Source organism: Mesoplodon bidens, assembly GCF_964165515.1.
Source record: "Mesoplodon bidens genome assembly, chromosome: 3".
Lineage (NCBI taxonomy): Eukaryota > Metazoa > Chordata > Mammalia > Artiodactyla > Ziphiidae > Mesoplodon > Mesoplodon bidens.
In genome coordinates, this window is record NC_138178.1 from 167,005,154 (window position 1) to 167,280,681 (window position 275,528).

Here is a 275,528-nt window from a genome sequence, read left to right on the forward strand (position 1 = left end):
ATTAAAAACTAAGTCAATAAAGGGAAACTGACATTTGTCACAAGCCTGCTACTCAATACGCAGCTAGCCACCTTCCATATAATCTTCACAAGCAGCTGTGAGGTATGCCTCCACCCATATTCCAGAAGAAGAAACTTGGGCTCAGAGAGGCTAAGAAACTTCCCCAAGGTCACACAGAGGGCAAGAGTGGGGCTGAAAGGGAACTGTGCTCTGTGGTTCCAAAGCAGCCAGAGTGCGTGTCCCCGCAGCACCCAGCCCGCTGCCCAGCAGCTCCTGAAGGCAGGGGGTCCACGGTGGGGAATGTTCTTAACCTGAGGTCCCAGGAGCCTCCTGCAGGGTGCACACCCCTCTGTGGACTCTCACATGGGATGGCAGTAGAAGCCCAGCCTGGAACTGTGGCCAAGAAGACCAGTGCTGGGTCGGATTTCCTCTCACCCTGACTGGCTTGTTGCCGCCCCATGATTCTAAAGGAACCACCCTGGGTTTTCTCACAAGGAAGACGCCTTGAAGACACCACACTTGATTTTCAGAGGAAGGATATAGCCCCAAAGGGAGAAGTGAAATAGAAATCACGGCCTCACTTCCACGTTGTGATAGAACATCTTTTTTGCCAAGCACACTATACAGAGAAGTGTAAGGTACAGTCCTTGCCCTCAAGGCAAAAGACAAAGAGGTTAGCTACCCTGAGCCATTACAGCACCTCTCAGTGGTGGGCACTTAAGCTTTCTGAGGCAGTAAGTCATTCTTCCCTCATCACTATCTTGAGAGCTATGTAGGGTCCTACCTCCAGACGTCTACCCATGCTGTCACCCCCCCCCAGGATGCCCTTCCCTTATTTCTACCTGTTGGAACCCTACTCCAGAAAACCGCCAAAGACCAGTGGCTTAAACAGGGTAGGATTTTATTTTTCTCTCATGTAGAAGACGAGGGTGCTCAGTCCAGGCTGTTGGGACACTCCATGGCGCTGGTGAGCCAGCCTCTTTCTCCATTGCGGCTCTTCGTCCCTCAGCATATAGCTTCTGCCTTGTAGCCCAAAGTAGCTGCCTAACTTCATCTGGACTACAACCTCAGGAGAGATCCTGAGTCAAATCCAAGCACTTAAGCTGCTCCTGAATTCCTGACTCATGGAAACTGTATAATTAAAAAAAAAAAAAAAGATTACTGTTCAAAGCTGTTAAAGCTGGGGGTAGTTTGTTAAGCATCAATGGCTAACGAACACACCGTCTTACTAAACAGGTTTAGTTCGTTTATTCAACTGTCCTGAGTCCCCAACCTGGACACACATGGAGGAATCACACGTAGTTAAAGACTACCTATCAGAACACGAGGATTTCCTGGAGGTGGGGCAGAAATCATGTCATTTGTGTCCCTGCCCTTGGAACGCTTTCCCCACCTTGGTACACAGTAGGGTCGCAGGACCTGGCACACAGTAGGAGCTCTGCTTCCCAGAGAAGAGCTTCTACCTCCTGGCTTGCCTTCTGGTAGATGAGCCAACTTAGAGATGATGAGCTGTTCATGTTCAATCATCTGGCCTCTTGTCAAAAATGTGGATTTGTTTCTCAGAGGACAGTTTCAAAGCCTTTTTCCATTCCCTCATTCCCCGTGCTGCCAAGAGGAAGAACATGCCAACCAAGCAAGCGAGAGCCTTTCCTGAGCCAGCCGCCTTCCCCCTGCCTGCAGCTGGTGTGCATCCTTCAAGGCCCTCCAAGGGTGGCCTCCTCCTTTAGGCCTCCCTGGTTACCCTTCACTGTGGGGGAGGGAGCAAAGAAAGACAATGATCTTCTTGAAAAATTATTCCCTCACGCTGCATCTTTGGGAACCATATGGTCGGAGCAGCTTGAATTATACATGTAGCTCATGGCCTTGTTTTCTGAAATAATAAAATCGGCTATAAATTCTACAGAGCCTATCGATTCTCACAGAATGCTTTCACAGCTTTCTGCCGAACTCTTGTATCTTAACCAACCTGGGGTTGCAACTGATGAATGACAGGAATGTTATAAATCACACCATTTTGTTTACACAAATGGGTACAACCAAAGCAAAGCAGTACAGATGTAGTCAGAATTTTACTCATTCGTTGATGACATGGATGACTTCTCTGCAGAACCAGACAAGAGTTTTTGAAAACTGGAAGAATATTTGCCCAATTTTTTGTGTTTTTCATAACATAATGACTAAAGATATGACAATTTTTTTAAAGATGTTTTTGATGTGGACCATTTTAAAAGTCTTTATTGAATTTGTTACAATATTGCTTCTGTTTTATGTTTTTGTTTTTTTGGCCAAGAGGCATGTGGGATCTTAGCTCCCTGACTGGGGATTGAACCCACACCCCCTGCAACGGAAGGTGAAGCCTTAACCACTAGACCGCCAGGGAAGTCCCATGACACACTTTTAGAAATAGCTTTTTTGAAGTATAATTGACATACAAGAATTGTACATGTTTAAAATGTATATTTGATGTCGATATATGTAAATATCCACGAAGCCATCACTGCAATCAAGATAATGAATATATCAGTCAACCCCAAACGTTTCCTCACATATGGCCTTGTTTCTCTGGTCATTTCTTCTTTTTTTTTTTTTTTTTTTTTTTCCCCAGGCCATGCACATGCAGCATATGGGATCTTAGTTCCCTGACCAGGGGTCAAACCCGTGCCCCCTGCACTGCATTTCTGGTCATAGCTATACAGATGTAGTTGATACTGTTGGTTGTCTACCCAACATCCATTCTCTTCTCCCTTCCTTTAATTTTGCTAAGGTTTCAACCCCTCCCCAACATGATCCAGGGAAAGGGCACCTCCAAGCCCAGGACCAAGTATGGATCTTAATTAACCTAAGCCAATCAGTGTGTGACGTTCCCCTGGTGACTAGGCCAGACATGTGACCTAAGTTGGCCAATCATACTGCAAGGACTTCTGTTGCATGCTTAGGAGAGAGGTTTTTCCCCTCTCTCGCAGGATGGCCCCGTAGAGTGTGATCTCAATTGCGATTGAAGCTGTCTTAGAACTGTTGGAGAACTAGCCTGAGGTTGAAGTCAACGCTGAGGAGGCCAGAGCAGAAAGAAGGACCAAACCTGCGTGATCGATGGCAATGTTGAATCCTTTTACTAGACAGCATCCAAGATGGCTCCCAATATTCCTTGCCCCATAGTCTTCATACCTTTGTTTAAGCCCCTCCTGTTGAGTGTAGGCAGGACCTGTGACTTGTTTCTAATAGAATACAGCAATGATGATGGGATGCCACTTCTATATTAGGTTGTATGGGCTGTGACTTCTGTCTTGCTGGCAGACTCTCTCTATTGCCTTCTCGGCTTGTACACTTTGATAAAACAAGTGGCTGTGCTGGCCATTTCCACATGGCCAGGCACTGAAGATGGCCTCCAGCCAACATCCAGCAAGGAACTGAGGCCCCTCAAGGAACTGAATCCTACCAACAACCGTGTGAGTTTGGAAGCAGCTCCTTCCCTAGATGAGCCTTCAGACGAGACACCAGCCCTGGCCAACAACTTGACTGCAGCCTTGTGAGAGACCCTGAAGCAGAGGCAACCATCCAAATTGTGCCAAGACTCCCGAGTCACAGAGATTGTGAGATAATAAATGTGTTGTGTGAAGCTGCTAAATTTGGGGTAATTTGTTACACAGCAGTAGATAACTGATGCACTTCCCTATCTCCAGGCTTTGAGTTACATGAGGCAGTCCATTTCCTTTGTACTCAATCCACTTAGAGTCAGGGTTTTCTGTCATTTAAACCCAAGAGCATCCTCCTATGGTGCGTCTCCTCCACTAGCTTGAAAGCTCCTCAAGGACAGGTCTTCCATGTCCTCCCAGAGACTCACTAGTGTCATAACTTTGTGTGAATTAAGGACATACTTGACTCTAATTTTAGCTCATCTTCTGACAGCATAAAGCAGGGAAAATCCAAACGATGACATAGGACTCAGAAACGGAGAAGTCTTTCTCCCTGGTTACAAGTCATTTTTATTTAGCCAAGAAGAGATTATTAAGTGCCTGCTGTTTGCAGAGCCCTCCACTGGATATTGGTGAAGGGAGAGAAAAAATTTAAAAGGAGGGTATATTCCTTGCTCCTAGGCAACCGGCACTCACACTGAGGATAACAGAGGCATGAGAACATTACAGTGTCTAGAAATATGTAACAAGTGCAGGTTAAGAGGGCACTTCAGTGGGGAGCAGACAGGCTTCAGAGACAAACCTCGGAGTCAGATAAACCAGTGCAGTGACTGGGCAGGAGAGAGGTTCCCTGAGACAGATACTGGAAACCTTCAGTTTCTGCCGTAGCGATGGGTGGGGCTGGCCAAGGGCAAGTGAGACACCAGACAAGAAGCTGTCCCAATAATCCAGGTTGGGGGCTGCTTTAAAAGCTTTTTGGGGTGTGTCCTCAGCTCACGAGCACCCTTTCTCTCTGAGATTGCCTACCCCTCACAGCCAAGATGGGGCAATCAGGTTACCTCTCCAGAGAATTGGGAATTGGGACCACAGGATGCTGGTAGGTCTCTATAAAGGGGTGACTGAGACTTGGAAACTTGGGGGTATTGGGATGGTCTGTCTGCAGAGAGGAGGGAAGAAAGACAGAGACCTGCAGAGAGAGGACAATGAGGTAGAATCCCAGAGACTGGGGCTAAAGATACTCTGCTCGGTTTTAGGGGAGAGATCCAGAGCATATCTGTCAGGGTCCCATCCCTTCCAGAACCTGGGGAATCCCTGTGCACCTGTGGGTTCCACCAGGCACACCTGTGCCTGTGTCAGATTCACCTTCCTGCCACATGGAGTCCCAGCGTGGCTGGAGGTACGGAGCAGATCCCAAGCCAGCATCCATAGGGTAACTGGGCTTTTAGAAATGCTTCTTTAGCCAGTGTGATGTTTCAGAAATCTGAAACAGTCCTATAGAAAAATCCAGATTCCCAGGGACTTCCCTGGTGGCACAGTGGTTAAGAATCCGCCTGCCAATGCAGGGGACACGGGTTTGATCCCTGGTCCAGGAAGATCCCACATGCCACGGAGCAACTGAGCCTGTGCGTCACAACTGCTGAAGCCCGCGCACTCTAGGGCCCGCGTGTCGCAACTACTGCCCGTGCGCCTAGAGTCTGCAACAACAGAAGCCACCGCAATGAGAAGCCCACGCGCCGCAACGAAGAGTAGCCCCCGCTCGCCGCAACTAGAGAAAGCCCAGCAACAAAGACCCGGCGCAGCCAAAAAAAAATAATTCCAGATTCCCACTTTTTTCGTTTTTTATTGTAAGGCCTTATAGGCACAGGCCCTCGTTCCTGCTGGGCGTCTGCTGGGGAGAACTGAGAAGAGGCTGCCACTTTCTCCAGAGCCTGGTTCTCAGGTCACCCCAGCCCCTACCCAGTGGGCGCAGATATTGTGTTCCTGGCTCCCACAAAGGATACTGATTAATTTTGCCATAATAAAGCTTTTCTCCACCTCTTTTAAAATATTTCCCCACAGTAACAGGGAATAGAGAGGTGGGAGCTTTTGAGGGGTCGAAAGAAGGTAGAAAAAGCCCCAGAAAGAGAGCTGTTCTCTGTATCTATTTTTGCAAAACAAGACATCCCAAACAGCAACCATTTTATTATATGTCACGATTTTCCCAGTCAGGAATTCAGGCAGGGCTTGTCCAGTGATTCTCCTATTCCATGTGACATTGACAGAGCTCACTGCACGATATTTAGTTAGCAGATGGGCTGGTCTGGAGGATCCACGACGGCTTCACTCACATGTCTGGTGCTTTGGCTGATTTGCCCAAGATTGCCAGCCAAAGCCCAGTAGGGTTTGAGCTCAGTTTGTCTTATTCCACAGCTTTGCCCTCTTGCCCCACTCCACCCCAGCCCGGTTCTTTTCTACACCCCAGGAGGCTGACCTGTAAGGCCTCCACATCCATAGGGACTGACCCACGGCCTCCCAAGTCCTCTGGCTTCCAGCTGGCTTTGGCTACTGGGGGACTACTGGGAGGGAGGAGATTCAGACCATTTCTTTTCTTGCGTCCCCGGACTGAGGGTGCTTGAGCCTCTCCCCTGGTGGTCTTTCTACAGGACAGGACTCTCTGTTTCTCGGTCTCGTCACCAGTCCCTCTCCTCATCTTTGGGCTGAGAAAGGTAACAGATCTGAGGGTTACAGCAGAGTCCCTCGTACTTCCCCACGTGCTCCTTTATTAAATCCCCCTCAATTAATTCTAGTCAGAAGTGCCATTTGTTTCCTGTGAGATCTGACAGCTACTTCTGTGCTTAGTCACAGCACAAATAATAGTTAATACTTACTGAGGACTTACTGCATGCCAGGCGCTGTTCTAAGCCCCTCGCGTTAGCTCATGCAACCCTCACAGAATCCCTACGAGGTGGGCCCTATGATTATCCCATCTCACAGATGAGGAACACGAGGCACAGAGGGCTGAAGTAGTTTGCCTAAGGTTACACAGCCACTAAGTGGTGGAGCTGGGATTTGAACCCCGGCAGCTTGACTCAAGCCCCTACTCTCAACAGCTACTCTATACAGTAGGAAAATTTCTGTTGAACGAATATGCTCTGTTTCCTCAAAGTCTGTAAGCCAACCCAGAGCAAGGTTTTGGCAGGTTTTGAAACACAAGACTGCGCTGTGAAACGTTTTTCTTCACGGACGGTCCCCAGAAACGCTAGCAAGGCTTGAAGTTGACCTCCTGGAGGTGACCTTCCCCTGCAAGTTCCCACACTCCTCCTCTAGAATGAGTCTATTTGCCCTCACTTGTGCAGAGGGAGGGGAAGCCTGAGGAGCATGTGCAGGTGACAGCCACACCCCATGAGGACCCCAGAGAGGCAAGCCAGCCTTTTAGCCTTGGGGGCAATAGGTGGAAGTGTTTACCTCTGCATTCCTACAGTCCTGCCACAGCTGGACATCCTCCAGACCCAGCAGGGAGTGGAAGGCAGAGGGAGGGGCTGCAATCAGGGACAGCCTGGAGTCTTTGCGTGATGACTAGCAGAAACCTGACTCAGATTGCATTCGAGCTCTTAAAAAAGGAAAAGAAAATAAAAAGGACTGTATTGGTTCTCATACCTGAGATGTCTAATGGTGCAGCTGGCTTTAAGCATCTCAGACTCTAGGCCTCAGAGGATGTCAAAAGGGCATAGTCTCTCTCTGCATTGCTTTCCTCCTCTCTGCATTGCTTTCCTCCATCTTGGCTGTCTTCTTCTTTTTTTTTTTTTTTTTTTTTTTGCGGTACACGGGCCTCTCACCGCTGTGGCCTCTCCCGTTGCGGAGCACAGGCTCCGGACGCACAGGCCCAGCGGCCATGGCCCACGGGCCTAGCCGCTCCGCGGCATCCCACATCCTCCCGGACCGGGGCCCGAACCCATGTCCCCTGCATCGGCAGGCGGACTCGCAACCACTGTGCCACCAGGGAAGCCCTTGGCTGTCCTCTTGAGCACAATTTTACCACATGGTGGCCCAGCTGGCTGTTGGGCTGCCCCAAGGTTACACTCTCTCAGCATCAGGCCAGCTTGGGGTGGGGGGAAGATTGTTGGCATTTCCTGACAGTGCCAACAAAAAGTCCCAGGGAGGGATCTTATTGGCCTGACTTTGGTTATGTGCTCATCCATGAGCCAATCACTGGGCCTGGTAAGTGCAAGGCTCTGATTGGCCAGATTAGAATCATGTGTTCCCTCTAAAATGGGGGTAGAATCTTGTTATCTCCACCTGAACCCAACAGAGGAGGGGTGACTCCTTAAATGGAAACCAGGTACTGGGGTGCTGTTAACCAAAAAAGGTGAGGGTAAAGGAAGGAGCTTGCAGGCCCAAACAGCAGTAGATTTTCACTTCCCAGTAGGAGTCCTGAGATCCATTCCAGGGAGAGAAGTGGTGGGGGTGAGGACTTGGGAGTGAAAAGGGGACCCAGGAAGGGATCTAAGGACAAGGGTGGCAGGGGCCACAACTGAAAGGGGCTTCTCAGATTTCAGTCTTGGCAACCTCTTCCTCTGTCAGTTACCAGCAACAGGGTCAGGGTGGGGGTCCCATCCGGTGTCCCCCTGAGGAATTTTATCTTCACAGGGCAGGTGAGCAGTGGGCCTTGTGGAGGCCTCTGAGGGGATGTGGTGAGAGCCTCGGCGCTGGTTCCGTGGAACCCAGGCTTTGAGGAGCTTGTCCTGAGTTTCTCAGGGGTGGTCCAGGGAGCTGAAGGAAACTTTATTCGTGGGGGCCATGGAAGAGTGAGGTTGCCCACAGTCCAGACCAGCCTAGAAGGACCTGAAAGACTACTCTAGGTGTGAGAGTTAGATGGACCTCGTCCCTGGGGCCCAGGGAGCCCTGGGGGTAGCCTACAGCCTTGTTTTAGGGACAGCCAAGGACTCATAATGGCACTCTGGAGTATTGCCCTATTTCTGCTATCACTTGTGCAGGTAAACAAGCAGGGGTATGGAGGGCAAAGAGGTCTCTGGATGTTTTTACCAGAGCCCTGGGTGTCAGTCCTGTCTGCACCTCAACTTGCTGTGTGGCCTGGGGCAAGTCACCTCCTCTCTTTAGGTCTCAGTTTCCTTATCTATATAAAAAAGGAGTTAGATAAGTGGGTCTCAACCGGGATGATTTTGGCCCCCAGGGACATGTGGCAGTGTCTGGAGACATTTTTTTTTTTTTTTTTTTTTTTTTTTTTTGCGGTATGCGGGCCTCTCACTGTTGTGGCCTCTCCCATTGCGGAGCACAGGCTCCAGACGCGCAGGCTCAGCGGCCATGGCTCACGGGCCCAGCCGCTCCGTGGCATATGGGATCTTCCCGGACCGGGGCACGAACCCGTGTCCCCTGCCTCGGCAGGCGGACTCTCAACCACTGCGCCACCAGGGAAGCCCTGGAGACATTTTTGGTTGTTACAAGAAGAAGGTGATGCTACTGGCAGAGTGGGCAGAGGCCATGAATGCCGCTAAACATCCTACAAGCTCCAACAGTAAAGCATTATCTGGCCCCAAATATCCATAGTGCCAAAGCTGAGAAACCCTGCATTAGACTGAGGTCACCCTGTAGGGTGCAGTGCTGACCACTACCGTGAAATGTTCTGAGGGCAGCCCGGGCTCAGGAGGCATTTGTTAGTGCCCAGGCATTTAGAGGAGAGGCCTCCTGGTCCCACCAGAGTTGCTGTAGTTGTATTTGTGTAAACTGATTGACTTTCTCCCTCTGCTCCCATCTAGGTGTGGTACCCAGGATAGGTGAATTAGACGCCTGGCTTGGTGGAGGAACAGACTGCTTTGTGAGATAGTGAGTTCGTCGTCAGTGGAGGCATCCAAGAGAAGGCAGCATGGCCACCTGTCGGAGATGTGGAGGAGGCGCCCTGCCTCTGGTCTGAGGCTGTCTAGTGGCGATTTCGAGGCTCCTTCAGGCAGGAGGTAAAGCGGGAGAGTGCCCTGCGTAAAGCTCTTGGCTTCCCCACCTGCCGGTCCGGAGCGGGAGCGCCTTCCTTCCCACGCGACTCTTCGCCAAGCTGGAAACTTTTCTCTACGTTTTTCTCCCGGGTCTCCGGGAGCCGCCGGAGCGGCGGAGGCAGCACCCCGCGGCTGGGCGCCCGCACCCGGCGCCCCGGCCCGACACCACCCGCCGCCAGGTCCGGCCCCGCGGGCGCGGCTGCCGGGGTTTCCGTGTGCCCCAGGGGGGCTCCGGGCTGCGAGCTGCGGCCGAAAGGCTTTTGACAAAAAAAACTCTTGACCACCAAGGCCAGCCTCTTCCTGAAAGCCCCGCTCGCTCCGATACAGGAAGTAGAGGGAGCGAGCGCCCCAGAGCGTGGCGGCCGCGGCGGCTGTGGCTTCCCGACTCCGCGCGGGGCTGGCGGCGGTGCCCGCGCGGGCCCTTCCCCAGGGCAGCGCCAGGGGCATGCGGGCGCCCGGGGCCCCGCGGCCGGCGCCGCCCGGTGCCTGAGCCCCTGCGTTCACCGTCCCGGAGCTGCTGGCGGCATGATCCGACGGGCCGGGGCGCCCGAGTGCGCGGACCCCGCGGGGTGAGTCCGGGGCCGGCGCCCCCTCCTCCCTCGGTGCCCCAGGGCTCCGCTCGGCCCGCGTCCCTCCCGCCCAACTGCCCCTCCCCGCCCCCGAGGGTGCTCGGAGCTCCGGAGTAGCCCCGGCTGTGGGACCTCGAGGTGTCGGACTGAGACCGAACCCCTGGCCACGGCCAAGGCCGGTCTCCCGGTTCTTCGCGGAAGGGGGCGGCCCTGGTGCCTCTGCCGTACCCCGAGACTTGGCTAAACTTTTAAGCCCAGATGTCGCTCGCCGGAAGACCAGCTGGCACGTTCGGCGGCTAGGTTGGTGGGTGCCAGAGGGGCGCCTCTACCAGTCAGAGCCGAAGCGAAGGGGCTGTGTGGACGCGGCCCCTCCCCGGGGCTCTGGTCCCGCCTGAACTTTAGATGCAGTCACTCGCGGTCCGGGCACCGCCATCCTCCCGCACCCGCCGATCCGCCTGTGCCCCGTGCGCGTCCTCGGGTGCTGGAGCTAGGTAGGGCAAGGGGCGGCGGACCCGGGTCCCCGTAAGTTTGGACGCCCGCGGCCTAACAGCTGACCAGCCCGCCTACACCGAGGACCCACCGGGATCCCTCCCCCACCCCTCTTGCGGGTCTAAGGACAGTGACCTTCGGACCGGCCTTTGCGAAACCCGGGGCTTGGGGAGGGTCCAGGGTGCACGAACTGCGTGTGGCCTCCGGGATCCCCCGCCTTCACACACACACCGGGAGAAGGCACAGCTTGGAATGCGTGAAGCCGAACCGGTTTGGGAACTAGCTTTCTAGAGGGGTCTCCGGCGTCTAGTTAGTTTCATGTCCCTCACCCCCCAGCTTACAACCTCGGACTTGTGGACATTGCTCAGGGCTGTGCTCCCAAAGTAGGTTCCCTCGTGCCACCCAGCCCAGCCAACGTCCCGGGAAGCTTCAGGGGGGTGAGGAGGCTCCAGTTCAAAGGCGGATTCCTGGGAAAGCTTCTTAGAACCTTTCTGGGGGCTAAGGTTGATGGGCGCCCCCGGGGAAGCCAGTCCTGGCTTTTTGGTTTAAAAGTCCCGGGCTACTGCTGTGATGGACAGCCAGCTGCTCACTGGCCTAGCTCCTGACCTCGGCTCCCAGGGCCTCAGTTCTTTGCTGTGTAAAACGGAGGGGTGAGCTGTTCTTGTGCAGTCCCGAATTGGGGGGCAGCTGGAGGTGACCGGCCCCCACGCTAGTGGGGGGAGTGTCTCAGAGGGGCCTGTGATGCAACTAGATCTGAATGTCTCCCTCGTCCCCGCTCCCCCATTTCCGTCCCAGCTGGGAAGCCCTGCCTGGATGTTTTCCCCTGGAAGTGGAAAGACAAATGCCATCCGCTGGAGGAGCTGGAAATTCTGTTGGGGAGGGGGGCCCCCCCAGGGGCAAGTATCTGCCACACCCAATACTGATGGGTGGAGCTAGCAGGAGTTTCCCAGGAAGGAAGGGGAGGTGAGGGGCCAGGGTCCCGATCCCTCTGACTTCCCATATTTCCCCCAGGATGACCTCTCCTTACCCACTTCCTCTTGCCTTTCTTTGTTCGTTACTAGGCCAGTTACTTAACCCCTCCATGCCTCAATACCTATCTAGAAAATGAAGATAAGTAATAGTAACTAGCCTTTAGAGTTGTTTTGAGGATTAAATGAAATAATGCATAAGAAGTTTTGCCCATGGGCCCATGGGCAAACGTTTAATAGTTATTATTATTACAACTATTATCGTTTGTTGAGTGTAACCCCTCTGTTTGCCGACTGTTTAACTGTCCTTGGCCAGGTAACACCTACTTCTTAAGATTGGTTATGAGGATTGAATGAGTTAATATTTAAGTAGCTGTCCGCAGGCAGCTAAGGGTTAACACACCAACACAAGCCTGCTTAGAACAGTGTCTGGCATATCATAAATATTAGATGAATATTGGTTTGTTGCTAAAAACGTCGCTTTAGTTAAGAGGACCTTTGGGGTTGGAAGAGTTAAATGAGATAGTATCTCATTTAACCTTGCACCCAGTACAGGAATCCCTTTGACAACATTCCTGAAAGGCACTTGCATACCTCCAGTGATGGAGAACTTGCCACCGCTGTGGTAGCCTTTCTGACAGGCAGATATCGAAGAAAGTCTGCCGCCTTCTAACTTCTGCCATTAGAAACCCTGTTCAGAGGAGCCCAATCCTTCTTGGCTCTCAAATACTAGAAGGCAGTTCTCAGGCGCACCCATGCATCCTCTGTTCCCTGGGCTGCACAGTACCCAAAGATGACGAGGACCAATAATCTATGACCCCTCACCCCCAGGCCACCCACAGAGCTTGCCGACCACTCAGGGCTGGGTCCTGAGTCCTCATCAGAGCCCATCTTTCCACCTGGCTCCCGAAGCCCCCTCCTCCTCGCTGGCAGAAAATGGATGTCCAGACAGCTAGGGGAACACCTCCCACCCCACACCCAGGGGCTAGGTGGGGGTCGCTTGGAAGTTAGCCTCCTGGAATAGGCGTATGAGGATCTTGGCAAGCAAGCTCTCTGTCTACTTGTTGAAAACGCTGTCTGGGGAGAAAGAAAATGCCGACAGGCTGCCCAGTACTCTGGACGAAGACACTTTTCTCCCTCCATTCATTCAAGTTCGTTCAACAAATAGTATCTGCATTAGGTGGACGTGGGGGCCCAGCATTAAACCAAGCCCCTGGCGGCTTGCAGGTGACTTTCCCAGAAGACAGAAAGGGGCTGTTCTGTAGCAGGTGGTCAGGGAAGGCCACTCCAAGAAGACGGTGTTTAGCCGAGGCCTGAAGGAAGTGGGGAGAGTGAGTCAAGCCCCTGGGGGATGTGGGGTGTGGTCTGTGTGTCGGACACAGAGAGGCTGGAGTGGAGTGGGGGAGAAGAGGCCAGAAGAAGGCTAGTCGGTGGGTAGAGGCTCTGGAGGGGGCTCTGAGTGAGCAGGGGCCACGGGTGGCGTTTGCACAGAGAGGTGACCTGGTTTGGATTTGGACTGTATTGAGGACAGGCTGTAGGGGGAAACAGGAACAGAAGGGGGGGGGCGCCCTGTGGTGGCTGTGAGAGAGGGCTGGGGCCCCGGGTGGAGCAGGCAGTGGAGACGTGAGAAGCTGGAGCCACAGGATGCGCGGGTGGATTGGAGGTGAGGTGGGAGACAGAGGCGTCGGGATGATGTGGGTGAAGCTGTGACTGCCAGGCGGCCAGACGCCAAACTGAACGGCAGGGTCCTGTGGATGTGTGTGCTCAGAGCCCACGCACTTTCATATGTTTGATCAGTTGAGGGTCTGTTTAAGATTTTATTTGAAAAAGGATTCCACTCTTGGAAAAAATGTGGCCATTACAGACAGACCTCATCCAATCCCCTGATACGATGACAAGGAAACGGAGACCCAGAAAGAGGAAGTGCCTTACCCAAGGTCAGGGGAGCTGGGCCTAGGACTCGGGTGTCCTGAGCCTTGGGCCTGCAAGGGGCTGCCTGCACAAGGCCCCAGGGCTTGTGAGAGCCCTGGCTTTCTGCCTCATGGCTGACATAATGCAGGGGGCCTGCCAGTCCCCTTGAGGAGCCCCTCAGCCACTCCCAGCTCTAAAATGGGGACTCTTCCTGGACAAGGCCCACCCAGAACAGGATCCAGTGATGAATTCAGGGTCCTAGCTACCACTCTGCTCACTGACCCGGGTTTCTTTGTCGTCAGGGGCTAATGCTCCCAGGTGATTCTGGCTGGTACTCAGCTGGGATACTGACCCCCTTCCAGACCCTAAAAGACACTCTGGCCCACAGGAAGCAAAAGGTACCTCACCAGCTTAAGCCTTCAGTTCAGGCCCTGAGAAGCCCCAGTGCACCCCTGGGAAGCAAGTAGGAGTGCAGGGGATTGGGGGCACGGGGGCTGCTTGGGATAGGGGAGTCTCAGCACATTTGCCCATGGCCCCCTTCCCATCTTCCCTACCACTTGACAGGCCTTATCCTGGGCCTCGGTCCCTATACTGTGGTCTTTTTTTTTTTTTTAATAAATTTATTTAGTTTTATTTTTGGCTGAGTTAGGTCTTTGTTGCTGCACGCAGGCTTTCTCTAGTTGTGCTGAACGGGGGCTACTCTTTGTTGTGGTGCACGGGCTTCTCATAGCAGTGGCTTCTCTTGTTGCAGAGCACAGGCTCTAGGTGCACGGGCTTCAGTAGTTGTGGCGTACGGGCTCAGTATTTGTGGCTCGCGGCCTCTAGAGCGCAGGCTCGGTAGTTGTGGCGCACCGGCTTAGTTGCTCCACGGCATGTGGGATCCTCCCAGACCAGGGCTCGAACTCGTGTCTCCTGCACTGGCAGGCAGATTCTTAACCACTGCGCCACCAGAGAAGCCCATCCTCTTGTCTTTTTTATTTTGACTAGTAGCCTCGTAGGTGCAAAGTGGTATCTCATGGTGGTTTTGTCATTTACTGCTTTAAAAAAAAAATTATACACGTAACAGCACATGTTCTTTGTAGAAAATTTGAGACTATAGCAAAATACTGTGATAGTCTTGTTTTATATGTCATTCTGAAATCGTGCACCTCAGATTGGGACTTGAAACCACGTGCTGGGATTCAAACCCAGCCAAAACCCAGACTGGGACTTGAACCCACATGGCCGGGACTAGAACCCCGCCAAAACCCCCAGTCTTCCAACTGAGATCACACACCTGGTCTCAGGACTTAATGAAGCTCAGGTTCTTGATGGCTCGTCGCAGAAAGGATTCAGTGAGACAAAGTAATAGGTAAGAAGTGAGAAACACACTCCACAGACAGAGTGTGGGCCATCTCAGAAGGTGAGAAAGGCCTATACTGTGGTCTTTACTGAAACAGCAAGTATTAAAATACAAGGACGCCTGCATTTTAATCTAGGAGATCAGGAACTCAAATCGGAAACCGGCCAGGAATGGGTGTGATATTTGAAGGGGGTACCCACCCTGGGCCCTGGCTGCCCTCTCAGGCCTCCCAGGAGCTCCCTTTTATAGATGGGAGTCTGACCTGGCCTGCGGTGCCTCCCAGCCATGGGCCAGAGCAGAGGGAAGGGGAGAACGGGTGCCAGACAACCACAAATTCTGTCCTTCCGGCCTCTCACAGATTCCATCTGTCATGGCGAGATTCTCTCCTGAGTGAGAGTCGTCCCCTAGGTTGTATCATCCAGGCAGTGACAAATGAGCAGCAATGAAGGGGGTAGGAGGGGCAGGTTCAGAGGAGGGAAGTGCCTGAGCAAAGGCTTGGAGGTGGGACAGTGTAGAGTGGGACTCGGGAGGGAGGGAGTCTACCCCCTGGTTATAGTGGGGATCCAGGGAACAAGAAAGGCAAGCTTTGGCCAGAGAGAGATTGATGGAAAGGGGCAAGGAGTATGAGGGGGACTGCCCACGGGGACCCATCCTCATCCCAGGTTACCCTAGGAGTTCGGGGCACCTATATGCCCAGAAAGAGCCCCAACACAGGGGAGGTGACCAGGAAAAAACCCAAACTTCCTGTTTGTCCCTTGCTATCTACCTTCCATTAGAGAGTCCCCTTTATTTATTTATTTTTATAAAGGCAGCCCTCTTTTTTTTCTTTTATTTATTTATTTATTTTTAATTTATTTTTGGTTGCATTGGGTCTTCATTGCTGTGCGCGGGCTTTCTCTAGTTGCGGCGAGCGGGGGCTACTCTTTGTTGCGGTGCACGGGCTTCTCATTGCGGTGGCTTCTCTTGTTGTTGAGCACGGGCTCTAGGCGTGTGGGCTTCAGTAGTTGTGGTGCATGGGCTCAGTAGTTGTGGCTTGCGGGCTCTAGAGTGCAGGCTCAGTATTGTGGCGCACGGGCTTTGTTGCTCCACGGCATGTGGGATCTTCCCAGACCAGGGATCGAACCCTTGTCCCCTGCATGGGCAGGCGGATTCTTAATCCCTGCGCCACCAGGGAAGTCCCGGGAGTCCCCTTTATTTTTTTTATTTTTATTATTTTATTATGTTTTATTAAAATTGTAAGAAACCATGTGTTAATTTCTCCCCTGCTTTCTTTCTTCTTTTTTTTTTTACATCTTTATTGGAGTATAATTGCTTTACAATGGTGTGTTAGTTTCTGCTTTATAACAAAGTGAATCAGTTATACATATACATATGTTCCCATATCTCTTCCCTCTTGCGTCTCCCTCCCTCCCACCCTCCCTATCCCACCCCTCCAGGCGGTCACAAAGCACCCAGCTGATCTCCCTGTGCTATGCGGCTGCTTCCCACTAGCTATCTGTTTTACGTTTGGTAGTGTATATATGTCCATGCCTCTCTCTCGCTTTGTCACAGCTTACCCTTCCCCCTCCCCATATCCTCAAGTCCATTCTCAAGTAGGTCTGTGTCTTTATTCCCGTCTTACCCCTAGGTTCTTCATGACATTTTTTTTTCTTAAATTCCATATATATGTGTTAGCATACGGTATTTGTCTTTCTCTTTGTGACTTACTTCACTCTGTATGACAGACTCTAGGTTTATCCACCTCATTACAAATAGCTCAATTTCGTTTCTTTTTATGGCTGAGTAATATTCCATTGTATATATGTGCCACATCTTCTTTATCCATTCATCCGATGATGGACACTTAGGTTGTTTCCATCTCCGGGCTATGGTAAATAGAGCTGCAATGAACATTTTGGTACATGACTCTTTTTGAATTATGGTTTTCTCAGGGTATATGCCCAGTAGTGGGATTGCTGGGTCATATGGTAGTTCGATTTGTAGTTTTTTAAGGAACCTTCATACTGTTTTCCATAGTGGCTGTACCAATTCACATTCCCACCAGCAGTGCAAGAGTGTTCCCTTTTTTCCACACCCTCTCCAGCATTTATTGTTTCTAGATTTTTTGATGATGGCCATTCTGATAGGTGTGAGATGATATCTCATTGTAGTTTTGATTCTCATTTCTCTAATGATTAATCATGTTGAGCATTCTTTCATGTGTTTGTTGGCAATCTGTATATCTTCTTTGGAGAAATGTCTATTTAGGTCTTTTGCCCATTTTTGGATTGGGTTGTTTGTTTTTTTGTTAGTGAGCTGCATGATCGGGAGTCCCCTTTAGAAGTGAGCTAGGGGCCAGGAATCATCTTATTCTTGGGACACCGCCACATCCTCCATGCAGCCTTCCATCCATGCCAGCTGGAGATTTTAGAGAAGCCAAGACCCCTTTAAAATATTATGTCTTCCTATTTAGATTATAAACCTCCAATTAAAAGGGATCAGGACCGTTCCGTATCTTTCTGTCCTGCCCACAGTTGTCACTCAATAGATGCTTGAAGAGGATGATATACTGAACAGGATTCTAAAAATCGCCTCGCAGCTTTCTCTTTTGTGTCCTGAAGCACCTGAGCTTCTGGAACTATATGCAAGGCGGCCCAGACCTCAGGGGTAGGAGGGCCCAGATCAGGGAGGTGAGGAATACATCTCCCCTTCTGCAGCAAGAGGTGAGGCCGAGGCCACCATACCCCTCCCCCAGTCTGGAACGAGGAGGGGGCTGGCCACCCAGGGAATTGAGTAGGGACCCCATTCCCTTCATTATCCTCCCTGTCTGTGTCCCTCAGTTCTGTGGGAGAGAGGCTGGGAGAAGGTGAAGGCAGCTCTGGGTCACGGATAGACATGCAGCCTCAACCAAGAGAACGGAGTCAGCTGGGTGTACAGGATCTGGGGGAACCCTGGCTGGTCAGTGGGTCCCAAATGAAGGTCTGTGGTCCACTGAGAAACTGGGAAAATAAGGTGTTGTGTTGTGTGTGTGTGTGTGTGTGTGTGTGTGTGTATCAGCCAAGGTTACCAAGCTATCTTTTCTTGGGCAGAACTGTTCCTTATTCTGAGGTTAAGTCTTTTTGCCGTATTAAGCTTCTTTTCTTTTATGAAATGATTGGGCACGTTGATGGTGGTTGTTAGATGTTAATGTCCTTTGGGCAAAATAAAAAGTTGCTAGAGGAAAGTCAGAAACACTGCTCAAGCTGCTTCAGTGGAATTTATCCATTTTGTGTCCCCTTCAGCCCCTCTCCCGTCCCTGCCACACCTGGCAATCAGGGAGTCGACCTAGTTATATTGTCCTTTGCTGATTTGGAAGATGCTTGGGGACGTGCATGCTGTAGAACATCAGTAGGGCTGGAGCGTATCCTAGGGTCCTGTGCCTTCTGCTGATTTGGGATTGTACTCTAGGGAGCACGTCCCTTACTCTCCCTTGGCCTCAGTTTTCCCATCTGAGAAATAAACTCAGTGATCTCTAAGGACCCTGCTCCTCCTGACACTCAGTGATTCCCTGAATTACTGGCCAACACATGTCTGGGAGCGATACTGGAGTGCCAGTCGGAAATGAGACAGCTCTTCGTTCCTCTGATACAACAGTCCAGAACATACTTTCATAAGAAACAAAGACCCAGAATGGAGACTTCTGGGTCATCACCCTGATCAAGTGCCTGGAAGAAAATGTCTTCATTGCTGTGGGGTGATTTTTGAAAAACTGGTGTTGCAAAAGGCGCGTGTCTTTTGGGAGCCCACTTTGGGGAAGGGCCCCTGGCTTCCTGGTAGCGTGCGCGGCCTGGTCAGCAGGTTGGGAAGGTTCCTTGGAGTGGCCTGTCTGAGTGTGACTTGGATCCGTGAGTGGCGCCTGCTCTGGTGCCGGCTGGCACGGGAGCCGTGGGGATGCAGAGGAGGTGGTGGAGGCCTGGTGTCGCCGGGTTCCTGGCTGGGAAGGCTGCTCCCATCGGGGTTTGAGAGGGGCGCGGTCTGAGGGAAGGCCCAGCAAGGGAGGGGTCGGGCAGGCCCCCCGGCTGAAGGAAGGGGCTCCCTGCCAGGCAGGCCGGGTCTCCCCACACACACCCAGTGCTGCCCTGGCAGGGCCATCCCGTCCCTGCGCGGCGGGGAGGTGGGCCGAGGACACAGTGTGCCCGCTCCCCTCCCCCCAGCCTGCTACACACACACACACACACACACACACTCTCTCTCTCTCTCTCTCTCTCTCTCTCTCTCTCTCTCTCTCTCTCTCTAACCAGCCCTTTCCCTCCTGCCAGTGTGGCCTTGAAGGAGAAGAAAGGAAGTGGGCAGGTCCAGAGGAGCCCTTCCCTCAGCCGGGGTGTCCACAGGGCAGTGGGGAGGGCCTTACTGACTCCATTCCCGTGTGGCTGTCAGCCTCAGGCCTCTGATAGAAGGATCTGGAAGCTGTCAACACGGCCGCCGCCACTGTCTCCCCCCACCTGTCAGCGAGGCCCCCGAGCAGCCTCAGGCCCATCTCCTCTCTAGGCCTGGGCTTGGAGGAGGCTATCCCCCGTGGCTGGAACAGCTCTGGTGGTCAGGGGCATCCAAAGTGGTGGCAGCGCCCCTTGCCCCATCTTGCCAGTAGCTCCTGGGGGTGCCCCTACTGCAATCTGTCCGTGTTTGAAAGACCCACCCAGCCTGCTATGAAATGTCAGTTCCCTTGTAGAAGAAACGGCCTACGGGGCGGTTGTGGTCAAGGCCTGTTGCTGCCATAGGTGCACAGCACCAGCGCACGCTCAGGCCACATCCTATGGGGCAACGGCGCCAGCCCGAGGACAGGGCCACTTGCGTCCTCCGTCCTGGGACCAGGCAGGGTCAGAGCTCCCCCAGAACCTGGCTCCACCTGCCAACCTGGAGCCGGGGGGTGGGGGCTGGGTGTAGGGCCCAGGATTCCAGGAGAGGGAGGTCAGGGTGGTGAGGGGCTGGCCTTGAGGGGCTCTCTTAGGGGACACTTTGCCCCATGAACGTGGGCCCCATTTCATCACCGACTCTGGCATCTCAACTTTGTATTCCCTAGTTAAGAGATGGGACTTCAAATGCTAGACACCACCTCAGCTCCTTGACTACCATTTAATGTGAGGTGTCAGGGCTGATGGAAGAGCCTGTTTTCCCAAGAAAGAAAGAAAGAAGAGAAAAGGGGATGCAGAGGGACAGCCCTCAAGAATGAGAGGAGACCCCAGTGGTAGCAGAGATGCATTCCCTCCTGCACAGGTTTTCCCAGGGCTGGGTTGCTCCCTGGGTTAATAAATGTGCATCTTCACCCACCTCCAGGGACCAGAGAAATAAAGGACTTTGCATCTGAAATTCACAATTTGACGATCTCTGGCTAAAGGGGAAAGCTCTCAAGAAGGAATGCACTGGGGATCTGTTTCCTCAACCACCATGGCCCCAGCCTCCTTAATCTCAGTCAGTGTCAGAGATGGATACTATAAATTTCTCTAGGGATATTGCAGTTCCAAGCAAGGACTTAACTCTACCCATGGCGCCTGATGACAGCATTTATTATGCTTGCTCTTTCTGTTCTTGACATTTTGACAGAGCATCCATCTAAAATATATTCAGGGATTCTTTTCCCAATGAATGTCTTCCACATCCATCCTCACCTATCCATCCATCCATCCAGTTCTCCAGCTCTCCATCCATTTATCCATCCGTCTGTTCCCCCATGCATACACCCATCCATTCATCTACCCATCCGTTTATCAAACATTTGTTGTACATCTAGGAGTTTCCAGTTTATCTACTAGGGAATATAAGAGAAATATGCACATAATAAAAGTACAGGGCACTGTATTAAAAATTGCCGGGGCTCTATTACACTAGGCTGGGGTGAGCAGGAAGAACTCCCTGGCAGAGGTGGCATCTGGATGGGGGCTTGAAGGATGATCAGGATTTTAACTGAAGTCGGGCTTATGCAGGGAAGGGTATCTTAGACAGGAGAAAAGCATGAAGCGGGAAAATGGGAAAGGACAAGCTATATGGGGGAGCCCTAAAGAGCTTGGTTTGGGGACAGGGAAGAAGGGTTCTTTGTGCAATGGGCCTAGAAAGGGAGTTGGGGCCCACTTGGCTGCAGGTGGAAGAGTTGGATTTTACCACCGTGATGAAGACCCCAGTCTGCTCTCCCTCTTAGAGCTGAGCAACCCTGGGCAAGTCACTGGCCTATACCTGCCAGGACACCTCCCTCTTCCTCCTCTGCCAAGTAAAGCAGTGATCCCTACCTCACAGGGTTGTTACATGAGAGGCTGTTCTTACTTATTTGGGCTGTGGGACCAGGTGGGGGCTGCCACCTCTCTGCATATGGGTGTGTGTGTGTGTGTGTGTGTGTGTGTGTGTGTGTGTGCTGTTGATTCTCAAAAAAATATTTTATTTTATGCCTGAAAAAGTTCACACACAGACACACAAATAGTGAAAAGCATCAAACACTTCATCTTTTTGAGGCTGCACCAGTCCAAGTGCATGTTTACTTAATTTCGATCTTTGGTGCACAGTTTTGAGCTGTGTGTACATGTTGATTAGTGTTCCTCTTTTTTCACTGAGTGTTATTTCCTGTACGTATTTCTACATGCCGTGCTGTGGACGTATGTTGCCTACCTATCATCTTTGATGGCCTTATCATATTATAATCATTTTAATGGTTGGAGTTGGCACAGACATATGTCAACGTTTTTCCAAGTCCCCTCTGTTTTAAATGAAGCCCCTGAAAACTTATGTGGGTCTAGGGTTTGGGGACCATTTCTTTGAGATCTATCACCATCTTGGGTATTTGAGTTCAGGGGTGAAGCAGAACCTGTTGATTGGCCCCCTGAATTTTAGTTGGGCATAAATTTTAGCTAAACACTTCCCAGTTTCCTTGCAGTTAGGTGTGGCTATGTGATTAAGTTTGGACGATAAAATATGTGAGGTGTAAAATTTGCTTGGTGATGTCCTTAAAGAGAAGGGTCATGCTTTCTGTTTTCTTTCCTCTTGGCTGGAATGTAATGGCTGGAGTTGAAGCAGCCATCTTGGACTCTGAGGTGAACTTGAGAATGGAAGCTATGCCGAGTAGAGCAACAATATAATATATAATATAATAAGGGTGTCAGACATGTTGACGCATCAGCCCAGCTTTGTACTACTTACCCAGACTTGTATATGAGAGAGGAATACATATCTACCATCTTTAACTCACTGTTATTTTAGATTTTCTATCACAAACTTAATCCTAACTGACACACACACACACAATTATCTTTTGTCACATAGCACCAGAGTATATGCCAGAAATACTAAAGCTGCTTTGCAGGGCTACCTGCAAATCTTTATTTCCTAGCGGAGGTGGGAAGGAGGAAAAGGAGGAGAGGGGAGAGGTGTTTTGCATCAACTGAGCCTCTTATTTCAAGGACTACATTGCAAACATTTTTTTTTTCTCATATTGAGTGTTTGTGAGTTTTAGATCTCACCAGAAGCTTCAGACTAGTTATTCTGGTTTCAGTTCTGACTCCCAAACTCTGTGCTTTGACAGGGCTAAATATTGCTGAGCAAGGCAGCCATGTCGCTTCCCTCAGCCTCAGTTTCTTCATCCGCGCTTTAGATGGAGAACTCTCCTAGGTTAACTCTCCTTGTGCTGACGTTCTGATATTGGTTCTCCCATTGCACCAGCATAAGAAAAGCCGGGACGTGTTCTGATTCAGTGCCTGTATCCTTGCTGGCTGCTGCTATTCATTCATTCATTCTTTCTTTCTTTCACTGCTTCTTTATTGACCACTTGCTGGGTGCCAGGCTGGGTTTGTGCTGACCACTGGCCACCAGGGGTCTTGAGTGGTCACCTTACCTCTCTGCTCAGTCTTGAGAAAGGTTTGTCCTGAGATGGCTAGGACTGGCCTTCCCTTTTCCAGGGACAGCACAGGCTCAGTTGGAGCCTGTAAGAGCCTGCTCCGAGCTGCCATCCCACAGCCCAGAATCACCCCTCCCTGCCCCCGGGCGTGAGGAGGGCCTTAGGGCTTTGCCTGAGAGGCCACATGTGAGACCTGGGATTGAGCAGGGTGGACTGTCTTGAAAGGCTGGGCGAGTGCCTTTGAAGTGGTTTGAAAGGCAGGCAGGGGGCTTCTTTCCACGTGCCAAAGCAGACCCCCATCCCTGGCTCTAGCATCGTCAGGCATCAGAGCTCAGTGTTGCTCTGGTGACCCCCTAACCCAGCCCCCACTTACAAATAAGGCTCAGAGAGGGGAAGTGGTCACCCCAAATTCTCCCAGCTGCACCCAGCCTTTTTTCCAAGGCTCTGTGCAGGTGCCTAGCTGCTCCTTTTCATGAGGCCCTAGAGATGGGTGATGGGGTGGGCACAGACACATCGGCCTTCACTGGTTGCCTCTCCCTCCAGCCTCTGGAAAGTGCTGAGCTCTTTCCTGCCTCAGGGACTAAGCATACACTCCCCACCTCCAACCTCCTGCAAAAGCCTTCCAGGCTGTCAAGCCTCTAGGGCTGTTGCATACAGTCATGCAGGTTGTTCACTGCCCACAGGCACCTGCTGAGAGAGAAACAAGGGGGCACGGAAATTTCATCCTCTTGCCAAGCCCTGTGTGAGTCAGGTGTGTGTGCGGGAGTGGAGGTGGGGCTGCCTGCATCCATGGGGAGCAAGGATCATCTTTTCCTAATTTGCACAGAGGTGCCGCATAGGCTACTGGGGACACCAGTGTGGCTTAAACAACAACTGGGCCAGCAGAAGACCCATCGGCACCATCAGAGCCTCGTGCCTCATGCCTGTCGCGGCATATTCTCTGTCTGTGGCCCCGCTAGCCTGTAAGCTCTCAAGGGCAGAGACAGTGACTCCTCCGGGCAGGTGTCATTGTCAGATCAGCACTGTGCTGGGCACAGAGCACTTGACTCAGAGAACGCCGTGCTGAGCGGGAGTTGTAAGGGCTGGAGAGGAGTGGCCCGCACAGGCTTGGCAAATGTTTGTCGAGGGCACATATGGCAGGTTACTGCCCAGGAGACTGGTGAGGAGGGACTGACCAGGATAGAGGGCCTCGGAGAGATGGGAAGGGGCCAGCCAGGAGCTTGCAGAGGGGGCGTGGGCTGTGCAAGCCTGAGTAGCAGAGTGAGGGGGGTGTCTGGGCAGGGCGTCGTGCTCAACTCTGGGCGGGAGGCCCTGAGAGCAGAAGCTGTGGCCGGAGAAACCAGAGACACACCTGGCCTCACCCGGGCTCCACTCTGCAGGACCAGGGTGGAGCGGGGCACGGTGTGGGTAGTTGCCAAAGCCTCCCAGCTCCTCCCCAGCCCTCAGACTCCCACCCAGCCGAGTCCTGGAGCCCCTCTCCGGCCTGTACGGTGCTGGTCTAGCAGGTACCCGACAACTCAGCCTTGTCCCAAGATCCCCAGTCTTGTGGGCCACAGGAGTGGCAGGCAGTGCTGTGCCTGCAGGGTGCAGGATGGTCCCCTGGAGTGCTGGGGTCCCCAGCTGGCTCAGGGGTGTCCTGCTCAGACTAGGGTGCGTCTGGGGGAGCTTTCCCAGGGAGGCGAGAGCCAAGCTGAGTGACGTCTAGGAATTTCCCAGGTAAACCTGGGCAGGGGGTGGGTGGGAGCGGGCACCCAGCGTGGCCCTCTTGCGGGTGCCGCGGACTCAGTGTGCCTGGAGTTTACTCTCCGCGTGGCCTGCGCAGGAGAGGGGACCAGGCAGCAGAGGCTCTTAGGCTGGATCCTGAAGGCCATGGAGATTGAGACAGGCTTGTTCCCCCCACCTTTTTTTTTTTTTTTTGGCGGTACGCGGGCCTCTCACTGTTGTGGCCCCTCCCGTTGCGGAGCACAGGCTCCGGACGCGCAGGCTAAGTGGCCACGGCTCACGGGCCCAGCCGCTCCGCAGCATGTGGGATCTTCCCGGACCGGGGCACGAACCCGCGTCCCCTGCATCGGCAGGCGGACTCTCAACCACTGCGCCACCAGGGAAGCCCTCCCCCACTTTTAAAGTTGGGCTGTGTATTGGCTTCCTAGGGCTGCTCTGACAAAGTAGCAGAAACTGGGTGGCTTAGAACAATGGAAATCTGTTTTCGCAATTCTGGAGCATTCTGAAATCAAGGTGACGGCAGGGCTGTGCTCCCTCTGAGACTCTGGGTAGCATCTTCCTCCCTCTTCTCGGCTTCTGGTGGCCCCGGCAGTCCTTAGGGTCCCTTGGCCTGCAGCTGCATCCCCGCAGTCTCTGCCTGGTCACAGGGCCATCTGCTTTCTGTGTGTCCGTGTCCTTGTGTCTCCTCTTCTTATAAGGATGTCAGTCCTATCGGATTAGGGCCCTCACCCTGCTCCAGTGTGACTTCATCTTAACTAATTCCATCTGCAACGACCCTATTTCCACATAAGGTCACATTCTGAGGTCCTGGGGATTAGGACTTCGCCCTATCTTTTGGGGGGGACACACTTCAACCCCATAACAAGGTAAAATTTATAGAGAGTAAACTTCACCCTTTTCTGTGTACTGTTCTATACGTTTTGGCAAACGTAGAGAGTCAGGTAACCTCCGTCACAATCAAGGTATAGAACCGTTCTGTCACCCTCCAGAATTCCCCTCTGCCCTTTTGTAGTCAGCCCCTCCTCCGCCCCAAACTCTGGCATCACTCCTCTCTTCTCCATCCTTGAGCTCTGCTGTTTCGAGGACGTCATGTGAATGCTGCCTTGCGAGTCTGGCTTCTTTCACTTGGCGGTAGGCGTTGCAGACCCATCCGTGTTGTGTATCTCAGTACTGAGTTCCTTTTTATTGTTGATAGTGTTTCATTGCATGGATGTATCACAGTTTGTTTATTCATTCACCCCCTGTGGCACATTGGAGTGGTTTCCAATTTGGGGCAATTGCAAATAAAGCTGCTGCAAACGTTTGCGTATGAGGTATAGGTTTTTGTTTTTTTTTTTTTTTTTTAGTTTCTGCTTTATAACAAAGTGAATCAGTTATACATATACATATGTTCCCATATCTCTTCCCTCTTGCGTCTCCCTCCCTCCCACCCTCCCTATCCCACCCCTCCAGGCGGTCACAAAGCACCGACCTGATCTCCCTGTGCTATGCGGCTGCTTCCCACTAGCTATCTACCCTACGTTTGGTAGTGTATATATGTCCATGCCTCTCTCTCGCTTTGTCACAGCTTACCCTTCCCCCTCCCCATATCCTCAAGTCCATTCTCAAGTAGGTCTGTGTCTTTATTTCTGTTTTACCCCTAGGTTCTTCATGACTTCTTTTCTTTTTCTTAAATTCCATATATATGTGTTAGCATACGGTATTTGTCTTTCTCTTTGTGACTTACTTCACTCTGTATGACAGACTCTAGGTTTATCCACCTCATTACAAATAGCTCAATTTCATTTCTTTTTATGGCTAAGTAATATTCCATTGTATATATGTGCCACATCTTCTTTATCCATTCATCCGATGATGGACACTTAGGTTGTTTCCATCTCCGGGCTATTGTGAATAGAGCTGGATTTTGCATAGGAATCACATGGCCGCTTGCATCGGCTGCTGTGTGAAGAAGGGCCTGGGGTTTGGGGGAGGAGCCCATGGGGAGACCGGAAAGATGCTTACTGTAGGGGTCGGGGCGAGCAGGGATGGAGGCCTGGACCAGGCTCTCGGCAGTGGGGGATAGGAGCCTACTGGTGTATATCTAGGATGGAACCTGGTGCTGGACTGCGTCTGCACCCCTGAGGCCAGGAGGCCACCTTTATTATCTCCCACCAGCCCGCCCTTCACCTCTGCAGGAGACAGTGGCAGTCGTGGCCCAGCACGGCTGTCTGGACATGAGGACGTTGAGCGGGGAAAGGTGCAGCCAGAGGTGCCAGAGGCTCCCCTGCAGCCGCCACTAATACCGTCCTCCCCTTTTTCTCCCAGATCTGTCCTCTACCTCGGACGGGAACTGACCACGGTGGCAGGCCAGCAGGCTCAGCAGCGACAGGATGGGTGTTGAGCTGGGGCCTGGCCTCCGCTCCAGGGCGAGAGGTGTGCTGGGTCCTAGTTCAGACGCCATGGCAGCTCCCAGGGTCTGCTGGGCCCTACACGGTGACCAGGATGCGTGTCCAGGTTGGCCACAGTTGGTGCCAGACTAACGAAGGGACATTTATGGTCAATCCTTGTTATTCACAGATTCTGTATTTGCAAATTGGCCTACTTGCTGAGATTTATTCGTGACCCCCAAATCATAGTGCTTTGCAAGTCATGTGCAGCCATGCACAGAGTGATGAAAAATCTTCTGACACTCATGTTCCCACCTGAGGCACCAAACAAGGCGAATCTGCCTTCTAGTTTCCGTTCTCATACTTCAAACAAGTGTCCTCGTCGTGGTCGGTTATGTTTTTCGAATTTTCATGCTTTTGGCTGATGCTTTCGCTGTTTAAAATGTCCCGCAGGTGTAGTGCTGCAGTGCTGCCTAGGGTTCCTAAGGGCAAGAAGGCTGTGACGGGCCCCGTGGAGAAAATACGGGTCTTAGAAAAGCTTTGCTCAGGCATGAATTGTAGCGCTGTTGGCTGGAAGTTCAAGGTTAATGAATCAACGATATGTATTAAATAAGGTGTCTTTAAACAGAAACACACATAAAATAAGATAGGTCTTGATCAGTTGATGAAAATGTTGTGACCAGCAGCTTGCAGGAACCTACCCGTGTGTTTCCCCCAGAAGCAATGGTTCTGTTTCCGCTAACTCAGAGTCCGTGGTGACTTTGTAAAACATACCAACTACAAATGCTGAGAATGGACCGTATGTACGTCGTATAGATACATCAGCCCCGAAGCTCTGCGCCAAACTCTCTGCACGTCACTATCAGCAGTTCATTCCTCTGGATTAAGAAGTGCCTGACTTGTGCGTGCTCTGTTTTTAAGATGCACACGTCCTTGAGATAGGCACCATCCCTTCTGTCCCTGGACTTTGGTCCTCTCTCCCTCCAGTGAAATTCAAGGCTTGGAAAGGACAGTTTCCAAGGACGGGAGCGGTCAGTGCCAGTATGTCACATTCTGTGATTCTCACAGACGCGTCTCTGTAGGGAGCAGCGTATCCATCAAGGCATAAAAATCGAGGGTCTTTGGCATTCACAGATTTGACACTAATATCACAGCGATTATGTCAGACCCCTTTGCTAAAAGCTGTTTCTCAGTTAATTGTCACAGCCCTGTGAGGCTGGGGTTGCAGTGCCCCATCTACAGGCGAGGAAATTGAGGCACAGCAAGTGACTCAGTGGAAGCCCTCAGCAATCCATGGCAGAGCCAGGACCCGAATCCAGGTTTGTCCGAGTCCAGAGCCTCTGACCTTCACCCCTGAACTCCCTGCATCCCTGTGCTGCATCCCAAGATTCCAAGACCCTGCTGACTCCCCTAGATCCAGGTGTGCCTGGATCCTGGGAGGGATGCTGCCCCCAGCCTTCTGAGCCCCACGGAGGGGGTGACCTCATAGCCCCCTCCCTGAGTTGGCTGTATATGATGGGCCAGGTGGAGAACCTTGGAGGTGCAGAAAGGGGCACCGACCCTACCCGCCAACCTCTCCCTTGTCATCCACTGACCAAATCACACCCTATAACCCCTGTCCTTGGAGTCGCTGGGAAACACTTTAACCCGGAGGGACAGCGTGTTCCTCCTCAGTGCACCTTCCTCTCTCCCCGCCCCAGTGCCTCTCGATGGTCCCCAAGGTAATGAGCCAGTGGCCTCGGCTTCCTCCACCTCCCACTCTTGAAACCTCACCACCAGTAACTTCCCTTATGCTAAGGCACAAGGGACCCTGCACACTGTAAAGTCTGACGGCGGGCGGCGGGGGGGGGGGTGGGGGTTGGCGGGCGGGTCCGGGTACCAAAACCCTAGAAAGGATGCAGCTCTGAGGGTGGGATTTCAGGTGGGAGGTGGGGCGTCCATTTAGTTTTGTGAGGTGGGCCCAGACCCAGGAGGCACACTGCCAAGAAGCATCAGGACCAGCGAGCCTGGGGCGTGCTCGTGACCCAGCCGAGGAAGTGTGGTCACGACAAGTGTGAGGTGGGCTTCAGGGTGACTCAGTGTGGCCATGGGGTGGAGGAATGTGCTGTCGCGGTTCCTGCAAGGTGCAGGTAGGGGCCTGGCGTCCACAGCCTGCGTCCTCGGGGTGCAGGCAGTGCCCGCAGGAGGGCGGCTGTCGGGCGTCAGCATTGCATTCGGCCCCGAGCCCTGGGCTGGCCCTGGACCTGACCCCACTTCCAGTTTAGAAATGGGGGTTCACTTTGTCAAAGCACATCCCTCTCCCTCGGTGGTCATGCTTCACCCTTCTGGCAACCTCTGAAAGAGCGGGGGATGGGTATCCTTTCACTTGTTTCACTACTGAGAGAACTGAGGCCCAGAGAGGGAGGGAGGCTTGTCCAAGGACACACAGCAAGTCTGTAGCAGAGGCTAGAATAGAGCCCCGCTCCCTTTCCAGGGCAAAGCATTTTCTGCACCACTCAGAGCTGTCCAGCACGAGTAGTGTCCCCAGCAACCATCGACGGAGCCATTGTGAAGCTCCAGATGCAGTCGACTGTTTTGTCCTCACAGCAGCCTTATGGGGCCTGTAGAGTTGTCAGTCTCATTTCACAGACCTTGAAAGGCTGGTCTCAGAGCGGAATTCAGTCAAGCCCCGGACACTAAGGGTGAGAGAAGGAGAAACGCCAGCAGAGGTCCAGCAGGGGTGGGGCCCTGGGTGAGGGCGTGCAGGGCCCTCGGCTCCCCTTCTGCGCTGAGTCCTGTCCGCCGTGGGGCTGCTGCTCCCTCCTCAGCCCCACTGTCAAGCCCGGGAGGGGCGGGCTGTGATCTCCTTCCCGTTTCCCCCAGATGCTGAGGAGCCGCTGAGTAAGCAGCAGGCCGGGCCAGAGACCAAGGTCACGGTGTGACCTGTGGGCTGCCACGTGGTGTGGGCGCTCCTGGAGGGAGGCTGGCGGGGGCAGACGGGGGGCCTCCCCAGCGCTGTCAAGGCCTCGTGTTTTCCAAGCCTGGCTCATCTGGGGAGGAGAAGGCAGCGGAAGGCGGGTGGGCAAGGACTCTGCCAGCTCTGTAGGGACAGGCCTGGGGAGGCCTGGGCTGGGATCCATGTGCAAAAGGGGCCTTGTCTGCAGCCAGCCGCGGGGGGCAGCTCCTGAGAGAAGGGGGCCTTAAATGCTGGAACAAATGACCGAGGTCACAGTCTCCTTTCCCGAAGAATTTTCCAAGTAAGGTAATTGCTAATGGTAATAACATTGACACGTATATCGTTGTCTTTTTTTATCTTCTTTCTTTTTCATTTCTTTCTAATTAAAAACAAATCCCACACACAGTACACGAATTCACACACACTGAAAAGATTTAAACAATAGAAAAGTCTAGACCTACACTGTCCAATACAATAGCCACTAGCCACATGTAGCTATTTTACAAATTAAATTAATTAAAATGAGGTAATAGTCGCACTGGCTGTATTGCAAATGCTCCATAGCCACAGGCAGCTGATGGTGACCATACTGGACGGTGCAGACATAGGACATTTCCATCACTGCACGAAGTTCTTTGGGGCAGCTCTGGCTAGATCACGAACGGGGAAAACCCTACCAACTGAAAAATAATTTCTGGAATCAGCTTGGTTCCTTTGGACCTGTTTTATGTATTTACTTATGTCTGGGTGTCCACCCTTCCCATACGCAATTCTGTCTGATCCGCCCAGCTACTTGGCCCTATGAGTATGAGGATGATACTTCTCTCTCTCTCTTTTTTTTTTGCAGAAGAGGAACTGAGGCTCAGAGAAGGTATATGGGCCAGAGGTAAGGGGAGGGTCAGAATGGGTTTGTTCCCTAGGGTCAGAGGCCCTTCCCTTGGTGTGTCCAGGTGACCGAGGTGCAGCCAGGCAGGGCCTACGGCAATCTTTTCACATCCCTGCACATTTCACTCAGTGGTATGTGAAGGAGAGGCCAGACAAGCACATTGATCTTCCAGGAAGACTCTCTCCAGGGCGTCTATTCTTCCGTTTTAATTGTGTCCCCTGAAATGTTCGCCTGTTATTTTCTGATTTTCATAGTAATACACACTCAGTGTAAAAGTTTGGAATGTGCAAAAAGAAGTGTCAGGAAGGAGACAGAAATCACTTAATCCCAGGATTAACAGCCGCTGGCTCGTGGACCAGCTTATACTCCTGCCGGTAGAGCAGGAGCGGTCCGCTTCCTCCACAGCCCCGTCGTGTAGGTCTGCCTCACGATAACCGTTCTCATGTAAGCTCTTGTAGTTTAAATTCCAGATTCCCTGATTCCTCAGGCTGTTGAGAAGCTTTTCAGACCTTTGTTGGCCATTTGGATAGCCTTTGTGTGAAGTGCCAGCTCAAGCCTCTTGCCCATTTTTCTGTTATATTCGTTTTTATTTGTCTTGTCTTTTCATTATTGATGTGTCAAAGTTCTGTGTATAATCTGCTTCTGAGCCCTTTGTGTTACAAATGTCTTCTCCCACTCAGGGCTTAAATTTCACTCTCTTGATGGTGTCCTGATGAACAGAAAGTCTTCATTTTAATGCAGTCAATTTTTAAAATCATTTATTTATTTATTTATTTGGCTGTGCTGGGTCTTAGTTGTGGCACGAGGGATCTTCATTGCTGCGCGTGGGATCTTTTAGTTGCGGCATGTAGGATCTAGTTCCCTGACCAGGGATCGAACCCGGGTCCCCTGCATTGGGACCGCGGAGTCCTAGCCGCTGGACCACCAGAGAAGTCCTTTACTGCAGTCAAATTTAACAATTTATTTAAGGTTGGGGTGTGTGTGTGTGTGTACTGTTTAAGAAGTCTCTCTCTTCCATCAGATTATGAAGGTATTCTTTATTTCCTTCTAGAAGCTTTTTTGTTTTGCTTTTTACATTTAAGCCAGAAGAGTCTTTGTGGAACTGATTTTTGTATGAGCTGTGAATAAGGGGTCACGTTTCTGTCTTTTTCCCATGTGGATACCCAGTTGTCTCAGCACAGTTTGTTGCAAAGACTGTCCTTTCCTCAACATTCTACTGTGACCATATGTACATCAAGTGACTGTGTGGGTGGGGTCTATTTCTGGACTCCTCTAGTCCACTGACCTACGTGTCTGTCTCTGCACCAGTACCACACCTTCTTAATCACTGTAGCTCCATCATAAGTGTTGATATCCAGCAGACCAATCCTACCCTTTTCTTCAAGTGTGTCTTGGATGTTCTTGGCCCTTTGCATCGCATGTGCCTTTTCACAGAGCACCTTTGGGGTTCTATTTGGGAGTGCACCGATTCTTTCAGTCAGTTTGTGTAGAATTCATACCATGAGAGTATTAAGTCTTCCACTCTGTGGACAAGATCTACCCTCCATCTCTTTCTTGTATTGTATTATAATGATTAATATTTAACCTTACATTGTGAGTAGGAGTCTGGAGGGATTTGGCAGAGTGGTTAAGTACATGGACTATAGACGTAGAGAAGGCCAGGGTTCAAATCCCAGCCCTGCCACATTCCACAGCCTCAGTGAGTTGCTTTAACTTCTCTGTGTCTCAGTGTCCCCCTCTGTAAAATGGGAACGATAACCAGAGTTACCTGGTAGGGTTGTTTGTTTGGTTTTGGTTTGGTTTTGGCCACTCTGTGTGGCATGCGGGATTTAGTTCCCCGACTAGGGATCGAACCCGTGCCCGCTGCATTGGGAGCACGGAGTCTTAACCAATGGACGGCCAAGGAAGTCCCTTTAAGGGTTGTTTGAAAAGGTTGACTTAGTTAATATACGTGAAGCAGAGCGATGCCTGGCACACAGAAATCTCTGGAAACATTACTAATTTAGTTTTGAGTGGGCCATACATTCGCAGGATTCAAAATAAAAACGTATTTTTTAAAAAAGACATACAGTGAAATAGTCTTCCCACCAACCTTATCCCCCATGTGGCCGTTCACATACCTGCCCCACTAATCATTAGTTTCTTCTGTTTTCCTTCAGAGCGACTTTATGCAAATACAAGAAGTTCTTCTTTTTTTTTTCCAACAAGGGAGCACAGTCTACACACTGTTATGTACTTTGCTTTTGTCACTTAACCACATATACTGGAAACCTTTCCATGTCAGTACACAGAGAGCTTCCTTGTTTTTTTGGTTTTTTCTTTTTTTACAGTTGCATAGTGTTTACAGAGGCATTGTATTCATTGATTTACCTGCCCCTTTATGATGGACATTAGATCGTTTCCAGTCTTTTCTCCATTACAGACAATACTCCAATGAATCCAATGAGTATCTCTGTCCAAGCATCATTTTGCACATGTGCAACTCTGTCTTTACAGATGTATTATTCCAGTGTTTGTATTAGGTTGAATATCTAAAATCACTTTCTCTGTAGGTCAAAAACGGTGGAATGTTGCCAATTTCATGTAGTACTAATATTTCCTTAACCACTCAGTCATTTAAAAGTTTTTATTGAGCACCTGTTCCATGCTGAGCCTGGACACACAGCGGTAGATGTGACCGACACCAGAACACAGAGTTTGGGGAGGGGAAGAGATGGGCATGTAGCAAGCAGTATCGTTTACCTTTTGATTGTTTCCAGTTTCTGATGACTGTAAGTCACGTTCCAGTGAATATCTTTGTCCATTGAGCTTTATCTGCATTTTAAAAATATCTCTTTGAGGGCTTCCCTGGTGGCGCAGTGGTTGAGAGTCCGCCTGCCGATGCAGGGGACACAGGTTCGTGCCCCGGTCCGGGAAGATCCCACATGCCACGGAGCGGTGGGCCCGTGAGCCATGGCCACTGAGCCTGCGCGTCCGGAGCCTGTGCTCCGCAACGGGAGAGGCCACAGCAGTGAGAGGCCCACGTACCGCAAAAAAAAAAAAAAAAAAAAAAAATCTCTTTGAGCAGATTCTAGAAGGGGCATGACCTACACTGTGCAGTTTTCACCAAAACAAGAAAGCAGAGTTCTCTAGTGCTCCTTGTACAGAACTCAGCTCAGTTCCGCATCTGAAACCCCCTTGACAAGAACTTTTCATTTTCAAAGTTACGAACTGTTTTACTTCTTTTTCGAATAGGTGATATAATCACATGGTTCAAATCCAAAAGGCACAAAAGGATGTATGGGGAAGTGCCTCCCCTCCCAGCCCTGTCTGCTCATCTCCCAGTCCCCTCCCTCTCCCCCCTGCCCCCCACCCCGCCCCCGGGGGCATCACTTGATTACCCTCCCCTGTCTCCTTGGAGATGCCTCAAGCGCATCTTAATGTGCACGTATCACAGAGATGCACGGGGCCTGCCCACTGCCCTTGGTGACCTGGGTTCTTGTGTCCCCACTGCCTCCAGCTTCAGTCTAAGCCAGGAAATCGGTTCCCCAGATTCTGTCTTCTCCAGGAACCATCTCCATGTTCAGTGAAATTTCCAAGGATTTTCAGGGTGGAGGGGGCGGGGGAGGGAACGTCAGTGCTCTTTCACTGTGTGTGACTATTATTGTAAGTATTATTATGATAAGTCTCGAATGGTGTCGGTCCATAGTAGATGCTCAGTAAGTACTTACTGGATGAATGAATGTATGATAATAACGTCATTGAATGTTTGCTATATGCCGGGCACTATCTTGAACTCTTACAACAATTCCATAATGTAGTGATGCTTATATTTCCTATTTTAAATATGAGGAAATTGAGGCAAGAGAGGTTTAGTTACTTGCCAAGGCCACTAAACTGGGATTCTAACCCAGGCTGTCTGGTTCCCGAGCCTATACTTAAACTGCTAGTCGACATACCACTCAAGGCCTAATTGCACACAGCACTGGGGACAGAATTGGTACCATCATCTAGATCTAGATCAGAACCGGGTCCTGATGGGAGTGGCCAGTCCTAACCTAGGCCTGGCACTGGGGGAGGGGAGCTCAGCAGGACAAGCAGGCTGGGGCACGTGAGGCTGGATTCAAGGGCCTGGCTGGGATCGGGAGAGGGACTGGGACCCGTGAGCCAAAGAAGCTTACAGAGGGAGGGTGGAGGAACTCAGCCCCAGTTCCAGGAAGGCTGTGGGCATCCAGGGCTGGAGGCCGGGCGGAGGGAAGCTGTGCGCCAGCAGTCAGAGCATCTGAGAAACGGGGTCTGGGAACAGCCACCAGAAGGGCCTCAGCACTGAAGCCAGGTGCCTCCCGCGGGCTCCACCCAGGCCCCAGTGGACAGGTGGACGGCAGGGCACCCGGCAGGCAGCCTGGGAGGCAGGGCTGCGAGCCGGGCACTGCCTGACACGCTGGTGGCGGAGTCCTGCAGCACACAGGTGTGGAAAGTTTGAAGGCCTTTGACCCACTCGACCCCTTGATGTGGGCTGTGACGTGCGAACTGAGACAGCCAGACCCGTTCTCAGCACTTCCGGGGCCCGGAAGACCTGCTTGAGCTGACTTCCCCTCTGCGAGGCTCTGGGCAGGGGCCTGCCGAGCCCAGTCCCGGCTTCCCTGGGGTGACCCACCGAGGGGTCGGGGGCTCAAGCTGCACCCGTGCTCCACCTCTCCTTGGAAGGCATTTTGGTCTCGGGGTGAGGAGACACGTAAGGAGCTTTCTCACAACAGGATTCCAAGCACAGTCCTTGGAGCCTCAGGCGTCTGTGGGAACCTCCTAGGGCCTCTTGCAGTTATTTGGCCGGTGGAACTGGGCTGGAAGCATTGGCCGAGCGTTTGCACATTATACATGTGAGAGATGCTGATTCTGAAACCGGCTGCCTCTCTTCCATCTCCACGTGACCTCTCTGGTCATCCTGGAGCTGCGTTGTCGGTTCTGTGTCCTCCAAAGGCTGGGCCAGGGGTGCACCCAGGCGGCAGCTGTAGCTCAACTTCCACACGTCCAGGAAAAAGCACTTGGTGGAGCGGAAGCCACAGAGAAGCTGGCCTGGCTGCCTGCCTTCTCTCAGGCTGTCTGCTGGGCCAGAGCCAGCCTGGCTCGGCAGAGTGCCTTCCGGTGGCACCGGGCCAGGGGTCAGTTGAGTCACAGAATCATGGAATGCATAGTGCTGGAAGGAGCCCCAGTCCTGGGTCTCGTCCGTGCTCAGACAATGCATAGCCCAGGACAGAGCCCACGGCAGACATCACTAGGAGATCCTAGCAGTCTTTCTCAGCTGAGCCTTTAACATAACAGTCCAGGCAGCTGCTGCCTATCAACTGGGGTTCACAGGGAAATCCAGCCTACTTACCATTCCAGATCTAGTCTAGTCTTCTCATTTTACTGAAGAGGCCGCTGAGCCTAGAGAGGGGAAGTGAGTTACCCAAGGTCACAGAGTGAACAGCACAACCAGACCGTGGCCTCTTGAGTCTGAGCTCAGTGTCATTTCCTTTATATCATACCCATTCTCCTGATGAATACAGGATTTGCACGTAACTACTCATCTCCTAAACTCTTGTTACCTCCCTTCCTTTCCACAATGTGACCACAACCTCAGAATCCAAAAAAGTTTCCCATAGTTCCCCAAGAATGTTATATATGTAGCTGCAGAAGAGCTGATGCTGTCTTAGGTCATGTTAATAGGAGTAAACTATCTAGATTGAGGGAGGTGATGGTCATGCTCCTTTCTGAGCTGCTCAAGGCACACCTGGGGAATCCTTTCCCTGCTCGAGACTCGACATTTCAGATGGAGAAAGACAGGATGAGAAAACAGTGGGTACTCAGAAGGATAAAAACGGTGCAGATGAGGGGGCTCAAAACCACTCCATTATTTATGATGAACTGATTCTCAACAAGGGTGTGAAGAAAATTCAATGGGGAAAAAAATAGTCTTTTCAACAGATGGCTCTGGGACAACAGGATATCCAAATGCAAAAGAAGGAGGTTGGACCCTACCTCACACCATGCACAAAAGTTAATTCAAAATGGCACAAAGACCTAAGCGTAAAAGGTCTCAGACGAAAACAGGGGTAAATCTTCATGATCTTGAATTAGGTGTTGATTTCTTAGGTATGACACCAAAAGTACAAGCAACAAAAGAGAAATAGATAAATTGGACTTCACCAAAATTAAAAACTTGTGTTTCAAACGACACCGTCACCTTTTCATCAAGAAAATTAAAAGACAATACACAGAATGGGAGAAAATATTTGCAAACCAAACACCTTATAAGGCACTTGAATCTACATAAAGAACTTAACAACTTAATAATAAAAAGATAAATAATCTAATTCTAAAACAGGCAAAGAATATCTGAATAAACATTTTTCTAGAGAATGTATACAAATGGCCAATAATTAAAAGATTCTCAACGTACTTATACATCAGAGAAATGCAAATCAAAATCACAATGAGATATTCACTTAACTTATTGTGGCGATCTTCTCATGATGTATGTAAGCCAAATCATTATGCTGTACACCTTAAACTTATACAGTGTTGTATGTCAATTATATCTCAGTAAAATTGGAAGAAAAAAAAGCACAATGAGATACAACTTTATACCTGCTAGGATGGCTATAATTATAAAGATAGATAATAACAGGTGTTGATGAGAATGTGGAGAAATTGGGACCATCCTGAACGGCCAGTGGGGTTGTAAGTTATTTAGCCATTTTGGAAAACAGCCTGGCAGTTCCTCACATGCTAAATATAGAGTTACCATATGACCCAGCAATTCTAATCTTAGGTATATACCCATGAGAATTGAAAACAATGTCTGTACAAAAACGCATACTTGAATATCAGCAGCATTATTCATAATGGCCAAAAAGTGGAAATAACCCAAATGTCCATCAACTGATGGATACGTACAATGTGGTATGTCCGTACAATGGAATATTATTTGGGAATAAAAAGAAATAAAGCACTGATGCATTCAGTGAGCTGTGACCACAGGGGTGAACCTTAAAAACATTATGCCAAGTGAAAGAAACCAAACACAGAAGACCGCATATTGTATGATTCCATATATGAAATATCAGAAGACAAACCTATTAAGACAGAAAATGGATAAGTGGTTGACACCAGCTGGGGCATTAGGAGGAAATGGGGAATGACAGCTAATGAGGACAGGATTCCTTGCTGGGGTGGTGAAAACGTCCTAAAATTGATTGTAATGATAGTTGCATAATTCTGTGATTATACTAAAAACCATTGCATCGTACACCTTAAAATATTATTAAAAAGCAAACCACTCCGTGTGCAAATTCATGGAGACAATGTGTGCAAACCACTGTGGGGCTCAGTGTCAGCCACAGGGGAAAAGCTGGTAAATGTTATCTCTGGGTACCACGTGGAAGAGGGGGGCTCTTCAACCTGGAGAAGAGACGGCACTAGGGGTGGGGGGAGAAGATGTGTTGGCCTTCTCCACATAGTTGAAGGGCTGTGTGGGGGTGGGGTGAGTTGTCCCTGTGGCCTTAAAAAGTGTAGAAAAAGAAACAAAAGGAGAAACTTCAGAGGAGCAGATTTCATCTCCATAGAAATTCAGGATTGCTTCTTGGAATGGGTTGCCCAGTGAGGTAGTGAGCACCCCATCATTAGAGGTCTTCAAACAGATACAACTACGTGTTGGGATGGTACAGAAAGGACTCCAGCGTTAGGGGAACATCTGAGGTAGAGGACAGTGTTAAAATTCCAGTGGGTGTGCCGCAGCTGATAGGTTCACAAAGGCCTATTGTTCAATATTTAGGAACTTTAAGCTAATTGTTAAGCCATTGATAGCTTATTATCAGCAATGGTGGGAGTACTTACAATGGCAATCAGCATTCACTACATATCAGGACTTTTTTTTTTTTGTCCTAGACCAGTGCTTACTAGTGCGTCACTGATCCAGACCAACTTCTCCAACAGGTCTTTTGGTATGCTTGTTACTCAACAGAACTTGGGTCCGCTCACCCACATACAGCAAAGCCAGTCTACTGACGCCAGGTTGTAGTGAAGGAAAGTACAGCGTTTACTGTAGGTGTCAAGCAAAGAGAATGGGCAGCTCATGCTCAAAAGAAAGACCCGAACTCCCCAATGGCTTTCAGGGAAGGGTTTTTTGTTTTTGTTTTTGTTTTAATTAATTAATTAATTTTTGTCTGCCTTGGGTGTTCGTTGCTGTGCGTGGGCTTTCTCTAGTTGCAGTGAGCGGGGGCTACTCTTCGTTGCGGTGCGTGGGCTTCTCATGGCGGTGGCTTCTCTTGTTGCGGAGCACAGGCTCTAGGCACGCGGGCTTCAGTAGTTGTGGCACGCAGGCTCAGTAGTTGTGGCTCGCGTGCTTTAGAGTGCAGGCTCAGTAGTTGTGGCGCACGGGCTTCGTTGCTGCGTGGCATGTGGGATCTTCCCGGACCAGGGCTCGAACCCGTGTCCCCTGCACTGGCAGGCGGATTCTTAACCACGGCACCACCAGGGAAGCCCAGGGAAGGGTTTTTAAAGGCAACATTTGGGATGAGGGTTGCAGCTCAGGGATCTTCTGATTCGTTGGTGGTGAGGCATCAGGGTGGTGCTTTGGGACTCTTAAGCATCAACCGGGTTCCAGCCAGTCTGGGGTCTACTGCTTATTGTGGTCAGCATGTAGTCACCGTCCCTCACCTGGCTGGCTTGTCTCAGTTTCTGCAGAACGATTGTTATGTATACCCCTTGAGGAGGAGCTAGGACTCTGTTTTATCACTGAACTCTTGTTGAAGCTGTCTTTACTTTTCTTGATTGACTGCTTTCCCTTTGTTTCTTCATTCTTTCACTTCCCTAATTAGTAACTGCTTGAATCTGCTCTTTGGAACTCAAGGAAGGCCTAGGAGACCAAAGCCTTTTTCTACAAACAAGAAACAGGGGACAACGAGGGGCTTTTGTATCCAGGAAGGCCCCAAAGTGCCCTACTCAGTTTTAATTTCCACTTTTCTTTGATACACCTCGATCCTGAGGGGAACAGGGGCGGGACAAGAAAGGGAATAAAGTTTTGGATTGAGAGGTTAATTATAAACTTGGCAGGGCAACTCAGTTCCAGGGGGGCTCACCCACCCCTAAAGTTCCCAGATCCTTCTTTACCAGTGGGAACCCCTTCCCTGCCCTGCCCCAGGGTCTGATGAGCCTTGACTTCCTCCATGAACTGTCTTGAGCTCTCCATCTCATCTAGGAGTTACCACTTAAGTGTCCGGGTTCTTCCTTATGCTGTACCATTTGACCCTCACACAACCTTTGACGTAAGTGGTGTAGATGAAAGAGTTCATCAGTAGTTGAGCTGGAAAGAAATGGAAAATTTTGTTTGAGCCAACCTGAGCATTATAACCCAGGAGACAGTCTTTCAGAAAGCTCTGAAAACTGTTCCACCCTTTAGAGGTCAAAACACAGGTATATACGTTTTTGAGACAAAGGGCCATACTCAAATGACATATAATTGACAGTTTACACAATCCAGATCTACATTACAAAGCACGCAGTGGGTCATGGGTCATCGTGGCCCCTTACAAGATTAAGAAGGAATGTTATCTCCTAAGGAGGTCTGGTTAATGCAGATGCACAGCACACACTAAAGAGGGGGGAGGAGGCCCAAACCGGCAAAGAAAACTTTTATGTTTAAATTTTCTCATCTTGCCATAAAATACGAATTTTATTTTCTCAGTGGCGTTGTCTCCCTGTTTAGAGTGGGGGATACTGAGCCCAGGGAGGGTGTTTGTTCATCATATCAGAGCCTCCAGAGGAGGCGGCTCCCAGCCCCAGATGCCTGCCGCCCATGCTGGACTGTTCCTGTTGGCATCTTCACCTGTAGTTGGAACTCCAAGCTGTTACTCCCTCTGGCATCAGGTGCTGCTCTTTGGCCCAAGTCTTGTGCTGCCACAGTGCAGAGCAACAGCCCCAGTGACCTTCTCTGGCTTCTGCTCTGGTGACCTTGTGGCAGCTGTCAGAGGGTTTTCCTAAAAGTCCCCTGGGGCCTGATTCTTTGAATGGACTCATCTTGATTACCTTTCAGCACAGGCCCTCAAGGCTCCAGAACTGGCTTAAAAATGCCAAGAAAAAGTAGCGGGAGTCAATCCCAGGGAAATGGCCCTGGCGGAACGAACAGGCTTAGGTGTTCAGAGACCCCCGCTCTATATCGCCTCGGCTTGTGACATGCTTTGGGACCTTAGGAAAAGGTGTGTGCATGTGGGGTTTTTGTTTTGCCTTTTAATTAAATATTTCAAAGGTAGCGAAATCTAGAGAAAAACATAGCAATGCCCTGATCATCCATAACTCAGCTTTGTTAAATCCTACCCTTTTGCCATCTTTGCTTCAGGTGTTTTAAAAGCAAACAGATCATTACAGAACTGGCTGAAGCCTCCTTCACACAGTTCCCTGACCCCATTTTCTTCCAGCCCCTCCGAGGTCACCATTATCCTGAATTTGGTGTGCATGTGTATCCACAAACAAGACACAGAACTGTTGTGCACGTTTTTACACTTTATAGAAATACTTTCATTCCTTCTGTAATTTGCTTTCTTCACTCAACATTGGGGATTTGGTTTGTTTGACTTTAAAAACTCGTTAACTTTTTTCTTTTGAAATAACTTCAGACTCCCAGAAAAGTTACAGGGTTTGTACAATGAATTCCTGTAGTACAGTCTTCATTCAGATTTACCAGTTGTCCACATTTTGTCAATCTGCTGGTTCTCTCTGTTTCCTTCATTTTTTTTTGAACCTTGTGACAGTAATTTGCAGACATTGTGCCTCTTTACACCCATATATTTCAGTGGGATTTCCCAAACATGGACATTCTCTTACCTGACCTCAGCACAAGAATCAAGATCGGGGAATTAATATTCATGCGGTTGACAGGATTTTGAGATTTAACCGTGTAGCGATTGGTTCCTACCTTTCAGCAGCTGTGCGATAGTCCAGGGCGGACTAATCACAACTTATTTATCGTTCTCTCATGGACGGACTTTGGTTGTTCCCATTTTCTCTCACTATAAATGCTTCCATTACCAATCATCTCCTTATACCATGTGCGTCCTGGGAGTGGGGCTGCTGGGGCCTGGGCTACGGCACCTCCGTCTCTTTTAGATTTTGGAAATCATTTTCAGAGCAGGTGCAACTGTCTTCATTCTCATGGAGTGCTGTACCCCGTTGGTGCTCTGGTGGCATTTAGGGGCTGAGCCATGGGCTCTCGCCTATCTTAGGCCACTTCTCATGTTGCTAGTGTTCGTAAGAGAAACAGGGCATGACCATGTGCGTGGTTACCCCAGGTAGAATAATGACCTATTGGAGGTGTTCTCATGTACCAGGCGATGCTTGATGCATGTTACATGTGGCAGGTATCACCAGCTCCATTGCACAGATGAGAAAACTGAGGCCCGTAGAGGTTTAATACCTTGTCCTAGGTCCCACGGCCAGATATGGCAGGGATTGGGACTGAGGCTGTGTGAGTCCTGGTTCCTCATCTTCAGGCTGTGCAGAGTGTGTGAAATGACCAGCACATCTCTGATTGTGAGTTTGTCGTGAGAGGGGTCCACTGAGAGGCTGCTGCGTCTTCCTGCAACATCCCCCCTCCCCCCACACCCCTACACGCCTGTCCCTGTCATCTGGTCCCTTCCCCTCTGTACAGAGGGAGTCATTTCATTTAAGAGCAGTCAGCGTGGAGGAGAAGGGAGAAGAGGGGGGTGGGGGACAGCAATGAGCAACTGTCCTCCCTCACCCTGGGAGTGTCAAGGCACGGCTGGTTCTCCGGGCCTTCAAGGTCAGAGACAGAGAAAACTCCCCTCTGGGGCTTCTGGACAGTCCAGCCCCAGCTCGAGAAGTCGGCGCCATTTCAAAAGGAGGAAGGCTTTGGGCTTCTGGAAGCTCACGATGGGCACAGGAGCCCCACCAGGCAATTCAGTTACAGCTCTTAGAGGTTTACTCTTTATCACTACAGAGATAATCATCAAGCACGGCGTGCCCTCTCATCTCATTTACGCCCAAGAGAAACCCTCTCCGCTGGTTTTACTTACTCCCCGTTTTACAGAAGAGGAAACGGGAGTCAGCGTGGTTCTATAGGCAGTTAAGCCCCTTAGCGAGTCAGTGCAGAGCTGGGCTCGGGAGGCCCCAGAGCCACCAGGTCTCCACCCTGCATGCATTTTTGTGACAAACAGATGTATTTTCACATATTTATTTAAAATGAGTTTTAATCCTGTAAGTAATGCATAATTAGCATACAAATTTGAAACAACTTCCCTACACTTCTCAGAAATAACTGTCCTTAATGATGTCTCACAGAGCCTTCAGGAAATTATTTTTGTGTATAGTTATATTTCTGTGTCTCAGTGTGCGTTTGTATATATTCCAAATGGGATAACAAACATTAATGAACGCTCTTTCTTTGCCAGGTACTACAAGGATACATATACATGGGAAATTTTTAAAATTTCTTCAAGGACTAGAATAGTGTAGAGGTTATAAACACAGACTCTGGATCCAGATTGTCTGGGTTTGAACGCCAGCTCTGCCACTTATAGGCTGTGTGACCTTGGATGAGCTATTTAGTCTCTCTGTGCCTCAGTATCCTCGTCTTTATTTTTTTATTTTATTTTATTTTTAATTTATTTATTTTATTTATTTATTTTTGGCTGCATTGGGTCTTCGTTAATGTGCGCGGGCTTTCTCTAGTTGCGGAGAGCGGGGGCTACTCTTCGTTGCAGTGCGTGGTCTTCTCATTGCGGTGGCTTCTCTCATTGCGGAGCACGGGCTCTAGGTGCACGGGCTTCAGTAGTTGTGGCTCGTGGGCTCTAGAGCGCAGGCTCACTAGTTGTGGCACACTGGCTTAGTTGCTCCGCGGCATGTGAGATCTTCCCAGACCAGGGCTCGAACCCGCGTCCCCTGCATTGGCAGGCGGATTCTAAACCACTACGCCACCAGGAAAGCCCTGTCCTCGTCTTTACATGGGACTATCAGGTATAGGGTAGGTATATTAGTTTCCTAGGGCTGCAGCAGCAAGTTATCACAAACTCCGCAGCTAATAACAATAGAATTTTATTTTCTCACAGTTCTGGAGGCCAGAAGTTCAAGATCAAGCTGTCAGCAGAGCTGGTTCCATCTGGAGGCTCAGAGAGAGAATATGTTCCATGCCTCCCTCCTAGCCTCTGGTGGTGACCATCAATCCTTGGTGTTCAAAACTCATAACTCGGGCTTCCCTGGTGGCGCAGTGGCTGGGAGTCCGCCTGCCGATGCAGGGGACAAGGGTTCGTGCCCCGGTCCGGGAGGATCCCACGTGCTGCGGAGCGGCTGGGCCCGTGAGCCATGGCCCCTGAGCCTGTGCGTCCGGAGCCTGTGCTCCGCGATGGGAGAGGCCACAACAGTGAGAGGCCCGTGTACCGCAAAAACAAACAAACAAACAAACAAACAAAAAACTCATAACTCCACTCTCTTCCTCTGCCTTCACATGGCTTTCTTTTATCTCTGTGTCTTTTTTTTTTTTTGGCCGCGCCATGTGGATTGTGACATCTTAGTTCCCTGACCAGGGATCGAACCCGTGCCCCCTGCAGTGGAAGCGTGGAGCCCTAACCACTGGACCTCCAGGGAAGTCCTCTGTCTCTCGTTGAATTTAGGGCCCACTCTAAATCCAGAATGATGTCATCTGTAACTTAACTACATCTACAAAGAGCCTTTTTCCGAATGAGGTCACATTCACAGGTGCCAGGTGTTAGGATTTGGGCCTATCTCTTTGGGGGACACAGTGCAGCCCACTCCAGTAGGTGTGAGGATGACGGTGTGCTGTGGCTACTGATGGATGAAGGGGCACGTTGCTGCCCTGATTGGCATTACCAGGGCCCCTCCTACCCTGGTGTCATTTGTATACTCAAGCATTTGTGTCATTTGTATACTCATGCACCTTGCACAAAGTGATCGGGCCGTCCCATAACATTGATTGCTGGGACCAGGTCTCTTTTTTTTGTTTTCTGTTTTTTTTTTTTTTTAGCGGTACACGGGCCTCTCACTGTTGTGGCCTCTCCCGTTGCGGAGCACAGGCTCTGGACGCGCAGGCTCAGCGGCCATGGCTCACGGGCCCAGCCGCTCCGCGGCATGTGGGATCCTCCCAGACCGGGGCACGAACCCGTGTCCCCTGCATCGGCAGGCAGACTCTCAACCACTGCACCACCAGGGAAGCCCTGGGACCAGGTCTCTTTATCTCAATACAGCCACTTGGCCTTGAAGCTGGGGTGAGGCCTGCCTGAGGTCAGGATCGTGGGTGGGATGGAGACGGCCTTTTCCTGGTCCTCCCCTTCCATCCCACACTCCCCCCAAGTTCCAGCCAAGTCTGCACAAGGGGGCCTCAGTTCTCCTTACAATGAGGCTTCATTGGAACTTTCTGAGCTGCTTCCCTGGGACCCACACAGGCAGCCCGAAGCTGGCGCCCTCATAAGCTGGGAAACGGCGGGGCCTTCTCCCATACAGGCAGCATCCAGCCAGGATGCTGCACCCTGAGCTGACCCCACACCACCTGGGTGGCCCCCTCGGGCGGCCTCTCCACCCCAGAGCAGAGCTCTCCTCTCCACCTCACCCAGGTTTCATAGGCCGGTGACCGGATGCAGCACCACGCCAGGGAGCGTGGACACACCACGCCAGATCACTCCTTCCCTAGCTGAGGCCAGGATGCTGAGCCCAGACCTTGTCCCTGTGGCCCAGGGCAAGGGTTTCCCTGGTGTCTGACCACACTGCGTCTGGGTGGGGCAGCCTGGGTGTCCACGGACAACCCGCCCCTTGAATCGGAAGGCTGTTAGGACTGCTGATTAGAGCTTATTGCTCTCCTTCCCATGAGCAAGCAGAAGGAAAACGAGTCATGGAATGATTTCTCTTTCCGGTGGAATTGCTCTAAAGTTTCTAGGCTCATTATTTTGCGCTAACAGTGCCATTAATTACCCGGGGCTCCTGGGGCTGCCTTTGCAGGGCCCTCAGCTGGATCTTGGCTGGTGAGAAGGCGGGCATGGGAGCTGGAGTGGCCGACCGTGCCAGCAGATGACGTATCCAATGTGGGCTCAGTGATGGTCCCTGGCAGTTAAAGCTGGTGTGGCCAAGCTGTTTAATAACAGTAATCATGGCAGGGAAGCAGCCTGCCCGGGTGCCGGCTCAGGGCGTTCACGTCTCTGCCATCCTGCTCGAGCCCGACAGTCCAGCCTGGAACCCCAGCATCAGCACCAGCATTTAATAGTCTCAAGTGGGCATCCAGAGAGCTCAAGTGACACGAGGCCCAAGGTCAGCAGGGACTCAGAGATTAGAAGGCGACTTCCTGGCCCCGTTTCCATTCTTTGGCCTCGTCAAAGCAGGTGTCCACGTCACCCTGTCCCTTCAGGGCTCTGCTGCTCCTGTGACCTGGTGCAAGGCCCAAGCCTCCCCTAGCCTCAGCTGCTCCTGCTCTAACGTCTAGACCTTGCTGCGGCCTTTGACACTGACAGGCTCCACTCCAAGCCTCAGGTCCTGCCAAGTCACCACTCAGGGGGCCCTGAGCAAGCCCTTGTGATTTCTGCCCTGACCCACCCAGAGGGAAAGGAGAACACTGAAAGGCTTGGACAGTTCCTGGAAAGCAATATCCTAAGAGCCTTTGGCCTCTTGAGTGGTTTAGTCTGAGAAGCAGACAGAAGCAGAAACTGAGACCCTAAGAGGGAACAGACTTACCCATGGACTTAACGAAGCTACCTAAGCCTAGTTAGTGGCAGAGAGGGAGCCAATTGCTCTCACTCCAGCTGCCGTTAGAGTCCTAACTGGCCTCTGGGGGAAGCCCTGGGCCAAGTGAGAAGGTTTTAGGATGATGATAAAGCCTTTTGGTGCCAGAGGATGTTTTGTGTTTCCACGGGAGGTTGGAAAAACCTAACAGGCCCCGAATGCTTATTTCTGGGTAATTCTGGCCTCCACTGTTTTCACTGCTTTCCCAGAGGAGATGCTGGACCACATTTCAGGGCTTGGGAAGAGGTCACATCAGTATGAGCTGGGCTGCCCTGGCCTTGAGCTCCAAATGGGACCTAATTCCACAGCCTGTGGACACCCATGGGGCTGCCTTGCTGCCCCTTCCAGACCCATGACGCCTGCAGCTGCCTGGGACACTCCTGTTGGCCTGGTGACGTGGCACACTCTTCTGTGTGGACCCAGAGGGGAAATCCATAGGAACCCACGGCCCACGCAGCATCCAGGGAGGGAGGGCTCCTCCGAAGGTTTAGAGTGGAGGCATCAGAGGAGGGAATTTTTAGCACACTGACATTGCCGGATCTCTCATCACCACACACCTTTCTAGTCTGGTCTCTGCAAAACCCAACACCGCTAGACCTGTTTCATCCCACACTTCCCAGCCTCCCCACCACCCAGAGAACCACCAGGACCCTCGCCCTCCCCTTGAGGAAATGCGCGTCCCCTCATCAGGACTCCTGGCTCCCGCTGCCCTCTGACCTCAGCAAATGATTCCACTTTTCTGTGCCTCTAACAGGGTTCATCTTGGCCTCCTCCCACCCCCCACCCCCACCCCCCGGCAGCTCCTTAACAGCCAGCTTTATCTCTGGTGCCCATGGGCAACATCAAGGGACGTGGAGCAAAGGAGAGGCACCAGCCACATCTTCCTGGCTTTATAACTAGCCCCTTCTGTCTGATTAAGGTTTTCACCCCTGCAGATATCCTGAGATTTCGTTCCTCATGTAGAAGGCAAACAGACCACACAGCCCACCCGACTCAGGATTTGAAGCACCAAGATGCTGTTCCTCCTTTTCTGGAATCCAAACTCACATGCCAGTGTGTAGGGGGTCGGGTGGAGGGAGCGTGTTGGGAACGGTCTGGAACCTCTTAGGCTGGACCTCTACTTTGTCTTGCCATTTCTCAGGCCTGTGATTCTCCTCCTTTCCCTGGGGACCCTGACGTTTTACATCCTCAGCTTGGGGGTCAGGGAGTGTCGACTGGGAGGGGCACAAGAAAGCCTTCTGGAAATGTCTGTATCAGCATATCTAATAGAAATACAATGCAAGCCACATATTTGGTTTTAAATTTTCTAGTAGCCCCACCGAAAGTAAAAAGAAATAGGTGACATTAATTTTAATAATGTTTTACTTATCTCAATATATCCGAAAATTATCCTTTCAATATACAATCAATGTAAAATATTATTAATGAACTATTTTGTGGTCTTTTTTTTTCATACCAAGTCTTTGAGATCCTGTGTGTATTTTATACTTACAGCACGTCTCAGTTCAGACAACTCACTTTTAAGAGCTGATGTGGCTAGTGGCTATGGTATTGGGTAGCACAGCTCTCTCTCTTGATCTGGGTGGTAGTTACACGGGTGTAGACATACGTAAAACTTTGTCTAACTGTATACTAAAGACTAGTGCATTTCACTGTGTATAAATTACACTTCAATTAAAAAGTGTTTTAAAAATCCTCTTCAGGGCTCTGCTCAAATGCCATTGTTTTCCTGAACCCACCCTGGGTTGGAATTAGCTACTTCCGTTGCACTGTGCTCCTGTTATATTTATTCCAATCTTGTGCTACAGCTGGTTTTTTCTGTGTATGTCTTACTCATTTTATTATAGGTGCCTTAAGGCGAAGATCACGGTTTGTTCATTTTTTTAATACCCCAAAGGGCCCCTGGCTACGTAGATGCTGAATAAATAAGCATGGTTGAAGTGAATCCCCGTTTGTTGTAAACCCCTCTCTGAGCTGGCGGCAGGACGGGCTGGTCATTTGATTCTATTCTCAGTCCTATTCCAGATGTTGGCAAAGGAAAGGGACAGGAAGAGGAGGAAGATGGCATGGGGCCTTGCCTACCAGTCACTCCGAAGAACTGCCTTCCTCTCCGGGGCATCAGCGTCCTGGAGAAGCTCGTCAAGACCTGCCCGGTGTGGCTGCATCTGGGTCTGGGCCGGGCAGAGGCGACCAGGATCCTGCACCGGGAGGCGGCCGGGGTGAGTCGGGGTCTCTCCACCTCATGGCCGGTAGGCGGGTCCGGCTGTCAGGAACTGCGCGGGCTCCCACGGAAGTAGCTGCCCTCTGGACAGCTGCCCATTTGCTCTCTTTTCTTAGGTTTTATCAGCTTTTCGACCAGAACTCAGGAGCAAGGGACTGGTGGGAGGTGTAGTTTCTGCTCTGGGGAGCAGGTGTCCCACTGGGGATGTACGGCTGGCGGGGGCTCTCTGGGCGTATGGGTGCCCGCGGCAGGACTGGCACTTTGAGAACTCAGCCAGGCATCCAGGGACTAGAGAGCATCCGAGCTGAGCCGGAGGGAACTGAGAAATCATTTTACACCCCCTTATTTTACATGTGAATATGAGGGGCTGTGTAATGGAATTGAAAGTGTTTTGTTTTGGAGTCAAGCTCTGTGAGTTGGGAAATGGCTTAAATTTTTTGAGCCTCACTTTTCTCACTTTGAAATGGGGCCATTAATAGTATTTTCCTCCTCGTGGTATAAGCATTAAAGAGGAAGATAGATGCCACGCACCACGCATTTTCTCTTACGTGCTACTTCCTTTAAAATTGTTTTTAATTTGTTTAATTTTAAAAGTGATACATATAAGTATTTACTGTAAAAAAAAATATCAAGCTGGACAGAAGTGATAAAGTAAGAAGTAAAGTGTCTGATAAAGGTCTCTGCCACCCACTCTTTTTCACCTAACCTATTTCCCAGAAGTCTTTTTTTGTTTGGGGCTTTTTAAAAATTGAGGTGAAATTCACATAACGCAAAAGTAGCCATTTTTTAAGTGCACAATTTAGTACATTCACAAGGTTGTGCAAGCACCACCTCTATCTAGTTCCAAAACATTTCATCACCCCAAGATAAAACCCCGTATCCATTAAGCAGTTACTCCCCATTCCTTCTTCCCCTGGCCCCTGGTAGCCACCGGTCTGCTTCCAGAAGTCATTTCTGCTGGGCGTGTGTGGCGTATCTGTTCATTCATCTTCCATGCAGACACCCACATTTGTAACAGCTAGCATTCACCAAGCACTTTACTGTGTTCTGGGCACTGTCACATGTATTAGCACAGTTTATCCTCACAGCAGCCCTCTGAGGTAGGTAATACTAATATACCCATTTCACAGAGGAAGTAACTGAGGTACAAAGCAGTTAAGTGACCTCCCCCAGGGGACACAGCGATCGAGTGCCTGAGCTGCCTTTTGAACCCAGGCAGTCGGGGAGCTCCCGTGCTGTATCATACACACAGGTTGTATTTGACCAAGATGGAATTGCATCTTATAGCCATTTTTTGCTGTTCTGACCTTCAGTGTGGTATGTATCGCTACACTGTTTCCGGGGGATAGTCCAAACTCCTAAACACAGGGGGCTCAGGTAGTTAGCAGACTAATTCATCTTGGACTAGATAAAATCCATCAAATCAGCAGTTGTACCTGAACTTTGGAATTACTGGAACTCATGGGGCCTCCAGCAAAGTCCCACAAAGTCCCACAGAGGCTCCTGCCATAGTGAGTGGGGACCGTAGAGGCCTAAAGACCCAGCTGAATCCCTCCGGGGCCAGGGGAGGCCTCCCCCGCACCGGGCATGGCCCCAGGGTCAGCCTGGGGGAGGGTTGGGGCGAGGGGTGGGGGGCGTGGCAGGGAGACGCATCCTCAAGGAAACAAGATCTGTTGTTTCATTCCTCCCCACCTAAAGGCTTTCAGTTTCGAACTGCCTGAGGCTTTAGAGCAGATTATGAAACTGCATAGAAAATAAAATCAGGGATTCATACCAGCAGGTGTTCCAGTCGGTATTCCCAGGCTGCAACCCCAGCTGGTTGCACTCCCCTATTAGGATCTGAGGGGATTAGCATCCCACCCTTCTTGGGAGGATGCAGCTGAGAAACAGGCCCAAGCGCAAGGTTGTGGTGCTGAGGAATGGCCATTTTCTGGACCTTACTTGGTCATCAGGAGAGGTGTGTCCAGGCATGCGTGTAGATGGGGGTGGACCCGACAGTGAGGACCGTCCCGGGAGATGGCAAGTGGGTCTCCAAGGTGAGCTGCACTGGGTGTAAGTCATGCCCGCTTTGTCCAAAGGTTCAATACTCTCTTCAAAAAGCTTACGACAAGCCCAACTCAAAACAACAATAGTGGTTCTGTGTGGAGATGGCTTATTAATGGCAGGCCCTGTACCAAGTGTTGTATGAACATCATCTCATTTAATCCTCACAATAATCCTGTGAGGTGGACTCTGCCATTATCCTCATTTTACTGATAATGAAACTGTGGTGAAGAAGAGTGCCCTTGGGCTTCCCAGAAGCAGACCCAGAGCTGAGGATCTGGGAGGTGACCCCAGGGGACACCAGTGGGGGAAATAAGACAAGGAAGGGAAGGCAGCTAATAAAAGGTATGTGTTGGGCTTCCCTGGTGGTGCAGTGGTTGAGAGTCTGCCTGCCAATGCAGGGGACGCAGGTTCGTGCCCCGGTCTGGGAAGGTCCCACATGCCGCGGAGCGGCTGGGCCCGTGAGGCATGGCCGCTGGGCCGGCGCGTCCGGAGCCTGTGCTCCGCAACGGGAGAGGCCACAACAGTGAGAGGCCCGCGTACCGCAAAAAAAAAAAAAAAAAAAAGGCATATGTTGATGCAGGTTACCCCTGGGGGCAGTGGAGCTGGCTTCTGCTGGGGCACTTTGGGAGCCAGGGTAGAACACACATCTCAAGGTCATTCTGCCCAGAGGGCTGAGGGAGCTGATATTATCCACTGACTGCTGATAGCCATTGGTTCCAGGCGATGGGGGATAAGGATTCATGTTCCAGCACCACCTCTCTGCTCTCAGTATGAGAAGATCTGACTCTGGCCAGAAACAGCCGGTGAGCAGAGTGATGCCAAGCTGGCTGTTGGAAGCAGGACTGGGGTCCACTAAAAAGAGTGGGCAGGGCCCCAGCAGTCTCTATCACTGGGAGTGAAGTCACCTGCCCAGGGTCACACAGCTAGTGAGTTACAGGGCTGAGATTTGATCCCAGTCTTGGTTAAGCCAAAGCACGCCCCTCAGAAGGGTGAAGGTTAGTAGCCAGAAAGAAAAAGAAGTAATTTTTTTTTTTTTTTTTTTTTTTTTTTCTTTTTGCGGTATGCGGGCCTCTCACCGCTGCGGCCTCTCCCGTTGCGGAGCACAGGCTCCGGACGCGCAGGCCCAGCGGCCATGGCCCACGGGCCCAGCCGCTCCGCGGCACATGGGATCCTCCCAGACCGGGGCACGAACCCGTATCCCCTGCATCGGCAGGCGGACTCCCAACCACTGCGCCACCAGGGAGGCCCAGAAGTAATGTTTTGAGGTCAATCAATACCAGATGGGTTTGGGTATAAGACACGTTTTTAAAGATGGATAAAATCTGATCTTACCACTGTCCTCTCAGAGGGTCTGGTACGGGCTTCATGCATGGATATGAATGGGAAGGCATGGGGAGGGGATGTCTCAGTACTGGGTAAAAGGCAGGACAGCGAGTGACCTAGAGGAGGCGGGGAGCCTGTCCAGGTGGGCTGATCTGGGCAGACTTCCTGGAGGAGACAGTTGCTGAGCTGGGCCATGCAGGATGGATGGGCAGGATTGGGATGGGGGTGGTGAGTGGGTGGATGGGTGATGGAACAGCCCAGGCTGAGCCCCAGAAGTGGGCATGAGCTGGGCTGGGGCACACGGAGAGGGAAGAGAGCATGACTGCAGGGATTGGAGCCAACTGGAGTCGCTGGAGGGCAGCACCAGGAAGCATTCATTGCCTTGCAATGCCAGCATCTGGCTCAGGCTTGGGTGCAGAGTATGTCTGGCTTTGGGTGTTCGTTAGAACAAGTGAATGAAGGATGGCAGGGAGGATGGGGCTGGTTCTGGGGAGCTGGCAAAGCCGGGCCAGTTGCTCAGGGCCTGCCTGCAGTGAGGGACAAAGGTCATGTGGCTGTGTTTACTTTCCAGGTGAGCACACAAGGCTTTAAGCCTTCATCCCACGTTCCGTGGCTGCAAGAGGCCCAGACACCTCTTCACCCCAAGTAGGTGGAGGTACCCAGGTCGCTATTTTATAACTCAGGGGCTGAGTATAGAAAACAGAAAGCCTCAGGCTGGGTCCTGAAGTGACACCCTTGGCCAGAGCCTTGAATCTAATCCCAGGAGTGAGACCACAGGCTACTGTTAAGACCGAAGGTGACGGGCTGAAAGAGGTTAGCCGGGCCCTTCCCGCTATTGCCCCCTTACTCTCCCTCTGAGACCACAGGGACTGGGTCAGCCCCGAGGACAACAAAATTGGAGGAGATGCACCTTCTGTTCAACTCTCCGCCCTCACACCCCACTCCTCCCTGTGAGCTTCTGTATTTTCAAGCAGAAAGCAAAGCCCTAAAGCTCATGCTCTGATAAAAGACTGGCCAGCTTTTACCCAAAGTTGTTCTTTGCATGATCTCATTGATCCTCACAGCGACTTCTATCTGGTTGGTCTTATTAGTGTCCCCATTTCCAGATAAGGATATGAAGGCACAGAGAAGTTAAGTCACGTGCCTGAAGTCACACAGCTAGTAAGAGCAGAGTCTGCATAGTATGATCTTCAGGAGATGCTGGGAAGGCCCTTTGCTGCATAATATCACTCTCATGGAACTGTCTGAAATTCCACCCGTGCAATGGCTTCATCGTTTTTAAGATATAGACACTGGGTAGCCCCCAGGCTGTGAGAGTTCAGAGGGTCCTCAGAGATAACCTGGACCCACCCCTCATGGCACCAGTGAGAGACAGTGCTTCATCATGTCTGGGGCCAGTGGTCAGGAGACTGGAGATCCAGCCCCTTTGTCCCACATATCTGTATCACCTTGACCTTGTCCCACCCCCTCTACTACTCCCCATCTCCTGCAGTCTGCTTCTCTGATAAGGTTCTGGGAACATATTGGCCCATTTTTGATTTGTGTGTATCCAGAGCAAGGCAATCAAAAGCCATCTTTATTCATTCTGCACCCAAAGGGTGGGGTGTTTTTTTCTTTTAGTTTTATTTTAGAAGTTTTTGATTTATAGAAAAGTTTCAAGGACAGTACAGAGAGTTCCCTTACGTACCTCTCACCCAATTCCTCCCACTGTTAACATCTAACATGAGTATGGTACATTTGTCACAATTAATGAACCAGTATTGATACATTAGTATTAACTAATGCCCATACTTTATTCAGATTTCCTTAGCTTTTACCTAATGTCTTTTTCTGTTCCAGGATCCCATCCAGGGCACCACATCACATATAGTCATAGGTCTCCTTAGGCTCCTCTTGGCTGCAAGTTTCTCAAACTTTCTTTGTTTTTGACGACCTTGATGGTTTTGAGGAATACTGGTCAGGTGTTTTGTAGAATGCCCCTCAGCTGGGATTTGTCAGATGGTTAGACTGGGGGTATGAGTTTTGGGGAGGAAGATCCCATGGGCAAAGCGCCATTCTCATCACATGACAAAGGTTCATACTGTCAACATGACATCACTGTTGATGTTGACCTTGAACAGCTGTCAGTTTCCGCTGTAAAGTTACTCCTTCTCCTTCCCCTTTCATACAGTTGGCTTTGGAAGGAAGTCACTCTGCACAGCCCACGCTCAGGGAGTGGCGATTTATGCTCCACCTACTTGAGGGCAGAGCATCTACATAAACTACTTGAAATTCTTACACCCAAGAGATTTGTCTCTTCTCCCCCATTTATTTATTTATTCGACCACTTGCTAATATCAATATAGACTCATAGGTACTTATTTTATGCTTTGAGTTATAATCCAACACTACCATAATTATTTTATTGCTCAAATTGTTCCAACTTTGGCCACCGGGAGCTCTTTCAGTTGGCTCCTGTGTCCCTTTGACATAACCCCATCCTTGTGCGTGTGTTTTGATTATTTGTTTGTTCAGAGCACTTCCTTACTTTCTTACACTAAAAGATGCTCCAGATTGTCTTGTATCTTTCTTGCCTCAGTCCTAGGATCGGCCATTTCTCCAAGGAACCCTTGTTCCTTTTATTGGAGAATCATGTTAGAAACCAAGATCTGGCGCTATGTGTGTTCATTGCTACTGAAGTGTCATTGCTTCTAGGCCAAGAGGTGGTCTTTTAGTGAAAGAAACCTCTTGTAAGATTGCTTTTTGTAGTGAGGGGTTAGCTCAAGAGTTGCAGTAGCCTGAGTTGCATATGGACCAGCCCATGTTCAAGGCATCTTCCCCTGCTGTGAGACCAAGGAATACCAGTTACGTCCAATATAGTTTGGCGAAAGCATCGGTGAAACCCCTTTCCTGCCCCTTCAGGGTGCCAGGGCCAGGGAAGAAGGCACAGTCAGCGGGTCTGCTGTGTGCCGAGCACCGTCTCTCATCTTTCCAACAGCCCTGCAGAACAGGGGGCAGGCTCTCTATTTTAAAAGTGAGGAAACCCACTTCTGACAGAGTAATATGGCCACCAAGTGATAGAGGGTGATTTGAACCCACCAACTGACTGCTTTCAAAGACTTTTTTTTAAAAAAAACCCACAGTGTCTCAGCCTCATCCCCAGAAATGCTGATTTCGTTGGTTTAGAGTGGGGCTCAGCCATCAGCATGGTTTTAAAGCTCCTTGGGTGATTCTGATGTGCAGCCAGGATTGAGAAACTCTGCCCCATGCCAGGCTACAGCCTCGTTATACATAATGGGAAAGGTGGGCCACGTGTGTCCAGAGGGGGCTTCGGCCACTGGCCCCCTGACCTCCACAGGCACTTGTGGTGCCTGGGAAGAACCAGCCACTTCTGTTCCAGCCCCAAGGAGCGTGATTGGAAAATTTCCCCAAGCAACTGGAAAATAGTCCTAAAATAACAAAAGTAGAAAAGCAGACAGCTCTGGATTGTCCAGGCCAAAAAAGGGATAGTAAAAACAAAACCATTTATAGTGTATTTAGCTTTGGGTTTTTAAGTATTTATTTGAAGAGGAGGAGGGGAATGCAGTGGCTGCATAATTCTCTCCCTAAGCATATTTCTGTCCCAGCTGTTACTGAAATCAGTTGGTCTTTCCAAAACCCCTCTGGCTGAAGGTGGATACGGAAAGGCTCCAACCCAGCCAGGGGCTCGAACCTCCTGGACTGCAGTAATTTACCTGTGAAACTAACCCTCATGTAAGCCTCTTGGGGTTTGGGAAAGACCCCAGGACACTGTTGCTGGGAGAGAATCTTCTAGAAGGAAGGAGTCCTGGATGCTTTAGTCCCCCTTCTTCACTAGACTGGAAAAGCCAGCTCAGAGAGGGGAAGTGACTTGCCGAAGGGCACAGCAAGCCAGGGTCAGCACTAAGAGGGACACTGTGTCCTGCCTCACAGCCCAGGGATCTGACCATGAACCCCCCGTTGTTTCAGGGGGTGGGGGTAGGGGAATCCTAGCTCTTCAAAGAACACTGGACCCTCAGAGTGGGCATGTTGCCCGTCAGTTTGTACAGTTGGGGAAAGAGGATTCTTCTGCTTTGGGCGAGTTCCTAATCCAGTCTACTGGGGGAGCTGACAAAAGGGGAAAAAAATAAAGAGGGAACAGAAGGAGTGGGTGACTCAGATGTCAGCTCAGCAAGGCACCAGACGACGCTTGTTCCCATAGAGGAGAGACGCTGAGTGAGGACCCTGGGGCACAGCGAGCTTTGTAGGTGGCCCGGCTAATCGGAGAAGGCTTTCGGGAGCAGTGGCTCAGGGAGGGTCCCGGTGTGAGCTGGGAGCAGTAGTGTGAGTTGCTCCATTCCTAATAACCCCAGGCAGACCACAAGCGAGGGTCCTGGAGGTGGACAGAGAAGGCCCCGGTGCCTGGACTTGCCACCTCACATTCCCTCACTGCTCACCTTCAGCTCATCCTTTCACTTGGGGCTGAGACCTGAAGTCTGGAGCTGCTAATGAGGGTGTCTTTCTGTGTCCAGGGTGCCTGGTGCCCCACCATGTTGCCTTTCTGAATCATAGAGCCATCCATGAACAGGAGGATGGAAACACTTCCTCTGTACAGCAGGGGGCTCTGAGGCAGGTAGAGACACCATATATTGGGTGCTTATTATATATTTATTTATTTTTAATTTTTTTTGCGGTACGCGGGCCTCTCACTGTTGTGGCCTCTCCCGTTGTGGAGCACAGGCTCCGGATGAGCAGGCTCAGCGGCCATGGGTCATGGGCCCAGCCGCTCCGCGGCATGTGGGATCCTCCTGGACCAGGGCACGAACCCGTGTCCCCTGCATCGGCAGGCGGACTCTCAACCACTGCGCCACCAGGGAAGCCCTGGGTGCTTATGATATAGCAGGCACTCTACTGAAGTCACATGGGCAGTTCTTTCATTAATCCTTTGAGGCACTGGGCCTATGGTAGCTTCAGCCATAAGGCTACTGTTGTTTACCTAATGAGAAATATGGAGGTTTGGGGTCTAGGGCTGGTTTAGCAGTTCAGTGATGTCTTCAAGACCCAGGTCCTTTCCACCTCTCTGTTCCTCCATCTTCAAGGTTGGCTTTTGTCCTCTGTTTGTCACCTCATGGTTATAGAAGAGCGGCTGCAGCTCCAGCCATCTCACCCATTTAAAGGCAGGAGGTCATGGGCAAAAGGCTTTCTTCTCTTAGGCTCAGCCTTTTTGTCAGGGAACAGATGTTTTTCCAGATACCTTATTGGCTACCCCTGACTGTGAGGGAGCCTGGGGAAGGGGGTGAGTGGCAGAGAGGAACAGAATAGCCATGATTGGCTTTGACCCAACAGGATTCATCTCCTGAGGCAGAATGCACTGCTCCCAGGCCAGAACTGTGGTCAGTTAGCAAGGAGAGGGAGGGGACTGGTTCTCAGGGCGCTAACTCATAGCGACCATCACAGGCAGGAACTATCATGATCCCATTTTGCAGAGGAAGAAGCAGCCCCAGAGCAGTCACACAGCTCAAGAGTAGCCAACGAAGGACTGAACTCTGAGAGTCTGGCTCCAGAGATCGTGGGCTAAAGTCTTACACAGAAGGGCCCCAAGGCCCGATGCTCTGGACCCTCCCCTTTCCCTCTCTCTTTGCCAGTCCTCTTCCTGCACTGTATTCTCATCTGTACAAGGGGTAAAATATTCTAAACGCCAGGGAGGGAGTTGCTGCAAGGTATCTAAAACCTCTAACCAGGTGCCTGGCATAAAACACATGCTCAGTTGGTGGGTTGGCTGGGTTGGAGGACATGTACTATAATGGTCACAACCCTGATCTGAAGGTCACTGGCCTTGCATTCTTGTCCTGGCTCTGCCACGAACAAATAATGTGACCTCAGGACGTCTTTTTGCATTTCTGGGTCTTGGTTTCTTTGGCTGTAGAGTGAGGAGCTGGACATACCCGTGGCTTTCAAACTTCCCCACCAAGCTTTGGGGACCCCTCAACAGCACCTCATAGGAGGAAGAGAGGAGGGGGGTACCCAAAGGATGGGGTCCCACCTCCACATAACCCACAGCTATAGCATTACCTACTGTGGCATAACGAACCACTCCAAAATCCAGTGGTTTAAAACAGTCACTGTTCAACTTTCTCAGGATTCTGTGGGTCAGCAGTTTGGGCTGGGTTCTGCTGAGTGGTTCTTCTGCTGGTCTCTCCTGGGGTCAGTCAAACAGCTGCAGTCATCTGGCCAGCTGGCCAGAGATGGCCTTGCTCCGCTGTCTGGCGGTTAGTGCCAGCTGTGGGCTGGGCCTCACAACTCCAGCGGGCTCACTCAGCCTTCTTCACATGACAGCTGTGGTCCAACAGGGTGAGCATGGAAGCAGACATGCCTCTTAAGGCCTAGGCTTAGACCTCCACAGAGTCACTTCTGCTACATTCTTTTTTTTTTTTTAATATTTATTTATTTACTTAGTTGTACTGGGTCTTTTAGTTGCGGCAGACGGGCTCCTTAGTTGCGGCTCAAGGGCTCCTTAGCTGCGGCTCGCCAGCTCCTTAGTTGCAGCATGTGGGCTCCTTAGTTGTGGCATGTGAACTCTTAGTTGCAGCATGCATGTGGGATGTAGTTCCCTGACCAGGGCTCAAACCCAGGCCCCTTGCATTGGGAGCACGTAGTCTTAACCACTGCGCCACCAGGGAAGTCCCCAATACATTCTTTTGGTTAAAGCACATCCTAAGGCCACCCTTCCAGATGCAGGGAAATAGACTCCACCTCTTGATAGGAGGAGCTGCAAAGAATTTGTGGCCATTTTAATCTACCGCATAGGTGAATGATCTTTTAAGTCCGTTTTCCTATCTCTTTGTTTGGAAAAAAGATACATAATAATAATCGTATTAATAGTTATCATTTATTTGTCAAACAAGATTATGCAGATAAAAATCTTAGCATCTGGTTTAGTGCTCAGTAAATGGTAGCAATCTATAATAATAATAAGTATCAAGTGCATGCTCTATGCCAGGCATTGATATATATGACCAACAATTCTCATAGCAACCCTGAAAGGTGGACATTATTATTCTCAGGCTTAGACGAGGAAGTCGAGACCCGAGGAGTAAAAGTAACTTGCCTGCAGACCCCCAGCTGGTAAAGAGCAGAGCTGAGATTCGAGTCCCCCTGCAGCTCTAAAAAGTGGGCTGCAGGGGGTAGAAAGAGAAGTGAGAGGGGCTTGGAGAATTGGCACATGGACCCCCCCACCAAGGGTGCTGGAGAAGGAGCTCTGGGAGGCACACCTAGCCCGTTAGCCCCCTGGGTGCTCACCTGCAACAACCATCACGGGCAACATCTCCTTAGAGGATCAGCAGTGGACACCTGGTGAGGGGAGGGGTGTGATGGGGACACAGGCAGTTCACTCAGATGCCCTTCTCCTGGCACTGGCTTTGGCTGAACTCTGCTGGGTTTAAGCATGGGAGCTGCACCTTAATCTAGAACGCTTTGTAGGAGTTACCGCTCTGCATACGTTCTTGCAGTGAGCCGCACAGCGACACTGTTTTTGAGGTGCTGTCTGTGGCTCCTTCCTAGAAGGGACCCTGTGACTAGCTGAGGTGCTAAACCTCCCCAAAGGGGAACGCAGAACAGGCCATCTTATTCCGAAGGACAGTGGCCAAGGCAGGGACCTGTCAGTGCCCCCTCCCCGACTGCCATCTCGGCGGGAAAGGTCAGAGGACTCCTCTAGCCTCCGTCCCTGCTCCTCCCCCACTAACTCAGCCCCCCAAACCCCCGACCCAGTACCTGATCTTAGCTTTTCAGATAAGAGCCCCAGGACTTGGCCACGGCAGGAGGAAGTGCTACAGGAGGCTTTGTGGCCATGCTGAAACAGTGGGTGTTGGATGCTCAGAATTGGGAACCTGAGCCCAGCCTGGGGGACTTTCCACCCCTGTCTGCACCCCTGGCCTGCAGTGAGTAGATAACACAGGCTTGATGGCAAGAGATAAGTGAGATGTTCTTGGCAACACCTGGGTCTGCATCTTGCTTCTGTGCTTCCTGTTTGCGTGGCCTTGGGTTTATTTAACCTCCCTGGGCCCTGGGTCTTCATCCATCAGAAGGAATGGTAATAGTGCCTGCTTCATGGGGCCGTGGGGAGAGCTGGGTGATGCCAAACGTAAGGTACTTGGCCCGGAGCGCAGACATCAGCCGCTGTTTTCAGCTTCTGGCTCCTTACCTTCCGCTGAAGCACACTCTCAAAGAAATCCCTTCTGAGTTTTTTTCACAAGAAACACATGTGGTAGACTGATCCCCAGTTCTAGATGGAGCCCGAGACTGGGAGACTGAGGAATATCAAGCAGCCATGGGGAAGGAGGGTGGAAGCACATGGAGAATTAATCCTTAGCAAGCATCGGTGGAGACACGTGTATCCCATTGGGTGCTTTCCTAGGCAACGTCTCATTTACCCTTCCAACACGGAGGCGTGGGGCTTTGATTTCATTTCTTGTTTCTGCTGGGTGGTCGTGGGTGTTATCCCCACTTACAGATCAGAACACTGAGGCTTGGGGAAGCCACGGAATTACCCAAGGCCACAGAGCTCACAGCTGACTGCTCTGGGCCCTCTGGGAGCCCAAGAAGAAATGCAGATTGTGACAGACTGTGACTCTCCCCGCAGCTGGATGAGTTCCTGTCTGAGGGCTCTTATCTCCTTTCTTTCTGTCTGTGGAACGGGAGGGTGGAGAACGGGGTCCATGTCTCAGCGGAGTGAAGAAGTCCAGAAATAGTTACGTACTGGGTGTGAAAGAGCCAATTAGACTGCAAGGCGGCATTGCTGGAGGTCCCAGTTGAGGCTGGCAACCGTGATTTGTCATTGCAGTCACCCTAGAGAGAGATCAGTGGGGGTCAAATAGTCCAGGAAGAAGTTGACAATCAGTGGAGTAGGCAGTCTATGTTGTACTGCGGCCCTGGCCCTCAACTCGTGTCTCACTCGATCACTCTGACAAAAACTCCATCCTTATGATAGGTATCCTATTGTCTTGTTTTATTCTCTTGTATTTTCTTTTGGAAAGATAAATGGTTGGTGGCATTTGCCTTAATGGGTCATGACCCACAGTTTGAAAAACACTGTTTTCCTTCCTGTGCCATTCCTGACACTCAGGGTGGCGAGGGGCCACTCTGCTATGTGCATGTGCTTCTGAACCAGTGACCTGGCTTGTGTCCCTCACACACGTGCCCTACAAAGACAGAAACCCCCAGTTCGGCTTCAGTTCAGGAGAGTGCCAGCCTCAGCTCCTTCCTGGTCAGGTGTCAAGGATCCAGCTTTGCTGTCTGCCTTCCCAGGGGCACCACCGGCTCCCCAGAGTTCCAGCAGGGGGGACCCCGGCGGCAGCCCAGAGTTCCCTTATTCCACACTCACTCCCACATATGTTCACTCACATGTGCGTTCACACACTTGCACACACTCACTACGCTCCGGGCAACAGTTCTCTGATACCAGTTGGATGTCCTACAATTCAGTTCAATTCTGACATGACTACCCGAAGCGAACACAGACCCCATAAGTTAAAGGGAAGGTCCCCCAAAGACTGCTTTCACTGCAGATGCCAGACATACGTGGGGTCCCTAGGCTCCCTACACTTCTGTCTGACTTGGTCACAAACATGACCCCTCTTTAGGTTTGATAATTTGATAATTTGCTAGGAAGACCCAGAAAACTCCCTGAAAGCACTATGCTTATGGTGATAGTTTGATTATAAAGGATACAACTCAAGAGCAGCTAAAGGTGAGACACACGGGAGTGAGGTCTGGGCTGGGGAGGGGGACACGGAGCTCCAACACCCTCTCCCGATGGAAACGCGGCACGCACCCTCCCCACGTGTCAGTGTGTTCACCAGCCAGGAGATTAAATCATTGCCCGGTGCTTGAACTCAGTCTGCAGTCCCTCTCCCCTTTCCAGAGGTCAGGGTGGGGCTTTGGGTTCCAACCCTCTCGAATTATGCGACTATCTTTCTGGGGCAGCCCCTCCTTTAAGGTCCCACTTGAGCCGACTGTTAGCATAAACTCAGGTATGGCCCAAAGGGGCTCTTTATGAATTACTGAAGACCCCCATCACTCAGGAAAATCCAAGGGTTTTTGAAGCTCTGTGCCAGGAGCCAGGGACAAAGACCAGCTGTAATTTTTTTTTTTTTTTTTTTTTTTTTTGCGGTACGCGGGCCTCTCACTGTTGTGGCCTCTCCCGTTTCAGAGCACAGGCTCTGGACGCACAGGCTCAGCGGCCATGGCTCATGGGCCCAGCCGCTCCGCGGCATGTGGGATCCTCCCGGACCGGGGCACGAACCTGTGTCCCCTGCATTGGCAGGCGGACTCTCAACCTCTGCGCCACCAGGGAAGCCCCCAACTGTATTTTTTATAGCACCCACAGGCTTATTCTCACACACACACACACTCATTCTCTCTCTCTCTCTCTCTCTCTCTCTCTCTCTCTCTCTCTCTCTCACACACACACACACACACACACACACACACACACTCCTTCACACATGCTGGGTCCCATGGACCTGATGGGTAGGCGGCAGCTCGGCCTTGGATCTCTGAAGAGGAGCTAAAGTGACCTCTTTTCTTGGAAAGACGCGTTCCTGGGGGCATTCCGGGTCCAGGTGGACGCATCAGCTCAGTGACGCTGCCGCTTACAGCGGGCGAGGCTGTGCCGGGAGTGCAGAGAAGCATCTAGAGGAGAGCTGGCCTCCCGCTGGGCCCCCTAGGAGGGCTGTCCTTCCAGGTGGGGCACCGGCACCCCTGCCCAGCTCGCATTTCTGCCCCAAAAGCCTCTCTCCCGCCTTCCTCTATCCGCTGGGTTCTCAGGCTCTCTCCACCCTGCCCCGCACGAGGAGAGGGGCTGGCATGCTCATTTCTGACCACGGTTCAATGACTGACGGGTGCATTGTGTCCCTGCTCCCAAGAGGCCATCTCACGGAGGGCAGAAGCTTAAGCCAAGAGACTGCCCTCTGGGGGCCGGGGGCCGGGCAGCCGAGGGCTCAGGATCTAGATCCGAAGGGCCTGAGCTCAGATACCAGCTTCAGCACTTACTAGCCCTGTCGTCCTGGGCATTACCTGCCTCTCTGTACCTCAATTTCCTCATCTGTAAGATGGGGATAATAACAGCAGCCCCTCTCATAGGAGAGTTAAGTAAGATCATGGAATCTAATGAACTGGGGTTAAGGCTTGGGTAGAGGAGGGAAGCGATATGTGTGAGCTGCTACTAGTCAATAATAACAATATTATTATAATGTTTTATTGACAATTACAATGACATGGTATTAACAATTATAATACTATAGCAATATCATAATAATAATAGTAATCAGTAACAACGGCGGGTAATTTGGAGCATCACCCAAGGGGTGGCAGGACAGTGTGCCTTGGCGGGGGTAGGGGAGAAGCGCCATCTCTGTGCTTCTCCAGAGCCTCTCACGCTTGGGGCCACGTCCTCTGGAGGCCCCAGTGGCCCTGCTCCCCAGTCTTCTCTCAGCATCTTTGGCCAGACTTCCAGTCTTCCAAACTCTAGACCGGGCTCTTGGAGCCTGAGTGGGAACGGCTTAGACCCCTCGTGGGGACGAGGGGGGAGGGGAGGGGGGACACCGTGACCAAGTCCTTTCTCAGGAAAGGAAGGAGTGACCCTTCCTGGGGGGAGGACCAACCCTCTTCCTCCTCCCCAGGGGGAGCTGTGCCCCAGGAGGTTGGGGAGATTCCAGAAGGTGTCTGTCATCGCCTGGAAGAAGGGACGAGCCTGGGTGGGGCCAGTGGAGACTAAAAAGAACATTTTAAAACCACAGAGTCTGTGAAAGGAATCAGGGGTCCCCTCCCCATGATGGCCGTTGGGAGGGCACTGCCCCAGGGCTGCTGTGGGTGTAACAGTGGAAAACTTCAGAGTCACGGTCCCCTTAACTGAGCAGAACCATTGTTCAGAACAGGAGAAGTAAAAGTGAGGCGTCTATAAACGCGCTGGCTCTGGTTTAGACTTCGGGTAGTGCTGGGTTACTAGAGCACAGATAGGTTCCTGGGGCTCAGAAGCATCGTTTTATTTTTGTTTTTAATTTATTTATTTTTGGCTGTGTTGGGTCTTCGTTGTTGCACGTGGGCTTTCTCTAGTTGCGGCGAGCGGGGGCTACTCTTTGTTGCGGTGGGTGGGCTTCTCCTTGCAGTGGCTTCTCTTGTTGTGGAGCACAGGCTCTAGGTACACGGGCTTCAGTAGTCGTGGCACGTGGGCTCAGTAGTTGTGGCTCTTGGGCTCTAGAGCACAGGCTCAGTAGTTGTGGCACACGGGCTTAGTTGCTCTGCGACATGTGGGATCTTCCTGGACCAGGGCTCGAACCTATGTCCCCTGCATTGGTAGGCAGATTCTTAACCACTGCACCACCAGGGAAGTCCCAGAAGCATCATTTTCGACTAGAGTAAACCCACAGGAGAAGGAAGGGCAGGTCCCTCCCTGGGCAGGATGTATAAAACAGAGAGGGGCTGCATAGCGTGGGGTCTGGAGCATGGACACCAGCATCCAGGGCTGAATCCCAGCTCTGCCCCTTTCAGCTGTGAGGCCTTGGCCAGGCAAAGCCTCCAGGGTATGTCCTAGGGGCCAAGCCCATATGGGTATTTCCTCAGTTGATCTTCACACCAACCCGAAGAGCCAGGTCCTGTTAAGGTCAGAGAGCACCTCAGTTTCTTCATCTGTGAAGTGGGGATAACAGCAAAACTCACGTCACAGGGTTATTGAGAGGATCAAGCAAGTGAATATATGCAAGGTATTCATAACAGTTCCTGTCACAGAAAAAGCTGCTGTGTATATTAGTTATTAGTTATTTTTGTTTCTATGGGGGAAAAATAGTGTGAATTGACTAATATCTATGATTGTTTCCAGCAGCCTCCCCCAGGGCATATGTGCTGGGGTGTGAGTTGAAATTCAACCCGTCCATTTGAGCTTTTCCAAGCGTGACCCTGGATCACTGCCTGTACCAGATTCAGCTGATTCCAGACCCACTCCTCTCCCACAACTAACCAGCATCTCAAGGGCCGGGACTCAGGAATCTGCACTGATTTAGTTGACCCCCCTCGATGGACAAATGAGAAGTTGAGACTCAAGGAGCCAGGGCACATGGGCCATGTGACACATGGCTCTTGGGGCAGAACCCCTAGTTCTATCTCGAGATACTAGACTCCCCCACCTTGCCTTTTTGTTTCTGGAACATTCCAGATGACTTCCATCTCACTCTTGTCCTTTGAAATAACCTCCCCCCCAAATCTGACTCATGGAGTGCCCCCTTCCTCCATTGCAGACATTCCTGGTCCGCCGGGACAGCAGCTTGAAGCAGCCGGTGCTCTGTGTCCACTTCCCTTCCCCAAACGAGAGCTCATCCGCGGTGCTGGAATACACCATTAAAGAAGAAAAATCGAGTGAGTACCATGTCCCCATTCTGCCTGGAGCCACACAGCAGCGGCAGATGCTACACCCTGTAACCACAGACACTCCTCCCAGGCCAGAGGGTCTAAAATTAGAAGAAGGAGGGGCCTCCCTGGTGGCGCAGTGGTTGAGAGTCCGCCTGCCGATGCAGGGGATACGGGTTCGTGCCCCGGTCTGGGAGGATCCCATATGCCGCGGAGCGGCTGGGCCCGTGAGCCATGGCCGCTGGGCCTGCGCATCCGGAGCCTGTGCTCCGCAACGGGAGAGGCCACAACAGTGAGAGGCCCGCGTACCGCAAAAAAAATAAATAAATAAATAAATAAATAAAATTAGAAGAAGGGGGAAAGCTTTCATCCGCTGAAGTTATTTGACCCGGTTTGTTTTGAACTCAGTTTATCACTCAAAGTCAATGTGTGTTTCCACTCACCCATGTCACAGCTTGATGGCTTTGCTTCCTCAAGGCCTCTATGAAGTTTCCTCTTGTTAGGTCATGGTGGAGAAAGGGAAGAAAAAGAGAGGACATGTCTGTGCTCCTGGGTCCTAGTGACAGTTCAGCACACACTCAAACCATGATCTTGGACAAGTCACTGAACCTCTCTGAGCCTCGGTTTTCTCATCTGTCAAATGGATATAATAGTCACTTCCTGTCTGTATCACAGGACCTTTGTGAGGGTCAAATGGGCAAGCACTTTGAAAGACAAAAATCCTGTGTGTGCCCAGGGCTGCTAGGAGCAGGCTTGAGCCTCCGTGGAAAAATGTTTGGGGACCCCCAAACAAGGGTGGGTTTGTACGCCATTGAAAGGGTTTGGACTTCCCCCTCCTCTCGTGGGCCAAGCCAGGTATTAAGATCCAAAAAGCTTGTTGATAGAATCTGTAGACTATTCCAAGCACCGGCTTAGATCCTCTTACACATTGATCCAGGGATGTCAGAAGCTTTTTACTCTTGGTTAGCAGCAGAGTGACAACATTTAAAGAAGGTAGAATATTTAAGTATTTTATAAATATTATAAGTATGTGATAGAAATATATACTTTAATCATATATTTACATAATTAAATGTTATATAAATATAATAAATGTTTTTAAAGTATTTATTAAATATTTTAGGGTGCTTGTTTCTCAAGAGACACTTGTGCCCGACACTGGGAAGATGCAAAGATGAAAAAGACAGAGCTCTGGCTTCAAGGCTCTCGCAGTGTAGTTGGAGGGTGGGGGACAAGGTGGGTAGGAGAGACACAGACCTCAACACTTGCTGTGCAGCGTGACAGATGTAACTGCACAGGAACCTCTGGCCGAGGGGCACAGAGAATGCAGACCACGGTGGGAAGGATCCCGGGAGGGTGTCAAAGAGGAGGGAATACAGGCTGGCTCCGGAAGGGTGAGGATTTAGTTCAATTAAATGCTGCTTTTCCAGCTCCAGAGGTGGAGGAGAAAGCAAAGCAGGGGCAGTTTCCTGTTCTTGCCATACACTGAATAGGTGAAACAGTTCACTCATTCTGTATTCAACAGTTGATTATTAAGTGTCTGCTCTGTGTCTCAGGAGCTGTCCTACCATTGGGGACACAGCAGGGAACAAAACACAGTCCCTGCCCCTGAGAGAGGAGACAGTAAACAAGTGGGGAGAGTCATGCTATGGAGAACACATAAGTGGGAAGATTAGCCAGCTGTTGCAATAACAACAAAAAATGTAATGGGTTAAACCCAGAAGGGGCTAGTTTCCCAATCATGTGCAAGATTCCTGGTCAGTGGGGAAGGCTCATTCAGGGACCCCATCTGGAGCATGCAGCCCCCAGTTTCTTGTGGTTGACTCCATGCCATATAGGCTGGAAGGCGAAAGAGGAGGCTTGTGGGCGGGTCTTACCTCAATGCCTGGAAGTAGGTGTGTCACTTGTGCTCACATTCCATTGGCTAGAACTTGCTCACATGGCCACACCCAACTGCAAGGGAGACTGGGAAATGTGGTCCAGACACCTGTCCAGGGAGGCGCAGAGGGGCTGAATCTTGGTGAACTGCTTGGAGTCTGCTCTCTGGGTAAGGGGTAAGGAGTGTGTGGGGTTGTTAATTTATACAGCAACCCTTAATGACTCCTGCCCTACAGCATCCAGCAGGGAAGACAATGTAGGGATCTCAGAGAGGAAGGAGAGTTTTACAGTTTCCCCAGACCAAATATATAGCACCCTCTGATGACTGCAGAAGGGGTGAGGTTGTTTGGGGCACCTGGGGCTGCACAGACCCTGGGTGTGCTTTTTTTTTTTTTTTTTTTTTTTGCAGTACGCGGGCCTCTCACTGTTGTGGCCTCTCCCGTTGCGGAGCACAGGCCCCGGACGTGCAGGCTCAGCGGGCATGGCTCATGGGTCCAGCCGCTCCGCAGCATGCGGGATCCTCCCGGACTGGGGCACGAACCCGTGTCCCCTGCATCGGCAGGCGGACTCTCAACCACCGCGCCACCAGGGAAGCCCCCTGGGTGTGCTTTTGATCTCCTGGGAGAAGAGACAGCCCTCAGCCTGTCTGCTTATGGTCTTGTGCAGTCCTGCTACTTATTGAGAGTAGCCAGGCTCTCGGGGACTTGGCTGTCCAGACACCAGGTATCTACAATCCTTTAGAAGTCCAGGAGCCAGTTGTGCTCTTGAATTTCAACACTAACATTAGAAAGTAGCTGAAAGTGGGGAGTAGCATTGTGCTGAGCCTGTTTCACGTCAGCATGTGCTCTAGAAGTGGAAAGAGGGAGCGTTGCTTCAAGGGCAGGCTGACCAGGGAGGCTTCTTGGAGGAAAAGGGAGTTGGGCTGGACTGACGGAACGTCTGGAAGTTCTGCTTTCCTCCCTTGTCCCTGTGCTGCTTCCTCCACCTCCCTGCCCCATCTCCAGGGTAATCTCTTCTGGATCTGCCCAACCCATCGACAACCTGGCTGCCCCGGGCTTTTGGAACTTGGTCAGGAAGCATGCATAGGCTCTATCTACCCCATGCAACCAGGATGTCATGTCTGCTTATGTGTCTCATTTCTGATAAGGAGCCCAAGGAATAAACCAAGGTGTTCGGGATGGAGGAAGCTTCCTTCCCTGGTTTCATGTCTTCCTCCCATGTGGTAGAATCCCATTTTCCATTTTTCATTTTTAAACCTTTAAAAATGTATGCTCAGCTCAGCTGAAAAGAGCAAACCAAACCCCCTTTGTGAAACATAACTGTTCCAAATCACGATTCGTGTCCATTCACTGTGACTACACGGATGCCATAAGTTTGCATGTGTTTCATTTCGCTTTTTTAATTTTACGCCACTGCTCCCCAAACCTCAGACCCCTGAGATCTGCCCCCAGAGAAACCAGACAACAGCAAGAAAGCAGCAGGTCGTGTGTTTCTTTGCCATGTAGCTTCGCTGCTTCAACCTTTGTCCTACCTTTCTGTTCAGTACCTGCCTCCTTAACGTGGTGTTTGAGCATGGACCATGGAAGCCACACAGCCTGTGTCGGATCCGAGCTCTGCCTTTTGCCACTTGTGTGACCTTGGGCACCTTGCTTAAGCTCTCCAGGCCTCTAAGATGGGGGTGATAATGGTGCCTGCTTCACAGGGTGCTGGAAGGAGGAGTTAGTCCGACTGAAGTGCTTAGGGTGGGTGGTACCCAGAGCACCACAGAGAGTTATAACTGTGTTGTTGTTATTGCTGTTATTATTGAGCCTCCTGCAGGATTAAAGCAAAAGGAGGGGGCTTCCCTGGTGGCGCAGTGGTTGAGAGTCCGCCTGCCGATGCAGGGGACACGGGTTCGTGCCCCGGTCCGGGAAGATCCCACATGCCGCGGAGCGGCTGGGCCCGTGAGCCATGGCCGCTGAGCCTGCGCGACCGGAGCCTGTGCTCCGCAACGGGAGAGACCACAGCAGTGAGAGGCCCACGTACCGCGAAAAAAAAAAAAGCAAAAGGAGGAGTGGAATAAGCCTGCACACAGGGTTCCAAGGCTCTGGGTAAATCATAGCCCAGCATGTGGGGCCTTCTAGTCCCTCATGGGAGGAAGGAGCCACCAACTTCCTGAGTCCTCGCGTGGCCATGGTCGCTGCAGTGGGGGGATGGCCTGAGGAGGAAGCGGGCAAGGGAAAGGCCCAGAGCCTGGAACCGGGACCTTTTGCTGGGGTTCCCCACACAGAGCTGAGGTGAAGGAAGGAGACAAGGGGATCCCCCAAAGTGGGTGGTCAGCCTCATCTGTGACCCCACTCCGTTTGCTCTGAAAGGGAAAGACCCACGTGGACCACCTCTGTGCTTCTGTGTGCTTGGGTCATCCTCTAGTTCCTTGTGAAGCGTTTCTTGGCAAAACCCTGAATCAGTCAACTCAGGCTAGTTATGCTGCAGTGACAAACAGCCCTGCACTGCAGTGGGTTGTACACACACAGTACTGCACACACAGTAATGTGAGTGTATTTCTCACTCACGTCACCTGTCAGCTGAAGCTCTTTACAAAAACATTTCACTCTGCAACCCGGGCTGAAAGAGCAGCCCCCAGCTGGGGGCAGAGGGAAGGGAGAGAGAGGGCAGAATTCCAGGATGGGAGCCGAAAGGGTTTACTCAGAGGTGGCAGGTGTCACTTCCCATCACATTTCATTGGCCAAACAGGTCTGATGGCCAGGTCAGACTCAATGGGATGGAAAGTGTGATCCTCCCGCCAGCATGTGAGTAGCAGGGAGGGGTAGCAACTATTTTGAACAACGGTTACCATCTACTGCATCCCCGATTCCCTTCTGTGCTGCACCAAGGTGACAAGAAGGCTTTGCGCTGTCTGGGTCACCACTTAGCTTCATCAGGGGCCCTCAGAGGCCAGATGTGTGTCTGGCGGGTGGGGGCAGAGAACAGGCAGAAGAGACATTGGCTCAGGGGATACAGGAGACGAAGGAGCAGGACACGGGGTAGATGGAGGCTAGTCCCGCCTCCAGGCTCAGTCCTGCCCCTTTATGGCTGAAATTAGCCACCTGGCTGGGGGACACTAGCTACTTTTTCGTTAATCTGCACCCTTGAAGATGGTGGCAATGACACATTCATGGGATGGCATTTTTCTGCTGGCCACCAAATAACAGAAAACCATTTGGCCCCACCTGTAGAAGAGGAGCTATGAGACAGCGGTGGATGATGTGGTCTGGCCCTTACAGGAAGTGACTGCCTGGTACTTGGCCTGAGCCACTTGGCTGAGTTTCAGGGGGCAGCCCCACTTCACTCCCTGCCTGTTCCCTATGCCGGACTGACCCCTGGCTTTAGAACGGCTGGCCTGTCGAACTCAGTTAGGATTTCTTCTTGCCCTGAGCAAATCTCCCACTCTTAGGGCTGAGGTTTTAGGCCAAGTAGTTGAATCGGATAGATACACTTGCACTTGGGAACGGAGCCCACCTCCTGGGCACACGCGGTGAATGTTGTGCTGATTGGTGCTGATGCTTATCACCGCTGGACTGGGGGGACCTTTTAAACCAAGGAGGGGAGAAATTCTAGATGAGTCCTCCTGGGCAGTAGAGATCTGTATGTATAGGAGGGCAGAGTGTCACCCAAATTGGCCTTTGAGGTCCACACGGGAGACTTGCTTTCTGTGCTCTTGGGTTTGACCCTTTCACCAACTGACCCATTATCCTAGAATGAGATTTAACCTGTATTTGGACCAAAATGTGTTAAGTCCATAAAAAGGTAAGGAATGATTATTATTAAAGTCAGGGTTGGCGTGGAGAAGGCAAGCTCTTGAGATTTTGTCAGGGAGCAAGTATTGCCTCATGAGTGAGTCTTGCGCTCTTGTCAATGCAAACCTTTTGGGAGCATGAGCTTTGGAAAGGCTGACAGTTCTAGGTTTTTCTTCTATCCCTGTCACCTTCCAACATCAGGCAAGTTACTTAACGTCTCTGTGCTTCGGTTTCCTCATTTGCAAAATGGGAACATCTGCAACACAGCTGTTGGAGGATTGACGAGTGAACTCAGGTAGGGGCATGGGACAGTGTTGCCTGGCACAGAGAAGCACTCAGCATCGTGCTATTGTGACTTAGAATAAGAAGTATATCCATGGTCTTCATTCCCTGGCACAGAGCTCCTAAAACCTTTGAAATTGCCTAAGTGACAAGAGCCATAACTGTGTCTTGAGATTCAAAAGAAGCCCTTTCAACCACACCTGAGTTCATGTCCATGTGGTGACTTTTGGAAAGTGTCTAAGGATGGGGGCTGGTTGCCAGGGAGACCAACCCTACGATTGGAGCGTTGGAACTTTCCGTTCCACCCCCAACCTCTGGGAAGGGGAGAGGGGCTAGAGGTTGAGTCAATCACTGATGACCAATGATTTGATCAGTCATGTCTGTGTAATGAAGCCTCTGTAAAAAACCCAAAAGGACTGGATTCAGAGAACTTCCTGTCAGTGAACACATGGAGACTGGGGAGACTGATGTGCTCAGAGAGCACGGAAGCTCTGCACCTCTTCCTGCGCACCTTGTCCTGTGCGTCCTTTCCATCTGGCTGTTCCTGAGTTATAACCTTTTATATAAACCACTGATCTTGTGAGTAAATGGGTTTCCTGAGTTCTGCAACTCACTGTAGCAAATTAATGGAACCCAAGTGGTTGGAACCTCCAGTCTGTAGCCGACTGGTCACAAGCACAGGTGACAACCTGAACTTGTGATTAGTGTCTGAACTGGGGGGCGGAGCCGGAGGTGGGGAGTCTTGTGGGACTGAGCCCTTAACCCGTGGGATCTGACACTGTCTCCAGGTACATGGGGTCAGAATTGAGTTAAATTGTAGGACACCCAGCTGGTGTTGGAGAATTGCTTGGTGGTGTGGAAAAAACAGACATTGGGATTGATGTCAGGATGGAAGTAACTCTAACATCCTAGTGTTGTCTCCTGGACAAAATGAAGACGTTTATGGGGAAAAGCTATCACAGTGTCTGAGTGTAGTAAGCACTCAATAAATACTAGCAGTTATAATTAGCTGTGGAGGTTGAGTAACAGGCAGCTCAGACCTCAAAACCATCACTTCCTTCAGCACCTTGCTTCTGCAGGACTCCTCTAAGAAGTTAATTCATTCTGCTTACCTCACATTGGTTATTACCCATGGAGGTTTTGGTTAAAAAAAAAAACAAAACTAACCGCAGTTTGTATCTTTCTGTTTTCAGTAATTCCCTTTTCAGCCTCCAAAATTGGGGCTGGCCCAGGAAAAAATTACATCACCAGCTAGTTTAACTCCAAGAACCTGATTGTAAAACTTTGGTGAATTTGTTTCTGTTTTTTTGAAAATAGATTTTGAATCATAGTGGTGCATATATTTTTTAGCCTTCCTTTTTCACTAAAACATTTATTATGAGCTTTCTCTGTGTTATTAAACATTTCAAAGACTTTAAATCCAATGAACTGCGTGCTGAATGACACTTACGAAGGCTCTGTAAGACATGGCCCCTGACATTGGCCCAATGGTGAGACAGACACACACGCATTTAACCAGAAATGCAAGTCAGACAGTCCTAAGTGCTAGAATGTAAGTGCGCACTTCGAGGGCACCAGGAATTTGTCTTGCTCTGAGACAGTGGAACACAGGGGGAGGTTTTGACAGAGGTGGGAGAAAGATCTAGGACACATGGCCTTGGAGCAAGAGAAGAGGGAAATGGGTTGAGGGGGGAGGGGATGTCTCATCCCAGCACCAGGCCCTAGTGAGTGTCCTCAGCCTGTGTGTACAGTGACTGCCACCTTCAGGGCCTTTGCAGCTTCAGAAAACGTGTCTAAGGGAAAACAGTCCAACTCAACTGTTTCAGAGGGCCGGGGGCCTCTGCACAGCCACCCGTCTTTTAAGGGTGACTACAGAGGGGTCAGGCACCTCCTGGGCTTCCTGTCACAGGAAAGCTGTGTGTGTGGATTATTAATATTTGTGTCCGCAGCTCCCACCTTCCTTTCCAGCTGTTTCTGCCTCCTTCTGCCACCCTCCACGAATAGCTGCTCTCTGGAAATTCTCTAGCCGATAAACAGATTTATACGGACATGTGAAAGACTAACACCACCGTAAAGTAGTGCTCCCGGCCGTGAGCGTGTGCATCGCAGTAGAAATAAGGTTATTGTACTGACGTTACAGGAGTGGGGCACCAAGCATCAGCCAGCAAAGAGTGGGAGTTAGTTGGTCCTGGCTGTCCTGAAATAGCAGAGCAGGGGGCACCTGTTCTAGTTAAGGCGCATCTGGCCTCTGGCATCCTCCCCACGCCCACCACCCACCCAGGCTGGCTGACTTCCCGAGGAGACGACTTAGGCTGACGGTGAAGTTTCATGATGTGTCTCTTGCCTGATCTTGCCTGTTCGGGGCAGTCTCTCCTAGGTTATCTCCACATGGAGGCCCTCCCTTCCCAGAAGAGGAGTAATGCCTGCATCCCCACCTGGCCCCACCTGCCCCCTTTCTCTTCTCCTCCTCTGCACTCACTGTGTCACCCCACCTCTGTGCTGTTCTCAGGGGCTCGAAGCCCACTCCTCTGGGCCTGTCAGGTCTTCTCATCATTCTTTGTTGTCCATTTCATATTTTCATGTCTTATTTCCCTAGCTGGCTGAGGGTAGAGCTTATGTCTGATACAGTATCCATGGTCCCCATAGCCTAGCAGAGGGCAGGGCCACCACTCAGCTGGTTAATCACACCTCACACTTATGCAGAGAGACGGCCTGGTCTGGAAAGACTGCGCGAGTGGGCTTTGAACCCAATGGACCCAAATTGAAACCCACCCCTTTGCTTTCATCAGCTGTGAGGTCTTAGCAACGCTGCTCAATCCTCTACCTCACTAAGCCTTGGTTTTCTCAACCGTGAAATGGCTTCATAATTGTAGTGGTGACTAACTGGAACTGCATACAGTAGGTGCTCATAAAAAGTTAATCGCCTCTTCCCCTTCTCTGACTGCCCACCCTCCCCCTTGGCATAGGTCTTCGGGTCAGAAAACCTGGATCTGCATTCAGTTCTTCTGCTTAACTAGCTCTGGGAACTCAAGCAAGGTGTTTGAGTCCTGGGCCTCACTTTCATCAACCACAAATAGGGTTAAAGATGCCTCCAAGGAAATTGTTATGAGGAATAGACAAGAAAACATATTTGTCAATTTGATTACTATGTGTCTTGGAATGTTTCTCCTTGGGTTTATCCTGCCTGGGACTCTCTGGGCTTCCCAGCTTGGGTGTCAGGGAAGTTTTCGACTATAATCTCTTCAAATATTTTCTCGGGTCCTTTCTGTCTCTCTTCTCCTTCTGGGACCCCTATAATGCGAATGTTGGTGCGTTAAATGTTGTCCCAGAGGTCTCTTAGTCTGTCTTCATTTCTTTTCATTCTTTTTTCTTTATTCTGTTCCACGGCAGTGAATTCCACCTTTCTGTCTTCCAGGTCACTTATCCGTTCTTCTGCCTCAGTTGTTCTGCTATTGATTCCTTCTAGTGTATTTCTCATTTCAGTTACTGTATTGTTCATCTTTGTTTGTTTGTTCTTTAATTCTTCTAGGTCTTTGTTAAACATTTCTTGCATCTTCTTTTTTTTTTTTTTTTTGCGGTACGCGGGCCTCTCACCGTTGTGGCCTCCCCCATTGCGGAGCACAGGCTCCGGACATGCAGGCTCAGCGGCCATGGCTCACAGGCCCAGCCGCTCCGCAGCATGTGGGATCTTCCCGGACCGGGGCACGAACCCGTGTCCCCTGCATCGGCAGGCTGATTCTCAACCACTGCGCCACCAGGGAAACCCTCTTGCATCTTCTTGATCCTTGCCTCCATTCTTTTTCCGAAGTCCTGGATCATCTTCACTATCATTATTCTGAATTCTTTTTCTGGAAGGTTGCCTATCTCCACTTCATTTAGTTGTTTTTCTGGGGTTTTATCTTGTTCCTTCATCTGGGACATAATCCTCTGCCTTTTCGTTTTGTCTATCTTTCTGTGATTGTGGTTTTCGTTCCTCAGGCTGCAAGATTGTAGTTCTTGCTTCTGCTATCTGCCCTCTGGTGGATGAGGCTATCTAAGAGGCTTGTGCAAGCTTCCTGATGGGAGGGACTGGGTGGTGGGTAGAGCTGTCTGTTGCTCTGGTGGGCAGAGCTCAGTAACACTTCAGTCGTCTTGTCCACTGATGGGTGGGCCTTGTTGGTTGTTTGGCCTGAGGCAACCCAGCACTGGAACCTACAGGCTCTTTGTTGGGGCTAATGGTGTACTCTGGGAGGGCTCACACCAATGAGTACTTCCCAGAACTGCTGCTGCCAGTGTCCTTGTCCCCGCGATGAGCCACAGACACCCCCTGCCTCTAAAGGAGACCCTCCAACACTAGCAGGTGGGTCTGGTTCAGTCTCCTTTGGGGTCACTGCTCCTTACCCCTGGGTCCTGGTGCACACAAGACTTTGTGTGTGCCCTCCAAGAGTGGAGTCTCTGTTTCCCCCAGTCCTGTCAAAGTCCTGCAGTCAATTCCCACTAGGCTTCAAAGTCTGGTTCTCTAGGAATTCCTCCTCCCGTTGCCGGACCCCCAAGTTGGGAAGCCTGACATGGGGCTCGGAACCTTCACTCCAGGGGGTGGACGTCTGTGGTATGATTGTTCTCCAGTTTGTGAATCGCCCACCCAGCGGTTATGGGATTTACTTTTATCGTGATGGCACACACACACCCCCATCTCACGGCAGCTTCTCCTTTGTTTTGGATGTGGCATATCTTTTTTGGTGATCTCCAGTGTCTTCCTGTCAGTGGTTGTTCAGCAGTTAGTTGTGACTCTGGTGCTCTCCAGTGTCTTCCTGTCAGTGGTTGTTCAGCAGTTAGTTGTGATTCTGGTGCTCTCGCAAGAAGGAGTGAGCGCACATCTTTCTACTCTGCCATCTTGAGCCCAGTCTCGAGAAAACATATTCAAACATATCTAAAACCTGGCAGAGATGCAAGAGTGAGCTGAATACTACTGCATCCATTCATTCACGTGTATACATAGCTAGCATCTATTGAGCCCTAAGCTCAGATAAGGCCAAATTCTGCTCTTAAAAGGGTCACTTGGGTAGCTGAGTGGGTTGAGGCAAGAGTGGAAGAAACAAGGCCAAGTGCTTTCGCGAGTGCTTTGTAGTTCTCACGGCATTCCTGTGCAGAGGCTTGCTCTGGGAGGGGCGCCCCATATTCAGGACTCCTAGGGAGATGTTCCTGGGGAACTCAGCTTTGGGGGTTTTCCCAAAAGGGAAAGCTGTCACCTCTGAGCACTTCTGAAGCACTTCCCAGATTTGCTTGGCTCTGGAAGCTCCCAGACAGCTTCACCACCAGGAACAGTGACGGCATCGGTGTGAACGTGTGCAAAGCCATGGCAGGTGTCAATAAGTAGGGTTCTAATCTGGCTCCCCCAGTAACTTGCTGTGTGACCTTTAGCAAGTCACTCAATGTCTCTGGGCCTCCTGTGAAAAGGGACTCCTGACCTCACCAGGCAAGAGATGGATATAAAATCCCTTGGAAGGATGAAGCCCCACAGAGAGAGAAGGCGCTGTTCTTGGTTTGCCTGGCCCCAGACATCCCAAGCACTTGGATATAAAGCCTCATCATAGTGGAGGAAACTACATGTTGTTCAGTGTCCCATGCAGCCCAGCTGGCCACTTGGGAAGCCACAGTATAATGCCTGTCCCACCAACTTCTCCTTTCTGCCCAAACTATTTAAGGAAGCAGTCAGAGGTGAGACCTTCTGGAAAGTTCTGTAGAAATGGACTGGTGACTTCAGTGTTTTTTTGTGTCCGTCTCCCTGGATCTGTTAAGAAGCAGTGAATAGTTTGCACTGCTTTTATTGGCAGTCCTGAGCCTGTTGCATACATTCTGTTGTGCTTATTGCTGTCTCAGCCTTGGTTTTCACAGCGGAAACTTTCAGGGAACTTCCCTTCTTGGGGATGTTCCTTTAATGTAGTCATTGTTCCCAGTCCAAGGTTGCCCTGGGCAGCCCCCAGGTGAGACCCAGTTCCTCAGTTCTAGGCCCTACCCTTGAAATCTTATAGCCTTTGGGCCCCAGTTATTGGGGAAACTCCCTGTGTACCAGGCACAAGGTGAGCATTCATGGAAGCTGTTCCTCTTGTCTTCACCATGGCCCTAGGAAGCAGGTACTAGACCCCTATTTTGCAGCTGAGGGAATTGTGTCCAAGGATGGAACAGGGATTGAACCCGGGCCGTCAACTCCATGTTCAGAGCGGCTTCATCTGGGCCAGGTTGTTTCATGTCTCGCCTCTCGTGGTCCTCATGCTCGTGATGCTCCAAGTCAGGGAGTGATGGGGAGTGCCTGTAGGGAGATGGAGCAGAACGTCATCAAGTATATGTAAGGACTTTGGAATCGCCCTCAGAGTCTGAGGCCTCAGCTGAGATTTACCCAAGAACTTTATGTTTATTGCACAGAAGAGAAAGCTGGAGAGAAAGGGGCAGACAGAGGCTGGACGGCTTCAATAAGGACAGCCCTGGAGAAGAATCAGTGGGGTCACCTGAGTTCCAGGCCTCTTAACAGTTCACCCTCTTGATGACCATCCGCAGGTGGGTTTGTCTCTGAGCCGCGGTTTTGGTGGCGCACCAGAGCCCGATCGTTCCAGCCCGTGAGGGTGCTCTTCCCAACTCTGCGCTTGAAATCAACATGGTGGGACTATTCACATCATGGAAATTGGCAAGTGCCATAAAATTGGGGCTTTCTTTCCCTGGAGAGCCAGTGGTTAAACATTACCAGCACACCACTGCTCAGTTTCCTCATCTATAAAATGAGGACAGTAGTGCCCACCTCATGGAACCATTGGGAGGGGATGTATGTGTGAGCGTTTTGCAGACTAAAGCATGATGTGTGTGTGTGTGTGTAGATATGATGTGTGTATTTTATGTAGTTTGTTGTAATTCTTACACAAAAAGCTGTCTCTTTAAAAAGGGGTGGGGCTGTATCTTTGCAGAAACAGGAAATAAGTTGGAACCAGGGAGTGGTACTGCAGGTGTGGCATAGATTCCCCGAGGAATCGGGAGTAATGTGAGACTATAAACTGATCCTGGGATAACATTTGAGATCATGAGGTCCTCTCTAGTGGAAGCCTGAGGGGCTCCTTCGTACCGGCTTCAGGGTTCCAAGGACCAAAGCCCTGTCAGTCATTGAGAAGACATGGTGGAGTCCACAGTTTTCTTTGTGGCAGTGGCAGTGGCTGTCGTTTTGAAAGAGCCGACACACAGGCAGCCCTCAATGTAAAGGCTGCTTTGTCGCTTACTAGCTGGTTGAAACTGGGCAAGCTCCAGAGCCTTTTTGAGCTCGGTTTCCTCATCTGTGACATATGGGTTTGGGGAGACCCATGGGGAGGGGCTTGTGGGTCTTGGCATCCCTGGACTGTATGTGGAATATGTGTTGGTTCTGCTCTCTCCCGGGCTCCCTCAGAACTCCATTTTCACAACACCATCTTAGGATTCCAGGTGGACCCCTGGTTTGCAGAATGTGGCTCAGGGGTTGGTACAGGAAGCTCCCTCTATGCAGCCCGAACTAGAATGTTCTCCCTGTGCCTCTTCCTCTACTGAGTTATGACATGGAATATTCATTGAGAACTTTGCCGGGTACAGTGAGAGATTCTAAGGAAGTAGAATGCTGAGAGCAACCATTCCCTGAGCCCTTTATATGAATTAACTCATTTAATCTGTATATCAGCTCTAGGATATAAACACTATCATGGGGCAGATTAAAAATAGCTGTGCTGGGCTTCCCTGGTGGCGCAGTGGTTGAGGGTCCACCTGCCGGTGCGGGGGACGCGGGTTCGTGCCCCGGTCTGGGAGGATCCCACATGCCGCGGGGCGGCTGGGTCCGTGGGCCATGGCTACTGGGCCTGCACGTCCAGAGCCTGTGCTCCGCGGTGGGAGAGGCCACAACAGTGAGAGGCCCGCATACCACAAAAATAAATAAATAAATAAAATAGCTGTGCTTTTTTTGGTCACTCCTCCCCTCAAGAGGTGGGGGGGCTATGGCTCCTCTTCTTGAATCTGAGTCAGGCTGGGACTGCTTTGGGCAATAGAATAAGGCCAAAGTGGCACTGTGCCAGTTCCATGTGCAGCTTTTTAGAGAACTGGCAGCTTCTGCTTGGACTCTGGGAACCCTGAGTTGCCATGTAAGAAGTCTGATGACTCTGAGACCACCATACTGGAGAGGCCCCGAGATATATGGACAGGGAGAGAGGCCCAAGGAGGCCTGCTGAGTCTAGCCTTCCAGCTCTGCCTGCCAAGGCACGGGCATGAGTAAAGGCTTCTTGGACCCTCTGGACCAGACCAGTCCCCCGCTGAGTATCAGCAAGTGACCTAGTCAGTGCTAGGAGCAGCAGAAGAGTCTTCCAGCAGAGCCCTGCCCAAATTCCTGACCCAGGAAATCATGAGCTACAATAAGATGGTGGTTGCTTTATGCCACTAAATTTTGCAAGTAGTTTATTGCACAGGAGTAGATACCAGAACAAGTACTATCCTATTTTACAGATGAGGAAACTGAGGAAAAGAGAGGCTAAGTGGCTTGCTCATGGTCACACACTAGTAAGTGGCGGGGCCAGGATTTAAACCCCAGCAGCCTGACTCCCCAGCACGTTCTTGGCACTGTGTCACACTACTTGCTCTTAAGTTGAAAACATGGCTCTGCTCTCAGGGAAACGTCTGTCTACTTTAGGGTGCAAGGATCACACACACTACATAATTAGAGAATCGCGTGAGACATTTCACTTATTCTTTTACTCGAGTTAAGAACACTAGACCCTAGGGATACAGAGGTGATGATATTAAGAAAATGTTAGGATTTTACTGCCCTCAGAGGAAGGACCCCACCCCACCCCCAATGCTGGAGGGTGAGTGAGACCCCAGGGGGCCACCTCTGGGGAGTGAGGACATGTGAGCTGTGTCTTGAAGCATGAACAGAACTGTCCCGTTTGGATGAGGGAGGAAGAACATGCCAAGTGGTGGGATGGGATGTGCAAGGACTTGGAGTTTCAGGATGTTGGGGTCCGCCCAAGGGACGTGGTGTCAGCTGGAATGTAAGGCGTGCGGAGGGAGGGACAGGCAGAGAATGGGACCACTGGCCAGAGCTGATCACAGGGTGGCGTGCACCCAGGTCTTGCCACTCAGCCTTTATCTAAATGGCCACAGAGAATGGGGACGGGCTGGGGGTGGTGGGGAGGAGATCTGATGCTCCTTTTAAACAGAAGTCCTGTGCCACTGGGGGCAGCATGGAGGCTGGAATGCAGGGGAGACCCCCGGGGGCGAACACCAGAGGGGACTCGGCAACCATTTAGGGGCAGCATGTGGGGCGTGGAGAGGAGGGGCCCCGGCCAGAGATATCCAGGAGGAAGACTGACAGCCCAGTTGGCAGAACTGGTTGAGGAGGGAAGAGGAGCCTGTGTGTCGGGGACCTGTGGCAGCGTCACCCCAGATCCCGGGGAAGGGTGGTTGGAGGGGTGACAGCAGGGAACACGGGGAGCCACCGTGCCAGGGAGAAAGAAACCCACCACCATCACCCCGGTGCCTGGAGCAGTGCCTGGCACATAGTAGGTGCTCAGCAAATATTTGATGAATGCAAATTGAATAAACCCCTGGGTCCAGGCCTCTGGAGGGAGGGCACAGCCTGGGGTAGAGATCTGAGAGCCTCCAGGGGGTGAGATGCTAAGCCTGCATTGTCCCTCTGTGGTGGTCACGTCCTGTGCGTTCAAGAGGCCCGTTTCCACCTCTGTGCTTAGAGATAAGTCCACTCTTCGTACTGGGTGGTAAAAGTGCCATGTGGTAGTTAAAGGGGAACTTGAATTAGATGATGGGCTAGAGAAACCTAAGACTCTGAATCTAATTGCCGGAGGACTTTGAGTCCTGACCCCCAGTAGGTCACGGGAACGTCCCTGTGCCCATAGAGATGCTTCTTGCGGCAGCAGCAGTCGTGTCCCTTTCCCTGTCCAGGGGCATTTACCGTGATTCAGGAGAGCTCCCAGCCCTATGCCTGCCGGGGATTTGGGGAATGGGGGCGGTTCTATAAATAACACCCCTTTCTTCCACTCCTGCGTTCAGAGCCAGTGAGGAAATTAAGGGTCAGGACATCAGCTTTCCTACTGATGGACTGACTTGAAGGAAGCAGTTTGACCTCCAGCTGAATTCAAGTGCCCTAGCATCGCGCCCCTCATGGAATTTGTTCCCTGAAACCACAGGCCTCCCCCTGGCAAGGGCCAACCCTGCCCCAGGGCTTTTACACCAGGGCCGGCGAGAAGAAAGCTGCGTCCTGAGCCCAGCTGGCTGGGTCTTTACCAGCAGGTGTTTCAGTAGCATCTCAAAGCAAGTGAAATGTCAGTTGACTTGAGACTGGTCCCTTGACTGGCTCTTGACTCCACACTCAGTGGCTCTGTGCTGCTGTGAAGCGGACTGGAATGTGATTCCTGTGAGGCTGAGGTCGTGGATTCTTTTTTTTTTTTTTTTTTTTTTTTTGCGGTACGCGGGCCTCTCACTGTTGTGGCCTCTCCCGCCGCGGAGCACAGACTCCGGACGCGCAGGCCCAGCGGCCATGGCTCACGGGCCCAGCCGCTCCGCGGCACGCGAGATCCTCCCTGACCGGGCACGAACCCGCGCCCCCTGCATCGGCAGGCGGACCCTCAACCACTGCGCCACCAGGGAAGCCCCAGGTCTTGGATTCTGAGTCCTAGCGGGCACTCCGATCTGGCATTCAGCTCCGTGCCAGCACTGATGTCGGGCACCCACCACGTGCAGGCAGCTCTAGGTGTCGGCATCCACAGGGCCCCTGGGCTCCTGACGGTTGCCCTAGCAGCACAAGCTGGTTCTCCCTCTGGTGCTGGGTTTCTGAAACTCAGCACTCGACATTTGACGCTGGGGCTGTCAAATGTGAGCTATAGTATGTTTTGCTGTGAGGGGCTGTCCTTGAGCTACAGTATGTTTAGCAGCATCCCGGGCCTCTGCCCGCTCGATGTCTGTAGTACCAACCCCTCCCCATTCCCCCCAACAACCTAAGATGTGTCCATGCGCTGGGGGGTAGATTTGCTCCTGGTCAAGCACAGCCGACTAGTTAGGCAACCATGAGCCACATGAGACTACTGAACACTACAGATGTGGTGAGTCTGAATTGAGATGAGCTGTAAGTGTAAAATATACACCAGATTTTGAACACTTTGTATGAAGAAAAGAATGTGATGTGTCTCAGTAATTTTTTTATATTTATGGTTTGTTGAAATGATACTATTTTGAATACATTGCGTTAAATAGAATATATGATTAAGATGAATTCTACTATTTACTTGTTTCTGTTTACTATTACTAATATGGCTATGAGCAAATTTTAAATTGCACACGTGACTCGAATCATATTTCTGTTGGACAGCAGGGTCTAGAGAGCCAGCGGCCTGGTGTGCTGGGTGAGGTCACGGGCTGCAGAGTCAGGATCGCTGCAGGTCACATCCTGGTACCACTTCCCAGCTCTGTGACCTTTGGTGAGCCACTTAACCTCTCTGGGTCTCACAGCTCTCATAAGTGGCAGTCACTTTCCTCTAGACCACAGATAAAAGTTCCGAAACTCTGGGGCTTCCCTGGTGGCTCAGTGGTTGAGAGTCCGCCTGCCGATGCAGGGGACACGGGTTCGTGCCCTGGTCTGGGAAGATCCCACATGCCGCAGAGCGGCTAGGCCCGTGAGCCATGGCCGCTGAGCCTGCACGTCTGGAGCCTGTGCTCTGCAACGGGAGAGGCCACAACAGTGAGAGGCCCGCGTACCGCCAAAAAAAAAAAAAAAAGTTCCGAAACTCTGAGATGGGATGAACTTTATAAGCTCCTGAAGTTGAAGCTGGGCTGTTTTCTGGGTGGGGTAGTTTCTCGATGGGTCCTCCCGTGGCCCTCGGGGCTGTTTTTGCCATCAGGGTGGTGCCCTGAGCCACCTCCCTTTCCGCCTGTCCTTTCTGCTCCCAGAGAGAGCCATGTTTTTTCATGATGGGTACAATCAAAGATGCCTCCCCGCCCCTACAATCTGAGTGGAGGAGCTGGCGGATTGCTTTCCCAGCCTTGCAGCTCGTGCCCTGTGGGTAATTCAAGCCCTGGGATGGCGGGCCTCCGCTCAGCATCTCTCCTCCACCCCTCCCTGTTCCTTCTCCCCAAACACCTCCCTGTTGCTTACTCTTTATTTAGTCTTCCCTGCCATTTGGCAATTCGCACATCTGTCCGATGTCTCCCCTTCTGTTTCGGCATCTGAACCTATAAAGAGTTCCCAGGCAAAGTCCCATCTGCATTGTGACAATTCATTCTGTATTCCTTTTCCCAGACCAAAATCCTCATCTACACGGTCGCTAAATACGGAAGTGCACCATCCAAGAAAAGGAATCTTTTATTACAGCTGGGACAGTGTAGTGGCAGTGGCTGCAGATGTGGCTGCCAGTGTAGATTCAGAGATCATGCTTTCAGTAATGACAAGATCGGTTAAACATACGGGGTGATCCAGGCGAGGCCCTGGATCTGGGAAAGAAGAAGCTCGCCCTTGCTTTCCGGGATCTTCATTCTGGGCCAGAGTCAGGCCTGTGAACACATCATGATGTGGTGTAGTCATGCTCTAAATTGGAGTGTGTGTCCAGTGCTGGGGCCAGAGGGAAGGGAGCATAGTTCTGCCCAGGAAGCCCTCTCTGAGGGTAACACGGGGCCTGCCTGGTGGCTGAGGTGTGTGACCCATGGGAAGGCGTCTCTGTTAGCTGACAGGTGAGGGAGTCACACTGAGTGCATTCAGGCGTGAAGCACTGGGATGCCCTCCCTGTGCCCCACGCCACCTCTGCTGAACAAAAGGTGCCTCGTGCTCCAAGCTCCCAGGCTGGTGGCACCTGCTCATGACTGGCTGTACCCTCGGGCCAGTTTCTTAAACTCTCTGAGCCTCAGTTTCCTTTCTTATGAGGATAATGGAGTTGTCATGATGATTAGAAATACAGAGGCTAGAACACAGTAGGCACTTGGTAAGTGGTAGATGAATTTTTTTGTTTTTTGTTTTTTGCTTTTTTGCGGTACGCGGGCCTCTCACTGCTGCGGCCTCTCCCGTTGCGGAGCACAGGCTCCGGATGCGCAGGCTCAGCGGCCATGACTCACGGGCCCAGCCGCTCCGCGGCATGTGGGATCTTCCCAGACCAGGGCACGAACCCGTGTCCCCTCCATCGGCAGACGGACTCTCAACCACTGCGCCACCAGGGAAGCCCTAGATGATATTATTACTGTTGTTGTTAAAACTTTGAAAATGATAACCCTCTATTACTAATCAAGAGGCTCAAATCTGAACAAAGCCCACACTGCGAAGTTGGAAGAAGGGGGCAGAACAGCAGTAGTCCAGGCTCAGAGTCTAGACTCCAGAGAGCAAAGGAATCAAACTGTAGAAAACACCCACGCTAACCCTCTTTCACTGGATGACGCTGCACCTTCTCTGGACTTCAGTTCCCCCATCTGTGCAGTGAGGGAGTTTGAACCAGAGCTGTCTCTAAGGGCCCTTTCATTCTGACTTTCAGTAGTTCCCCATCCACTGGGAGGCATAGTTGAGTGTGCTTGGGTCTAGTCTGGGCAAATTTGGGGTGTGGTCGAGAACTCAGTAAAAAGACATTGCTGCCTTTTACATCCTAAAATTCTTAAGATGAAATCAAGAGGAGATTGCTCCTTATGCCGAGAACAACCAGCATAGAAGGCCATGACTCATACCCAGGGTTTCCATGGACAGTTGCCCAACTTGTGCACTGCTCAAAACTGCCGGGTAGGATTAAATCCAGCTGGCGTTCTGCTCGTCACGTTGTGCAGTTTTGTGCAGGGCTGCAGCCACCTCTTTGCTCCCTTGCCAAACCCTGTAATGGGGCACTGGGAGCATGTGGAAGTGGCCCCCTGCTTGGACCCCTGGCCATGGCTGCTAGGCCCTCCCCTGTTCCTTTCCCATTGGCCTCTAGGCAAAGGTACATAGGGCAAAGACTTGCTGTGCCCCAACTCTGAACAGAAGCCCCTGCAGCAAGTCCTGCCCCCAGGGGCCCATGGCTGATGGGGGAGACTGAGGGCTAAGGAGGGATAATGTACCCTGAGAGGCTTCAGGGCTGGTGGGGGTGTGCGGGATTTACAGAGGACAGGCTGGTAAATAGACAGGGAAGGGACTCCAGGGCCAGCCAGTGAACCAGGGGCCAAGATGCCCACCCTGGACCATCAGTAACAGCCAGGGACAGAGAAAGGGAACTGCTTTCAGACATTTGCAGATCAGCATCCTCTCCCAGGTCCCTGAGCTCTAACTCGCCCCCCTGCCCTCCACTCCCCACCCCAGACCTTCCAGACCTCGGTGTCATCTTTGGTGGAGGGGCTGCTATTCCTCACTCAGGGCCTTCCTGTGGGGTACCACTCAGCCTCTGCACAGCCAGCAGCAGAGCCCGGGAGGGCCTCAGTTACTCGTATCCTCACTTGGCCGTTAGAGAAGTCAAGTCTCAGAGACTTGAAGGATTTGGTCTCCAGGCTTGTGGGGGATGGAACCAGGAGCCCATGCCCGGTCAGTACTGTCCGGGTTTGGGCTTTGCCTGGAACGGGAACAGGAGTTTGCCCCACTCCGAGCTCCGGTTGTTGTATGGCTGGGCAGCAAGTCAGCTCCGAGAGCACAGGAGATCTGCTGCCTGGCACTGGCCTGTTTGTTCTCACTTCTCCTGGCAACTCTCCTTCTCCTGGAGCCAGAGCTTCCAGAAGCCCTAGTCCAGCAGCACCCTTCCTTCTGGACTGGGTAGAGCCATTCTCCCATTTCACAGGTGACCCAGCTGCACTGCAGCAGCATCTTGAAGTAAGTGGTACCAGAGCTGGGCCTGGAACCACGGGGTCCCCTGGACTCCAGAGAAATTGCCACTCTTCCCACTTCCACCCCTGGAAACAGGGCAAGTAGTTTTCATCTATCACGGAAAATTGGGCCCGATGATAGCAGCAAACAGTCCTTTTTCCTCCTCAGCCACAAACTGTCCAGGTGGTGGCTCCCATGGCAACCATGGTGTTGCCGGGCAGCGGTGGGTTCCACGAGCCAGAAGGCAACTGTGACCTTCCAAGTGGGGAAGGAGCTGAGGGGGCATGGGAGGGACACCTGGAAGAATGGGCCTGGCCTCACCTGTCCGGCCAGCAGGTGACCCCCCCGTCCTGCTCCAGCTGTGAACCACTCCCCAGCCTCTGGTCACATTGGCTTTTTATCCTCAGGCTCTGCACTCCTGGCCTTTGCTGTCAGGGACCCAGCTTGGTGACCTAGGGCCCCTTTTAGGAAGTGGGATCAGAATGCATTAGGATCTGTCTTCCAACCCATTCTGGGTGATCCGTTTTAGAGAAGGTTGGCTCGACAGTGTCACATAAGGCTCTGGAGTGAGGCCACTTCCTGGGCCCAGACTTCCCCCAGCCAGGTGTGACGGCCTTTTCTGAGAGGCCCGAGACCCGATCTCATCTGCCAACACCAGCCCTTCCTGTGTCCTTCCCGGGCAGTTCTCATCCATCTGGGAATGTGCCCATTGCATAAACGTACATACTGAGGCCTTGCTAAGTACAGGGTTTTTTCTTAGATAAAAATCAATGAACATCTCTCCCGCCCTCACCCAACCAAATTTTCAATCATAAAAGAGAATGAGCGGGTTGTTTCGAATCTCTGCCCCTCAGGAAGGAGTTTCAGCTAGGTCCTGTGGCCAAAACCATCGGCCAGTTCCCTGTCACCCTGCTCACCGTGAGGCTTCCTCTCGATTTCTAAATCCATTTCCCCTTATTTCTACAGAGTATGAGCACATAAATATTTGTCAGTGGTTGAATACATAATGTCCTAGCTAAAGAGTAACTCTGACCCAGCCCTTTAAATGAGGGTCATACCTGGAGATTTATTTATAATTCCTGTTGTCAACCGAACTGTGTTTGAATAGAGATCTCTTAGGTTAACAAGGGTGTCTGCCAACAAGGAAAACAGTTTGCGTTTCTTTTTTTCTTTTTTCTTTTTTTGGCAGTACGCGGGCCTCTCACTGCTGTGGCCTCTCCCGTTGCGGAGCACAGGCTCCGGACGCACAGGCTCAGCGGCCATGGCTCACGGGCCCAGCCTCTCCGCGGCATGTGGGATCTTCCCGGACCGGGGCACGAACCCGTGTCCCCTGCATCGGCAGGTGGACCCCCAACCACTGCGCCACCAGGGAAGCCCCAGTTTGCGTTTCTTGAGTAATCTGTACACGTCACAATTTTAATAACTGTTGGCAAGGCGTACCTTCATTCTGCATTTTCGTGTGACCGTCTTTTCCTCATCAAAGCCCAGGGTCAGGCTTAGGCGAACAGATGCTCATCCTTCACTTGTTAGTAAAGACAAATCAGACCCTAAAGAAGGCACATGCCAATAGCCATTCTCTGCTTAAAATGAACATGATGTAGAACGTCTCACTTGTCGATTTCACTCACCTCAGTCATGAGGAATGTGTGGTAATTAAGCCAGGCTTGGCTAAACTTTACCTTTGGACCAACTATGAAGAAAATGTCTGCAGAGGGACTTAATAGTGTCAGTAAGATTGCACAGGGGACTTTGGTCTAAATAAGGATAATAACTGGTTAAAGACCCCTCATACATTAATTATAACAATAGATACTGCCAAATGCAAAGAAGAGCTGACTTTTCATTAAAACAGGTTGGAAATATCCCTACTGAATCATTTATGCAGCACCAGTCTAGTGCTTACTATTTCGCAAACTTGGACAGTATTCATTTTTTTATTCACTTTTTAAAAAATTTTTATTTATTTATTTATTTGGTTGCATTGGGTCTTAGTTGCAGCAGGCAGGCTGCTTAGTTGTGGCAGGCGGGCTCCTTAGCTGTGGCTCACTGGCTTCTTAGTTGCGGCATGTGACCTCTTAGTTGCAGCATGCATGTGGGATCTAGTTCCCAGACCAGGGATCGAACCTGGGCCCCCTGCATTGGGAGTGCAGAGTCTTAACAACTGTGCCACCAGGGAAGTCCCATTTTTTTCATTGTTAACATAAAATTTGAAAGACCCTGTTCACGGATGAAAAGACAAGCTATAGCTGGGAGAGAATATTTGCAAATCACACATCTGACAAAGGCTTTGTAACTATAACATAAAGAACTCTCAAAACTCAAAATTAAAAACGAGCAACCCAAATAAAAATGAGCAAAGGATCTGAATAGACATTTTTCCAAAGTATATATACAAATAGCCAATAAGCATGTGAAGATATACTTGACATCACTAATCCTTAGGGAAATGGAAGTCAAAACCACAAGGAGATACCATTTCATACCCACTAGGATGACTCGAATCAATAAGACAGACAAAGTACTGGCAAAGGTGTGGAGAAAGTGGAACCTCATCCATTGCTAGTGGGAATGTAAAATGGTGCAGTTGCTTTGAAAAACAGTCCCACAGTTTCAAACATGTAAGGCTTCCCTGGTGGCTCAGTGGTTGAGAGTCCGCCTGCCGATGCAGGGGACACGGGTTCGTGCCCCGGTCCCGGAAGATCCCACATGCCGCAGAGCGGCTGGGCCCGTGAGCCATAGCCGCTGAGCCTGCGCGTCCGGAGCCTGTGCTTCGCAACGGGAGAGGCCACAACAGTGAGAGGCCTGCGTACTGCAAAAAGAAAAAAAAAAAAAAAAAATGTAGAGTTACTGTAGGACCCAGTAATTCCACTTCTAGGAATATACCCAAGAGAAATGAAAACATATGTCCACATAAAAATTTGTACACAGATGTTCAATGCAGTATTATTTGTAGTAGCCAAAGAATGGAAACAACCCAAATCTCCATCAGTGATGAATGGATAAACAAAATATGGTGTATCCATCTAACAGAATATTATTCAGCCATAAAGAGGAATGAAGTGCTGACCCCTGCTGCAACACAGACATGGATGAACATAGATGAACATTTAGCATGATGCTAAATGAAAGAAGCCAGACCCACAGGGCCACATACTGTATGATTCCATGTATATGAAAAGTCCAGAACAGGCAAACCCATAGAGACAGAAAGTAGATTAGTGGCTTCCAGAAGCTAGGAGGAGGGAGAGATGGAAAGTGACTGCTAATGGGTACAGTGTTTGTTTTGGGGGCTAATGAAAATGTTCTAAAATTGATTGTGATGATGGTTGCACAACTCTGTGAATATACTAAGACCATCATGCACTTAAAATTGGTGAATTGTATGGTGTGTGAATGATATCTTAATAAAACGTTTTTTAAAAATTCAACATTAAAAGAAACTGTCCAATTAGAAAATAGTAAAAGACATGAATAGACACTTGAGCAAAGAGGATGTACACACGAAAGGGCATTCAACATCTTTTTGAAATGCAAATTAGAGAAATGCAAATTAAAACCACAATGAGATATCACTCTACACCCAGTGGAATGGCCAAAATAAAAAATAGTGACAACACCCAGCTGGCGAGGATGGGGAGAAATTGAATCCCTCCTTCATCGCTGGTGGGACATAAAATGGTACAGCCACTCGGGAGAGTAGTTTGGCCCTTCCTTTGAAAATGGAGGGTAGACTTACCATGTGACCCAGCAGTTGCACTCTTGGGCATATATCCCAGAGAAAGGAAAACATACTTTCATGCAGAAGCATGTACATAAATGTTCCACAGCAGCTTTGTGCATAATAACTAAAAACCGGAAATTCCCAGATGTCCTTCAGTGGGTGAATGACCAAGGAAACCATGGTACATCCAGACCATAGGTTACTACTCAGCACTAAAAAGGAACGGGATATTGATTCACTCAATACCTTGGACGACCCTCGAGGAAATTATGCAGAGTGGGAAAAGCCCATCCCAAAGAATATGTACTGCATGACTCCATTTATGACATTCAATAATGTAATCACAGAGATGGAGCCATTTGCTAAAAGTGCCATGCCTGGTGCTGGGGGTACCATGGAGAACAAAAGGTACATACACAGTTCCTGCCTTGGCAGTTCATTTGTATTATTGAGTGATAAAATGGAATTTCTTTTTTTTGTTTATTTAATAAATTTATTTATTTATTTATTTTTGGCTGTGTTGGGTCTTCGTTTCTGTGCGAGGGCTTTCTCTAGTTGCGGCGAACGGGGGCCACTCTTCATCGCGGTGCCTGGGCCTCTCACTGTCGCGGCCTCTCTTGTTGCTGGAGCACAGGCTCCAGACGCGCAGGCTCAGTAGTTGTGGCTCACGGGCGTAGTTGCTCCGTGGCATGTGGGATCTTCCCAGACCAGGGCTCGAACCCGTGTCCCCTGCATTGGCAGGCAGATTCTCAACCACTGCGCCACCAGGGAAGCCCAAAATGGAATTTCTTAAAACAAAAAATCTTCTAACAGCTTTCGGTTCTTCATGGATAACTGACGTTGAGATTGTAAATGCTAGAAGCCAGGCCGGCGTGTGTAGACCCGGAGTCTCCACCTTGTCCCGATTCAGCCTTGATGGTGAGTCATGAGGTGAAAAGTTTCCTTTTCTCTAGGCAGGGGCAGAGCTCCAGTGTTGTCACCTGTTGTCACCTTGGGACATAGCAGGTGGGTCTGGCTGGTGCTCATTCTCTCTCCTCACTCTTTGAAAGCGGGATGGTTTAGACAGGGTCTGGCGTATTCCCACCGCAGTTTCTGCTGAGGAGGCTGGAAGCTGTATACAGTGGAGGAGTTGCTGCCCAAGGATTCAAAGGTGACCAGAGGCAGCCGGCGTCTTTGTCAGGAGGACCCAGCCAGCAGTGGCTGACGCGGGGAGCTTGTCGGCTGTGCCCACAGTGCTGGGAGGGGCACCGAAGCAGCATGAGTGAGAGGACTCTGGGAACCCATTGGCTTCTGAGAACAATTTACAGAGAGATTTAGGAAATTCAAGAAAAATTTAGAGAATTTACGTATATGCTCATTATAAAAATCCCAGAAAAACCTAGTACAGGAAGTGAAATTCAGCCCACTCTGTATGTATGCATTTTCTTTTCTTTAATAATGGCTTTATTGACATGTATTTATTCCATGTAATCAGTATCATACAATTCACCCATTTAAAGTGTACGATTCAGTGGCTTTTGTTATATTCAGTTGTCTAGCCCTCACCAAGGTCAATCTGAGAACATTTTCAACACCTCAGAAAAGGAGCCCCGTGTTGCACAGTGTGAATGTACTTAATGCCACTGAACTGTACACTTAAAAATGGTTTAAATGCTAAACTTCATGTTTTTCATAGTTTAGCACAATAAAAAAAAAAAGAAACTCCATCCCCTGTCCCCTGTCCCCTTTCCCCTCCAGCCCTAAGCAACCAGGGATGTACTTTCTATCTCTGGAGATTTGGTTCACTCTTGATTCTGACACCAGGAGGCCTGGTCAGCCCAGCTATCCTCCTCAGAGCCTTCCCTGCGTGCTGGGCGCAGGACTGGGCACAGTGTAGGTGATGGGCAAAGTGAGACCCATTCCTATTCTCAGTCTCACCGTCTGAGAAGCCTCAGCTCACGTCACAATGTGAGCACATTATACCCTGCTTCCTGAGCCAAAAATGTGTGATTTGGACAGTACCTCCTGTGTGTGGCTTTCCTGTGGGAGAGGTCAGAGTATCAGCAAGGCTTTGAGGCAGAAAGTGGACCTGGAGCTGATCCCTCAAGGCAGGGAAGGGGGAAACTGGATCCTCCGTGCACGAGGAGACAGCATGAGCAAAGGCCCAGAGGCCAGCAATCCCAAGTCGAGGTTGGCAGGGTTGGCTCCTTCTGGAGACCAGGGAGAATCTGTTCAAGTCACTCTCCTGGCTTCTGGTGACAGCCAGCAATCCTTGGCTTGTAGCTGTATTCCAATGTCTGCCTCCATTCACATGGTCTTTTCCTCTCTGTGTCTGTGTCCCAGGTCTTTACCTGTCTTCTTTTTTTTTTAAATTAATTAATTTATTATTTATTTTTGCCTGTGTTGGGTCTTTGTTGCTGCGCACAGGCTTTCTCTAGTTGCGGCGTGCAGGGGCTACTCTTCATTGCAGTGCACGGGCTTCTCTTTGTGGTGGCTTCTCTTGTTGGGGAGCATGGGCTCTAGGCTTCAGTAGCTGTGACTTGCGGGCTTCAGTAGTTGTGGCACACGGGCTTAGTTGCTCCGCAGCATGTGGGATCTTCCCGGACCAGGGCTCGAACCCATGTCCCCTGCATTGGCAGGTGGATTCTTAACCACTGTGCCACTAGGGAAGTCCTACCTGTCTTCTTATAAGGACACCAATCATTGGATTTAGGGCCCACCCCATGCATTCTGACCTTGTGTTAACTTGATTCCACCCGACAAGACCCTCTTTCCAAATAAGGTCACATTTATAGGTACCTGGGGTTAGGATTGAAACGTATCTTTTTGGGGGACACAAGTCAACCCACAACATTTGGGTACTTTACTATCCTTGTTATACAGCTGAAGAAACCGAGGCGCCCCTAGGGAGGATAAGCAGTAATGTGCTGGAGACACGTTCACACTCAGGCTGTTTGGCCTGGGCGCCTGCATGCAACCACCAGGCCGGTGCAGGACACAGGGCGGTCCTGGAAGCTGAGCTCTACCACCACCCACCGGAACAAAGGATTGTCTCACTCTTACCGCTTTGCATTCACCTCTGCTCCAGAGCAGCATGAGGCTGCCTGTCGGGATTCCCTCAAGTCCCAGATGTCCCGTTGGGTCCCTGCAGGGAGGACCCTGATCTACGCAGTGGGAGGTCTGAGACTCTAACTCCTCTGGGGTCTCCCTCCCAGACAGACTTTGAGCAGACATTTATTATCTCCCAAACCGCATGCCACACACTGTGCTGGGCACTGAGGGAGACTCAAATGTGGGCAAAGCCCTGGCCCTGGCATACAGGAGCTCCCCCGGGTGTGTCCTTGGTGTGCAGAGATGCTACTCCCACGAGCAGGACGGGAAGGTACAAGCAGGGGGCTGCGGCAGAAGAGACCTGGTTACAAAGAAACAAACATGAGCCTTGACCATTGCTTGTGCTTTGACAAATCTACCGTTTTCACTGTAAAAATGTGATTGGGTCACTAGAAGTTTGCTTGGCCCCAGCTACAAAAGTGAATGAGCCCTGGTCCCTGCACCCGAGGAGCGGACCAGAGTGGGGTAAACGAAGTCTAAAGGAGCTGCAGGCTTTATAGAAAGTGCCAGGGGCACAGGAGAGGGAGGGACTGACTATCTTAAGGGTTTAATCTGTGTCTGCAGAGGTCAGACCATGTCTCAATGATGAAGAAAACCTGCTAATTGTTGAGCAGGCCCAGCATAGGAGGCTAGGCTTTTTGCGTGCATCATCACTAATCCCCCTTGAAGGATTCTTGAGAAAGGTCTTTACATTCCCATTTTGCAGTTGGAGCGTTCTCTTGACCTCTCCCAACGACCGGAGATCTTTTGGCCAGTTTGTGCTGCTTCCTGTGGAGAGAGTGGGCGATGCACTAATGTGCCACTAGGTGGCGCCATGGGCTGCCTCATGGCCATTAACTCATAGAGGCTGGTAATTCCGTGCGCTGATGTTTCTCAGACTTACCCTTTATGGGCATCTTCCCGGTACCTCCGTGTACTGTAATCTATCTAATATTTTTCTTTAAACTCCCTTTAAAATTTTTATGTCTATCCAAATGGGATACCATGGTCTCTTTGCCATAAATAAATGATGAATGTAATCTTTTAAAAAATCACGTTGGGCTCCCCTGGTGGCGCAGTGGTTGAGAGTCTGCCTGCCGATGCAGGGGACACGGGTTCGTGCCCCGGTCTGGGAAGATCCCACATGCCGCGGAGCGGCTGGGCCCATGAGCCATGGCCGCTGAGCCTGCGCGTCCGGAGCCTGTGCTCCGCAACGGGAGAGGCCACAACAGTGAGAGGCCTGCGTACCGCAAAAAAATAAAATAAAATAAAAATAAAATAAAAAAATCATGTGTAACTGTGTAGAACAGTGCAATAGTATTAGAAGGAAGGAATGTATTAAAATAAAGCTATGAGAACAAAACGTGTTGGTTCACGTGTCCCCTGTGACCATCTCGCAGATCACCAATGCAGTGGAAAGCTGTCCTAGGCTTTGAAAATAGGACAGCAGGTTTGCTGTCACCTAGATGCGCGAGCGTTTAGGGTTGGAAGGGCTCTTTGCCTTTGCAGGTGGAGGATCTGAGGTGCTGAGAGGGGAAGGAGTGTACCCAGAGTCACACTGCTGATCCCAGGGTTGGAGCCAGGCCTGGAACCCGGGTCCTGCCTTCCCCCTCTGCCCCGTGGACGCTAGAAGAATCTCAGGAAATTGGAACTGAAGTGTGATGCACACATATTTCCTGGCCCCTCTGAGGCCCAAGAAAGTACACTGTGGGGTCCCACGTGCAGGGAGCATCACCTGTTGGGCATATGGAGCCCTGGGATGAGAATCAGGAGGTGAGCGGATGGACGGCTGCTGAGACCCCTGATGAGCAGCTCGCCCAGGTGGTCTGGACCCCTCGCCCTGGGGCTCTGCAGCAGTGCACGGTGTGGTGCCACGCTTTCCTCTGGGCAGTCCACCCCAGCTTCGGGCACTGACTGCCATACCCCGGCGCCCTGTCCCTCCAAGCAGCCATATCCACCCTGGGATGGGCTCTTGGGCAAATGCTTTGATCCCTCTTCCTTGTCAAAGCTGAAAAATATTGGGGTCACCCTCACTCTTGGATTACATGTGCAGCCAAATCAAGTGAGGTTCTAACAGGCCCTGGGGTTCTTGGGCAAAAGGCCAGTGGCCCCAGCCCAGCACCCCTGGACCAATGAACTTCCTGGAGGCCACAGCAGAACAGGGAAACTGTCCTCCTGCTGGCCCCTCACAGCCCTCAGAATTGTCAAGTGGAGATGACTTTGAAAGTTTAATTCAAGACTTTTCTTTTTTTCTTTTTTTTTTTTTCTTTTTTTTTTGACCACGCTGTGCAACTTGTGGGATCTTAGTTCCCAGACCAGGGATTGAACCTGCACCCTCAGCAGTGAAAGCGCCGAGTCCTAACCACCAGACCGCCAGGGAATTCCCTCAAGACGTTTTTAAATTCTGCTTTTATAATCTAGAGTCTTTTGTGTTATTTTGCTCAAAATGGGGAGTGTGTATTAGTTAAGGTAACACCATCTGCTATAATAGAAAGGCCCCTGAAATCTCAGTGGCTTAACACCACAGAAGTTCATTTCTCACCTCCCTGTGGTCCAATGGGCAGCTGATGTACATGCGGCCGCAGCAGGCCGGGTGCTGCAGCAGGTGCTGTGACCTACAGTGAGCACAGAGCAGACACGTCCTCCCCAGGGACCTTCCTCCCCTTTGACAGGGACACTCATACAAGGCCTCTGTCATCTCTCCTCAGTATTGTACCTGGAAGGCTCGGTTCTTGTGTTTGAGGACATCTTCAGGCTGATCGCATTCTACTGTGTCAGTAGGTGAGTAGCCCAGGCCCCCAGGAGGGAATCTGATGGCAATAGATGTCCATGCAACCTTGGGTGGGGACGGGGGTGTCACAGGGAAGCCCCCAGAGGGAAGTGTGCCACCCACAGGATGCAGAGAGAGGGGACAGTCCCCTGGCTTCACCCTGGTAACTGTGAAGGGGGGTGCTGGCTCTGCTGCTTGCTTGGACCGGCAGGTAAAGTCCCCTCCCTCACCACCACCTGTCCCCTGGGCTCACTGCCCATCATAGCAGCTTCCTGTATTCCGGCTTCCAGGACAGCTTGGAGTCCTGTGAGGACCTGACCTGCCCCGTTAGAGGAGTTATAGAAGGAACTTCTGTAGGAACAGCAGGAAGGGCTGATACCCTCCCTCCGTGGGAGAGGGCTTGTGATTGTGAAGCAGCTGCTGGGTGGAGAGCGTGTCTGGTAACCACCCTCAGAGCTGCTCTATTTATTCAGGACTGGTCACAGGTCAACACGAATTGAAAAATACATTCTGGTGCCAAAAAACAATGGCTTAAGCTACAGGGACTTAAGCAGAGCTGGGCAAGATGTCTTGGGGTCCAGGGCCCCAGGCTCACCTCCCCCTGCTTCAAAGAGACCATTCATGTTGCCTCTGGTGAAAGCCACACTCAACCCAGAACACCACCACCCCCATCTACCAGGACCCTCCTGGACCCCGTGGGCAGAACAGGTGACGCTGATAATAAGCTGCTGCCTGTTGAGGGCTCTCCAGGTACCCAGCATGGTGCTAGAGGTCTATATCCATTATCTTCTTAAATCTTGCAAATAACTCCACCCGGTAAGTGCTCTTGTTAGTCCCATTTTACAGATGAGGAAGCCGAGACTGAGAGAAGTTGCTAAACGTCGCGTACCTGGTAAATGGCAGCGTGGGGATTCAAAGTAGATAGAGCTCCAAGGTCCATGATCTTTTCTACAGCCGCCCCACTGTGTGCGCTCCACGATGATTCTGATGACCTAGCGTGTCCTTCTAGGCCCTCAAAGCAAAGCATCAGCGGCTCCCTGACCCTTTGTACGTTATGACATGTCAAGCTCTTAGAGTCAGGCCCTTTCCTATTCTGAGTTCTACCTTAGTAGAAGGCACTAGTCTAGTGTTTGGCCCATGCTAGGTGCTTCGAGCGAGTGAATGAATGAATGAATGATGACGTAATTGCAGAGCCCAGAATTTGAGCTAATCTTAATCTCTCAACTACCTCTTTGGTAAAATGGGAACGATAATACCCATGCCGTAGATGCTGGAGGAAGAAGTGAGATAAAGGGACAGACAATCTGCATTTATAACAAGGCTCTCTGCAAACCAGGGTTTGGGAACTGCTTCTAAGAAAATGATAGTAACAGCTTAGCTGGGGGTCTCCTAGGGGCACACTTGGAAAGGAGAATCCATGTGCAGGGGGCGCTAGAGGACCTGCCCCCAAGGAGGAAGCGACAAGGGAGTGGGGAGCAGGACAGGGACCGGAGAGAAACTCAGCAAGGCAAGGGTCCACTGCAGGGGCCGTCCCAGCCTCAGCCAGATCTCTCCAGCAGCTCTGGAGCATAAAGCAGACCTCGGGGTCCACTATAAAGCCACAGGGCTGGGCTTCTGTACCCCCAAGCCAACACACCCAGGCATTTGTGGCTCTCTGTAGGGCCACTGGGGCAGGCAGTGAGGCTCCAGTGTGTCAGGACAAGCCTCTGAGGGTCATGGGTGCTGACCCTCAGAAGCAGACCCCTCCAAGGCTGAACTGTGGGTGCACAGAGCTGGTGAAACACATCCAAGGGGTCCGGGTGGGACCGTGGCAGTGACTGCTACAACCAGCTCTGTGGACCGGGCGTCTGTTGAGTCAAGCTTGTGCTGCACGCTGCCCACAGAGCTCTTTCTAACCCTGCACGGTGCTGCCTGGGAGGTGTTTAAAAATGTGGATTCCTGACCCACACTCAGACTCAACACTGAGAACCCGTGGGCGTGGATCTGAGAATCCGCATCTTAGCAGCTCCCCCGGGAGCTGATCCAGAATTAACTAATACAAAAGTATTCATACCTGTCCGTAGGGTTGCTGTGTTACAGTAGTAGTAATAATAATATGATGTGATATAAGGCCCAAACTGGGTAACACCCGGCCCGATACTTGGCACATAGTAGATGCTCAACGAACACCTCCATCCTGTGTATGCATTTCCTTGGATCAGAAGAGGTGGCCCCTGGATAAAGGGCTGAACTGGATGCTGGAGATGGGCTGGAAGACGTGCATGAAATCCTTGAGCAGTACTGGCTTCTGGAGAAGGAGGGGGTCCGTGGTGCGGATGTGTAGAGTCTAAGTAGACATAGGTGGAAGGGACGAGAGGGGCGTTCCCTCTCTGCAGAGCTCAGAGGTGGGAATGAGCAGGGGACATTCACTGTAGGAAGGTGACATTTTGGGAGGCAGCGAGGAGGCCCTGAGTGCAAGAGAAGGCTCTGTGGTGGGCAGGAGCGGGGAGCAGGCTGGGGCAGGCCCTGGACGCCAGGGTCCTGGGCTGGGCTGTGGTTGGCAGCCACCACTGCAGCATCTTGAGCAGTACACAGAGGAGGTGGGGAGGGGGTGTCAGAGATTGCCCTGGTGGTCGGGGGTCGGTGCCAGATGAGCCGAGCGATTCTGCTGGCCATTTCAATATATGCAGTGGCCCAGGAACCTTTGGAAACCCCAGTGGCAGGCCAGACAGCCAACCAGGTAGACAGGCAACAACGGGGTGAATTCTGCCACCCTTCAAACTTAGCGACTGGGGTAGTGGTGACCGGGCAGGGCCTGAGGTGAGGATGGAGCACTGAGGGCCCGTCCGGTCTGGGTCCAGGCCTGGCCTGGCTGGAAGGCCTGACAGGAGGCCCACAGATGGCCTCAGATGCTCAGAATCACACAACTATGACAATGAAGCAAAGATCGACGGGCCACGCCCACCCCATTGACAATGGAGAAGCCGAAGGCCACAACCCAGGAACTCAAAAAAGGGCCCAGAATCTTCTCCCACCTTCCCCCATCCTGCTATTCCATAAGCAGAGTGTTTTTCCCCCATGAAAACGCTTCCCATGAAGGGGTGGGGGCACCCCGCGGAGCAGCACAGCCTGTATTGATGGGCAGAGGTGGTCTGGGAAGCTCCCCAGCGACCCGCATCCCAGGCGGCCTCTGCCCTGCTCTCCCCCGATCCAGTTCCCGAAGTTTAGACGGGTCCATTCGGCAAACACTCTTTGAGCCTCTGTGGTGTGTGCTAAGGGCTCTGGGGGCATCAGAGATGTGAAAAGCTGCCCGCCCCTTCCAGGAACTTCCAGGGCTCTCACGTAGTTCAAAGGGAGGAGACGGAGGGTGCGGTATAGACAGTAAGGCCATGAAGACCCCCGGGGACAGACGGCCATCATGCAAGGCTGTCAATGGGCCTGGACGGATGGGATTTCAATGACTGGAATCATGGTTTGGGGAGAAGGTTGACAGGGCTGGGGATACGGCTGGAAAAGGGGGTCGGGGTCAGACTGTGACGGGCCTTGAATGCCAGGCTGAGACGTAGAATTGGGACCAGCCATCCTGGGGCCCCTGCAGGGCCACACTCCACTTCCTGCCCCACGGAACAGCCCTGGGCTTGAAGTCAGGAGGCCTGGGGCTCAGCACACTCTGCCCTCCACCCACCGTGTGTCCAGGCCTGGACATCTTCCTTTCCCTCTCTGGGCCTCAGTTTCCCCATCTGTGCAATAAAGGGGGAGGGTGTCTAGATCCCTTCTGGGAGATCTCTGGAGAGATCTCTGAAAAGATCCCCATTCAGACCAAAGGCAGCAAATAGAGCTGGCTGAGTGTGTCGTCAGGGGTGTCTGTCTGGCTGTGTGCTCACCAGCGGGTACCTGGCTGTAGTTTCACCAGGGGAGTCTGGCTGTGTGCCCACTGCACGTCTCAGCATGGAGCAGCGGGGGTCACAGGACTGGAAGGGGTGGGTCACTCGCCTTACCCAGAATAGCACCTTTAGAAGAAGCTGCCTGGACTTCCAGAGCCAAGAAAACTGGGGATAAAGCCTCTCCCCCCACCCCCTCCATGCCCAAGGAGGGTCTTAGCATCTCTGGGGCCAGTGCAGGCACAGGACCCGGATCTGATTGGTTGCTCCCTCAGCCTCAGGGCTCCTCCCCTCGGCCCCAGGGAAGTTTCCAGTCTATGTGGCGATCCCAGCCGCCAGCAGGGTTGCCAGGGTTCTTCCTTTATGGGCTGAGGATTTGGGGGTGGTGGGGGGCTGAGAATGGACACACAGGCCCCTCCCCGGATTTGACCTCCGACCCCTCGTGTCTCCACAGAGATTTACTGCCCTTCAAGCTGAGGCTGCCCCAGGCCATCCTTGAGGCCAGCAGCTTCACAGACCTCAAGACCATCTCCAGCCTGGGCCTGGGTAAGTCCCCTCTGGGGTCAGGGGAGGTGGCTGGGCCTTAGGAAATGGAGCCCCTGGATTGCCCCCTGCTGACCGCCTGTGCAGATGGGCGGCCCCTCAGGCTGACCCCAAGCTGGATCCTGAGTCCCAGCTCCCACGGGACCACCTGCACCCCTGCCCCAGGTGCTGAGCCCCTGTAGCAGGGAGATTCTCCCTCTTTTCGGAGTGGCGCCCTTAACAGCTGTCAGGAGGTCTGATGCACAGCCTTGCTGGGTCTAAGGGAGCTGGGTCTGGTCAGGACCCACACAGGCTGACCTGGTGACAGGGCGTGGCCCGGGAGAAGCTGGACCAAATGCCAGGGGACTTCTCAGCGATGGCCAGGAACCTGGGGGCCAGCAGCTGCCACAGCCGTGGCCCCCAGCCCCGCCCTTGTCAGAAGGAAAAGCAGCGCGAACGTGATCGTGAGCTAGAGTGTGCCCCCCACTCCCTTGGCCTGCCCCTGCCCAACCACCTGATTCAGCACACCCACCCTGCCCCTTACCCTCTGACCTTTTGAGTGGTGACGAGGGGAGGGTAAAGGACAAGAGCGTTTCTGATCCCAGCCCTTCCACATAATAGTAAGAAGAGCTCATGTTTACTGGGCCCCTTCCATGTGATGGGCTTCGCTGAGCCAGTGCCAACCTCTGACATGGCCTCACCATGCTAACCCTCAGGGAGCCCAAGCTCACCAAGTCTGGAGCTGCCAGGAAGACAAGCCTGCCGCCTCCGCGGGCCCCCAATCCTAGGCAGAGGCCAGGTCTCGTTATGGACAAAGCAGTTAATAAGTCCTTATCAAGACTAAACCACACAGGGAATATAGCCAATATTTTATAGTAACTTTAAATGGAGTATCATCTATTAAAATTTTGAATCACTATATTGTGCCTCTGAAACTAACATAATATTGTAAGTCAACTATACCTCAATTTTTTTATTAAAAAGTCTAAACCATACCCAGGAACCTACATCACACGTGGCTGAGCACAGCAGTACATTTTCACCAGCAGTGGTTGAATGGAGGAGAGGGTGATGGAGAGGGCAGGCCCAGGGCGTAGAGGAAGTGAGAGGCAGACCTGGGATCAGAGGCGAGACCCCCTGGTTCCCAAGCCAGCCACTGTCCACCACCCAGAGAGGCCTCTAGACAACAATGCAAGAGATGCCACAGGCAGCTCGTGGTCAAAGGCCAGGAAGTAGGAGGAGTCCAGGCCCCCGGATGTCCGCATTTAATGAGCACTGACCTCTTTATCTGCATTGATTCATCAGATCTTCAAACAACCCTGTAAAGCAGGTTCTGTTATTGTGATCCCCACTTTATGGCAGAAGAAACAGACACGAGGGGTTGAGTGACATGTCCGGTGTCACAGGGTCCATGGAGGGCTGGGCAGCTGGGCTTCAGCCCTCACCCACCAGCTTGTGCTGCCCCTTAACTCCTTATCCAGGCTCTCCTAGGTCTGGCTGACCCAGTTTATAAACTTCAGGGCCAGTTTTCAGTTGATATTGGGAATAAACTCTGAACTTGGGCCCCAGATGTTATAGTTGTTGGGCTCTTACCCTTCCAGAAGCTTCATGTGGGACAGGTGAGAGTCTTGTAACTCATACAGTCCAAGTGACGCCCCTCCTAAGATCTAAAATGGCACAGGTGACGCTTTCATTGCCGCGCCCTTGGCACTATCTTGTGCAATCCTTGCATCCCCGTTTTAAAGATAGAAAGTCAGTTCTTAGCACAGCTGAGAAACTTGTCCAAGATGCTCCAGGCTGGCAAGAGCAAAGCTGGGATGTGTGCCAGGGGCTTCTGACTCCCAGCTCAGCCCCTCCACTGCCCCTCAGCTGCACCTCATGACCTTCTCAGTTTTTTTGCAGCGAGCAGTCAGCTGCCAGTTTTGAGGCCAAGTTGGGAGGGCAAGTGAGATGCATGGGCTCCATTCAGAGAGGCTTACCTCTGAGAGGAGTGTCGGTTAGCAGCCTCACTGTGGGTAGGTTGAAGCAGGCATCCCTAAGACCCACTGACCCAGGGACCCGCAGTTTCCTCTCACCCTGGTGGGGGGGGGGGTGCGGGGGCGGGGCTGCCCCTAAGCCCTAGGAACTGCTGTATGAAAGACAAGCTGCTCCTCTGGAGAGAAGCACATTCCTTTCTGGAATAGACAAGCCCTTCTATCCTGGGTGAGCTTCACCTCGGGCACGTTGAGGAAGTGAGGGGGGAGGTGCCCTCTGGGAAGCAGGCGGCAGTCCAGATTGTGTGTCAACATTCACTTCCTTGGGAAGGGGTATTTAAATGAAATCTGAGTGCATTGAAGCTTAGGAATCAGGGTTCTTTTTTTTTTTAATTTTTTTGGCCATGCCATGTGGCACGTGGGATCTTAGTTCCCCGACCAGGGATCGAACCCGCGCCCCCTGCATTGGAAGCACAGAGTCTTAACCACTGGACTGCCAGGGAAATCCCAAGAACCAGAGGGTTCTGATCAAGCCTGGTGCCCCCAAGGGCTGAAGGTCAGAAGCGAGGTTTTCCCTGGAGCCGAGGAATGGTTAACTTTTCAGTCCTTCCCCAGAATGGATGGAGACTCGGAGCTGAAAGGGCACAGCCTGTCGGAGGCCAGAGGCCCTGGCTCTGGGATGTGCAGACCTCCCTGACCCTCACCTGCGGTTGTGATGATAAATATGCAAAGAGCAGCACTTGCCAAGGGCCCAGACACACCAGGCATTGTGCCCAGCACACCACACGTTGTTCTAGGCAAGGCACTCTTGTGGCAGAGAAGTGAAACCCACTCAAACGAGCTTAGATAAAAGGGGGTTTAGTGAAAGGCTGCCGGGGAATCTCCGTGATAGGAGCAGAAGGTCAGCCGGACTTTGCAGGCAGCAGACGCTTATCTCTGCACACAGCTCAGCCTCCTCCCTAAGCCCTGGTTCCCGCTCCCGACCCGCCACCAGCCAGGCTCTGACTCCCCACCTGGTGATCCCCACCTGGTGATCTCATAGTTGGAATAAGTTTATGAGGCATATGTGTCTTCTATCACTAGTGTCAGCAGTGGTTCTTTTTCTGGCACTCCACTCACTTTTTACAAAATGAATAGAATGTCATAAATATCCAAATCATTGCACAAGCCCTGCTGTTCAGACAGGGATGATGTTGCTGAAACGGGACTACTGACCTACAGGCTCAGCACCACGTGATCGCCCAGAATGGTTGCTCGTGAGCTGACGTAAGAAAGTCTGTTTGGCCTTGGAAAAGCCAACGTTCAAAAGGTCTATGTAGGTATAAGCTTGGGCCCACAAAACTAACCTAGGGGGCAGTTCAGCACTAAACTGCATGCAGTTGATTCTGAGTGCAAAAGGAATCTAGAGAAAGCGGTGATAGATAGGGGTTAGATTTGCAGAGGTTCTCAGACATATTTGTAGTATGTATATGTTTAATATTTTTAAAATATGTGTAGAAAAAGCATATGTTCTATAGTGCTTCCAAGTTTGCCTGTAACTTGCTTTTTCCTTTACATTATACAATGAGAATTTTCCTACTTATTAAAAATTCATTGAAAACTCCAGATTGAACGGCTGTCCAACAGCCCGTCTTTAGGATGCCACAAAAACATTCACCCACTGATCTCACCAGACTTTCTAGCTGTTTCCATGGCATCTGGAACACTTGGCTGCATTCACTCGTCCCCTCTTTGTTCTGCCGGTAGCCCAGGGTTCCTCAAGTGTGAAACCTTGGTCACCTTTGCCTTCAGGGTCTACAGCCCAGTTACCTGGCCTGGCCTGGGACCTCTGAGGACTGTAGGAGTGGAGGCCTGGCAGAAGGCATCCCCAGCTGAGACACAGGAAGCCACAGGGCCAGCAAAACATCTGCCTCAGTCCGAGGGCAGCACAGACGCAGTGAGGGCACAGGCCCTTAGGGGAACTGCGACCACTGAGCTGAGCTTGGCCCAGTGCCGGTGGGCACAGATGCCCACAGCCGGGCCAACCGCAAGGCTTTCATGACAGCGTTCCGCTTCTCCCCTGGCCTTGGCATTGTGTAGGCTGCAGAGAAAGTTACCTACTTCCTTGTTTTTAAGCATAAAGACCTACACTGCCACTGAGTTCCCTAATAGGCCCTCAGACCCCAGGGTGCAGCTTCTCACCCCTCAGAGCGGCATTCGCTTTGGGGTCTCTGCCCTGTGAGGTACAACCACCAGGCCTCTCTTAGGGGCAGGGGAGTGGTTCTTAATCACCCAGGCCCCGGGCCCATTTCCCTGAACCCCACTGTCTGTTCCACTCTTGTAGGAATACAAATCTGAGCGGTGGAACATGTGTTCTTTTTTTCTGTGCATGATGGACCCCCCTGCTATCCTGAGGCGGGCGGTCCAGCTGGTGGTCCATCACTTACGGAGCTCTTTGCCCTCCTTTTTGCCTCCCTCTTCTCATTTTCTCACTTCTTCTCTTCTTGTCTTTAGACCTCTTCCCATGGTTCAGGATGAAACCAGTGAAGTACAGTCCTAGGGTTGGTCTCTCCCGTCAGTGTGCACCAGGACCACGGAGCCCAGGGGAGTGTAGGTGAGGCCTGAATGTGTCAGGAAGGCTCCACCAAACAGGTGACATTTGACCTGAGTGTTGGAGGATGAGTAGGAGTTTGCCAGGTGGAGAGGGTGGGAAAAGCATTCCAAGCAGAGGGGACAACATTAGCCAAGACCTGAAGGTGTGGCAGCCCGTGGCGTGTTCGGGAAGAAGTGAGCAGCAGAGAGAGTGGGGGGAGATTCAGTAGGCAGTGCGGGAAGGGTGTCCAGGGCCAGATCCCACAGGCCTTGAATGCCAGGCTAAAGGTTGGGAAGCGATTCTGGACAAATAGTAATCAAGGGCCCACCACACACCCAGCATAGAGCCACAAGGAGTAGAATGGATTGGGGGCGGGGTGGGGGCACGGAGGCAGCCTATGGCCACAAGCTAGGTGAGCGGTAATGGGAGTGTCCGAGCATGGGTGGGCGGTTCTCTTGATCGTCTACCCCATAACTTGCACCTTCTCCCAAAGGGTCTTATGAGAACTTGGAGGTGAGCCTCGGGGGCCTCAGCTCACCTATGGGGCTGCAGCCCAGTCACCTTAGACTGGCCGCCTGCTGCTTCTTGCTAAGAAACCTTCCAAGGAGACCATGCGAAGTACCCAGGAGAATGGACCGGTCATGGAGGGGTCATAGCTGCTCGAGAAAGTGAAGCACAGGGTCCGGGCAGCCCTCAGGAACAACCCGCCTGGATCTAGGGGGAGCCTGGAGACGCACCCTCCCCCTCCAGGCTCTCCGCGTCCTCAGGTGGTGGCTGGCATGGGCACAGAGCCTGGCGTGTCAGAAAGCCACACGAAAATTTGTCATCTTTGATGCTGTGGCGACAGCCGGCCACAGCACTTCCAGGCTTGGGAGTCTCTGCCCAAGACAGGGCTGAACCATAAGTCCCGCCCTGCTCCCCTGTGGATGCGCACGGCTCACTTTCAGTCAGTTTCTCGGCAGCCCCACCGTCCTGGGATTACACTTTGCTCACCTTGATTGGGTTTCTGACCCCTTTGGCCAGCAAGGTGGCAAACATCCACAACCCCGAGAGTGCCCATCCCTTAGGGCGGGCACGCACACACGCACACACATGCACGGCTGCCCTTGGCCATCTTGCAACATCTCCTTTCTTTTGATGTCAAGAGCCTGCTGTGTTCTTACCACATTCCCCGTTCTGGGGTGCTCACCACCCCACTACTCACGCCAGGAGAGCAACCAGGATGAGAAGTGTCGCAAGTTCCTATGAAGCGGCCCAGCACATGGCTTTATTTATTTATTTATTTATTTTTTAAACATCTTTATTGGAGTATAATTGCTTTACAATGGTGTGTTAGTTTCTGCTGTGTAACAAAGTGAATCAGTTATACATATACATATGTTCCCATATCTCTTCGCTCTTGCGTCTCCCTCCCTCCCACCCTCCCTATCCCACCCCTCCAGGTGGTCACAAAGCACCGAGCTGATCTCCCTGTGCTATGCGGCTGCTTCCCACTAGCTAGCTATTTCACGTTTGGTAGTGTATATATGTCCATGCCACTCTCAGCTTTAGAGCTAGTGTGACCTAGTTCAAATTCCACCTCCCTTCACTCACCAACCCGGTGACCGTTCATCTCCCTGGCTTTCTCATCTTCATCTGCCATACGGGGACAACATGAGGACACCAGAGGCCTGTGGTCAGGGATCAGTGAGATGGTCCCTGTAGAACAAGGAATCCACAGGAGCCAGAACGCAATGCACGTTTGTTCCTGGTATTGTCTTTGATGCTATTTTTGGTAGTTTTCTTACTGATGACTCCCTCCCAGAGGTAAAGAGCCCTGGGTGAGAGGCTGGAGGCCTGGCTCAGTCACTAACAAGGAATTTGCACTATCGATCTCTAAAATGAACACGTGGAACAAGACCTGGGTTCCATACTCCTCCAAAAGGAGCTGCTTGAGTGAGCTTGCAGTGACCTGCCAGCCAAGTGACCTTGTTCTCAAAATGTGCTCCTGTGGCCTTTTGGGAGCATCCCGAGCTTTTGTCAGATTCTCCATAGAGCCTGGTACCGAGAGGTCAAGAACTCCTCTGAGCTAGTCAAGCCCCAGCGCCCTTTCAGCTTGGACGTCCCATGCCCGCTACGCAGAACAAGCATGGCGCTGACCATCAGTGCAGGCCTGCTTTGGTGGCCACAGCTAAGGGCTGAGTCAAGAGCAAGGCATGTGCTGGGACTTAACTCAGCAGTGCAGGAGCTCCAGCTCTCTGAGGTAGGGGCACAGGGCAGCTTCCTGTTTTAACGCTGAGATTGGCCAGAGGCAGACTCATTTTGCAGAGGGCAGGCATTCCCCCACTTGGGTGGTCAGGTCTGAGCTCACTGGCTACAATCCATAGTTCATTCTTCCTGCTGTGACAACTGCAGTGGCCCAAACAGGCCTAAAGCAACTTCTCTGTCAGGACCCCATCCTAGGGATGCCTAGATGAAGGCCTAGAAAGGTCCAGTGACCTGCCCCAGAGCACCCAGCAGGTCAGCATCAGGAGCTCCGGGGCTTTGTCCCCTCCATCCCCGTACGTACCTGCACCCCGGGGCATGGGTGCCCCCCCCGTGGGGTCTCACACGCCAGGGGACAGGACTGAAGCTGAGCCTGTCACCAGCGCCCTCCCGGCCCCAGCCTGGCACCGCAGGGGAGGATGGCGTGGGGCTTCCCCTCTCAAGGCAGGAAGTAGTGGGAGAGGTTTAAAACAGTCCCAAAGGGGAAACCAACCCTCGGAGCGGTGAAGCAAGCACTGTGCGGCCTTCCCTCGCCCTGGCCCCCGCGCGGCCCACAGACACCGCCCGGGCCAGGCTGGGGCCCGGCCTCAGGACTGACCGCCTCTCCCTCCCTCATCTCGACAGGCTTCTGGGACTCCTCACTGAACCCCCGGCGAGGAGGTGGGAGCCCAGTGGAGGCCCCGAGAGACCCAGCCCCGGGAGCGCCCCCCGCCTCCATTCTCAGGTCATCGGCCCATTACGAAAACTGCTCGTGTGAAATCGAGCTGTCCATAGGAAACGGCCGCCTGTGGTTTGTGAATCCAGTCTTCATCGAGGACTGCGGCAGCTCCCTGCCGGCTGACCAGCCACCCCCGGGAAGCTGCCCCTTGCGCCCATCGCCTCCTGCCTCCGACGCTACCTCCCCCACCTCCAGGTGGGCCCCTCGCCGCCCAGCTCCCCCTCCCCCGCCGCTCCCTCTCCATCCCCCCGGCTCCAGCCGGCCTCCTCCCCCGGCCCCCCCTCCAGCCTGCCCTCTGCCCAGTTCTCCCTCGGCGGCTGCTCCCCCGCGTCCACATCCCGAGGTCCTTCCTCCTTCACCCCCAGCGTCTGCCCCCTGCCTGGCACCCCACACCCCAGGCCCCCCGGAGCTTCCAAGCCAGCCACCCATGACAGCCTGTGAGAGGCTCCCACGTCCCCTCGCAGGCCTGGGCCCCCTCAGGGAGGAAGAGATGAAGCCGGGGGCAGCCCCCAGCCCCTTGCAAAACCCCGTCCCTCCAGCGCCCACAAAGAAGAGCCTCCCCGCCGCCCCTCCCAGACGCCGCATCACGGAGAAGGTCTCCCTGGAGGAGCAGAGTGCAGGGAAGGCGGACAGGGGGGCAGCAGCGGAGGGAGACCCGGTGGGTCTTTCCAGAGCATCCCCGCTCCGCCCGCCTCCCCAGGGGACCTCCGGCAGCCCTGGGGACAGGCCTCAGAGAACCACAGAGCAAGGCCAGGAAGCAGTGGCCAAAGCCGGCGATCTGGGCAGCATGCCAGAGCCTCTGAGGAAGATTCGACAACCCCCAGTTCCACCTCCCAGGAAGAAACGGCTCTCCCGGCAGCTGGCCTCGATCCTCCCAATTCCCCTGGAGACTGCCGAGCTTTCCACGGACGGGGAGGCCCCTGAGAACCCCAGGCCCGGTCCACCTGGAGAAGACCAAGGTCCTGCCCCCACAGCTGGCACTCAGAGCCCGCATTCCCGGCCCAGGGCCCAGCCCCAGAGCTTCGCGGAGTTCAAGGGCTCCCTGGCCTCCCTCTCGGACAGCTTGGGAGTGCCCTCCTTGGCCGCAGACCAGGACTCCTACTCGACCAGCAGCACAGAGGAGGAGCTGGAACAGTTCAGCAGCCCCGGCATGAAGAAGAAGTCGTCGATGATCCTGGGCAAGGCCCGCCACCGCCTGAGCTTCGTGAGCTTCACCAGCGTCTTCAGTGCCTTCCTCTCCAACAACCGCAAGCTGTACAAGAAAGTGGTGGAGCTGGCCCAGGACAAGGCCTCGTACTTCGGCAACCTGGTGCAGGACTACAAAGTGTACAGCCTGGAGATGATGGCGCACCAGACCTCCAGTATGGAGATGCTGCAGGAGATCCGCACCATGATGACCCAGCTCAAGAGCTACCTGCTGCAGAGCACCGAGCTCAAGGCCCTGGTGGACCCCGCCCTGCACTCCGAGGAGGAGCTAGGTGGGTCCCCATCCTGGGCAGGGGCTGGGAGCCGGTGGGAGCCAGGGATAATCCCAGATGATCCTCCCTTTCCGTGAACTAACCCCTCTGCTGTTGTGTCTCTTCCTTCCGAGTTCGGCCCGTGGGCCCAGTTAGATGGCAGAACCTCAACCACCTGAGAGCTGGGCAGGACCCCCCCCTCGGGATGCTCCTGGTTTTGTTAGGGAGACAAGTCACCAGGAGCGGTTAGCGGCAAAAAAAAAAGAAAGCACTAACACGCATGGCTGCTGAGGGTCAGAGGCAGTCCCTGCAGGAGATCTGGTGGCTGCAGAGATGTAGAGACCCTAGAGGGCGTGGACCCTCTTATTCTGTAGGTGAGGAAAAAGGCCCGGGAAGGGGAACGGACTTGGCCAAGGTTACACGGGAGCCAGGGGCGGTGGGGAAGCTGACCGCAGGTCCCTGCCTCCGGGTCACCACGCCTCTAGCAGCAGAGGCTCTGAGGGCCTGGAAGGATAGACAGGAGTGGGGTGACGGAGGCAAGGGCAGCTGTGTGTCGTCCTGTTGAGGAGGCTGGAGAAGCAAAGGGGAAGGGGGAGGCGGCAGGATGAGGACCAAGACAGCCAGGACCAGCCCTAGACCCAGACATGGGCCAAGCCTAGGCGTGCGTGGCAGGGAAGGGTTATCTTGGCCTCTACTGAGACTCAGCCATGGGGACATGGGCCCCTCCCTCACCTCCCGGGGATAGAGCAGCTCAGGTGTCTCCCTACAGGGACAGGACTTGGGACCTCCCCTACTGGGCCAATAGCTGAGACCCTGGGGATCGGGTGGAGCCAAAAAGACTTTCCAAGAATACTTCCCTACTGTCAACCAAAGCTGAACATTGCCTTGGTGTCAAGTTGACGTGGGTTCAAATCCTTGTTCAGGCCCCAAGTAGCTGTGTGACCTGCACCAGCAGAGCCTGAGTTGGTCCATCTGTAGAGTGGGGATTATGGCATGTATGTTGCACAGTTGCTGTGAGATCAGAGATGACTAATTCTCATTCCACTAGCTGATCAGGACGCCTCTGGGATAAGATGACATTTGAACAATGAAGGAATAAGCCATGTGGATAGCCACGTGCACTTCTCCAGGCAAAGGGAATGCCAAGTGCAAAGGCACCGAGGTAGGAGCAAGCCTGGCCGGTTGGCAGAACAGCAAGAAGGCCAGGGTAGCTGGAGCAGCATGAGCACAGGGAGCAAACAAGGTGATGAGTGAGAGAGGTCACAGGGACAGGTCACAGAGGGGGCATGTGGGCCACGGGAAAGCCTTCAGCTTCTATGGTGCATGAGATGGGAGCCATTACAGGGTTCTGAGCACAGGAATATCATGATCAAACATGGCATAACAAGATTATGCCAGTTGCTGTGTTGAGAATGGACTAAAAGAAGCCAGGGCAAGAAGCTATTAATATAACTCAGGTAAGAGATGATGACAGCCTAGGTCAAGGTGGAAGCCTTGGAAATGGTAAGAAGTCAGGTTCTGGCTATACTGTATTCTTGAGACTAGATTCAAATGGATCTGGTAATTGAAAGAGACACATCAAGAATAACTCTACCAAACATTTATTGGGCACCCAGGCCCTCCAGGTACAGCTGCACAGGTTGTATACTGCACAACGCCCATGTACATAGTGCTCTCTGAGGTGGTGTACTAGTAAGCAGCCCTGTGAGAGTTTCATCTGTGCCAGGCCCTGTGAAAAGCATTAGATACCATGTGTGGCTCCTGTGCCCTTGGCAGTGTGGCCTTCTGTTGAATGTACTACAGTCTCACCTGTCAGAACTGTGGGCTGTACCTGCCGGGACTGTGAGTGTGTCCTTCCAGGGACATGGGATGGGGATAGCCACACTGTCGGGCAACAGGACGTGGGGGCAGGATGCCTGAAGCTGGTTTCCTCACCCTCCTGCTCTCGCCCACCTGCAGAAGCCATTGTGGAGTCTGCCTTGTACAAGTGTGTCCTGAAGCCCCTGAAGGAAGCCATCAACTCATGCCTGCATGAGATCCACAGCAAGGACGGCTCGCTGCAGCAGCTTAAGGAGAACCAGCTGGTGATCCTAGCCACCACGACCACCGAGCTGGGCGTGACCACTAGCGTGCCGGAGGTGCCCATCATGGAGAAGATCCTGCAGAAGTTCGCCAGCATGCACAAGGCCTACTCGCCCGAGAAGAAGATCTCCACCCTGCTCAAGACCTGTAAGCTCATCTACGACTCCATGGCCCTCGGCAACCCAGGTAGGTGGGCAGCCAGGAGGGACCCGGGCTGGGGGCGCTCTCCGGATCCCGGGAGCAGCGATATCGTATGAGGCTGTGACCCCTTCCCCTCAACAACCCCAGAGCCCTTGGAAAGCACTGGAGAAGCCTTCCCGGAATCAGAAGCCTGTTGGGGCAGGAGTAGCCACGGTGGGTTCCCTGGGGACCGGGAGCAGAGACATGGTTGGCTGCCACGCTGGAAGCAGCCAAGGAAGCCAGCCCATACTGTGCCTTTGTGTGAATTAGGAAAAGGTGGTGCTACGTTTGTTTCCTAGGGCTGCCGTAACAAAGTTCCACACACTGGTGACAACAGAAAGTTATTGTCTCTCAGTTCTGGAGGCTGGCAGTTTGAGATCAAGGAGTCAGCAGATCCCTACTCCCTCTAAAGGCTGTAAGGAAGGAGGTGTTCCAGGCCTCTCTTCTGGCTTCTGAGAGTTCCCTGGCTTGTAGCAGCAACACTCCAGTCTTTGCATGGTGTGCTCTCTGTGTACGTGTCCATGTCCAAACTTCCCCTTTTGATACGGATGTCAGTCATATTGGATTAGGGGCCCACCCTACAACAGTATGACCTCATCTTAGCCAATTATATCGGCAAAGACCTAATGTCCCAATAAGGTCACATTTCGAGGTACTGAGGGCTAGGACTTCAACATATGAATTTTGGAAGGACACAATTCAACCCATAATGGCCACATAGATCAGTTACAGAAGTCAGTGGGGCAATTACGCTGATCTGGTCAGGTGTGCCTGAGCTTGGCGGGGCTGACTCGAGGGTCTGTGGTCAGAGGGGGTCTTTTGGAGGCTGGCTGGGCTAGGATGGCCTTGCTTATGTGTTGGGTGGTTGATTGGCTATTGACTGGTCTGGGATGGGGGCGACTGGGCCACGTGTTTCTCATTCTCCAGCAGGTTAGCCCAAGCTTGTACCCATGGCGGTAGTTGGGGTCCAAGTGGGCAAGTACAGCCTGCAAGGCCTCTCGGTATGGACTTGAACTGGCACAATGCCAGTCGGACACATTTCACTGACTCGTTTAGTCACAAGACTAGCCCAGATTTAAGGGGTGAGGAACCAGACTTCCCTTCTTGATGAGAAGAGCTGCAAAGGCACCTAGCAAGGGATGCAGATGTAGGCAAGGGCATCATTAGGACCATTTGTCATCAGTTTACCCCAGCGCTCCTCCAGGCAGACAAGCACAGGCATCACTGCACCGTGGTGCACACCTTACTGAACAGAGTGCTGGCTGGATTTCACCCCCTGACTACCCCAGCAGCTGGATGTCTCTGTGCAGTAAGCAACCTGCGTAACTGTACATGACAGCCGTGGTAATGGAGAGTGGAAGGATTGTTAACTTCTGTAGCCATACAGACTTAGGTTCAAGTTCCTGATCTGTCACTTACTACCTGTGTGACCTTGAGTGATTTACTTAACCCCATAAGACCCAGTTTGCTCATCTGAGGAAGCTGTTTTACGAAGAGGCAAAACTAAGACCCCTAATGGTTCAGAAGCCACGCTTGGCCACTTGTATGAATATTGGAAACAGCATATGTAAAATGTCAACCTCAATGCATGGTGCCTAGCAGGCTCGACCAGTGGTGGCTGTTCTTTTGGTTTTGGGGTTTTTTTTTACATCTTTATTGGAGTATAATTGCTCTACAATGGTGTGTTAGTTTCTGCTTTATAACAAAGTGAATCAGTTATACATATACATATGTTCCCATATCTCTTCCCTCTTGCGTCTCCCTCCCACCCTCCCTATCCCACCCTTCCAGGCGGTCACAAAGCACCGAGCTGATCTCCCTGTGTTATGGAGCTGCTTCCCACTAGCTATCTATTTCACGTTTGGTAGTGTATACATGTCCATGCCACTCTCTCACTTTGTCCCAGCTTACCCTTCCCCCTCCCCATATCCTCAAGTCCGTGCTCTAGTAGGTCTGTGTCTTTATTCCTGTCTTACCCCTAGGTTATTCATGACATTTTTTTCCTTAAATTTCATATATATGTGTTAGCATACAGTGGTGGCTGTTTTAGGGGAGGGAGTCTCCATCTGCCTTGGAGAAGGGCAGGCCGGTGTGGCCACAGGCCAACAGAAGACATTTGTTAGCGTGTGACTGGCGGATGGTGCAAGGTCCCCTCACCCTAGAAAAACTTCCTCACAGGCCTGGAACAGGCCAATTCCAGGTTGGAGTCACTCTTTTGGATTAAACTGACTTGGGTCCAACAGTCAATTGTGAGAATGAATACTGTTCCCCATAAGCAGATGCCACCCTGAGTTACAGCTGCACATTAACCCTTTATCATAATATTGGAAATGTGATCGGAAGAGAGAGGGTTGTAGCAGTGGAGACGGGATGCTGAAGTGGAGGGTTTTCTTCATGGAGTGGAAGTCAGACCTCGAGATGGGGTGTCCCATGCGGTGTAGAGTCCAGAGAACAGGCCAGCGTGTGAGCTCCACAGCTGAGAAACCGCCTCAGAAATCTCCAAGGAAGTAAGGTGGGGGTCAGCAAGCAGCCTGCACCCCCCAGAGCTCTCAGAGGTGGACCTCCTCTGCCCCAGGGATGTGGAACCCGGGAAGCTGTCCAGGAGCCCACAGCAGTGATGTGAGGCTGGAGGTTAAGTCCCCGTTGTGGCGTGGCAGAGGGCTGTCCAGGAACCTTCTCAGAGCGAGGCAGCCCCAGATCAGCAGCGGGGGAGGGAGGCAGGCTCAGGGGGTGTCCTGCGTGGTGTGTAGAGGGGGCAACTGGATCAAGGCAGGAAAAGAGACGAAGCCCCGTAGGACCCTTTGCTGGGAGTAGCCTCAGCGAGAACAGACAGGCGGGCCTGGGACCTTGGAGGAATGTCCAAGAGAGAGATCCAGGTTTCCTTCCCAGCTATGTGATTGTGTCCAGGTTACTTCGGTGCTCTGAGCCTCAGTTTCGCCTGTGTTAGGTCAGCACAGCTACACCCACGTTACGGGGCTGTTGTGACACTGAGATGGGTCTGCAGTTTGCATCCAGCCCAGTGGCTGGCACTTAACAAGGACAGTTACCTTCCCCTTCTGAACGTCTCATTTGGGCAGCCATTCTCCCTGCCTTGAGGGGGCTCGGGGCAAAGTCAGGGCCCAGGGCTCTACAGACCCTGAGCCGTTATCAGGGAGGCAGCTTTGGGCCTGAAATGGGCAGTTGCATCCTCAGCGAGGCCCCGTTTACTCAGAAGCCTTGAGCTTCCTGCAGTTCTTTTAAGCACTCAGTGTCCTGGCAGTGAGTTCAAACTCAAAAACTGTGAGTTTTGCTGACAGTGAACTTACTTACTAGAAACTTACCAACCAGCAGGGAATGGGGGAGGGAACGGCTAAATCTGAGGGAAAAGAAAGACAGAGGCACTGCCGGAGCTCAGCCCGTGAAAGACCGAACAGAACAAGGACGCTCAGAGTTTCCTTGTCCTTGGCTGGCAGGGGCAGGGAGGCAGGAACCTCTGCTGATTCAGAAGGCAGCTCCAGGCAGGGAGACTCTGAGCCCAGAAATTCAGGACGGGATCAAGGCTCCGTGTGAAGATTCCCCACCAGGAACAGACCCACCAGGAACAGATGGGTTTCTTGGCAAGAGCCAGACAGTGGGTTCCCCTCCCACTGCTGAGTGAACCCAGTGGCTCCCAATCTTACCTGTGCCCCGAGCAGGCCTGGGCTGCCCCACTCAGAACCTCAGCCTCTTCCCGAGAGGAAGCAGTTCTGCCAAGAAGAGCAGGGATTTGAGGGTTCATTCAAGGACATGGGTGTGAACCCAGCTTCAGTGCTGCAGCCTTAGACTTGAATCTCATGGGGCCTCCGCTTGTGTGTAAAATGGGGATGATAAGACCTGCCTTGCAGGTTGCCATGCAGGGTAGAGGTGGGGGGGAGCACATAGAAAACACCTGGGCTGCGTGGCCCCAAGGAGGTACTAATCTTCCAGAGCCTCTGGTTTCTAGCCCCGTTCAGAAAGAGGCTGGGAACACCTCTCTCGGGGCTGTGGCGAGGCTCAGATGCGAACAGATATGTGGGTGAGTGTCCAGTAGATGTGGAGATGCAGGAATGGCTGCTCCAAATGTGGAGGATGCAGCCACACAGTGGTTCCCAAGCTGGGTTCCAGGAGGCACCCCAGGGGCCACCAGAGGGACACAGGACTGGGCTTGACCCCAGACAACCCTGCTTGTCCCTGTTTTACACACAGGGTTCCACCTGGGATTTTGTTTGAAATAACCAGCTCTGCTGCTAAATTTTTTGGCTTTTTGAGAAAACCTTTCATTTGGAAAACACTTCAGACTTCAAAAACTTCAAGAATAGGAATAGTACATTAAAATAGGAACATCCACTTAACCCCTTGTGGACTGTTAATATCTTACATCATTTGCTTTATCATTTATACTCTCTCTATGCATATGTAATTTTTTCCTGAATCATATAAGGGCAAGTTACATACATCTTGGCCCTTTACCCCTAAATACTTCTGAGAATAGGGATAGTCCCTCACATAACCACGTTAAAGTTGTCTGCTTTGTAAATTTACATCAATAAAATATTTTTCTCCACTGCACTGCCTGTATTCCAAGTGGTCACTGATCTAACAAGGCTCTTATTAACATTTCCTCCTCCAGTTCAGGATCCAAAACAAGGTCAGGTATCGCATTTAGTTGCCTCCTTTCATCTGGAACATTACAGCCTTTCTTTGTCTTTTATGGCATTGGCATCTTTAAGGAATCCAGGTTTCTCTCCCTGCCCCCTCCCCATCTTTTCTTTGTCACGAAAGTTCCTCATTTTGTGTTTGTCAGATGTTTCCGCATGATTAGAGTGAGGTTAGGCATTTTCAGCCAGATCCGGACTGACTCTTAAATTCTCTTCTGACTTTGACATGCAGTGACCTTAGGACCAGGTCTTCTGCTCATAACCTCCGCCCACCCGGCCCCGCTCCCCTCCCGCACCCTCACCTCCTCCTGCACCCTCACCCCCTCATCCCCCAGACGCTTCCAGCGCTCTGCTACTCTGAGTGTGGTCCCCAGCCACGCCGCCCCCCCCCCCGTGGAAGCCCTGGGAGGCATGGGCGACCCCGTGGAGGGCACAGTGCCAGCTAGGCTGCCGCCGGCCTCCACCACTGACCCACTCTATGCAGAAAACTGCCCTTTCCCCCACCCGCCCTGCCCCAGCCCCTCAAGTCCAGGAAAGAAGCTCCACCAGCCCGTTTCTCCCATTGCACGATGCTGGCAATAGTAACTGGTATCCACACGGCCTGGCTGCTGGCGAGACCGGCTGAGACAGTGGGAAAGGCAGAACTTTGAGACACAAAGCCTGAGGTAACAGCCAGGCTGTCTTTTCCAGAAAGGTAGTTGCTGTTAATGCCCATGATACAGATGGGCCAGAATTCAAAGCTAGGATATCCTTACTCCAGAGCCTGTGCTTCCATCACTGTACCAAGCAGCCAACCTGGGAACGGATCCCAAAGTTCCCGAACTCTGATCAAGTGCTTCCTCCACTATAGCAGGTTTAGGGGCCCGTGTCGGGTAGGGTGGGGAGTTCACCGAGACAATGGCTTTGGATAGACCTGGCCCTCTGTCCTGCAGCCAGGAGCAGACTGGATGAGCAGACTGCATGAGGCTCAGTGAGAGCAGTTAGAACTTCTAGAATCATCTGTCCCGTTACTTTGACAAACAAGCTATTCCCACCTCTTCGGTGTCTAAGACCCAGCATTCAGGGCTGGCCCCGCTGATGGGGAGAAATAGCTTCAAGCCCAAGAACTCCTCCATAAGATAGGAGTTGGGGGAAGGAAAGAAGAATGCAGTGCACACAAATGAGGGACTCTTTCTTAAAAGAATAAAGAGCAGGCAACATCCGGGAGGGCAGTGAAGGCCAGCGAGCTGCTTTCTTCTCTTCCTTCGGGAGTCTGTGTAGCTGGCTCAGGCAGGGCAGAGGCGGGGGTTGGGAGACCCCAGGTGCAGGGATTGACAGGCCTATGACATTGACTGAGGGTAGACAGGACAGAGAGGGAGGTCTGTCTGTTGGTTTCTAAAAATCGATGTTAAAAAATCCAAACTGGGGCTTCCCTGGTGGCGCAGTGCTTGGGAGTCCGCCTGCCGATGAAGGGGACGGGGGTTCGTGCCCCGGTCCAGGAGGATCCCACATGCCGCGGACCGGCTAGGGCCGTGAGCCATGGCCGCTGAGCCTGCGCGTCTGGAGCCTGTGCTCCGCAACGGGAGAGGCCACAACAGTGAGAGGCCCGTGTACCGAAAAAAAAAAAAAAATCTAAACTGATTTCTGATGACAAAAGTCACTAATGTTTATTGTAGAAAAAGATGATTAGTATTGTGGTAGATTTCTATCTGGTCTCTTTGAAATAGATACAGATAGGTAGGTAAATAGATAATTAGTTAAGGAAATACTTTCTGCTATAACAGATAAACCCTTCAGTCTCTAACTCAGTACAAATTTATTTCTCACGCATGGAAGTCCAACTGGATGGAGGAGGGCTGGGGAGTGGGGAGTGGGTTCTGCTCCGTATAGCCATCCCGGGATCCAGGCTGAGGGAGGCTTTCTAAGTCCCCCTGGGCATCGACATGCAGGTGACAGAGAGAGACAGACAGAGAACATATGTGCTAGGCCTGGAAACAAAGCATAACCTTGTGTTTATGCCCACAACAGAAATGGGGTTCAGGACCTCTAAGATGTCATGTTCTGAGGATTAGAAGCCACGTTACCCTCCTGTCTTGCATAATAACCATCTGTAACATTTCTCACAGTCCAATAACCCAGAAGGCACCATGTTAATCATTTTCTATCTGTCTTGTCACTGAAACATCACAACCACCCCCACGAGGTGTGGGCACTGTTGTTATCCCCATTTTACAGCCAAGGAAACTGAGGCTTGGCAAGGTGAAGCAGTAAGCTCAGGGTCACACCTGAGCAGGTGAGTGGTGGCCCTGGGACTTGGATCCAGGTCCTGTGCTGGACTGCTGTGTTCTCCTGCCTCTCCAGGGTGCCCTGGGGTCAGAGATGACCTCAGGGAGGCCAGGCCCAATCACAGTGACTTCATGCATTTTCCAGCCAGGTTGGGACTTTTGGCTTCTGGTCTCTGCACCCACAGCCTATGTGGCTGACTGGCTTGTGGGCTGAGCTCTCCGAAGAGGAACCCAGGGAGCTGGAGTGCTTTCCTCAGGGATCCAGTGTTGCTCAAAGCAGAACTGAGACTTCAGCAGCATCTGCAAAAAGCACAAACAACCCAACAGGGTCGCTTTGGGAAGCTCAGTGGGAGAGAGGCTGGCTTCTGGTCTCACGTCAGTCACAGACTACAGGGAACCTCCCTCCCTCGGGCTCCAGCTCTTTCATCCGTGCAGCTGGGAGTTCAAACTAGACCAGTGGTTTTTTTTTTTTTTGCGGTTCGCGGGCCTCTCACTGTTGTGGCCTCTCCCATTGCGGAGCACAGGCTCTGGACGCGCAGGCTCAGCGGCCATGGCTCACGGGCCCAGCCGCTCTGCGGCATGTGGGATCTTCCCGGATCGGGGCACAAACCCGTGTCCCCTGCATCGGCAGGCGGACTCTCAATCACTGCGCCACCAGGGAAGCCCAGACCAGTGGTTTTCCAACTGGTCCCAGAGAACTCTCGAGGGACTCGAGGGACTGGGGACATCTTGCAGGGGGAGCTGGGGAGGAGGGGAAACAGCAAACCAGCCCTGCTGTCCGACTCTGATCAACCAGAGCAGCCAAGTTCCATATAAGATACCCCTTAACGAAAGGATTCCACTGCAAAAGTAAATTTAAAACCTCCTGTTCTAGAGGCTTTCTACTTCCTGCCATCCTGTGTTTTTATCAGATAAGTTCATTCATTCAACAGTTCAACAAACATTTATTGACAGTATGGATGTTAACAGGAAAACCCAGCCCCTGTTTTTAGGATGGTCACAGTTCAAGTGGAAAAACAGAGCATTCAACAGGTGACAACCATGCAGTGAGATAAATGATATTCATTCATTCATTTAGCAAGTATATTTATTTATTTATTTATTTTTTAGATGTTGGGGGTAGGAGTTTATTAATTAATTTATTTATTTTTGCTGTGTTGGGTCTTCATTTCTGTGCGAGGGCTTTCTCTAGTTGTGGCAAGTGGGGGCCACTCTTCATCGCAGTGCGTGGGCCTCTCACTGTCGCGGCCTCTCTTGTTGCGGAGCACAGGCTCCAGACGCGCAGGCTCAGTAGTTGTGGCTCACGGGCCTAGTTGCTCTGCAGCATGTGGGATCCTCCCAGACCAGGGCTTGAACCCGTGTCCCCTGCATTAGCAGGCAGATTCTCAACCACTGCACCACCACGGAAGCCCTATTTAGCAAGTATATTTATTAAACACCTACTACTGTTGAGGCATCGGATATAAACAGTGAGCACGATAAAGTCCCTGCCCTCATAAAGCTTTCATTACGTGGGGAGAGACAGCTAATAAACAAGGAAACAGAAATACAAAATATATCACCAGATGCTGAAACAGGCCACTAGAATGAATAAAACAGGCTAAGCGGTCTGGGGAGTGTGAAGGAGTTTGCTGTTCTGGGTTGGGAAGTCAGGGGAGGCCTCTCTGAGTTAACATGGATTTGTTTTTCCATTCTTCAATGACAAGCCCAGGGAAACCCATTATAAGGGCACTGAACCTAGCTGGTGGGGAGTGGGGGTCTTGGGTTAAAACTTCCTGGAGGAAGGAAGTGGCTTCAGGTGGGAATCGTGGCAGAGGGTTAGGGCCAAAGCAGATCACAGTCGTGAGCTGTGTGCTGCCCCAGGATGGTTGCACCAGCCACACCCACTTTCAGTAAGAGCCCAGCCAACACATTCCAAGGGGCAGTTATGATAAGAAGATAGATTCTTTCCTCTAGATCGGGATCTGCAGGCCAACTCTGGCCTGCCACCTGATTTCGTAAATAAATTTTTATTGAAACAGCCACGTTCATTCATTTACACGGTGTCCCTGGCTGCTTTTGTACAATGGCTGAGTCGAAGAGTTGGGACGGAGACCATGTGGCCCATGAAACTAAAAATATTTACTATCCAGCCCTTTACGGAAAAAAAATTGCCAGCCCCTCTTTTAGAAAATGCTTCCTAGAAGACAAAACTTTATTTTTAATCCAGCCACTTGTTCGACGCTCACAAGGGCTCTCAGTAACAGACTGAGTTTTGTTATTACCTCTGGTTTGCAGATAAGAAAAGAGAGGCTCAGAGGTAGTGGCCCCAGATCACACAGCTGGTTAAGTGGCCGAGTCGGGGGCCTCCTAATCCAGTGTCCTCACGGTTTGTGTGACCCAGGTGTGCACGCTTTAGCTCATTTTTATCAGAGCTCTTCTCCAAAATCCCCCAGCTTATGAAACACGCATAAGGCCCCCAGCCAGCTCTTTAAAATGTAATCGGCTCCCCCAACATCTACAGATGGAAAACAGATGTGACTTTGGCAAAAAGAAAGCAGGAATCAGCAGGAAATGCAGGCTGCAGCCCAGCAGGCCTTTCAGAGGTACAGCCTGATGGATGCGATCTCTGATCCACGCAAGACAGATGTTTCGACCACAGGTGAATTATTTTGTAGCTGTGCCCCAGCCTCCCAGTGCTGCTGCCTGAGGCCCCACTGTGTGCAGGGCTGAGCCCCGAGCCCTAAGCCTTGGGCTCCAGGCTTCAGGGAAGGAGAATGCAGCCCTAATTATCCCTAGGATATCGGGTGGGAACCAGTGCATTTAAATGATGCTTAAAGCTAATGTTTGTCCACAAATAGCTCTCAGGTCAGAGATCCTGTGTGGGCATTTCTCACCACATCAGGGAAGAGAGACCCAGATTCTGCTGACCAGCTGTGGGGCCTGGAGCAAATTTCTCCCATCCCTGAGCCTCAGTTTCCTCACAGTGAGGTTGGACTTGATGAATCCAAGGCCACTGGTGTGCTAAGTCAGCGATGATACAAACCATCTCATGGGAGACAGCCGTCTGCATCTCTTCCCCGCTCCATGTTCATGTTGGTAGCTTGAAGTCGGCCACTGTGGAAAGATTTATGCCATGCAAATTGGCAAATGCTGCAAATCAGAGCTTTTTTTTTTCCTTTGGAGAGCCGGTTGTTAAGGATTCCCATCACACCACTGTCTAAGGCCCATAATGGATCCTAGCTTCCTTGATCATGGCCCCAACCATGGGCAAGACAGAGTGGTGCCTGGTGGGAGCACATGTGGGTCCAGTTCAGCTCACTGTCAGTGTCCTACATCCCAAGCCCTGTGCTGGTGACTGGGAAGGCAGTGATGGGGCAGAGGCTCAGAGAGGTTAAGTGACTTGCCCAAGCTCACACAGCCTCCAGCCCTGCCTTCAGGGAGTCCACAATCCAAGGAAAAGGGCAGGCTCTGAAACAGTCAAGGGTATGGGCACTAGAGCAGGAACCATCCACCTGTGCTTGAGGATGTGGGAGGGCCAGGAGAAGTTAGTAAGGGAAGGTAGGGAGGGCAGTCCAGGCAGAGGGAAACCGTGTGTGCAAAGGCACGGAGGAGTGAAAGTGCCCGAGGAGTTCAACCGAGATTCAGCACGGGGCGGGGGGGGGGGGGGCTGTCCCATGGGAGTGTGATGGTGGCAGAATGCCATTCTGAGTTGCAAGTTGTCGTTCTGAGTTCCCCCTAATGGGGAAAGGGCTCCTGGAGTCTGTATAGAGGCCCATCCGAGTCAGCGCCAGGCCCCGGGCTCTGAGCTCTTGCTGGGAGCTCAGCATTCATTCATTCACTCACCCAGCACCACCTCTGCCGTGCGTGCTCTGTGTACTGGGGAGACGGAGAGGAAGTGCTCACCGGTCGTTGGAGTGACAGACCTGGGTCGAAGGAGTCCCCTGCAGTGGGCTAGCTGAACGCCGTGTCATGGAACCAAGGAGATGGGCCCCAAAGCCCTTCCTGAGAATCAGCCGAGATTCTCAAGAAGGGCTTGGGGAGAAGAAGAAAAGGGCAAAGCACTTTCCATCCCCACCGCGCACAGAGCCGCAGTCCAGAGGGCTTCCTTCCCCATCTCTCTAAGTCCTCAGACCTTGGGCTGGAGCTGGACCATCCTTCTGGCTGGACGTCACTGTCCCTTCAAGCAGGGTTTCTCACCTTAGCACTCTAGACATGTGGGGACTGAGTAATTCATCTTTACGGAGGGCTGTCCTGTGCACTGTAGGATGTTTAGCAGCATCCCTGGCCTCTATGCCAGTCGCAAAAGCAACTCCAGACATTGAGAAATGGCCCCTGAAGGGCAAAATCACCCTGGTTGAGAACTACTGCTCAAAAGCCAATGAACTTGCCTGATTGTATTTTGGGGTGAGCTCTTAATACAATACCAAGAAAAAATTGGTATTCTTGGAGGCGGAGTAAAAATTCAATCAGCTCTTAACCAATGCATGAGTTATAGGTGAATTCCAGAAGGCACAGAACTGTTTCACATCCATGCTGCCGGACATGCCTTGTTCCCTAATTCATAAATCAAACAAGAAAAGAATCTCCCGTGTGCCAGAATTCTAATGATTAAATTAGCAACATGGAAGACAACGGCAGGCACAAAATAATCTTTCCCCAGGAACTCTAGTCGTGTCTCAGGCTCATAAAGGTTTATGGAAGATGTTCTCCAAAACTGACTAATTCTGTGCACAGAGGCACAAGAACCTTGAAAGAAATGATCAGAGAGCTCAGAACACAGAGCTGGAATAAGAGGGACGACATTCTTCCGTAGTGGGCATTTCCGTGGAGGCGGTATAGGAGCACTCCACTGTACATCATTTCCTAGAATTCTCACCAAAACCCCACTGGATGTCATGCTGTCTGTGTTGGTTCACATGTGTCTAGAAATGCAGGCTCAGAGTGGTTAGAACACTTAGCCCACAGTCTTACAGCTGGTAAGGAGTCCGGGTCTGACTCTGCTTTTCAGTGCTGTGTGTTACCAACCCCATCAGCCGATTCATTTTACAGGTGGAAAAACTGAGGCCGCCTGAGAAAGCAGAACAGAGATGTCAATAATAGCTCACTTTTCCATTGCGCTCCATGGGTACCGAATCACTTTCATATTCTTTTTCTCATTTCATTCTCTCAAAAAACGTGAAAGGCCATCAGGGCATCTTTTAGGCCCATCTCCACCCACTTCCTTCCCCAAGGTATCTATTACTGTCAAGAGGCTCCGAGCCCCGGGGAATATCTCCCACAAAAGCAGTCGTGATAAGTTAGTCCTTTCAGAGGTATTTACGTTTTAGAAGAAACCCTAGGGAAAGGGCACTGCTTAACCCAAAAGAATGAAGGTTGGAGGGGAAACTTTAGGCCTGGTAGCATCTGGTCGAGGGAGAGCTTCACTTTTGCAAGTGGAGAGGTGTGGTTCCCAAAAGACGTCAATGTTAGACAAACATCTGCTTCTGTGTGCTTCCATGAATAAGTGTGACGTGAACTTGACTGAAGGTGTTTCAGAGGAAGAGCTGGGAAAGGGGAAGGGGCTGGGTCTTGCCCACGCAGCAGAGGGCACTTCTCTCGGTTCCTTCTTCCTAAACCCAGACTGTGTCTCAGGCCTCCCAACCAGGCTGATCCCAGGGTCGCCCCCTGTCATGAGAGTCAGGAGAAAACAGGAAGGTTCCTCTTCCAGGGGTGACCACCCCCCACCCAGCAAATCACCGTCCCCTTGCCCTGGGCAGGGAGCGGCTCACAGGGAGAGCCTCACACTCACCACCTTCTGCCTCCTTCCTCTCCCAGGGAAGTCCTACGGGGCAGACGACTTCCTGCCGGTGCTCATGTACGTGCTGGCCCGCAGCAATCTCACGGAGATGCTTCTCAACGTGGAGTACATGATGGAGCTCATGGACCCTGCCCTGCAGCTGGGGGAGGGTGAGTCACCACCCCAGGCCCATCTCCGGAACCCTGGGGCCCATCGCCCATTGCTGACCCAGCCACACGAAAGGCTGGCTGGAGGGCCCAACAAGCACCTCCTGGATGCCAGACTCCACTAAGCCCTGGGACACAGCCCCTGTCCTGGGGGACTCACAGACTAGCAGGGGAGCTGGGCCAGTAAAGAGACCTTGGCACCTATGCTAGACAAGGGAAGCCCAGAGAGTACCAGAGCACGTTACTCAGGCTGTGCAATCAGGGAAGGCTTCCTGGAGGAGGTGATGCCTGAGCTGAGCATTGAAGGATAAATAGGGGCCAGTCAGATAAAGAAGGGGGAGAGGCAGTCTTCACAGAGGGAACAGCAGTTGCTGGCAGTGTACAGAATAAGGGGACAATGGTCAGCTCTTAGACAGGGGTGGCCCTGGGGACTCAGCCAGATCTGGGCCAGGTACCCGTCAGTGGGAGGAGGGTAATGCTGTGGTATGGGCAAGAGGCCATGCACTCTCCTGTAGGATGATGGCAGGGGTGTAATTTGTCCCACCCTCACCTTCCCTTCCCTTTCCTCCTTCCTACCACTTCACCCCATACACTTAGCCTCGGCCACCCCTCCACCAAGAATCCCTGAGATGCAGCCCAGATAGCAGTTCTGAGGGAGCCCCAAGCTCCCTCTGAGACACTACCCCCAAAAGGGTGAAGAGACTCTTAGGCCCCCAGTGGCCCCTTTGGGTTTCGTGGTTCTTGAGATAAGCTGGCCCTCTTTGCATCTGTTTGCATTTTTAGACTGTGTTGGTCTCTGGGGGGGGACCGTATGACGTGGCTGGTTCTGTGAGTTCTTGGAAGCTCAGGGGAGCGTGTAAAGCTGTGCAGGACTGGCCCGCCCCCGTGGATTGTTGTAGGGTCATAGAGAGTGTCAGGGACAGAGCCCTTTGGCGGGTGGAAGGATGGAGCAAGGCTGTGGGGCTCAGCACTGGCTGGCTCTCTGGCAGCGGTCAGCCCTGCCCTGGCCGCCGTGGCTCCTGTTCCATCCACAGCCTGCCTCCTTGCTGCCAGACGGGACTCCAGGCCAGGCGCAGTGGCGAACAGGGACAGGACAGGGACATCCTTGGCCCAATTACCCTCTCCTTATGGACCTGAAGCCCCCCACCCCAATCCTGCCATAACCTCCTGCGATCCTTCTTCCTGTTCCTGAAACCCACAGGGGGTTCGGGTGGGAAAGCTGAGGTCCTGCAGGCAGGAGAGCTAGTCTGTTTGGGGCTACATTAAGTATTTTTTAAAATTGAAGTATGGTTGATTTACAAGATTGTGTTAGTTTCAGGTGTACAGCAAAGTGATTCAGTTATATATATGTTCTTCAGATTATTTTCCATTATAGGTTATTATAAGATATTGAATATAGTTCTCTGTGCTACACAGTAGTAAATCCTTGTTGCTTTTCTATGTTATGTATAGGACTCCATTAAGTATTTTTGAGGGAAGCCAAGTACAAATGAACACATAAAGATCTTAAACATTTCACACTTTCTGACCCAAAGCTGCCTGAATACCCTGCAGCCTGCCCCTTTTAGACTTAAGAGTCAGAGCCCCCACCCCACCTCTGGACCTGTGGGGAAATTTCTAAGCGATCTATGGGGTGTTTCCTGGAAGAAAAGATGGCGGGGCAGAGCCTCGCATGCCACCACGTACCGCCCCTCCCAGCAGACCCTGCCCAGGGCAGCTCTGAGGACCATGCTGCACACACCAGGAGGTGGGCTGTGTGGCATGGGTGCCTCTCTCTCTTCCTACGCCCATAGCCAGGGTGGAAGGTCCCAGCAGCCAGGACAGCCCAGCCTCACAGGTGTTGGACTCTGACAAAAGGATGACTTGGGGGTCTCCAGCATGGGCAGGAGCTTCCACCCAAGTCTGCCAGCTGGTAGACCTCTATCTAGACATATCTGGGCCCAAGAGCAGGAGGACAGGGCGCCAGGCGGGCAGTGTTCCCGAGTTTCCCCAGCTTCACCCTCCTGTCTGTGCTGGGTGGTGGCCCACAGGGTGCTCCGTCACCAAAGCCTCTGAGGTGCAGTGAAAAGAGGGGCTTGCCTGGGAGGCGACGAGGGGGGTGGGGGGGGAGAAGCAGAGCCCCTGCTGGCCAGTCCCCGCCCGTGGTGCCCTGCAGTCAGACATGCCCGCGACAAGGGCAGGCCCCTGGGGAGTCCCTGCTCTTGAGAACTTGTTACTCCATCCTAAAAGGAGAACTAACACAGAGTGTAGAAGAAAGAGCAGTTTGGAGGCTGGATTTGGTCCCAGTTCTGCCTCTGATCGGCTGGAGACCTTGGGCAAGTTACTTAACCTCTCTGGCTTGGAAAAGGGAAGGCATTGAGCTAGATTTGGGGTTTTCAGACCATCTGAGCACCTTCTACAGAGGCAGCTGGGGGGAGGATGAGAGATGGAGCGGGCCTCTGCCTTCTTGTGTTTCACAGTCTGAACAAACAGATCTGCATTCACCAAAAAGCCTGCAAGACCGTCACGTTCTTCCAACTGGTTCCACATGCTGGAATTTGGCAAAGATTGTGACTGGGTCCCACTTTTTTGCAGCAGGCTTCTGGAGAGTGAGCCATCAGGGACTTCCCGTAAGAAGTAGAGAGGACCTGAACACTGGGTTGATGGGACCCTGACCCCTCTCTCTGCAGCTCCCACCACTCTGGGCAATTACAGGGCAGATGGGAGACCCAGGCGGCTGCTGGGCACCTGGCTGGAGCCAGCTCAAAATACAAACCTCTCCAGAAGCACCCTCATAGATTCCTTTACCCACATCCCGTCTGCACCCTGGCTGACAGCTGGCCATCCTGGGCTAGTAATCTCTTAAGAGAGGCAATGAGGTGTTCCCATCAATGGACAGCACCCTCTCCCTGAAGAGAACACTCGACTCCAAAACTCACAGTGCGAGGAGTTGCCTGCCACCTAGTGGTCATGGCGGGAACTGCAGGACCCCAAGTCCAAGGGAAGTCTACTGGGAGAGCCAGGAGGCTGTAAAAAAAGCAGGGCTTGAGCAGGCAGGACTGCACTGGCAGGGCTTAGAGTTCCTCCCCTTTGCCCAAGAGCGTGGGGAACCTCCAGAGCAGCTCCCTTAGGTCACCTAACCACCGTGCAATACTCACATGTTACCTAGCACTGCACTTTATGTGTATTCATCTCATTTACTTTCCACAACATTATGGATTTTGCAGATGAGGAAATGGAAGCATAGAGGACACTAACTCACCTGAGAGCACAGGGCTCTCTGCTGAAGGCTGAGACCTAAACCCTGCTCTCTGACTCCAAAACTGACCATTCGCAGTCAGCACATTGCACTCAGCTCCTCCCTTCCCAGCCAGGGGGATGTGATCACGATGGGAAACAGGACCATGGGGGAATGCCAACTAGAGGACAGGGCTCTCTGCCGGCAAGAGCTGGAGGCACCAAGGAAGTCTTCTTGCACACACAGGCTTTGAGCTGGGTGGGAAAAGGAGACCCATGAGAGGTCTGCTGGCCCTTCTCTGATAAGGGACACCAAGCCAAGTTCCATGTTGGCCTTGATATACCTATTTCAGAAAGTGTCTTCTTCCTACACTGCCGTGAAAGGGTGAGTGATCCTGTGGCAATAAACCCCTTTATCTCATCCCCCGCCCACCCCCGTCAGGGTATGAACTTTTCCCATACTGGCTGTGAAATTTGTAGGAATATGTAGACAGCTTCATCCAGTGGAGCAGTTAGGAATGCCTTGGGCTGCACGTAATTCACGATGTAACTAATAATGCTTTAACTCAGAGTGAGGGACTGGTTTGTCTCTTGCATCAGGAAGTCCTGGGGTAAGCAGCTGATAATGGTGGCAGTTTTTAGCCCCGCCATCAGGAAATCGTAGACCCAGCTCTTTCCATTCTCTTTAGGATGTGAACTTTTGTCGTTGTGCCTGTCACCTCCGATCACAAACAGCTGCTGTGCCTCCAGGCTCACCTCTGTGTTCCAGAAAAGAGGAAGGGGGGAGAGGCAAAAACCAGAAGGGATACACTAACTGCGTCTGTCCCTTGCAAAAGGCTTTCCTGAAAGCACCACTCAGGGACTTCCACTTACATCTAAGTAGCCAGAACGGGGTCTCCTGCCCTCTACCCTGAACTACAAGAGGATCTAGGAAGTGAGCATTGTCAGTTGAGTGCTGCTTTACCCCCACAAAAGTGAGTTCAGTTAATTAGGAAGAAAGAGAAGATGGGATTTGGGTGGCTCGCTAGCAGATGGGCCTCATGTCAAAACTCATTGCCCTGGTACCCAAAGGGCTGGGGAGAGGCTTGGTGAGTGGGAAGGAGGCCCAGGGAAGCACTGCAAGACCTTGGCCAAGGCACCCCGCCCCCTCTAGAGTGAGGGGCGAAACAAGGCTAGTGCTTCTCAAACATTTTAACCAAAGCCTCCAACAAGCCAAGGAGAGTAAACTTGTAAGCATCTGTGCAAATTATTATCTTTTACCTTAAAACTTCATGTAAAGTTTGTAGTCTGAAGTATTTCAAAGCTTAAATTAGGAAACATTAGGTATTAGGAATATGTGTGAATTAACTTAAGGTAAAAAGAAATGGAGAAATAAACGAATCAAAGTTTCTACTTTCCTTAAATCTTTAAAAAATAGTGTGTGATAGTATGACCGTAATTAAAATTTTCTCCACATATTTTTAAGTCGTTTTTTAAAATAGGGTATATACGACACATACAATGAGGAGTCTCCCACCCACCCATGTCTCCAAGGCACCCCTTTCCCCACCCTAAAGACATCTGTGGTTCTTGTGTATCTTTACATTGTAAAGCTCATTGTAAAACTAAAAACTCATTTTAAAACATCACTTAAATACAAGCAAGAGTTACGTCCCAAAAGGAACAAGCTTTGATCAGGGCCGTACAGATCAGGGCTGGACTTGAGGAAGCTTGTGAGGCTGCGGTGGGCACAGAGCCGAAGTTGGGCCGGTGACTAACGGGGCGGCAGGCGCCTCCTTGCAGCGACGATGGGTGGGGCTTAGAGAGGTGGGCGGGGCGGGCCGAGCTGGGACCAGCCCCCTCCCTTTGGGGGTGGGCGGAGGTGGTCCTGGCTCAGCCTCCACACCCTTTCCCGCCGCAGGTTCCTACTATCTGACCACCACCTACGGGGCCCTGGAGCACATCAAGAACTACGACAAGATCACGGTGACCCGGCAGCTGAGCGTGGAGGTGCAGGACTCCATCCACCGCTGGGAGCGCCGGCGCACGCTCAACAAGGCCCGGGCCTCCCGCTCCTCCGTGCAGGTGACGCCTGGGACCGAGGGTGGGAGGGGGCCGGCGGACCTTGCCCAGACCATCCCTACTGCCCGCCGGCTAACAAGCCTGACGCCGACTGGCTGCTCTGGCCGGCCAGCCCAGCCCCCAGGGGCGTTCACGTGGGAGGCGAAGGCACCGGCTCTCACCTGCCAGCGTGTGCCCAGCCCAGTGGCGGTTGGGGGATGGGAGTGGAAGTTAAGGGGTGGAGACTACAAAAGTATCAGCAGACCTCGGTGGGCAAACATGGTAGGGATATGGGACATCTATCCACTCTTCCTTAGCACCTGTGATGTCCCAGCAGGCTGTTAGGGCTGGAGATGTGAACAGTAAGTCGTCCCAGCGAGAAGCCCACGAGCTGATCTACAGCCTTGCCCCCTTGTGCCTGGACAAAGGCAGCAGCTGCCAGGGGTCCCCCTGCCCCAAGCCTACCCCCTCTAATCCAGCCACCCGTCCCTCCCCACCTCTCTGTACAAACTCAGTATTCAAGCCATTGGTGGCCAGACTCCTCCCCCCCGCCCCCCCCCCATTATCCCACACACCCCCAGGCTGCATCAAATCAGCTGCCTCTAATTCCCTGAACACACTGTGCTCAACTCCCTCGGGCTTAGCCTCTGCCCATACTGGTCCATCTCCCCTTCCTCACCGGCTGCCACTGCCCATCCTCAGTTTCTCCAATAGCCCCTCCTCTGAGAAGCCTTCCCTGACACCCCCTCCTGCCCCTCATTCCCTGTGGCCTGGGTTAGATGCCCTCCTCATACATGCCATCTATGTATGAAGCTATCACCCTGAGAGAGAGAGCAGGGCCCATTGCTCACATGTCTTAGGGGTCCCAAGCCCAGGGCCTGAGACAAAGTGAGACTGGGGTGCATGCAGAATGGCCAGAGTTAGGACAGTGAGCCAGGCTGCGATCCAGAGCTGCAAATAGCTCTACAGACTCACTTACCTGACACCCGGGAGCTCACTGGACCTGAACCCCATGCCTGGCTTTCCAGATGGCCCTTCTGTAACCAGCAGAGCCCAGGCCGGGGGGGCAAGAGGCTCAAGGTATGGACCCAGCTCTGTACTAGCTTGCTGTGTGACCCCGAGCAGTGTCTGCCCTCTCTGGGACTCAGTTTTCCTATCAGCACAGGGGGACCCTGGACTATTTGAACTCTGCCTCCCCAGTACCTGTCCTAGGCGGCCAAGCTGATGTCCCCTCTCCTCTAATCAGTGGTGTCTTGATAATGTTTAGTAACTGGGTCTCTGGGGAGGGAAAAAGAAAACCCTCTGATCTCAGCTTCTGTCGATTTCCATGGTATAAATGCTCCCACCATGGCTGATTTCAAGCTACTAACTTGGCATCACTGAACTTGGAGTTGGGAAGCGGGTATGAGCCAGCATGAGTTGGCAAGTGCCAGCTCCAGCACACCACCACTCCCCACCGCCTCCTGGGACAGCTGTCCCTCCACCAGCTCTTGGGATATGGACACTCTTGGTCCAAGCCTGACCCAGGCATTCCTTACTTCTTGCTTCCACCCTGTGGATTCCCAGGCCTGAGCCAGGCAGAGCATCAGTGCCTCCCACTTAGGGAGGCAAAGCTCAGGAAGAGGCTTGGGATGAGGAGTCTTCTCAGCACTCTTTCTGGGGTATGGGGAGGTCACCACCCTCTTCCTCCTCCCCCAGTGCCTCTTCTGCACCCCATGCCCTAAATCCCTCCCCTGGGAGTGAAAGCCCAGAGCTTGACAGTCATCAGGTGTAAAGGGCCCTTGGGAGGCCTAACGGGGGACAAGGAGAGCACAGGCAGCCACTGAGACCCAAGGAAGTGGGTGGGCTTTCCTCTCCCGGAAGAAAGACTCTTGACACAGAGCCTGCCCTGCACATGCACTCACTACTCTGCAGCCATAATTACCACCATTCTGAAGTGGTCATCGCCCTCATAGTCCTCCTCCTCATCAGGAGACGGCTGTGCTGTCACCATCCTTCCACAAGGGGGCAACCCTGCACACACCACTTCCTACCCGTCCTCTGGATCCTTGGGGGAAGGGGGACTCTTCCAGGCTCTGAGCTAGTTTTATGTGCTTCCTCACAGCCACGGAGTAAGGACTGGTTTTATCCCCGGTTGACAGTTGAGGAAATGGAGGCTCAGAGAGGTGTAGGTCACGCAGGGGGAGCAGATTCAAAGCCAGGCAGGGACTCCTTCCACCATCTCTGGTGGAGGAAGGTGTGAGTGTGCTGTTCTGTGCGAATGCTCCCATCCCCAGCCTCGCAGGCATCGCTTCACCCTTGCCCACGTAGCTTATGAGTTGCAGCTCCTCCACCTGTCCTGAAGCCCCCATCCTTCAGGCCCAGCTCCCCAGTCCCTTTCCCCTAAGTCTTCTCCCCCGCCCTTCCCTGCCTGCCTGCTCCCCCTCGGAACACCACGCTTCTCACCCCCAGGCTCTTCCAGCCCTAAGGCCTGAACTGTTAAACCTGCTTTAGCTGCCTCAGCTGAGCCATGGATGCTGGGGGTGGGTCTGAACCTCTGGTTTTATTTATGCTGCCCTGCGTGCCCAGCATAGCGCCTGGGACGAAGAGGGGCTCAGGGAGGAAGAGATGAGAAAGTGAGTGACAGATGAATAAATGATGGCGAGCCCGTGGACTGGCCACTAGGGGGCGGGCGCTCTCACTCATTGCCGAGACTGCAAGTCAACCCACTGACCTGGAACGGTCGGCCCCATCGAGAGCTGAGGCTCAGAGAGGGAAGGCCCTTGCCTGAGATCACACAGCAGGGTCAGCTGCAGGTGCCCCGACTGCCAGCCTCACGACCCTTCCTGCCATCCATCCGCTCTCTACAGAGAGGACAAAGGACTTGCTCAAGACCACGCAGCTCCTCACTCCTGTCCGAGCTCCCAGCATCGGGACGGGGGTGAGACCCGACGCCGGCCTGGCCCCGCCGGTGACCCACGCCCCCTGCATCTCGCCCCGTAGGACTTCATCTGCGTGTCGTACCTGGAGCCCGAGCAGCAGTCGCGGACGCTGGCGTCGCGGGCGGACACGCTGGCCGAGGCTCTGTGCGCTCAGTGCGCGGAGAAGTTCGAGGTGGTGCAGCCCCAGGACCACCGGCTCTTCGTGCTGGTGGACGGGCGCTGCTTCCAGCTGGCCGACGAGGCGCTGCCGCACCGCATCAAGGGCTACCTGCTGCGGAGCGAGCCCAAGCGCGACTTCCACTTTGTGTACCGGCCCCTGGACGGCGGCGGGGGCAGCGGGGGCCCGCCCTGCCTCGTGGTGCGGGAGCCCAACTTCCTGTGAGCCCGGGGCTGCAGCCCCTCCAAAGGCAGTGTTCACCCAGGCGGAGAAGCCGTCAGAAGACCCGGCCCGCGCCCTCCCCCCACACACTCACACTCAGCCACACCCACACACGCACGCACACACTCTCCCAGCAGGGATGCCCACACGTCACACGTGCTCGCAACCCACTGAGCGCGCGTAGACCAACGTGGCACTTAAGCAACGTGCTCAGTGGCCCCCAGCGTGCTTCCTGTAGGAGAGTCATAGCCCCCTAGAGGCCACGTTCTCCATTAGGCAGAAAGGGAAACGGGCTCAGAGAGAGAAGGGACTCTCCAGCCCCCTGAAGCAGAGTCCAAGCCCGGCCCCTGTTCACACACAGCCCCTCAGGCCAGTCCCTCTGCCCATGCCCCCCATGCCCACCCGATCCTCAGTCTTTCCAGGGGAGGGCTTCCCATTTCCCCAGGACTATCCTCAGGAGGAGTGGCCTGGCCCCAGCTGCTCCCACGCCCCTCTTGCCGCAGGATGGAGCTGGGATGCTCTGGACACTCCCAGCATCTCAGGAGCATCTCAGGGTGTGTGAGCAGACAGCCCTCCCCCAATCCCTGCATAAGAGCCTGCGCTCGGCTCTCAGCACCCACAGCCCCGCCGCAGCTCCCAAGCCCCTCCAGGAGCAGCCAGATGTGCACTGGGACCTCCAAGTGAAGCCAGCTCCATGGCTACGTGGGTGAGCACAGCCTCGGCCACGGGGGACATTGACAGGGCCGTTGCCTTGGGGGGCACCCCAGGGCTGTGGCACCTGTGGCAAGAGGCACCGTGTGGGGAGTGTTTAATAAAAGCCCTTTTTGAAAAGGCGTCTCCTTCTCTCGGGCTAGAGCTCTGCTCAGCCAGCCAGGCCCCCCATTAACAGCCTAATCCCCTTCCCAGGTGGAGTACAGAAGACCACCTCCTTTCCACCGAGGGCCCTATGTTTTTTTTTGTCGTTGTTGTTTTGTTTGTTTGTTTTTGCGGTACGCAGGCCTCTCACTGTCGTGGCCTCTCCCATGCGGAGCACAGGCTCCGGACGTGCAGGCTCAGCGGCCATGGCTCACGGGCCCAGCCGCTCCGCGGCATGTGGGATCTTCCCGGACCGGGGCACGAACCCGCGTCCCCTGCATCGGCAGGCGGACTCCCGACCACTGTGCCACCAGGGAAGCCCGAGGGCCCTATGTTTTGACAGAATCGGCAGCATGCTCTCAGCCCCCCGGGCCCTGGCCCCTGTCTGCCCCTCAGCCTGGTCGTCTCCTGTCTCCTCCCACCCACGGTTCCCTCCCATCATTCCTGCCTCTGCCTCCTAGCCCAGGAATACCGTTCTATATAGTCTTTGCGTGGTCGAACTCTCTTTATCCTTCAAAGCCCGTCTCCTCCCCCTGGAGGAAGTCAGCCTTCTCTGACTTCCTAGACTGGCCAGATAGTCCTTGTCTATGTCCCCCAGCCCCCTCGGATCATCTCTCTCACAAGAGATAGCTCATCAAATTGCATTTGTCTGTTGATATTTCTGCTTTCTCCACCAAATTTGGACCCTTCATGTCTGCGTCCCCAGCATTGATTAAAATATGTGTTTGCTGAGTGCCTGTTAAATGTCAGCACTCTTCTAGGCCCTGGGAAACAGCAGAGAACAAAACAGACGAAGCTCACGTGGAGCCCCAGTGTGAACAGCAGTGAGCGGTGCGCCCAGGGCAGGTCGGCTAGACTCACCTGGATTATACCCCTGGGCAGCAACCACCTCGTTCAGCCAGTCAACAAACATCTGTCAAACTCTGGCTCCAGGCCAGCCCTGTGTGAGAGGCAGGGATTGCTCCAGGATGCAGCCAGCCAGCCCTGGAGGACTTTCCAGGCCGGGGCTCGGTATAACAGACATGACAAAACAGGCAAACAGCTTCTGATCTGAGGGTACCCTCAGATCACAAGCTGAGGGTAGCTGGCTCTGATCCCAGGCTGCCCTTTCCTTCCCCATCCCCCTACCCACCAACCAGTGCAGACACTGTTGCCTTCCTGAGCTTCCAATGCTCCCTGCAGCCCTGAGCTGAGCTGGTCATACAGCCTCGTGCCCACAGCTGTACGGCAAAGTGCCCACCGCCTCCCACTAGGACTGAGGCTGGTGGGGAACATCAGAGGCGGGTCCATTTACCCAAGCACCCTCTTGGCCACGTGGGGCCCAAACTTGGGGTGGGGTTGGAGTTCAGAGGGTGGATCGGACACCAGCCCAGCCCTGGGAGTCTTCTGTCCAGCCAGTGAGCTGGAGCGGGGACCACTGTAAGAACACTGTGTGTGTGTGTGTGTGTGTGTGTGTGTGTACATGCTTGTATGTGCACAAGCATATGTGCCAGGCCCACCGTCCTGGGGCCTCTCCCATCAGGAGAGGCCAGAGAGCAGGAGGGGTGGGGGTACCTGGACCCCTGTCTTCTGGATGCCTTCTCCCCCCGGGGAGGTGCGGGGGCCCGATTCAGGGCGCAGAAACACCCTCGCATGTACTGAGCCCTCACGGGGGTGCCTGGCGCTGGTCAGTGGCTGCCCTGTGTGATTTTATTGAATCCACACACCAGCCCCTTGTGGGAGGCATTTATGGATGAGGACACGGAGGCTCAAAGGAAGGGGGAGAATTAGTTAGTCTACTTGGGCGGCCTTAACAAAATACCACTGATGGGGCAGCTTAGACCACAGACATTTATTTTCTCACAGTTCTGGAGGCTGGAAGTCGCAGATCAGGGCTGGTTTCTCCTTGGCTTGCAGACGGCTGCCTTCCCACTGAGTCCTCACACAGCCTTTTCTCTGGGCCTGAGCAGCCCTGGTCTCCTCCTCTTTTGAGAACACAGGTCCTATTGGATTAGCGCGCAGCCATATGACCTCATGCTACCTTAATTAACCCTTTAAGGCCCTGTCTCCAAACACAGTCACATTCTGAGATGCTAGAGGTTAGAGCTTCAACACATGAACTTGGAGGGACCACAACTCGGCCCATAACAAGGGATGATTTGCCCAAGGTCACACAGCTGGTTAGAGGCCAAAGTGAGGTTTGAACTCAGGGCTAAACCTACCCCCAAATTCAGGGTTCTCTTTTCTCCCCGGTGCAGCATCCCAAGTGACCTGTTGGTAGAAAGCCAAAGTCAGATGAGCCTCGCCCACCAGGCCCGCTCTGGGTGAACTTGCCTGAGGCCATGGTGAGCATCGCAGGGCTGACCTGATCCAGAGGCCCAAGATGCAAGTGAAGCGGCCTGGTTTCTCCACAGGCCCCGAGCAGGGGGTCATTGTGTCCAAGGGTGATGGGGCCACAGGCTGGGACGTAGGACAGGGGCTCGGCCATGTGTCCTCCCTAGCGTTTGTCCCCTCACCCCTTGGCCGGCTGGCTCCCTCCTTCCCTCCGCTTTTACTGGCCCCCTCCAGTCCCTGAGGCTGAGACTGGAGCCAGCGGTGCTGGGAGAAGCTACGAGGGCTTCTGCAGAGACCAGGGCATGCCCAGGCCCTGCTGCTCCTCCGTCCCCAGGGCCTACCAGTGACAGCTGGGTGCAAAGCCCTGCCCATCGTGAGAAGTCCCAAACTGCCCCTGCAGACACCTGGCCCACGATGGCCTCACAACACCTTAATGTGTTGAATCCAGGTCTCCCTAGTATGAGCAAGTTTCTGCTGGGGGACAAGGGACGGGCCTGCAAGGGGGGTGGGCAGAGAAGAGCAGAGGCCCTGAGTGGGAGGAGGGACAGAGGGAGGAGGGGAGGGTCCTCTGGGTGCAGTGGAGACGCCTCCCTCCCCCAGCCACAGACCAGCCTGTCATCCCCACTTGGCGGCTGAGGCTGTATCTGGAAGGCACGGCACCCGTCAGCAGATGCGGTTGCAGATGCAGTCGCTGTGTGTGCACTCAGCTGGCTGGAATCCAGGAACTGGCCACCTCCTGCTCTGCAGGGTCATCTGGGGCGGGGAAGCGGGGGAGCAGCTGGGGCAGGAACTGGGCCCTTCCTTCGCAGGAAGGTCACGCGGGGCAGGGCTTCGGGGAGAAAAGCACTGATTCACAGTGGCTGCGGCTTTTCCTCTTCCCCAGCTGTCAGCTATTTGCTGGAAGACAGCGGTTTCCCAGGAATGCCCTCCAGGAAACCTCTTTGCTGCTGATGCAGCCCTCAACCAAAAGGGAACTCTGAAATCTGGCTTCAAAGTCGAGAAACTTCTCAGCTGGAAGGTGGGAAGAACCTCCACTTGTAGTCAGGAGACCTGGCTCCAGGCCAGCTGCGAGCCCTCGGCAAGATGCTCAACATCTTTGTGCCTCAGTGTCCCCATTCTTAAGAATGCTTATGCCCAGATCTCCCAGGCTTGTCGCAGGGATCAGACAAGCTCCCGGGTTGGGGCAAGTGAAGCCTTAGATCTTTCAGAAAAGGGAAATAAATTCAGAGCTAGTACATGAGAGCAGGGAAGTTGTTCACGGCCAAGGTTGCACAGCTGAGGGGACACGTGGGGTTGAAATCCAGTCTGGGCTCCACTTGTCACCCTGGCACAGGACTGTGTCCACCCAGAGAAAGGGACACCTCTTCCACATGATGGCATTAAATGGTCTATAGGGAGTCCAGGTGAACTCAAGCCTGGGGGCTACCGAGCCATGCACGTATTTTCTGTTTAATGTGAGCAGTGTGGTGACAACAGTCAGCATGGGATATGACGGGGTCCTGAGGGAGGGGAGGGCATGTAACCCACCTGGAGGAAGCAGAGGGCTTCCCTGCAGACAGGGATGCCTGAGCTCGGTCTTGAAGGGTAAAGGGTTGGCCAAAGCAGAAGGGAATTGAAGAACTCCTGAAGATTGCTGGAATTCTCCATGGATCTCTTGCATGTCTGGTGAAGACTCACTGACAGCTTTTATTCCAGACTATCTTCTCTTTTTCTTTTTTTTTTTAATTTTAAAAATTTACTTATTTATTTATTTTTGGCTGCATTGGGTCTCTGTTGCTGCACGTGGGCTTTTTCTCTAGTTGTGGCGAGCGGGGGCTACTCTTCGTTGTGGTGCGTGGACTTTTCATCGCAGTGGGTTCTCTTGTGGAGCAAGGGCTCTAGGCTCTGTAGTTGTGGCACACGGGCTCAGTAGTTGTGGCACACGGGCTTAGTTGCTCTGCAGCACGTGAGATCTTCCTGGACCAGGGCTCGAACCCGTGTCCCCTGCATTGGCAGGCGGATTCTTAACCACTGCGCCACCAGGGAAGCCCAAGACTATCTTCTTAAGAGTATTTGACTAGCCTTGGAGGATAAAGAGAATTTCTCCCTTCTGGGAAGAGGGCAGATTTTTTTTTCCTGACCAAGATGATAAAATAATGTCTCTCAATTTGGAAGCGAGTATCTCCCCGCAGGGTAAAAGTGGGACAGGTCTGCTCACAGCCTTCTTCCTCAGCCTGATCCAGACCCACTGTGTGCATAGCCTCTACCAGGCCCCACCTCCGCATCCCCCTCAGGGCACTCGGCAGACAAGAGGGGTCGAAGCAAATATGAAGCACGTGCGCCTGGTTGCCAGGGGTAATGAAGTCCCTTGTCATGGCCCCAGGAGTCTCCTGACAGCACCTGTGAAACTGTGGCAGGTGACCTTGTTAACGTAAAAGTGGGGTAAAATCTCTGGCTCTGGACAGTTTCTGACAAGGAAGGTGAAAGAAAGTGAAAAATCGCAGAAAAATGAAATAGGAGTGTGCTGTATGCAGGGTCACCAGTCATTTCCAGATCGCTTGTACATAAAGCCTGAGGCAAAGAGTAGTGGAAGGTGAGGATGAGGGGCAGCTGGCCAGGCCCTTGAATAGCCCCGTCTGGCAGCACAGGGAGTCTGGAAATTCTCCACCCACTGCACCCACGTAGAATAGAACTGGAGGGGGCCAGCCTGGAGGCAGGAGCAGTGAGCACTCCTAGCAGTCAGACTGTTGTCATGAAAAGAAACCAGCTTTTCCTGGAGAAATAGCTGATCTCAGCTTTGGGACAGGAAATGTAGAATGCAACATCTTGATACACCAGTTACGAAGGAAGCTATGGAAATTTCCTAGGGTCATGTCAAAAGGGCTTGGGAGGGCTTCCCTGGTGGCACAGTGGTTGAGAGTCCGCCTGCAGATGCAGGGTACACGGGTTCGTGACCCGGTCTGGGAAGATCCCACATGCCGCAGAGCGGCTGGGCCCGTGAGCCATGGCCGCTGAGCCTGCGCGTCCGGAGCCTGTGCTCCGCAATGGGAGAGGCCACAACAGTGAGAGGCCCGCATACCGCAAAAAAAAAAAAAAAAAGATTCCATCAGCCAAAAATGAACAATTTGAGCCTCAGTACAGAAGTACAATGGACTGAAACCCATTAGACACGTCTAAGTCCTCTGGATACTGCTGCTGATTTGTAAGAGAGCTGGGCGTCAGAAAAACATGCTCAACAGCAGCTTGAACGTGCAACCAGCAACGTCCAGACTGAGGGACTCTACCGATCCACAGCCTGGACTCATCAACAGAAATTGGAAGGAAAAAAAAGGATGAGGAAACCTGCAGAATAAAGACTAAAACGAGGGTCTAGGGATACACACTTGTGATAAAACCACAAAGAACCCAGGGAGAGTGGTTACTCTTTGTGGGGGGTTGGCTGGGGTGTTCTGTGACTGGGATGGAGCACAAGCACGGGCTTCCAGGGTGGCTGGTGATTTTACGTGTCCGTTTGACTAGGCCACGGTGCTTATTTAGTCAGATATTATTCTGGATGTTGTGGACTTTTTGGATGATGTTAACATTTAAATGAGTAGACTCTGAGCAAAGCAGATGACCCTCCACAATGTGGGTGGGCCCCATCCAATCAGCTGAAGGCCTTAGGAGAGCAAAGATTGACCTTCCCTGAGCAAGAAGGGATTCTGCTAGCAGGTGGCCTTTGGCCTGGACTCCTCCCCCTGGGTCTCCAGCTTGTAATTTTGGACTTACCAGGTCTCCACAATCATGTGAGCTGATTCCTTCAGATAAATGTCACTCTCTATATGTATACACATCCAACTGGTTCTGTTTCTCAGGAGAATCTTGACTAATACAGCTGGTAAAGTTCTATTTCTTGACTTGGGTGGTAGTCACAAGGATGTTCATCTAATTCACTAAGCATTACACTTGTTTTGTATGGTTTTCTATATCTGTTTTTATTTTATAATGCAAAGGCAAAAAAGTATTATTTGTATATAGGTATGTAAATATGTAGAAAGGGTATTCTAATGATGAATACAAGCTGACATGTGGGATTTCTGGGGAAGTAAAGGGTTGGCCACGTTTTACTCCGAAAGTTTCTGTACTATGTACCTCTTGTGACAGAACATGTCTGTACATTTTGGATATAACTAGGGAAAAAATGCTGGTCCTAGTTGTGATACACATAGAAAGGTTACCCTTATCAGAAATCTAATAGAAAATGGCTTAATACGAGGGATGGAGAGCCATGTCTGCTGGGGGCCTGTGAACCACATGAGGAGAAAGAAAAGTCAAGGCAGTGTGACTTACTTACTTAGGAAACTTGCCATTCATTTGAGAAATGAACAAGTTGCTTTTAACCTTTAGAACCATGAACATTCAAGTTACTGCACTTGTTAAATAGTTAAGTATATTTTTGTTCTACAGGGAGGACAAATAGAGAGAAGCAGGGTCACAAAGTAGTTAACAGTTCTAGAAAATAGAACAGAATTTTTACCACCTGAACGTTGAGGCCTTTTTTTTTTTTTTTTTTTTTTTGCGGTACGCAGGCCTCTCACTGCTGCGGCCTCTCCCGTTGGGGAGCACAGGCTCCAGACGCGCAGGCTCAGCGGCCATGGCTCACGGGCCCAGCTGCTCCGCGGCATGTGGGATCCTCCCGGACCGGGGCACGAACCCGTATCCCCTGCATCAGCAGGCGGACTCTCAACCACTGCGCCACCAGGGAAGCCCTTTTGTGCCACCAGGGAAGCCCCATTGAGGCCTTTTAAGAGACTCCTTTTAAATATTCTACTTGTCAGTATTTGCATTTCGTTGAACATCAGCCGGCCCTCAGGGCTGCCCATTCTTGAGCTATAGTGATACATGTTCACACACCTTACGCTTCTTGTACTTGTTACTTAAATCCCTAAAGCTCCCCCAAATCTGTAGGACAATAAGAGTTCTTTATCCTGGTCACGTGACTGGATGTATTAGGACAACCTCATGGAGAAAGGATAAACTGATTAAAAATGGGCCCATTAGAAACAAAAGTATCACCCTTGAATCTGTCACAGATATAAATAACCCTCTTTGCCAGTATCTCAACTTCCAGTCCGTACCTCCAAACTTTAAAGGCGTCAACCCCTGCTAAATAAGACAGGTTTCACTACATAAAGACAGGTGGTCACAAGTGTCGTGGTTTAGTGTTCCTTTTTTCTTTGCTCTCTAAGTCATCTAGGTATATGGCTTATTTTAAAAAAGAACGTTTCTGAAACATAATTAGCAAACCACATAATTCCATTTGATGTGTACAAGTCACTGGGTTTTATTTAGTACATTCAGAGCTTTACAACCATCATCGTGATCAGTCTCTGAACATTTTCATCAGCCCCAAAAGAATCCTCATGCCCATTAGCTGTCACTATTTCCCCATTTCCCTCTCTCCCTGGTTCCCGGCATCACTCATCCACTTTCTGTTTCTATAGATTTGCTTATTCTGGACATTAGATACAAGTCGAATCGTATAATACAGGGTCTTGTGTGACTGGCTTCTTTCCCTTGGCTAAATGCTGGAGCTGTAGCAGTGCTTCATCCTTTACATGGCCGTGTAATATTCCACTACATGGAGAGAGTTAGTGCTACTTTTAAATGTCTTTCACAAACCCACGGTGAGTACCACCCCGTGTGGGACACTGGGCCAAGGGAAACAAAGGCAAGGCAGGCAGCCTGTGCCCTCAGAGGAGCTTAGATAACCTCCCAGCCCCCAGGCGTGGTGTAAGGGCAGACCCCTACAAGTGCTGGAAAAGACCCAAGGAAAATGCAAATGCCGACGGACAGAGGAGAGGGGACTTTTGTGTGTGGGAGAGAAGGAAGCTGAGGAAGACAGGGCACTTTCAGATACACCTTGAGGATGGGTCAGATGGAGGGAAAGGCACTCCAGGGCACAAGGCACAGCAAGGAGCAAAGGCACAGGAGCCTGAAAAGTCCAGGCGGTCGGGAGCAGGGAGAACAAAGTGGCAGGTGGCGGTGTGGGACAGGGGAAGCTGGAAGACACAGATGGGAAGTGGACCCCACCAGGAGGGGCCAGGAGCATAGACTACAAAGTCGGGGACCTGAAATTAATACTCGGATTCAGTTATAAATCTTTATTTTTCAGACTTGTCCATTATTGACAAATAAAATACAAAAGCAATCAAAAATTATACTATTTTCTAAAAATAGTTTTTCATTTGGGGTTTATGTCCCTCTTCCATAAAATCACTGTAAAGACTTAAGAGGTTCTGACTTCAAATTCCTCAAAGACTCTTTCACTGGCTGCAGAAGCCCCAGTGAACGAGTCGCTCCTTAAAAGGCATGGCCAAAAAAACCCCCTTAGAAAGCAAATGCACCTTTCTCAGTGCAGAGATTAGCCTCCCAAATCTGTGGGTTTTTCAGAGGATCACACAGGACCTGTAGGAGCTGGGGAAGTAGGTAAAGGTGAGCAAGCCATCCTGGGGGAGGCCTGGAGTGCGGCCCGTGTGGCCCGATCACATCCCCGGGAGGGCCTGCAGCCGTGGGGGGAGCCTCCCTCTGGCCCCAGCTCTTCTGTCTCTGATCAGCACACATTCTAAGGGACGTGTTCACATTCAGAAAAGCGTCGACAGCATTTCAGTAGTAACCAAGGCATACCTTGTTCATGGACAATTTTATTCTGTAAGAAACGGGAAGAAGAAGTTGTTGAACCCAAAGTTGGTCAACTCTAAAGAAATGAAGATGAATAGAACCCACCACGGAACATGTATGACAGACCCACCCAACCCAGCAACCCTGGGGATGAATCTATTTTGAATTCGTCCACAGTGAGAGGTAGAAGCCGGCAGAAGCCGGCAGAAGCAAAGTGCCCAGGTGCAGAAGAGGACAGCAGTGCTACATGTGCCCTTCTGCTTTCAGAAGGACACCGACCCTTTAAATGCCAGGTGCAGGGTTACCTGTCAATCGGATAAGGGTTTTCACAAAGGTTGACCAACACGTACAAATGTCTCAAAGCATACTCGTACTGGAGGAAAACAAACCAAAAAGCATGATCAAACATCATCATTTTATAACACGATCAGCTCCTAACGTGGGAATATGTAAAGCATCTAGACCAGTGGTTCCTGAGAATTCCCTGGCAGTCCAGTGGTTAGGACTCTGCACTTTCACTGCTGAGGGCCCAGATTCGATCCCTGGTTGGGGAGCTAAGATCCCACAAGCCACCTGGTGCAGTCAAAAAAAAAGAAAAAAAAAATTACACCAATGGTTCTTAACCTTTATTGAGTCAGGGATCCCCTCCCACCTTTAGATTATCTGGTGAGACTTATGGACCATCTCATAAGAAAAATGCAAGAGTCATGTACCACAATGTTCATTGCAGCTCTATTTACAATAGCCAGGAGATGGAAACAACCTAAGTGTCCATCATTGGATGAATGGATAAAGAAGATGTGGCACATATATACAATGGAATATTACTCAGCCATAAAAAGAAACAAAATTGGGCCTCCCTGGTGGCGCAGTGGTTGAGAGTCCGCCTGCCGATGCAGGGGATACGGGTTCGTGCCCCGGTCTGGGAGGATCCCATATGCCGCGGAGCGGCTGGGCCCGTGAGCCATGGCCGCTGGGCCTGCGCATCCGGAGCCTGTGCTCCGCAACGGGAGAGGCCACAACAGTGAGAGGCCCGCATACCGCAAAAAGAAAAAAAAAAAAAAAAAAAAAAAGAAACAAAATTGAGCTATTTGTAATGAGGTGGATGGACCTAGAGTCTGTCATACAGAGTGAAGTCAGAAAGAGAAAGACAAATACCGCATGCTAACACATATATATGGAATTTAAGGAAAAAAATGTCATGAAGAACCTAGGGGTAAGACAGGAATAAAGACACAGACCTACTAGAGAATGGACTTGAGGATATGGGGAGGGGGAAGGGTAAGCTGGGACAAAGTGAGAGAGTGGCATGGACATATATACACTACCAAACGTAAGGTAGCTAGCTAGTGGGAAGCAGCTGCATAGCACAGGGAGATCAGCTCGGTGCTTTGTGACCACCTAGAGGGGTGGGATAGGGAGGGTGGGAGGGAGGGAGACGCAAGAGGGAAGAGATATGGGAACATATGTATGTGTATAACTGATTCACTTTGTTATAAAGCAGAAACTAACACACCGTTGTAAAGCAATTATACTCCAATAAAGATGTTTAAAAAAAAAATGCACATGTGCAGGGGGTTGGCAGCACCCTCAAGCCCAGGTAAGGACTCCTGGATGAGAACTCCCTGGCCCTGCTCCCCTCTGTTAGCTCGGACTCCCCCTGGCAGCCTGGATTTAGTCTGGGACACAGTGGTGAGGGAAACAGATGGTAAGTGATTGCCAAACAGATGGCAACTAAGACGGAAATAACTGGGGGTGTTTACCTTGAAAACCACTTCAAAGGAACCTGAGAACTCACAAGAGGAAGAAAGGAGAGATTCACTTTCTGTGATTCCAGCAGGCAAAAAATGTAACACCAGAGGATTAAGTATTTGTTAAATAAATGGGAATTTAAAAAATCATTAAATAAAGAGAATGCTTTGTTAAATAAATGAAAAATAAAATTAAGAGCCTCTTAATAATGGAGAGCTATCTCCCAAGTGCCCAGCACTCCATCCTCAGAAGTATCTGAGGATGACCATGGTCTGCATGTCACAGCCCAGAGAGAACTTTCTACAACAATGAAAATATTCTATAACGTTCTCAATTCAGTAGCCACTCACCACATGCGGCTCCTGAACACGGGAAATGTGGCTACTGCAGCTAAGGAACTGACTTTTACGTTTGGTTTCATTTTAATCCATTTATTTCTTTATTTTAAATTAATTTTTTTCTGTTGGGGTAGAGTTGCTTTACAATGTTGTGCTAGTTTCCGCTGTACAGCCAAGTGAGTCAGTTACACATACACATATATCCATTCTTTTTCAGATTCTTTTCCCATATAGGTCATTACAGAGTACTGAGTAGAGTTCCCTGTGCTATTTAGTAGGTTGTTTAGTTACCTATTCTATATATTGTAGTGTGTACATGTCAATCCTTAATCAATTTAAATTCAAGTTTAACGAGCCACGTGAGGCTAGTGACTACTGTTATCGAAAAGCATGGGTCTAAAGCAGGACTTGGCAAACTTTTCTGTCAAGGGCGAGACAATAAATATTTGAGGCTTTGTAGGCTGTGTGAACTACTCAACTCTGCTGCAGGGTGAAAGCTATGTGACTGAGTGTGGCTGTGTTTTGATAAAAGTTTATTTATAAAAACAGGCTGTGGAGGGAAAAACCCAACAGGCTGTGGGCAGGAATGGGCCTGCGGGCCACAGTTTGCTAACCCCTTCCCTATAAGGAGCCAAGCATCGTGCAAGTACTGACCAGAAAGGAGGCTTTTTAGGTACCTTCCAACCCTGACATTCGACAATCTGCAGAAACTAGGTCCTTTCTTCTCCTCCATGGGCCAGGGCCTGCTTCAACAACAAATCTGGGGAAGAGGTCGGAACAGACCCAGAAGGGAGAAACCTGCGTGGCTGGTGTGAGGGGCAGGGCGGAGGGGTGGGGTTTGGCAGGGACGGCACAGTGTGAAGAGAAGGAAGTCCCCTTCAAAGGCCAATGGAAATGGCAGTTGAATGGTCTATGACTGGTAAGCTCTCCCAGCCACTGGGACAGTTCAGAGTGTCTGGGGCCAAGATGTAGGGTCAGTGATTTTGGATGACCTTTCTCCTCTCACATCCCCACCAAAGGCCTCTGAATGAGCCTGTTGCTTCTTCTACAAGACGGAACCTTCTACAAGGCAATGCACCTGATGTGATTCCCAGTGGACAGGACTAACTCAGGTTTGGGGCTTAAGATGCAGAGGAAGGCCAAGCTAGTTGGCCCACGGAAGGCAGGATGCAGAGGCCGGCAGCCCCAGGGTCTGGGCTTACCGTGGGGTTGTGCCAGTTGAAGCAGTGCGTGCGGAAGTGCGACACGGCTGCCTGGTAGCAGTCGTGCGCCGTGAGCGGGGCTCTCTGGGACAGGAGCCTGTCTACCTCAGCATCGGACCCTGAGATCAAGGCGACAATCTTCCGCACTGACTTCTCGATGACATTTCTGGCCTGTGAAGAAACACATCTTTTCCAAATGTACCTTACTTAACGTAGTCTCTCCTGGAACCCTGGGCCAGTTAGATGCCTCTTTCATAGAGCCTCCACCCCAGTATGTTGAAAGAGATGCCAACAGATGCTTTCCGCGGCCAAAGATGCACCCGCGAGGCTTCTGTTACAGCTAGAACCCTTCAGAAATACCCTGCCTTTTAGGGATCTTCGGGCATGATGGAAGCATTTAAATCTGAATACCTGAAGAGCAGGTATGGCCCAGGCTAAGGAAGTGGGGGGTGCGGGAGGGCATGTAGAAATTGTGCCCCAAAGTAGACTGTTGTCCCATAAGCAGTGCTATGTGTTCACAGGCACCTTTGTCCGTTCTGGAAACCATCAGATGCTTAGACAGAAGGATGCAAAGGGTGGACATCATTTTCCTCCCAGATAATGAAAACCAGCGTCATTAAGGATAAAGCTGCTTCCATGTCAACCAAAACTTTCAGTCGAGTCCCCTGACCCTCCCACTCCCCAGCCAGGGTTTGTTCCATTCATACCCGAATGCTCCCTACCCACTGTGTGCCAGACCAGCAGGTCTCAACATGTGGTCCAGGACCACGGGGGTCCCCCAGGCTTCTTGGGGGCTCCATCATGTCCTCCCTTTCCCAACTATGTATCTGTGTAAGGTTACACTTTCTTTATATATCTCAACCAGAACAAAAGAGCCCAACAGTGAATGCAGACACAGGTACGATGACCCAGCTGTCTTCTGTAATGCCAGGCAGAAAACAGATTTGCAAAAGTGTAGTGATGTCACTCTTCCCACCCAAATTGTTTTTATGTTAGAAAACAATTCTTTTTCATAAAAAATATATTAACCCAAAATGGGTTTATTATGATTTCTAAGTGAGTTACTATTTTAAAAATCTCAGTGTTCATTTCTAATGCAGTAAATATTGATATAACCCACACCAACAAAAGCTCTTTGGGATCAATAATTTTAAGAATGTAAAGAGGTCTGAGAGCAAGGAAATACGAGAACTGTTATATTACACTGTGGTACCAACAACTACAACAAAAACCCCATCCTGGTTAATGTACCACGTGTAGGACGGCTAGCTGTCAGGATTATGAGATATACGACTTTAAGACAGATCATACGGATTTTTTTTTTCTTTCCTAGAAAATTCAGGCTGTATCCCAGCACACCGATCCCTGTGCTGTGCTGATGAGGGGATAGAGTCTACACAGCTGGCTTTGTTGAACAGACAGCCTTTGCTCAGCATCTCGTGAGAACACACCTGGTGGTTCTAGCCACACAGCTAGAATTCGCAAAGAAATTCGGCCAGTTGCAAACAAACTGATGAGCTGCTGAAAACAAACCCAGTCATCGTAAAAGATTGCTCAAGCATTTTACGAAGAATTTGGGGCCGTGACTATGATTTCCTAAGGCAGCAGAAATTTTTTGTGCACTGGATTTTTGTTTTTAAATATGATTAGCTACTAACTCACTAAGCAGCAAAATAAAAATGTCTTGTAAGCAACTAGGTGTAAAAGAGGAAACACCCATATGCCATGGCTTCTTGGCAGGAGACAGGCTTCCTCTCTTTGCTTCCTGCTTCCAAAGAGGTCAAGGCCAGTTTACTGATGAAGAATGAAGCTGGCCACTGCCCTGCTCACTCATGTCCACTTTACAGCGAGTACAAAGCCTGGTTTCCTTTCCCATGTACTCCCAGTGTGGCAGGAGGAGGGTGACCCCAGAGCTCTGTCACTTGGCTCCCACCAACACAGACTTATGCTCAGGAGGCAGAGACAGGACTCGCACACGCTGCCCGGCAAGGCTGGGAGCCGCAGCTTCGCCACCACTTACCTGCAGCTGCCTGTCGATCTTCTCGACAAGACGCCTGGACTCCTGCAGATCATTGGTGCTCATCAATTTCCTTTTCATGATGGTGAGGGGCACCTCGGGGCTTGGAGTGAGGTCAAGGTGTTTGACTGGGGGCAGGGAGATGGGAGAACTAGCTTTGTGTTTCAGACCCTGAAACTGCATCAACTTCATGGCAGAGATGGACTGGGGAGGGAGGGGGAGAGGGAGCGGGCGGGGGTTGGGGGGAGAGAGAGAGAGAGAGAGAGTCAGTTTAAGTGGGAGGGGCAGATGTGCCAAACATCCCTTGGGTCCTGGAGTCCACAGCTCACCCCATGTGGTTTCAGGACCACTGAAGGGTCACAATCGCAGCCTGAAAGCACGCGCTTGGTCTTCAGCAGCGGGCGAGGCAACGCATTTGACCACCTGAAATCCACCGATGATGAACTTCGAAGCTGCCTGGCATCCTCTGCAGCAGAACCGCTACCCAGTTCCGCCACGCTCGTACGAGAGTCGTTTCAGCCAGGGGTGACCCTGGGTTGTGCTCACCCCTCCACGCTCACCCGCCTGCCCCTAGTGACCAGCAGAAGGAAGGTCAGAGCATCTGTCCAGGTCAGAGCTGAGGTCTGGGTCCACTGAGATGGGCAGAGCTAAAGCCACCGAGGGGTGGGGCCGACTTGGCATCAGGGCCTAACAAGCCGGCCCGACTGCCTGGCTGCGTTTGCCTGCGGGGGTCACTGCAGACTGGATCCCGATTAAGAGGGAAAGAAATGCTACAAGCAGTCACGTTCCTAAACCAAGCGACGCTAATCTAAAGACAGCTCTAAAACAAAAAATAAAATATACGCACACGTATATAGAAACATAATGCTTAGAAGAGATCCTTCATACCTCCTCAACCAAGAGCAGACGTGGCTAATGCTGAGGAAATTGTAAAGAGAACAGAAAGCTCAGGGCAGAAGAGTTGTTGCCGGTCCCCTCCCTCCCTCCAATCCCCCGACAAAGCTGCGGCAGCGCCACCTTTGACCCTGCCCCCTCTGAATTACCTTTCCCTGGCCTTCTCGCTGCTCTATCTCCCCACTACCCCCCTCAAAAGCCTGGCCAAGCCCACGGCATCCTGAGTGCACTTCTCGTGGCCCGTGACTGCCCTGCTGACTCCCGGGCCCTCCAGTCCACACTCTGCCCGAGAAGTGCCGAAGGGAATAGCTGGACTGACCACTCACAAGGTCTTCTAGAAGGCCAGTGCTCACATCAAAGGAACAGAACTCAGCTGGCGAGCTCTCAGCCGGTGGCAGGCCACCTGGGGCATGATGTCTGGTCGTACAGACTACTGGAAGCCCCGCACACATCACCTCCTCTGCACATCCCACGGGCTAGCCCCAGGGGTGGCACCTAAGGCCCAAGCCTTCAGCAGCCACCTGCTATGACCTCTGTCCGGACAGCCCTGATGGACTGACCTATTTTACCACCTAGGTCCCTTGTGAACATAGCTGAGGGGGGCGGTAAAAGTCTCGAATCTATAGCCAAAGGGTCAAGATAACATCCTGCAACTGCAGGAAGGCTGGACCCCGGAGGATTCAGGGTGTGGGGTTCTACGGGGCAAAGCCACAAAACTCACAGGAGAAGCTTTCGATTCAGTAACCTCTCACTGTGTGTTTCGTGCACGTGATGGACCCCCTTCTTTTTGCTCCTCAGCACCTTGTACGCTAGGGCTTTGACCAAGGAGGAAACAGAGAGGTTTCAGAGAGGTCAGGTAGGTTGCCCAAAGTCTCACAACTTTGTGAGTTTGAACCTAAGTCTGATTCCAAAGCACAGGCGGAATCTCCAGGACGGAGCGGCCGCCTCAGCCGTTCCTCACCCGGATGGATTCCGTTTCCCTTCACCGGGAGAGAAACGTCCCCGGTAAGTCAGCCTGAGACTTGAGGCATCATCAGGACTACGAGGCTCCTCTCCTCACCTTGTTTCCATACTGCATGACGTGGCTGGTGTTGGTGTGGGACTTCACCAGCTGGTACTGCCTGTGTAGTGTCTCTTTGGTCAGATCCTCCTGCGAAAATGAAAACAGTCAAGTCCCTTGACGATCGCAGCTGACAGCTAAGCCTCAGCTGGGCAGCCGGCCCCCGGATGGCTCACCACGTCCGAGTCTTCCATCCAGTTGACACTGTACCAGTCCCCCAGGAACGTGGACCGCGCCTCATCGTAGTAACACGCATAGGACGACTCCCTGGGGTTGGCAGCAGTAGTTGCATAAACTAGAGGAATTAAAGACACATTTCAGTCGTGTTTTATTCTCAGCTGTCTGCGGATTCCACTTGAAGCTTGAGTTCCTCCTCCTTTCCTAGTGCAATCAAAGCAGGTCACCTATGATCAGCTCAGGGAGGGCAGGGAGACCTCCTTGTATCCAGCCCTGTTCACTGAGTTTCAGTAACTCATCTAAAACTAAATGTGGAAAAAGAGAAGCCAGCTGATAGATGCTTTCTGCAGCAATGAGCAAGCAGGAGTGCTTCCTAGGACATCCAGCTATTTTGGAATAGTGCTAACAGACTTGAGTAGCTCTGGAATCTTGAAGGATATGGACCTCACTTCATTTCCACAGAAAGTGAACATTTATTAAAGAAACACTTAGATGGACTGAACATATGAAATAGCTACCATTTACTACCTAGCTACCATGGGCTCAGAACTATGCTGGACAAATGTCATCGCTTAAAATGTAACTCTCCTAACAGACACTATATCTTTATCTCCATTTTACAGATGAGTAAATCTGAGGGTCCAAGAGGGTAAGTCACCTGCCCAAGATCAGAGAGCCGGAAAGCAACACATCTCAAAGGACAGAGGCCGGTCCAAAGACTGTGATTTTGGTCAGAGCACCACAGAGTTCATATCCAGAGCTTACATCCCTTCATCGCCTGACCACTAACCCTCCAGGAGTAGAAGAAGCTCAGAGCTGCCCACAGGTATCCCCCTACTTCCAAGCACTAGGCTGGCCTAGGCCTGGCTTATGTAAGACACTTGGTTCTTCCCATGGGCAGATTCAGAGAATGTCCGATTGCACCGTGTAGCCAGGTGCTCACCCAGCCCGGCTCAGAGGCCCAGTGCTCCCACTACCTACCATTGATGTTGTGGGGCAGGTGGCTCATCATGGACCCAGACTCGCAGGCTTCAATGTAGAACACCATCTGGGAGGTGAATGAGACAGGTGAACTCACCCTGCCCAGGCACAGACCTCTCGCAAATGCTACTTTGACTTTGCCCACTCTCTTGCCCTGTTTCTTAAGAGTCTTTCACTTTTGCTTTTGGGAGACATCTCTGCTGTAAGAAGCAGAGGCTACAGAAGCTGTTGTCATACAAACCAGAAGGACCCAAATTTATGCATGGCTAATAGAATAAAATGATCTATTAGCTGAAATAATGCAGAAAAATATGGAGCCACAGATGATGCTAAGGAAAACGGATCTGCCATCCAACGCAGGGAGCAGTTTCCAAGAGCAAAACACGTTACTAACACATACATGCCTGAGCTACACAGGTTCCATACACGGTGCAAAAGGGGCCAGAGAGGGCCAAAGGGAACATAAGAAGGTGGTATTTTCCTCCCCAGCTGCCCCAGATTGGTGACAGCCCTAGAAACAGTAGTCCTCAAAGTGTGGTCCCTAGACCAGGAGCATCAGCATCACCTGAAAACTCAGAAAGGCAAACCCTCAGGCCTCTCCCCAGAACAACTGAGCCAAATTCTGGGGCTGGGGCCCACACTGTACTTTAACAAGATCGCCAGTGATTCTGATCTAACAACTGAAGCTGTAGAATCACAGAAAGTTAATCCTGGGAGACCAGAGGTCAAGACTGATTGAAAGGACACCCTTTCCAAAAAACACAGCCCATCCAGAGTTAGGAGGCCTGTCGAAGAACCATGGGCTTTGCTTCCACTGCATCCCTCACATTCCTCCCCCAAGGCCACCCCAAGCACTGACATTACCTTTTGGTACATCTTGTGTTTGTGCATGTAATGGATGGTCTCATTCAGGTCCTTGACGTGAAGCTGAAAGGTAAGAATATGGACATTCAGACCAAACACATCAAGAGAAACCATTTGCTGGATAACCCACTAATCAAGTCTTAATGATGCTTTATAAATTCTTATTTAGAAATCCTGAGAGATAATCGTGGTGAACAGCATTATCCGAGAACATCATCGAGGGCTTTAATCACATAATAAACAGGGGAAGCAGATGTGCTTCCTCATCACTTTGTCCCGAGCATTCAGGGACTATGTTCTATGACTGTGTCCAGTGTACTGCACCCAAGTTCAGGGACAGAGACTCATACTGTGATGTCAGGAGACACACAGGGAAAACCTGCCGGAAGAGATGCCTCTGGATAGATTTCAAGCTGCTAAATGTGACCTCACCCTCAGCAGCCACATACGAACCTACGCTGTAGGATGTTAGAGACACACGTCACAGGTGGCCTGCCAACACTGAGGTTTTGTTTCCCATTCTCCCAGCTTGTTTTTTTTTTTTGGCCATACCACATGGCTTGTGGGTCCCCCGACCAGGAATTGAACCCGGGCCCTCGGCAGTGACAGTGTGGAGTCCTAACCACTGGACCGCCAGGGAGTTCCCACCCAGCTTGTCTTTAAAACATTAAGAAAAACTCACATCGTCGTTAGGAAACACCAGTATTCCAGTGGCTCCGTGGTCAGTGAAGTAAACGAACACGTGGTCCCGGGGGCCACTGCCAAGAGACACGCACACGAGCATGAGAGTCCAAGTGGACCATTTCTTATTTCTACTTCCATTTCTCTGAAAAGCCACCCCAATCAAAAAACTCAGGAGAGGTCTGAGGATTACAGTCTCCCCACCAGGTGGGAGGAGGAGCCCAGGAGCCCGCCATCCAGCCTGTTCCCTCTGCTCCCACTGGGTGCCCTTCTGAACCACGAGGCGCGTCCCAGAGCCTGGAGTGTCTCAATCACGGCCGGGAGGGTGCTCAGCAGACAGCCCAGGGTGATCTGGGTAGCAAGGCCTCTGGCAACAGGGCCTCATCCCGGGCGGCCACGCTGTGCCACCAGAGCTCTCCGAAACGAGTAAGGGAGCCAGGACACACCGCCAAGCACGGTCCTGCAGCTCCGACTGCCCCTCCGGGCCCCTTGGCCTGCACGCGGCCTGGGACGCCCACCTGCACCCCCTCATCAGGCTTCCACTCAGAGGGCCCTGCTTCAAGGTTGCAGAGATACAGCAACTCACTCGGAGGCAGTTTGGTTCATCCCGCGCGGATGTCCGTCTCTGCTCTAACTCACACGAGCTACTTGTGCCCAGGTCTCCCCTCGGGCATAAGGGAAACAGCACCATTTGCCAGGTACCTGAGACTCTCTGAAGTCATGCTCCTAAGGTCCCTGACGTCATGTCAAAATGCTGCATAAAGAGATGCTAAACAAGACATCTCTAACCCACAGCCATCAGGGCAAGCAATGGGATGAGTTTTCTCCCATATGGAGGTTTGCTCTGAACTTACAAATGTCCTCCTCCCACTGGGCTGACCCGCCATCAGAGCACAGGGTCGGCAGGAGGCGGGGCAGGGGCCCTACAACCTGATTGGCCACAGAGCCTCACGCCTGTCTTGGCGTGTTCCACTGGTAGTGGAACCGACCAGCACTAGGATCCACAGACAACAAAACACAGCGGGTTTAAGTGATAGGGAACATTTCACTAAGGCTAACCAGGGACCCTGGATCACAGGGTTAATTCGTTACAGAAATAGGCTGCCAAAAGAAGCCAGCAGGTCTGTGCAGCCTGTCAGGGCAAAGGTCCCCACGCTGCCATCTCTCACAGGTAAATAGTCCGGGAACAAAGGGCAAGGCCTGTTTGAATTCTCAGTTCTGGGGTACCACGTCATTCAGAAAAGTGTGACAGCCATAAAACAGACATTACCTCTTCAAGACCTTTCCAGATCCTTTGCCCTTCACTGCCTCTGCATCACCTCTCAACACAGCAAGGAAATTTTGCGGGGTGACATCCTACAAAGGATTGGGAGTTGAAATCAGATGGCAGCTGTCACTCCAAATCAGTGCGTTGGCTGAGTCTGTCGCAGAGGGCCCAGGCCACCGTCCACATACCTCCAAGGCTTAAGGTTTAAGGGCAAACACTTTGCAACCAAGAAAGATCCAGTGTTTCCTGGGCATGTGCATGACCTCGTCTGAAGTATCATCTTGTCTTTGGCTGATGCCAACTCAGCAAGCCTGCCATTCCTTCTTGACCATTATAAAGTTCATGTGGAGAAACCCAAAGATGTCGGTAGGTAGGGGCAAAGAGCAGAGGAAGAGCACACCGCCTCAGAGAGACAGCAAAGCGGGCGGCAGAAACATCAGCGCCGACCTTTGCAACCAGCTTGCCTCCTAAAAGGCCAGTTCCCAAGGACACTCAAAGTCCTTAAAGGGGATTTTGTAAAATGGATATGCAATCGTTAAAAACTGTAATACAGAAAAGCACAAGGAAAAAAAGACATCAAAATTCCCACCACCTAAATTCCAAATGTTTCCCTATATAACTATATAGAAACAATTTTATAAAAATGGAATCATCTATATGACATGTATGATGTGTCTGATTTAAATGTTCTTGAATTTAAAAGAGAAAAATAAAACTGAAAGAACTGCTAAACTTCAGACGTTTCTCTGTCACAAGGAATATTAGTTTCGATCCCTCTAACATCACGAGAAAGAGAACTATGAAATCCATGAGGCTGAAGTCATAATGGTGTTTTTAGAAATGTGTCAATGTGTACAGCCTCAATCAACTGGGAAGCATGTAATGTTCTAGAAGTTATATCCTATCATAATTAATGAAAAACTATCTTACAAAATTTAGAGATATATTTTGTACTAGGGCTGATGCTGAGAAAATTGATTTTCAGAAAAGGGCACGGATAATCTATAATCAGATCACTGGCAATATCCTAAGAAAATCAGGTATTATGGAAGGAAATCTATTATGAGGCTTAAAGTACAACAAGATTAGAAACTAAAGATCAGTAGACTACAACTAACGTTCTTTTCTTTCCCTCTGCTTTCTTTCAAAATTCTCAGAAATTACACCTCAAGCACAAATCTTAATACAAACACGAAACATTAACCAGGAATCAGTCTAATGAGGTTCTGATTCCAGGAGTACAAGAAAGAGGGAAAAATCATCACTGAAATGAAACAGACGCCGCTGGCTCCGACCCCATGACGCGCCTCACCTCGCCTGTGTAGTCCTTTAGAATCCCCTTGTACACGTCTGAGCCGTTGGGCCGGTTGATCACAATTCCTGGGGTGGGGTTGCTGAAAATCAAAGGACACGAGTGAAGCACACAATGTGACGTATCTCTGAAATCTATGTCTTCGTGAATACACCCCTGTTACGCTTTAAAATACTAAACGACCGTGGTTGTCACAGACATTCCTCATTGCCTCTGAGGTCACCAACGTGTTAGTGATTTTAGCAGCTCGGGGGTCTCAGTGTCCCACAACTCCTGAGTTCCTGGCAGGAGCAGCAAAGGACTGAGCTCTGCAAACCGAGGACAGGGAGCCAGGCCCCTGTGTGCCTGGCTTCCTGCTGGACACCAGATTGCATCTTGGGGGCAAGATGTCATCAAGAGATCTATCAGAGCAAAACTACTTTCAGAAAAAGACAGAACAGAAAACAAGGCTTTCATACAAGAGCTTAGGCGTTAAAGCTCAGGATGGATTATGGGCTGTTAACGTGATCACAGTACAGGGCCATAGTCTGGGAACCAAGGAGCCGGGAGACTGGATAAGGTTAGGGTTAGTACCCATACAAGGAGCTGGGAGACTAGAACGGGTTAGATGTTCTAATGTATTCTAAGATACAACTGAGCCTTCTGTGTACAGGGCCTCTGAGGCGTCCCTGCTCAGAGCTTAGGAACAAGCACCATAGAACCCAATGATAAGTCAGTTCCCCAAGCTGAGAGGGAACTCATGCTTTAAATCCTTGCAAAGCCCCAGTGCAAGGACCTTCACCACCATTTCCTATGTCCCTGCCATTGCTGGGTCCCACCAAGATACGGTCAAAGCTCTAGATGAAGCAGCCATGTGGAATTTCATCCGGGAGTCTGTTTATATTCTAACGTTAGGCCGCTGATCTAAGGATTCCTGAGGGTCTGTGTGCATTTTTTAAAATGCCCGGAAGTTCCTCACCATCAAGTTCAAAGCACTCCCTACTCACTCTTCAGAGTTAGCGATGTCGTCATACATCATCACGATGATCTGCTCGTCAGGAATCCCATTTCGGTGAACAATCTGGTAGGCGTGGCACGCATCAGCCTGGGAGAAGTGGTTTTGTCAAGTGTTAGATTTTTCCCGGAAGGAAGCCAGTTTTGGAGTTCTAATGAGCAACATGTTCTTTCTCATGGAAGATGTGCTGTGAACCGCTCCCTACTGGGCAGGTATTTAAATTATTTTAAAACACACTCATTTATCTTTTTCAATTCAATTCTTAAAAATCCACACCCCCCCCCCATGAAACTTTCATTCAACAGGCAGTTAGTGTATATGTGGATTACACACACACACCCACCACCACCACCACCACCACCACCATCACCACCACCATCACATCTACAGGCAACAAGGGCCTTTGAAAGTCCTGAATAAGTTATTCTCATTTTCCACACCATAGAAAAGTCTCCTGAAAGCACTGATTTAGGTCTGAAGAACAGAATGACTTAGAATGATGAACCAGCAGATTAAAAGCTTAGCGGCTAGTTCTGTATCACACAGGATTCTTCTGGTTCCAGTAACTTTAACTGCCATAGTTGCTGTTCAGAGAACTGAGTGAAAACTCAAAAGTTCAGCTCAGGAATTGAAATGAGGGATGTGCTCTTTACTTTAAAAAATAACAAGGGTTGGGACTTCCCTGGTGGCACAGTGGTTAAGAATCCGCCTGCCAACGCAGGGGACACAGGTTCGAGCCCTGCTCCGGGAGGATTCCCATATGCCACAGAGCAACTAAGCCCATGCACCACAACTACGAGCCTGCACTCCAGAGCGAGCCACAACTACTGACGCCCGCATGCCACAACTACTGAAGCCCATGCACCTAGAGCCCATGCTCCACAAGAGAAGCCACCGCAGTGAGAAGCCCGTGCACCGCAGTGAAGAGTAGCCCCTGCTCGCCACAACTAGAGAAAGCCCGTGTGCAGCAACAAAGACCCAACACAGCCAAAAATAAATAAATTAATTTAAAAAAATAAATAACAACAAGGGTGACCATATTAAGGGTAAAAAAAAAACTTTGCTAATGTGACTCCTTGTCCATAAAAGGGTAAAGACATTCTTTGCTTCCTTTTTCAGATGACACATACTACACTCCATGACATGGAAATCATTTGAGAACAGAAGGGAAATATGTTACCTAACTTTCTGCTTTTATTTAATTATGTCTTTCCTAGGACAAAGAATAAAAGAAACAGTTTGCCCAGCAACTTGCCTCTCTAAGGAAGAGGGCTTTAGGAACTGGACTTCCACAGATCATATTCTACACAGCTCTTAGCACATCAATTAAAATAAAGCTTGCCCGATGTGGGATGGACCTAGAGACTGTCATACAGAGTGAAGTGAGTCAGAAAGAGAAAAACAAATATCATACAATATCATTCATATGTGGAATCTAGAAAAATGGTACAGGTGAATTTATATGCAAAGCAGAAATAGAGACACAGATGTAGAGAACAAACTTATGGACACCAAGGAGGCAAGAGGGGGTCGGATGAATTGGGAGATTGGGATTGACATATATACACTACTATGTATAAAACAGATAACTAATGAGAACCTACTGTATAGCACAGGGAACTCTACTCAATGCTCTGTGGTGACCGAAATGGGAAGGAAACCCAAAAAAGAGGGGATATATGTATATGTATAACTGATTCACTTTGCTGTACAGCAGAAACACAACACTGTAAAGCAACTATACTCCAATAAAAAGTAATTAAAAAATAAAATAGGGCTTCCCTGGTGGTGCAGTGGTTGAGAGTCCGCCTGCCGATGCAGGGGACACGGGTTCGTGCCCCGGTTCAGGAAGATCCCACATGCCGCAGAGCTGCTGGGCCTGTGACCCATGGCCACTGAGCCTGAGCATCCGGAGCCTGTGCTCCGCAATGGGAGAGGCCACGACAGTGAGAGGCCCGCGTACCGCAAAATAAATAAATAAATTAATTAATTAAATTAAATTAAATAAAGCTCACCCACCACCAAACCCAGCATTTTGCCTGTAGATGCCCCACACAAATGGACTTTATAGCAAAAGATGGGTGCTCACAATACAGCTGCTAAATGTTGAGTGGGTGAGTCTAAGACCTGGCATTCAAGAGCTGTTAGATGAACAGATGACTGAATAAATATGAAAACTCATACATTTATTGACTTTCTTCTATTTGCCAGGCACTATGCTCAGAATTTCTATGCACGATCTCATTTAATTCTCATAATAACTCTATGTGATAATTATTCCCATTTCATAGATGAGGTAATCAAAGCTTAGGGAGGGGAGGTGACCTGTCCAAGTCACACAGCTCACAGTGAAAGATCCCAGGCATTCTGACTCCAGAACGTGATACTGCTTCAGACAGGGACAATCAAGAAAGCATTAAAACTGTAAAGGCCCAGGAAGAGTAGGGGGCTGAAAATCTAAACATAGATGATTTTTAAAAAGCTACTAAATATTACACACGCATTAAAATGTTTAAGTCCCCATTTCTATAAAATAACAAGGACCCTCAAACACCAACTGCGGTAGGATGAATAACAGCCCCCCAAAGATGTCCAAATCCTAATCCCCAGAACCTGTGAATGTTATACTACATGGCAAAAGGGAATTAAGATAGCAGATGGATTTAAGAATGCTGATCAGCTGACCCTAAAATAAAGAGGTTATCCTGGATTATTCCAGCAGGCCAAATGTAATCACAGGGGTCCTTATTTGTGGAAGACGGAAGCAGGCAAGTTGGTGTCAGAGGCATAGAATGTAAGAAAGACTGGATTGCCACTGCTGGCTTTGAAGATGGAGGAAGAAGCCACAAGCCAAGGAATGTGGGCAGCCTTCAAAAGCTGGAAAAGGTAAGAAAATGGACCTCTTCAAGAATCACCAGAAAGGAAAGCAGCCCTTTGGACACTTTGATTGAACCTAGTGAGACGCATTTCAGATTTCTCACCTTGAGCTGTAACATAATAAATTTTTTTTTTTTTTTTTTTTTTTTTTGGCGGTACACGGGCCTCTCACTGTTGTGGCCTCTCCCATTGCAGAGCACAGGCTCCGGACATGCAGGCTCAGCGGCCATGGCTCACAGGCCCAGCCGCTCCGCGGCACATGGGATCTTCCCAGACTGGGGCACGAACCCGTGTCCCCTGCATCGGCAGGCAGACTCTCAACCACTGCGCCACCAGGGAAGCCCAATTTGTATTGCTTTAAACCACTAAGTTTGTAGTAATTTGTAACAACAACAATAGGAAACTAAAACATTGATGGTGGAAGTATAGTGTCGTTGGCACTGGGCTCGGGAAAACATCTTGACATTATCGGATCAGACTGAAGCATATACCCTCCAACCCAGCAATTCTACTCCAAGATATACCCTAGGCCAGGGGTCCCCAACCCACGGGGCCGCAGACCACTACTGGTCCGCGGCCTGTTAGGAGCTGGTCTGCGCAGCAGGAGGTGAGTGGCCGGCAAGCGAGCGAAGCTTCATCTGCCGCTCCCCATCGCACGCATTACCGCCTGAACCATCCCCCGCCCACCCCAGTTCCGCAGGAAAAATGTCTTCCAAGAAACAAGTCCCTGGTGCCAAAAAGGTTGGGGACCCCTGCCCTAGACTATGTGTAACGGGAGAGTGTTCACAGCGTCTCTGCAACAGTAAAAATCAAGAAATAGTCCAAAGCACCATCAATAGCTGGAAAAATAAACTACCCTATGTTCATATAAGGGAATATCAGAAAGCTCACATAAGCGGAATACCTAAAATTGAATGAAATACAACCCATGCTTCAAGATACATGAGTCTCAGGAACATAATGACAAAAGGAAGTCATAGAAAAAATATTCACCACAGTTTACTTTATATAAAGGTCAAAACAGACTAAAGTAAACATTATGTTGTTTAGTTAAATACATATATGATAAAGTCTAAAGCAAAGCAAAAGAAAACTCAGGAACTTGCCCTCTGGCAGGAAGGGAGGGGGATTGGATCACACAGGGAACAAGGTGCTAGTAATCTTCTTTTGCTTTAGTTGGATACAAGGTACACAGGTATTCATTTTATTTCATTTATTTATTTATTTATTTATTTATTTTGGAGTACGCGGGCCTCTCACTGTTGTGGCCTCTCCCATTGAGGAGCACAGGCTGTGGATGCACAGGCTCAGCGGCCATGGCTCACGGGCCCAGCCGCTCCACGGCATGTGGGATCCGCCCAGACTGGGGCACGAACCCGTGTCCCCTGCATCGGCAGGCGGACTCTCAACCACTGCGCCACCAGGGAAGCTCCATTTTATTATTAATCTTTAAACTGCACACATGTTATATAGACATTTGTTTTCTATTTCATAAGAAAAAAAATCAAACCAATATTATATCAGATTTCACCTTCCCTATGATGAAACTGGAGTGAGCAGGCACACCACCCACTCACCTCAGTGCAAGTCATACTATTATTTATCTCTCCTGTCAGATATTAAAAGGCAGGTTCATCAAAAACCAAAAAGAACTTAGGAAAAAATTTAACAAAAGAAGTGCAAGACCTGTACAATGAAAATTATAAAACAGTGCTGAGGGAAATTAAAGAACATCTAAATAGAGGAACATCTCATGTTCATGGATCAGAAGACTTACTACCCTTAAAATTTTTAAAAACCGATCAGCAGGGATTTCTGCAGAAATTGACAAGATGATCCTAAAATTTGTACAGAATTGCAAAAGACCTAGAATAGTGAAAAAAATATTGAAAAAGAAGAAAGTTGGAAGACTTTCACTTCCTGTTTTCAAAACTACACTGGGAAAGAAGAGTCTTTTCAACAAATGGTGCTGGGACAATTTGGATATCCATAAGCAAAATGATGAACTTAGACCCTCACTTCACACCATATACAAAAATTAACTTGAAGCGGATCGTAGACTTAAATGTAAGGGCTAAAATAATAGAACTTTTAGAAGATAACCTAGGAGAAAATCTTTGGAACCTTGAGTTGTAACTACAAAGATGTCATAGATATGATACCGAAAGCATGGTCTATAAAAGGAAAAAACTGATAAACTGGACATCATCAAAATTAGAAACTAGTGCTTCAAAAAACACCAGTAAGAAAATGAAAAGACAAACAGCAGAGTAAGAGGAAAATGTCTGCAAAACACATATCTGATAGAGGACTTGTACCTAGAATATGCAGAGAACTCTTTTTTTTTTTTTTGCGGTACGCGGGCCTCTCACTGTTGTGGCCTCTCCCGTTGCGGAGCACAGGCTTCGGACATGCTGGCTCAGCGGCCATGGCACACGGGCCTAGCCGCTCTGCGGCATGTGGGATCTTCCCAGACCGGGGCACGAACCCGTGTCCCCTGCATCGGCAGGCGGACTCTCAACCACGGCGCCACCAGGGAAGCCTTGCAGAGAACTCTTATACCTCAATAAAACAATCAGTCCAATCAAAAATAGATAAAAGATTTAAATAAACATTTCACTTAACTAGATATACTAATAAGCCCATAAAAAGATGATGTCCACGATCATTAGTTATTAGGGAAATGCAAATTAAAACCACAGTGAGATACCACTTCATAGCCAGACAGACAGTAACAAGTGTTGGTGAGTATAAACCAGGAACCTTCATCTACTATTTGTGGGAATGTAAAATGATGCAGCCATTTTGGAAAGTTGTTTAACAGTTTCTTAAAAAGTTAAGTATAAATTTACCATGTGACCCAGTAACTTCTACTCTTAGGTGTCTGCCCAAGAGAAACAAAAACATTTGCCCGTATATACAAAGGCCTGTACACAAATGTTCTTAGCAGTATTATTCAAATAGACAAAAAAATGGAAACAACCCAAATGTCCACCAACCGGTAAACAGAAAAAAAATGTGGTTTATCCATACAATGGAACAGTATTTGGCAAGAAAAGGAATGAAGTCCTGATGCACGCTACAACACAGATAAACCGCAAAAACATGACCCTGAGAGAAGCCAGACACAAAAGACCGCGTTGCAGGGCTCCACTTGCATGAAATGTTCAGAAAAGGGGGCTTCCCTGGTGGCGCAGTGGTTGGGAGTCCGCCTGCCGATGCAGGGAACACGGGTTCGTGCCCCAGTCCGGGAGGATCCCACATGCCGCAGAGCGGCTGGGCCCGTGAGCCATGGCCGCTGAGCCTGCACGTCTGGAGCCTGTGCTCCGCAACGGGAGAGGCCACAGCAGTGAGAGGCCCGCGTACCGCAAAAAAAAAAAAAAAAAAAAGGTAGGGTTAGGCCAAGTCAAATGACTTGGAGATGGTGTTAAAGGTTACTTAAATGAATTCCCTGGAACATATCTGATCTCTATGCATTTTTCCCTTTAAAACAGAAATGCCATATGAGATGCCATGTGAGAGGAGGGTATTAAGCAAGACTTTAAAGAAAGGGCAGGGCCCTCTGGACGACTGAACGGAGACTGCTGACTCAGCTTGTTTCATGGCTTGCATAAGGAGTTCTGATGGGGCTTACTAACGCATCCCGTGATGTCCTGGTACAGGCCACTGTCCGGACACTGTGCTGACTTACCTCAGGCCAACTGTAAGCAAAATAAGGATAACCGGCTTGGAGCAAAGGCTAAATACTTGGCGTGTTCTAGTCACTGCCAAGGGGTCCACTTTCAAACCAGGTGGGGGCTGGGAAGTGGTTCTCACAGGCTGCTCATTGAGAGGATATTACCACTTGAGGGTATATTACCACTGAGTGTATATTACCACTTCCTGACATGTGCTCTGAGCGCGGCAGAGGCTAAGCCCTGGGTCTGGGCTTTGTGGGGATGCCTCACTGAGCTCATCACCACCTCAAATCTTCCAGAGGAGAATCAGAGGTTTAGAGTGAGACTACGTAATCTGTTCAAACTAATACAGCAGGTGAGCGGAGAGCAGGAATTATACCTGGGGTCTGTGTAAGTCCACGGCCCTGCCCAGCCTCTGGCTTGTACAAGGACAGCCCTCCTGGGCTAACTGCATTCCCCCAAGTCAGTCCTACTCCACTCTGCTCTCCATCCGTGTTTCTGTTTTTAAAATATACATGATATTTTGCAACAAGATGGATTAACCTCAAACACATTATGCTGAGCGAAAGAAGCGACACAACAAAGACTGCATATTGTATGACTCCATTTATATGAAGTTTCTAGAGAAGGCAAAACAATAAAGACAGAAGGCAAATCCTTGGTTGCATGGGGCTGGGATGGGCACAGGCATGGGGAACTTTCTAGAATGATGGAAGTGTCCTAAAACCGGACTGTGGTAATGCTTGCACAACTGTATGAATTTACTAAAAATCATGAAACTATAGGATAGGTGAATCGTATGACATGTAAACGTATACCTCTTCAATAAAGCTGTTTCTAGAAAGTGTAATTGTACACACTTGTATATAAAATGAAATGCGGTCTCTCAGAAATGTAATGACTCTGCCCTTGACCCTCCACCGTCATATCTTCTCCTCCCGACTCTGACGTGTGTGCTCTAGACTTCTTCTCCCTCCCTGCTTCCTCCTGGCCCCAGGATACGGATGTTCTCAAAGCCTTCCCGGATGAGGTGGAGCTCCAGCCCCCAGCTCGAGACCAGCAGAGGGGAGGAGGCACCAGCATCCTTCCAGCCCCTCACTCCTCCTGCTGTTCTCAAACCACTCCTGTCCTACTGCCAACACGCCAGACCTCCTCCTTCAGTGCCCCACTGCCCAGCAGTGACCTCAAACCACCCCCCAAGCCCCCTTCTCCTAGTGACGCCTCGCTCACATCTGCCTGTCCTCCCAACTCCCACCATCCTCAGCGTCCTCCTGTTGGCCTGGGCAAGGATGAACTTCACCTTCAATCTACCTAACACCACCCCCCGCTGCCCCCGCTGGACCTTATACTTTCCTTCTCGGCGTGCTCAAATCTCTGCCCTAAAAGAAACCCTCCTCCAGTCCTGTTCCTCCCCTGGTGACCTACATACTTCTTTTTCCCCCTTACAAGCCTGTCGGAAGAATAGATGGTACAGCTGTCCCCGTGTGCGGCTTAGCTTGCACTGCGGGGCCTCTCTCTCTGTCCTACATGCACTGAAGCCTGGCTTCTGCCTCTGCCACTGCAGGAGCCTGTCCTCCCAAGACCGTCCCCCCAACACTCAAGAGGCCGCACGCCCCACCAGCATCACCCCAGACCAACCAACTCCCTCTCTGTCATCCCATTATCCCAGCCAAAAATGGAAAACAGAGAAATCCAATTCGGTTTAACCAACATAGGTTAAATACCCATCAGAAAGCACAGAAAAGCTCTCTGCCGTGATTTAATTGTGCCTGGTGTACTAACCTTCCCTAAACAAAAGAAATTTGTGATAATGAGTGCTGTGTCCGCTCAAGGAAAATAGAAACCTCTATAAAAATGTAAGTTTAGGGCCTCCCTGGTGGCGCAGTGGTTGAGAGTCCGCCTGCCGATGCAGGGGATACGGGTTCGTGCCCCGGTCCGGGAGGATCCCATATGCCGCGGAGCGGCTGGGCCCGTGAGCCATGGCCGCTGAGCCTGCGCATCCGGAGCCTGTGCTCCGCAACGGGAGAGGCCACAACAGTGAGAGGCCCGCATACCGCAAAAAAAAAAAAAAAAAAAAAAAAAAAAAAAAAAAAAAAAAATGTAAGTTTAAAGGTCTGTGTAAAGGGGCTTCCCTGGTGGCGCAGTGGTTAAGAATCCGCCTGCCAATGTAGGGGACACGGGTTTGATCCCTGTTCCGGGAAGATCCCACATTCCGTGGAGCAACTCAACCTGTGCACCACGACTACTGAGTCTGTGCTCTAGAGCCCATGAGCCACAACTACTGAGCCCACATGCTACAACTAGTGAAGCCCACGCACCTAGTGCCCGTGCTCCACAACGAGAAGCCGCCACAGTGAGAAGTCCCCGCTCGCTGCAACTAGAGAAAGCCCACGCACAGCAATGAAGACCCAACACAGACAAAAATAAATAAATTTACTTTTTTAAAAAAGTCTGTGTAGGTTCTAGGGGAAAAGTTCTTTCGAATGCTGTTTTAGTGCTTGGCCTCCAAAGTCGAGATGGCAAATGTTGGCAGTTGGCTGAGAAGAGACCCGTCCGGCTGGGATATGGGCTGAGGCCAGAGATGACTCAGCACCCACGTTTCCTCTTCACAGCCTCAGTGCCAGCATCCTCCCTCATTTAGGGATGAAAATTTCAGTCTGTGGCCGCTTCTTTTTGCCTTGCTTGCCTCATTCCATTTTGATATGGAATATTTTACCCAGGGAAACTAGCAACACTTAAAAATGTTTTCTGGGGCAAAGGTTAATCAGATACCTATACTTAATAATATTTAACCAATACGTGCTTTTTTAAGTTGGTTGTATAAAAACCAGGGTGGCTGATGAAGCAGCCTATCCACTATCAGTGACCTATATTTAACACTGCATCTTTCTGACCCATGGTTAGAGGGAGGAGAAAACTGAGCTGGGCAGTTAGTACTCGGGTTGCTCCTCTTTAACTGGGTCAGGTCTGGATTAAGCCTTAAAAAGAAAAGGGATCATTTTGCCATAATAATTTTTCAATCGAGCCAAATTTCCTATTCAGCTAACATACAAAAAACTTTCGAGAAATAGGTCATTCAATAATCATCAAATTATAGAGCTGGTAGGAAGTTCATCTAAACCAACCCCTAATTAACAGATATGAAACTGACACCCTGGGAGGGAAACGCACGTGAGGCAGCCCTGCTAAGCCATCAGGAACACAGATACTAGGTCCGTGCTGTCTAATACAGCAGCCGCTGGCCACACTTGGTGACTGAGCACTTCAAATATGACCAGTCTAAACTGAATGTGACGTGAAGGTACACGTGCACTGGATTTTGATGACTTAGTACTTTTTTTAAAAACGTAAAGTATCTCATTAGTAAATTTTATATTGATTACAAATGAAATGATGATAGTTTGGCTATATTGGGTTAAAGAGGACATATGAAAGTTAATTTCACTTGTTTCTTTTTAGTTTAAAAAACAACAAAAATGTAGCTACTAGAAAATTTACCATGACACAGGTGGCTCTCCTGTTGGACGGCGCTGCTCTGGAGCTAGTCAGTCTGGGTTTGAATCCTGGCTCGACCACTTGCCATCTGGGCCACGTTGGGTTGAAGTACTGACCTTTTCAAAGCCTCAGTTCATGCATCCATAAAAAGGGAACAAGAACCAGACCTACTGCACATAACCCCACAATGGTTAAATGACTTCATTTGTATAAAGGGCTCTTAGATGCAAGCCCAGCACCTACCGTGATCACCTGTGCATCTTGTCTCTGAGAACTGAAAGATTCAATGACTTTTTTTTTCTTTTTCTTTAATTTTATTACTCTTTTTAAAAAAATTTTTTAAATTAAAAAAAATTTTTTAATATTTATTTATTTGGTTGCGCCAGGTCTTACTTGTGGCAGGTGGGTTCCTTAGTTGTGGCAGGCGGGTTCCTTAGTTGTGGCTTGCCAGCTCCTTAGTTGCAGCACATGGGCTCCTTAGTTGTGGCATGTGAACTCTTAGTTGCGGCATGCATGTGGGATCTAGTTCCCTGAGCAGGGATCGAACCCGGGCCCCCTGCATTGGGAGTGTGGAGCCTTATCCACCACACCACCAGGGAAGTCCCTAAAATTATTTATTTATTTATTTATTTATTTATTATTATTATTATTTTTGCTGCACCACACAGCTTGCAGGATCTTAGTTCCCCAACCAGGGACTGAACCCGGATCCTCAGCAGTGAAAGCGTGCAGTCCTCACCACCGAACCACCAGGGAATTCCCTCAATGACTTTTTAAATAACAACTTTATTAAGGTATAATTCACATACCATAAAAGTCAACCTTTTAAAATATACAATTCAGTGGTTTCTAGTATGTTCACAAAGTCATGCAACCATCACCACTATCAAATTCCAGAACATTTTCATCACCCCCAAAAGAGACCACACCCATTAGCAGTCATTCCCTCTGCCCAGACCTTGCAACTACTAATCTACATTCTGTTTCTCTAGATTTCCCTATGCTAGACTTTCATATATAAATGGAATCCTATGGTCCTTTGTGACTGGCTTCTCTCACTTAGCATAATGTTTTAAGGTTCCGCCATGTTGAAGCGTATACAGTACCTTGTTGTTTTTTATGGCCAAATGTATGGATGGACTACATTTTGTTTATCCATTTATCAGTTGATGGACACTTGGACTGTTTCCACTTTTTGGTTAACGTGAACAAAACTGCTCTAATCATCTGAGTACAAGTTTTAGGGGGGACATATGTGTTTATTTATTTATTTTAGTATATACCTAAAGAGTGAAATGCTGGGTCATATGGTAACTGTGTGTTGAAACTTTCGAAGAACTGCCAGACTGTTTTCCGAAGCAGCTGCACCATTTTACATTCTCACCTGGAGGCTGCACTTTTAATGTATTTACGAATATAGATTCTTTCCACTCTGATTTCTGCCAGGCTGATTTGCTGGGAATGCCAGGAAAGATGAGGAGAAAGGGGTAAGGGCACAGCAGCAGGGCAGAGGCATGGAGGGCAAAGAGGCCTTGCAATGCTTTGACCAGAGTCCCGTCTGCACCTCAACTTGCTGTGTGGCCTCGGGTGAGTCACCTCCTCTCTTCTAGTCTCAGTTTCCTTATTTATAAAATGAAGGCATTAGACCAGTGGGTCTCAACTGGGGACATTTGGCAAAGGCTGCAGACAACTTTGGTCGTGACAGTGGGTTGGGTGATGCTCCTGGTATCTAGAGGGCAGAGGTCAAGGATGCTGGTAAACAACCTACAATGTGCAGGACAGCCCCCCAACAATAAAGAATTACCTGGACCCAAGTGTCAATAGTGCCAAGGCTGAGAAACCCTGCATTAGACTGAGGTGACCCCAGATGGGCCACTTTGAGAAACTGCCAAAATGTTTTCCAAAATGACTGTACCATTTTATAATCCACTCAGCAATGTGGGAGGGTTCCCATTTCTCCATATCCTCACCAACACACTTATTTTTGCCAACCTAATAGGAACATAAATGGCTTTTTTAAAAGTCTCTTCTAGTAACAATGTCCAGGATTGTTTACACAATGCCCGTGTCATAAAGGAAACGATTAGTCATTTTCTTACCTGGTGCCTATAATTATACCAGCCATTTGATCCTGCGACAATCACCACCCAGTGCTTGCCTCCGTCCTCAGGATCGTCCACGGGAATAGCACCAACTCCCAGGACCAAGCTGAGCAACACAGCGACTTCCCAAATCATTCTGCTCCTTGGAGTTCCACTGCAGAAATCTGGGAAGAAAAAGGCTGAGTCAAGCAAAAAAGGAATGACATGAACAGAAGAACATTACTGGCCGTAAGAAAAGATCACAGCAAATGGGTCAAAAAGATAAGACGATTTAGTCATCAGACACAACATGCTGAGGATAAAAATGATGACGAGCAGAATTTTATTCTTAGCTCTGCGGCCCTTTTCCCCGGGTGGAGCAGGGGGCTGCCCATAGCTCCCAACCTTCACTGTGGGTTGAAGTTATGAGTATAAACCAAAGAATACTGAGAAAGCTCTTGGGGCAACCTTTTAAAGTTTTTGTCACAACTTGGAATATGGCAGACAAAATTCATCAACAAACTTGACTGTGTTGGAAAAGCGCCTACCACATGCTATGAACTGTTTGTAAGAAAACAGACATATAATGTGTGCATAGCAAAATGCGGAAGACAAAATTTAACAACAGTTATTCTTGGGTAGTAGGTGGAATTAAGGATGATCTTTATTTTTGTCTCTTTTACTACAATTAATATATATTAATTATACAATAAAGTTTGTAAAAATTCAACATACATTCAATATAAACACGGGGGGGGGGCAATTTATGTTTGTGAGTTATCTGGATAAGCCATAGTCTAACACTGGCAGCCCAAATGAATGTCTTTGCATAACACTTACAACCCATTTACATTATTCTGTACAAGAGGCAGGGCAAATATTTTAATCCTTGTTTTACAGGACGGGAAGGTTGAAGCACGAGAGAAGTGACTTGCCCAATAGCTATAGACAGTCAGCTCTGGGCAGAGATCAGAACCAATGCCTTCCGAATTCCTGGTCCAGCCTTTCTGCTACATGGTTCTGCACCTCAAGACTTTATTCTTAATGAAGTACACGCCCAATTTTATACTTCATTGCCAAAACTTTAAAGGGCTTTAAAGCACAAAAGGCAAGACTGAGGCCACTTCGCATTACTCAGACAAGTATGTTATCTTACTGCCCTGTGTCCTGACTATGTTATTTTAAAAAACAGCCTTCCTGTGACAGAAGCCAGGCCTGTCACTCTGAGACAAGAGGAAAAACAGTCTTTGAGCATCTCAGTCTGCTCTGAGATACAGGGACTCAGAGCAGAACAAGGTCTAGGAGGCTAACCTCTGCCTCCGATGCCTTCTGACAAAACAGTGCTCATTCACTCATTCACTAATTTATTCACTCATTCATTCACCCACTGGGCCAGAGTCTCCTGAACTCCAACCCTGCCAAACAAAGCGCTGGGTGCCAGGAACGCAGCAGGGACAGGACAAAGCCTCTGTCCTCACGGATTGCACAGCCAGCGAAGGCTTGAACCACGTCTAAGCCTAAGAAACCATCCTCAGCATCTGTGCCTGACACTGTGCTGAAACTCAAAATGATGGATTTCCCCCCAAGTGAAAGAACAGGAAGCCCTGAGTCTGGTAAAAGTTTAAAAAGTAAAAGCACCTTGGGCCAGCGCTTCTCCAACTTGACTGTACGCCGAGATCACCCAGGGGGCTTGTTAGAAGGCAGATGCTGATTCAGTAGGCCTGGGCAGGGTCTGAGACTCTGCATTTCTGACAAGCTCTGGGTGATGCCCAGGACAACACTTGGACTCACTGCAGGCCTCTTCCTTAACCCTGGCAGGCCCTAGTCGGCTCCGCCCAGAAGCCTGGCATCCCCGTCAAGAAACCACACTACTCTATCCCCCGGATAACTCCTCCCAAGAATTAAGAATCTGAGGTGGTGCTAGATCCAGGTTTCTTTAGCTCCACTGCAAGGTCATGGATGCACGGATAACTACAATAACGTGCCCCAGGTTTGTTTTCAAGATTGTCTTGAATCGGTCAAGGTGCGTAACAGATGAGGGCAGTGGACTGCCCAGGCTGCCCCAACACTGGAACCTGCTGGTCTGTTAATACGTTAGCGTGTATCGGAGGATGATCTCCCAAGTCCACTCGACCTGCCCAGGGCTCACCATGGGGCAATAAAAGGTGAAGTTATACAAATGTATGAAGCAGCAGCAGTGAGGTCAGGCAAGAGACAGCCAAACTCCCGTCCCCAGAGCTCTGCAGTGGCCTCCAAACGGGAGGGGAGGTGTGCCAGTGACTGCTGAGGTCCTCCAACCAGCAGCCTCCGGGCTGCAGCCAAGCCTCCCAGTAAGCCATCCCATGCGGTAGGGGTCGGCAAACTTTTTCTGTAACGGGTTGGAAAGTAAGTATTTTCAGCTTTGCAGGTCACACCATTTCCATCACAACTCTTCAATTCCCATTGTATCACGAAAGCAGCCAGAGACAATACGGAAACCAGTAGACATGGCTACGTTCCGGTAAAACTGAAACAACAGGGAGCCAGAATGTGCTCTCAGCCCACATGACTGGTACAGCCTGGGGGTTTTATCGTCTTTCATTGACAATCATGAAACAGGCTCTCTGGTTTGCACACCACTCTCTTCTGAGTTTTGATCATGCGACTTAATCCCGAAGGGGCTCATTCCTCTGGAGACACTGGTGTGTGACTTTTCCCCCTCTTTTTTTTTTTCCTGTGCCTCACAGCAGGCAGGATCTTAGTTCCCCTGACCAGGGATCGAACTTGTGGCCCCTGCAGTGGAAGAGTGGATCCTTAACCACTGGACCACGAGGGAAGTCCTCCCCCTTCATATTTAAATAAAATACTAAAATTGAATGGTTGCCTGACTGTGAACAACAGAATAGAGATCACCAGCTCAACTGCCTATATTAGCAAACAAAAAACACCACCAGGTTATTTTCACAAGTTCCAGTTTACCTTTCATTCTTTTACTAAAATACTAGCAAGTTACACCTCGGTGAGGCAAAGTACCTTATTCATACACAAGTGATATTTTCATGGTTAACATCTGGCGATGGTTCCTGTCTATCTTCTATTTTTTCTTCATCTTAAACACAGAGATGTTGTTGTTCCTTGAACACAATGCCAAGTTAAAAGCCTCACAGGGACTTCGCTGGTGGCGCAGTGGTTAAGAATCCACTTGCCAATGCAGGGGACACGGGTTCGAGCCCTGGTCAGGGAAGATCCCACATGTTGCAGAGCAACTAAGCCCGTGCGCCACAACTACCGAGCCTGTGCTCTAGGGCCCATGCACCACAACTACTGAGCCTGCGTGCCACAACTACTGAAGCCCGCGCTCCAACAAGAGAAGCCACCGCAACGAGAATCCCACGCACCGTAACGAAGAGTAGCCCCCGCTCACCACAACTGGAGAAAGTCTGAGTGCAGCAACGAACATCCAATGCAGCCAAAAATAAATAAATAAATAAAACAAATTTTTAACTGAATAAATAAAAGCCGCACAGTGTGACACTGATTGGGAAATGCCACTTAAAAAAACATACTAATGCTATTCTGGGAAACATATCGGGGCCTGGGGCAAAGGAAATATGTGAACGTAATATAATCCTTCCACTGCCCTCAGCAACGAATACATCTCAAAGCAGCAGGTCTCAGACGGCAACTTCCTGGTCAGCAATATTCTTGACAATGTCAAAACATGAAAACAAAGTCATAATCTTGCAGCATACCTATTATGCTTGTTTCATCAGAGTGAAAAGTTTGTGAGGAAAAAGTAAATGATCCCTGCCAAACGAGCCCTTGGTGACTGCTATTTTTTGCTCGTGGTCCTCCATGGCACCAGTCACACAGGCGCTGTCATCTACTTCTTCCTGTCTACCCACCCACCCATCCAACAAACATGGCCTGAGCACCCACCAGGCGCTCACAGGCACTGAACAGGGCGCCAAACAGATGAAACCCTTCGCAGAGCTGACATTCTAGCAGGAAGAGACAGACCATTCAAACGCACAGGTTGTCCGGTGGTGATGAGTGCTGGGGAAGAAATAAAGGCGGGGGAGGCAGTCCCAGTGGGAGTGGCAGGTATCATTTTCAAAAGGGGAAGATTTTCAGAAGGTAAGGGAGCCCGCCTGCGTGTAGCAGCAAAACCCTGGAAGCAACATAAATGGTCATCTACAGGAGCCTGCCTAGTTAAATCAATTATGATCCATCCTTATCATGGGATGCAGTGACGCCTTTAAAAGAGGAAGGCAGTTTTTAACGTGGCAAGCGTGGAAAGACCTCCAAGGGCATGGTTAGGGGTATGTGTTCAGTCTGCTAACTGTTTGCAGGGAGAAAATGACCCAGGTAGTTTTTGCTCTAACCAGGGGCGGGACGGAAGTCTCCCCAAGAGTCCTCTGTGTTGCTGCACACGCTGGGAGAGTGGGCTATGTATGTGTCTATGAGCCATGCAGTGTGTGAGGCACTTTACCATCCTCACAACAGCCTGTGAGCAGTCTCATTACTCCCTTCAGCTGAGACGGACTCGCAGAGGTGGAGAAACTAGGTAGAAAGTGGCACCGCTGGGTGACACACAGATCTCACTCCAAAGATTGCGTCTTCCACTACACCACCTCGCTTGTCACAAAAAGCACTGTTTGTGTGAACATCTGGGAGACCCTGCAACCACAGATGGGAGCGCTACACCCCACACCCCAGGGCCTCCAAGTTTCCCCCAGTAGCAGGATACCCACAGGGCTCTTTACCTACTATTCTTTTTTTTTTTTTTTTTTTTTTTGCGGTACACGGGCCTCTCACTGTTGTGGCCTCTCCCGTTGCGGAGCACAGGCTCCGGATGCGCAGGCTCAGCAGCCATGGCTCACGGGCCCAGCCGCTCCGTGGCATGTGGGATCTTCCCGGACCGGGGCACGAACCCGTGTCCCCTGCATCGGCAGGCGGACTCTCAACCACTGTGCCACCAGGGAAGCCCCACCCTACTATTTTAAAGCGCTTGTTGGTAATCGGTTATAAAGAGCTCTTAGAAGAACCCGTCAAAGGACAACCTGAACCACACAAAGTCAAAGTGAACGGACAAGCCTTTACAAGTGAATTTCAGCAGCCTCCAAGGACAGGTCCTCACTGGTTCTACTGGTCCTGCGACCCTCTCAGGCTACAGGGCTACATGAGGTCAGTGATTCAATTGAAGGACTCCGCTGGATTTCAAGAAGTGTACCATCAAGTGGGGTTTATCCATTTGGGAGGTTTGGGACAGAATGCCCATTCTAGATCAACTGTTACCAGCAATGCAAGTAATAGGCTACCGTTGGAGGACCATCTAAATAGCAGAATCAAGTTCAACTCCATGTCTGACACCAAAGCCCACACCTTAACCACCATTATGACCTCCCACCATCAGCCCTGTCCTTGCTACTTGCTCTGGGTTAGAGACAGCGAACCATCAAAGCCAGGAGAAGCAGCTGGGCAGACAATGGTATCTGTGAAGAGCCTTCCAAACCTACAAGTTTTTGATCCTGCTCTCTGTTCCCTGGGGGCTTACAACAAAATCATCATGCAAGTGGTCCCTGGCTGACAACATGCAAGAGAGACAAGGACAGATGACAAGGACCCCTCCTTCACCAAACTGAAGTCAAGCTCCTCTGAGCCCTCTTCCCGACTAGACCTTGGCCTGCTGGGCCCAGGTTTAGCAAGAATCCTGCAAGAACCTCCATCTTTGACATCTAATCAAGCTGCTCTTAGTAATTTTTCAGCCACTGACCTCCCACTCTGCCTATTGGTGATAAGTCTCAGCGGTCCTTGATGTATTTGGAGTTGAACTCAGTTCTATACTGAAGTCTCTCTCTTCTAATGCAACAGCTGGAATAAAACCCATCTTGCCATTTTTTAACAAATGTCAGGTGCAATTACTCTTTAGTATCGGACAGGTAGTTACTAAGTCAAGGGAGACCCTCTCTGGGCCTTAACTGTCCATCTGTGAAATGAGACGGTAGAACTAAACTATTAAGGGCCCATTCAGTTCTCAAATCAAATCCTTTGATTTCCTGTTTCAAGAGTGAAATTAAAAAAAAAAAATCCAAATAGGTCTTATCTCAAATCTCAAACAAAATACGGATTTTGTTCAAGTTAGGGAATCAAACTTTTTTCCAGAGGGAAAATTTCTGATTCAGTGGCAAAACAGATTCTAGATTAGAGCATGTCCTTCAAGGTTATCTAATTCTGAATCTATGGAAACTTTTTTCACAACTCTGTAAACCTTGGATACTAGCAATGCTAGTAATTCATGTCTAAAGATGTGCAAATGAATTCTATCTAGTGAAGGTTCAAGTGACTCCCCTAGTGAAAGAAAGAAGCCAGGCTTCACAATGCACATTTCAGTATCTCTCATCTACAAATGTATTCTGGAATCTCCTTTGAACTGGTTGTAATACCTCACTGAATCTCCTCATTAATAAGTTAAATACAATCTTTAACACTTGCTCATTTTTATATCTGTATAGAATTAGGACTTTACTTTTTAAAATTTGTCTTTTAACATTACAGAAGGTACTAGCAGCTATATCATATTTCAAAATAGATATAGTCAAGAAAGCATAATGTATATATTATTTTTTTATCTTTTACATCAAGGATTTTTTTTGGACATCTTTATTGGAGTATAATTGTTTTACAATGTTGTGTTAGTTTCTGCTGTATAACAAAGTGAATCAGCTATACATATACATATATCCCCATATGCCCTCCCTCTTGCGTCTCCCTCCCACACTCCCCATCCTACCCCTCTAGGTGGTCACAAAGCACGGAGCTGATCTCCCTGTGCTATGCCACTGCTTCCCACTAGCTACCTGTTTTACATTTGGTAGTGTATATATGTCAATGCCACTCTCTCACTTCATCCCAGCTTACCCTTCCCCCTCCCTACATTTTTTAAATCTACTAATAATTAGAATTAGGAATCTAGCAAAGTAAAATTTGACCAATGGTTAATGGTTTTTCCAGTTTTATTTTCACTGCTTTTATTGGCACTTGAATTCCTTTTTTTGAATTTCTTCCAAATTACTATATTTTGAAACCTGGGATTAATAATAGTTTGTAGTCTTTTCCCAAAATCAATGAACATGACTTTTATAGCCAGATGTTCATAACTAACTTTAATTTTGCTATAATTTATATTTTACAAAATTGAAGGATACACATTAAACTACAGAAATGTACAAAGTATAACATAAAATACCTGTTACCATAATCCAGATCATCAACTGTTAATATTCTGTAAATCCATTAACCCTCTTTCCCCATAAACAAAACATTACAGAAAAAATAGTCCCCCATGTCCTGTCCCATTCTCCCCATACCACAAGGTAACCACTGCCATAAGTTATTTCGTTCCAATCAATTTATTATACTTTAAAAAATATATATCCACTTTATAAACATTCCCCTACTAACAGACATTTAGGCTGTTTCAATTTTTTTACTATTACAAACAATGTTGCAAAAACATTCTTATACTTATCTCCTTGTATACAAATGTCTCTTTCTCTAAGGTACTTTAGGAGTAGAACCACTGAGTCTTAAGATATACCTATTTTGGGGCTTCCCTGGTGGCGCAGTGGTTAAGAATCTGCCTGCCAATGCAGGGGACACAAGTTCGAGCCCTCGTCCGGGAAGATCCCACACGCCGCGGAGCAACTAAGCTTGTGCACCACAACTACTGAGCCTGCGCTCTAGAGCCCGTGAGCCACAACTATCAAGCCTGCATGCTGCAACTACTGAAGCCTGTGCACCTAGAGCCCGTGCTCCACAGAAGAGAAGCCACCGCAATGAGAAGCCCGCTCACTGCAATGAAGAGTAGCCCCCACTGGCCGCAACTAGAGAAAGCCCGCGCGCAGCAAAGGAAACCCAATGCAGCCAAAAATAAAATTAAAAAAAGAAAAAGATACACCTATTTTGCTAGCAGCTGTACTGTTCTAAGATACTCTTCCAAATTTCTATCACCTCTTGAGAGTATCAAACTTCAAAATCCCTAATCTGATAGATATAAAGTGATCTAATTATGGGGTTTAATTTGTGTCTCCTGGATTACAGGAAAATTCAAGTCTTATATGGTTAACCATTCAGATTTCAACATCCTCGACATATGTGATAATTTCCCCATCCTAAACTGGGATTCAAATTTTGGTCTACAAAGCAATGTCTGCAGTTTAAGGGGGAAAAAAATGCTGGTAATTTCCTTAAAAGACAGTCATAGGTGGAAAACTCAAGAGACATCATTCGCTTCAGTATATTTTTACTGAACAATACTGGGTATGGTGTTCACCTCCTTAACAGTTCACAACCCTTTTCTCATCTTCTCTCCCTTCCCACTGCAACTGTCTTTAAAACCCTCAGCAATTCTCCTGGGAATTACTGCAATGAGCTCCCTGGTGTGGCCTTTCTCAACACTTTTCCACATTAGAGAGTATCTAAGATACACATCTACTAAATTCGGCTTCCAGGGCTTTCAGGACAAAATCCAAATCTCTTACAGCAGCACAGGAGGTCCTGCAAGATGTGCCTCTCTGTTCTCCACTATCCACATAAAATCCCTTGCTCCAACCAGGCTCCGGGACTCCAGGTCCAAAATTGGTGCTCTTTCCCTGCCTTCATCATGCTGTTTTCCAGGCGAAACGCTCTTCTCCTTCATCTCATTAGCTCCTGCCCATCCCTCAAGCTCCATTCAATCATTTCCTTCTCTGCAAAGTTCTATCTCTTCGCACAAGTCAGGGTTAGATGCTGCCCCTGGAACACTGGAATGGTTCATGGTAGACTGCCTCTCCCCTTTACGAAATAATCCCTGCTCAAAAAGCTTAGTAAGGCTCAATATATGTTTGCTAACTAATGCAGCCCTGGAGTAAAGAAAGCGGGGCTACTCCATTCACTACATACCACAGGGCAACTCTCAAATCCTGGGCATTGATTTTCACCTCTCAAACGAAGCACATGACACAAAGTTCCTTCTCCCAGCCCCCAGATTCTGCAATTCTTGGCACTGAATGACATATGTGGGTATAACCTCAACTCTAATAGTTAGGAGAGGGGACCAAATCCAGGTAACTTTCACTTCCATGATTGATGTGAATCATCCTGTAACTCCCACCAGCTCAAGCCTCTGAGAAGTAGAGCTTTCCTGATTTCTCAGAAGCGATGTTTTTATACGTTTGGGTATATTAGTTGTGGTGGTTAACATAACCCCTTCTCCCTTGGACTACTGAGATGTAACTGGAAACAGGTGCAATCCTCTGCATTACAAGCCTCCACAGCTTGACCTGTTTCTAGATTGTGAAGGTGGGAACCAGGCCCCAGACACCTCCCGGCACTCTCTGGCTATGAGACCTCAGTAAATGTGCTCTCGTCTCGGGTCTATTTCTCTCTGAGCTCGGAGGAGCCTGGGTTTCCAGCCAGAGCACGCGCAACAGAAGGAGCCCCACCCTGCCAACCAACAACCCCACAGCATGGCAGGCTGAGAGGTCGCAGGGTTTCCCTCGGGATTCATCGTTGGCAGAAACTCCCTTTCGCTGGGTGAGAAATGGATTACTCAGAAAAGGCCGGGGAAACTGAAAATCCCCGCCTTGAAGCCAAGAGCTGAGGCAGATGGGCGGCCCTGGTCCGGGGCTTGGGACCCGGCCGCAGTCCCCTGCCAGGAATCACGGTTACCTGGGGTGGGACCGTGGGAACTCCTCGAAACGCGCCGCCTCCAGCCAGACACCTTCCGACGGCAGCCCTGCAGTGATTGCAGAGCAGCGTCCTCGCTCCCCGCTTTGAGGGTCCGCTGCGCCGTGGTGATTGGCGGAGTTTCGGGGCGGGGCGTCTTCGAGAGCCAATGGGAAGCGGGAAAGAGGCCGGAGAGTCGCAGGGACTACGAGTCCCAGCGTGCACCCGCAGGGCCTTCTGAGCTCCGAGGCTAAAGAAACCCAGGGAGGCGGGTACGCAGTGAGCTAGGGCTGGGTGGGTGGGGACGGGGTCCTGGAGTGCGTGGGAACAGGGTGCGCAGTGATTCCACCCAAGGATCAAAGCCAGCGCGCGGAGCACTTTAACCCTCAGTTTCCAAACTTGTGCACATATTTGGAACCACCTAGAGTCGCTTCAGAGACACTGATGCCTCCGTCTCACCCTAGAGACTGTGAGTTCATTGGTCTGCGTGTGCCCTGGGTTTTGGAATCTTTAAAGAGCCCCAGGAGATTCGATGTGCAGATGCGTTTCATCCTCGTAACAACCCTACGAGAGGGAGGAACTATTAGCGTACAAATAGGGCAACGGAGGGAAGTTTTGTCAGGGAGGTTAATTTTCTGAAGGTCACAGATCTCTGAAGTGGCAGAGCGAGAATTCGGAGCCAGGCAGTCTAGTTGCAGAATCCCGTGCTTTTAATCCATATGCAATGCTACTTCTCAGATGGTTGGTATTATCTCACAGGGAGAGAAAAATGAAATACTATACATACAAAGTGCCATGTTGTGGAGCACAGAAAGCTGAGTTGAATTATTGTGAGGGAATAAGTCCAGTTTTGCCGAAGAACATCAAGACGTCAAGTGCAAGATATAGGACTACATTCATGGGTTTTCTTTTTTTTTTTTTTTTGGCGGGGCAGCTTATGGGATCTTAGTTCCCTGACTAGGGATTGAACCCAGGCCCTTGGCAGTGAAAGCACAGAGGCGTAACCACTGTACCGCCAGGGAATTCCCTGACCTTCTTTTATAATCTTCTTTTACAGTAAATCATGGGTCAGCATACTACCCTGGGCCTACTGCCTATTTTGTGAATAAAAGTCTATAAGAGCACAGCGTCGGTAATTCCCTGGCAGTCCAGTGGTTAGGACTCCACGCTTTCACTGCTGGGGCCGGGTTCGATCCCTGGTCAAGGAACTAAGATCCCACAAGCCGCCCGTGCTGCCAAAAAAAAAAACAACACAGCCACACCCATTGGTTTAGGTATGACTGTTTTGGGGAACAAGGCAGACATGAATATTTATAGGAGAGACTATATGGCCCACAAAAGAATATATATACTGTCTGACCATTTACAGAAAAAGTTTACCCACCCTGAGTTAAGCAGCTGGCCCAAGATCACAGCTCCGGAGTGAACATGGGCTTCAAGCTCAGGTCTATCCTAGCCCAAGGTCAATTCTCATGACCACAATGCTTTCACAGTCTTCCTCAATGGGGAGCATTAACATTATATGCCAGGTGTAACTGAACATGGAGAGAATTAGGATTCTGTCCCTTACCCTTGAAAACTTACTGTCTAGTAAGAGAGGCAGAGTGTCCTTAACCACTCCCTCAATTCACCCAGAATAGATAGCGACCTCTGGCTGGTGAGGCTTTCACAATTGAAATGGAATAAGAATAGTGGCCTGGTGCCAAGCGTGTTTAGGCGAACAAAGGGCCGGGGGTAGCCCCCTCAGTCTCCCTCAGCATCATTGTGGGCTGAGAGCTCAGAGTTGGGACAAGAGAAGGTGGCTGAAAGTTGAGGACCATGGGGAGGGGGGTGGCTGGGGGTTGCCATGGTGACGGTCAGGTAAGCCTCAGAAGAGGCTGTAAGGTGTCTAGCCTAGGCCAGCAACGGGGAGGAGACTGAGATGCGAGAGGCCTGGAATGGTAACTTGTAGGTGGTGGGCTCTGCCATCAAGCTACCTAAATCCAAATCCCAGTTTTACTACTTACAAGCTGTGTGACCTGAGCAAGTCGTTTAGCTTCTCAGTGCCCGGGTTTCCTCAACTGTTGAATGGAAAAAACGGCACCTACTTCATAAGGTCTCTCTGAGGATTAAATTTGTTAACACAGTACTTAGCACCAAGTAAGTGCCCTATAAATATTAGCTACTCCCTGCGTTAGTAGGATCTTTGGTTGCTGGGCTATAAATTAAGAATCCCAATTAGGAAAAGAAGATGGGGATCTGGGCTTCCCTGGTGGTGCAGTGGTTGGGAGTCCGCCTGTCGATGTGGGGGACATGGGTTCGTGCCCCGATCCGGGAGGATCCCACATGCTGCAGAGCGGCTGGACCTGTGAGCCATGGCCACTGAGCCTGTGTGTCCGGAGCCTGTGCTCCGCAATGGGAGAGGCCACAACGGTGAGAGGCCCACATACCGCAAAAAAAAAAAAAAAAGAAAGAAAGAAAGAAGATGGGGATCTGACTTTGGGCACTGCCTGGGCTCCTGGTACCCACTCATGGGATGGCAGCAAGCTGTGTGCTAATAGGAAGCGCCAGGAGCAGAGAGGTTGGCACCAAAACAGCACACAGGTGGCAGGAAGGTGGCAGGTTCCCCGTGGACATACAGGCATGGGCACCTCCCCATCAAATGCCCCTGGCAGAATTCTCACAAGAAAAGTCACAGTCTGGGACTCTTGCCACCATTCCACGCAATCAGAGGTTAATGAGGCTCAGCTGGATACGGATGTGGCCAATAACTCTCACCAGAGATAAGAGCCCTGAGGAGCCATGTCAGATTCAGACCCTTTTCTTATCTAATGGTGGGAGATTAAGTGAGAGATTAAGATTATAAAGCAACAAGAGTTGGGGAGAGTGTGAAAGAAATTGGTTAGGTTTAGAGCGGGTTTCTCAACACTTCTCAGCACTACTACATTTGGGGCCCAGTAATTCTTTGTTGGTGGGAAGGTGGAGGCCTGTCCTGCACATTTTAGGCTGTTTAACAGCAGCCCTAGCCACTACCTATCTGATGTTAGTAGCTCCCCTCTCCCAAGTTGTGGCAGCCAAAAATATCTCCAGACTTTGCCAGAAGTTTCCCCCATGTTGAGAACCTCTGGTTTAGAGAGAAAGAGAGAGTTGAATATATCATTCATTCATGCATTCATTCACTCCATTTGATGTTATGGTTAAAGGCCTGGACTGTGGATCCAGACCACCTGGGTTTCAATTCCATCTCTGCCACACTTCCTGGTTGTGTGACCCTGGGCAATCATTTCACTTCTCTGTGCTTCATAGGGTTGTTATAAAGACCAAATAAAATAATACATGTAATGAAAAAACTTAGTTCAGTGTCCAGCCAAGTGTCAGCTATTCACTGAGTGCATGATAAGTGCTGGACCCTAGCCTCAGCCCTGAGGGTCCCTACAGTCAATTCCTCTCACCGCAGACAGACCGATCTTATTTTTAAACTTAAGTATTTCAATGGAAGTATAATGTACATAGAGGAAAATGCACAAATTATAAATGTACAGCTCAATACACTTTCACAAAGCAAACACGTCCAGGTAACCAGCACCCAGATGAAAGACTGAGCCTGGCCAGCACCCCAGAAGCCTCCCTCGGGCCTTCTTCAGGTGATCTTTTTTTTTTTTTTTTTTTTAATGTACCATACCCTCCCTTCCCCTGAGCATTTAACTACACTGTTCCCTGTGGCTCCCAACTCCCTTTGTTTTTATTCTGACCAAGTACTACTTATTCTTTTTTTTTCCTTTTTCTTTTTTTATTGTAGTAAAACATATATAACATAAAATTTGCCATTTTAACTATTTTTGTATAGCATTAATTACATTCACATTGCTGGGCAACCATCACTACTCTCTATTTCCGAAAATTTTCATCATGATTTCCAGCTCAAAAACCATCCCATCCTTCCAGAATAAAATTCTGCCTGGTTCACATCGCCTGCCTAACCCCATGACCTCATTTCCTGCCAAATGACTCACTCCACTCCAGCCTGATGGCTTTCTTGCCTTTGTGTATGCAGCTCCCTCTTCCTGGAATGCCCTTCCCCTTCCAGACACATAACTAGCTCCTGCCCAAATGGCACCACCTCCTCAGAGAGGCTGCCCTGGGCCAGGCAACCTAAAATAGCACACAAACCTCTAGCCTTTCTAGTTAGCTTTTTACATAGCTTTATGATCATTCTCTAGCCTTTTACCTAGCTTTATGATCTCACTTTATTTTTCATTAGTTCATTTCCTGGGACTCCACTAAAAGTTAAACTGCTTGAGAGCAAGACCCAGTCTATCTTATTAATTTCTATATTCACAGTGCCTAAAATTGTATCTGTCATATAGTAGGTGCTCACTAAGTAGGTATCAATTGAATTAAATGGCATGATACAGGTAAGTGCTGTTTGCTGTGCTCCTGTACTCAGGTGGGGCACCATCTCTTATTGGTTGTTTTTTAAGGATTTCCAGTCAATCAATAAGCATTTATTTACCTCTGTGGTAGGCAGTAGTCTAAGAATGACGCCCATAACCCTCACTCATATATAATCTGCTCCACTTTCAGTATGGGTGAAACCTCTGAAGATGATGAGATATCATTCCTGTGATTATGTTATATGGCAAAAGGGAGATTATCTGGGCAGGTGAGCCTACTCTAATTGTATGAGCCCTTTAAAAGCAGAATTTTCTCTGGCTAATGCTAGAGAGAGTCATTGCTGGTTTGAAGATAGAGGGGCCACAGACATGCAGGCAGCTTAAGGAGCTAAGAGAGGACTCCAGCTGACAGCCAGCAAAGAAATGGGGACATCAGTCCTACAAACTCAAGGAATATAATTCTGCCAACCAGCTGAATAAGCATGGAAGTGGATTCTTCCCCAGAGCATCCAGGTAGACACCCAGACTGGCCAACACCTGGATTTCAGCCTGTGAGACCCTAAGTGGAGAACCAAATTGAGTTCACCTCTGATGGCCACGAGGCTACATAAGTCTACCCTGTCTCCAGACACCATTTGGAAAAGAGGAGGGAACAGAAAGTATATTAGTTAGAATGCAGAGTCAGCTGCTATGACAAAAACCAAAGTGACAGTGACACAAACAAGATGGGTTTCTCTCTTGTGAAACACTTCAAGTGTTAGCAGTCCAGGGCTGATAGAGAAGCTCCCTGGTGCTGGGGACCCAGATTCCTCCTGTCTTGAGCTCTCCCATTCCTAGATCGTTGGCTTTATCTGGTCCAAGATGGCTCCACACCATGTCACCTTGCAGGCAGCCAGCTGGAAAATGTACATGTATATTACATCCTGCTGGCCAGAACTGAGGCACATAGCCATACCTGGCTTCAAGGGAGGCTCGGAAATGCAGTCTTTAGTTGGGCAGCCATGGACCTGGCTAAAACTCAGGGGTTCTGTTATTAAAGGAAGCAAGAGAGAATGGGTATTTGGGGATATCCAGCCATTTCTGCCACAAGAAGACAGCCTGAAAGACTAATCAGTTTTCCCCCAAAATCTGAAGGAAAGTGATTTAAACCAGAAGAATCTGAGAAGTCTCTCATTGGCAACTTTAAGCCGTCTTCCTTCCCCTGCCCTTTTACCCTGCAAGATCCAGTTGAAGGACGTAGAGGAACACAATATTTTCTGCACATCCGAGGGGGCTGTGTAAAATTTTAACCCTACGAAGAAAGAAAACAGAACTAAGTAAACTTTGTAGTCCAGCTCTGTTCCAGAACAGCCAGGCAGGCCTGCACTTCACCCTTGGGAGAGGGAGAAGGGAATTCCATTGCCAACAAGCACTGGCACCGCAAAGCAGATCTAGCGAGAGGAGCATGAGCCTTCTGCAGAGGTTCCGTGAGCGCTCAGTAAATTCCAGGTGACAACAGAAGAGGAGGAAGTTGTAGGGTAATCAGAGACAGGCCTGAAGTCAAGGACCTCAGGAGCCCAATTTTAAAATGTCTTTTTTCCCTTTAGCATTAAAGCTGTCATGTTTTTTAAAGCTCACTCAGGACCTGTTAGCAGAGTATTATTTTATCATTTAGTCCTCTTTAAAGGATTAATTAACTAATAAAGTCTATGAAGTGGGGGCTATTACTATTCCCATTTTACAAATGAAAAAAATGAAGGCTCAGAGAGATTAAATAAATGGCCCAAAGTCTGTAAGGGAGGTTAGCCTGGAGAGCAGGGGTCAGGAATCAAGCTGGGCGGGGGCTTTTCTCCTCCAAGGATACTGTCAAGGTTGTCTTCATTACCTAGTGGGGTATGCTTTTCAGAAGGACCAAGGTAGAAATTCTGACTGGTCTTAATACAGTTAGTTCTTGAAGGGGAGACACTGAATTGTATAAATGAACGTGTGTGTGTGTGTGTGTGTGTGTGTGTGTGTGTGTGTGTAAACACAAGTCTTATTGTGAAATCTGTGGCCCACCCAAGGGAAACCCACAGTTTTTCAGACTCATTTCTGGCCACATTGTATGTCATCACCACAGTCCTTTCTTCTTTTACTTCCACTTTTTTCCCTCCAAAGTCACTCTTTTAATGTAAAAACATGTGCTTGGGAGGAAAAGTCTTGGTTTTGGCTTGGAGTCAGGCTCAGGTGCAATGCTATGTGTCCCAGACCACCAAAGCAGAAAAAAATATTTAAAGTTATTTTGTTTGTTTGCATCAGAGCAATACTGTGGACAATGAATCACCTGACCCTTTTAAGATGACCTTCCATGTAATATTTTGCAAAATAAATCAGGATATACTTGGAAGACAGGGACACTCCATAGGAACTGTCATGGATCAGTTCCCTAGAAACAAAGCCTGAGAGGTGATCCTTGTGCAAGTGAGTTGTTGAGGGCATGTTCTCAGGAGAAACCTAGAGGGGAGTGGGGGAAAGGGACAGGGCAAAAGAAGGAACTCTGAAGAGATATGGATTCAGGAAGAAGTGGGCCTCAGCCTGATCCCACGAGGAGCTCTGAAGCACACCTTGTACCACAGAGGTTGTTCCACCCACCTTGGCCAGTCATTGGCCATGAAGAGGAAGTATAACCTCCAGGGCATCTCCTGGTGGGGGACAGCTTCCCTTAGCCAAAGGCAGAGTGGGAACCAACCTAAGAAAGGTGCAGAGTGAGCTCTTAGCAGCCAACACCTGGTAGTTCGCTAGCCCAGTGAAGGGATCCTGGGCAGAGGGCACCAAGAGCATCCACTACACTGGAACCATCACAACTCAAGCGTGATACTAAAGTCGAGTATATATGATAGTTTCTTGGTGTGGTCTTCTGGTTACTTATTTATTTTGGTTAATTTTAATAGACTTTATTTTTTAGAGTAGTTTTAGGTTCACAGCAAAATTGAGCAGAAAGTACAGAGAATTCCATATACTGCCCCAGCCCCCTACCCACTATACACACAACCTCCCAAACAATCAACATCTTGCACCAGAGTAATGCTTTTATGACAACCAATGAATCTACACTGACACATCATTATCACCCAAAATCCATAATTTACATTAGGGTTCACTCTTGGTGTTGTACAGTCTATGGATTTTGACAAATGTATGATGATATTGATCCACCATTACAGTATCATACAGAATAGTTTCACTGCCCTAAAAATCCTCTGTGCTCTGCCTGTTCATCCCTCCCTCCCCCAAACCCCTGGCAACCACTGATCTTTTAACTGTGTCCATAGATTTTCCTTTTCTAGAATGTCACGTATTTGGAATCCTACAGTATGTAGCCTTCTCACATTGGTTTCTTTCACTTAGTAATATGCGTTTAAGTTTTTTCCACATCTTTTCATGGCTTGAGAGTTCATTTCTTCTTAGCACTGAATAATATTCCATTGTCTGGATGTACCACAGTTTATTTATCTGTTCATCTACTGAAAGACATTTTAGTTGTTTCCAAGTTTTGGTAATTATGAATAAAGCTGCTATAGACATCCATGTGCAGATTTTGTGTGGACATGAGTTTTCACTCACTTGGAGAAATACCAAGGAGCACAACTGCAGCATCACATGGAAAGAGTATGTTTAGTTCTATAAAAAAATGCCAAACTGTCTTCCAAAGTGGCTATACCTGTACCACTTTGCATTCTCCCCAGCAATGAACAAGAGTTCTTATTCTATGTTCTCACCAGCATTTGGTGTCTTCAATGTTTGGGATGTTGGCCATTCTAATAGGTGAGTAGTGGTATCTCACCATTGTTTTAATTTGTCATTCCCTAATAGCATATAATGTTGAGCATCTTTTTATATATTTATGTATCATTTCTATATCTTCTTTGGTGAGGTGTCTGTTCAGGTCTTTTGCCCATTTTAAAATTGGGTTGTTAATTTTTTCATTGTTGAGCTTTAAGAGTTTTACATATATATATATATATATATATATATATATAGGATAATAGTCCTTTATCAGATATGTCTTTTGCAAAATATTTTCTCCCAGCAAGGGACTGGGATAGAATGGGGAGTGACTGCTAACGGGTACAGAGTTTTCTCTTTGGGGTGGTGAAAATGTTCTTAAATTAGATATTGGTGTTGGGTGGAGAACAGTGAATATATTAAAAACCACTGAGGGAATTCCCTAGTGGTCCAGTGGTTAGGATTCTGTGCTTCCACTGCAGGGGGCATGGGTTCCATCCCTGGTTGGGGAACTAAGATCCTTCAGGCCGCGTGGTATGACCTAAAAAAAGGAAAAAAGATATCTAATTTTGCAAATTCCCTGGTGGTCCAGTGGTTAGGACTCCGCACTTTCACTGCCAAGGGTATGGGTTTGATCCCTGGTCGTGGAACTAGGATCCTGCAAGCCATGCAGCGTGGCCAAAAAGAACAACAAAAAAACCCACTGGGGGCTTCCCTGGTGGCGCAGTGGTTGGGAGTCTGCCTGCCGATGCAGGGGACACGGGTTCGTGCCCCGGTCTGGGAAGATCCCACGTGCCGCGGAGCGGCTGGGCCCATGGGCCATGGCCGCTGAGCCTGTGCGTCTGGAGCCTGTGCTCCGCAACGGGAGAGGCCACAAGAGTGAGAGGCCCACGTACGGCAAAAAAAAAGAAAAAAAAACCCCACTGAATTGTACCCTTTAAAAGAGTGAATTTTATAGTATGTGAATTATATCATAATAAAGTTTTTAAAAATTTGTGCTTTAGAGCTAAGAGGTATAAAAATTTTAATTGAATATTTTTAGACATTTTAAATAAAAAGTTGGGTTTCAGGTCAGAGCATGACTTCCATATTTACATAACTTTAGTATCACTCTCCCTCTTTTTAAACCTTTTTAAAATTGAAGTATAGTCGCTGTACAATATTGTATAAATTACAGGTGTACAGTATAGTGATTCACAATTTGTAAAGGTTATACTCCATTTATAGTTATTATAAAATATTGGCTATATTCCCTGTGTTGTACAGTAGATCCTTGTAGCTTATTGCATACAAAATAGTTTGTACCTTTTAATACCCTTCCCTTATATTGCCCCTCCCACCTTCCCTCTCTCCACTGGTAACCACTAGTTTGTTCTCTTTATCTGTGAGTCTGCTTCTTTTTCGTTATATTCACTAGCTTATTGTGTTTTTTAGATTCCACATATAAATGATATCATACAGTATTTGTCTTTCTCTGTCTGACTTACTTCACTTAACATGATGCCCTCCAAGTCCATCCATGTTATTGCAAATGGCAAAATTTCATTCTTTTTTCTGGCTGAGTAGTATTCCACTGTGAGTGTGTGTGTGTGTGTGTGTGTGTGTGTGCACCACATCTTCTTTATCCACTCATCTGTTGATGGATACTTTGGCTGCTTTCATATCACGCTCCCTTTTAATTTACACTCTCTGTATTTTATGCATCCTTGAAAGCTGCCTTCAATCCTTTCTGGAATTAAAACTAGATGTAAATAAATAAAGACAGAATGCCTGGGACTTCCCTGGTGGTCCAGTGGTTAAGAATCTGCACTTCCACTAAAGACAGAATGCCTGGGACTTCCCTGGTGGTCCAGTGGTTAAGAATCTGCACTTCCACTGCAGGGGGCATAGGTTCAATCCCTGGTCAGGGAACTAAGATCCTTCATGCTATGTGGTGCAGCAAAAAAAAAAAAAAAAAAAAAAAAATTAATAAAACCAAAAAAAAAAAAAGAAAAAAGACAGAATGCCTGATTCATCGTTGGGGGTCTGGAAATTTTCACAGGTGTCTTTGCAGTATATTTTCAGCAGCAAGAGTGAAACTGAGAATGCGGTGCTGAGGTCCAGCCCCAGGGGTTACAAGTCACATGTTCGTTCTGCTGAGTATTAGGGAAGTACACTTAGTTAACAACACAAATGGTCAACATCTCCTTTGGCCCGTAAGCCCTTCTTAGTCATTTGACAGATGCACTTCACTGCCTTTGACTGTCATGTGCCAGTGTGGGCTGGCCTGGGTCAGGTGACTTATCCAGAATAACTGAGCTCAGTAGAGCCAGGCATTTCCCCTAGAACTGTGTCCTGGGTGAAACCTCTTAACATTTTGACCTGCCTAGAACGTCATACCTTAGTGTACACTGATAGGCAAATAGAACAAGTCTTAGCTTCCTGGAATCAGAAGGTGCCTTGGAGGAGGCAGTGAGAGTGGAAAGAAAATGAACTATCCCGAGACTGGCTGGGCAACCTTAGATGAATGGCTCCACTGCCATGGGCCTCCAGCCCTTTCTCATCTTGAAAATGAGAGGGTTGAACTCAGTGATCCCTAAGACCTCTTTCAGCTCTACCGATTAGCTGGTGCAGGGCTTCCAAACTCTTGGATTTCACAGATCATTACAGTTCCCACAAGCCTTCCGTAAATGACACAGGGTGTTTACTTTGTACTTTCCCATATATTAACTTTAAAAAACATGGGAAGGAAATAATCTCAGAATAAAAGACAGTCCTTGTTAAGAAAAGGGGTTGGCAACTTCAGCATGTGCACCCTATACCCATTCTGTCCTTCTCATTTTAAGAAACAGCTTTATTGAGATATCTACATGTATTACAATTCAATCATTTTAAGTATGCAATTCAATAATTTACAGTAAATGTATAGAGTCGGGCAACCATTCCCACAGTCTAATTTTAGAACATTTCCATCATTCCCAAGAGACTCCTTATGCCCATCTGCAGTCACTCTCTGTTCCCACCACCAGGCCCCAGTTACCACAAATCTACTTTCTGTCTCTATAGATTTGCCTTTTCTGAATATTTCATACAATGGAATCATGCATTATGTAGCCTTTTGTGTCTGGCTTCTTTCATTTAGCATAATATTATAAAAGTCCATCCGTGTGTGCATGTATGAGTACTCCATTGTTTTGTTTTGTTTTGTTTTGGCTCAGTAATATTTCATTGTAAGGATGTATACCACACTTTGTTTATCCATTTATCAGTTGATGGACATTTGGGTTGTTTTCACTTGTTAGCTATTGTAAATAATTCTACTATGAACATTCGTATATGAGTTTTTGTGTGGATATGTTTTCAATTCTCTTGGGTATATATTGGGTTGGCCAAAAAGTTCGTTCGGCTAATAAAGTTCTTTGTGAAAATGAGGAAAGGGTCTCTTATTTTTACTTAAAACAGAACAAACTTTTTGGCTGACCCAATACCTACAAGCGGAATTACTGGGCCCCCTAAAGATGTCTATGTCCTAATCCCTGGAACCTGTGAACATGCTTCCTTACATGGCAGAAGAGACTGCAGAGGTGATTAAGGATCTTGAGATAGGGAAATTATCTTGGATTAGCAAAGCAGGCCCAATATAATCACAAGGGTCATTATAGAGAAAAGAGGGAGGCAAAAGAGAGTGTCAGAGTGGTGTAACATAAGAAAGACTCAACTGGCCATTGCTAACTTTGAAGACGGAGGAGTCCATAACCCAAGAAATGCAGGCATCCTCTGAAAAATCAAGGAAGCAGATTCCCCCCTAGAGCCTCCAGCAGGAATGTAGCCCTGCCAACCCCTTGATTTTAGACTAGTGAGACCTGTTTTGGACTTCTGACCACCAGGACTATAAGAGAATACATTTATGTGGTTTTAAGCTACAAAGTTAGTGGTAATTTGTTACAGCAGCCATGGGAAACTAATACACTGGGTCGTAAGCTAATCCTAGCTCTACTTTTACATCACTAACGGAACCATTTAGGGAGACATCAGTGGTTGGAATTAAGAGCACAATTTGCCAGATGTATGGGTTCAGAATCCAACTCTACTACTTACTGTATGTGATCTTGAGTAAGTTTTCTTAACTTTTCTGTTCCTCAGTTTCTCCATCTGTAAAATGGAGTTAATAATAATACCTTTCTTGCAGTCTGTTATGAGGATTGAATGAATAGGACTTTTAGTACAATACCTGGCATATGGCATATACAGAATCATTTACTGTTATCATTATTCACATTGTCTTCCCAGAACAAAGGAACACAGGTGAAACCAAAAATTTCCTTAAACCTTTCAAAAGATATTTTCTTCCTCCCATCAACTCTATTAAAACCTCAAAGTTCTTTAGACCAGGTTTCCCCTAGAGCGAAGATAAAAGTTTGAAGTCCCGTCCCTGGAGACTTATTTTTGAGAAGAAGGCTTGGCCCAGCCTCCTAGCTGAAGAAGACAGTGATGTTCTGCCAAAATGTTCTTGGCAGATCTGGTTCCCTCTACCACATCTTGCTCAGAAATCACTGCTTGGTCCAGGGACAACTAGCTGTTATGTGTTTTCATCCAGTCCCCCAAAACATGGTAAGCACTTTGCAAATGTTGGCTGAATACCAAATGAATGTGCGCGAGTTGAGCAGAACAACATTGTGGTTCTTACTTCTGGTGACATTCTTTCTAGAGTAAATGAAGTCCCTTTCTGACTTTTGGATATAGAATAACTTTGGAGATGATATAGCCCAGGACCCTGATTTTGCAAATAAAGAAACGGAGACGCTGAAGGAAACATGACAGCTAAGATCATATAACAAGTTAGCTGCAAAGCAGGACTTGAACATGGCTCTTCTGGTTTCCAGCCCAGATGCCTCTCTTGGTGTTGCTACACATCAAAGAGTCTAAGATTTGGGGCTGAATCTGGGCTGATCTCTGGTCATGCCCTGAAAACCACTTGTTGAATCAAGTTCCTGGTATCATGTTGTCTCATTTTCTTATCCTTCCTTTCCCAAATAAAACTTCCTTTTTCAATTTTAGTGTTCCGTAAATCAAAGAAATGCTATCAGTATTATTTCTTTTGCATCTTCTTTCTATAGCCTCAATGAGCATGAAAAGATATTGGCAAAATCCACTGTTACCTTTGGCTGATATCCCAGGACACATGACTTCCCCAAACTAGGGATGAATTGCATAGTGAGGCTGCCTTGTGACGTTTAGCAGAACACACAGATAGTAATTAACATGATTTCAAAAGTAAAAATAGTTAACCAAAGTTGAACAAAAGTAGACCTAAGTTCCTCTTTTTTCTTCTTTCTCTGTAACAAAGCACTTGGTTAAAAATGAAATGGCTGACTGAGGAAATAAAAAAATCAAAACGGGAAACGGTAAATGGCTAACAAAGCTTTAGTACTCAATAAAGGACTCCCAAACAACTTTATGCTTTCATAAATGAGTGAACAGACCCTGAATCTATGAAAAGTTATGCAGAGTGTACGAATAGATTCAACACTCTTCTTAGGGATGCTTTATGCTAATAAACTCCCAGGACTTCTTACCTTCCTTTATATCATTAAGAGAAGGACCTCTGATGTCTTCATACTATTCCTACCCCTGAACAAATGCTCTTTTGTTATCCCCTCCCAAAAAATTCTTTACCCAAGTCCTCTAAAAGATCTCTTTATTTCAAGTACTATGGCAGTATTTGGATCTTTGCCAAATTTTTTAATGTTTTATTTCTTTTTCTTATTTCATTACATTAACTGGGACTTTTAGTACAATGGTGAACAGCAGTGGCTATCCTGGCTTTTTAAAAAATAATTTACTTTGTTATTTTGAAATACTTCAAATGTAAGACAAGCTTATAGAATAACAAATGTCCATATACCCACATTCCAGCCTTATCAAGCGATAACATCATGTCATTTTGTTCTGACCCTGAAAAAGCTTATGTCTGAAGGCCCTTCTGTCCCTGCTTCCTCAGCCCAGAAGTAACTACTGTCATAACTTAATGTTTATTATTCCTGTAAATTTTTATACTCTTACTAGGCATGTATACATCCATAAAAAGTATATAGTAGGGGATATCTGTATATGTATGGCCGATTCATTTTGTTGTATAGTGGAGGCTAACACAACATTGTAAAGCAACCATACTCCAATTAAAATTAATTTTAAAAAAAGAAAAAAAGAGTATATAGTACAATTAAAGGCATGGAGGAAACTTAAATGCATATTATTAAGAAAGAGGCCAAACTGAAAAGGCCACATACTATAGGATTCCAACTATATGATATTCTGGAAAAGACAAAGGTGTGGAGACAATACAAAGATCAGTGGTTGCTAGGGACGGGGCAGGGAGAGATGAAAAGGCAGAGCATAGAGGATTTTTAGGGCAGTGAAAATACTCTGTGATATTGTAATATGATGGCTATATGTCATTATACTTTTGTCTGAACCCATAGAATATACAACACAAAAAGTGAACCTTATTGTAAATTATGGGCTTTTGGTGATTATGATGTGTCAATGTCGGTTCATCCTTGATAAAAAGTGTACTGTTCTGGTGAGTGATATTGATAATGGGGGAGGCTATACATGTGTGGGAGCAAGGGGTACACGGCAAATCTCTGTGTCTTCCTCTCAATGTTCTTGTAAACCTAAAACTGCTCTAAAAAAAGAGAAAATTCTTTTTAAAAATTAAATAGGGCTTCCCTGGTGGCGCCGTGGTGGAGAGTCCGCCTGCCGATGCAGGGAACGTGGGTTCATGCCCTGGTCCGGGAGGATCCCACATGCCGCGGAGCGGCTGGGCCCGTGAGCCATGGCCGCTGAGCCTGCGCATCCGGAGCCTGTGTTCCGCAGCGGGAGAGGCCACAACAGTGAGAGGCCCGCGTACCGCAAAAAAAAAAAATTACATAGAATTGGGACTTCCCTGTTAGTCCAGTGGGTAAGTCTCCACGCTCCCAATGCAGCGGACCCGGGTTCGATCTCTGGTCAGGGAACTAGATCCCACGTGCCCATCCCACAGCTGAGAAGTCTGCATGCTGCCATGAAGATCCCGCGTGCCACAACTAGGACCTGGCACAGCCTAAATAAATAAACATTTTTAAAAATTACATGGTATTATTTCACAGATTTAAACGTTTTCAATAGATGTTATTATACCATATAAACATCCTTCAGCAACTTCTTTTTCTCACTCATATTTTTAAAATAAAAACAGGCAATTCTGATCAACTAGGCAAGTATGTATCAAATATTCCATGAGACACAGTGAAAACAGTGAAGAGCTCAAGCTCTTGCTCCAGGCTGGCTGAGCAGAATGCCTACCTCATATCACATTGTCTTTTCTTGTTTTCATTTTTTATTATGGAAAATCTCAAACGTTTACTAGAGTAGACAGCATAATGGACCTCCGAGTACCTACCTATCAGCTGTTGATCAACCAATGGTCAGTCTTGCTCGATTTGTATTGAATCCCACCAAATCCCCCAAATCCACAGTACTTTATAGTAAATCCCAGACATTACATCTTATCTGTTGTAGTCAGCCCCCAAGATGACCCCCCAGTGATCCTTACCTCTGATTACTCACGCCCTTGTTTATTCCCCTCCTACACTGAATCCGGGATGGTCTAGGTAGCCTGTAAAATTAGGTGAAATTGTTGGTTTCTGATCTCTGAGTCTGAGTCATAAGGTATTGCAGTTTCCTCATTGGCCTCTTGGATTGCTCACTGTGGGGGACAAGGCTGGGTCTAGGACAGCGGTCCCCAACCTTTTTTTTTTTTTTTTTTTTTTTTTTTTTTGCGGTACGCGGGCCTCTCACTGTTGTGGCCTCTCCCGTTGCGGAGCACAGGCTCCAGACGCACAGGCTCAACGGCCATGGCTCATGGGCCCAGCTGCTCCGCAGCATGTGGGATCTTCCCGGACCGGGGCACGAACCCCGTGTCTCCTGCATCAGCAGGCGGACTCTCAACCACTGCGCCGCCAGGGAATCCCCCCCAACCTTTTTGACACTGGGTACCGGTTTCGTGGAAGAAAATTTTTCCACGGGAAGGGCCGGGGGATGGTTCAGGCGGTAATGCAAGCGACGGGGAGCAGCAGGTGAAGCTTCACTCGCTCTCCCCACCGCTCACCTCCTGCTGTGTGGCCTGGTTCCTAACAGGCCGCTGACCGGTACCAGTCCGTGGCCCGGGGATTGGGGACCCCTAGTCTAGGATGACATAAGCAAGGCACCTAGGATGCAAAATATAGGGAGGCATTTACTCTCAGGTGCCGACCCTACACTTGTATAACCCTGAGAGTGCGTGCCTCATTCAATTTTGCCCTCTAAGTGACTCACTTCCCTCACTATGGTCCCAGCCCTGGTGGGGGAAGCAAGTTGCCATTCCATGAGGACACTAAAGCATCCTTATACAGAAACCCATGTGAAGAGAAACAGAGGCCACCCATCAACAGACGGCACTGACTTGCCAATCAGGTGAGAAGCAGATCCTTCAGTGCCAGTCAAGATTCCAGATGACTGCAGCTCATGGAAGACCCTCATAAGACAATTTGATCCAGAACTGCCCAGCCAACCTGCTCCCAAATCCCTGCCCACAAAACTGTGGGAGATAATATATAACACCATATTGTTTAGGCTACTAAGTTTTGGGATAATTTGTTATGCAGCAGTCGATAACTAACACAGAGACTGATACCTGGAAGTAGGTGCTGCCTTAACAAAAAGCTAAAAATGTGGGATTGGCTTTGAGATCAGGCAAAGGGTGGAAACTAGATGTACCTTGAGGAGTGTGTTAATGAAAGCCTAAAGGGCCTCAAAGAGGCAGTTAGAAGTAGCTTAATGGCCCCCAGGGCTCTGACCATGAGAGGTTAAAGGAAAATGAAGAAAATATTATCAAAAACTGGAAGCAAAGGAATTATTGGTATTTAATGGCAGAAATTTTAGCCACATTGTAATCCATAGTAACATGGAAAGTAGACAATCTATCTAATTAAGTGAGTGATCTAAGAAAATTTTTAAGCAGAGGGTTGAATATTCACCTGACTTCTTATTGCTGCCTATAGTAAAATGCAAGAAGAAAGATATATGTTAAAGAAATAACTCTAAAACATAAAATTTTCAGGACTTGCCAGATTTGAAAATTCCCAGAATCTATAGATAGGAAACAATGCTAAAATAAAGAAATGACTTCTGGGGAAAAAATCAGAACACAAGTTATAAAAACATGGTTTAAAGATGAAGCCAAGGGCTTCCCTGGTGGCACAGTGGTTAAGAATCCACCTGCCAATGCAGGGGACATGGATTCAAGCCCTGGTCTGGGAAGATCCACATGCTGCGAAGCAACTAAGCCCATGTGCCACAACTACTGAGCCTGTGCTCTAGAGCCCACGAGCCACAACTACTGAGCCCGTGTACCACAACTACTGAAGCCCATGTGCCTAGAGCCTGTGCTCTGCAACAAGAGAAGCCACCACAATGAGAAGCCCACACACCGCGGCAAAGAGTAGCCCCCTGCTCGCCACAACTAGAGAAAGTCCACATGCAGCAACGAAGACCCAACACAGCCAAAAATTAATTAATTAAATAAATAAATTTTTAAAAAGATGAAACCAAGGGTGGACTATAAAATCCTTTACTAACATGTTAGAAAGATCTAAGGCAGTGCCTCAAATAATGGCTCAAACAATAGGACTTATAAGAATTTTAAGAACATTATTCTTAGGCAGTCTCAGGCAAAGCCCAAGTAGAGAAGAGATTATCTTAGAGATTTGTGGGTGTTGACTTGCCTAGTAACGTAAACTCCAGTAAGATTCATAAGAGATCTACAAAATTTTAAAGAGAATTATATTTGGAGAAACACTACCGGTTTGGACTGAAATTAAGAAATCTTTGGACCCCCCAGATTCTGTAGGCAGAAGAGTCTAAGAAAACTACCTCGTTGTAAAGACAGGCTACCTTTCATGGAAAAGGAAAGGTGATGTAGACGGTGGAATCAAGAGCCATAGTGAATCTTCTCAAGCCTTGAGCTCTAATCGGGGAACTAACAACAGGTGCCTATTGGATTTCAGAATCCACTGCTATGGACTAGTGATTCTTGTGTGCCTCCTAGTCCCCCATTTTTGAATATGAGAATCTATACCAGTTACCCTATGCCTGCTTCACCATTGTATGTTGGCAGACCTCATTCAAATTACATCAAGGTTTACATACACTCATTTGTATGTGTGTGTTTATAGTTTTATGCAGTTTTATCACATGTATAGATTCATGTAAGCACCACCACAATCAAGAATTCAAGATACAGAACTATTTCATCACACAAAAGAACTATTTTTAAAAGCATAATCTCAATATTATTGTCACACTAAATAAATAACTATAATTCCTTAATATTGTCAAAATCCAGTCATTGTTCAAATATCCCCAATTGTTTCATATTATTTTTTGCTTTTTCGTTTTCATTTGTTGGAATCAATATCCAAGTAACATCCATACATTGGAATCTATAGGTTCCTGTCGTCCCCCCACCCCGCCTTTCTCTCTCACTCTCTTTCTCTGTTTTTTGTTATAGTTTTTGTTTGTTTTTCTACCTTGCAATGTATTTTTTGAGGAAATCAGGTTATTTGTCCAGTAGAGTTTCCCTCATTGTGGATTTAGCTATTATATCTCCGTGGTGTTTTTAACATGTTCCTTTCTGAAGACTTGATAAGATTCAGATTCTGATTTTTGACAAGAATGCTATGTAGGAGATGGTGTGTACTTCAGTCAGGAAGCACCTCATGCCTGGTTACCTCCCTCTTTTCTTAAATAACAGTTTTATTGGATATAATTCACATACCATAAAGTTCAATTGCATGGTTTTTATCATATTCACCAAGTTGTACAACTAACACGACTATCTAATTCCAGAATATTTTCTTCATCCCAGAAAGAAATCCCATACCCCTTAGTGGTCACTCCCCATTCTCCTCTGCCTGCCCCCCTGAAACCACTAATCTACTTACTGTCTCTATAAAGTTGCCTATTCTGTACACATCATATAATGGAATCATGCAATATGTGTTATTTTGTGTCTGGATTCTTTAAACACTTAGCATAATATTTTCAAGGTTCATCCACGGTAGCATGTATCAGCACTGCATTCATTATTATGGCTGAATAATATTCAGTTGTATGGATACACCACATTTTAAAATCCATTCAACAGTTGATGGACATTTTGGTTGTTTTCACTTGTGTCATTATGTGTAATGCTGCTATGAACATTCATGTACAAGTTTTTGTGTAGACATATGTTTTTATTACTCATATATATACTAAGGAGTAGAATTTCTGGGTTATTGTTGAAACCCATTTAAGTTTTCTTGTAGCTTTTTGTTTTCCTTTGGCCACGTGGCTTGTGGGATCTTAGTTCCCTGACCAGAGATTGAACCCAGGCCCTCAGCAGTGAGAGTGCAGAGTCCTAACCACTGGACCACCAGGGAATTCCCTCTTGTAGCTCTTTTTGTTCTTAGTATATATGTCTGTGGAAATGCGCAGTCAAATTACTTTGTGTTAAAGTGAATTGAAATAGTTTCTGTTTGTGTGGTTATGCCACAACTCAATGTACAGATGTATTTCATTCTTTTCTTTTGATATGGGGGATTTATTTTTAAACTTAATTTTGTTTTATATTTATGTGAAATATTCATATGGGCTTCCTGCCTTCCTTTTTTTGCTTCCTTACTTAATAACCCAGTTGAGAAGTGATTGAACAGGTGCAAGTGAGGAAAGTTGCCAAGTTTGGAGGTATCCCAATATCAATCAGGACTCATATAAGATTATTGGCCCAGCAGGTCAGTGCCCTGGCAATGGGGTCCTCAGCAAAGAAGGTGGCCAAGTTGGGCAGTGACAAAGCAGATTTGGGAGATTAGTTACATAAAGTGGGATTGAGCAAATACATAAATATATTGAGGATAATGGATAATAGACACCAGGTTTCTCATTGTCAGAGAGGAGAGTTACAAATATGAAAATGGCAAGTCTGGAATGAACCTTGTGGTATTGGATTGGGATTGGAAGTATTGGTGTAAACTCATGATTCTCAAAATATAAAGATGCACAAGTAAACAGCAAGTAACAGTAAACACACTTAGCTCCCAAATTTTGGTTTCTAAATACCACTTTTTTCTAGCAAAATGAACCAGGGATCCTTGGGGAAATTACTGATTCTAGGAGGGCACAGAAAGTATAAGATGAGCCCAAAACCTCTTGTGGGGTCCCAGAAAGTAAGGAAGTACTCTAAAAATGATAGTGACATGTCAAAAGGACAAAGAAGCCAGATTCTAGGACAATCTGAACATCAAAACAGTTAATAAGCGTTACAGATTATAGGGACTTCCCTGGTGGTCCAGTGGTAAAGAATCCACCTTACAGTGCAGGGGACGCCAGTTCGATCCCTGGTCAGGGAACTAAGATCCCACACACCGTGGGGCAACTAATCCCGTGAACCACAACTACTGAGTTTGCGCGCCTCAGCTAGAGAGTTTGTGTGCCACAAAACTACAGAGCCCACGCGCCCTGGAGCCTGCGCGCCACAACTAAAGAGAGAAAACCTGCACGCCACAACTAGAGAGAAGCCCATGCGCCACAACGAAGAGCCTGCGCACCGCAATGAAGGATCCCATATGCCTTAACTAAGACGTGACGCAGCCAAAAATAAATAAAATAAATAAATAATAAATAAATCTTTTTTTTTTTAAAAAAGAGTAACATTATATTCCATTGAGTAAAACAGGAATCTATGAGTCTACTTTGATATCAATAAATGAATGAGGAGAAAGAAAGCACTTCCTTGCAGTAGAATGCTAACTAATAAATGTAGAAGGAATGATGCAATCAGAAAATCATCATTTGGCAATCATCATAGCACTAATGAATTCAGGCAAGCAACATCAACGGATGTTAAGTCCAGCAGGTGAATGTTGGATGAGAAACAGGATATTTACATAATCTTGAAATGTCTCCCCACAGAGTATTTATTAACTCAAAAGGAAAAACAAGTAACTTCATGATGGAGAATCTTGGCAGAGTACATTGTCTTCCACTTTGAGGATGGAGCACACCTTACTCAACTATCCCTATTGATGGCCCTTTGGGTGGTTTACGGTCTTTTCCTATCATAAATAGTTTACAGTGAATAGTCTTGTGCATGCCTCCTTTTGTATTTGTATCTGGGCATTCTTTTTGTAAAATAATTTGACTTCAGGACCCCACCCAGATAACTTTCTTCAAGATTAAGATTATTCATTCATATTAAAAAAAAATTTACTGAGCACTGCTCCAGACGCTTTTGAATTTGGAAATGAACAAGAAAGCAAACTTCCTGCCTCCATGGGGCCTGTTTTTTAGTGTCGACACAGAAATAAACAAATAAAGTAGCATCAAGTGATGATAAATGCTATGAAGGAAAAGACAACAGAATAAGGGAATAGTGAATGATAGGGTAGGCTCTATTATTGGACCGTTAGGATAGGGAGCCTGAATTAATGCAACAAGCTCTGTGAATATCTTCAGGCAGAGGGAACAACTGCAAAGGCCCTGAGGTGGGAATGAAAGCCATACCTCACTCCCGCTCTTTGGAAGAGGCAATGAAATTAGCTCAGGCACTGCTGTCGATGGAGGCTGCTTGCAGCCTGTGGCTCTAGTACACTTTCCCCTGGAGAGCTCCCTTCACCAAGGGCATTTTCATGTAATTTTACAAAGCAGCCACTGTCATCACATTCCAGGGGTGAAACTGGATCCTTTTAAGGTGAACAGAATGCTTCTTGTTTGCTCAATGCCTCTTCAGTGGCTCCTGAGCCAAGATTATGACCCCTCCAGCATGTTCAGAATCTTCTCCCAGCACTGACTCCCTCACCCCTCCAATAAGCCTGGGAGGGCAGGGGGCCCAAGGAGTGAGACACAGGGCTGGGTCTGCACTGGGATTTCGGCCAGGCTTTGGGTGGGATTTCTACTCTAGCACTTGGCTTCAGAGCCTCCGTTTTCTGCCTTGTGTCCTCCCTAACAATATCCATCTTTGAGTCTCAGAACTTACCAACCACCACCTCTCCCCCTTACAGTCGTTACTGACACCAGAACCAAGATCCTTGTTCCTTGAAGAACAAGCTTCTTGTTCCTGGATCATTGTCACTCTCTCCTGCACAATGCCTGTCACTATCCTCAGTGATTCCAATGTACGCACAGCTATTCCTTCCAACACCCTGAGCCCTCAAATCCCATATCCTAGAGCAGACCATGTCATTATCAGTGTATTAGTCTGCTCAGGCTGCTATAACAGAATACCATACAGTGAGCAGTTTAAGCAATAGAAATGTATTTTCTCATAGTTCTGGAGGTTAGAAGTTCAAGATCAAGATTTGGTTTCTAGTGAAAGCTTTCTTTCTGGCTTTTGGCCTTCTCACTGTGTCATCACTTGGTGGGGAGGAGAGGATGGGGACGAAGAAAGAGCACTCTCTGGTTTCTTTTCTTTCAAGAACACTAACCCTATCTCATCAGGGCCCCACCCTTATGACCTCATTTAACCTGAATTACCTCCTTATAGGCCCTATCTCCAAATACAATCACATTGGGGATAAGGGCTTCAATACATGAGTTAGGGGGGATACAATTCAGTCTATAGCAACCAGGAACCCCCCAGTCTTCCATATTTCAAGCATCCCATTCTCCACCACTTCTTCCTACCTTCCACTTCATTCTCTCCAGGACCTCGGCCCTAACAGTCCTTGTAACCCTCCAGGCTCTACAATCCATTTCACCCAATGTGCTTTGCTGTCTGCCACTTACCTCATGCTCTCACACGCTTTAACTCACTTTAAATTCCATGGCCACTTTCATGGGCTCTCTCATTTCCTCAGACTTGCTTAGCTGAACCTGGCTAATCCATTGCTCCCCCTGCTTGGTCCAGGGCTTATGAGGCAGAATGCCACTGCTGGGGATCATGCAACCAGGCTGATACATCTCACTGTAAGTTCAGGGCCCAGCTTGCAGTGGGCCCTGGATGCTAGCCAGAAATCACCCATATTCTCCCTATAATTTCGGTTCCCAGTCTGCTAAGTGGCACTTTCACATTTTCTCACTCCTAAAACCCCAAGACCTCCTCCCAAATCCTCATCTTCAGCTGGTGACCTCATTCCCTGTTTTTCTGAGAAACGTCAATCAGTCAGAAGAGAACCTCTACAAACACCCCCAGAACATCCATCACTCTACCTGCATCTATGACCATACAGTCTTTGCTTCCTGTGAAGATGTGCAAGCAAAAGAAGAGCAAAGAGCATCTCACTCTCCATCCAAGTTTACAAAGATTAACCCACTGCAGCCGCTGACAGTGCCCTTGGTACTTCAGACAAAGCGATTATGGCAATAACAGGACGAAGCACTCTGTGCTTCAGACAGAGGAAACTAAAGACGGTAACAGGATGCTCTGTGCTTTGGATAAACAGGTACTTAGAGAGTTTGATGCATTTCAGGAAGAATTTTAATGAACCCTGCTTTTTGCATCCTCCGTACATAGAAAAGCACTATAACCATTAACTTGAGATGCCTGTTCTTTGTGATTCAGTCATCTTTTACCAAGAAGTATGCTGACGCAAGTATTCCCTAACAACAACAAAAATCACATATAAACTAGCCTCCCCCCCCACCCCGCCTCTTTGGAGCAGTTCCTCAGAGCTATCGGAGTTGCTGTCTCCCAGGCCATAATCCTTAGTAAATCCTGAATAAAACTTAACTCACAACTCACACTGTGTGTTTTTCTTTAAGTTGACAGATGGACAAATTGTTCCATGTTCCCAGCTAAGGCATCCCCTCCACACGTGTCCCATATGTACCATCCCCTCTCATCAACTCAAAGGCATTGCTTCAACTTCCCTTTTTCTCTTGCATTATCATTTTTTCTTTCTCTTTTGGATCTTTCTTGAAAGAGAGCTTTTCCATGCTGTTTCTCCTCCAATCTTTAAAAAAAGGAAAAGCAGGGAAAGAAAAAAATCCTCTCCTGACTCCATCATCCCCTCTAGAAACTGCCCATTTTTCTTTTCCTTTACAACAAAATTCCTTAGAGGAATGGTCAGACTCACTCTTTCCAGGGTCCCATATTCCTCTCTCTCTCTCTTTCTTTCCAGATAGATAGATAGATAGATAGATATAATGGAATACCACAGAATAATGAAAATTCCTCATGCTACAATGTGATTAAATATTCCACCTAGTATTGACAAAATAAGCCAGACACAGGAGAAAACATACACAAGGACTTTATGTACGTAAAGTTCATAAACAGGTGAAATTAAACTAGATGGTATAGCTATGCAAAGTTAGGGGTGCTGACTTTAAAAAAATGCACAATGTGAGAGTTGTGAGTTAAGCTTTATTTGGGGCAAAATAAGGACTATAGCCCGGGAGACAGCATTTCAGCTCTGAGAAACTGCTCCAAAGAGGTAGAGGGGAAAGTCAGTATATATGTGATTTTTGGTGAAGGGGGAATGCATGCAATCAGGCACATATTTTTTGCAGAAGGTTTCTGCTAGTCCCGAGGAGCAGACGTCACCCTGAAGGATTTCAGTGGTTTTCTAGACATGAGGAAATACAACAATGGGGCTCATAAAATTGTCTCCTGAAAATATCGAACTGTCGGAAGACCTGTTCTGCTAGTTTTTCCCAGAGCACAGAGGGCCTCATTTCTGCCCTCCACGCTGAATTCTTTTCAGGGGGTATTGAAAGTCAGCAGCGGCAACAGCTCATGATTTAATACTTATAGGGGTAGATGGCAAGTGCCAATTTGTAAGTGACCTTTTTTTGGTGTTCTGAGACTCATTTCCAGTGCCTACTGGAAAAAAAGCCACACAACCTAAGAGCTGTGTGTTGCGTTTTACTCAGGATCTTATTGAGGATGATAGCCTGAGAAACAGCCTCTCAGTAACTCTGAGAAGCTGCTCTGAAGAGGTGGGGGAGGAACCAGTATATACATGAATGTTTTTGTCTAGGAAAACATGTAGTGAAGCATACACCTTGGTGAAAGGTTACCGCTAATCACAAACAGTATCTCAGGTTGATGAGTTTAGTGCTTTTCTGTGTATGGGAAGATGCAAGAATCTGGGCTCATTGAAATTCTTCCTGAGCTATGCATCTTAGCTATCTGGAGCCTCATCCTGTTTATCCAAAGCACAGGATGCCTCACCTGTTTTTTCCATTCTGAATTCTCCTCAGGGTGCGCAGTCACTGGGCAGCTGCCCTAGGTTGTGATTTAACCCTTTGTATAACTGGAGGATGAGTGACATTCTTTGTTCCTCTTTTTTTTTTTCTTTTTTTTTTTTTTTTTTTTTTTTTTTTCTTTTTGCGGTATGCGGGCCTCTCACTGTTGTGGCCTCTCCCGTTGCGGAGCACAGGCTCCGGACGCGCAGGCCCAGAGGCCATGGCTCATGGGCCCAGCCGCTCCGCGGCATATGGGATCCTCCCAGACCGGGGCACGAACCCGTATCCCCTGCATCGGCAGGCGGACTCTCAACCACTGAGCCACCAGGGAGACCCTGTTCCTTTTTTTATACCAACATGACGGGGGTGAGGGGTGTGCCCCACACTAACAAACGATTGTCAGACACCAACTGGGTGTCCTAGAGTTCACCTCAATTCTGACGCTATCTACCTGGAGTTAGCATCAGACTCCACAGGTTAAGGCTTCGGTCCTACAAGACTGCCCCTCACCCCGCCCCTCACTTTAGAGGCCAGTCCCAAGCCCAGGCTGTTATCTGTGTTAGCTGCTTCTGACCAACCAGCTAAAGATTGGAGCTTCCAACACCCCTCCTTGAACTTCAGATGCCAGTTGCAAGGCCAGGTTGTTACCTGTACTTCTAACAAACTGACTATAAATCAGAGGTTTCCAAAACGCCCTCCTCGGGTTTGATGAATTTGCTAGAATGGCCCACAGAGAGACATGTTACTTACTAGATCACTGGTTTATTGTGAAAGGATAGAACTCTGGAAAAGCCAGTTGGAGAACTGCATAGGGTATTACCAAACTGAACTTGGGTCTGCTCGCCCACCACACAGCAACAAAGCCAATCTACTGACACCAGGTTGTGATGAAGGAAAGTACAGTGTTTATTGCAGGGCAAAGCAAGGAGAACAGACAGCTCATGCTCAAAAGACCCAAACCCCTGATGGCTTTCAGGGAAGGGTTTTTTTGTTTTGTTTTGTTTTGTTTTCTGCAGTACACGGGCCTCTCACTGTTGTGGCCTCTCCCGTTGCACAGCACAGGCTCCGGACGCGCAGGCTCAGAGGCCATGGCCCACGGGCCCAGCTGCTCCGAGGCATGTGGGATCTTCCCGGACCGGGGCACGAACCCGTGTCCCCTGCATCGGCAGGCGGACTCTCAACCACTGCGCCACCGGGGAAGCCCCAGGGAAGGGTTTTTAAAGGCAACGTTTGGGGTGAGGGCTGCAGCGTGCATAACTTTTTTCTGATGGGTGGGTGGTGAGGTAACAGGGTGGTGTTTCAGGAATCTTAATCATCCACCTCCTGATTCCAGCCAGTCTGGGGTCCACATGCTTGTGGTCAGCAGGTAGTCATCATCACTATGATAAGCAGGGGAAGAGAGGGCAGCGTGGGATCTTCATTTTTGCAGAACAACTCAGAGATATGCATCAGATTGTTATATATATATATATCCCTTGAGGAGGAACTAAGACTCTGTTTTGTTGCTGAACTATTGTTTCTTGACTGTTTTCCCTTTGTTTCTGCATTCTTTCACTTCCCTAATTAGTAACTGCTTGAGTCTGCTCTTTGGAACTCAAGGAAGGCCTAGGAGACCAAAACCTTTTTCCACAAACAAGAAACAGGAGACACAGAGGGGTTTTTATAACCAGGAAGGCCCCACAGGGCCCTGCTCAATTTCAATCCCCCTTTTCTTTGCTATTTCTCAATCCTGAGGGGAATAGGGGTTGGCGGAGAAAGGGAATAAAGTTTTGGATAGAGAGGTTAATCCTGAACTCAGCAGGGGAACTCTGTTTTAGGGGACTTGGTTTCAAGCGCAGGGTAAGTGGGAAGGGGCACAGAGATTCCATGCCCTCTGTTGGCCACTTTGCCCCCCATCCACTCATATTCACCAACCAGGAAGCTCGCCAAACTCTGTCCTGTTAGGTTTTCTACGGTGGCTCTATTACAGAGGCATGACGGATTAAATCATTGATCATTGGTGAAGTATTCCATTTATTCTACCTCCAGCCCCTCTCCCCTCCCCACAGGGTGGGAATGAAAGTTGGTTGGTTCTCCTGGCAAACAGCCTCTACCCTTAGTGCTTCCATCACTTCACTAACCCAAGACACTTTTCATCACTCTCAACACTTAGGAAATTCCAAGCGTTTGGGGAGCTACGAACCAGGAACTGTGGACAAAGACAAAATTATATATGGAGAAATATATGTTGGTCATCTGAATGACCAGATATACATTCCTTATAAATCACAATATCTCAGACCTCTGTAAAAATAAGGAACTGATCTCCATAAAAATCAGGACTGTTGTTACCTTCAGGAGAGAAGAGGGTTATGGTAGGAAAGAACCCTCAGGGGCCTCTGATGCACCGGCAAGGTCCTGTTTGTACATGTATGTGATATGTATTTGTACACTCCTCTACATGTGTTATGTTTCACTGTAAAAATAGGTTAAAAAAGTGCAGGGGAGGTTTGTGTCCAAGCAAGTTGTGCATAAAATATCCTGAACTCTTCCTACATTAAAATACCTAAAAAACACTAGATAAAAATATTTTTAAAATATAGTTTATATATATACATGATATACTTATAAAATACATATTTACATACATGTATATTGCCAACTTAAAAAAATGCACAATGTGAGAGTTGTGAGTTAAGCTTTATTGGGGGCAAAATGAGGACGACAGCCTGGGAGACAGCATTTCAGAGAGCTTGAGAAACTGCTCCAAAGAGGTAGAGGCGAAGGTCAGTATATATGTGATTCTGGTGAAGGGGAAGGGCATGCAATCAAGCACATACTTCTTGCAGAAGGTTTCTGCTAGTCACAAGAAGCAGATGTTCCCATGAAGGATTTTAGTGCTTTTCTAGATATGAGGAGATACAAGAATTGGGCTCATAATATCGTCTCCTAAAAATATTGAACTATCTGAAGACCTGTTCTGCCAGTTTTTCCCAGAGCACAGAGGGCCTCATCTCTGCCCTCCACCCTGAACCCCTTTCAAGGGGTGTTGAAAGTCAGTGGCTGCAGCAGCTCATGATTTAATCCTTGTAGAGCTCGCTGGCAAGCGCCAATGGCAAGTGACAGTTTGTATGGACAATATCAAGGTGTACACATACAATATATGTTTACATATGAAAAACCACAATGAGGCACCACTGGATGCCCACCAAATTTGTGAAGCTGGAAAAAACCATCATTTTAAATGCATGAAGGAGTTAGCAAGAAAAAAAAAAGTATAAGAAATCTGCTGATGCCAAGGTCAAAACCAGATTCCAGAGGTGAGTGAGCCTTGAGGTTAATGAATAAAATGACAGAAGGAAAAAATGCGATCCTTGCTTTGGCTCTGGGTGGAGAGGTAAAAATCTCCTGGGAGTACTGGGGCCTTCTGGCAGCCCTCACGTGTCCATTCTCCCTTTAATTTACACTCCTTAGGTTTTTGCTCTATAGCCCCCAAAACAACTCCTGCCTAGACTACCAAAGACCTCCACACTTCTAAATCCACCAGTCATTTCCCAATCTGAGCACACTTGATCTCTCACAGAACTTTTTTTATTGATGTGAAATTCACATAACATAAAATTAATCATTTTACAGTAAAATTCAGTGCCATTTAATACATTCACAACGTTGTGCCACCACCATCTCTGTCGAGTTTCAAGACACTTTCATCACCCCAAAAGAAAACCCTATACCCAATCAACAGTCACTCCTCACTCCCCTAACCCCTAGCAGCCACCAAATCTCCTCTTTGCCTTTATCGATTTACCTACTCCAGATATTTTGTATATATGCAATCATGCCCTCTCCCACAATTTGATGCAGTTGATCACTTCCTCTTCCTTTCAACATTTTCTCCACGAGGGTTCCAAGATCCCCACACTTCCTGGTTTCCCTTAACCTGATCTCTGAACACCGGTGGGTCCAGGGCTTAGTCCTGTACCTCTCCTTCCCTCTGTCCCCACTCACTCCCTGGCTGACTCACCCAGTCACGTGGTTTTAAGTTCCATCCATGTTCTGATGACCCCAAGCTTTTCTCTCCAGCCAGGACTCTTCCCAGAACTCCAGACTCACACATCCCATTGCCTACCTGACATCTCCACTCGGCATGTCATACTTGTCCTAATCAAGTCTGAACTCCTGACCTTCCCCACCAAGCCTGCTCGTCCTGATTCATGTCAAGTCCTCCTTCTGGGTCCTCCAGCAGAAAACCTTGAAGTTTTCATCCTTGACACTGCTCTTTCTTTCATACCCTACATTTGACCTGTCAGCAAAATCCTATGGGTTCTTTTCAAAACAGATCCAGAATCTGACCACTTCCATCACCTCCACAGCTATCATTCTGGGGCAGGTGTTCTCCTTTTTCACCAGAATTATTGCAATCACCCGATAACTGTTGTCCTACTCCTCTCCTTGGAGCCCTTCAATCCCTTCTCAACACACCATCCAGAGGGACGTATTAATCAGGGTTCTCTAGAGAAACAGTATGTATGTATATATGTATGTATGTATGTATGTACGTCTGTATGTATGACAAGGATATGGAATTGGCTATTGGTTCATGAAGTTATGAAGGCTTTGAAGTCCCATGATCAGCTATCCTCAAGCTGAGACCCAGGAAAGCCAATGGTGTGGTTGCAGTCTGAAGGTCTGAGAACTCGGAGAGCCAGTGGTGTGAGTCCCAGCCTGAGCGCAGAAGACCAACGTCCCAGCCTAGACAGTCATGCAGAAACCGAATTCTCCCTTCTTTTGCCTTTTTGCTCTATTCAGACCCTCAGTGGATTGGTTGATACCCATTCACATTGGGGAGGGCAATCTGCTATACTCAGTCTACTGATTCAAATGCTAATCTTATCTGGAAACATCCTCCCAGACACTCTCAGAAATAATGTTGAGCCAGATATCTGGGCATGCCCAGATCCAGTCACGTGGACACATAAAATGTATATCACATTGCTAAACGTGAGTTAGAGCAGTTCTCTGCTGGAAACCTTCTAATGGCTTCCTAACACTTTTAGCATAAAATGCAGAATCCTCCACATGGCCTAGAAGGACCCATATTACCTGACCCCTGTCTGCTTCTCCACCCTCACCTCCAGCCATTCTGCCCCTTCTGCTCTTACAGTCCTGGCCCCCTTTGCCCCTGATTTCCAGGTCCCTGCACTCACACTCCCCTCTGGCTGGAGCACTCTTCCTCTCCCTTGCCCCATGTCCTCTGGGCTCACCCCTTTACCTCCTTCAAGCCTTTACAGAGGTGTCTGCTTTTCATTCAACCTTCCTGACCATCCTATTGAAAACTGCAGTTTCCACCTGGAACACTGCCCCCTCCTTCCCTGCTTTGTATTCTCTCATAGCACTTACCACCATCTCATCTCAGCCAGAATTTGACTTATTTTATCTGTCTCCTCTCATTAGAATATAAGCTCCACAAGAACAGGGATCTTTGTTTTGGTCCCTTTTGTTTCTATCCCCAGCACCTGGATTTGTACTTAGCGCATAGTAAATGCTTAATAAATATTTGTTGAATCAATCAATGAATGAATTTTCCAAGAGACAGTTTAAAGAAAGAAAAGGGGTTTGTACTGATCAAGATAAAAATTCCTTATTGTTCATAGAAAGGAGAAACCTTTTAAGGATCCCACTTTCCCCAAGTCTCTGCCTTAGACATCTCACATGTATCCTTTTAAGAGAGGGGCATGGTCTTGTGAATTCAGTCCTAGACCTGTCTGCTCCTACCCACTGACAAGGTGGACATAAGACTCGTCACACCATGTGTGGGGGCTACAGGATTGAGTAGACTGAGGTATGTTCACATACCCAGACTTACTCACTAATTCACTCATTCATTCATCCCTCTGGCCTCCCTTGCAGGACTTACTACCTTGTTTGTAATTGTCAGTTTTCTTATCTATGCACACAGACTTTGAGCTCTTTGACAGCAGACATTCTATCTGTCTCCTTAATGCCTGGCTGTGCCTGGCACAGACTAGACAACTCAACAAAGTGGAAAGAGTGGGTGAATGGAAAACAGTGGCCAGAGTGAAAGAAGGCCAGCAGCTGGGGACCTCACGAGGCTTGTCTTCAGAATGGGGGGGCACCTGTCTGGATGGAGCAGAGAGGACCTGTTGGGGGAATGACATTGGATGGGTGAAGCTGAGCACCAAGTCCCTGCTAGGCTGCTGCAGTTCCCTAATTAGGGGAGAACAGACCAGTCGGGAGGGACATGAGTTGAAACAAGCACACATTTATTTGGCTGCCTCCTATGTGGCTTCACACAGCTACCCCACCTGCATTCAGAGGATGGATCCCCAAAGCATGATTAACAGTCAGTTTACGTGGGTCACTGACATGATGTCAATGACCCAGGTGTGCCCCTTCCTGGGTCCCGTCACTAGACTCAGGCACACTTCTCTCCGCCTTCTGCCCAACGTCACCGGGGAGCCCCACCACTATCCCTCCTTCTCAGCCTCCTGAGGAAAGGGGGCTGGGTTGGCCCAGCCCCTTGGTCACGCCACCAAAGTCACACCTGATTGCAAAGATGATGTCTCCCCTGAGGGGTGATGAAGACCCCTCCTCTCAGGCCTGAGGACCTCCACCAGGCTTTTTTATGCTTGCATGATGGAATGCCTCCAGCATTTCAGTAGAATGTTCCACCCCCATGTTTCTGGGGTCCTTGAAAACCAAGTAGGGGAACTACTTGAGGTGAGTTTTGGGAGGAAAGAGATAGATTGGCCTTGTGGGTTAGGCAGGCTGGATGGGAGGGGTCCAGGAGGTCCATGGCAAGACCCATGCCTTCATTTTGGATGGAACTAGGACTTTGGATATGGATTATGGATGGAGAAGAATAAGCAGAAGGTCATGCAGGGGGAAACTCAGAGAGACATAAAAATCATACCTACCATTTATTATGCACCTGTTGTGTGCCAGGTATTGTGCTGGATGCCTACATATGCAATAGATTCTTTCTGAGGTACCTACCTATCTCGTGGAACCAGCTTCTCTAATCCACGGGGTGGGACCACTGCATTCATTCATTTAACAAAATATGTATGCACCTACCAAGTAGCAAGCCCTGTCCTAGGTGCTAGGTACACAAGAGAAAGACAGAGGTGGTCTCTGCCTTCATGGAGGGGAGATGCACACGAAGTAAATAAACAAATAAAAATACATTATACAGATTATTATAAATTTGCATAATTATAATTGTACAAATTACAATTATACAAAATAAAATTGTATAATTATAAATATTATAAAGGAAAAGAATGAGGTATCGTGTGGAGCAGGACAGGACCTAGTTGACTCAGGGTGTCCAGGGAAACCTCCAGAGGGGGAGAATTTTATACCAAGACCTGAATGATGGGAAGAGACTGGCCATGTGAATGGGGAATTGTGGGTGATGATGGGGTGGGGAATGTGTGGAGGGGGCATTTCCAAGGCAGTGGGAACATCAAGGCCAATGTTCTTGAGGGTAGGATGACTGGACACTGTGAGTCTGAGGGGCAGCAGTTCCAGATGCAGCTGGCGAGGACAGCCTGAGCCAGATCCTGCAGGGCTTTGTGGGCCACAGTAGGGAGGCCGGGTTTCATTTTATTTTATTTTATTTATTTTTTGGCCCTGCCTGGCGGCATGTGGGATCTTAGTTCCCTTACCAGGGATGGAACCGTGCCCCCTATATTGGAAGTGCAGAGTCTTAACCAGTGGATCTCCAGGGAAATCCCCCGGGTTTCATTTTACACACTGTTATTTGATGTGTTAATTTAAAAAGTATATAGATTATTGAATCATACAATTTTCAAATATTTTGATAACTGTATTTCAATATTTCCACTATAATTTCTTTTGTCATACTGTGCATATTATTTTATGGTTTAAAAACACAATTCTGCCTCATGGTTCCAGTGGGGAGAGAAAGAGGAAGCAGGGGGAGCGGGCAGTTAGGGGGGACCCACAAACAGTTTCTGCTGCCACCGCCAGGGCCGCCTCTGTGCTCTCGGCCGTGGGAAAGGAGATGTGAATCCCGGGTGCAAGGCCGCACCTACGGGAGGGTGGGCAGTGGGACGGCGATGGCAGATACAAATCAACTCAACATCAACAGCCTCATCCAATGGCTGTTGGAAGTTAGAGGGCCCCAGCTAGGCAAGAATGTCCAGCTACTAGAGAATGAAATCAGAGGACTGTGCTTAAAGTCCTAAGAGATCTTTCTCAGTCAGCCCATCCTACGACAACTTGAAGCACCGCTAAAAATAGTGGTAATACCCACAGGTAATACTATGATTTGCTTCGACTTTTGGAGTACGGTGGTTTCCCACCAGAAAGCAATGATCTATTTCTTGGGGACAGGGAGAAGCAGTCCTTGGAGAATATCTGCCTCTTATTGGCTAAAGAAAATCAAATATCCCGAGAATTTTTTCTTCTCAGAGGAAACCACGAGTGTGTCAGTATCAATAGCACGTATGGATTTTTATGATGAATGTAAAAGAAGGTACAACATTACACTATGGAAAACTTTCATAGACTGCTTTAACTGTTTACTGATAGCAGCCACTGTGGATGAGAAAACATTCTGCTGTCATGGAAATTTGTCCCCAGATCTTCCACCTATGGAGCAGATTCCAAGAACTGTGCGGCCAACTGATATACCAGATCGAGGTCTTCTTTGTGATCTTTTGTGGTCTGACCCAGGTAAAGATGTCTTAGGCTGGGGTGAAAATGACAGAGGAGTTGTCCTTCACATTTCGTGCTGAAGTGGTTGCCAAATTTCTCCATCAGCATAATTTGGATCTTATATGTAGAGCCCATCAGGTGGTTGAAAATGGTATGAATTTTTTGCAAAGAGGCAGTTGGTCACTCTGTCTTCTGCAACTGATTACTGTGGAGAGTTTGACACTGGAGGTGCCATGATGAGTGTGGACAAAGCACTAATTTGTTCTTTTCAGATTTTAAAGCCTGCAGAGAAAAAGAAGCGAATGCCAGGAGCCCTTTAACACCTCCAAGGGGCATGATCACAAAGCAAGCATAGGTGTCATTTTGACACTGCTTAATTGGGACTTGTAACATATAGTATATGATCTTCATTTTTTAAATCGTAATGTATATTGGTCAGCTTGCTCAAATAGTGTTTGTGGGCTTGCTCCTTCCATTTTTGACTTAATGAATGATATTTGCTAATTATAACAGCAAATAAAAGACTCTCCACTCCCAAGGAAAAAAAAATTTTGTTTTGTTTTTTAATTCTCTGGGATTTTTTGCCAACAATTTTAATGATGGTATTAAAGCTGTACACCCCAGGACAGTTTATCCTGTCTAGGGGGTAAGTGTGCAATTGATCTATTTTAAATTCAGTACAACCCAAGAATAATGCAAATACTTGTTTTCTTTAGGATATAGAGAGAGCCCTAGGGTGCTCAATCTGTACAAGTTATTGTCATAAAATGCATACTATTGACACAAACCACTGTGAACATATATTTTTAAAACTTTGTTTCAAAGGATTGCTTTTTTCTCTTACTGTCTTGTCATGTACAAACCAGTAACTTTCAACCTTGCCAGCATCACTGGAATGATGTAGATTTAATTAAAGCACACTTTCCCCTACCATATACTTAAAATGATGATTAAAGCCATTATTTTATTTTACTTTATTTTTTAAAATAAATTTATTTATTTAATTTATTTATTTTTGGCTGCGTGGGGTCCTCCTTGCTGCATGTGGGCTTTCTCTAGGTGCGGGAGCAGGGGGTACTCTTTGTTGGGGTTCATGGGCTCTAGGCACACAGGCTTCAGGAGTTGTGGTACGTAGGCTCAGGAGTTGTGGCTCACGGGCTCTAGAGCACAGGCTCAGTAGTTGTGGTGCACAGGCTTAGTTGCTCTTCGTCATGTGGGATCTTCCTGGACCAGGGCTCGAACCCATGTCCCCTGCACTGGCAGGCGGATTCTTAACCACTGCGCCACCAGGGAAGCCCCAGAGCCATTATTTTAAATGTTTGTTAACTCTTTCCTAAAGCCAAAGTTTCTGTTGACATACGTATTGACACTCCTCTAAGTATAAAGTGGCTTGGTTGTGTACAGTTGCTGCCTTCCTGGGGATTCAAAAACAGGTTTTTGAGTTTGAATAGCGATTAGTAACATAGTGCTGCTTAAGCTATTAATGATTAAAGTTAGTAACATTTTGTACAATTTCCATATAGCCTATTCATTAAATAATCTTTGTACCATTACATCAGGCCTGAACCCGTTCATTCAAAAAGCTTCAAATTAGGGCTTCCCTGGTGGCGCAGTGGTTGAGAGTCCGCCTGCCGATGCAGGGGACACGGGTTCGTGCCCCGGTCTGGGAAGATCCCACATGCCGCGGAGCGGCTGGGCCCGTGAGCCATGGCTGCTGAGCCTGTGCGTCCGGAGCCTGTGCTCCACAACGGGAGAGGCCACAACAGTGAGAGGCCCGCGTATCGCAAAAAAAAAAAAAAAAAAAAGCTTCAAATTAAAGAAACAATACTGTTTTTTATGAGTGACCAATTATGCTTTCTTTGGTCTACATTCTTTATTCTACAGTGAAATTGAGGCTTGTAAGTCAAAACAAAGGAACTAACTTACTACCACTAGTTTATACAGAACTCAGGATATCTATGACTTTTTAAAACTATGATCTGTTATAATGTTTCAACAGATGACCCTTTACAATATCATGTGGTGAAAATGAATTCAGACTTATTAAATGATGAACTTGTTAAAACACACACACACACACACACACACACGCACACAATTCTGCAAAAGTGTCCATAGCACAAAGAAGCTAAGATGTAGGTCAATTCCCTGCACCCAAGCTGGACTGGCCTTCTACAGGATCCCAGAATCTCAGAGCGAGGCTCTTAAAGAACACCCAGGGAACTTCATGGCAGTCCAGTGGTTGGGACTTGGAGAGCTTTCACTGCCTGGCCAGGTTCAATCCCTGGTCGGGGAACTAGGATCCCGCAAGCCTGTGGCTCACCCCCCAGCAAAACAAAATAAAACAAAACAAACCCAGTACAGGGTGCAAAGAGTACAAAGACTTTTTAAACTCCCTAGTAGCTATATCAAGAGCTTCTGGTAGGGCATGGGGAAAGACTGGGAGGGGCTCTGCATACCTTCTTCCCTGCCCCCCTCCCTCTTCCTCCACACTCTTCAATCAGGACTGCTTGACTTGGATGCATTTTATATACGGGGCATAGGCATAAAGATTTCCTTTAAAGAAAGAAGCCTACGGTATAACAATCACTCACATACACCTTAAAAACCACTAACCACCCATTTTACAGGTGAGGAAACGGAGGCCCTGAGAGAGAAATGGAATTGCCTATGATGCCAAAGCAAGGCGTGTGATGTTTGTTGACTCTCAGGCATCTGCTTTTTCCAGGACAGCACAAAGCCTCTTCTCCACCCAGCCCTGCTGCCAATGTTGGGTCATATGGGGGTTGGAGGCCTCTGAGCAGGGGCAATGACAGGCTGAGGATGTGGGGTGAATGGGGGCCTAGGAGGTTTCATCAGGGCTGCAGTGGCAGAGGGACTCATCTCTGGGAGCAGCTTAGCATTCCAGGTGACATGGAAAACACCAGAAATGGTCTGTCAGTCTGGAGGAACTCCCACACAGGTATGGGAATATGAAATTCCTGGGTGTCACCCAGCGTTGATTCATGGAAATATTACATTCTGTGCTCTATAAACAAAACGATCCAGCAATACTCATTTTACTTGTCAATCCAGATGTAATATACATACATACAAACATACAAGCGTATGTATATATTTTTAAACATGAAGTGCCTCCTGCTGCTGGAAGCTAAAAATGCACAAAGAGGTTCACAATTTCATTCTTCAGAGTTGCTCAACAAGGAGTAGAATCACAGAAACCCAGAGCTGAAGAAACATAGGCATCTTCCAAAGAAGGTCACAAAATCCCTAGGGAAAGCCTGCAGAGCTGGGCAGGTGACATAAATGAGGGGCGTCAGGCGATCTGAGAGGCAGGGCTGTGAAGACATGAGGAATGCATTCAGCCTCCAAGGGCGTTCAAAGTTAAAAAAGTTTTTTTATATTATTAACTTTCAAAAAATAATAGATTCTTATGGTACAGAGTTCAGAGGATACACACAAAAAAGGATTCATTGAAGAATAAACCTCCCTCTTACTCCTGTTGCCCAGCTGAATTCTCCAAGGAGGGAAAGAAAGTGTCCCTCAAGAGATAGACTCTACTCATCAAAGATATTTGTACACAAATGATAGCATATTACAAACACCATTTTTTAATTTTTGGTTTTTTAAAACATCAGATATTGTTAAGATCTTGGAGCTCTTTTCGTATCCTTGCATGAGAGCTTCTGTTTTTTTTAAACATCTGCATAGTACTCCATTGGATGAATGTACCAAGATTTTTAAATCAATGAACATTTAACTTGTCTCCAATATTTGCTATTATAAGCAACGCTGTAATTAATAACTTTGTATATGTGTGAGTATATCTGTAGGATAATTTCCTAAAAGTAAAATTACCTTCTCAGAGGGTATGTGTATTTTTTTTGAATTGTTTTCATTGAGATATAACATACATGAAATAAAGTTAACAGTTGTTAAGTACAGAGTTTATAAACTCTTACATATGTATCCATACCCATAATCAACACCAAAGTCAAGATATAAAACATTATCAGCACTCTAGGAGCCTCCATCTTGACCACTCCTAGTCAATATCTGGCCCCCAAAGGTAACTACTATTATAACTTCCATAATCATAGATTAGATTCACCTGTTCTTGTCCTTCATATTATAATTATGGAATTATACAGTATGTGGTCTTTTGAGATAGGCTTCTTTTTTTTTAATTGAAGTATAGTTGATTTACAATGTTATGTTAGTTTCTCATGTACAGAAAAGTGATTCAGTTATACATATATATATTCTTTTTCATGTTCTTTTCCATTATGGTTTATTACAGGATATTAAATATAGTTCCCCGTGCTATATAATAGGACCTTGTTGTTTATCCATTCTATGTATAATAGTTTGCATCTGCTAGTCCCAAACCCCCAATCCAATCCTCCCCCGCCCCTGGGACTAGCTTCTTTTAACTCAACAATATTTCTTTAATTCAAGTAAGTCTGATTCATCCACGTTATTGCATGTATAGTTACTTGTTTTTCATTGTACGTGTCTTTTGACGGACACTTCACCTCCATTTCTTTTGGGTGGAACTGCTGACTCATAGGGTAACCCTATACTGGGCCATAGAGTAGGCCTATGTTTAGCTTTAAAGACAGAGCCCAAGTTTTCCAAAGTGGTTCTATCACTTACAGTTGTGTCAAAAACGCATGAGTGTCCTAGCAGCTCCACAAACTCATCATTACTTGGTATTTTTCATCTCTTTACATTTTAGCAATTCTGGTGGATGTGTAAAGGTATTTCATTGTGATTTTAATTTGTATTTCTCTGATGACTAATAGTGTTGAATACTTTTTCCTGTGCTTTGGCCAATTGGATATTTTCTCTTGTGAAATGCTTTATATATTAGTCTATTTTTGTTGGGTTGATTGATATTTTTTATTGATTTGTTGGAGAGCTTTATATATTCTATATATAAATCCTTTGTCAGATATATGTATTGTAAATATTACCTACCAATCTTTGGCTTGCCTTTCACTTAATGAAAGCCTTGTAAGCTTTAATGTTGCTGTGGTTGTTGTTACTGTTGTTGTTTTTGATGAAAAGAAATTCTTAATTTTAACAAAGTCCAAATTTCAATCTTTTCTTTTGTGGTTAGTAGTTGTTTTTTTTTTTTGGTGGTACGCGGGCCTCTCACTGTTGTGGCCTCTCCCGTTGTGGAGCACAGGCTCTGGACGCACAGGCTCAGCGGCCATGGCTCACAGGGCCAGCCGCTCCGCGGAATGTGGGATCTTCCCAGACCGGGGCACGAACCTGTATCCCCTGCATCGGCAGGCGGACTCTCAACCACTGTGCCACCAGGGAAGCCCTGTGGTATTTTTTGCATGTGTCTTGTACAAGGCGAAGTTGTAACCTCTTTCTGTTGGCTGTGTTGTTTCTCTGGCTAATCCAGCCTGGCCCCAATGACTTCTAGGTAGTATGTCTCTATATGCTGACTCTCTCAGGGAGTGTACATGGGAATTCTTGAAACATTGGGGTAGTCTGCCCACTGCCATTTTTTTTTTTCATATGGGAGATCTGGCTCTGCTTCAACTTCTTTAATTCTCATCCCTTCACTGATTAACAATATTGTTTCTGGAGTCACACTGATGTAGGTTGGAATCCCAGATGTATTACCTACTTCCTGTGTGACTTTGGGAAAGTAACTAAACCTCTCTGAATCTCAGTGTCTCCATCTGTTAAATGGGGTATGTATTAGATTTCATTAGGTAAGGCTGCATAAGAAACAATTACAAATCTCTAAAAGCAAAGGTTTCTTTTGCACTCATGTGACTTGTCAGGCGTGGGTTGCTTCACATCTCTTTCCTTCCAGGACCCAGGCTGAGGGAGCAGCTCCATCTGGGACAGGCCATTCTCATGAGAGAGGGAAAAGATTGAGAGCGTTGGTAGGAATACATAATGGCTCTTAACACTATTACTCAGATGTGGTGAAAGACACTTCTATTCACATTCTATTAGCCAAAGCAAGTCATGTGATCAAGCCTGACATCAGTAAGGCTGGAAAGGACACTTCCTACAGGAGGCGTTGCAGTCACAAGGCAACAGGTGATGATGTATAATCCTTGCTGACCTGAAACAACTAGGCTGCCAGGTATTTCTTCAGCAAAGATGAGTTTTTTGGAATCAGCAGAGAATTGCAATTTGGGGTCTGCAACCATGGTGAGCCGCATGTAAGTCCCCACACAGCAAGGGAAGGAGAATGCTGTAATAGAAAGGGAAAGGGGTTGGAAGGAATATACTAAAAAAAGTGTCCACAGCTTTTCATTGGCTGATTTGTTACTAGGAAAGAAAAGGGGTCTTTCTACTTCTTGGGTGAGAGAGCTCTCCCTTCTGGTCTCCTGACTCTATTTAATTTAGGTTTCTGTTTCTTAATTTTTTACATCCTTAACAGGAGGAGTCACTTAATAGCTGGCAACAACAATGCCACCTACCACAGGATAATAACAGTACCTTCCTTATGGCTGTTTTGAGAATTAAATGAGGTGAAGCACGTCCAGTGCTTAACACAGTATACTGCACTTAATAAGTACACAATAACTATTAGAGGCTATTATTATTATCATTATTACTATTATTATTTCCTGGTGCGCTAAACCTTATTTGAGAGGAAGAAAAGAAGGAGCTGTAATTACTCCCAATATTTAATTTGGAGACAATAAAACGGTGAGTCTAATGGCTCAAGCTTTGGAGTAATATGGACTCCTTACTAGGGCACATGATCTTAGACAAGTTACTTAACCTCTAGGGTCCTTGGGACTATGTTGTAGGCTTATCATTAGGGCCAAATTAAGTCAACCCTGTGCACAAAGTAGGTGCTATTTGTTGAATTATTATTAAATGTGGATTTTAGACTTATTTCAAATATTCAGTGAACTGTATGCATAACATAACTACAGTACAGCTGTATGGAAAGCCCGTTACTGGCTTTTTCCATCATTTGTGTCTCAGCTCAAATGTCACCTCCTCAGAGAGAGACCTTCCCTGTCCACATCATTTAAAGCGCTTCCCTCACCTCCAGTCACTTCTCCCTATTATCTTGTATTTACAGCTCTGGTAAAGCTCTGAAATTATCTTGTTCGTTCAGTGGTTTATTTAATATGTCTCTGCCTCTGTACTCTCATCCCCCGTTGAGGATGGGCCTCAACATCCTCATTCGTAAAACTAGGCGAGCGAAGGAGAATGGGGAAAGGTAAACTCCGGCCGCTCCACCTGTGTCTCCAGCCTCCAATTCCTTCCGGCAGGGCACCGCCCCTGCCACCCACGTGGGCCGCCGTGGGGCACGCCCCCAGATGGGCGAGGCCTCCAATGTTGTGTCGGCCGCGTGCGGGCCGCGGTCCTAGGGAGGCGAGCTACGTCACACGCACGCAGGCCCTGCCCCCGCCCTTGCTCACCACAGGCGGAAAAAGGGAGTGGCCAGGCGCGAGGGCCCCGCAGCCGGCGGCGCTGCTGCCTGAGCCGCCTGCAGGTGGCTGCTCTAGGCTCCCGCCCGCTCAGGCAGCTCGGAAGCCACTCTGTTTTGTGGTCCTCGCCGCTCTTCCACGTCTCCCGGAAGAGTAACTGGGCCGTGGGCGATCGAGGGCCGGGTTTGCTCAACCTGGGCCCTCTCCCGGCCGGCTGCTGAGGACGGGCGGCCTGGGAGGGTGACCAGGCCGCGGTCCAGCCGCTCTAGAGTCCTCAGGTGAGGTGGCCGCGGGGGCCCGAGGGGTCCCCTTGGGGCCTCAACGGCCTTAGAGGCGGGGGCGGCATCCCCTCAGCGGAGACCCTGATCTCTCCGCCCTGCCGGGGGCTCAGGAACAGGGCAGGGGAGCCCCCTTGGGCCTCCACGGACGTGGCTTAGTGCCCTCCCCTTCCCTCCCTCCCCCACCCCAGCCTGGTTTGGCCACTCTTCCCCCTCCGGAGGCTCAGTGCAGTGAGTAGGGAGCGAAGTGGGGGTCTGTACTCTCCCACCTGAGATTGACAACAGAGTCCCTGGGACCGACCAGCTGATCCCCAGCCTCCCTTTCTCTGTGTTGACACTTGGCCTTCGTGCAGGCCCTGCCACCGCCGTCGGCCGACCCATCCCCATCCCCATCCCCATCCCCATCCTCATCCTCATCCCTTGCGCTCTCACCCTCTCTCTCTTCAGCTCGGCGTGGACCATTTACTGGGCGGAATTTCTTGAGGGCTCTGTACCTCGGAAGTCTGCTAGAGTTGTTCTTTTGTCCTCGGGGCAAGTGCCTAGGGCCCATCTTAACATTTAATTGGGTACTCAATCTTAAGGCACAGGCTTTTGTTTTAAAACCCTTTAAAACTTTACAATGAGAGGCAAGATATAAGTTAATAAGTATGTTTTGATTGCTTTATTAAGAGAGATCATTTGTTCCCTACTTACCACCAGTGTTTACTCGGGAATGATACATACTCTGTAGGGAGTTTTATATGTTATGGAGCATGTCACTTCCATTTTCATTGGATTTCACATAAGCTCTGTGAAATACACGGGCATATAATCATCCCATTTTGTAGGGAACGGGTTTAGAGGGTGAGTTTCTTCTTGAGGTTGTTCCGATACTGGGAGGCTAGATGGGGAACGCAGGGGTTAAAAGGTGGGTTTGGCTGACTTAGATTTGCCTGTCTGAGCTGCTGTCTAAACTCTGGGATCTTTCTAAACCTTTCCCCCCATTTTTTTTTTTTGGTGAAAAAAGGGTATTGCTACTTACCACACAATGTGGTTGTGAAAATTATGTGTGCTAAAGATAATGTTTGCAGGACACCTAACATAAAAATTAATTCCATTCAGCAGTATTTATGGGTGCCTACTGTGTGCTGAGAATTCATTGGTGAGCAAAACAGACATGGCGTTTATCCACCCACTCCCCGCCTCCCCTTCCCCAAGAGGGAGAGACAGGGGGAAAAAATACATATAAAACATGAAGGGATGTGAGGGAAAAGAATAGTGTGTGAGCAGAGAATGATAGGACCTAATTTAGATGGGACAGAAAAGCCATTTTGGGGGCAGATGACGTTCAGGTGAAGACCAAGAATAAAAAAAAAGTTAACTGAAAGAGTGCTCCAGGCAAAAGGAACAATGTGCACATTCAAGAAATGGTTGTTGACTTTTTTATATGCTACTCTTCTATGAAATGGAAACTAGTTATTTCATCATCATCATTTTGATTTATTGTGGCACTGGATAAGTACCCAGATAATATGCATCAAATGAATGTCTGTGCAATCGTCTGAACTTAGCTTAATGTGCATATAGTAGGTACTGAGAATCTAAATTATTGAAGGTATATTTTAGACGTGTATGTGCATACCTAAATTATCCATGATAGTGCTGCAGTATTTACACTTTGTTGAAATAGGAATAACAGTGGTAGTGGTAGTTGTAATTATGGTAGCATCTACTCAGATGAGTGCCTACTGTGTGCTAGGCATTTTTCAAAGTGTTTTTGAATGTAGTATTTCATCTTAAAACCATCCTGTAAAGTAAGTACACTTATTTTCCTCATTTTCTAGGTGAAGTTTCTCAGTTTCAGTCAAGTAGTTTGCTTGAAGTTACATAGTAAGAGGCAGGGTCAGGCTTTTCCAACCCAGGACTATCTGGCTCTAGAGCCTGGTCTTAATCGCTGTGCTCTGCTGTTAAGCCACACTGATCATTTTATATCCTTTTTATAGGTTCACCAACAGGATTATTCTGCTGCCATCATGTCCTGGTTTGCTGATCTTGCTGGAAAGGCAGAAGATCTTTTAAACAGAGTTGATCAAGGGGCTGCAACAGCTCTCAGTAGAAAAGAAAACACCAGCGGCATTGTTTACAGCAAAACTACTGACTATCCTGAACTTCACCAGCAAAATACAGATTTGACTTATCAGACGGGACCCAAAGCTACGTACATTTCCTCAGCAGCTGATAATATTAGGAATCAAAAAGCCACCATCTTAGCTGGGACTGCAAATGTGAAACTGGGATCTAGGACATCCGTGGAGGCCTCCCATCCTGTTGAAAATGCATCTGTTCCTAGGCCTTCATCCCAGTTTGTTCGAAGAAAAAAGTCAGAACCTGATGATGAGCTGCTGTTTGATTTTCTTAATAGTTCACAGAAGGAGCCTACTGGGAAAGTGGAAATCAAAAAAGAAAAGGGCAAAACACCCGTCCTGCAGAGTTCTCGGACAACAAGCGTCAGTTCTGTGGACACCAGTGTAACCACCATCAAAACCATGGAAGAACATCCTTCTGGGAGCCAAAGCCGTGGTAGTTAATCAGTCCTCTGTTTCTTTTAGAGTTAACCATATTGGATGTCATCATAGCCTAAAATATTTTGGTAGCATTTGTCATGCTCTGTTTTGTTACCTGTCCCTGCTGGCGCAAGGGCAGGCTCTCTGAAGTGTGTGGTGTAAATAAGGGGGACAGCATAGAACACTATTAGCCAATGTACGGTTACAGTAGGGACCTTTGAATGTTGTCTGTTGGTAACTTTACCCAGACCCATCTTTTTTTAAAATTAATTAATTTATTTATTTATTATTTATTTTTGGCTGCGTTGGGTCTTGGTTGCTGCGCACAGGCTTTCTCTAGTTGTGGCGAGCGGGGACTACTCTTCGTTGCAGTGCGTGTGCTTCTCATTGCGGTGGCTTCTCTTGTTACAGAGCATGGGCTCTACGTGCACGGACTTCAGTAGTTGCGGCTCGCGGGCTCTAGAGCGCAGGCTCAGTAGTTGTGGCACACGGGCTTAGTTGCTGTGCGGCATGTAGGATCTTCCGGGACCAGCGATCGATCCCGTGTCCCCTGTATTGGCAGGTGGATTCTCAACCACTGCACTACCAGGGAAGCCCCCTACCTTTCTTTTTTTTTTTTCTTTCATAATTGAAATTTTATTGGTTGTTTTGAGGATCAGTACATAGACATTTCAATTTGTACACAATTCTCAACATATGTACCAGAAATCTAAAAAATCATACAGTTGTGATTCTTTTCTGAACAGTTATTCCAGTGACTTTCCAGCTTAAAATTTGGAGGCAAATTTTCCTTCACAGGATATCAAGTACCAGTATCTTCAAATATTGATATGCTGTTATATCGTAAAGTCCCACTAATTCACAATTTAATATCATGTACACTACATACTCAAATTGTCAGTCGTTCACAGCACATTAACAGTTACTAGAAGAACTGGACTACCACGACCAAAGATGTTACAGAGTGCACAAAATTCTGCCCAGGTGAGCTAAGATAAGGGGTGAGTAGTTTGCTTTAGGAAACAATTCTACCAAAAACAACATGGGAAGAGAAGTAATTTAAAGTGTTTAAGACATTAAATGCACAACTGACTTCAAACTGACATTTAGTGTGCTTTGTATTATAGGATATAAAAGCTACCCTCCATCTGTGGAATGTTAAGCTGGCACCCAAGACAATCAAAGCCTCCCATATTCAATATCCCATTATTTTCTGGTTGTACCAAAAAATAAACAACCAGCAAATGATTTCACCTCTTAAAAAAAGAATTTACACTTAAAAAATGGGATGAGGTGGGATTCCCTCCTTTTAAAAAATGTTTCTAGAGCTACTAAAAACCTTGCATTTACAAAATAGTTGGTAAAAATATTCCTCTGGATTGTACAAGAAGGGAGACAGGGACCACTGATAGGACCAGGTGTGTGATACTAATCAGACTTGGCTGCTTTCTCTCCTGCTTCATCAGAAGCTAGGCTCTCCTCGTTTTTAGTTTCTCCGTTTTCTGCAGGTAAGTCTTCTTTAGTCTCTTGGTTAGCCACTTCAGCCTCTTTTCCCTTTGCTCCCCTTTTCCCTTTTGTTTGCACTTTTTTTGTCTAAAGATTTATCCTTTCCTGCTGCCTTTTTTGGCTTCGTTTCCACTTTTGCAGGAGCCGATTTAGCTGACAACCTCGCCGACCTCCTCTTGGGCTCCTCCTTCGCCACCCCCTCGACCTTCCTCTTGGGCATCGTGGCAGCGGGCCAGCGCGTGCCAGGTGCCTGCGGGCCGTGCTGAGAGCCTGCAAAGCTGGGTTGCCTGGCCGCTGCCACTCCTCCCCTGCCCGAGCTTCTTCCTTTCATTTTTAATGTAAATATCCAAGGCTATAAATGTCTAAATGCTACTTTAGATATATCTTACAGGTTTGGATATATACTTTATTTCTTTTTAAAATCTTATAAAATTAAAAATAATTTTTAAAATTGTCAATTTTTATTCATTAAAAAAAATCTTTATTTTGGAAATTTCAAATATACCAAAGTAGAGACTGATGGTTCCCCTCAACCCCCATATTAACTTTTATCCAGTGATGATAATCAACAGCTCATAGCCATTCTTGTTTCATTTATAACATCTCATTTTCAATCTCTTTCTTTACCTCTACCCACCACAGAATTATTTTGGAGCAAATCAGAGATCTCATATCATTTCTTCTATAAATATTTTATTAACTCTAAAAAATACAAGTTTTAAAAACGAACAGTCACGTCATTATCACCATAAGATTAATAATTCCTTAGTATCACCTAATATCTAGTCAGTATTCAAATTTCCCTGTTTGTCTCATCATTTTTACACGTTATTGAAATGGGAAAATCTTAGTTGTACAGACAAATGGCTACACCTATGAAACCCACACCTTTATCACGATAAAGAATGTTTCCTTTGCCCCAGGGAGTGCCTCATGTCCTTTTCCAGTTAATCTCCCCACCCATCCCCCAAGCACCCACTGTTCTGATTTTTTTCCCCTTAGATTATTTTTGTCGGTTCTAAAACTTCATGTTTGCCAGCAAAAAGTGAGATCATATAGTATGAATACTTTCTTACCTGACTTCTTTTATTCAGCATGTTAGTGAGAGTCACTCATGTTATTGAGTATATTAATAATTCTTTTTTATTGTGTAGTATTTTACTGTAGTATTATACCACAATTTACCCAGTCTCTTTTATGGACATTGGGGATTTTCCAGTTTTTGTTTTTTGTGAATAAAGGTGCTATGAACATTTTTGTACTTGTCTTTTTGTGGAAAAATGTTTTTATTTCTGTTCAATAAATACCCAGGAATGGAATTACTGGGTCAAAAGGTAGGTACATGTTTAATTTCATAAGAAATTGTGAATACTTCCCCACAGTGTTTATGTCATTTATATTGCCACCAGCAATCTGTCTATAAGAGTTCCAAGTTGTTTAATATCTTCACCAACATTTTATGTTGTCTTTTTAATCTTAGCCATCTAGCGGGTGTGTTTTATCCTTGTTTTGGTTTTAATTTGCATTTCCTTGATTACTAAAGATGTTGAGAACTTTTTCATTTAGATATAGTTCATTCTTTTAGCACATACTTAATTTTTTTGGAGTAAGTAAAAAGTGTATTTGCATCACATTTAATAACAAAAACAAGATGAAACTGAATTAATGAGTATCTGAATTAATGAGTATCTCTTTGGGTAAGGCAGTTTAGACTCCAGTTTGGTATATAACAAATTGCTCTGACCTGTTATTACTCTCCTTGCCTTGAAACCCACAGCTGTTCTTTTATGCCTTTCCAGTATTTTCAATGTTGAAACTTCTCCCTTTTTTTCAAAAATTATTCATAGACAGAAGGGAGACCAAAACCCTTGTTTAGCTAAACCCAACCACATAAATTTCTTTACTACTTTTTTTTCCCCTTCCCAGAACTGTATTCTTGTATCTTTTCTTTATCACCATTTGTTCAGTGTGTCCAGACTTCGAGGGTCCTTACAGATCTATAGGCTGTATGTATGAGAATGAAATTTCAAAAGAGGGGAGTCTATTAAAAATTTAAGTTTACTTTTTATGGTGTTTCAGCTATAGCAGTCAACTTGAGCCAAAAGTCATTCTACCACAGTAAGCTACTAGTAAGCATATATAGTGAGCATTCCAATGTAACAAAGATGTATTTGCTTTTTTTACAGAAGCCTCTAATAATTCAGATTCTGGCCATGAAGGCCAAGAGATTTCTTCAAAGGAAAATGTATCATCAAGTGCTGCCTGTGCTGATCACAACCCAGGGCCTAAAGATGATGGGAGATCACATGAACTATCTAATCTTCGACTGGAGAATCAACTGCTGAGGAATGAGGTTCAGTCTTTAAATCAAGAAATGGCCTCATTACTTCAAAGATCCAAGGAAACTCAAGAGGGTAGAGCCTTATTTAAATTACCCAGGGTTAGGAATGTAGCATTTCAAAAATAAACTAAAAACTTGATTATATCTAAACTATTAGAAAGATTTTAGATGGGACTTGTAAAATCGTGTTTTCACAGAAATATAGGGCCCAGATTTGGAAATGGGAACAATCATCCTCCCACCCACCTGAAACAAAACACTGGCCTATTTGGTCATTCTTTAGAAACCACGAATAGGAAGATAGTTTAAGCCTTGTTAGACTGACTTTAGAAGAAGCTTCACTTTAACCCAGACTAATTTAGACATAGAAATAGTTTTTCCAGAGACCCTGTACAGTTTGCTTCAATATTTAATTTTTTTTTTTTGGTTGGCACTCTGCACTGCATTGCTCTTTCTGCACCAATTTTCTAGGTTAAAAGAACATCTTTTTGCCACAGTAACTGAAAGAAACATTTCTTTCCAGTGTTTATCTTCAGGTTTTGCTTTTGTTTCTTTTGGTCTTACTGGGGTGTACATCGTCTACCCTTGATTTGGATGTGCATTCTTTACTATCCGTAGCAGAACTCCAGAAATCCACTGACCATTTTAATCTTGTGAACTCTCGGCTGTCTACTGGTTTTGGCTCCCAAATGCTTTATGACATATCTCCAGAAAAAGACATTTGTAGAAGAGCAGCTAGCTTCATGCCTGTTTCCAACCAATTAACTGTAATATAGATATGAATGTTGGCCTTGGAAAATGGAGGTCTCTCTTGGAGCAAAAAATTTGAAGATATTTGTAAGCTAATTTTGGCAATAAGTACTAAAGGGATTCAAAGGAGAATCTTTGTGTGCTCTGAGAAAGATGTGTTTACTTGTATGGAGAAATTTCTTTCTTTTTCTTTTTTTTTTTAAGAATTAAACAAAGCAAGAGCAAGAGTTGAAAAGTGGAATGTTGACCATTCAAAGAGTGATCGAATAACTCGAGAACTTCGAGCACAAGTGGATGACCTGACTGAAGCGGTGGCTGCAAAGGATTCCCAGCTGGCTGTACTGAAAGTGAGACTCCAAGAAGCTGACCAGCTGCTGAATACTCGCACAGAAGCACTGGAAGCCTTACAGAGTGAAAAATCACGGTAGCTAATTCTATTAATATTGAGAAAATGAGCTAGAATGTTTATCAATGCAAGTAATGATAAACATGGTAGTAAATACTGTCTTATCAAAATTTAACTTTGTAAATTTACAGGAGAGAAAATGTAGCTTTTGGTAATGCTGGAAATGCGTGTGGTTAAAAATGGATTTATTCTCTGAATTTTGAGATGCATTGTTAGCAAATTCTGAATTTAAAAATATTTGAAGAGCAGTGTCATTAATCTTTTGACATACAATGATGTGTGGCGTGTGCTTACATTTGGATGCCTAAAAATATAGATTACAGTCCATTAAAAGGGAAAAAGATTTCTCTAAGAATGTTTTAGTCAAGGCATCTTTTTTGTGCTAATATGCCAATGCTCTAAAAATTATTCTACCTTTTCATTTGTATACTGTGGAAATGAGTTATTTCAAGTGATGTCTTTTCTTTTAGAATAATGCAGGATCACAGCGAAGGTAGTAGCCTGCAGAGTCAAGCTCTACAAACTCTTCAGGAGAGATTGCACGAAGCAGATGCCACTCTGAAGAGAGAGCAGGAGAGCTATAAACAAATGCAGGTTAGAATGGGGACTGCAGGGCTCTGGTTATTTGGATGAGGAGGAATCGCTTTACACTGTTCATAACATATTTACTGTAATAAAATTCTGCAGTGCCTTTCAGAAAACTCTGTTTCTGTGGCAGAAACTAAGTATTTGAACATTTAGCTTGATCCTTGCTAAATTTAATTTTCTATGTTGAAAAACAATTAAACTACTTAATATTCATTAGATATATACATCTTTTCATTTAATTTGGTTGTGCAGCCAGCATTACCATTATTTGATTAAAAGCTGATTTGAGGCATCTCATTCTTTTTATTTAAGCTTTTTCTGATTCCAGTTTAATCTGATTCTGTTATTTCAGGAGGAAGTTGTACATAATGTTTATTTAGAGTTTTACACTTAAGTGAATTTTTGCATCTAGTTTCGTGATTTTCAGCTCTGTCTACACATCAGAACCTCCTGTGTGGTTTTAATACTTTCTGATGCCGAGTCTTCATTCCCAGGGAGTCAGATCCCATTGTATGAGGTAGGGCATAGGTGTTGGTGATTTGGATTTACACGATTTGCAGGTGTAGCTAATGGGTAGTCAGGGTTGAGAACCGCTGGCTCAGACTGTCTTTTCAACAGGTGAAAAGAGTTCAGCCCTAAAAGGAAGTAACAGGTAATATAGGCTTTTAAAATTTTTTATTAATAGATTTTATTTACCACAGTAAAATATCCCCAAGCACTATCAATCTCATCATGTAGTTAATGTTAAGAATTATTCATGAGGTATTTTACATTCTTTTTTGCATACTGATTCCTTAAAATACGGTGTGTTTTACACTTACAGCACAGTTCATCTCAATTCATTCACTAAATTTTCTTCAGAAATACTCGATCTGTATTTAGATTTCATAAAATTTATAGGTGAAAAAGTTGTTCTAAACCTACTCAGAATAACAGTTCTTCAAAAAGTTAAGCATAGGGTCACCATATGCTGCAGCTATTCTGCACCTAGGTATATACCCAAGAAAATTGGAAATACATGTCCACACAAAAACTTGTACATGAATGTTCATAGCAGCATTATTCATAATAGCCCCAAACTGGAAACAATACAACGTCCGTCAGTTGCTGAACGGATAAACAAAATGTTGCATATCCGCACAAGGAGATATCATTCAGCCATAAAGAGGAATGAATTATTGACTCATGCTATAACATGCATGAACCTTTAAAACATTATCCTGAGTGAAGAAAGCCAGACACAAGAGGCCACATATTGTTGATTCCATTTGTATGAAGTGTCCAGAATAGGCAATTCTGTAGAGAAAGAAAGTAGATAAATGGTTGCCAGGGGCTGGGAGGAAGGGGGACGAACGGGTAGAGGATTTCTATCTGGGGTGAAAATGTTCTGAAATTAGATAATGGCAATGGTTGCACAACTCTGAGAACACTACACTGAATTGTATTCAGGAAAACACTGAATTGTACATCCTAAAATGGTGAACTCTATGGAATGTGAATTATGTCTCCATAAATCTATTATTAATTGAATTGAGCTTCAGTATGTTAAATTAATTTAAATGAATAAACTTAAAAATGCAGTTCTCAGTTGCAGACACATTTCACATGCTCAGTGTGCCTCACTGAGCGGTCCTCCTGCTCCTTTTCTTCCAAACAGGAGTTCATATTGGATCCAAGGTTTGTGGGCTTTAGTCATTGGCGTGTAACTATAAAAGCTTTCTGACTTCTGTCTCGCCTTCTGAGTTTTTTTGGTGATGGGAGCTTTTGAAAATAAGGGTAAAATATAAATAATTCTCAGAACTAAATTTAGGCTAAGGGACAGACCATGTGTTTTTTAGAGTGTACTTTAAAAGTTTCTTAAGCTAAAAAAATTAGAGGGAATAGTTTATTAGAAAAACTGAAATAAAGGAAAAACATTAGCCATGATATTAGAAAAGATGTAGCTGTGTACTTGTGTCTTCCATTTGTTTTCTAATAGACTTTCTAGTTTTCTGTAGACTTTTATTCATTGATCAGCTAGCGTCAGACCAGACCTAGTATCCAAGTGACCAGATTCACCTGGGAAACTTCTTAAAAAACAGATTCCCAAGCCCAGTCTTGGAATTTCCGACTCAGTTAAGCCCAAGGAAGGCTTTGGGCAGCCGTGTTTTTAACAGACTCCCTCACTGATCTTGACGAATTGCCATGTTTGGGAACCACAACCGTAGAGTTCCTGTTCTTCAGTTCCTAACAAATGAAGAACCTTTTTTACCTCCCTGTTATGTTGTTGGGCTGAGCTAATAAATCCCATGAGATATCTAAATGGATGGTTGTAAAGTATACCTCAAAGCAAAATGATATAATAAGTATAATATAAACTTTGTCACAGAGCGAGTTTTCTGCACGCCTTAATAAAATGGGAGCGGAGCGCCAGAATTTGGCAGAAGCAGTTACCCTGGCGGAAAGAAAATACTCAGATGAGAAGAAGAGAGCGGATGAGCTACAGCAGCAAATCAAAATGCTTAAGTCCAACTTGGAGTCCTCTAAGCAGGAATTAATTGACTACAAGCAGAAAGCTACCAGAATACTCCAGGTAAGCGTGAGATGCACATGTGTGAATGTTAAGATAGGCCAGATGACCGAGAGACATTCTGAGACTTTTTATAGATCTGTGAGATACTTTGTTCCTGTTTGACTGGGTTGGCTTGCTTCAGGTGCCTTGCTCTTCTTAGAAATATTATAAAAAAAGATGAAATGTCTCCTGTTCCTACCACTTTTTTCCTTTTAAGAAAAAAATTCATTCCGCCACTACCTAGTTCAGGTCTTCAACCTGTCACCTTAATCACCAAAAGCAATGTTTTTTCCTCAGTTAGGTGTTTCAAGATCTGGTCTTTGTTCTTCCACTAAGTAACCATGTGCTGTTGAGCAAGCTGAGCCAGAAGAAGGCAGCAGAGAGAAAGGTACAGAGGAAGAAAGAGGACAGACTTACGGAGAAAGGGCTTAAATGAGGTGAAAGGAGATGGAATCAATGCACAGGCGGAAGAATTATCCCCCCCCCCAAAAAAAATGAAAGGGCACGTCTTCACTCTGATATGAAAGGCAAAGGAAAGAGAAGTTGAAAACTACATTAGATGACTACAGTCTTAGATCTAAGGGAGGGGGAAGACGCTGTGAGAGGAGATCTGAGAGCTGGAGGAGGCCTAGACCAGTCCCTCTGAAAAATTCAAGAGAGGATCAACAAGGAAGAACATAACAACTGTTAAAAACATTGCTTTTGGCTCTTTTGACCACTTTGATCCATTTCCCTGTCCTTCTCCTTTCTTTTAATGCCAGACGTGCGACATCTGCCAGACGTATGATATCTGCTGTCTTCATTTTAGAACTGTTAACTTTAACTCTTGTATGTAATTTCTGTCCCCACTACATTTCTGAAATTGTCTTCTGAAAAGTCTTTAGTGACCTAAATGCTTTCTGTCCTCTTACTGGTTTCCATCCACTTTGATTTTGGTAGAGGTTTTGACCCTGTGAACCCTCCTACCTTCTTGAAAGCCGCCTTCTAATGTTACGTGTACTGCCTTAGCTCTCTGTCTTCTCTTTACTGCTGTTTCTCTTGGGTCCTCTTCTTCTGTCCTTTTTTGTTATTCTTTTTTATTTTGCTTTGTCATATACTCTGCTTCTGTCACTTGATGTGACTTCAGCATGGCTCCAACTTCCCACCTGGTTTCTGAATGCCTGCCATGCTTCTCTTATGTGGGATGTCCCAACCCCCAAATCAGCTTCCCCTCCATTCTCCTGTTTTCATATGTGATATTGCCACCTTCCTAGGCAGTGAAACTTGAAACTGCAGTGTCCTTTTGACTCCACCTTTTTCCTTTAGCGCCTGCCTCCTATTGGCAATGAACCCTTTTTTATTCTACATCTGTGAAATATCATATCCATCTCCTCTAAACTCTTCTTTCTAATTATTTGTGTTGTATCAGTGTAATTTGTTAATTCATCTAAGAGGTACTTAATTGAGCACCTAACTATTCACTAGGCACTTTGATAGGTGCTGAGGATACTGAGCTCAAAAGATGTGTCCTCTTTCTTAAGGGAGCATTCAGTTTAGTGGGACAGCACTGAGGCAATTGATAAAATGAAATTATTGACGCAGTACTGTGGGAGCTTGAAAGAAGAAGTCCTTAAAACCTGCCTGGAGATGTCAGGGATCACTGGAGATGCTGGATGAAGAGGAACTTGAAGGATGAGTAGGAAGACCTGTGGTAGAGAGGAGATTTCAGGTAGAACAGCCTGTGCCAGAGCAGAGCGGGCCTGAGGGAACATGGTGTATTTAGGAGACTGCAGCTAGTTCTCTGTTGCTAGAGCATCAAGTATTAGAGATTAAGAGATGGGAGAGAAAACTCAATGACAGCAGATGCCAGATTGTGGAAGGCCTTGCATACCATGCAGAGGAGTTTTGATTTTATCCTATAGGTGATGGTAGGGGGTGGGGAGGTTTTGGAGGACTTGAGCAGCATGATCAGATTTGGGTGTAAGAACTGTGGCAGCCATGAAGAGGTTAGGCGAGTGTTGGATGTCTGTCTTGTTTATCGTTGAATCCCCAGCACAGTGCCTGGCCCTTAGTAGGTACTCAGTAAATTGTTGAATACCTCGAAGGGATGAGGAGTGGGATGGTGAGATGTAGATGATAAAGAGGCTTTTATCAAAAATAGTGGTAAGAAATTAGGAGGACCTGATCTAAGTTTGTGGCAGTGAGGATGACAAACCAGGGACTGCTGGGAGAGTTGTAGGAGGTAGAATATATGAGACTTGGGGATTTAATGGGAAGAAGAGAGAAAAAGGTAAATGGAATCTAGGATGATCCCAGGTTTCTGGTGTGAGTGTACGAAGGATGTTCCCGTGTGCTACTGCAAAAGGGAAAACAGGAGAGACAGCGGTCTAGGATTGAAGGAGATGATGATAAATTACGGTGAGTTTGCAAAATTGACGTGACATCGAGGTGAAAGTATCGGGAAGGCCATCCGAAGTGGAGAGGCCTGAAGCTCAGCAGAGAGGTCTGCTGTGTTTTGTTTGTTTTTCTTTGCGGTTCGCGGGCCCCTCCCCGCCGTGGCCTCTCCCGTTGCGGAGCACAGGCTCCGGACGCGCAGGCTCAGCGGCCATGGCTCACGGGCCCAGCCGCTCCGCGGCATGTGGGATCCTCCCGGACCGGGGCACGAACCCGTGTCCCCTGCATCGGCAGGCGGACTCCCAACCACTGCGCCACCAGGGAAGCCCAAGAGGTCTGCTCTTTAGCCACATGGAGGTATGGATATATAAATACAGATGTAGATCTGATCATGTTTATTATAGAAAATTTGAAAAATACAGAAAAGCTGGAAGACATCACCCATAAAGAGGAGAAACTATTTTTGATGGAGGAGAGTGGCTTTCAAATATTTATTTATGGTGAAGGAACCAATGGTCCTTTTTATTACTGGCCTAGGATTACAGCACTTTTTAAACTAGTCTTCCCATGTCAAATCTCTTCTTCCAACTTATCCTTTATACTGGGTGTCGGCAAAGTTTTTCTGTAAGGGGCCTAATAGTTCCTGTTGTAGACTTTGAGGGCTGTATGTGATCTCCATCACATATTCTTTGTCTTTACTTTTTTATAATCCTTTGAAAATGTAAAGAACCATTCTTAGCTTAGTGAGCTATACAAAAAAAGGCCACAGGCCAGATCTGGCCCATCGACCATAGTTTGTGAGCTACCGCTTTAAACCTCTGCCAGAGTTACCCTCCTCAAACGCACCTCTGGTCATATCACTTCCTTATCCACTTCCCGGTAACTGGCTCTGGACCGCCCAGTACAATTCACACATTTTAGCCCAGTATCCGAAGCCCTCACACACTGGTCCTGACATTCTGTCTGAATGCATCCCAGGATACTCTTGGGCCCTCGTGTTTTTTCAGTTTATGCTTTGTCCTCTGTTTTCTCTACACCTTTTAAAATCTTAGCCATTTTCCAGGACCAGCATAAGAGCTTTCTTTCAAGTAAAGTCTTCTCTTCCCCAGAAGTGTATTTTTTTCTGCTCAGAACTCTGCCTTGTATCGGATATTTGTCACTTCCCTTTTGATTCGTAAGGCAGAGGGTGCTGTCTGGAGTGACGTTGTCTTTATTACATAGGACGCTTAGCATAGTGCCAAACCCATTGTAGGTTCTCCATAAATATTGTTGAGTGTAATGTGATTGGTGGCGGGGGGGGAGTATAAGAAAGGATGAGAAGAATCTTGTTAATAACAAGTTTTCAACAATAACAGGGTCCTGGGGACTACAGTCCAAGAACGCTGTTACAGCAAAGCTCTGTTGCATTTTTATCCCTATGGATTTAACATTCTGTGGACTTTCTCTGGTGGAGAATATAATTGGAATATTCCCATAACAGTTTAATTTGCGTGTGGTAGATGATATTCAGTGTACAAGCTAACTCTGCTTTGCTATTCTTTTTTTTATGATAGTCTAAAGAAAAACTGATTAACAGCTTAAAGGAAGGGTCTGGTTTTGAAGGCCTAGATAGCAGTACTGCAAATAGCGTGGAACTAGAAGAACTTCGGCATGAGAAGGAGATGCAAAGGGAGGAAATACAGAAACTGATGGGTCAGATACATCAGCTGAGATCTGAATTACAGGTAAGATACATTACTGTTCAGCTTCACAGACAGCCATTTACCCTCAGGTATTAGTAGCTTGAGACATGATGGATTCTATATTTTGAGGGAAGGGTATTGGCGAAATAATGTGTGAAACTTTGGGAATATTAGTTACCATACAGAAGTGAATCTAAAGCAATAAGTTTCTTGTCCATTGATTGACTTAAAGTTATAGGAATAAGAAAGATAGGTAACCAGATTCATTCATTCAGCAGATACTTACGAGGTATTTGCCATGTGCCAGACATCTAGGCTTAGAGCTATAACAGAGAACCAGACAATCTTCATATTTATGGACCTAACATTCTAGTGGTTAAAAACAAATTAGATTTGGGCTTGTTTCTAAAACTAGGGTGTTGTCTAATATTAGAATGGGCTTAGGGTTGATCTTTTATAGTTTCACGCGTAATCTTGTAATTTATAGTTTGCGTAATTAATATATTTAATCGAAAGGTAAAATTGGGCCACTTATTTATCTTAAACATGGGGTCTTTGACATAGGTGGGGTCTCTGAGGATGGGAAAGATAAAAGTGTGGGGTAATGAGCCTTCTCTTCTTAAAAAAGAAAAAAAAACAAAACAACTTTCTGCCAAGAATACTTATCCATGCATTAACTTAGATAATTATTGATTTGTAAGATGTACATGAACAACAGTGGCAAGTGTGGAAGTTGTGAGAATGGGCTGGCTTGTCTGGGGCATGGGTTTGAGTGTCAGATCTAGATGCAGATCTTGTATCCTGGCTTTGGCACTCAGTAGATGTGTTACCTTACACCAGGTACCACATCTCACTGAGCCTTAGTTTTCTCATCTGTAGGTTGCATACGACAACAAGGTTCTCTTGAGAATAAGGGATACTATGTATAAAGGGCCTAGCACTGTTTCTGACACATAATAGGCTCAGTAAATAGTAGCTGCTATTATTTCTGGGTTTTTTTCTTACTGTCCTTTAAAGTGTAGGATCTTTTTTCTCTAAATAATTTTGAATTCCAAAGACTTAAGTCCCATGAATTTGAAATTGAATAAATGCTAAACTTTTTCCTACCTATTCCGTGTCTTTTGCATGAGATTATGAAAAATATGATTTGTTTTACTTTAATATCTCATCCCTACCCCAGCATCATTGATAACATTGACACATTTTCCTATCCTTTCTCAAGAAGTTTATGAAATTGATAATAAGGACCATAGGATTAGGTCTGGCAAAATGGAAGAATTGTTAATTATAGCAGCTGTCATTTGCTGAGCACTTCATGTGCCAAGCGCTACATAAAGCCCTCGACATATGTCCTTTCATTTATTCCGTACCAGAACCCCGTGAGGGAGATGATGCATTCTCATTTTACAGTTTGAAGAAATTTAGGTGCAGAGAAGGAAACTAACTTGCCATGACTCGTAAAGTAGCAGAGCCAGGATTAGAACCCAGTCTGTCTGATTCCAGGACATGTGTCCTTAACCACTGCGCTTACTGCCTATCTCTTGAGAATTCATCAGATTTAGTCAAATTGGTAACAAAGATTAGTCTACTTTCTACTCACCCTGAAAATGGTAGGGAAAAATAATTTAACTTATTGCTGTTTTCCACTAAGTCCACAAAGTTGTGTGAATTTAGAGTATTTTACTGTGGTTATATGGGAGTATCATTAACCTATCAGTTGTTTCAAACAGTATGCGAAGTGCCAGAGTTTGTGGAGATGAGTATATAACACAATGTACCAAAAGATAAAAAGCAAAGTTAAGATGCCAGTTTTTGTTTCATGTAGTACTGTATGAATGGACTTGTGCTTATTAACCCGCAGAGAGAAAATACAGAAACCTAGAGCAATGTTCTTTGCCACTAGTGGATTTCACAGATACCTAGAAGCTGCTTTTTGAGTTTGAAGAAGTGAGAATAGTGACACCAAGTGAAGAAGTTAAAGTGAGAAATATGGGAAGATGTGAAAACAGATAATAGTAATAGAGCTAGAAAAGAAATATACTAACCTCAGGTGATATGAGAGAAAAGTTAGTTTTACTGTATATTACTGTATGTTGATACCCACACATGTACAAAACTACTTATAGCCTGCAATTTCAGGGGACTAACGCAGTGAAGTCCTTTTTGATGTTACATTTCTATTCTTGAAATTGTTGCTTTTGAATAGAGAGACACATCTCCCAGTGAGCCGCTGTCTGCTCCTGGTCATTAAACCAAATGGTTTCTGCTGCAGCATCCTGTTCATTTCTCTCACCATTTGCCGTGTTATATAAGGAGGGGCCAGTTTTTGTGCTCCGTTTAGTCTGCGTCTGTGTCTCATTCATCTTTATCCCTCCAGTGCCTGCTGAGCCCTGTTCACGGCACATAATGATCACTCAGTAAATACTGAACTGAACAGTTCATTTTTGCTTTCACATGTACGGTTCATCTTTTTAGGATATGGAGGCTCAGCAGGTTAGTGAAGCAGAATCAGCAAGAGAACAATTACAGGATCTGCAAGACCAAATAGCTGGACAAAGAGCAGCTAAACAGGAACTAGAGGCAGAATTGGACCGACAGAAGCAGGTAAGGATTTTAGATTGATGATTACCTAGGAAGACTGTCCACCAGCGGTCATATGAGGAGACTGCTAGTAAAGCAGCTTACTGAAATTCTTAGAGGATGAGCTCAGAGGTCCCTCCTACCTTATTACTAACCCACCCTCCTCATTGCTTGTTTGTTTTAACAGGTGAAATATAGCGACACAAAATGATTTTGAGACTTGCTTAATATCACACAGCTAATTAGAGAACAGAATAGAATCCAGCATTCCTGTCCCAGAGCCCAGAATTCCTTCTACTGCTCTGTCTGTATTTTATTGTATCTCCTTGTCAGAGTATGTATGTTAGAACACTTGAAAACATCAGTTGATTTTTGTATTTTATCAGATTTTTACTTTCTAGAAACAGTAGTAACTTTTATTTAATAGAAATATAAATACAACATGAGTGCCATAATAGACTGCTTTTTCTGTTTTGAGAAAAAATGCTTATAACAGACTTTACTTACAAATCATGTTTAAAATTATATTTCATTATTCAATTAGCAGTTGTCTGCTCTCCAAGCCAAATTATTTTACTTCAATGTACTTATATGACAGTTTCAGTACTAACACAGTTAAACATGTTTACAGTCACATTTTCACAATAAGAATCTATATGTAATATTCGTAACATCTATAATTTACTGAGTAACAACATTGTTATAGGTACTTAGTATACATTATCTTATTTCATCTTCACAATAAAATCACTATTCATTTTACAAAAGGGAAAGCTTTGTATATTTCTCAGTGCATCACTTATAACGTTTCCAGCTTTGCATACTTATATATTCTTTGAAGATTTTTTTCATTAGGATTTATCATTTCTGAAACGGGTTCTATTTTCAGGGAAGTGTTTGTTTTTATTATGACAGTGATTTCCTGAGTAGTAAGAGAAAAATTCACCGAGTAACAACCTGTAGGGTACATCATAGGCTATCTTAGATAATTTGGTTGTAAGATTAGCTCTCCTTTCAGAAATTGCATTTTAATTTATTTAAGGAGCTAGTATATATTAAAAGGCAAGAATTTGATGTTCTTGATGTTTAGTGAGATAACTTTCATTTTATTATGGCCGATGGTTTTACACATCCACTTGCAGTGCCCTTTTCTAAAATGAGGGAATTAAGTATAGAGGAAAGTGGAGCTGAATGTAGCTCTAGGCTATTTATTTAGTAATCAGATGTTCTGGATGGGAAATACTTAATCTTGGGATTAAATAGTCCTTTAAGTAATTTAAGTAAATTTCAGCCTTAAATTTTATGCTAGCCTAGAGCTTAAAAGAAACTGGGCAAACCTTCTTGTAAATTATTATTCCCCTACCTAACCTAATTACCTTCCTCATTTTCTCTTTTCTCACTTATCTCAGTTTTTTTAGTCTGTGAAGTGAACAGGTTGAACTAAATGTCTAAAGTAGTCTCTAGCAGTTTGATTCCATATCACGTTACTTCTTCATACAGCTCCCTTTACTTTGCACCATTAAGCATAATGCTTTTGAAGGTACTTAATGATCTACCCTTTCTTTCCTGGCATTGCTTTACTCTTTAATTCTCACCTGACCCTTACTGATCCTGTCCTTCATACAAACTAGTTTGGTGCAGTTGTTAGTGAATTTGGAGGTATTTCTTTCTTTCCTCTCTCTGTGTTTTATCAGTGATGGAGCAAAACAGGCGCAAGATATTGCCTGATAAAAATAAGCCCGTGAAAAGCTGCCCAAAATCATCAGGGACATGCAAATTGAAACCACAGTGAGATATCACTACATGCCCACTATAATAGCCACACTTACAGAGACTGACAGTACCAAATGTGGGAAAGGATGTGGAAGAACTGGAACTCTCTCATATTCCTGTAGGAATGCAAAATGGTACAGGTATTTTGAAAAGCATTCAGAAAACAGTTTGGCAGGTTTTCTTCCTTTATGCTAGGCATACACTTATCATATGATCCAGCAGTTCTGTTCCTACGTTTTTCTACCCAAGAAAAATGAAAACATATGACCAATAAAGACTTGTGCTCTGGGACTTCCCTGGTGGCACAGTGGTTAAGAATCCGCCTACCAGTGCAGGCGACTCGGGTTCAAGCCCTGGTCCGGGAAGATACCACATGCCGCAGAGCAGCTAAGCCCGTGCGCCACAACTACTGAGCCTGAGCTCTAGAGCCCGTGAGCCACAACTACTGAAGCCTGCGCACCTAGAACCGTGCTGTGCAACAAGAAAAGCCACAGCATTGAGAAGCCCACACACTGCAACGAAGAGTAGCCCCCGCTTGCCGCCACTAGAGAAAAGCCCACACGCAGCAATGAAGACCCAACGCAGCCAAAAAATAAATAGATAAATAAATAAATTTATTAAAAAAAAAAAGATTTGTGCTTAGTCATCATATACAAATTGATACATCATGCTGAAGTATTAACTTTTCATCAGATCCCTTGAAGTCTGTTCATTTACTCATTCAGTATATACACAGCACATATTGATCAAGTGCCTACCTGTGTCAGGCATTGTTTCAGGTACTGGAGATGACATAGGGAGCACTGACTTAGCTTTTGTTTATTTGTGCCTCACTCTGTAGGAATTCCACTACATGGAAGAAGATCTGTATCGAACAAAGAACACATTGCAAAGCAGAATTAAAGATCGAGAAGATGAAATTCAAAAACTCAGGAATCAGGTATGAAGCAGCATTCACAACTTGGGCAAAGATACCATTGTAAAACTACATTTTTTTTAGGGATACAGTAAGACTTTCTTTTCCTGTATTTTCACCTGAATCCTGTTGTTGGAGTAGTGAGGTAAGTTATTTTCAATGTGATATAGAATGAATTTCCATTGAATGCCATTTGAGTCTGCATTTGCTGTATTCTAGGGCTTGCTTCTTATACAGGTATCTTATAACCAGTCACCCAAGGAGATGTGAGTTACTCCAGAATTTCATACCATCTAACTTCAGTGGTAGTTTTGCTGATTGCCAGTTTTACAGTGTGTTTTCCTCAGAAAAATCCAACAATACATTTTCTTATTAATAGATCTTTCGTTAGAGTCACTAAGACCTTTTTATAACTGAAAATGTGAAACATAGAAAATAATATGCGCCTACCACTCAGATTTGCCAGTCTTTATCATTAACTGACAAAATCGTGCATTCATTTACCCTGTCATTATACACTGTCCTTTCCCCTCTTATATTCACATGATTGACTTAATAAATAATGAACTTATTGATCATTTAAATAATTTGCATAGATTGACTAGTTCATTTTTCAGTTAGGTGATGACTTTGTTTGAACATGAAAAGTCAAATAATTTAATTTTTTTAAGTTCTTAGACTTCTTAGTAGTCCATAATTTAAAATGTTTAAAAACTTTAAATTTTTATAAGAGTTGGGGACAGCTAACTGATTTTGAGTGTTCCCTTCTCCTTCCCTTTCCTACATTTGTGAAATGATGACAAACGGTAAGATGACTTGCTAACAGAAGATTAAAAGAAAGCATAAACCATCAGTCAGTTTAATGCTTAGGTAAACATTCCAATATTTTAAAAATGTTTATTGAGTACATACTATATCTAAGATATCATGGTATTTTTGTTAATCAAGAATTAACCATAGGAGGTTATCTCCGAAAGATTTTTCATCTAAGTAAGAAGGAAGTTGTACAATTTAAAAAGATATCAACCCCTTAATACACTGCAAAAAAAACAAAACCCCACTCAATTAGTGAGTTAAGATATATACTGAATGAACAATAAAAAATGCTGTTTCTGCTTATGTTATTACCTTTGGGCCTCCTCGGAGAAAAATATCTTGGTTAAAAAATTACATTGCATGGGAGTTCCCTGGTGGTCCAGTGGTTAGGAGTCTGCCTTCCAGTGCAGGGGACATGGGTTCTATCCCTGGCCGGGGAACTAGTATCCCACATGCTGTGGGGCAACTGGGCCCGTGTGCTGCAACTGGTGAGCTTGCGTGCTCTAGAGCCTACACACCACAAACTAGAGAGAAGCCTGTGCACCGCAACGGAGAGCCCACTTGCCACAACGAAAGACCCCACATGCTACAAAGGCCCAATGCAGCCAAAAAAAAAAAAATTACATTGCAGTTTGACTATTTTTTCTTTCTTTAAAAACTATTTTATGGGACTAGATAAAAACTTGTGGAAAAAAATGAACATTGATCTTTATCCCTAATTAGACTTGTAAAATTAACAAAAATTGATACGGAATGAAGCTAGGCGTAAGCTACAAAGCTCCTACAAGAAAGTACAGGGAAATCTTTTGCAATTTGGGAGAAGACAGATTTCTTAGGACACAAGAAGCACTAACCATAGATGGAAAAAGTGATAAAATTGGACTTCTTCAAAATTAAAAAATTTTTGCTCATCCAGAGACTCCATGACAAAAATGAAGAGAGGTCAGCAACAGACTGCGAGGAGCTGGTTACAATGCATAGCTCAGCTGACAGAGGGTTTGTGACCAGGATAAGGACTCTTACTGAAACTAAAGAGATGTACAACTAATTTTTTTTTAATGGACAAAAGACTTGGGTAGACAGTTCACAAAAGAAGATTATGAATAGCCAGATAAGCACATGAATAGGTGCTCAAAATCATTAGTCATCAGGGAAATGCAAATTAAAACCTCAGGGAGATACAGCACTCCACGCCCACTAGACTGGCAGAAAGTGGAAAGATTGGCAGTACCACGCGTTGAGGACGTGGTGCAGTTGGAACTGTCATACTCTGCTGGTGGGAGGGTACAGTAGTACAGCCACTCTGGAAAACTGGCTGTTTCTGATAAAGTTAACAACATACGTCTAACCTATAACCTCAGATACTTACTCAGTATAAGTGAAGCCATATGTCCACAAAAAGACTTGTACAGGAATATTTGTAGTGGCTTTGTTCATAAGTAGCCCAAACTGGAAACAACTGAAATGTCTGTCAACAAGTACGTGGGGGCTTTCCTGGTGACGTAGTGGTTAAGAATCCGCCTGCCAATGCAGGGGACACGGGTTCGAGCCCTGGTCTGGGAGGATCCCACATGCCGCGGAGCAGCTAAGCCCGTGCGCCACAACTACTGAAACCCGCGCGCCTAGAGCCCGTGCTCCGCAATAAGAGAAGCCACTGCAACGAGAAGCCCACGCACAACAAAGAGTAGCCCCCGCTCGCCGCAACTAGAGAAAGCCTGTGCACAGCAACAAGGACCCAACGCAGCCAAAGATTAATTAATTAATTAATTTTTAAAAAAAGTATATGGATAAACACATTGCATACTACTCAGTGATAAAAAGAAACAAACTACTGATACGACAACATGGATAAATCTTCTTATTTTTTTTAGTTTGTTAAAAAATAAATTTAGGGCTTCCCTGGTGGCGCAGTGGTTGAGAGTCCGCCTGCCGATGCAGGGGACACGGGTTCGTGCCCCTATCCCGGAAGATCCCACATGCCGCGGAGCGGCTGGGCCCGCGAGCCATGGCCGCGGAGCCTGTGTGTCCGGAGCCTGTGCTCCGCAACGGGAGAGGCCACAGCAGTGAGAGGCCCGCGTACAGCAAAAAAAAAAAAAAAAAAAAAAAAAAAAAAAATTTATTTTTGGCTGCATTGGGTCTTTGTTGCTGCATGTGGGCTTTTCTCTAGCTGTGGCAAGCGGGGGCTACTCTTTTTTTTTTTTTTTTCCATTTTTTTTTTAAGTTTATTTATTTATTTTTTTAATTAGTTTCTGCTTTATAACAAAGTGAATCAGTCATACATATACATCTGTTCCCACATCCCTTCCCTCATGCATCTCCCTCCCTCCCACCCTCCCCATCCCACCCCTCCAGGCGGTCACAAAGCACCGAGCTGATCTCCCTGTGCTCTGCGGCTGCTTCCCACTATCTATCTACCTTACGTTTGGTAGTGTATACACGTCCATGCCTCTCTTTCGCCTTGTCACAGCCCACCCTTCCCCCTCCCCATATCCTCAAGTCCATTCTCAAGTAGGTCTGCGTCTTCATTCCCGTTTTGCCCCTAGGTTCTTCATGACATTTTTTTTTTAAATTCCGTATATATGTGTTAGCATACGGTATTTGTCTTTCTCTTTCTGACTAACTTCACTCTGTATGACAGACTCTAGGTCTATCCACCTCATTACAAATAGCTCAGTTTCGTTTCTCTTTATGGCTGAGTAATATTCCATTGTATATATGTGCCACATCTTCTTTATCCATTCATCCGATGATGGACACTTAGGTTGTTTCCAGCTCCGGGCTATTGTGAATAGAGCTGCAATGAACATTTTGGTACATGTCTCTTTTTGAATTATGGTTTTCTCAGGGTATATGCCCAGTAGTGGGATTGCTGGGTCATATGGTAGTTCTATTTGTAGTTTTTTAAGGAACCTCCATACCGTTCTCCATAGTGGCTGTACCAATTCATATTCCCACCAGCAGTGCAAGAGTGTTCCCTTTTCTCCACACCCTCTCCAGCATTTATTGTTTCTAGATTTCTCTTTTTTTTTTTTTTAATTAGTTTCTGCTTTATAACAAAGTGAATCAGTCATACATATACATCTGTTCCCACATCCCTTCCCTCATGCATCTCCCTCCCTCCCACCCTCCCCATCCCACCCCTCCAGGCGGTCACAAAGCACCGAGCTGATCTCCCTGTGCTCTGCGGCTGCTTCCCACTATCTATCTACCTTACGTTTGGTAGTGTATATATGTCCATGCCTCTCTTTCGCTTTGTCACAGCTTACCCTTCCCCCTCCCCATATCCTCAAGTCCATTCTCAAGTAGGTCTGTGTCTTTATTCTCGTTTTGCCCCTAGGTTCTTCATGACATTTTTTTTTTAAATTCCGTATATATGTGTTAGCATACGGTATTTGTCTTTCTCTTTCTGACTAACTTCACTCTGTATGACAGACTCTAGGTCTATCCACCTCATTACAAATAGCTCAGTTTCGTTTCTTTTTATGGCTGAGTAATATTCCATTGTATATATGTGCCACATCTTCTTTATCCATTCATCCGATGATGGACACTTAGGTTGTTTCCAGCTCCGGGCTATTGTGAATAGAGCTGCAATGAACATTTTGGTACATGTCTCTTTTGGAATTATGGTTTTCTCAGGGTATATGCCCAGTAGTGGGATTGCTGGGTCATATGGTAGTTCTATTTGTAGTTTTTTAAGGAACCTCCATACCGTTCTCCATAGTGGCTGTACCAATTCACATTCCCACCAGCAGTGCAAGAGTGTTCCCTTTTCTCCACACCCTCTCCAGCATTTATTGTTTCTAGATTCCTTGATGATGGCCATTCTGACTGGTGTGAGATGATATCTCATTGTAGTTTTGATTTGCATTTCTCTAATGATTAATGATGTTGAGCATTCTTTCATGTGTTTGTTGGCAGTCTGTATATCTTCTTTGGAGAAATGCCTATTTAAGTCTTCTGCCCATTTTTGGATTGGGTTGTCTGTTTTTTTGCTATTGAGCTGCATGAGCTGTTTATAAATTTTGGAGATTAATCCTTTGTCAGTTGCTTCATTTGCAAATATTTTCTCCCATTCTGAGGGTTGTCTTTTGGTCTTCTTTATGGTTTCCTTTGCTGTGCAAAAGCTTTGGAGTTTCATTAGGTCCCATTTGTTTATCTTTGTTTTTATTTCCATTTCTCTAGGAGGTGGGTCCAAAAGGATCTTGCTGTGATTTATGTCATAGAGTGTTCTACCTATGTTTTCCTCTAAGAGTTTGATAGTTTCTGGCCTTACATTTAAGTCTTTAATCCATTTTGAGCTTATTTTTGTGTATGGTGCTAGGGAATGATCTAATCTCAAACTTTTACATGTCCCTGTCCAGTTTTCCCAGCACCACTTATTGAAGAGGCTGTCCTTTCTCCACTGTACATTCCTGCCTCCTTTATCAAAGATAAGTTGGCCATATGTGCGTGGGTTTATCTCTGGGCTTTCTATCCTGATCCACTGATCTATCTTTCTGTTTTTATGCCAGTACCAGACTGTCTTAATTACTGTAGCTTTGTAGTATAGTCTGAAGTCAGGGAGCCTGATTCCTCCAGCTCCGTTTTTCGTTCTCAAGATTGCTTTAGCTATTCGGGGCCTTTTGTTTTTCCAAACAAATTTTGAAATTTTTTGTTCTAGTTCTGTGAAAAATGCCATTGGTAGTTTGATAGGGATTGCATTGAATCTGTAGATTGCTTTGGGTAGTAGAGTCATTTTCACAATATTGATTCTTCCAATCCAGGAGCATGGTATATCTCTCCATCTATTTGTATCATCTTTAATTTCTTTCATCAGTGTCTTATAGTTTTCTGCATACAGGTCTTTTGTCTCCTTAGGTAGGTTTATTCCTAGATATTTTATTCTTTTTGTTGCGATGGTAAATGGGAGTGTTTTCTTGATTTCATTTTCAGATTTTTCATCATTAGTGTATAGGAATGCCAGAGATTTCTGTACATTAATTTTATATCCTGCTACTTTACCAAATTCATTGATTAGCTCTAGTAGTTTTTCGGTAGCATCTTTAGGATTCTCTATGTATAGTATCATGTCATCTGCAAACAGTGACAGCTTTACTTCTTCTTTTCCAATTTGGATTCCTTTTATTTCCTTTTCTTCTCTGATTGCTGTGGCTAAAACTTCCAAAACTATGTTGAATAAGAGTGGTGAGAGTGGGCAGCCTTGTCTTGTTCCTGATCTTAGTGGAAATGGTTTCAGTTTTTCACCATTGAGGACAATGTTGGCTGTGGGTTTGTCATATATGGCCTTTATTATGTTGAGGAAAGATCCCTCTATACCTACTTTCTGCAGGGTTTTTATCATAAATGGGTGTTGAATTTTGTCGAAAGCTTTCTCTGCATCTATTGAGATGATCATATGGTTTTTCTCCTTCAACTTGTTAATATGGTGTATTACATTGATTGATTTGCGTATATTGAAGAATCCTTGCATTCCTGGGATAAACCCCACTTGATCATGGTGTATGATCCTTTTAATGTGCTGTTGGATTCTGTTTGCTAGTATTTTGTTGAGGATTTTTGCATCTATGTTCATCAGTGATATTGGCCTGTAGTTTTCTTTCTTTGTGACATCCTTGCCTGGTTTTGGTATCAAGGTGATGTCGGCCTCGTAGAATGAGTTTGGGAGTGTTCCTCCCTCTGCTATATTTTGGAAGAGTTTGAGAAGGATAGGTGTTAGCTCTTCTCTAAATGTTTGATAGAATTCACCTGTGAAGCCATCTGGTCCTGGGCTTTTGTTTGATGGAAGATTTTTAATCACAGTTTCAATTTCAGTGCTTGTGATTGGTCTATTCATATTTTCTATTTCTTCCTGAGTCAGTCTTGGCAGGGTGTGCATTTCTAAGAATGTGTCCATTTCTTCCAGGTTGTCCATTTTATTGGAATAGAGTTGCTTATAGTAATCTCTCATAATCTTTTGTATTTCTGCAGTGTCAGTTGTTACTTCTCCTTTTTCATTTCTAATTCTATTGATTTGAGTCTTCTCCCTTTTTTTCTTGATGAGTCTGGCTAATGGTTTGTCAATTTTGTTTATCTTCTCAAAGAACCAGCTTTTAGTTTGGTTGATCTTTGCTATCGTTTCCTTCATTTCTTTTTCATTTATTTCTGATCTGATCTTTATGATTTCTTTCCTTCTGCTAGCTTTGGGGTATTTTTGTTCTTCTTTCTCTAATTGCTTTAGGTGCAGGGTCAGGTTGTTTACTCGAAATGCTTCCTGTTTCTTAAGGTGGGATTGTATTGCTATAAACTTCCCCCTTAGAACTGCTTTTGCTGCGTCCCATAGGTTTTGGGTCGTCGTGTCTCCATTGTCATTTGTTTCTAGGTATTTTTTAATTTCCTCTTTGATTTCTTCAGTGATCACTTCGTTATTGAGTAGTGTATTGTTTAGCCTCCATGTGTTTGTATTTTTTACACATCTTTTCCTGTAATTGATGTCTAGTCTCATAGCATTGTGGTCGGAGAAGATACTTGATACAATTTCAATTTTCTTAAAATTACCGAGGCTTGATTTGTGACCCAAGATATGATCTATCCTGGAGAATGTTCCATGAGCACTTGAGAAAAATGTGTATTCTGTTGTTTTTGGATGGAATGTCCTATAAATATCAACTAAGTCCATCTCGTTTAATGTATCATTTAAAGCTTGTGTTTCCTTATTTATTTTCATTTTGGATGATCTGTCCATTGGTGAAAGTGGGGTGTTAAAGTCCCCTACTATGAGTGTGTTACTGTCGATTTCCCCTTTTATGGCTGTTAGTATTTGCCTTATGTATTGAGGTGCTCCTATGTTGGGTGCATAAATATTTACAATTGTTATATCTTCTTCTTGGATCGATCCCTTTATCGTTATGTAGTGTCCTTCCTTGTCTCTTCTAATAGTCTTTATTTTAAAGTCTATTTTGTCTGATATAAGAATTGCTACTCCAGCTTTCTTTTGATTTCCATTTGCATGGAATATCTTTTTCCATCCCTTTACTTTCAATCTGTATGTGTCTCTAGGTCTGAAGTGGGTCTCTTGTAGACAGCATATATATGGGTCTTGTTTTTGTATCCATTCAGCCACTCTGTGTCTTTTGGTGGGAGCATTTAGTCCATTTACATTTAAGGTAATTATTGATATGTATGTTCCTATTCCCATTTCCTTAATTGCTTTGGGTTCGTTATTGTAGGTATATTCCTTCTGTTGTGTTTCTTGCCTAGAGAAGTTCCTTTAGCATTTGTTGTAAAGCTGGTTTGGTGGTGCTGAACTCTCTCAGCTTTTGCTTGTCTGTAAAGGTTTTAATTTCTCCATCAAATCTGAATGAGATCCTTGCTGGGTAGAGTAATCTAGGTTGCAGGTTTCTCTCCTTCATCACTTTAATTATGTCCTGCCACTCCCTTCTGGCTTGTAGGGTTTCTGCTGAGAGATCAGCTGTTAACCTTATGGGGATTCCCTTGTGTGTTATTTGTTGTTTTTGCCTTGCTGCTTTTAATATGATTTCTTTGTGTTTAATTTTTGACAGTTTGATTAATATGTGTCTTGGTGTATTTCTCCTTGGATTTATTCTGTATGGGACTCTCTGTGCCTCCTGGACTTGATTAACTATTTCCTTTCCCAAATTAGGGAAGTTTTCAACTATAATCTCTTCAAATATTTTCTCAGTCCCTTTCTTTTTCTCTTCTTCTTCTGGAACCCCTATAATTCGAATGTTGGTGCGTTTAATGTTGTCCCAGAGATCTCTGAGACTCTCCTCTGTTCTTTTCATTCTTTTTTCTTTATTTTGCTCTGCATCAGTTATTTCCACTATTTTATCTTCCACCTCACTTATCCGTTCTTCTGCCTCAGTTATTCTGCTATTGATCCCATCTAGAGTATTTTTCATTTCATTTATTGTGTTTTTAATCGATGCTTGATTCATCTTTAGTTCTTCTAGGTCCTTGTTAACTGTTTCTTGCATGTTGTCTATTCTATTTCCAAGATTATGGATCATGGAAATAGAATCTTGGATCAGCTTTACTATCATTATTCTGAATTCTTTTTCAGGTAGACTGCCTATTACCTCTTCATTTGTTAGGTCTGGTAGGTGTTTATCTTGCTCCTTCACCTGCTGTGTGTTTTTCTGCCTTCTCATTTTGCTTATGTTACTGTGTTTGGGGTCTCCTTTTTGCCGGCTGCAGATTCGTAGTTCCCGTTGTTTTTGGTGTCTGACCCCAGTGGCTAAGGTTGTTTCAGTAGGTTGTGTAGGCTTCCTGGTGGGGGGGACTAATTCCTGTGCTCTGGTGGTTGAGGCTCGATCTTGTCTTTCTGGTGGACAGGTCCACGTCTGGTGGTGTGTTTTGGGGTGCCTATGGCCTTATTATGTTTTTAGGTAGCCTCTCTGCTAATGGGTGGGGTTGTGTTCCTGCCTTGCTAGTTGCTTGGCATAGGGTGACCTGCACTGTAGCTTGCTGGTCGTTGACTGAAGCTGGGTGCTGGTGTTGGGATGGAGATCTCTGGGAGATTTTCGCTGCTTGATATTATGTGGAGCTGGGAGGTCTGTTGTGGACCCGTGTCCTGAAGTTGGCTCTCCCACTTCAGAGGCACAGCACTGGCTCCTGGCTGCAGCACCAAGAGCCTTTCATCCACCCGGCTCAGAGTAACAGGGAGAAAAAGTAGAAAGAAAGAATTAGTAGAAGAAAGAAAGAGAGAGGGAAAGAGAGGAAGAAGGGAAGAAAGGAAGGAAGGAAGGAAGGAAGAAAGAAAGGAGGGAGGGAGGGAGGGAGGAAGGATGGAAAGAAAGAAGGAAAGAAAGGAGGGAGGGAGGGAGAAAGGAAAGGAAGAAAGACAGGAGGGAGGGAGGAAGGAAAGAAAAAGAAAGTGGAAAGAAGAAGGGTGGGAGGGAGGAAAGAAAAAGAAAGAAGGAAAGGAGGAGCGGAGGGAGGGAGGGAGGAAGGGAGAGTAGGAAAAAAAGAAAGAGCAGGTAAAGTAAAATAGAATAAAGTATGAAATATAGTAGCGTTATTAAAATTAGAAAGTAATTATTGAAAAAAAAAAAAAAACACGGACCGATAGAACCCTGAGACATATGGTGGAAGCAAAGCTATACAGAGAGAATCTTACACAGAAGATTACACATACACATTCACAAAAAGAGAGCAGGGGGAAAAATCAAAAATCTTGCTCTCCAAGTCCACCTCCTCAATTTGGGATAATTCGTTGTAAAAAGAGGAAAAGGGCGAGAAGTCTGAAATCTTGCTCTCTAAGTCCACCTCCTTAATTTGGAATAATTCGTTGTAAAAAGAGGAAAAGGGGGGAAAGTCTTAAATCTTGTCCTCAAAGTCCACTTCCTCAATTTGGGATGATTCGCTGTCCATTCATGCACTCCACAGACGCAGGGCACATCAAATGGACCGTGGAGCTTTAATCCGCTGCCTCCGAGGCTGCACAGAGAGATTTCCCTGCCTCTGCTCTCACAGCTCCCGGGTCTCAGCCTTGGACCTGGCCCCGCCTCTGCGTGTAGGTCGCCGGAGGGCGTCCGTTCTTCGCTCAGACAGGACGGGTTTAAAGGAGCCGCTGATTCGGGGGCTCTGGCTCACTCAGGCAGAGGGGAGGGAGGGGCGCGCAGTGTGGGGCGGGCCTGCGGCGGCAGAGGCCGGCGTGACGTTGCAGCAGCCCGTGGCGCTCCGTGCGCTTTCCCGGGAAAGCCGTCCCCGGGTCTCGGGGACCCCAGCAGTGGCGGGGTGCACAGGCCCCCCGGAAGGCGGGGCGGACAGTGACCCGCGCTCGCACACAGGCCCCGCGGCGGCGGCGGCAGCGGCGGCGGCGGCGGCGGGCCGCGGCGGCGGCGGGGGGGCTACTCTTAGTTGCGGTGCGCGGGCTTCTCTTTGCGGTGGCTTCTCGTTGTGGAGCATGGGTTCTAGGCGCAGGGGCTTCAGTAGTTGTGGCACGCGGGCTTCAGTAGTTGTGGTGCGCAGGCTCAGTAGTTGTGGTGCGCAGGCTCAGTAGTTGTGACTCGCAGGCTCTAGAGCGCGGGCTCAGTAGTTGTGGTGCACAGGCTTAGTTGCTCTGTGGCATGTGGGATCTTCCTGGGCTCAAACCCATGTCTCCTGCATTGTCAGGCGGATTCTTAACCACTGCGCCACCAGAGAAGCCCCGGATAAATCTTCTTAAAAAGCCACACACAAAAGTGATCATACCATATGATTCCATTTATAGGAAATTCAAGAAAAGGCAAAACTAAATTCTGGTTATAGAAAGCAGAGCAGTGTTGTCTGGGGGTGATGGAAATATTCTGTGTTTTGATCTGGGTGTTGGTTGCACAGTTAATACGTTTGTTGAAACTCATTTTATACTTAAGATCTAGGTATTTCACTGAATGTAAATTTTACCTCAACTAAAAAATATTGAAGTGTGGAGTAAGTAGATTGGGGATCACAGTACAGTCTTAAAATTGAGCACTCCTTTTTAGTAGTAAGTAAATCTTAGTTTATACTCAATATAATTCCATTTCATAGTTACTTATTGTAGACCTAGCCCTGCAATTAATTTGTGGGAGTGCTGTAAGCGGTTTAGAAGGAAGGAAGCTTGATGGATGGTAACTAGACTTACTGGGTTGATCATTTCACAGTGTATACAAATTTCAAATCATTAAGTTGTATACCTGAAACTAAAAGTCAGCTATACCTCAGTGTAGTTTGTAGTTTGCCCTAGGTTGTAGCTAAGAAGTGGCGGAGCTGGGGTTTTCAACTTAGATCTGTCTCTCAGCCTCTTTTCCAGACTGTGTTGATGCAGACGGTGATTCTTGTCCTCACAGAGCTGACTGGCAGTTTCATTGAGGAGGCAAAATTGTTACCACAGTGAAGATAAATGCCAAGGTAGTCAGCAGGAGTCTAAAAGAAGGCCGAGATCAGCTCGGGCTGGAGTAGTTGGAAAGGGCTTCAAGGAAGAGGCTTTGAAGGGAGGCAGAGACTGGAGAAGAGAAGGGGACTGGGTTTGCCCCAAAGGGAACATTTGAACAGTAGAGCAGAGGCCAGATGGGAGCAGAGGACGATGACACAGGTGAGAGCAAACAGAAGGTGGAATGAAGTTACTAAGGAGCAACTGTCAGCCAGAGCCTGCTAGGAGAATTCTCCTTTCATGTCCCAGAGGGCCATATGCAAAAGGCACTCTTATCCTCACAGGTGAGCAGACAGATTGGGGGAAGTGTAGCAACTTGTCCAAGGTCAGGTAGCTAGGAAATTGCAGCGCAGAGATTGTGGTTTTTGCAGTGTGCCACAACTGTTGACTTATGGAGGATTTTGAATCCAGGTTGAGAAGCTTGAACTGTGTCCCGTGTACCAGTGCTTTCAAGTGTTTTTGACTGTGATGACATAGCAAGAAATAAAATTTAAATCATGTCTCTATACTCACACACACTTACACGTATAAAACCAAAACAGAAGTTTCACAAAAGAATACTCTCACACACTATATGCTGTGCTCTCTATGTACTATTCTGTTCTGTTTTTTTAGATGGCAACTGTGACCCACCAAATTGATTTCATGGCCCACTAATACAGTTTGAAAATCGCTTCTGTAGATGGTGAAAGAATCGTAGAGTTTTGAGAAATCACTTAATGCCACGGTTTACCGGTGGGAATGTAGTAACGTGGTTTCTGTATTGTATGCCTTTCATTTTATGTAGTAATCTTATGAATACTTTGCCTTTCAGCTTACGAATAAAACTTTAAGCAATAGCAGTCAGTCTGAGTTAGAAAATCGACTCCATCAGCTGACAGAGACTCTCATCCAGAAGCAGACCATGCTGGAGAGTCTCAGCACAGAGAAGAACTCTCTGGTCTTCCAACTGGAGCGCCTTGAGCAGCAAATGAAGTCCGCCGCTGGAAGCAGTAGTGATGGGTCTTCTATTAACATGTCTGGAGTTGACAGTGGTGAAGGTAAAAAAAAAAAAAAGGGGATCTCAAGCGAATATTTCATCGCCTTAATTTCCAACGTTGCTAATTCAAACATGATTTGAGAAGTTACAGAAAGACCATTTTTGTTTAAAAAGAAGCTTTATCTAACAAAGCAGCCACTTTTCTCGAGGCCTGGGCTGTGCACTGTTTGATATGATCGTTAATGAACTGGACACAGTGGGCTGATTACTATCCCTCACTGGTTTCGAACCTGGAGAAGAAGGCCCAGGACACTTAACAGGGTGGTGAGGACAAATAATTCAGTTGAGAGGGGCTTTCAGGAATCTTAAAGTAAGACTTGCTTTAATAACCATATTATGAATATTAAAGTTAATACATAGTCACATGAGTATATCCGTGCTCTATAATTTTAACGGAGAAATGTATAGATTCTTAAAATACATGATCAAGAAGAATGTTGAAGATTTTAGCATAAGTTTCAACAGATCAGGTTTTTAGTCTTAGAACTTCATGACTACTTTGACTACAAAGTAGTCATTCAACAAACCTTAGTTCTTTGGCTTTAAATTTTTAGAACTTTTTTTCAAATAACATGTTACTTTATATATATATTTTTAATAACACAGTCTCACTATAAAAAGAAATGCCAGAAAAAGGAAATTAAAACCACCTGATAATCTGTTGCCCTCAGGTAACATTTTGGAACATCTTTGTCCAGACTTTTTTCCTATATATGTTTGCAGCACTTGTTTTATTGATTTTTAATTCTTTTCATATAAATATATTTTAATAATATATTTCATACAATAATGTATATATTGCTTTATAGAAATTTATCACATGAAAATGCTGTAATTTGTTTAATCAGTTCCTTATTGTTGGAGATTGATAAATGATCAGAAATGGAATTGTTGGGTCAATAAGCACACACATTTAAAGGCTTTTGATTCTTGTTCCCGAAATCAGCAAATAATTATTAAGTGCCCACTCAGTATCAGGTGCTGTTGCAGAGATACAGTGGTCAACAAAAGAGGCCAGACTCTCTGCCCCATAGATCTCACATTCTGGTGTCGTGGGGGAATACAGGGGAGGAGACAGGCAGTAAACAAGTGGTATGAGCTGGAGATATGTGCTACAGAGGGAAATGGAGCAGAGAAAGATGTGCAGGTTGCCACATGTGAGGAGGGGATAGTAATTTAAACAGGGTGGTCAAGGAAGACCTTGTTGAAAAGGTGGCATTTCATTAAAGCCCCAAAGGAAGTCAGGTAGTAGACTACGAAGAGATCTACAGAAAAAGTGTTCCAAGCAGAGAGAAGTGCAAAGGCCCTGAGGCAGGAGTATAGCTGGCATATTGCAGGAGACCAGTGCAGCTGGAGTAGACTGAATGAGGGGCCAGAACTTGGAGGAGGCTGTTTAGGTCTGTATAAGGACTTTTACTCTGAATGAAGTCAGAAGCCATAGAAGGGTCTTCAGAGGAGTGACTGAGCTGACCTGTATATTTTAACAAGATGTCTCTGGCTGCTGTGTCAAGAGTAGACTGCAGAGAGCTAAGCACTGAGGCAGGGAGACCAGGGAGGGGCATGGTTTTAACCCACGTAAGGCACGCTGGTGACTCAGACCAGAGTGGGGATGGAGGGGGTGGGTTCAGGATTTATTTTATTTATTTATTTTTTTTGCGGTACGCGGGTCTCTCACTGTTGTGGCCTCTCCCATTGCGGAGCACAGGCTCCGGACGCGCAGGCTCAGCGGCCATGGCTCACGGGCCCAGCCGCTCTGCAGCATGTGGGATCTTTCCAGACCGGGGCACGAACCCGTGTCCCCTGCAACGGCAGGCGGACTCTCAACCACTGCGCCACCAGGGAAGCCCCCAGGATTTATTTTAAAGGAAAGCAGATGGAATTTGCGGGCAGATCAGATGTGGAGTTTGAGAGAAAGGAGTTAAAGGTTTTTGGAAAAGTGGAGTTGTGTATTGAGATGGGGAAAACTGCAGGAAGAGAAGGTTGGCAGCAAGGGCAGGCAATCAGGATAACTGTGTGCCGTGTGCTAAGTTGAGATGTCTACTAGACATCCAGATGGAAATGAAAGGGTGATCGGACACGCCTGGAGTTGGAGGTGGACTGGGCTGGAGATGCGAATTTGGGAGTTACCGGCTTCGTAGAAAGGGTGTGTGGCCTCACTCCTGCTGGCCCAGAAAGAAAGTGCCCATTAATGCTGCCTCTCACCAATACTTGGTAAACTCTGATTTTTGCTAACTTCATGGGAAAATAATTTTCTTAGTTTTTAAATTTTGATTTTTGCGGGTATGGAAGTTTACATATCTAAACTGTCTTCTTTTAATGTTTTCACCTTTGGTTATTGCTTAAAAGTTGACCTTGAGAATTTCTTCCATATGTAACATAAGGTATATTCAACTATAATTTTGTGAGAAAGTTGACTTTGATGTCTGTACGTTAATTACTTATTTTCTTGTTTAAACAGGCACACGTCTGCGAAATGTTCCTGTTCTTTTTAATGACACAGAAACTAATCTGGCAGGAATGTATGGGAAAGTCCGCAAAGCTGCTAGTTCAATTGACCAATTTAGGTAAGCAGTGCCAGAACCAATGAGTGATGGACCGTATTTTTGTAACATTCTCCAGTGATTTCAGTTATACTGAGTCCTGTCCAGCAGAGCTGATACTGATTGATTGATTGACTGCGCCATGTGGCTTGCGGGAGCAGTTTCCTCACCAGGGATTGAACCAGGCCCCCTGCAGTAGAAGCGCGGAGTCCTAGCCACTGGGCCGCCAGGGAATTCCCAAGCTGATTTTTTTTTTTTTTAAATACTTATTTATTTATTTGGCTGCACCAGGTCTTAGTTGCAGCACACGGGATCTTCGTTGCAGCATACGGGATGTTTAGTTGCGGCACGTGGGATCTTTTTTAGTTGTGGCATGCAGGATCTAGTTCCCTGACCAGGGATTAAACCTGGGCCCCCTGCCTTGGGAGCACGGAGTCTTAAGCACTGGAGCTCCAGGGAAGTCCCCCGAGCTGATATTTCAGTGTCATGAAATTGCTTTAAGAGGTCTGCCAGTGCCTGTATTTTGTTGAAGGTGTTTAACTCTGATCATTTCTCTTCTTTCTGTAATAAACTCTGTTTGAAAACTCATTAAACTTCATTGAGAAAGCCTCTATCATGTAAATGCATCCATTTGAATGTTTTATATCCTTACTTCATCATATGATTAGAATAAAAGATGCCACTATATATAAATGAATAGTACTTATTTTCATATATATTTTATATATACTATATAAATAACAATTTATATGTATGTTATATATATTTATAAATAAAACTTTTTATACTAGTGGTCATCCACCTTATAAAGAAAATGTTTTACCAGTATATGTGTATAGCCTTGATAAAGTTCATATCTAAATAACCTACTAAACTCTCTTGCCTTTTAGTTTTTATAATTAAACATAGTTTAAATGAATTGTTGCCTAACAGAGCAATCTTTCCTTACCTTTTTGTGTCAGAATAGAGCTATGGTATTAAAAATGAGGATGATTTACTAATTTGGTTTCCTGAAGCAGTGAGCCTTGGATGCCATAGTCACTGTCTCCACACTATTGAGCACATCTATTTCAACTATTAATTTATTCAACATACATATTAGTTTTCAGAGAACGTATATGCAAGGCAAGGCATTGTGCTAGGGGTAGTGAAAGAAGCAGAAGGGCATAGAAGAAAGGTATATCTGTACATGTATCCATCTTAGGGAAAAAATGTTGCAGAAAGGCATAGTAATAGGTCTGGACATCGTAATGCTTCCCACCCTTACTTAAAGTGTCTACTTGAGTCTCTGTAGCTGGGAGCCTTTTAGAAGTATGTGTCCATGCTGAAGCTCCCAGATTGGCTATTTACAGGTTCACTCCAACTAGACTCTTTTTTCCTATTCATGTATTCACACTTGCCTTTGGTTCCTAAAAGAAAAACGATTGCCAGAGGGACTAAGTTTGCCTTCTACAGTTGTAGCTGAAGAATTAAGAGGAATAGCTTGTGCTAAAAGCTTAACAGTCAATCCCCAAATAATGATAAAAGTATTTGCTCACTGCTATGATATTTTATATGGTTATTTCAAGTAATCATTTAACAATCTACTATAAAACAGAAATAATCTGTCTTTTGTGGTAGCCACATAAATAGTTTAAATGAGTAAAGTCTTAAAAAACATGATGAGATATTACCACATATTTTGAGTGTAACTCTCTCCTCTCTCTCCACCCCTGCCACCTGCACAGCATCCGTTTGGGAATTTTTCTCCGAAGATACCCCATAGCACGAGTTTTTGTAATTATATATATGGTAAGTAAACTTGTTTGCAAAAACAGTGCTGCATTTGATTTTTAGCTAGTTTTTTTCAGCTGCTGATCTTTTTGACTAAACTTTTAGCAATTTTGAAAGAGAATAGAACTCATTTTTGGTAATTAAGATTTTTTTTCTTAAAGCATGCAAGTAATGTTGATAATTCATTATGTCTAAAAAATAAATTGCTTGAAGGCTTTACTGACAATAAAACTAACTGTAGTGCAGTTTAATGATTACCTTTATTTCTAAGCCCCTCCAGTGATACAATACAAAACAATTGATTTCATTTTTATCTTGAAGTAAAGTTTAATTATTTCCATGTGTTTTGCTTTATTTCCTAAAGGGATCTCAAAGTTGATGTATTTTCTTTCTTAGATTTCTTAGCTCTAATAAAATGGTTACCATAGTTTGGGATGCCATGTCGTATCTTCTGTGAGCCTAAAAAGCCCACTGACTGTTCTGAGTGGGGATGTCTAAAAGTAGTTGAACTGAATTAAGATGGGCAGTTTTCTTGAGAAGAAATAAAAGCATACTTAGAAATTTCCTTGAGAGCCACTAGAGGGAAGAGTTACTCCTTTAAACAAAAAGGTTTTAAGATGAGGGGGATGGGGAGAGCAAAAGAAAAAAAATTGAATGGCATCAGAAAGGATTCAGAACATGCCCACATCTGGGTGGGGGGATCATGAGGAACACAGGCACCCTCTGTCAGCATGAGATGCGATGTGGCACTTCTTGTGTGCAAGGCAACTTCGTGATGGAACCTCATCATGTCAGCACCACCATGAGGGAGTTAGTGGAAATGTATCACTGCAGGTCCTGTTCTGGACCCTAAATCGACCTCTGAAACCTGACACATTATTCCTGTGAAGAATGTCTTCCCGTCACCTCTTCACCAAATCATGGCTAAACCCTCTTTCAAAACACCAACCACAACTCTGTTCTAAAAAGCCTTTCCAGCCAACTTCATGTATACCTAGCCGTTTTAATCAAGCCATCTACTCTGCATTGTAATCCCCTGATGGGTTAGTTATGTGTACGTGTGCACATTGTGAATGTGCTCAAGACTTTGCTCCTCTCAACTGAATGCTGTAGGTATTGTAGCTCTTTATTACCTTCCATTGCACTTTTTAGCTCATTTGACTATACAGTTGTTTCTTGCTTGTTTATCCAGTAAACACGTACTGCGCACCTGCACTGTTGCAGACACGCTAGCCACAGGAATACAGAGACAAATGAGACATAGCTCCTGCCCTCAGTGCACTGCACAGTGGGCCTTCAGGGAGGATTGATTTATTGGCTAATCCATAAATTGTTTTTTCTTTCTTCAGGCTTTGCTTCACCTCTGGGTCATGATTGTTCTGTTGACTTACACACCAGAAATGCACCATGACCAACCACATGGAAAATGAACGGAGCCTGGTGGTTTTGGTGATTGGTCGTCTCTCTCCAGTTTTGGGGTCTGCAGAAGGGTCACTTGCCTGAGATGCCTGAGGAGGGTACACAAGGTTATTTTATCACTACAAGCTTTTAACTTTTTAAGTTATTATACAAGTACTCAGCTCCCAAAATCTTCCTCTGATTTCCTTCCAATGGTAAGAGTTTCTAAAAACAAAAATAATCTAACGAGCTCAGCTCTTGCTTTTTCTGAGGTCAGGGGCTCAGTGTATATATGCATACACACGGAGATGCTGGGAGTGTCTGCCTCTGTACAGACCATCCTGTATTTTAGGTGACACTCATTATGGGTTATAATCAGGGAAACATTGTATTTAGTGATATAAATAAAATGTTTTCTTTTTGATAATTCAGTCTGCTTTGTATTTTCATATGTTTAACTTTGCAAATGTAGATTTACTTTTTACATTGTTAAATGCTTGATTGGTATAAATCTTTCTATAAATACGTAAGTAAAATTTACTGTGCATTTTTCTTTTAAAAATAATAAATTTTCACTCCCATTTAAACAAGACCTTTCCAGATCGGCGCTCACGAGCAGAGACAGAAATCAGAGCCCATGCCACCTGTAATTGCATTAGTGGTGTGTGCGCTTCTTTTCCTCCCCCTCCCACCCCACGCGCTGTCTTCCTCTCATTCTTACTCGTTCATCCATTGTCTCCCTTCACCTCTTTTCCTTTTCTCTAGCCTATACCTTGGGTGGGCTCAGGACATCCATAGCCCCTCTGGTAGCATTTAGGAATCAAGTTTGGTTTAACACCCTTTGTGTTTTTAAAATACTCCAAGGCAGAGACGATATAGAGTTATTCTTTGAAAAGGGACATTTTCTTTGCCTTAAGTCCAGTATAATGTCTGTTTTGGCTTTCCTTGTCATCTACATGTCTGAATTCTCATTTTGTCCATGCCGGGCACTGGCAGTCTCTCTTCATATATAATTAGCATATGTAGATCCTGGGCTGGGCAAAGGGTATAGTCCTTCCTGTCAGGAATGCCTTTGCAGTAGCCTGCTGGTGCCTAACAGAAAACCTGCCCAGTTTCTATTCTTAATGATATTTATACTGTGACTTTAATTGTCCTATAAATTCTTCAAAAGTTTTGGTATGCTAGATGTATATGTTTCTTATTTTTCAGCAGAGAATGAAGTTTTCAAGGTCATCTTAAGTGTGTTCGGGCTTTTCTCCAATTTAACATGAATGAAAAGGGTAGAAAGTTCTATACCATCTAAAAGCGGATATGAGATTTTGGAGGGTAGGGTAGAGATATGTTATTAAATCTACATGTCGTAGTGTTTTTTTTAAATTAATTATTTTTGACTGCGTTGGGTCTGTTGCTGCGCGCAGGCTTTCTCTTGTTGCGGCAAGTGGGGGCTACTTGTTGTTGTGGTGTGCAGGCTTCTCATTGCAGTGGCTTCTCTTGTTGTGGAGCACGGGCTCTAGGCGTGCGGGCTACAGAAGTTGTGGTGCGCAGGCTCAGTAGTTGTGGTACACGGGCTTAGTTGCTCCGTGGCATGTGGGATCTTACCGGACCAGGGATCGAACCCGTGTCCCCTGCATTGGCAGGCGGATCTTAACCACTGCCCCACCAGGGAAGTCCCTAGATGTCATAGTTCTTATTCAGGTGTGATAGCCTATTAGAGTCTGAGCTGTGAAGTCAAGTCTTATCTCAAACAGAGTGAAGAGTTTAGACTTGTTAATATCTTTTAAAGGTTTTTTTTTTTCTCTTCTAATTTGGAACCATTTCTGGAAAATGATTAAAACCAGGTTACATACTTAAAATGGAAAGTGGCACCTGCTTCATCATCGTGTATTGCCAGACTTCCCGTCTCTGCATGTCCTCCTGGTTTTTGTTGGGAAGGCTCTAAATCTTTTGTTCAGTTTTTATGCATTCTTGGCTTTGGAAATAGATTGACAAAGTGTTTCTGAGATTATTTTTCTGAAGTTACTTAAATCTTTAATTGACTTTCAGTTTCTGTATTCTTGACCACTAACACACTAGGGGATTTTTTAAAGTCTCCCATTCACTTATCCTCAGATAACATGAAAGCTTCTTGACTTACTTAAAAGGTTTGTGCGAGAGCTGAATTTTTTTCTTCTCAATGTACTGCTTTGTATTTATAGCTGTCAGTTGGAAAATAAGATTATTTTATTATCTTAAGATTTCCCTTTCTCTAGACTTTGTGCTTTCTAAAACCTACCATTTCTATTGCTGCAGGACAGAAACTTCAAAGGAAAAGCATGGGTTGTTAAAACGTGGAACTAGGTCTACCCTGGTTAGTTTTGTCGATAAGGGAATAATGTCTGGGGCTGGACATTCTAGCCTTCATTTAGGAAGACTTCTATACAACCCACCCTGGAGGGGAAAAACCCCAACCTACTCAAATACGCCTCGCTGGGCTCCAGCTCCGTACTTTAGGAGGTCAGCTGTATTGGAGAAGGCCAGTATGGGCATCTTGGTCTAGATGGAAGTAGAAGGACAGACCTGGCAAAGCCAAAGGGGCTAATAGCCTAAAGCCCTTCAGGCTGTGATTGGTCAGAAGAAAGAAATGACAGAAAAATGTCTTGTGGTTATTCTGAACATGTTGAGGCTAGTCTCGTATTCTCAGGAACTCTTTCCTGAGTGGGAAGGCTGTGGATTGAATGTTTCTGAACTTCTGCAGTTCTAACATGTGGTCTGCTCTTCAGACACAGATTCCAACACAAACACCTCCAAGTAAAGGAAACTTTTTTTGTGTGTGAACAGTTGAATCGTCAAGTGTGTTATACACAGAAACCTCATTTACAGAAGATGTCTCGAAGAAAAAAAGTGGTGGTAAAATAATCTTAAGCCATCACAGGACTATAAGATAGTTCAAATTACGTACCCTTGTGCTGGCCCCTTCTAGGAGCTGGGAATAGAGTGGCGAACAAAAGTCCCTGCCCTCTTGGAGCTTACCTTCGAGTGGGGAAGGCAGACTACAAACGTATGCATAATGTGTCACTAAGAGTTAAATGCTGTGAATAAAAATAAAATGAGGCAAAGGTGTAGAGAGATGTGGGGGAGGAGAGAGGGACGTCCTCCCTGCAGAGGTGACACTGGTGCAGAGCCTGAATAAGGTGACAGGCCATGCATAGTGGAGTGGCAGTGGGTTAAAGTGCAAAGCCCCTGAAAGGTGCTAATAAGTTTGCTGAAGTGAGGACAGGCTGAACCCAAAGAGGTGATTTTCCTGTGTAGTTGCAAAGAATACCAGGTCAATGAATTGGTACTTTGCCCCATAACTTCTTGTTCTCCGCATTCATAGTTAATGCCTCATCTTTGTTCAAGTCAAGGACAAAGAGAAAACTGAAATCCAAGAGCAGAGCCCTTCATGCCCGAAGGCAATATCTCTCCTCCTTTGACCACCCAGCCTAGGCATGGCTCACTGTCCGGCACCACCGCTGTTGTGCTATCAGACTTCGTAAACTCAAAATGACATTTCTGATCCCCTGAGGACACAGATACTACCTTTTTTATCCACTATTATATCCTTAACGCCTAGAAACACTGCCTGACACATAACTGGCCTTCAGTTGTTGTTCATTGAACTTCATTGACTGAATCAGGCAAAACACTAAATTCACGCACGTCTCCTCGAGAGCTCCTCGGACCTTCGCTCAGCATCTGTCCCGTCCACGCAGCACCTCTGGTTTCCAAAACCAGAGCAAAGAACTGTAACTGGCCAGGTGCATTGCTACTAGCGAGGACTTAGATTGGGCAGCTTGTCAGGGTTTTCCCAAAGAGGGAAAAGCCATAATCATTTAAAATATAAAAGCAAAAGGTGACCTGAGGATTTTGCTGGTCCTAGATGTTCATAGTGAAGACCTTTAATCATCAGGGAAAGTTCAGTCTTAATGACTCTCCCAAAAGACAGGCAAGGCTGCCTTACAGTGGAGAAGCCTTCTGAAAGCAATGAGATATTTAGATTCACTTTTTGAAAGTTCTGCAAAGCAACATGTAGGTACAATCAGGGTCTTTTCTAATGTCAAATTAAGTTTCCTCTCTGCTCCACTGGACCTCTCCTCTTTAGCCGATTCTTGTGCTGCTAGTTAAACTGAGTTTACACAAAGTATATAATAAGGTTTATGCATGTAAACTTATCAACTGTTAACAATTTGCTTTAACTCACAAATGTGGCTTAAGTCAACTGAACTCAAGAATTAATTAAAACAAATGTAACTGGGGCTAGAACATGATTTCTCAACGTGGGCTGATATCACCTTCAAGGGGGTGAAAATTGATTTTTAGATGGGGAAAAATATCTTACTGTTTATATATATAAAGCCCAAATATACATGCAGTACATAACAGTATATCTGTGACATCAAGATTTTATTGGGGGGCTTCCCTGGTGGCGCAGTGGTTGAGAGTCCGCCTGCCGATGTAGGGGACGCGGGTTCGTGCCCCGGTCTGGGAAGATCCCACATGCCGTGGAGTGGCTGGGCCCGTGAGCCATGGCCGCTGAGCCTGCGCGTCCGGAGCCTGTGCTCCGCAACGGGAGAGGCCACAGCAGTGAGAGGCCCGCGTACCGCAAAAAAAAAAAAAAAAAAAAAAAAATTTATTGGGGTAGGGAGTAATAATTAAAAAAAAAAAGGTTGAGAAATACTGGGCTAGAAAGATAAAGCAACCTAGATCCTGCCCTTGTGGAGCCTACATTCTTTTTTTTTTTAATTTTATTTTTTTATACAGCAGGTTCTTACTAGTTATCCATTTTATACATATTAGTGTATACATGCCAATCCCAATCTCCCAGTTCATCCCACCAGCACCACTACCACCCTCCCCGCCGCTTTCCCCCCTTGGTGTCCATACGTGTATTCTCTACATCTGTGTCTCCATTTCTGCCTTGCAGACTGGTTCATCTGTACCATTTTTCTAGATTCCACATATATGCGTCAATATACAATATTTGTTTTTCTCTTTCTGACTTACTTTACTCTCTATGACAGTTTCTAGGTCCATCCACATCTCTACAAATGACCCAATTTCATTCCTTTTTATGGCTGACTAATATTCCATTGTATACGTGTACCACATAATCTTTATCCATGCGTTTGTCAATGGGTATTTAGGTTGCTTCCATGACCTGGCTATTGTAAATAGTGCTGCAGTGAACACTGGGGTGCATGTGTCTTTGAATTATGGCTTTCTCTGGGTATATGCCCAGTAGTGGGATTGCTGAGTTATATGGTAATTCTATTTTTAGTTTTTCAAGGAATCTCCATACTGTTTTCCATAGTGGCTGTATCAATTTACATTCCCACGAAAAGTGCAAGAGGGTTCCCTGTTCTCCACACCGTCTCCAGCATTTGTCGTTTGTAGATTTTCTGATGATGCCCATTCTTACCGGCGTAAGGTGATACCTCACTGTAGTTTTGATTGCATGTCTCTAATAATTAGTGATGTTGAGCAGCTTTTCATGTGCCTCTTGGCCATTTGTATGTCTTCTTTGGAGAAATGTCTATTTAGGTCTTCTGCCCATTATTTGATTGGGTTGTTTGTTTTTTTTAATATTGAGCTGCATGAGCTATTTATATATTTTGGAGATTAATCTTCTCTCCGTTGACTCGTTTGCAAATATTTTCTCCCATTCTGAGGGTTGTCTTTTCGTCTTGTTTATAGTTTTCCTTTGCTGTGCATTTTAAGTTTCATTAGGTCCCATTTGTTTATTTTTGTTTTTATTTCCATTACTCTAGGAGGTGGGTCAAAAAAGATCTTGCTGTGATTTATGTCAAAGAGTGTTCTTCCTATGTCTTCCTCTAAGACTATTTTTTTCTTTTATAAATTTATTTTTTATTTTTATTTTTGGCTGCGTTGGGTCTTTGTTGTTGTGCGTGGGCTTCCTCTGGTTGCAACGAGCGGGGGCTACTCTTTGTTGCAGTGCGCTGGCTTCTCATTGCAACGGCTTCTCTTGTTGCGGAGCACGGGCTCTAGGTGCGCGGGCTTCAGTAATTGTGGCACGTGAGCTCTAGAGCGCAGGCTCAGCAGTTGTGGTGCACAGGCTTAGTTGCTCCGCGGCATGTGGGATCTTCCCGGGCCAGGGCTCGAACCCATGTCCCCTGCATTGGCAGGCGGATTCTGAACCACTGCGCCACCAGGGAAGCCCCTCCTCTAAGGGTTTTATAGTGTCCCGTCTTACATTTAGGTCTTCAATCCATTTTGAGTTTATTTTTGTGTATGGTGTTAGGGAGTGTTCTAATTTTATTCTTTTATGTGTAGCTGTCTGGTTTTCCCAGCACCACTTATTGAAGAGACTGTCTTTTCTCCATTGTATATCCTTGCCTCCTTTGTCATAGATAAGTTGACCATAGGTCAACTAATAGGGTTTATCTCTGTGGAGCCTACATTCTAAGGAAACTGGTTTTTAAAATCATGCATGATCTGCCCTCACTGCCTCATGAGCTTCAAGCCACCCCCACATCTCCTACACTCCAGCCTCTTGTACTGTCCTAGTCTATTGCTGTTCCAACTATTCACTGCCTATTCTTATGGGAAGATTTTACTTCCTGTCCCGCTGATGTCAGCCTTGGCCATATGACCTGACTTGCTTTGGCTGATGAAATGTGAGCGGAAGGGACATGAGCCATTCCCAAGCAGAAGTTTTAAGCATCATCTTATGGTTTTGCCCCCTAACTTGTTCCTCCACCATGAGCCCAACATGTTCTAGGCAGGGGCTGCTCCTGGAATGGAGAGGATGTAGAGCGGAGCCAGAACATGGCACATGTCAACAGTGGACCTGTAGCTTGAACAAAAAGTAAAACTTGGCTCTTGTGAGCCCCTCAGATTTGGGAGTTTGGTTGTTACTGCATCATGACCCAGCGATAGATGACTGATGGACCCACCAATGCCCCCTGCTTTCTCTCCACCTCCAGACATCCCCTCTGCTTAAAGACACTTCCCTTCTTGGTTCCTGGCCCCTCCTGCTGTCAGCTTAGATGCTTCTTTCTCTATTAAGTCAGAATTCCTCCCTTCCACTTCCCACCAAAAAAATACCAGGCTAGGTGTCTCCAGTAGGCAGAATAATGTCCACCCCCCCCAAATGTGTCCGTGTCCTAATCCCTGAAACATATAAATATGTTATGTCAAAACATTGCAGATGTGATTAAGGATTGTAACAAAAGGAGATTATCCTAAATTAACCAGTTGTGCCCGATGTAATCATAAGGGTCCTTAAAAGATGGAAGAAGAAAGCAGCAGAGTCAGAGATGTCATGACAGCAGAAGTCAGAATGATTGAATAGCTGGCTTTGAAGATGGAGGAGGGGCCATGAGCCAAGGAATGCAGGCAGCCTCTAGAAGCTGGAAAAGGCCAGGAAGCAGATTCTCCCCTAGAGCCTCCGCAAAGGAATACAGCCCTGCCAAGACTTTGATTTGAACCCAGTGAGACCCACTTCAGACTTCTGACCTCCACGACTGTAAGAGAATAAATTTGTGTTGTTTTTAGGCACTTAGTTTGTGGTAATTTGTTACAGCAGCAATAGACTCTGATACGGTGTCCTTCCCTGGTTATGAACCCCAATCACACAGTAGGTCCCTAAACATAATACTGACACTGAATTGAATTGCCTCTTAACTTTCCATCACGTCATCATTCTGGAATGAACAAACAACTTTCTAAACCAGGACTAATGAGGAACAGTGATGGGTGACAAAGTAGTATAAACCTAAGGCTGGATGCTACAACTTTCTGGCTTGTGTAAGCCAGCTGTGGTGCTGGGCAAGTCACTAAAATGTCTCTGACCCTCGATTTCCTAATCTTTAAGAATGGAGAAGCTGGAAAGAATCACAAAGGATTTCCCCAGGTAAAAAGAGCATTTTCTAAGTTGAAAGTGTATCTGAGTGTTAGTTTTTCATCGGGTGCTATGTTTATTTTAAAGCTGGATGGGAGTGAGAAAGTAGAAAACGGCCCTACTGACAGTCAGCCATGTTCCCAGCTGAACATGAACAATACTCAGAACAAGACATTGAAAAGGCCACTCTTGTGAGCCCCCAAATTACTAAACACCCCCCTACTCTGACAAGCATTCCTCCTTTCTGAGCAATTGCTGCTGTTTCACCAATAACAACTCAAGCCCCATTTTAACTCTCCTTCTAGGTGACAGTCACTAAAGTATTCAGTCACCCAGTTTCCCCTGCTTCTTGACAGCATCCAACCCAGAACAGGCCCCTGGTTCTTTAATGCCCCCCACAATCATCCAACACAAACACAAACCCTAGAAGAAGCCCCTCTCGTCTCCCCTGCTGGGATGTTCCTGAGGACACCTCCTCCTTGGCTGCAGCAAGCTTGGTAAACCTAACTTTGAAAGTTTATGTTTTGTTTATTTGTTTTGACTACAGGTGTGGTCTTTGGTCCTCATATTTAATTCTAAATTCACAGACCCGCAAACAGGTTCGGAGACCCATCAGGGTCCTCTAATTAGCTATAAAAATGAGATCAAACATGTCTTTTGTTTGTTTTCATGTAGCCATGGGCTTGGACTATTTGGTTACTGAACATGTCAGCTTACCAGATCTGTCTGGCACCAGATCTTCTGTTTACCATCTTGGCGAGAACTTTCCAGTAGCTTTTAGTCACTGGAGAAAACCTGCCATATTTTTTCAAATAATGCTTCATCCTGCGGCAAAGCCAGATGCATTCTGATGAGAGTTTATCAGTGTGAGAGGAAGCAGGTGTGTGTTCCCTGCTGCCATCTGATTTCTTTCTTTGAGTTCTAGAAGCAGACACTCCATCAGCCACCCAAGCAGGAAATTGCCTTTCTACAGAAGGTAAACAAGAGGGTTTGCTTTATTTTCAGCCATAATATTGGACCTAAAAAACATTTCAAATCACTTTAAAAAAATATGATTATTAGAGTAATATTCCTATTGTGAAAAATACAGAAAAGTGTAAAGAAGAAAGTATCATTCATCCATAGACCCAACACTCTAATAAGTTTTCACATCTGCGCCTGTTTCCTTGCAGTCTTTTTTCCCATTGTGTATGTGTATGTACATAGGAAGGTCCAGAAGTGGAGAAAAAACAGCTTATAGTGGAAGTCACACTGTATATTCAATTTTCTATTTTAATTGTATTTCTAAATTACATACTACATGCTCATTATAAAAATTCTAAGCAATACCATATGCCATACCATACCAAAGTTCTGGTGCCCTTTTAGTGCCTCCCTATCCAGCCACTTCCCAGTGATAACTCCTCTTAAATTAGGAAGAAATGAGCTTTAGTGCTCAATTGTAAATACTCAGTAAATAAGAGTTTAGTGGTGGGTAGGGGTGGGTGTGGCAGTTGTAGAGTGGATTCTTCCCATCCCTTTGTGGCGGACAGACCCTAAGTTGACCCCCAAGGATCTCCTGTCCATGCCTTTGTGTAATTCCTTCCTCATATGTGCAGATGGGATCCGTGACTTGCATCTAACCTATAGAATACAGCAAATGTAATAGGATATCAGTGTCTTGATTTGGTTACATTATAAGGCAAAGGTGGTAGGATGTCAGCTTCCTGATTACATTACATTATGTAAGATTCCATCTTAGCAGACTGGATTCTCCTTGTTGGCTTGATGAAGTGAGTGGCTGTGTTGAGGAAGCCCATGGGTCAAGCAAGGGATGGTGTGTAACGTTTAGGACCTGATGGCAGCCTCCAGCTGACAGCCAGCAAAAAGCTAGGCCCTCAGTAATACAACTGCCAGGAAATGAATTCTGCTGACAACTTGCACAAACTTGGAAGGAGATTCTTCCCCAGTCAAGCCTCCAGATGAGACCTGGCCAACATCTTGATGATAGCCTTGGAAGACCCAGAACAGAGAACCCAGCTAAACTGTCCAGACTGCTGACCCACAGAAGTTTCAAGGTAATAAATGGATATTGTTTGAAGGTGCTAGAATTGTGGTAATTTGTTACACAGTGATAGGAAACAAATACACCTTTTCTATGCATTTCCATGCTGTAGGGCTAGGACTCCTTGGGTGCAAGCAACAGGTACCAGCTCAAACTGGTATAAGCAAAAAGGAAATCTATAGGTTCACCTAACTTCAGGCACGTTTAAATCCAGGTACTCAGACAGTGTCAACTGGTATCTTTCTCTTTCCTTCTTAGTTCTCCTGTGTCAGCTTGACTCACAGGTAGCTACTCCCCAAACAAAGATGACCACACTGCTTCAATTCACATCCTCTCAACCTGACAACCTCAGTGAAAAAGAGTACCACCTCTTCCCCACGGGTCCAGCAAGAGCCCTGGGGTTGATGTCCATTGGCTCTGGTTGGACTAACTGAAGACATACGCCCACCAATCCCTGGAGACAGATGGATGTAGATGGCCCCCACATCCAAACCCCATGAACCAAGAGAGGGAGGGTAGGTGCCAAAAGAAAATAAGGGTGCTGCTAGTTATGCATGTTATAATCAGTGCAAATGCAATGATTACAAACAACAGCCGTCTACCATGGGTACACGCATATTTGTACATCCAGATGTATACACAACTTCATATCCTACTTTGATGACATAATAGTATCTGACAGTATTGTAGTAAATACCGCCCATATTATTTTTTGCCAATGTTTTTAAAAATAAACATGAAAAACTTTATACTCACAGAAAAGTTGAAAAGACAACACAGTAAATATCCATATATCCTTCACCTAGATTCCTCCATTGTTAATATTTTGCACCATCTGTTCTCTCTTTTTTTTTTTTTTTTTCTCTGAATGATCTAAAAATAAATTGCAGACCTCATGGCACTTCATCCCAGGATAGATCCCAGCTTGGATCTGAGAAGAGAGGCAGTCTCCTATATAACAAGAGTACCATTGACACAGCCAATAAATTTCACATTGTGCAAGGATATTACCTAATATCCAGTCCGTATACACATTTTCTAATAGTCCAAAAAAATGTCCTTTCTAAGCTGTTTAAAATTGTTTTCTGGTCCAGGATCCAATCCAAGATTACACTGGATTATCCCATTCCCCCCGAGTCCCTTTCATCTAGAACAGCCCTTTCTCCCCCTGCCCCTTTTTTAGTCCTTCTTGCTTTGATATTTAAAAAAAATATTTTTTACTGGAGTAGGGTTGATTTACAATGTTGTGTTAGTTTCAGGTGCACAGCAAAGTGAATCCGTTATACATAAACACACATCCACTCTCTTTTTTAGATTCTTTTCCCATATAGGTCATTACAGAGTATTGAGTAGAGTTCCCTGTGCTGTCCTTATTTGTTACCTATTTTATACATAGTAGTGTGTATGTGTCGATCCCAATCTCCCAGTTTATCCCTCCCCACCCCAATATTTTGAAGAGTGTGGGCCAGTTATCCTGTAGAAAGACAAACAACATGGATGTCTGTTTCCTCACAATTCGATTCAGGTCTCACATTTTGGGGAGGAATTCCTGTACAAGTGATGTCAGAGCAGCACATCAATCCCGGAGCCACAGAATGTCAATGGTGCTAAGTTTGACCACTTAGTTAAAATGGCTCCTGCCCAGTCTCTCCATTATAAAAGCATATTTTTCCTTTTTTTTTTTCTTTTTGGTAATAAGTATTTTGTGGAGTGATACCGTGAGACCATGCAAATACCCTTTTCCCCAACAAATTTTCAGTGGTTTTAGAATGCACTGGCAAAAAGAAAAAAAAGAATGCACCGGTAATCCTTGCCTGAATTACTATATTGGTGGTTACAAAATGATGATTTTATAAATATATCATTTTTTTTCTACCGTTGTTAGCTGGCCTTTTTCTTTCCCACCACTCTTTTTTTTTTTTAATCCTATCACTGTGTACTTATGAATTCTTTTTTTAAAAGTTATTTGTGGGGCTTCCCTGGTGGCGCAGTGGTTGAGAGTCTGCCTGCCAATGCAGGGGACACTGGTTCGAGCCCTGGTCTGGGAAGATCCCACATGCCGCGGAGCAACTAGCCCTGTGAGCCACAATTACTGAGCCTGCACGTCTGGAGCCTGTGCTCCACAATGAGAGGCCGCGATAGTGAGAGGCCCGTGCACCGCGATGAGGAGTGGCCCCCACTTGCCGCAACTAGAGAAAGCCCTCGCACAGAAACGAAGAGCCAACACAGCCATAAATAAATAAATTAAAATTTTTTAAAAAGCAAAATTCCTTTAAAAAAATTATTTGTGTTGAAATCCAGCGTGGTCATTATCCTTGTTGATAATGAAACTGTCCCAGGTTTGGCCAGGGGGAGCCCCTTCCAGCCAGCTCTGGTGTCCTTTCCACCTGTGCCCCTTCATTTTGGAGCACATCTTTGCTTTCCAGCATACCAAGATGTTCCAGTCTAATCTGGAACATCCCTTTCCTGGACCTGGAATCAGCCATTTCTGCTAAAAAGGTTCCTTTTCATGGAGAAAGATAGAAAGCAAGATCTCGACATTAGGACCTTGCAGACAATTTTTCAAGTTGCTAACCACATAATATTTCCAGTAACTTGTTGGACCACCACTTAACTATTCCGTTAATACTGGGTACTTTGGAGGGAAAGAATCTTTCACTATTCAAAACAACACTGTGATGAAACTCCTTGTGCATAAATATATTTTTTGAACTGAGTGCCTTAGGACACATTCCAGAGGGGAGTCACTGGGTTAAAGGTAGAGGCACTTCTCCGACGCGCTTTGCAAGTCACCCAACTGCCCTCCAGAGAGACAGTAGCCATCTTGCCACCCACCAGGAGTAGACCAGTTTCTTAGTGCCTTCTCACCTGCAGCAAGTATTAGAATAAAAACGAGAGAGCAGTTCTTAAAATCCAATGGAGAGCACAGTATCTCATTGGTTTAATATTCATTTGAATACTGGTTAGGTTGAATATAATCAGGTAGAATATTTTTCATGTTTATTATTTGAATATGTTTTATAAAATCAGGTCATTTTAATGGGAAGACTCAGTAAAAGGGAACTGCGTGAGTACTGTCTAGGTTCTCGTAATTTCTAGATAGTGTATGTGTTTGGTATGATTGCCAAGTGGGAGGGGGACAGACTCTGCTGGGGTCACCAGCAAACGAGGCTCAAAGACCCGAGGCCCCCAGCCTCTGGTCAGTACCTGCTGCAGCACCCAGGGCACCCCCAGGGGACCAGTGCAGCACCCTTCCCTGCGTGCAAAGCCAAGTGGGGAATCACAGCCACAAAAGGAGCCCTTAGTTCCTGCCAAACAGCTCTATAAGCCCCAAGTGGTGGCCTTCACCCCAAGGATTTTATTCTTAGAGGTCAGGGCACCTATCAGGAGGAAGCAGCATGCCACCCGGGGTTTGACTCACTTCCTTCGATGTACTGATCAACAGTCAACGTTAGGGAATGCTGGAAAGCAAAGGAGAGAGCTTGTCACCAACATGAGAGCATGCAATGCCACCATTTGTGGCTGAACGATTAAGTACACAGTCAGCCGGCAATAGGCCATCTGCTTCCAACCAAGCATCTATAGACAGAAGAGCTTTGATCCCATGCCAGCTAGTCATAGGTTTAATACCACCATTGTTTCAAAGTAGTGAATGAGTGTAAACAATAATTCAAGATATCTGCAGCAACTGTAATGGGATATCAAAATATCTGTGACTTCCACTGGAAACATATTCACAGGTATAAAACTGTGGTTGGTTGTCTATATGCATAATAAAAGGAAAATGCTAAATTTTATTCAATAATAAACAAAATAATGATATAACTTTCCCCATTTAAGTTCATGGGTCCCCTGAATTCTATCCAGAGACCTCCCAAAGGTCCAGCAGTGGTGAACAACCCCTGCATAGATGGAAGGACCCTGGGTCCCTGGGCCCCTGCTAAGAAGGCCACCTGATGACCACCTACTTGCTCTGAGTGAACAATAAATGAACTCTTTTTCTACTAGGCCACTGAGATTTGGAAGTTGTTTGTTACAGCAGCTAGCATTACTTGTTCTAACCAACACAGAAATCAAGCCTTAGATTCAAGAAGTCCAACGAAGCCCAGAAAGAGGGGCCAGGATGAGAACCAGGCAGTCTGACCGCAGGGCCAGTCTTTTACCCCCATCCCCACACCCACCCCACTGTCTTCCTGGGTGTGTGACTGGGTGTATGTCACAATCTCTCTGGGCTTCAAATACTTCAGCCTTTTGTTTTCTTAGTGAACAAATATGAGACAAAGACAAAACAAGACCTGGGAATGCTTTGGAGAAAGAAAAAACACAGGTTCGAGGTCAGAGTGAAAAACAATACCATTAAGATACCATTCCTCAGCAACAAGTAGTGGGAATTATGCACCTGCAGCTCAGACAGACCTGGCTCTGCCAATTGCTTGGAGAGTCACTAGGCCTCTCTGAGCCTCTGCTTCCTTATCTGTAAAATGGAGACCTAGCCCCTGCAGTGACTGCAAAAATTAGATGAGATAGGGTATGCGACCGTGTCAGATTCTGCCTGGCATACATCAGGTGCTGGATAAATGCAGGCTCCCTTCTCCAGTGTCTCCTGTTCACTGGGAAACCCCAGGGGCTTGGAAGGGACACTTGGAGCAGTTTTGCCAGGGCCACCTGATGAAAAGAGGGTGTCTTTGCAAGCTCCGTTTCCTTGCTCAGCCTATGTGGATTGCTGTTTCCTGCCAAGGCTTAATTAAATCCTGGAGCGGTGAGCACAGATAATTAACGGTGAGGCTCATTAAGCGTGACTTTGGTTAATGTCTATGACTGTGGAAGATCCTAGTCACGGGCAATTAGTATTTATCATGTAATTAGGATGCTCAGTTGGCAGGAAGGCGGTGAGCAGCTTGGCTGTGTGGGGCGGCAGGTGGAGGGCTGGGCCTCGCCTGGGCACAGCAGGCTGGATGCCAGCCGGATAGGGACAGGCGTCCTGGGAGGGGTTGTGGCCGAGCTTCCTTCTGTGCATGGAGGCCACACGGACAGCTTGAACCCTGAGCAGCTCTGCCTTCAGCCAGACGCTTTCAGCTCAGGGATTCAACAAGCAGAAGCCCGGCAGGAGCGTACCTGAACTTCGAGTTCCAATAAAATGGGCAAAGAAACTATTGAAAATTTTACATTGTCTTTATTTGCATTCTGAATGGGTAATATATTCACATAACATCAAAATGTATAAAAAGACAAACTGTGGAAAACTTCTTGCCGCCCTGACCCCCATCTGCCCAGTTCCCACCCATCTGCACCCTAGGGTGAGACTGATAACTACTGACCCTGGGTTTCTGTGGATCCTTTTCAGACGTGATGCTTTGCATGTACAAGCAAATCCAAATATGTACCCTCTCCCCACTTGAAAAAAAAGTATTAGCATAGAAATATACTGTTTTGATTCTTGCTTTTTTTTTTCTTTTTAACAATAAAGCTTCTCTGGGTTCCCTGGTGGCGCAGTGGTTGAGAGTCCGCCTGCCGATGCAGGGGACACGGGTTTGTGCCCCGGTCCGGGAGGATCCCACATGCCGCGGAGCGGCTGGGCCCGTGAGCCATGGCCGCTGAGCCTGCGCGTCCGGAGCCTGTGCTCCGCAACGGGAGAGGCCCCAACAGTGAGAGGCCCGCGTACCGCAAAAAAAATAATAAATTAAAAAAAAAAATAAAGCTTTTCTTTAGGGCAGTGACACGGCTCTGTGTGATACTATAACGGTGGATATATGTCGTTATAAACACGTCCAAACCATGGACAAGAGTGAACCCCAGTGTGAACTATGGAGTTTGGGTGATGATGATGTGTCAGTGTGAGTTCATCAGCTGTAGTAAATGCACCTCTCCATGTGGGTGCTGGTGGAGGATGCTCTGCTTGCCGGGGCGTGTGGTATATGGGAAATATCTGTACCTTTGGCTCAATTTTGCTATGAATCTAAAACTGCTCGAAAAAATAGTCTATTAAATTTTTTAACTTCATTTTTTAAAGAGCTGCAGGGAATTCCACTGGACAGATGTGTCTTGGGTTTTTTAACTGTTGCCTGCTAGTGGACATTTAGTTCTAGTCTTCTGCTCTGACAAACAGCACCCCAGTGAATAACACTGAAGGGACAGTGACTACTGTGATCTTTACGTGGGGGTGTGTCCCTGCAGGCCAAATGCGGTGACAAAGAGATCTTGGCTGGCAGGACAGGGTGGTCCACCATCCCTTGGGCCACTGTCCTGTGCTCTGTTTGCAGGAAGGAGAGAGAGAAACCCCAGGTAAACGAGCCTTTTAAACAGTTGTGTGGATCACTTCTGTCCCCATTCCACTGGTGAGGACGTAGTGGCACAGCCACAGCTGGCTGCTGGGAAGTGTGTCCAGCTGGAAGCATGCCTGGAAGAAGGGGGCACATAACTGGCAGCACAGATAGCCAGCAATCAGTCCCAAGGGAAATCCCCAGACCTGCACATACTGGACCCATGGATAGAGACTGGAAGATAACGAGTTCTTGGTAAAATGTGTTTGATAGACAAACATCTCTTGAACCGTGAGCTCAAAAGAAAGACATGAAATTTAGGAACCACTGACCAGATGATCCCTTCTGGCTCTTTAAAAGAAATCTTAAAAAAAACCCCACAAAACAAAACCTAAAATCCAGAAAACAGCAAGTGTTGGCAAGGATGTAGAGAAATTAGAACCCTTTGTGCACTGCTGGTAGGACTGTAAAATAGTCTTACAGTTATGGGGGGCTTCCCTGGTGGCGCAGTGGTTGAGAGTCCGCCTGCTGATGCAGAGGACGTGGGTTCGAGCCCCAGTCCGGGAAGATCCCACATGCCACGGAGCGGCTGGGCCCGTGAGCCGTGGCTGCTGAGCCTGCATGTCCGGAGCCTGTGCTCCGCAACAGGAGAGGCCACATCAGTGAGAGGCTCGCGTACCACAAAAACAACAACAACAACAACAACAATAGTCTTACAGTTATGGAAAAACATATGGAGGTTCCTCAAAAAATTAAAAATAGATGACCATATGATCTATCAATCCCACTTCTAGATATGTATCCGAAAGAACTAAAAGCAGTGACTCAAATATTGTTTGTAGGTTTATTGCTATATATTCATAACATTATTCACAATAGCTAAGAGGTGGAAGCAACCCAGATGTCCATCAACACATGAATGGATAAACAAAATATGGCATAAAAATACAAAGGAATATTATTCAGCCTCAAGAAAGAAAGTCGGACACGTGCCACAACTTGGATGAATCTTGAGGACATTACGCTAAGTGAAATAAGCCAGTCATGAAAAGATAAATACTGTATGATTCCACTTATATATGGTATCTTAAATAATCAAATCTTAGAAACAGAAAGTACAATGGTGGTTGCCAGGGGCTGGGGTAGGGGCAGCGGGGACGAGAGAGGAGCGGTGAGCTGATGTTCAATGGATACAGACTTTGACTTGCGAGATGTAAAAGTTCTGGAGCTCTAGTTCATAACAATGTAAATATACTTAACACTGCTGAACTGTACACTTAAAAACGGTTAAGATGGTAAAATTTACGTGTTTTTTGCCACAATAAAAAATCTATGAATGCACAATGGAAACGAATACAACATTGTAAGTCAACTATACTTCCAGAAAAAGTTGTTTGTTTTGAAAAAAATTTTTTAATGCATTAAAAAAGAAAGAAAGAAATCTCTGGGATCTCTTTAAAATGTTCATGCTCTCTGACTCAGCTTCTCTACTTCTTAGCAAGTGGGGGGAAAACCTATACAATTATTTAAGCGTCAACAGCTCAAGGTGGACTTA

The 275,528-nt window shown here is 47.7% G+C and overlaps 3 protein-coding genes and 2 pseudogenes across 7 annotated transcripts; 3 read left to right on the forward strand and 2 right to left on the reverse strand.

Moving 5' to 3' along the window:
* The first annotated feature begins 9,275 nt into the window (after window positions 1-9,275).
* RIN3 (Ras and Rab interactor 3) lies at window positions 9,276-133,259 on the forward strand. Of its 3 annotated transcripts, none has more exons than XM_081230316.1 (10): window positions 9,276-9,361; window positions 48,190-48,394; window positions 65,031-65,148; window positions 95,359-95,431; window positions 99,735-99,826; window positions 107,216-108,787; window positions 110,726-111,034; window positions 123,744-123,875; window positions 128,989-129,152; window positions 132,111-133,259. In XM_081230316.1, exons 1-10 carry the CDS (start codon window positions 9,291-9,293, stop codon window positions 132,429-132,431), a joined length of 3,057 nt encoding a protein of 1,018 aa, XP_081086442.1. In that variant the 5' UTR covers window positions 9,276-9,290; the 3' UTR covers window positions 132,432-133,259. The 3 variants fall into 3 exon arrangements, with proteins under 3 accessions (XP_081086442.1, XP_081086441.1, XP_081086440.1); XM_081230314.1 differs by lacking the exon at window positions 9,276-9,361 and adding an exon at window positions 9,766-9,966; XM_081230315.1 differs by lacking the exons at window positions 9,276-9,361; window positions 123,744-123,875 and adding an exon at window positions 9,753-9,966.
* An 8,444-nt stretch (window positions 133,260-141,703) lies between these two features.
* On the reverse strand, window positions 141,704-177,704 carry LGMN (legumain). Its single transcript, XM_081230325.1, has 14 exons — window positions 177,595-177,704; window positions 167,923-168,089; window positions 155,767-155,864; window positions 154,781-154,862; window positions 153,472-153,557; window positions 152,203-152,278; window positions 151,521-151,583; window positions 150,657-150,723; window positions 149,675-149,793; window positions 149,499-149,588; window positions 147,548-147,748; window positions 145,528-145,698; window positions 142,541-142,608; window positions 141,704-142,263 (listed from the first exon to the last, which is right to left on the reverse strand). Exons 2-14 carry the CDS (start codon window positions 168,058-168,060, stop codon window positions 142,221-142,223), a joined length of 1,302 nt encoding a protein of 433 aa, XP_081086451.1. The 5' UTR covers window positions 168,061-168,089; window positions 177,595-177,704; the 3' UTR covers window positions 141,704-142,220.
* Window positions 177,705-211,018: 33,314 nt separating this feature from the next.
* LOC308614208 (serine/threonine-protein phosphatase PP1-gamma catalytic subunit A-like) lies at window positions 211,019-211,974 on the forward strand (annotated as a pseudogene). Its single transcript has one exon. The product of its transcript is annotated as a serine/threonine-protein phosphatase PP1-gamma catalytic subunit A-like (transcript).
* Window positions 211,975-219,119: 7,145 nt separating this feature from the next.
* GOLGA5 (golgin A5) lies at window positions 219,120-258,217 on the forward strand. Its single transcript, XM_081228878.1, has 13 exons — window positions 219,120-219,321; window positions 221,304-221,880; window positions 225,557-225,784; window positions 226,666-226,885; window positions 227,338-227,461; window positions 229,824-230,027; window positions 233,933-234,103; window positions 236,537-236,665; window positions 239,256-239,354; window positions 251,855-252,080; window positions 254,538-254,643; window positions 256,347-256,410; window positions 257,742-258,217. Exons 2-13 carry the CDS (start codon window positions 221,334-221,336, stop codon window positions 257,820-257,822), a joined length of 2,199 nt encoding a protein of 732 aa, XP_081085004.1. The 5' UTR covers window positions 219,120-219,321; window positions 221,304-221,333; the 3' UTR covers window positions 257,823-258,217.
* Window positions 221,889-224,513, reverse strand: LOC308614437 (non-histone chromosomal protein HMG-14-like; annotated as a pseudogene). Its single transcript has one exon. The product of its transcript is annotated as a non-histone chromosomal protein HMG-14-like (transcript).
* Window positions 258,218-275,528: the final 17,311 nt, after the last annotated feature.

Coding starts and splice junctions, on each gene's coding strand:
- RIN3 (XM_081230316.1), top strand. CDS start 9,291: ATGTGGAGGAGGCGCCCTGCCTCTGGTCTGAGGCTGTCTAGTGGCGAT. Junction 65,149..95,358: donor CATTAAAGAAGAAAAATCGA/GTGAGTACCATG, acceptor ATCTCTCCTCAG/TATTGTACCTGGAAGGCTCG. Junction 99,827..107,215: donor CATCTCCAGCCTGGGCCTGG/GTAAGTCCCCTC, acceptor TCATCTCGACAG/GCTTCTGGGACTCCTCACTG.
- LGMN (XM_081230325.1), bottom strand. CDS start 168,060: ATGATTTGGGAAGTCGCTGTGTTGCTCAGCTTGGTCCTGGGAGTTGGT. Junction 149,589..149,674: donor GGATGGAAGACTCGGACGTG/GTGAGCCATCCG, acceptor TCATTTTCGCAG/GAGGATCTGACCAAAGAGAC. Junction 145,699..147,547: donor AGATCGACAGGCAGCTGCAG/GTAAGTGGTGGC, acceptor GTTTCTTCACAG/GCCAGAAATGTCATCGAGAA.
- GOLGA5 (XM_081228878.1), top strand. CDS start 221,334: ATGTCCTGGTTTGCTGATCTTGCTGGAAAGGCAGAAGATCTTTTAAAC. Junction 221,881..225,556: donor TTCTGGGAGCCAAAGCCGTG/GTAGTTAATCAG, acceptor CTTTTTTTACAG/AAGCCTCTAATAATTCAGAT. Junction 239,355..251,854: donor TTCAAAAACTCAGGAATCAG/GTATGAAGCAGC, acceptor TTTGCCTTTCAG/CTTACGAATAAAACTTTAAG.